The sequence below is a fragment of the Aquarana catesbeiana genome, linkage group LG01 (assembly GCF_042186555.1).
Source record: "Aquarana catesbeiana isolate 2022-GZ linkage group LG01, ASM4218655v1, whole genome shotgun sequence".
NCBI classification, from domain to species: domain Eukaryota; kingdom Metazoa; phylum Chordata; class Amphibia; order Anura; family Ranidae; genus Aquarana; species Aquarana catesbeiana.
The window spans coordinates 580,379,355-580,667,712 of record NC_133324.1 but is presented as its reverse complement, the minus strand read 5'-3'; the positions used below and the strand labels follow the sequence as shown (position 1 = coordinate 580,667,712).

The window sequence follows — 288,358 nt, the reverse complement described above, 5'->3', positions numbered from 1 at the left end:
GATCACCTCTGCGGTTTTTATTTTTTGCGCTATAAACAAAAATAGAGCGACAATTTTGAAAAAAAAAAACACATTTTTCACTTTTTGCTATAATATCCCCAAACAATGTATAAAAAAAAAAATATTTTCCTCAGTTTAGGCCAATACGTATTCTTCTACATATTTTTGGTGGAAAAAAAAAAAAAAAAAATCATCACAATAAGCGTTTATTGATTGGTTTGCGCAAAAGTTATAGCGTCTACAAACTAGGGGGTAGTGTTATGGCATTTTTATTAATAATTTTTTTTTTTTTTTACTAGTAATGGTGGCAATTTTTATCATGACTGCGACATTATGGCGGACACATTGGACAATTTTGACACATTTTTGGGACCATTCAGTGCTATAAAATTGCACCGATTACTGTAAAAATGACACTGGCAGTGAAGGGGTTAACCACTAGGGGGCTAGAGAGGTGTTCTAACTGTTTGGGGGAGGGGCTGCGTGTGACACATCACTGAATATAGCTCCTGATCACAGGGAGCTGTGATCAGTGACAGTGTCGCTAGGCAGAACGGGGAGATGCTCATTTACATGAGCATCTCCCCGTTCTTCCTCATCGTGAGACGATCGCGGGTATCCCCACGTACATAGAGTCCACAGGACCCGCAATCCTACTCACAGAGCTCGTGGCGGGAGCGCATGCGATGGCAAATTTAAAGGGACTTACAGGTACGCCCATTTGCCCAGCCGTGCCATTCTGCCGACATATAGGTACATACGGCGGTCGGCAAGCGGTTAAGTTGCGCCACACCAAAAAATGCAGTGAATTCGCTAGTGCATAGGGGTATCATTAAGAATTGGCACCCTGTGCATCTGCTAAAGAACAGTGCATGTTGAAACACATGCAATTTTGCACGCATTTCCCAACACACAGTAATGTGACCCAAGCCTTAACTGGGGTGCTTCAAGACTGAAAATTTAAGGGGAAAAAGTTTGAGAAACACTGCTATAGAACACAAAGAACTAGCCCTCACACAACCACCTTAAAGGGTTAGTTCACTTCAAATTGAGGTTTCAATTTTGATAGATGCTGGAGTATTAACTGACAAATTCTGAACTTTCAGAGATACTATTGAGGAGATCTTGATGCACGAGATCCCATGTGTACACATGCTCTTAAAGTGGGTCTAAACTGCCTTAATGCATTCTCTGCGTTTCTGTGGATGCACACAGCCTGGCTTGGGAGTGTGCCCTCATAGCAAGTGCCTTGCTAAGAGGGCACAAACCAAAAGAGGAGGCGCAAACACAGTGCCAATAGGGGACCCCAGATGAGGGATGCAGCCGCTCTGTGCAATATTATGCAGAGCAGCTTGAGTGAAAATCTCTAGTTTAAGTTTTTAAACGTTTAATTTGCAATCACCTTAACCCCCATGAGAATTCCTTCTCATTTTATTTACATTAAAGTAGAACTATAGGCAAAAACGTGTGTTTCATTTCAATAGCGTAAGGGAAGGTTATAACCCACCAGTTTTTTTCTTGCTATCTGTGGCCCATTGGGTAGATTTCACGTCACATAGCAAAAAAAAAAAAAAAAAGTGAGGAAATCCCTTGGTACCCCGAGGTCACTAGAACTAGCATCCCCATTGGAAGATTAAATTCTGGTTCAGACTACTGTGCTCTGCGAGATCGCATGTGATTTCAGCCGCACTGTAGTGTAAATCGTATGCGATTTCAGCCATAAAGATAATATGGCTGATATCGCATTTGGACCAAAGTCGCACAGGACCCTTTTTTGGTCTGCACCAGAATCGAATCGCATGAGTGTTCACACTCATATGACCTGATTCATGTCCGAACTGACAGTTCACAGTGCGATATATGAGCTGAAATGGGGGTGTCATTAACAATGTATTGACACTCCTGGCAGTTTGCATATGGCAGTGTGAACTGCCGTGCGAGTCGGGTGCGATGCGGGAACCTGCAGTGGATTTGCAGGGTTCCGGCATCGCACAAGTGTAAACCGAGCCTTACCCTCTATTACCTTTCTGAGGACAACCAAAAATTCGGGATTTTAAATAATAATCGTAAACAGAATGAACAGAGGGTGAACCTCCCGAATGGGGGTGCAAACAGCAATAAAAACCTGGCAGGTATTCTAAATTTCTCTTCACTCTGTCCAAAACAAAAAAAATGTTTTGCCTCTAGTTATACTTTAACCAGTTAAGGACCGCCCACCGCATATATACTGCGGCAGGGCGGCCCTATTACACGAAACAATGTACCTGTACGTTGTTTCATGCAATAGTGTGGGCATGAACGCCCGTTGCAGAGGAGGAGCCGATGCGCATGTCCAGTGGACCTGATGTCCATCGGCCACCCGCAATTGCTCCAGAAAGGCAGAACAGGGATCTGCCTATGTAAACAAGTCAGATCACCATTCTGACAGTGGAGAACATGGCAATAGTCTGTTCCTAGTAATCAGGAACAGCGATTTGTGCTCTTCCTGTCAGTACTTCCCCCACACAGTAATAATAAAGCACAAACAGGGAGCACATTTAACCCTTTGATCACCCTTGATGTTAACCCCTTCCCTGCCAGTGTCATTTATACAGTGATCAGTGCATTTTTTAGCACTGATCACTGTATTGGTGTCACCGGTCCCCAAAAAGTGTCACTTAGGGTTAGATTTGTCCTCTGCAATCAAAAAAAAAAAAAAAAAAAAAAAAAAAAAAGAAAAAAAAACACCACCGCTGATATTACCAGAAAAAAAAAAAAAAAAAAAAAAAAAAAAAGAAGAAGTGCATTTATTTTTTTAAGGTGAACTTATCCTTTACAGAATAAGTTAAACCTTTGGAAACAAACTAACTAGGACTAAATATGTTCAACTGTCTGCTCTTCAACCCACAACCCATTGAGCGCTGGTCCGTTTTTTTTTTTTTTGTACACTATTTATCCATACCCTCCAGCGATGGCTGCCGTCTAGCTGCTCTGGGTTCAGATCTCATGTCATTAACCATGCCCTTTCCTCCCCATCCACAGATGGCCATGTTTTAGTGCTGGTGTTACTTGTTGTATAGCATTGTTTTTTGGAAAGATGTTACATATTTCACCCGTTTTTGGGGTGGAACATGTAACATGTTCTCAATGATGCAGCCGCTGCCCGCACTCCCTGTGACAGCAGTACAGGAAGAAGCTCCCATACTAGCTGTCACTTTTTGAATCAGAGCGGTTGCGTTCGGGGCTCCACCTACATTGGCACACCATTCATTCACACAGCTCTGTGTGCGAATGAACTAAAAGCCCTGACATCCTTTGCAGAAAAGGAAAAAGCTAATTTTTCACCTTAAAATAAATGTGCATTTATTTTTTCTAAAACATGAACTTAACCTTTAAGTATATATAAGGCATGTGATCAAGCCAAGGGCTGACCCAGCATCCTCCAGCTAGAACAAAAATTAACCAAAACACTTGTGACGTTTGATTTGTTGCATCAGAACCTTTCTAGCATAAGCAACCAGTTCCAGGACAGAGTAAAGCTGGATACACACTATACAATTTTCTGTAGATTTTTTTTCCTTCAGATTTACCAAAACCATATAATATGAGGTCAAACCTTAAGAGTTTCAATTTGTATGCAATCAGGCAGGCCCTTGCACTACATGGTTTTGGTAAATCTAAAGGAAAGCAGACAACAAAAGTTGTATAGTGTGTATGGGGTCTTAATGTGTTCACTTAATTGTCCTAAAACAAATGAAGAAATGTAGCCTGCCTATGCATCAGGGGAGGGGTTGGTACAGTCAGATTGCAATCAGATTATTATTAGGCCTCATGCACACTGGATGTTAAAACATTATAAAAACGTCAGTAGCTTTGTAGTGAGTTTAACGTTTTTTGCAATAGCATTTATTAGCTTTTTTTTTTAAGAAAAAAAAAATTTTCTCTTCAAAAATGTTAAAACACACTGGTGAGCGACATTTTTGAGCATTTGATATTAGCGTTAGAACGCTTTTACAGCTGAAAAAAAGTCTCTCAGAACCCACTAGTTTTGGGATTTTTTTACTGCTCAACAACGCCACTGCCCCAAACTGCTGATAACAGCCTACGTGTGCATGGATACATTGGATAACATGGAGAGTTTGACTGTAGAACTAAAAAAAAAAAAAAAAAAAAAACACATCTACAGCCAAAAACAGCTGCTGTAAAAACATCAAAAACATCCAGTGTGCATGACGCCTTATTATTACCTCTCAGTTGGGTTATAGATGTAGACTGCCATTACTGACCACTCCAAACTACTAGTGCCTGGCTGTTTCATTGATTACTTCAACAGTCTGAATCCTAAAACAAATATGTAAAAGGCCTGACTGCCTGCTTGTTTCAGGAAAAAATAAAAATAGACACTAATGTATAAAAGTCATTGTCAACCAGGCAGCTGGCTTTGAAACATTCAGTAATGGCAACCTACATAATTATTTTAGCTCCTTTCAACAAACCCGAGTGGTAAATCACATTGCTAGTACATTAAGTAATAAAAGAGATCACCTTGAAACCACGATACATGGGAGGAATGGTTTGGGAAACGTAGCAAGTCAAACAGGACATGTGCTTAGTGCAGTAACCCCTAGCAATTTACTCATCAGTCCGTTAATTAACAGGCTGCAGAATTTTGCATGCAATTACACCTTGCACTGACCAGTTCAAACAGGCTTGTTTTATCTGTTTTTACTTTGGGTAGGGGGACAAACACACCTAAGTTGTGATTGATTTCATATAATGCATGAATTAACCTTTCATGTTTCTAAGAAAAATATCCTACAAAATAGAGAAAATATTAAATCCAGTCAATTTATTGATGTTGTATTTAGGTCAAAAATGGGGGTAGAAAAAAAAAAATTATAATTTCTTTACTACACAGGACAGCATTAGTATTGGGGCATGTAGTTACAATTAGGTTTTGGCCATAAAATGTGTAAAATTCATAAAACAGAAAGGATATCTACTCTAGTAACTAAAAATGCCACTGTACACAATGGTAGGTTTTAAAATGCCAGAACACAAAAAAGGTGTCCAGTAATAGTTCTAGAAAAAAGAAAAATTGCATCCTCCATACGCTGTAAAATCAAGCAAAAAATCTGCACCATATCATACAGACTTTACTTGTGTGCATTATTCATCCCATTATTTCCAGTGCCTGCATTTTGGTAGTGCTGGGGAACATTCTGTAGCTGGTTTGATACAGAAGATGGGTCACTGACATTGCGATTTAGAGGCAAATACATGCGTATCGCATCCCTCATATCTGCTGAGTAAATAGGTGGAGGGTGTGGGGAGACCGGAGAAGAGTTTGAATCAGATTCAGTCCTTGGTGCTGTAGAGCCAAAGCTCATGGTACCAGAAGTCTGCTGAGTGTAGGGTGCTCGTATGTTATATATGGGAGCTGAACTCCTAAAAGTCTGAGTAGCAGCCAACATGGGACCATAAGGGAAGCCATTAATAGCATACCTTTGCATTTGCAGAAATGGGGGCCGGTTAATTCCCAGATGTTGCATGTAGCCAAGCTGCCCCTGCATGAAAGCATATGGACCTGTAGGCCATCCATTCATAGGGGCAGGACTGTCTGCCCTCTGACCAACTCCTGCAGAACCCACCGTGGGATTGACACCCGCAGCGGAAATATCACCAGGCAGGGAATCCTGGCCTTTTTGCTGAAGTTTCTGTGACTTTTTCTTTGGGGTGAATTTATAATCCGGATATTCCGAAATGTGTTGTGCACACAGTCTTTTTGATTCAAGGATAAAGGGCTTCCTTTGGGCATCAGTGAGAAGTTTCCAATCTGTACCCAGCCGCTTGCTGATCTGAGAATTGGGCATCTTGGGAAATGTTTCATGTAACTTTTTTCTCTCTTGCCTTGACCACAACATAAAAGCATTCATAGGCCTCTTTATTTTGGGTTGGTCTGGTGTAGGAGCACTGCTGCTCATCCTTTCTGCTTTAGGAGCACTGCTGCTCATCCATTCTGCTTTAGGAGCACTGCTGCTCATCCATTCTGCTTTAGGAGCACTGCTGCTCATCCATTCTGCTTTAGGAGCACTGCTGCTCATCCATTCTGCTTTAGGAGCACTGCTGCTCATCCATTCTGCTTTAGGAGCACTGCTGCTCATCCATTCTGCTTTAGGAGCACTGCTCGTCATCCATTCTGCTTTAGGAGCACTGCTGCTCATCCATTCTGCTTTAGGAGCACTGCTCGTCATCCATTCTGCTTTAGGAGCACTGCTCGTCATCCATTCTGCTTTAGGAGCACTGCTTGTCATCTTTTCTAGTTCACTAGCATCGCTGTGCATCCTTTCTGGTTTGGGAGCATTGCTTGTCATATTTTCTAGTTCACAAGCATTGCTGTGCATCCTCTCTCGTTTGGGAGCATTGCTGGTCATATTTTCTAGTTCACAAGCATTGCTGTGCATCCTTTCTCGTTTGGGAGCATTGCTTGACATATTTTCTGGTTTGGGAGCATTGCTTGCCATATTTTCTGGTTTGGGAGCATTGATGGTCATATTTTCTGGTTTGGGAGCATTGATGGTCATATTTTCTGGTTTGGGAGCATTGATGGTCATATTTTCTGGTTTGGGAGCATTGATGGTCATATTTTCTGGTTTGGGAGCATTGATGGTCATATTTTCTGGTTTGGGAGCATTGATGGTCATATTTTCTGGTTTGGCAGCATTGATGGTCATCCTTTCTGGTTTGGCAGCATTGATGGTCATCCTTTCTGGTTTGGCAGCATTGATGGTCAAATCTACTGGTTTGGCAGCATTGCTGGTCATCCGTTCTAGTTTGGCAGCATTGCTGGTCATCCGTTCTAGTTTGGGAGCATTGCTGGTCATCCGTTCTAGTTTGGGAGCATTGCTGGTCATCCGTTCTAGTTTGGGAGCATTGCTGGTCATCCGTTCTAGTTTGGGAGCATTGCTGGTCATCCGTTCTAGTTTGGGAGCATTGCTGGTCATCCGTTCTAGTTTGGGAGCATTGCTGGTCATCCGTTCTAGTTTGGGAGCATTGCTGGTCATCCGTTCTAGTTTGGGAGCATTGCTGGTCATCCGTTCTAGTTTGGGAGCATTGCTGGTCATCCGTTCTAGTTTGGGAGCATTGCTGGTCATCCGTTCTAGTTTGGGAGCATTGCTGTGCATCCTTTCTGGTATGGGAGCATTGCTGTGCATCCTTTCTGGTTTGGGAGCATTGCTTGCCATATTTTCTGGTTTGGGAGCATTGCTTGCCATATTTTCTGGTTTGGGAGCATTGCTTGCCATATTTTCTGGTTTGGGAGCATTGCTTGCCATATTTTCTAGTTTGGGAGCATTGCTTGTCATATTTTCTGGTTTGGGAACATTGCTTGTCATATTTTCTGGTTTGGGAGCATTGCTTTTCACCCCTGAAGGCACACCTCCCCCAGTTTGTGTGCTAGGTTTCGGCACGGGGTTCTTGATGCTAGTTTCCACCAAGGTATACATTTTGTGCAGCTTGTGGATGCAACCTCTCAGAAATGTATGACAAACATTAACACCTTCCTGTTTCTCTGGTTAAAAGCAATCTAAATCTCTGCTTGATTGTGAATTAATTGGATCCAATCAGCCAATAATTGCAAGGTCGGACAGCCCAGCTAACAAAGGCTTATTAACCCTTTTACTTGACATATATCACTGTGAATAGTTCACAAAAAACATGAACAAAGAATACATGGTAAAGTGGAGCATTTACCCATAAAAAAACATGAACAAAGAATACATGGTAAAGTGGAGCAATTACCCATAAAAAACATGAACAAAGAATACATGGTAAAGTGGAGCAATTACCCATAACAACCATAAACATTCCCTAGAGAAAAAACAAGTTACTAAAGGCAACAGCCTAATTTGTGTTCCTCTGTTCCACAAGCTTTCACAACACAAGAATATCAAATTGCTTCAACAAACTAGGGCAAAGGCATATGAATGCCCCTTTTCCTTTATATTGGAAAGACCAGCATACAACTGCCATACTCTGCTGAATAATAGAATGTTAGCATTAGTGCCCTTTCACACCAAACGCAGTTGGATGCATTTTAAACTGCACTCCAACTGCATAGACAGCCCAAAATCAAGGTAATTCTATGGGCATAGTTCACATCATTACAGTGCAGTTCAGCGCAGTTAAAAAAAGTATGCTGCATTTTTCTGCACCGCGAATGCAGGGAACGTGCTACAAAAGCACTGCATTGTGCCCTTTTAAGGGCCCATTCACACCAGAGACTGCACATAACTGCGTGTTTTTGACTGCATGTTTACATGCATTTGAAGCACGCTTGATGTGTGCTTTGCATGCATTTTGTGCTGCATTTGCAGTGCATTTTTTAGTACATTTTTGGGCTTGGCTTAAAGAGGCATGGTGTAGTGCATTTGTAGCGCGTTACCTGCAGTGTTGCAGTGTGGAAAAATGCAGCATGCTCTGCTTTTTTTTAACTGCGCTAAACTGTACTACAATGGTGTGAACTATGTCCATAGGATTACCTTGATTTTGGGCTGTCTATGCAGTTGGAGTGCAGTTTGAAATGCATCCAACTGAAGCCAACTGCGTTCAGTGTGAAAGGGCCCTAAGCCAAGAAAGACAAGTCCAAAAACATATAGAAAAATGCACTGCATACGCAGTGCAAAACACATGCAAAATGCATTCAAGCATGCGTCAAGTGCACATCAAGCGTGCTTCAAATGCATGTAAACATGCAGTTAAAACAGTGCAGTTATGTGCAGTTTCTGGTGTGAATGGGCCCTAAGACTTGGAATCAGAAAATGTTTGCTCAAAATATGTAATGTTAGTGACAATGTTATTGTGATTATTGTCAAGAAAAAAAAATGTAAATTGTATTATTTTTCTCAATATAGCTATAATTAATTAATTAGATCCAATGTGTACACAGCTGCACCTCGGTTTGTTCAGATGCCCTTAGCATACAAGCACATACATTTAAATGTAACATGTGTATAGGATTGTGTATATAGGTTTTGAATAATTTTATTTCCCCTTTTATTGGTTGAACTAGATGGACTTGTGTCTTTTTTCAACCAGACTAACTGCGTAACTATGTAATTACCGTATTTATCGGGGGGAAAATTGTGGGTGTGTGTTATTCGCCGACATAGTGCTGCCTTGGCGGGGAAGGAGGGGACGAGCACCGCCAGATTAGACAGAGCCGGGATCTCCTGTGTATTCGGCTCATCTCGGGTCACAGTCACGCCCAGTCCCGCCGCCTGGACGGCTCCTAGTATGTCACATGTCCCGGATTGCGAGCCGAGTGCCGAGCTGACCCTAGTACACAGGAGATCTGGCTCTGTCTACATCTGCACTGGCTACATTAACAGGCACTGGTGAGGCTGCAGATAGGCACTGAGCAGGCTGCAATGATGGGCAATGGCAAGGTTAGAGATGGGCGCTGCTGAGGCTGCAAATGGGCACTGATCAGACTACAATGATGGACAATGGCAAAGCTGCAAATGGGCACTGAGCAGGCTGCAATGATGGACAATGGCAAGGTTAGAGATGGGCACTGAGCAGACTGCAATGATGGGCACTGCTGAGGCTGCAAATGGGCATTGATCAGTCTACAATAATGGACAATGGCAAGACTGTAGATGGGCACTGCTGAGGCTGCAAATGGGCATTGATCAGATAATCTATGATGGGCAATGGCAAGGCTGCAGATGGGCAATGGCGGGACTGCAAATGGGCACTGATCTGGCTTCATTAATGGGCAATGGTGAGGCTGTAGATGGGCACTGATCAGGATGTATTAATGGGTACTGACCCTTATGCCGTGTACACACGGTTGGACTTTTCGACTGGACTGGTCCGACGGGACAAATCCGTCGGACAATCCGACCGCGCGTGGGCCTCATCGGACCTGCAGCGGACTTTTTCGGTCGAAAATCAGACGGACTTTAGATTTGAAACATGTTGCACTGCACTGCTGAGGCTGCAAATGGGCCTTGCCATTGTCCATTATTGTAGACTGATCAATGCCCATTTGCAGCCTCAGCAGTGCCAAGAATTGAACATGTTTCAAATCTTTCCGACGGACTCGAGTCCGGTCGAAAAATCCGCTCGCCTGTATGCTAGTCCGACGGACGAAAACCGATGCTAGGGCAGCTATTGGTTACTGGCTATCAACTTCCTTATTTTAGTCCGGGCGTACGTCATCACGTACGAATCCGTCGGACTTTGGTGTGATCATGTGTAGGCAAGTCCGTTTGTCCGTTGGAAGTCCGTCAAAAGTCCGTCGAAAGTCTGTCGGAAAGACCGTTAGACCTTTGATGCCGAAAAGTCCGCCCGTGTGTACACGGCATTACTCTGCTTCAAAGTGCGTTATTTAAAATTTAGGTTTTTTCCTAAAACATCCCTCTTAAGCTACCTGCCCTTGGACGTTTTAAAAAATGAGCTGCATAGCTAGTACCGATGCCAGGAAAAAAGCGGTGTTAAAAACGCAATTTTTTTTCGAGTTTTACATTGGAGTCAATACCCGTTTAGCCACGCTAATTTTCAGCTGTGTTTCTCTGTCTCTATTCAAAATCAATGATTCCCCATGGGAGCCCATTGATTTGAATAGAAGTCTGACCAGAAGTCGGATCAAGATGATCCGACTTGCGGTGCGACTTGTGTGCTGAGAATCTTGAAGGGGAACCCCGAAAAAATTTGGCGTGTGTTTCCCCCCAAGATCCATACCAGACCCTTATCCGAGCACGCAGCCCGACAGGTCAGGTCGGGGGGGGGGGGGGACGCCTATGCCACTTACAGCTCAAAAACGCCATGGTGGGCATGAGGCCACAGGCTAACATGGAGAGGCGTTTTTAAGCTGCAAAAAACGCTAATAAGAAGGGTCTGTAAAAACGTCCATGGGCATGAGGCCTTAAAATTATGGTGCGTGTTATACGCCGATAAATACGGTTTGTCATGAAAAATATGGAGGCTGCTATCACTAACCACTCCTTCTGAAATGCTAATGTTCTGCCAAAGCCAGCCCCTTTTCTTCAATACTTTATATTTTAAGGCTGGAGTTACACACTTCTGTGTACATGACGGAAACGTGTATCAAAAACTTATCGTGGTTTTCCTTTCTTGGTGCAAATCCAAGACAACATACTACTACCCTATCAAATAAGACAAGTCTAAATAGGTCCTAGATCGCTAACCCAAATGTTTGAAAACAAAGACTTCAAACGTTCCTTCAGCCGTAGGCTCCATTGAACACCGCTCCATTGAAAAAATGCATCAAAAACACATATTCCACATTTTTGCTGCAGTGCGTTAACATTAACACAACACATAATGCGTTTTCGATGCGTTGTTGCAGTGTTTGTGTTGTGCTTTCCCCATATCACTTATGCAATGCGATTTACATGCAATTTTCAGAGCGACTAAAGCCGGACATAGATGGTGCGATTTTCTTTCCTGCAAGCACAAGTTGCAGAAAAGAAAATAGCTCGATTTCCCCATTAACACGGTCAGTGTTGATAGGCGAATCCCTCCTACAGAGCTGTTGTGTTCTCCCAGCAAGGGGAGCTCTGTCCCTGCCACAAGAACACACAGCGATTAATGCCAACTTTAGCCACTGGCAATAATCACAGGAAAAATCCAACATGCTGGTTGTACCCACGTTGATCGATCGATCATACATGGTTTGAATCTTGGCTAGTCCTTGCCGAGCCTGCCAAGATTCTGACTGTCTATGGTCGACTTAAGTAGTGCAACTTGCTTGATCAGACTTCAATGCAACTTTACTCACAGAAGTTGCATCAACAATAGATAAGAATCATTCCTGAGAGACTTTGATAAGACCAGCGTTTTTTTTTTTTCAACCCTTACCACTCCCAGGTCATCTTTGCTGCCTAAAAACTCTCCTTCCAAGCACAGCAGAAACGAGTAAACGCACGTCACACATGGTGTAGCCCATTCACGTTTTCGGTTGTGGAACATCATGTTTCTTGACTGCTGAGGCGCAATGGGCCCAGGTCCAATTAACTGTAACATGGATGTATAGACAAAACCTTCCCCCTTGCCCCCTCAATCCATTAAATAAACACACTTAGAACCAATAGGTTGGAAAGGGCAAGGCCACAGCTTTATTAAATCCAAACATAACATGTGAACACTTTTCAACTAGTGCCAGTCACAGTTGTACTGTGAGCACATAATTCCAACAGGGAGGAAGGGGGGGGGGGGGGGGGCCTGTCCTTACCATAAGTGCTGGACAGGCTACCTAATTCCGATGTCCATCAAGGGTATAGCCCATTACAACCATTTTATGCTGGCAAGGTCAAGAAACCGCAGCAAGCTGTGATATACCAACGAAAAATGGGGCGGGAGGGTGGGCAGCTCTTCCAAACACGTTCCTTGAAAGACCCAGAATTCCCTGGGGCATAACTTTTTCTGAGCTCAGGCCCAGCCCCATCCCCCCTTACAACCAATCCTTGGTGACCACTCAGCCACCTTGTCCCACCCCTGGCCATGCCCCCATCAGTCAAGGCTCTCTTTCCCTAAAGGGGCTCAAGAGGCCTTCATGACTGCTGAGGCGCAATGGGCCCAGGTCCAATTAACTGTAACATGGATGTATAGACAAAACCTTCCCCCTTGCCCCCTCAATCCGTTAAATAAACACACTTACAACCAATAGGTTGGAAAGGGCAAGGCCACAGCTTTATTAAATCCAAACATAACATGTGAACACTTTTCAACTAGTGCCAGTCACGGTTGTACTGTGAGCACATAATTCCAACAGGGAGGAGGGGGGGGGGGCTGTCCTTACCATAAGTGCTGGACAGGCCGCCTAATTCTGATTTCCATCACGGGCATAGCTCATTACAGCCATTTTATGCTGGCAAGGTCAAGAAACCGCCACCTGCCAGTCAGTAGCTAACTGACGGGCGCCCCACCGCAGCCAGCACCTGTTCCACACCGTGTTGAAGGCCAAGGTTAAAGATATCCAAACCGATGTCGTTAAGGTGAACGCCATCCGATCTCAGCAGATCACCATTAGCACCTTCCAAATCCTTATGCTGTATAACAAACCCCCCCGATCTGCCGAACAAACTTGGAGACCTGGGTGTTAACATTGCGACAGAACCGTTCCAGGCGGGGGCCAGGTATCTTCCAAGCCCATAGCAATCGAGGAACGATTTCAGACAAAATGAGAATCAAGTTGGTAAAAACTGCATAACACTGGGCGATGTCTTACTTGATAGCTGAAATGAAATCCACAGAACGTGTATAGCCAACGTCATTCCCACCAGCATGAAGGACCAAGATGATAGGGTCAGAAACATGAGCACGGAGGTGCAAACATTCCGGTAGAACCTGGGGCCAGCGTAAACCACGGAACCCAAGCCAGCGGATCCTGGCTAGATCATGGGAGAAACACAAATTCTTGCCGTAGCTCCGAACGTCCGACCGACGAGCAGCCCAGTAGATGAAAGAATCTCCAACTATCCATATCAGAGGCGGGTAATAACCTGAAAATTAAAACAGCAGATGTGGGCGGACGTACAGCGAAAAATGAGAAGATTCCCACCTACCTAGATGCTGTAGTTCCGTAACAGAGAAACCCATACCAGAAGCAGCGGTGGCAGCACCGATGCGAAACGAGTGGGTAGCGAACTTGCGCGAAGGGAGGCCCATGATCTCGAGGCAACGAAGGAAAACCCATAAAAATTGAAACCTGCTCAGGGAAGAGGAATCAGCATGAACGAAAAAGACGGGGGACGGGGGGCGCGCAGACAGGAAGGGGGAGGCTAGCGACACAGGGCAAAAGGGGCCATCACAAGGATACAGAACAACTCTTCTACCCTTGCCCAAGCTGTCAGTCTTCGAGGTACGCAACAACACTGTCACGCAGCGCTCAGAGAAGGAAATATCCTCCGTCAGGATGCCGCCTGCCGAGGACGTGGATTTAGAAACCAGTTCGCCAATGCGAAAGGCACCAAAAAACGCCCAGGAGAATGCAACTCGAAAAAGAAGGGTCTCGAACGAAGCGGAGCACACGGATGGCAACAGAGAAAGGATGCCGGAAAGAATCTGGAAAGAAACCGGGTGCCGAGAGTCGGGAGAATGGGTAGCATGTCTCCAACCCCGAAGGACCCGCCGGACAGGAAATGCTTTCGTGGTATCTTCCCACCCAAGGAGCTGGAACCAAAAGGACAATGCCGACATGGTAGACGAAAGCGTGGAACTGGAAACCCCTTTCTGCAGCATATAGCCTATGTAGGTAAACAAAGCCATGTATCTGTCATATGGAGAAGAGATTGAAAACTCACCGCCCGACACCTGGACCCATTCGTCCCAGACACAACGGTACGATGCCCACATTCGTGGGGACAGCGAAGCCTGGAGAAGGTCTAGCAGACGTCGGAAACGAGGTTCCACAAGTGGGCCGGACAGGGGAGGCCCTCCAGGGAAGCCGACGGGGCCAGGGAGCGAAAGCGATTGATCTGTAGACGGGAGAGAGCATCAGCGATATCGTTAGCAGTCCCAGGAACATGCCTAGCTCTAAAACAAATAATAAACTGCAAGCACTTTAAAACCAAAAAACGCAGTAGCGATACGATCGGAGGGGAACTAGCTGACTGTTTGTTAACCACCTGCACCACGCTCATGTTGTCCGACCAGAAAACTACTTGGTGGTCGCGCAACTGTTCACCCCACAGCTCAAGAGCGACAATGATCGGGAAGAGCTCCAGCAGGGTGAGATTGCCCAACAAATCCATGCGGGCCCATGAGGCCGGCCAACACTCGGCAGACCACTCCCCTTGGAAGAAGGCGCTGAAACAACAGGAGCCTGCCACATCAGTATACAGCTCCAGCTGTGAGTTCGGTACCTCCTCCCGCAGCCAACAAGACTGGCCATTGTAGGACTGGAGAAAGGACAACCATACCCCCAAGTCGTCCCGCATGGGCTTGGTTATACGGACATAGTAGTGGGGGGCAGCAACCCCTTTCATGGCCTAAGCCAGGCGTCTTCAGAAAGCCCTCCCCATGCGGATGACTCTGCAAGCAAAAACCAAGTGACCCAGCAAAGACTGCAGTTGTTTTAATTGCAATTTCCTACCTCCTTTCGCCAAGCGGACCAGGGAGAGGAGCCTGGCCAGCTTGTCGCTGGGCAACCGAAAAACCATCACCACCGTGTCTATTTCTATGCCCAAAAAGGCCAGAACCATCACAGGGCCCTCGGTCTTGTCCACAGACAGTGGAATGGCAAACCGTCCGCAGATGTCTTGAAAAACAGAGAGGAGATGCTGACAACGACCACTGTCCGCTGGGCCTACAAAGAGGAAATCGTCTAAATAATGTAGTATGGACTGAACCCAGGAAGTATGGACTACCCATTCCAGGAAGCTACTGAAGAGCTCAAGGAAGTAACACGAGATGGCACAGCCCATGGGGAGGCACATATCAAAAAAGTAGCTTTCCCGAAAGAAGCAGCCCAGGAGGTGGAAACACTCCGGGTGGACCGGGAGGAGGCGGAAGGCGGACTCAATGTCCGCCTTTGCCAACAAAGCCGACTGACCAGTAGCCCTAACCAAATGAAGCGCCTCGTCGAAAGAGGCGTAGTAGACCCTGGATTCCTCCTTATTGATGCCGTCATTGACCGAGGAGCCAGAAGGGTAGGACAGGTGGTGAATCAGGCGAAATTTTCCCTCAGCCTTTTTGGGGACCACACCGAGGAGGGACACCCTCAGGTTGTGGTAAGGGGGAAAATCAAATGGGCCTGCCATACGCCCCATCTCCAGTTCCCTCTGAAGCTTCTCGGCCATGACGGACTCGAATTCAACAGTGGATTTCAAATTAGGCGCCATGGTAGGCACATCTGAAGGAGTTAAGGGTATCCAAAAACCACGGTCCAGGCCGTCTCTCAAGATCAAGGCCTCCCTATGAAGGGGGTACTGGCCTAACCTGCTGGTGGTCCTGGTTTTGCGGCGGCGCCGCTGGTATTCGGATCCAGGCCCCGGTGGTTTACCGTTCTCCCCCTCCCCCTCGTCTAGAGTGGATGCCATACAGTATTGACCCTGCAATAGCATGGTTAGGATATTTTTTTGTTACTACATTACAATCTGATTATGTAAATAGTTATATACATGTATGATTTTTGACATATAACAGTCTTCATTGTGTGTTTTTTTGTCTCTTTTTTTGTAATAATGTTCCGCAGACAGATATACACCTTACCTCCAGCCCCTGAAGAAGAGGTCGCAATCCTTATATAAAGCCTCGAAACGCGTTGGGCCTGCACTGTCAATTGGCTCCTTGCTGACACAGCCTCTGTGGGGTTTTGTGTAGCTCTGTCGATCTGTCGTGTTTATCCTGGTTGTATTTTTCATCATTTGTAAATTCTGGCATCCATTGTTGCTTTTATTCATTGTTCCCACTCTAACACATGTTTTACTTTTAAACTTTCGATACAATAAAATTTTGATAATTTTTTATACTCTTTGTTATACTTTTTTGAGACCTCCGCCCTTTAAAATCCCACTTAAGAGGAAAAACCGTCTACTGTATATGTATAAAGGGATGCGGGTTGGTTGTCTCATTCCATAAAGCTCTTGTCACCACCAGTTTCTATGTAACTTTTGGGTAGTAGATACCCCTTCCTCGTCCCTGGTGACAAGCACTTTCTGGAAAAAATACAATACTAATTAATAATATTTTTGTGAACACTTTAATTTATCGATTTGCACTTTTGTCTTAATCATGACAAATTACGCTAGTTCTAATTGGGACTCTACGATGTCAGGACTGTATAGGAACTTTGTACAAAAAGAGCAGAGAGACACTGAACTGTCATCAGTGTTCTCGAATCTTAGAAAGGTTCTAGAGAAAAAATCTTCATACCATTGGCATATCCACTCGTTTAAACAATATATTAGGAATGAGATGAACCCTCTTGGGTTACGCATTCAAATTTTTCCCACTCTTGAAGACATGAGTGTCAATTTCAAAAAAGAATGGGAAAAAAATCTCTCAAAATGTTCAACAGGTATGATGTCTTTACTAATAGACGAATACCAGCGTAAATTGATTGATATAGAGAAAGAATTGGAACGTCTAAATAAACAGCTAACAGGTTTTAAAGATCACGCCATGTTTGAACAATATGATAGAAACTTGAATGAACATCTCGAACACTATAACAAAGAGATCCTGATCAAGAAGGACAAAAAGTTTTTTAGGGATAGGGTGGCTTTTCAGGAGTCCAAGGCGTACAACTGGAAAACCGTGACCACAAATAGAAATATAAAACGTCATGTTAATAATGCTGATATGCTTTCTGAAACCTCGTCTATCTCCTCTGTTTCATCCAAGGGTTCCTTTAGGCGGAAATCAACACGAAAAACCAAGAGGGACTCTCAAGGCAGTGGTTCACACGAAAAGAAACCCAAAAAACGTATCACCGACTCACATACAAGCACTGGTATCCCCATTTCGCACGTGGTGTCAGGTAAAACAGGTGGTGATGGGTCTTCTGCACCGCTATCCACAGAAATGAATGTTTCCCAGACTGATCGACCAGCCAGGGGAACTCAACAATCCCGTACACAACAAGACAATTTTTTAGTCAATCCAACAGACAGTACAGCAATATGAACGCCTCTGCCTCTCAGACAGAGATATCTCCACCGACTGAAAGTCACGACCTTAATGTAGTAAACCTTTCCTCATATACGCTCAGTGAGGTTGAGTTATCTGTCCTGACCCATGGCCTGAGCTTTTGCCCCGACCAGGATCTGGACAAATTCGAGGTGACTAAAGATATTCAGTTATTCGCACGTAAACTTATTTTAAAACAATTATATTCCAAAGAAACACCAAAGGAACCCACCTTCAAATCACAAGAGCTGACTGCACTTGAGAATTTGATATCACTGTTGGACGAAAATGATCCACCGGATCTGATTGACCAAATCGACCTGGAGCATTTTCTTGGCCGATTTGATCAATCCGATCCCCCCCAACCCCCCACCAAATCATTCAAGAAAAAATCAGACAAATTTCCAGCCCTCAACACCAACTCCAATGTACTGGCCTTCGTCAATCTAACATGTAATGAAATTCGGAAGATTGACACCCGCTGCAAGAAACAATCCAATCTGAGTCCTGATGAACGCAAAGCTCTTAAATCATTAGCGTCCAATCCAAACATCACTATAAAACCTTCGGATAAGGGGGGCAACATAGTCATTTTAGATAATGATCAATACGTTGCAATCTGCAACAAAATATTATCTAACCAACAATGGTACTCAAAAATCTCATCTAATAAAATTGATAAATGTAATAAAAAATTCTATAGACTGGTAGATGAAGCGTATGCCACCGGCATACTGAGTAAACCAGAATATGACTATGTTAGGACCAACCAACCTCGCACCCCAACATTCTACGCTCTCCCTAAACTTCATAAAGACCTACATAAACCGTCGGGACGACCAATTATTTCTGGTAACGGCTCTCTGACTGAGAATCTAAGCCAATTTATAGATGGCCATTTACGAGCATACGTACTAAACATACCCAGCTACACAAGGGATACTTTGCACCTTTTGCAAACCATAAATAATATCCAAGTCCCACCCAAGTCATTACTGGTAGCGCTGGATGTGGAAGCACTTTATAGCTCGATACCCCATGACAAGGGGCTGGCATGCATCCGGCATGTGCTGTCATCCGACAGCCATCTTGATGTAAGGAAAAGGAACTTTTTGATTGATGCCCTGGAATTTGTCCTCAATCACAACTACTTTGCGTTCAATGGCAGCTTTTTCCTCCAGGTACAGGGGGTTGCGATGGGGACTTCCTGTGCCCCATCGTATGCCAACCTGTACCTGGGGGAATGGGAGACCATGCTAAAGCAATCCGAATCCACACGCCCATACATGGACAATGTAGTCCTTTGGCGTCGATATATTGACGACGTGCTGATTGTATGGGACGGTACCCCAGATAATTTATTGAGATTCCTGCAGGAACTCAATAATAACCCCTTCAATCTAACCTTTACTATGACATTCCACGAATGGGATATAACCTTTTTGGATGTTACAATCCATAAACAACAAGACGGTTCACTTCTTAGTTCACTATTCCGCAAACCAACTTCGGGTAACTCCATTCTGCATGCCACAAGCTTCCACCCTCAACCTCTGATCCAATCGATCCCTTACAGTCAGTACCTGCGTGTCAGACGTAACTGCACCAGTGATGAAGTCTTTAAAAGAGAAGCCGATTTGCTGATGAGGAGGTTGCTGACACGCGGGTACTCAAAAAAATGCCTATACAAATGGGCCTGTCTGAAGACCAGGCATGACCTTATTTTTGGCACGGAATCAAACAGGAAAAAAATGAATCCCATTCGAATAATTACTAAATTTTCAAATCAACATAAAACTGTCAAGAACATCATTGAACGTTATTGGCATGTTTTGAAACTAGACCCTACCATCGGTCCATTCATACAAGACAAACCGTCGTTTACGTTTAAACGCGACAGGTCCATCAAGGATAATTTGGTATCCAGTGAATATGTGGGGGGTGGGACAGGAAAACGAGATCCATGCAAACGCATGGGAACTTTCCGCTGTGGCGGATGCCCGTATTGTCAGTTCATGAACACCAAACCTAATATCAAACTACCTGATGGCAGCAAATATACACCAAAACACTTTGCTAACTGCAAAACAATCGGTGTAATATACTTACTTATGTGTGATTGCGCAAGCTACTACGTTGGTAAAACAAACCAGGAATTCTGGCGGAGAGCCTACCGCCATATAATTTCTATGAAAACGTGTAATCCCAGTTTACCACTGGGCAGACACGTTTCTAATTTCCATTCTGGTGTATTTCCTAAGCTGTCTTTCCTGATTCTGGACCGTGTCCATCCAGGGCTACGTGGGGGGGATTGGAACAAAATCCTTCTGCAAAAAGAACAAAAGTGGATTTTTCGCCTTCAGGCCACCAGGGCACCAGGCCTTAACGATACCACGTCTTTCAGACCCTTTTTAGAGGGTTTTACTTCGGGGGGGTCTGAGTGGGAACCCCCCGATGTAAATACCCCCCTTTTCCTGTAGAATCATTGGGAATTGGATAGATGTGAGCCAACAATAATTTGCAGTTGGATGGGGATCATGATAGAAGTGAGCTATAACCCCATTTGTATGTTACTATCAGTGTATTTTTTCATACTGACTATTTTTTATTAACAGGCTGGTGGCTATACTTATGCTTAAAAATCTCTTTTCCCTCCTTCTTTTCGCAACACATGCCTTCAGCCATAAGTTAAGTCTGCATTGACCCTTTCTTCTCATTGTCCTTCATGTGTGGCTATTCATGGGTTAATATGGTAACATTCTGCTTTGTCCTGGGGTCTGGGGGGGCGTGTGTGCCACCGGGGATGCGGGTCTGGGAGCGCCGCTGCATGTGTGACCTCGTCTGTCGGCACTCGGATCCGACACTCGGCGCATGGGGGCCGAAGCTGCCACTCTCAGCTGGCAATGCTCGGCCTCCCTACCTATGATCGCTTATGACCGGGACTTGTTTATCCCGTTGTCATGGCGATCTGCGCGCCGCGGGTGCCTGACGCGGACGTCAGTCCCCTCCCAGCACGGGTCCTGTTTTCCTTCCAGGGTGTGATGTAATCCGCTTCTGGATTGGACCCGTGCGTGGGGTGGGGGGGCTGGTCTGCGCGCTGGGGACTCGGGGGGCGGCTCCTCCTGTCAGCAATGACGCTGCTCCCAGTGGAGTCAGCTGTTTCATATATGCTCCTAATTAGGAGCACTATTTAAAACCACACTAAGACTGTCAGCTCATACCTTGGGAGGACACAGGACTGAAGGTGCAGCTGCTATGATATGCTCAAGGTAAAGAATATAACCCTCTTTTTTACACCCATAATTAAGAATTACTTGAATAAACTATGGAGCTGTAGTGTGCACATACACACTGAGCACCAGCAGGGCTTATGGAGCTGTAAGATATTATTGTAACCTACGCTCTTTGATATATTTAAGAGCCCTTATTCATTTACTATTGGGATATATATTCTTCCTGTTTGTATCATTTTAGCCGCTGAACATAGACGCTCTTCTGCTATTTTCCCCTGGAGTGTGGTATCCAAAATCAATCAGCCACTATAGATAACACTTTTGTGCGAATCAGCACAGGGATTAACCCTCCATTATGCACCAATAGGTATGTTTATAGGACCCCTGTGGATGCGTGTTTACAGGAGAAAAATACTTATTTGAGTAACACTTTTTTATCATACTTTCCCCCTTTTTTTTTTTTTTTTTTTTTCTTCTCGTTCTCCTGGTGTTGATTCATAGTATCTCTCACACCTGGGGTGTTGTCAGTTGCTGTATACCCGCTCGAGGAATCAAGGCTTAGACAACCCTAGTCTTCTGCGTTAATAGGTATGTATAATCCAATACTTACTAGAGTCCCCCTTCCCAAATCCACCAGGGGGAATCTTCCATATATTAAAACAGCAGAATAGTGTTCTGGGACCTCTGTGTCCCACATATATAAACCCCCCCCCCTCTCCTTTTTGGTCCTTAGCTGATAAAGAGAATTCACAACACAGCTGACGGACGTGACGCCCTCTGTGTCTGGTCCTAACCTGCTGGTGGTCCTGGTTTTGCGGCGGCGCCGCTGGTATTCGGATCCGGGCCCCGGTGGTTTACCGTTCTCCCCCTCGTCTAGAGTGGATGCCATACAGTATTGACCCTGCAATAGCATGGTTAGGATATTTTTTTGTTACTACATTACAATCTGATTATGTAAATAGTTATATACATGTATGATTTTTGACATTTAACAGTCTTCATTGTGTGTTTTTTTGTCTCTTTTTTTGTAATAATGTTCCGCAGACAGATATACACCTTACCTCCAGCCCCTGAAGAAGAGGTCGCAATCCTTATATAAAGCCTCGAAACGCGTTGGGCCTGCACTGTCAATTGGCTCCTTGCTGATACAGCCTCTGTGGGGTTTTGTGTAGCTCTGTCGATCTGTCGTGTTTATCCTGGTTGTATTTTTCATCATTTGTAAATTCTGGCATCCATTGTTGCTTTTATTCATTGTTCCCACTCTAACACATGTTTTACTTTTAAACTTTCGATACAATAAAATTTTGATAATTTTTTATACTCTTTGTTATACTTTTTTGAGACCTCCGCCCTTTAAAATCCCACTTAAGAGCAAAAACCGTCTACTGTATATGTATAAAGGGATGCGGGTTGGTTGTCTCATTCCATAAAGCTCTTGTCACCACCAGTTTCTATGTAGCCAGGGAAGCATCTCTAAGACGTTCACTGGCGTTCACTGGCGTAGAAAAGTCAGGCTTGGCTCCCGGCCTGACGGGTGGTTGTTTTCCCCTCCGGAAGCACCGGCTGGTGGGGTGAGCACCCCCGCAACTGGAGCACTCGTGCTTAAAGCGGTACACGGTGTACCATTTGCAGTGGCTCTCATTGAACAGCAAGCAAATACCCTTTTTTGGGGCAGCCGACGCTCCGGAGGGACCGCCGGCCACGGGCTGAAAGGACGACGGCCTGTGGGGGCACATAAGCAACAACCAGAGGCTACCATCCTGGCAATCAAAACAAAACTCCTTACGTGCCGCCATTTTAAGATCTAAGTAGCAAAAGAGAGATGCGGCCAACTCTGGGAACCGCTCACAAAGCACTCCTGCGTAAGCGCAGAACCCTTGAAGCCAATTCCCGAACGTCCGAGGAAGCTGTTTTGATTTGTCGCCCTGCGCTGAGACGTCAACCCGACGAGATTTGTCGATCGTCTCCCGATCAGGAGAGACAAGCAAGAGAAAATCAATAAATTTGCGACGCCAGATCTTACCCTTAACCTCCTCCGACAGATGCACGCCAGTAGGTGAAACCACCCACAAAGCGCCGCCGGAGGTGGAACCCGAACTAACAGCTGGACCCGATACCCCCATCCGGGACAGGACCAATTGGACACCCGACGCTATGCGTTCATCTGGTGGGCCTGATACAAGAGCGTCATTGGACCTACCGCAAATTACATCGCAGTCATACTCACTGATGCGCGGAGGCAGAGCTGACGAAGGGCGACCAGCAGCAGGTCCAGGTGGAACTTCCGGAGCAGGATCGACCGTGGTAGCTGACAGATGCCTGAGATGTCCAGGCAGGGAGATGCGGATGTGCATGAGTCCGCTAGGAGGTGCGGGTGGCAGGTGTGGAGCGGCCATCTCCCGCCCATCCGGGCGCAGGGAGACCTGGGCAGTCAGGAGACAGAAGTGCTGGGGGAGCAACATTAGGAACATAGCGATCTCCCACCCAGCCGGGTGCAGGGAGATCAAAGGCAGACAGCATAGGTTGGGCAGAGTGCACTGGCACAATTAAATCTCCCGCCCTGCTGGACGCAGGGAGAGAAGGAGCCACTGGGGGCAGCAGCGCTGACACAGGGAGAGACACGGAACCCAAAGACGGACGATGTGAGCCGGCAGCCGGAGGGGATGTACCGGAGGCTCCTGGATGGTGATCGCTGGGACGGCCTGACCTGGCAGAGGACCCCCGGGAAGATCGGCGTGGAACCCCTCAGCATCCAATCCCCCACGGACCGGGGAGGCGGGGGCGGGCCCAGGTACGGAAAGAGAACCCGCCCGGCTGGGCACATGGAGGCAGCCAGGGGAAGAAACAGCAGGGGGGGCTCGGACGGACCGAAGCGTGGCTCTGGGGCTCCGTGAGCGGGGATGCCGGGAGGGGGCCCGGGCCGCGGAAGTCACTGGCGGGGGGGAGCCCCCCGGGCGGAACCCCGGCGGTGGAGGGCAGTTTTTTTTGGGCCTAATAGGAGGGGGAGGGCTGTCACGCGGGGCAGCGTTGGCTTCAGGGGAGCAGGGAGGGCAGGCCGGCCTGTAAGAGGCCCTGGAAGGACTGGGACTCAAACGGGATGGAGGGCGGGCCCTCCTCCGGGCCCTGGGAGCCGGGGATCCCACTGCGAATACCGCAGGAGGAGGAGAGGGAGGAGAGGAAGCCACCTCAGGGGAGAGGAGGGAGAAGAGCCAGTCTGCCTGACCCTGCAGGGCCAGTTCGTGGACCCTGGACAAAAGGAGCTCGGTGTCCATGGCTGAGGGACAGGGTCAGCGGTCAGCTCACCAGCTCTTCCAAACACGTTCCTTGAAAGACCCAGAATTCCCTGGGGCATAACTTTTTCTGAGCTCAGGCCCAGCCCCATCCTGCCTTACAACCAATCCTTGGTGACCACTCAGCCACCTTGTCCCACCCCTGGCCATGCCCCCATCAGTCAAGGCTCTCTTTCCCTAAAGGGGCTCAAGAGGCCTTCCTTTCAGTGTGCGTTTTGGCATGCTTGCAATGTGTTTTTTCACATGATAAAACATGCATCTGCTAACAGTGATTAGGGTGTCCTTAACAATTAGGCTGTGTTCACATTTGTCTGCTTCCAAACGCGTAGCAAACCGCACCGAAAACTTGTGCTGTAATCGCACATCATGCTTGCGCTGACATGCATTCATATCTGCACATTTCCAAACACACTGCAACATGCACAAAAATAGCATGCTTTGCCAAACATTTCAGAAGCGTCATTAATAATTAGGCTGCATTCACATCTGCGCATTTCCAAACATGTAGAAACCTGCACAGAAAATGCACACTTTGCCACGCATTTCAGAAACGCACTGCAAATGCGCATCGAGCTTGCATCAGCACAATGGCATGCTAACCGTGATTGGGGTGTCATTAATAATTAATCTGCATTCACGTCTGTGCGTTTCCAAATGCGTGGCAACCCACACAGAAAAAGCGTCCTTTGCCATGCATTTCAGAAACGTGCTGCAAAACCACATCACCCTTGTGTCACCATAATGGTAACACAAGGGCAATGTGTGTTTGCAGCACGTTTCCTAAACGCCTGTTCTGTGCGGGTTGCCACGTGTTTTGGAAAAGCACAGATTTGAATGCAGCCTAATTGTTAATGACACCCCAATCATGGTTAGCAGACATGCATTTTGTCACGTGTTTGTTGCGTGACAAAGCGTTATAATACGCCAAAAACGCCCACTGAAAAAATGTGCGACACTCCACAACCGAAAAGGTTCCTTAGCTACTTTGGGGCCTTTGTCGAGTGTTGGACAGCCCATTCAAGTCAATCGCTGTCTTATGTTATACACATTCACACATGAAAAATGGGCAAAAGAAAAACGGTTAAATCTCTTTAGATTTAGGTAAATTGTATGTGGCAAGTTTACCTGTTTATATGAGGCTAGGTAACTTATTGGCTGTATCTAAAACAAAAATACAAAACGTTACCCTTTCCTATAAAACAATTCTGTGTTTCTGTCTGATGGAGAATTTAATAAATTCCAACATTTAAGACAAACACATAAACAGGATCAGGTGTTTCGTCAGATTAGGCGACCCGTCAGAATTTGTAACGGAAGTGACGTTCCATCGCCGCCATCTTGCTACACCCCGCACTCCTCCAAAGTAAGGATACACTGAGAAGGGGGCAAGTGGACATCTTGTCACACCCACCGACATACCTCCCAACATTTTGAGATGGGAATGAGGGACACCTATTAACAAAATGTATGTATGCATAGGACAAGCCACACCCCCTTTAAAGGAAAATTAACAAAAAAAAGGTTACTTAAATCCACAAGGGCTATTTTTTTACCACCACTATTCCTTTATATTGGCTTTTAAAATGTACAAATGCAGCAATTTAGAAATTAGATGAAAGGTTTAGCACTGGGAAGCACTTTTTGAAAGATAAAAAGTGCATTTTATATTCAAGTATATAGATCAGACCAAAATGAGGGACAAATGAGGGGGAAAGAGGGACAGAGGGACATTGCTCCAAGTCAGGGACAGTTGGGAGCTATGCCCACCGGAGTTTTGCATTTCACACTTATTTTTAACAGTAAACAGCTTATAAGGTGAAACACAGTATTTATAAATCCGACAGACTGTTTAGATGTTCAGTTTTAAAAACAGCTGCAAACCTGCTGATCTCACAGGTTTGCTAATCTCACAGAACACCTCTGATTTTATAATTCGACATGTAAACACTCAGATGGATTTCTAAATACTGTATTTCACTTTATAAGCTCCATTTACTGTTAAAAATAAGTGTGAAATGCGTGGCCTGGACATGGCTGTGTAAGGACGCACTTTAGCTGAGCTCCCGACTCTGGCCCAGCTAGCTAAGCCTACAAAGATCCCCAACTATCCCCATCGTCCATGGCATGTACCCCAAGAAACGAAGAACCAAGGGGAAAACAAAAGCAGTAATGCCAGGCAATGCCGGAGGAGATATTAAGCAATATCTCACACATCCCCAGCCGACCCAACTACTTCTAAAATGGCGGAACCACGTGGAGAGACGGAGGTTCTGAGACCGAGATGACCGGCCGGCGTCCCCAGCGGCATTCCTGGAGTCAGACTCTTACTCAGATACCCCAGCAGCATTACAAACGGGGTCGCGGACCCCAACAGCGGGGCTGCGAGAAGCAGGAGCTGATGCGGTGCTATGGGCCCTGTTAAAGGTCCTCCCTACTAGGGCCGACATTGTATCCCTCATAGGCCGCATAGAATCGCAGCACCGCAAGGAGATGCAGGAAATAAGGGGAGAATTGAAGTCCCTTACCACCAGGCTCTCAGCGGGGGAAACTTCAGTAACTGATCTGGAATGGCGAATCTCCGATTTAGAGCACCTACAAGATGCCCACATAGACACTGCGATGATGCTACAACTTCATATGGAAGAAATGGAGGACAGAAGTAGACACAACAATTTGCGTCTGCGAGGTCTCCCGGAGGCGACAGGAGCAGAAGACCTTGCTGCAACCGCGGCAGATATCTTTCATAAATTACTGGGCGGCACACTTCCTCCAAGCTTAGAATTCAATCGAATTCACAGGGCCCTTGGCCGTGTTTGACAGACCCTAACAGACCGAGGGACGTTATCTGCTGCCTGCACCACTATTCCCACAAGGAAAGTAAAGTCCGCAGGGCATGGGAAGCCAGAACAGTGGATTTTGACGGGGCACAAGTGAAGATCCTGCCGGACATCTCCCGAGCTACCCTGCAGAGAATGGCCATGCTTCGCCCCATTCTGGACTTAGCCCGCCAACATCCAGCGACATACCGCTGGGGATATCCCCTGTCGGTTATCTTTAAGAAAGACCAGCGCACCTTTAAGCTACGCTCCCCAAGGGATCTACCGGCCCTGTTCACTTTCTTAGGAGCGGCTCCCATGAGGATGCAGAACTGGCTCCTCTTCATTCTGCAATCCAGCAGCAGGCCTGGCTCTGGAACATCCCCCAGCCCAGACCGCAGCGACAACGTCGGAGGTCGAGGATGCCGACGCCGGATGGTACACGGGAGTCTTAACGTGGCATCCAAACTCCACGAGTGACCGTGAGTACTGTTCCCTACCCCCCACTTTTGGCCCCTATCCAATGAGACAGTGCCCACCCTACCGGTGACCCATGGATGCCTTTCCAGGTTCAGTCCTGGAGCTGTGACCAGCAAACTTGACCCGGCTCCTCCCCTTCTTCCCTCGGTAGGCTTCCCAACCGTTCCTAGCTGCTGGAGGATTCCTCTAGATGGATTGCTGCTGAGCCATGTTTAGTTGAGCCTCCCCTCTGTGTTCGGGTCCTGCGGCCCCTGCTTTGGGGTTGGTGGGGGGGGGGGGGGACGGTGTGACACGGTACGGTGTCGCGGTGTTGCCCCAGCACAATTACAAACCAAACATGGGACACATCTGATCTTGGGACATACAGGTGCGGGGTGTTGTGGACCGGCTGTTGGTGCCCCCCCCCTCCTGGCCACCTCCCCCTGGGCTTTTCGCTGGTGTTGCAGCGAAATGGGAGGAAGTACTGTTTTATGATCCCTCGATCCCCCAGCAGAGTGGGGCGTCAAGCAGGGGACTGATGGGATTGGAATATGAGGATATGGCGCCAGGTGGGATTTCTCCATATTTCCCCAGGGTGCTCAGACCCGGTGTCCCCGGTAAAGCTGATATCTGGGCATTAAGTTTCCGGGCGGCGGAAGGGCAGCGGCTGTGGCTGTGCTCTGGTCCAGGCCTCCCGCTGCCTCCCCCCCGGGGGGGCTGGGGAATAGAAGGGGATATGTCAGAGATCATGTGATTTCAGCTCTAATGGCTTGGCTGGATGGGTTGGGCCGTGGGCGTTCCCTTGCAGCTCAACCTAGTCACACTCCCCCATGACACACCTGTCATGAGAAGGTTTACCCGTTGGTGGCGCTATCGGTCTCTTGGATCGCAGTACCAGTGTCCACCAGCGGGTCTCTTCCAACACCTAGGAACTGTAGTAAGAGGAATCACCTGCTGGTGGCACTGTTGCATCTTTGGGCCGTAGTACCGGTGTCCACCAGTGGGGTACTCCGGCAGTGTGGAGCATACAGCACCCTCTGCGCTCAGGTGTAACATGAGGTCAATTACTGCAGCCTTATAATTACTCGGCAAGCCCTCACATGCTTGCCTTGGTATCTCTCTCCCTGTGCCCTGATCTTGCGGCCTGTATCTTGTCCTTGAGCCTGCATCTGTCCTGACCTGATCCGATCCCTATCCTGAGCCCATCCTGTTCTTGTCCCTCCGGTTTCCTGGTTTCTCTGGATCCCTGCCCTGCAGCCTATCTATTCATCCTCTCCCTGTCCTGTTGGTTCCCCGTCCTTTCCCATCTGACTGACCTCCTGGTGTTTGACCTCGGCCCGGTTTTTGTTATGATTATAGTATTTCCCATCCATTTGTATATACCATTTGTTTGTGGGTCTGTGGTTGGTTTGCACTGTATATATTTCACTTATTTGTCACCCATTTAATAATAAACACCCTTATTTTTCACTTACATGTGTTTCTGGTTTCCTCTGTGCAGTCCACACAGTCTGGTCTACTAAATTCCCTGACAGTATACCAAGGCCATCCCTGACCAGACGTGGCTGCATTGTGGAACCATTCGGGTTGTTAGTTCTGCTAATATGGATTTTAGTGAAATCAGTTATTATTCCCTGCTGGCAGAAGATGATGGTGATTATTGTCGCCAGAATTTGAAAGGGTGGACTAGTGACCAGCTGATGGAAACTATCCAATCAGCTCATTCCTTAGTGGATCAAGGGTATATGTCATTTGAAGATGTTCAGCCCCTGATCCAGTTATGTGCAAAACCAGCCCTGTCATGCATTCCCGAAGGGAGCGATGATTTTTCTCCCCCCTTCAATTATGGCCAAGTCGAATCCCTGGTATGGTTATTAGAAGATGATCCAGCCTTTTTTATGGAACATTATTCCGCTTGTTCACAGCAGGTGTTGTCTGATTGCATCCATTCAGTGCAATCCCTGGTTAGTCAGGGCGGGTGTGAATCAACATTTGTTCAACCTGTACTACAGACATGGTCAGATCTCCTGCACTTAGCTAAGCCTCAACATTCCAGCCTTACCATCAAACACCTGCCTTCCCAAAAATCTATCTCCCCGTCACCCATGGCAACCTCAGCTACAGCCCAGTTTTCTCAGCTCCCTACCAAATACTACTACCCAGTCTCAGATGTCCCAGATGATGGAGCTGATAACGCTGCTGTCTGCCAGGATTGCTGCACCCTTGGGGAGAATGTGTCTAGACCTATACAGACAGAGGCCCAACAGAAGCCATGGTCTGCTATAACTGTGGGGGTACTGGTCACTACCACTGTGACTGGCCAAGCCAACAAGGACACAGAGAGAACATTACAAGCCAACCGGGTGCCCAACTAAGTCAGCCTGCTTCAGTTCCCAGCTTCAGAACAGAGGATGAGTGAGGCCTACACCTATGTTTAGGCTTTATCTAAAGCCTCAATTAGGCCACCCAAATTATCCTCAGACTTAGGCCTCAGATTACAGCAAATCACTACACTACAATCCCAAAACCATCAGCCTAAACAGCAACAGAAACACAAACTGACCAAAGGAGGGGTTCAAACTCAAGCAGTGGAACAACTCACCCCAGCTCCTCCAAGCAAGTTCACTGACAAGCTGGTGAGCCCTTTTCCTATATTGCCTGTTCAGGTGAAAGGTGTATACATGAAAGCCCTTCTGGACTCCAGTGACCTTGAATTACCACAACTTTTATGACAAACACTTGAAGCACCTGTCCTGCGGAAGTTAGAAGATCTAGAGATCTGGGGCATGGGGACTAATAGGCCTCCTTGTGATGGGTACCTCCCAGTCAAGCGTGAATTCAGTCATAGCACCAGTATTTGGTTCAAGAGCAGAAGGCCTCAGCTGAATAAGTGGGAAAGCTATAAAAGTTGGACATGGCAGAAAAGCTCTTACAGCCATGTGAAGTCACGTGTTTGCGGCCTTCAATCAAATTTAATTGGGATCAACTTGATCCTTAAACAATTTTTGAGAGCGAACTACAGAGTGAAGATTCTGGTTTGGAATTGGTCCCAGAATTCGTTTTAACAAAGGCTTTACAGAGAATCCCTGGGAAAGTTCTTGTTAGTGTACACAATATTACGAATTCTCCAGTAAAGCTTCAGGTTCAAATGATGATAGGATAAGTGAACCCAGCTTCACCCCTCACACCACATGACTTGGTGGGGGTAGCCATAGAAGAGTTGTCATAGTACCAGCTCTATCCAAAGAACTCCCCTATGATGCCTGAATGGAAGGAATGGGCCAAAGTACAATTTCTACACTGCCAGAAAGTATTCTCCAGAAACAAGTTTGATGTAGGATGTGCAGAGTGCTCAGCATCATATTAGTTTGCAAAAGGACATACCATTTTGAGAACAGTCTTGGTGAATATCATTAACAGACCTAGATGACCTCATAGAACAGATTGCAGAGTTGAAGAGGACCGGAGTCATATGGAAATCCAGAAGCCCCTATGCTTCTCCTATTGTGGTGGTGGGAAAGAAAAATGGTTCACTGAGTATGTGCATTGACTAGCGCACCCTCAATAAAAGAACCATCCCAGACCAGTATACCACTAATCAAATAGGAACTGTCTATGGGGATCAAATGGTTCAGTGTGTTGGAACTGAGAAGTGGGTACCATCAGATTCCAATGCATCCCTGATGATAAAGAGAAAACCACTTTTATCTCCCCAGTGGGTTCTTTGAGTTTATTCATATGTCACCAGGAGCTTCTGCAACATTCTAGCATTTGATGGCGTGAACTGTTGGTGACGTGAACCTTATTGAAGTGTTGAGGTACCTGGACAAATCTTACCCCATCTGAGAGTAGCTACCCTACCCACAAGTTGGAGTTTTTTGTTTTGAAGTGCCCCGTGGTGGACAAGCTGAAAGAATACCTGAACAGGGCAGAATTTGAGGCTAAGGCAGATAACAACCTGCTGTGTCAAGAAGACCCTATGACTCCTAAGGAAGAGTGGATTCAACTGAATTCATCAGAGTCCAAGCTTTGTGTCAAGGATTCAAGTACAGAGCCAGAGGGACAATGGGCTGAAGCCATCAGAGTCACCACTGCTGGCATCCCAAAGCTCTACTGCAACTTAACCCAGGTGAAGAATGAGGGTCTGCCCACTCTCTCCCAAAAAGGATTGAGGAAAGTCCAAGCAGAAGATCCAATTTGTTGTTTGACTTTGAAAGCCTTGAAGAGTGGTTGGCCAGAGCTTCTACTAGCTGCAGATTCTCCAAAGGATGCTTGACTAGTCCACAAAGAGTGGGATTGTTTATAGTTGCTGGAGGGGAAGGTCTGTTAAATAGGCCCATTGGATGAGCCCAAAAAAAGATGGCAACTGCTCCTCATAGGTGGACATAACATAACATAGGGGGACAGTGCTGAATTCATTAATGTTGAACATGGGCGTTTGGGACCTGACAGAAGGTTCTAGCTGTGTATATGGACCGAAGTTGAGAGCTATTGTCACTCCTGTCTCTGCTGCATCCAGAGGAAGACTCTGCTCCCCAGAGCTACGTCAATGGGAAATCTCCAGGTTGAAGATCCCTTGAAGTTTGTGTGCATTGATTTCTTTAGTATTGATCCCCACATGAGTGGCCAAGGAATGTACTGGTAGTGACTGATCATTTCACTCGTTATGCTTAAGGTTTTCCAACAACAGATCATCGAGCTGCTACAGTCACCAAAGTATTAGTAGAGAAGTTCTTTGTTCACTATGGACTACCCCAGAGAATTCACTCTGTTCAAGGAAGAGATTTCGAGAGCAGGCTCATTGAATAGCTGTTTGATCTGTTGGGCATTAAGAAGTCAAGAACAATACCTTACCATCAAGGGAATCCACAACCAGAGAGGTTTAATTGTACCCTCCACGATATGTTAGGGACCCTTCCTTCAGAAAGATAACAGCCTTTTAAGAGACACATCCCAACTGTGGTGCATGCCTACAATAGTACTGAGAATGAGGCAACTGGTTATTCCCCTTATAGACTTATGTTCTGGAGGGAAGCTCATCTGCCAGTGGATTTGGAAAGGAAGGGGACTTCTGCCATGTCAGATATAGAGTGTGGTGGTCCCATCCCTGATACAATTGAACAAAGAGAAACCCCGTAAATGGGACTTTGAAAGACCACCTACTCTGATGTAAAAATAAATATCTTTAATAATGAAACATAAATCTATACAAATGGGTAAAAAGACATGTAACGTCTATACAGTACATGTATTAAACACAAAACCAAAACACAAAAAAATCATGATATACAAAAGAACATCAATACTCTCCAATGAGTAGTGTACCCTGATACACTACCCATTGGAGAGTATTGATTTTCTTTTGTATATCATGTTTTTTTTTGTTTTGGTTTTGTGTTTAATACATGTACTGTATAGATGTTACAAGAGAAGCCCGGAGTAATGCCCAAAAGAAAAATGAACGTAGGGCTTACACGACTGGGTTAACAGGGGTTCATAGGAGGAATTGTAATAGGTGATCTTATTGGTGAGAATAGGGGGAAGGGGAGGAGTCAGTGGTAAAGTAAGTGGTGGAAGTACCTCCCCAGCGTCAGTGTGTGCAGAGCAAGCAGCTTGGAAGCATGTCGTACCTGGAGGAGCTGATAGGACAGCTGAAGGCCGCGGTGGCGGTGAGCGGTGGCTGCGGGACCAGGTCGCACTGGCCCTGGGGGAGCAGAGTCAGCCAGCACAGAGAGGAGAGAGTCGGCCCGGGTGCGGCGGTCCCGCCCGCTGGATTGTTTTTCCCAGACTCACCACTGAGACCACAGAGGACTGCAAGCAGCCCCACACATGTCCCTTCAGAGCCCCCTGCAAAACGAGCAGTGGTTCCAGCCAGGGGGGGCTCTGGGAGGTACCGGAGACAGAGATCGGAGGTGGCGGGGGGGCCCTCCAGGATACCTGGCTCCCACAGCAGGCCCGCCATGCGGCAGGACATGGAGCCTTCGGGTTCTGCCCCTGGCTCAGCCGTAGTGGGGGCGGGGCTTCGGCGGGGGATGAGCACAGCCACGGCCGTCGGGCCATCGGACTCCTCAGCCGGCGGCTCCCAGTGCTACAACGCCATGCAGGGGACGAGGAGGACATCAGGCGCACTGGGGCATAGAGAGCAGGACCGGAGGACAGAGAAAAGCTACAGGCAAGTCGCCAGGAGGGAGGAGGCGGGGCCGTCCAGGACGCGGATCTCTGGCATCCAGGGAGGAATCCCCTGGAGAGCTGACATCAGGAACGCAGGAGGCGATCGCGGATCGATCCGAGGGGGAACTGTCCATGTCAGAGAAGAAAAGAACCGTGCAGACCAAGGCCAATGATGGAGGCGGGACCTTCGGCTGGTGGGACTTCTTCCAGGCAGCCCGGTAAGTCCACTGTTAATTTGGGGTATTGTGAGGGAGGGGATAGTGAGGAGTTAGAGAGGGGGGGGCCGCAGCATGTGGGTCACGTAGTCCTTCCCAGCGGGGTACCTCCCCCGCTGTTCCTCCTCTGGCCACAAGGGTCTATGACCACTCCCCGGCGGAGGGTGGTTTACAGGGTTTCCTGGCGGGGTTAAAGGAATTGGTTAGTAGGTTTGAGCCGGGGGTTACCTGGTCTGTTACGCCAGCCGCGGCATGGGTGGCTCCTGGGGGTGGGGTGTCCGGGAAGGCGGTACCGCGAACACAGCCGGGGCCCTCAACAACGAATCATACGCCCGCGGTGGGGGACACCGTGGTGGCTGCTCCAGGTATGGAAAGCGGGAATTCTTCGGGGGACAAAGTAGTGGAGACAGTGGAAGCAGCTAAAAAACAAGACTTGATCAGGTTGGCGGATGTGGCCCGTTGGAAAAGGGAGTATGTGGAGATATTTTCCCTGCTGCCCCTAGAGAAGTTCAACCTAGACAGGGTAAAACCTGAGGACAATAAGAAGGAGGACGAAGAGAAGAGGAGATACAGACTCATACCCCGGACGTTCCTGAACTGGCTTCAGGCATTCGCTATTTAGGCCAGTGTTATAGGTGAGAAAAACCCGGAGCATTGCTCTGCGCTTTTCTGTTGTCTGGATGCTATAGGTGAAGCTCACAGAGTCTACGGGGGAGTAGCGTGGTTGAGATACGATGAGCAGTTTCGTCAGCGGAGGGCGATACATCTAGCACTGCGGTGGGACCACAAGGACATCAGCCTGTGGATGCGTTTGATGACGTCGACAAGGGTACCCAATCAGTTTTTTCCAGGTGGGGCCGGTGGGTCAACTACTCCCGGACAATCGGCCTCAAAGAAAAAGGGAGTCTGTTGGCAATACAACGAGGGCACCTGCAAATTCGGAGGGAGCTGTAAGTATAAGCATGAATGCTCTGGTTGTGGGGGAGCCCACCCGGTGTCCCGGTGCTTCAAGCAGATATTGGGTCGGGGTTTTTTGGAGGGTTTTAGGATACCGGCAAACATAGTCGTCGCTCCCCCGATGGCTACGAACCTACGTTCGGCGATGCAACATCCGGAGGTGGTTTCAGAGAAACTGCAGAAGGAAGTTGCGCTAGGGCGTATGGCAGGCCCTTTCACGATGTTGCCAATCAGTGGCTTGGTGGTCTCGCCCTTAGGGGTGGTTCCCAAAAAGGAGCCGATGAAATATAGACTGCTTCACCACCTCTCCTTCCCGAAAGGGGGGTCGGTTAATGACGCCATTGATCCTCAGATGTGCGCAGTTTCATACACATCATTTGATGCGGCAGTTTTTTGGGTGAGGCGCTATGGGCGAGGGGCTAAGATGGCAAAAACGGACATCGAGGCTGCATTTAGACTACTTCCTGTCCACCCGGACAGTTTTCATCTCCTGGGTTGTCATTGGCAAGAAGAATACTATGTGGATCGATGCTTGCAAATGGGCTGCTTTATTTCTTGTGTGCTGTTTGAACGTTTCAGTTCATTCGTAGAATGGGTAGTCCGAGACGTCGCGGGAGTGAATTCCATCATCCACTATCTGGATGATTTTTTGTGTATAGGCCCGGCGTCATCCGAAGTTTGTGCGGTGTTATTGACGACGTTGGAACACATAGCGGAACGTTTTGGGATTCCCCTGGCTCCGGACAAGACAGAAGGTCCAATGACTGTGATTAGTTTCTTAGGCATCGTGGTAGATTCTGAGGCTATGGAGTGCTGACTGCCCAAGGACAAGCTGCGGGCGTTACAGGCGGAGATTCGGGGACATGTGGGATTAGGCAAGGTTCAGCTCAGGACACTGCAGTCTGTTTTGGGTAAGTTAAATTTTGTGTGTCCCATAATCCCCATGGGCAGGGTTTTCAGCAGGCGACTGTCGGCTAGCACGGGGGGGGTAGAATCCCCAAAACACTTTGTTCGGTTGAACAAGGACCATAGGGACAACTTGAGGACGTGGCACCTGGAGCAATTCAATGGAAGGGCTTTGTGGATGTCCGGGCCGGTGAGTAACTTTGATTTAGAGTTATACACAGATGCGGCGGGATCCACGGGTTTCGGGGCTTTCTTCCAGGGTAAGTGTAGTGCGGGGCCATGGCCAGAATCTTGAAAAAAGGCGGGGCTTCTGAAGAACATGGTGCTACTGGAGCTATTTCCAGTAGTTCTGGCGGTGGAGCTATGGGGGGAATCCTTCAGGGATCTGAAGGTGCGCTTCCATGATGATAATCTTGGGGTGGTTCAGGTCATCAACAAGGTGTCAGCGGCATCTCCGCCGGTGGTGCGGTTGTTGAGACATTTAGTATTAAGGTGCATGCAGTTGAATGTGTTTATTTATGCGATGCACTTACCAGGAGTGGAAAACGTCATTGCTGATGCGTTGTCTCACTTCCAGTGGGACAAGTTTTGGGAATTGGCACCCACGGCGGACACGCACAGGGGTCCCTTGACCCGGGTCTATGGAATATTGCATTGGAGTCGTCTCAGGCTGGATCAGATGGTCAGTAAGTGGGGCGACATGGGCAGCATACAGCAAGGTGTGGTCAGAATGGTAGTCACTGTTGACACAGGTTGGTGGGCTCGATAGCACACCAGATTTTCGACTGCTGGTTGTGTATTTGGTATGTAGGTACATGGAAGAGGGGGTGTCGGTGTCAGGATTGAACAAAAAATTGGCGGGCCTTGCCTTTTGGTTCAAACTGAACGGGAAACAGGATTTTACAAAAGAATTTTGGGTTAGGCAGGCTGTGAAGGGGTATAGGAGAGGGGTACAGCGCAAGGATGAGAATCGTCCAGTGTCCTTTGAATTGCTGGGAAGGATCTTTGCGCAATTGAGTGAGACCTGTTCATCACGCTATGAAACAATGTTGTTTAGAACGGCGTTGCCCTGGCGTTTTTTGGGGCATTTAGGATAGGGGAGCTTATCAGTCCTTCCAAGAATGAAAGAGGGGGGATTGGGACAGAGGAGGTCTTTTGTGGTGTGGATTGGTTATCCATGTGAGCAAGAAAGTCCAAAACGGATCAGGAGGGTAAAGGTAAATGGATAATGGTTTTTGCAATACCGGGGTCCCCCTTGTGCCCAGTTTCCACTGTTAAAAGTTTCCTTGAGATCTGTCCAGGTGGGACGGGCTCCTTTTTGATACACCAGAATGGGGAATCACTGTCAAGATTCCAGTTTAATTCAGTGTTTAAGAAGTGTCTGAAGGCACTGGGCTTGGGGGGTCAAAAATTTTCCTCACACTCATTTAGGATTGGGGCGGCGACGGAGGCTGTAAGATGGGGTCTGGACGAGGAGGCAGTTAAGCGAATTGGGCGGTGGGAATCAAGAAGGTTTAGGTCCTAAGTTAGGCCAGAGTTGTTAGATATGTAGAGGATGGGGGGTTAAGGTGGTGTCAGCATGGGTTGTTTGTATGGGTACACTGTGTCATTTTATGTTGGATATTTTGTTTTCTTCTTTTACAGGTTGTCCGCAGGGGTTGGTCTGGATTATGGGACATTCTTATGTCTGCTGGGGAGCAAGAAGGGCAGATGTCAGGCCTGCGGGCAGGCAGTTGGGCATTTCCAGAAGGGAAGCTTGTATTAAGTGGTTGGGAGTTCCAGGGATGCTTTTGAGCAGGATTGTGCCTGAAGTGCACCGTTTTGCGAGGTTAGACAGGCCCCCAGACATCTTAGTTCTACATGTAGGGGGGAATGATTTAGGTTTACGGTCTAAACTGGATATCACGCGGGACATCAAATTTGATGTTCTGCGGCTCCGTTCTGCTTTTCCCAGGATGCTAATTGTGTGGTCGGACGTGATTGCCAGGACCACATGGAGGCTGGCGAGATCGGTGGAGAGAATAAACAAGGCCAGGAAGAAGGTTAATAGAGAGGTCAGTAGGTTTGTGGTGAAAAATAGGAGGCTAGCGATCAGGCATATGGAGTTGAAGATAGACACCTGTCGTTACCTTCGAGATGATGGTGTACACCTCAATGACGTGGGGATAGATATGTGGGCCTTAGGTATTCAGGATGGCATTGAACGAGCACTGAGGGTGTGGAGATGCGCTCAAGGGTAGGTTGTACCCTTGTTTGCTGTGGCGGGTGTTGGTCGTTGCAGGTGAAGGAAGAAACCCCCTCAGATAAGGTGAATGCGGGACTCATCGATAGTATGGGCCCGTTGGTGGTATTTCAGCTAATGTTATTTAGCTGGAATTTGATGAAAGGGTGCACTGCGGGCAGTTTTGGGTTGTCTCCGAGCTAGCTTGTCAGCTGGAGGCCTATTTTCAGTTAAAGGTACCGCAGTGCATGTTGATGATCGTTATGTTGATGCTGGGGGGGAGGTATGGCCTGCATAGACCAACATTACCAGTTGAGGTTCAATGGATGTTGTTTAAAATATGTTAATTTTAATTGATTGATTAATAAAGAGGCTGCTATGGCTGATAAGCACTCCAATCTGGTGTGGTCTCTTTTAATGAAAAGAAAGGGGGGTAATAAAGGTTGGAGTGGGTTGGCTGGGTAAGCAGTGGGTTATGTAACATCTGTTGTACTATAGTCAAGAGAAGCCCAGAGTAATGCCCAAAAGAAAAATGAACGTAGGGCTTACATAACTGGGTTAACAGGGGTACATAGGAGGAATTGTAATAGGTGATCTTATTGGTGAGAATAGGGGGAAGAGGAGGAGTCAGTGGTAAAGTAAGTGGTGGAAGTCTCTCCCCAGCGTCATTGTGTGCAGAGCAAGCAGCTTCCCACCCTCCCTCCCTGTGTTACATGTGGGTTCTGTATTTGTGCATGCTTTTCTTACAGAGATCTTTTTCCAGGATGTCGTGGCAGTTGGCGGGTGTTGGTCATTGCAGGTGAAGGAAGAAACCCCCCCCAGATAAGGTGAATGTGGGACTCATGGATAGTATGGGCTTGTTGGTGGTATTTCAGCTAATGTTATTTAGCTGGAATTTGATGAAAGGGTGCACTGCGGCAGTTTTGGGTTGTCTCCGAGCTAGCTTGTCAGCTGGAGGCCTATTTTCAGTTAAAGGTACCGCAGTGCATGTTGATGATCGTTATGTTGATGCTGGGGGGAGGTATGGCCTGCATAGACCAACATTACCAGTTGAGGTTCAACAGATGTTGTTTTAAATATGTTAATTTTAATTGATTGATTATTAAAGAGGCTGCTATGGCCGATAAGCACTCCAATCTGGTGTGGTCTCCTTTAATGGGAAGAAAGGGGGGTAATAAAGGTTGGAGTGGGTTGGCTGGGTAAGCAGTGGGTTATGTAACATCTGTTGTACTATAGTAATGTCTTTTTACCCATTTGGATAGATTTACGTTTCATTATTAAAGATATTTATTTTTACATCAGAGTTGGTGGTCTTTCAAAGTCCCATTTAGGGGGTTTCTCTTTGTTCAGTGGATTTGCAAAGAACGGATTTCTTGGAGGCTGAGAAAGTGACTTTTTTTGAGGAGCTCCACTTTATCAAAGGAAGGAGAAAGGTCTAAAGCCATCCACAGGCGGTTCTCATCTGGTTCAGTAGGGAGTGGCCAAGATTTAAACCATGTATGGGCAGGCTGACTGTACCCAAGTTGATTGATCGATCAACTTAGGTACAACCAGCCTGTCAGATTTTCCATGTGATTTTTGCCAGTGGCTAGAGCCACTACCAATAATCACTATGTGTTCTATGGCTCATTTTCTCGCTCAGCAGATGCACTTCTGCTGAATGTTAAAGTGGAGTTCCACCCATAAAATGAACTTTAAATACATCCACAGCATTTTCCTTCAGCAACAACATGGACATTTTTTAATTTTATTTTTTTTTACTCACTCTGTAACTGCTGTTGCTATGGGGTCCCTTCTATTCTGCCACTTCCCGGCCGCTCAAATCACAGTTTTTAAACTGACTTACTGTTTATTCCTGATGTGCAGAGCGCTTCCATCGCTACTGTGGGCATGTGAAGCCCACTAGCAGTCTCTTCCGGCATATGGTGATGCTGGATGCCAATCAGAATATGCAAATGAAGTGACGTTGCGTCACAGCCATCTTGGTACACCTGCAATCGTCCGCAGTAAGCCTAAAGTTTAGAAGTCGGCAAGTGGACTTCTTTATACACCCACCTGAGTCTTGCTTTTCACAGTTATTTTTAACACTAAACTCAGCTTAGTTGGTGAAATACAGTATATATAAGCAGAGTTTACTGTTAAAAATAACTGTGAAAAGCAAGACTCCGGTGGGTGTATAAAGATGTCCGCTTGCCCACTTCTAACTCTAGGCTTCCTGCGGACGAGTGCGGGTGTACCAAGATGGCCACGACGCAACATTACTTCGGTTACATATTCTGATTGGCATCCAGCATCACAATATGCCAGAAGAGGCTGCTAGTGGGCTTCACATGCCCGCAGTAGCGATGGAAGTGCTCTGCACATCAGGAATAAACAGTAAGTCAGTTTAAAAACCGTGATTTGAGCGGCGATATGTTAAATGGCATGTATTTAATGTTTTAATATAGTGTAATATATATATATATATATATATATATATATATATATATATATATATATATATATATAGTGTAAAAAAATGGATTATTAAAAAAAAAAAAAAAAGAGTTATGCTTTAAGTCGCCATAAAGCCCCTTTCGTTCTAAAAGCCCCAAACATTCCTAAAAGCACCTCTGCCTCATAAAAAGAACATCAATCCTTCATATACAGTATGCATCCTGGCAAAGCTATGTCAAGGTTTAAAGGGGCATAACTCGACTGAAAATCCCTAGTAATAAAACTAAGTAAAGTCTCATTCAGTAGTATTATACAGTAACTGAATGAGACAGTTTTCTCATTTTTATTAAAATGATGAAATAAAAGCCATAAATTATGTTTAAGTAAATTATGGCTTTTTGTGTAAAAATTAGACAACTGTCTCAATTATAATGCTACTGAATGAGACAGTTTTATTGCTAGATATTTTCAAATGATAATTGTCCCTTTTAACCACTTCAGCCCCGAAAGGTTTTACCCCCTTAATGGCCAGGCAATTTTTTGCGATACGGCACTGCGTTACTTTAACTGACAATTACGCGGGTGTGCGACGCTGTACCCAAATAAAATGTATGTCCTTTGTTCCCACAAACAGCGATTTCTTTTGGTGGTATTTGATCACCTCTGCAGTTTTTTTTTTTTGCGCTATAAACAAAAAAAAAAAATGACAATTTTGAAAAAAAAAACCAATATTTTTTACTTTCTGCTATAATACATATACAAAATAAAAATGTAAAAAAAAACTAATTTTTTCATCAATTTAGGCCAATATGTATTCTTCTACATATTTTTGGAAAAAAAAATCCCAATAAGCGTATATTGATTGGTTTGCACAAAAGTTATAGCGTCTACAAACTATGGGCTAGATTTATGGATTTTTTTTATTGGTAATGGCGGCGATCAGTGATTTTTAGCAGGACTGCAACATTGTGGCTGACAAAAACAAAAATGCACTGATCACTGTATAAATGACACTGGCAGGGAAGGGGTTAACATCAAGGGCGATCAAAGGGTTAAGTGTGTTCCCTGGGAGTGTTTTCTAACTGTGTGGGGAATGGACTGACAGGAAGAACACAGAGATCCGTGTTCCTGCTTACAAGTAACAGAATATCTCTGTGTACTTCCCTGTCAGAACGGGGATCTTGTTTACATAGGCAGATCCCCGTTCTGCCTTTTTACATAGGCAGATCTGCCACTCTGTGGAGTGATCATGGTGGCTGGCGGACTGACGGACATCGGGTCCGCCGGACATGCTGATTGTCTCCCTCTCTGTGCAGTGGGCACACAGTATCTATTGCATGAAACAATGTACAGGTACGTTGTTTCGCGCAGTAGAGCCACCCTGCCACAGTATATGTGGTGGGCGGTCTTTAAGTGGTTAATCATGTCCCTAATGCATGATTTCCTGAAAGGTAAATGTGTGCATATATCGGTAAGTGACTGTATGGGGTTGATTTATTAAAACTGGAGCATGCAAAATCTGGTGCATCTCTGCAAAGAAGCCAATCAGCCTCCAGGTTTTAGCCCTCATTCACACTGAACACGGCTTTGAATTCAGATGAACTTGCACGATTTCAAAGCCGCATTTCAGTCCGACTTTGGGGGGTGACTTGAAAGACATCTGGGCAGGTTCATGCACAGATGTCTTTTGAAATCGCCCCCAAAGTCACCAAAAGTAGACAGCTTCTCACCTTTGACCTGTCAGACCGCATGTCAAATTGCGCCAATGTGAATGGGGGCTTATTGCCAAAGCCTAATTGAACAAGCTGAAGTTAGAAGCTGATTGGCTACCATGCAGGGCTGCACCAGATTTTGCACTCTCCAGTTTTAGTAAATCAACTCCTATGTGAATGTGTGCACGTATGGGTAAGTGACTGTATGTATGCATGGTTAAGTGACTGTATGGGGTTCATTTACTAAGAATAAGGTGAAGCAATAGTCGTTGAACTTCTAATTGCACCTAATTAAAACAAATACCTAATAGTAAATGCCGAATCGGCATAGTCCCGTTTCCATAATTGGCAAACGTGTTTCCTAGATGGTGCCGAACTGCAGGATTGAGCCACGATCTTGTATGTGTGTGTATGCATAAACCATTGGTATGTGTGAGGTGGTCTACGTCTTTTGATGCTACTTTATATTCTTAATTCTCTTCTGTTTTTGTTTTCTTTTTTTACCTGTTCTGGAAAGAAATGCATTTTTTAGGTGAGTGTTACAGCTCAATATATACTATTTTGTAATGTTAAATATATAGAGAAGCCCGGAGCTGAAAGAGTGAAAGGAGGTAAGCATAGGGCTGGCATGACAGTGTTAACAGGGGAATGGATAGATGGATGTTAGGGGTTTCAGGATTGGCCAGTTAGTTAGTAGGGAGGGGTCAGAGTTAATGTAGGGGGCAGACCCCTCCTTCCTGGCATCAGAACATGAGGGAAAGTCATGTCGGATGTGAAGCAGCTTTTGGCGCGGTTACAAGCGGAGGCTGCGAGCTGGCTGGAGGAGACTCTGGGTAATGTGTTGGGGCATCCGACCGAGATGTCAGCTACTGGGGGGAGGGAGGCTACGCGAGCTCGGAGGTCGCGCCCTCCGGAGAGCTTCTCGCCGGACCCTGCCCCCCGGGCTGCACAGCGGGCAGGGAGTCCATTGCGGGCTCCGTCGGGCCCACCAGCAAAACAAGCGGCAAGGCGAGGAGGGGAGCGGCAGGTCAGCACTTCCCTATTTAGACAGGGCCAGAGCAACGGCAGAGCAGGCAGCTCAGGGAGGGCAGCTAGGCCTGGGACACGGCGGGATCAGGTGCAAGCGGGCTCCGCCCCTTGCGGTTTGCCTGCAGGGACTGGGCCTTGGCGCGGGAGAGCTGATGCGGCGGTGGCTGGACCTTTTACCCCCATGGCCAGGGCTACCAGAACAGTGGAGGAGGAAAGAAGGAGAGGGACGCCGAGGCGGGAGTTTCCCAGCGGGGCTGAGGTGGACCACACCGGCCCACATAAGGCGTCACAGCAATCAGTGGATGGGTATGCAGCTCGGCGGAAGGAGCAAACGGCTGCTGGACCCTTGGCATCCAGGGCCGTGTCACCTGGAGGGCTGTCTGGCGAGGAAGAGGAGATGCCCGGTCAGAGGTCGGAAGGCGAATTGTCTGAGTCGGAAGAGGAGGTGCCCCTGAGACAAGTGCCAGCGAGGGAGACGGAGAGGTCGGCTGGTGGGCTCACCCCTGTGCAGCCCGGTAAGTCTAATTTAACTTTACCTACAGTGGGTGAGGCGAGCAATAGGGTGGAAGCGGGATGTGTGGGTATAGCGGAGACACAGACGGAGCCAGCGAAGGGGGCTGGCAGGGCCTAGTGATTCCACAACGGTTGAAGGCACTGGTCACGGTACTGCGGCAGGGGCTGAGAACAGCATGATAAGCTTTCTGGCGGGTATCAAGGAGCTGGTTGGCAGGTTTGAGAAACGGGATAGTGCCTCTGCCGGTCCAGGGGTGGCTTGGGTCCCTCAAGCCGGGGAGGACTGAGGTGGCCCTGAGCCCGGGGGGGGGAGGCGAACGCCACTACGGCAACAGCTGGGTTCTCGGTAGCGGGAACCGTGGTGCCGGAACAACAGGCAACTCCTAAGGCTGCGGGTGCAGGTGAGTCCGCGAACAAACAAGACAAACAAGACATTATCCGTTTGGCGGATTCCACAATATGTGAGGTGTATGTTAGTTTTGAGGGGCCGCTGGGGGCGCATTTTAAACCAGAAGTGCGAGAAGATATGGAAGGGCGAGTATGTGGAAATATTTTCGCTACTGCCACTAGTGAAATGTAATCTTCATAGGGTGAAGCCTGATGATTCCAAAAAAGAGGATGAGGAGAAGAGGAGGTATAGGCTGATCCCCAGGACGTTTGCCAATTGGCTGCAAGCTTTCGCTATCATGGCTAGTGTGATTAGAGAAAAGAACACTGAACATTGTTCAGCTCTCTTTTGTTACATGGATTCGGTAGGTGAGGCATACCGAGTATATGGGGGCACAGCATGGCTGGGATATGATGAGCAGTTTCGCCAACGGAGGGCAGTACGTCCGCCGCTGAGATGGGACCATAAAGACATCAGTCTGTGGATGCGGCTCATGACATCGGCGAGGGCCCGGGTCAGTTTTTTCAGGGGGGGGGACGGTGGACCTTCTTCCCCCGGACAATCGGCCAGTAAGAAAAAGGGGACATGCTGGCAGTATAATGAAGGATCCTGCAGGTTTGGGGGATCATGCTGGTACAAGCATGAGTGTTCCGGATGTGGGGGGACGCACCCTATGTCCAGATGCTTCAAACAGGGTCGTCCCGGAGACGCTGCGCACAAAAGGGAGGATGCCGGTGAGAATGGAAAGGATGCGGCCGTTCTTGGAAAGGGAACAAGATAGAAAAGTGGCGCGATTGTTAGAAATGGGCTTTACGGAGGGTTTCAGGATACCAGGTAATTTGGAGGTGGTTCCACCTTTGTCACTGAATTTGAAATCGGCCATGCTACATTCGGACGTAGTTTCAATGAAACTGCATAAGGAAGTAGAATTGGGGCGCATGGGGGGTCCCTTCCCCTTTACCAATTTGGTGGTTTCCCCATTGGGGGTAGTGCCGAAAAAAGAACCCAATAAATTTAGGCTTATTCCCCACCTGTCCTTTCCAAAAGGGGGGTCGGTCAATGATGCCATTAATCCGGAGGAGTGTACGGTGAGTTATACCTCGTTTGATGCAGCGGTGGGCTGAGTCCGCCGTTATGGGCGGGGTGCGTTGATGGCTAAAAACGATATTTAATCGGCTTTTCGATTGCTCCCGTTCATTCGGACAGCTTTCGGCTCTTGGGGTGTCATTGGAACAATGAGTTCTATGTAGACCAATGCCTTCCGATGGGATGCTCCATATCATGCGCCTTGTTCGAGACGTTCAGCTCATTCGTAGAATGGGTAGTGAGGGACGTGGCGGGAGTGAACTCCATCATCCATTATTTGGATGATTTTCTCTGTGTGGGTCCGCCAGATTCAAAGGTATGTGGGTTGCTCTTGGCTATGCTGGAACACATCGCGGATTGTTTCGGCATACCATTGGCACCCGAAAAGACAGAGGGGCCAAGGAAGGTCATTACTTTTCTGGGCATAATATTGGATTTGGAGGCGATGGAGTGCCGTTTGCCAGAGGATAAGCTGGAGGATCTCAAAAAAGGGATCAAAGAGATGGTATGGAAGCGCAAGGTCCAGCTCAGGGTACTAAAATCATTGCTGGGGAAACTTAACTTTGCTTGTCGTATACTGTCGATGGGCAGAGTTTTTTGCCGAGGGCTGTCGGCTAGTATGGCTGGGATAATGTCGCCAAAACACTTTGTGTGGCTGCAGAAGGCGCATAGGGAGGATTTGGAAATTTGGCATGGCTTCTTGGAATCCTTTAATGGGAGGGCGCTGTGGATGGCCGGCCCGGTGGGTAATTTTGATCTAGAGTTGTTCACGGATGCTGCTGGCTCGTCTGGTTATGGGGCCTTTTTCTTCAGGGACGGTGGAGTGTGGGCCCGTGGCCGCAGTCACGGATTGACGTGGGGTTTACCAAAAATTTGGTGCTGCTGGAATTGTTTCCGGTGGTGCTGGCAGTTGAATTGTGGGGTGTATCGTTCAGGGATCTGAAGGTGCATTTTCACGGTGATAACATGGGGGTAGTGCAGGTGATCAATAAAGTATCTGCATCATCCACCGGTTATACAGTTACTGCAACAATTGGTTTTGCGCTGCCTGCAATTAAATGTGTTTATTCATGCAGTGCATTTGCCAGGTATTGAGAATGTGATAGCTGATCGTTATCTCGCTTTTAGTGGGCCAGGTTCCGAGAGTTGGCACCGGCGGCGGAGCAATACGGAGTACCTTGTCCCGACTGGTTGTGGGGGATTGCATTGGACAAGTCGCTGGATAGATCAGGAGGTCGGTGAATGAGGCTACGTGGGCTGCGTATAGTAAGGTATGGCAGGAATGGTTAGACTTCGTTCACGGGACGGGGGAGGATCCTATTGGCCCAGAGGTTAGGTTGATGGTGCTGTATTATATATCCAGACACATGGAGGACGGGGTATCGGGGTCCGCTCTGAGTAAGAAGATGGCAGGCTTGGCATTTTTGTTAAAATGGCAAGGGCTTCTGGATTTTATAAAAGACTTCTGGGTGGGTCAGGCTCTAAAAGGATATAGGAGGACAGTGGGACACGGGACGTCAGGCGACCGGTGTCGTTCAATATCCTTGGGGGATGATTGAGCAGTTAGAGGGGGTGTGTTCCTCGGCATAGTTGTTCAAGGTGGCTTTCCTGTTGGCTTTCTTTGGAGCTTTTAGGATTAGTAAGTTAGTTAGCCTCTCCAAGAAGGTGCAAGGGGAGATTTGGTGTCAAGATGTGAAATGCAGGGAGGAAGGGGTATCGTTGCTACTGCGCAGATCGAAGACGGACCAAGGGGGAAAAGGCAAGACGGTACAAGTCTTCTCTTTGCCGGGTTCGCCACTTTGTTCAGTAAAGGCAGTGCAGGGTTTATTAGAAAGGAGGCCGGTGGTTGCAGGGTCCTTTTACGGTTTTCCCCTATCAAAGTTTAAGTTTGTTACAATTTTTAGGAAATGTTTGAAGGGTTTGGGTTTAGAAGACAAGGAATTTTCGTCTCATTCTTTTAGGATAGGGGCGGCAATGGAAGCAGCCAGGTGTGGGATGGATGAGGAAGCGGTGAAGCACATTTGGCGTTGGGAGTCCAGGAGGTTTAAGTTGTACATCCGCCCCCATACTAGTAGGGTGAGGACAGCAAGGTTTAGGGGATATAGTGAGTGGTGTGGTATAAGTTGGGTGTTGAGATCATGGTAGTACGTGTTTTTCTTCTATTCCAGGTACAGAGTCATGTTTGATATGGATTTTGGGCCACTCCTATGTGTGCTGGGGGGCAAGAAGGGCAGAAGTGAGGCCGAACGGGCGACAATTGGGCTTTTCCAGATAGGAAGCCTGTGTCCGCTGGCTGGGATTTTCAGGAAAGTTGTGGAGCAGGATGGTCTCAGAGGTACACTGTTTTGTATGTCTGGACAGGTCTCCCAATGTTTTAATTTTACACATGGGTGGCTATGACCTGGGGGTGAGATCCATGTTGGATGTCACGTGCGACATGAAGTTGGATATGTTGCGACTACGCATGGCATTTCCCGACATGATTATAGTGTGGTCGGACATGGTGGCTCGGACATGGAGGATGGCTAGATCTGTGGAAGGGGTAAATAGGGTTAGAAGGAAGATTAACAGGGATATTAGCAGGTTTGTGGTGAGGAATGGTGGTTTGGGAATAAGGCATTTGGAACTGGAGGTAGAGACATGGAGGTATTTAAGGGGAGATGGAGTACACCTGAACGATGTAGGGGTTGATATGTGGGTCTTGGGGCTCAAATATGGCGCTCAGAGAGCAGTGCGGGTGTGGAGGGGCACCCAAGGGTAAGGTGTTTCCCTTGGGTGCTGTGGCTGGTGTTGGTCTTTGCGGGTGAAGGAAGATATTTTGGAAGGATGAGTTCAGGACCTGTTGGTGGTATGGGTTCTGATGGTGGTATTCCAGTTAACAGAGGTTATCTGGAAATTGGTTATGGGGGCACTGCGGTAAGTGGGTGTCTCTGAGCCAGCCTGTCGGCTTGAGGCCTCATAACTCACTTGAGAGGTACCGCAGTGTCGTATTTGGATACACATGGTTTATGGTGGACCTGCAAAGACCAACGCTAGGAGGGACTGATGGTTTTTTCATAACAGATGTTTGTTCATGTTGATGTTAGTTGATATATATTTATATATTTGTTTTATAAATTAAGGCTGCTATGGCCTATTTTACTCCAGAAGTTTGTTTGGCTCTTATTAATAAAGTTGGGTAAAGGTTGGAGTATAAGGGTTGGTAACAGGTATAAGGCACATCTGTTATACAATAGTCAAGAGAAGCCCCGAGCTGAAGGAGTGAAAGGAAGTAAGCATAGGGCTGGCATGACAGTGTTAACAGGGAAATGGATAGGTGGATGTTAGGGGTTTCAGGATTGGCCAGTTAGTTAGTAGGGAGCGGTCAGAGTTAATGTAGGGGGCGGACCCCTCCTTCCTGGCATCAGAACGTGAGGGAAAGTTCCCGCCCACCCTTCCTAACTTTGGGAATTGTGGTTTGTCCAGGAATTTGTGTGTGTGTGTTTGTTTTTCTTTCATTGCAGGTCAAGAGTGGTTGGATGTTGTGGCAGTGGCTGGTGTTGGTCTTTGCAGGTGAAGGAAGATATTTTGGAAGGTTGAGTTCAGGACCTGTTGGTGGTATGGGTTCTGATGGTGGTATTCCAGTTAACAGAGGTTATCTGGAAATTGGTTATGGGGGCACTGCGGTAAGTGGGTGTCTCTGAGCCAGCCTGTCGGCTTGAGGCCTAATAACTCACTTGAGAGGTACCGCAGTGTCGTATTTGGATACACATGGTTTATGGTGGACCTGCAAAGACCAACGCTAGGAGGGACTGATGTTTTTTTTCATAACAGATGTTTGTTCATGTTGATGTTAATTGATATATATTTATATATTTGTTTAATAAATTAAGGCTGCTACGGCCTATTTTACTTCAGAAGTTTGTTTGGCTCTTATTAATAAAGTTGGGTAAAGGTTGGAGTATAATAGTTGGTAACAGGTATAAGGCACATCTGTTATACAATAGTCATGCACATTTACAGTTATATCTCTATTATATGTCAAATAATTGTTAATGTCATGATACTACTATATGTTTTTGTTATAATTCTGCTCAGCACAGTGGCTTAGTGGTTTGCCCTCCTAGCTAGCAATACTCAAGTCATAGGTTCAAATAGCACCATCTGCCTGAAATTTGTATGGCGTATGGAAATAATCAAAATAGGCAAATGCCTGTCAATGCCGCATCGGCATGGTTGTGCTTGCTAGATGATGCCAAACTATACCATTTAGCAATGATCTTGTTTGTTTGTGTGTCAAAATAAACAGTTGGTAGGTGTGATTTGTTTTGTGTCTTTTAAAGCTAATTATATTATTAATTCTCTTTCCTGTTGTTTTTTTTTTTTTTTGCCTGTTCTGCAAACTAATGCATTTCTTAATGAGTGTTTTATTACAATATCGAATTATATGTATATATGTTCATTATTTAATTATGGCACTACTATATATATGAATTAAAATTCTGCTCAGCACTAGGGATGAGCCGAACACCCCACCGGTTCGGTTCGCACCAGAACATACAGAACTGGCAAAAAATTTGGCAGAACACACGAACACCGTTAAAGTCTATGGGACACGAACATGAATAATCAAATGTACTCATTTTAAAGGCTTATATGCAAGTTATTGTCATAAAAAGTGTTTGGGGACCTGGGTCCTGCCTCAGGAAACATGTATCAATGCAAACATTTTTTTAAAAAACAGCCATTTTTTCAGGAGCAGTGATTTTTTTAATGCTTAAAGTGGATGTAAACCCAATGTCATCCTTTCTAAACTACTGCCATGGGGGTTATCTATAAGAATATACATGCCTCCTGCATGTATCTTTACCTGTCAAATGTCTCCCCTCTGTCTGTTATTAGACCCAAAAAACTGCATATTCTGTGGGTGGGTCTGTTGTCTGGAACTCGGTGGGTGGAGTCGTGATGTCAGTAGACTCCCCGCCCACCTCTACACTCCTTGTCAATATGCATTTTCTCCTGTTTATTTCTAACACTGAACTTCTGCTGAACTTCTGCTATGATCTCTAACATCCAGTGAAAAGACAGGAAAATAACCACATGACTTCAGCCTGCCAAATCATGCTGAGGTGTGGAACAGCCAATCCTTGCAGAGCTGCTGAAGAAAGGAGTGGGGGAGGGAATTAAAAAATAATGCATGTGTCTTAGGCTGTCACTCACAGCAAGGGGGAGTATTTGACAAAGTTTTTCTCAGTTTGTCAAGATTTTTCTCACTGAACAATAAAAGAGGATTGCTCAGAGATGGATTAACTCTGTGTGGCAAGACTGGGCTCAAATGATAGGAAATCTTATACTCTACAGTATGATATATATAAAAAAAAAATTCGGGTTTACATCCACTTTAAAGTGAAACAATAAAAATTAAATATTCCTTTAAATATCGTGCCTGGGGGTGTCTATAGTATGCCTGTAAAGTGCCACAATTTTCCCGTGTTTAGAACAGTACCACAGCAAAATGACATTTCTAAAGGAAAAATTGTCATTTAAAACTGATTGCGGCTGTAATGAATTGTCGGGTCTCGTCAATATAGATAAAAATCATTGAAAAAAAGAGCATGGGATCCCCCCAGTCCATTACCAGGCCTTTTGGGTCTGGTATGAATATTAAGGGGAACCCCAAACCAAAATTTAAAAAAAAAATTGCGTGGGGGTTCCCCTAAAATCCATACCAGGCCCTTCCGGTCTGATATGGAAATGAAGGGGAACCTTGCGCCAAATTTTTTTTAAAAATGGCGTAGGGGGTCCCCCCCCAAAATCCATACCAGACCCCTTAGGTCTGGTATGGATTTTAAAGGGAACCCTGCGCCAAAATTTTAAAAAATGGCTTAGGGGTCCCCCCCAAAATCCATACCAGACCCTTATCCGAGCACCTGGCAGGCCGCAGGAAAAGAGGAAGGGACGAGAGAGCACCCCCCTTCCTGAACCGTTCCAGGCCACATGCCCTCAATATGGGGAGGGTGCTTTGGGGTAGCCCCCCAAAGCACCTTGTCCCCCTGTTCATGGGGACCAGGGCCTCATCCCCACAACCCTTGCCCAGTGGCTGTGGGGGTCTGCGGGTGGGGGGCTTATTGGAATCTCGAAGCCCCCTTTAACAAGGGCACCCCCAGATCTGACCTCCCCTGTGTGAAATGGTAACGGGGTACAAATGTACCCCTACCATTTCACAAAAAAAAGTTTTAAAATCTTAAAAAAGACACTTGTCTTTTCTCTGTGGAGCAGGCCAGCTGCTTTCTGCACCTTCCTGTACCCTCCCCTACATATGACGATAAAAGGGAAATTCGTATCTTCCTCAAGGGCATCCATTGCCTTAGGGTGGAGAGCACCCGTGTGTGAACCTTGCAACACGTTATTTTCACGTTTTTATGAAGTTACCATTATACCTTTAAAAAGAACTATATACTGATTATGTTGGACTGATCTGGACTGATTGGACTGATCTGCGTTTGATTAGAATGTCACTGTTATATGCACTATAGCACTTTATGATTCATGTTTGTGTCACCATATATTTAACTTTAATTAGTTTGCTTATTATTTTTATTGTACAGGGGGGTTTGAGGACACAGTAGAGGGGAGGTCAGGAGTGTAAAGTATCGGGTGTAGTTATGTATAGTGTGAGGTTTGGGTAGTATAGGAAGGTATACTGACAGGATTGGATAGTATAGTGACAGGGTTGGGTAGTATAGGGAGGTATAGTGACAGGTTCGGGTGGTATAGGGAGGTATAGTGACAGGATTGGATAGTATAGGGAGGTATAGTGGTAGGTCTGAGTAGTATAGGAAAGTATAATGGTAGGTATGGATAGTATAGGGAGGTATAGTGGTAGGTCTGAGTAGTATAGAGAGGTATAGTGGTAGGTCTGGGTAGTATAGTGGTAGGTCTGGATAGTATAGGGAGGTATAGTGGTAGGTCTGGGTAGTATAGGGAAGTATAGTGGTAGGTCTGGGTAGTATAGGGAGGTATAGTGGTAGGTCTGGGTAGTATAGGGAGGTATAGTGGTAGGTCGGGGTAGTATAGGGTAAAATAGTGGTAGGTCTGGATAGTATAGGGTGAAATAGTGGTAGGTCTGTGCAGTATGCAGTGACATGAGCTCAGTCACTTACTGCATTCCTGGATATGGACACTCCCAGGGCTGCTGTAGTCTCTCCTCCTCAGCCTGTGTTAACACGTGTTTGGGCGGAGCGGAGGAGGCAGCCACACCCCCGGCTCCACCCACCAACTTGGGCTGCCTCGGGGTATATTGAAGATCTCCGAGGGACAGTATCGTGATTAAATGAGAGGGGAATATTACAGGCAGCCTCCCCCGCACCACTGATGCTCCTGCTGACACGATCGACTTCACAGAAGTGAATGGTAAAAGCAGTACATGTTTACAGAGCTGCAAGGGGACAGGGATAGTGCAAGGGCCCCCCATGCAGCTGGGGCCCCTGGGTAGTGCCCATGTGTATCCACTCATTAAGACGGCCCTGTTTACCCTCCCACCACTCAGCCCGTTAGCAAGAGCAACTGAAAACAACACACAAGGGACACAATTCTTCTCCTCCTCATTTCTCACCTTTCATGTCTTCCCCCAGTATATCTCATGACCTTTCAGCAGGCTCCACTGACAGGGATGATGGTATAGCAAAGGGTGTCACAGGTCCTTGCAACAAGTCTGCCAGCAGTAACACCACCAGCTGTAGAGTATAGCAGCCAAATTTTTCTGCCCAAGCTGCTGTATCAAAAATAAAAACACTCCCTGCCACCCACATGCCCAGCGTCTAAATGCCCAGCGTCCCCCCCAAAGACCCTTGTCCCTGTGTTGATGAGGACAAGAGCCTCATCCCCACAACCCTTGCCCAGTGGTTGTGGGGGTCTGCGGGCGGGGGGCTTATCAGAATCCCATCCCCCCATGTAAATGGGTAGGGGTACATTGTACTCCTACCCATTCACCCAAAAAGTATAAAAAAAAGTAAAAACTACAGCAGAAAGTTTTTGACAATTCCTTTATTTAAAAAAAAGAGTGTCCCGCAATGTAAATCTATCGTCAATCATGGCATCCGATGGTCCCAAGAAAAAAATAAAATGGAAAAACTCTGCCTCATTGGGAGGTGTCCCACCGACTGCCGTCTTATCGCTTTGACAGCTGTTATATAGGCATTGAGAAAGAGTTTTTCTATTTTTTATTCTTCTCGGGATCGTCAGACGCCCTGATTGACGATGGATTTACATCGCGGGTATCAGGAACCATGAATCAAACCGAGACAGATGTATAGTTAAATCACACTTGTTTAATAATAATAATAATAATAATAATAATAATAATAATAAGGTAAACAGAGTAAGCGTAGTCAAAACAAGCCAGAGTTCAGTAACCGGATCGGGTAGTCAGCCAAGCAAATGTCAGAGAGCCAAAGATAAACGTAGTAGTACAGCAAGCAGGATCAGGAGCCAGAAGGAACGTCAGCCGAGCAAGTCTTCAACAGGAACACAGGAGAAAGTCTGTGATGTTGACAAAGGTGAAGGCAGAGATCAAGTGAGCTGGACGACTTTAAGTAGGCAGGACTGACGAGCAGAATCAACAACAGCTGGGTAAATGTGGAGAGAGATGGGAGCTGGCAATTAGCCAACAGCTGAGCGGCCAGCTCAGACAAGGGCTGAGCCCAGCCCTGACAGTACCCCCTCCTCAATGACCCCTCCCCCTGGGAGTACCACCGGGCTTGAGGGGAAAACGTCTATGGAAATCACGGAGGAGGACAGGGGCATGTACGTCCGAGGATGAGACCCAAGAGCGTTCCTCCGGACCATACCATTTCCATTGCACCAGGTACTGTATGCGCCCACAGAACCTACGGGAGTCAACAATGGATTGTACTTCATACTCCTCATGGTTCTCAACTTGTATAGGGTGAGGACGTGGCACCGAGGTGGTATTGCGATAAAGTGATTGCAGACCAAAGGTTTCAATAAGGAGACATGAAACACATTTGAGATGCGCATACTAGGAGGAAGGTCCAAGGTGTAAGCCACTGGGTTAATCCTGCGAAGGATACGGAAAGCCCCAATAAAACGAGATCCCATGTAAGCGAAAGATCTCCCGAGCAAAAATGGAAGCCAGTTCCTAAGAAGTGGGCAGCTTCTTAAGTGGAATACAATGACACATCTTTGAGAACCGGTCAACCACCATAAGGATAACAGTGTTGCCTTGGAAGTTGGGTAACTCCACAATGAAATCCATAGACAGGTGGGTCCAGGGCCTCTCTCCATTGGGTATGGGTTGTAGGAGGCCCACTGGAAGGTGTCGTGGAGTTTTACTCTGAGCACACATGAAACAGGCAGCTACGAAGGCAGTTACATTGGCCCGTAGACTAGGCCACCAGAATTGTTGGGAAATGGCCCAAACTAGTTGATTCTTCCCAGGGTGGCCAGCTGCCTTGGGAGAATGGTAAGTCTGGAGCACGGCAATACGGAGACTCTCTGGGACAAAGCAGCGGTCACAAGGTTTCTCAGGAGGAGCATGGACCTGAGCAGCAAGAATTTTGTCACCCAAAGGAGAAGTAAGACTGGTGCGAACCGTAGCCAGAATACGATCAGGAGGAATCAAGGAACCGGAACCGACTCCAACTTAGAAGTGGAGGAAAATTGTGACAAGGCGTCAGCCCTAACATTCTTAGTACTGGGTAAGAATGAGACAATGTAATTAAAACTCGACAAGAATAAGAATGAGAACCGGCACAGTGGTACCTTCAAGGAGATGTCTCCATTCTTTCAGGGCTAAAATAATCGCCAATAGCTCTCTGTTACCAATCTCGTAATTGCACTCTGCAGGTGACAATTTCTTGGAAAAGTAGCCACACGGATGCATAGCGCTCTCAGTTAGGACGTTGAGACAGAAGGGCGCCAACTCCAGTCTCAGAAGCATCAACTTCTAGGATAAAAGGCAACGTAGAATCAGGATGTGCCAACACAGGAGCAGAAACAAAGGCAGCCTTGATACTCTCAAAGGCCTTAATGGACTCTGGAGACCAACTCTGTGGGTTACCGTCCTTTCTGGTCGTATCAGTCAGGGGCTTGACCAGAGACGAGTAGTTACGAATAAACCTCTGATAATAGTTGTCAAAGCCCAAGAAACGCTGCAGAGGATGTAAACCCATGGGTCGGGGCCACTGTAGGACTGCCAAAAGTTTCCTGGGTCCATCGCAAACCAGCAGTGGAAATGACATAGCCCAGGAATTTAACCTGTTCACGATGGAACTCGCACTTTTCCAGTTTACAATAGAGATTGTTTTCTCTTAGTTTCTGAAGCACACGACAGACATCTGTGTGGTGACTCTCCAGGGACTTGGAAAATATGAGGATATCATCGAGATAAACCAACACACATAACTGCAACAAATCTCGGAGGACATTGTTACTAAATTCCTGGAAAACTGCCGGGGCATTATAAAGGCCAAAAGGCATTACGAGATACTCATAATGGCCTGTTCTGGTATTAAATGCAGTTTTCCACTTGTCGCCCTCCTTAATCTGCATGAGATTGTATGCCCTTCTCAAATCAAGCTTCGTGAAAACCGTTGCTCCCTCGAGGCGGTCAAATAACTCTGTAATCAACGGAATCGGGCAGGCATTCTTAATCGTGAAATGACTGAGATCCCTATAATCAATACAAGGTCTTAGTTCACCGCTCTTCTTCTTCACAAAGAAGAAACCAGCACCAGCAGGAGACGAGGATTTGCGGATGAAACCTCGAGAAAGTGCATCTGCAACATACTCCTCCATGGCCTTATCCTCCAAGTACGACAAAGGGTAAACCCAGCCACAAGGGGTTAGGGCACCAAGTTGAAGGTCAATTGCACAATAATAAGGCCGGTGTGGAGGCAAACTACCAACTTGACCTTTGTCAAAGACACCACTAAAATCGCGGTACTCCTCCATCAGGGAGGAGAGTGAAGAGGTGCACAGGACCTTGGCTACCTTCTGGAAGCATGTCTCACTGCATTGTGGTGACCAGGAGAGAACCTCAGCACGGAGCCAATCAAAAGAAAGGTTGTGCCTCTGTAACCAAGGATAACCAATAACCAGCGGAAACCTAGGTGAGGAAATAACTTGGAATTGGATTATCTCATGGTGAAGAGCCCCTACGGCCATGGACAACAGAACCATCTCATGAGTCACATGGGCAGGCTGTAGAGGTCTCCCGTCAAGAGCCTCAATGGCAAAGTGAAGTGTCACGCAGCTGCGGCGGAATCGAGTGCTGCGATACAACGGCAGCATCAATGAACAGGCCTGCAGCCCCAGAGTCGATTAGAGCCTGTATCTCGATGAACTACTCAGCTCAAGAAAGGGTGACCGAAACCAGGAGCTTATCCTTCTGGATAACTGGGGATGAAACAACGCCACCTAAGGTCTGTCCATTACAGGACCTCAAGGTTTGGGCGTTCCCTGGACGGGTAGACGAAGACTTCAAAAATTGACCAGCCTGGCCACAATAAAGCCACAATCTCTCCCTCTTCCTAAAGGCTCTCTCGTTCCGCAGAGAGACGCGTGAAGCCCAAGTGCATGGGTTCATCTTCACTGACCGACTCGGTACAAGGAGGCATGGGAGGTGAGGGAGGCACAGGTGGGACTGCAAAGCTCGGAGGCAAATGTACAGGAGGCTTCCCCAAGCGCTTCTTAAAAGAGAGTCTTTCTCTGAGTCTGGAGTCAATGAGGATAGCAAACGTGATCAATCTCTCCAGGTCAGTGAGTATATCTCGGGCTGCTATCTCATCCTTGATGGAATCTGAGAGACCATGAGAAAAAGCAGCCACAAGGGCCTCATTGTTCCAAGCAACCTCTGCTGCCAGAGTATGGAATTCAATGGCCTAGTCGGCAACAGTTCTCATACTCTGTTTGATGGACATGAGGCACTTGGCAGCAGAAGCGGAGTGTGCAGGAACGTCAAATACCCTTTTAAAGGAGGCCACAAAGTCAGGGTAACTCAAGACAACAGGTTTTTGCGTCTCCCATAGAGGGTTTTCCCAGGCCAAGGCTCTCTCAGAAAGCAAAGATATCACAAAACCTACTTTGCTTCTGTCCGTGGGAAATGCCTGGGGCAGCATCTCAAAGTAAATCTCAACCTGGTTGACAAACCCTCTGCATCGAACTGGATAGCTCCCAAATTGCCGGGGAAGCTGAGCGGAACCAGACATACCTCTTATAGAGGTAATACTGGAGGTGGGTGCCTGCACAGAGACTGGTGCAACAGGCGCAAGGACGGCCTGCAACTCAGGTTGTACCGGAGCAGCCACAGTGGGAGTTTCCAGGTGAGCCGTGCGCCTCAGGAGCGTTTGTAACTCCATGGCAAACTGATCCATGCAGTGATCTTGCTCATCCAATCTGGAAAAAATATTACCGACAAGTGGATTGACTGTATCTTCTGAATTCATGGCCTTCGCCTACTATCAGGAACCATGAATCAGACCGAGACAGAAGTATTGTTTAATAATAATAATAATAATAATAAAGTAAACAGAGTAAGCGTAGTCAAAACAAGCCAGAGTTCAGTAACCGGATCGGGTAGTCAGCCAAGCAAATGTCAGAGAGCCAAAGATAAACGTAGTAGTACAGCAAGCAGGATCAGGAGCCAGAAGGAACGTCAGCCGAGCAAGTCTTCAACAGGAATGCAGGAGAAAGTCTCTGTGATGTTGACAAAGGCGAAGGCAGAGATCAAGTGAGCTGGACGACTTTAAGTAGGCAGGACTGACCAGCAGAATCAACAACAGCTGGGTAACTGTGGAGAGAGATGGGAGCTGGCAATTAGCCGACAGCTGAGCGGCCAGCTCAGAGAAGGAAGGGCTGAGCCCAGCCCTGACAGCGGGACACTTTTTTTCTTTTTCTTTTTTTAATAAAGGAATTGTCAAAAACTGTCTGCTGTCGTTTTTACTTTTTTGACACTTTTTTTGTGTATGTACAATGTACCCCATACCCATTCATATAGGGGGGGTGGGATCTGGGGGCTTCCAGATTCTTATAAGCCCCCCGCCCGCAGACCCCCACAACCACTGGGCAAGGGTTGTGGAGATGAGACCCTTGTCCCTATGAACATGGGGACAAGATGCTTTGGGGTGACCCCAAAGCACCCTCCCCATGTTAAGGGCATGTGGCCTGGTACAGTTTAGGAGGGGGGGCGCTCTCTCGTCCCACCCCCCTTTTCCTGCGGCCTGCCAGGTTGCATGCTCATATAAAGGTCTTGTATGGATTTTGGGGGACCCCCACGCCATTTGTTTTTTAAATTTTAGCGCAGTGTTCCCCTTAACCACTTCAACTACACTGCCTGCATTGACTGAACATAGAGTCTACACTGAATATCTAGTAAACACTAAATGCATATATATATATATATATATATATATATATATATATATATATATATATATATATATATATATATATATATATATATATATATATATATAGTACATTGCCTGCACGCCACTAACTAACCTGCCTAATCACTCTTCATTCATAATTACACTATATACGGCTGCCGAGTAAGCAGCCCTATATAGTGTGGGCTGTGGACTTGATCCATGAGCCCCTTGAGCCATGAGCCCCTTGATCCTCATGACACATCACAGGCAGCACCTCCATGGTTAACAGAGGACAGAATTAAAATTAGACTTGAGAAACTTAACATTAATAAATCACCGGGACCAGATGGCTTGCACCCGAGGGTACTTAGGGAACTCAGTCAAGTAATTGCCAGACCATTGTTCCTAATTTTTACTGACAGTCTACTGACTGGTATGGTACCAGCTGATTGGAGAAAAGCCAATGTAGCACCGATATTTAAAAAGGGCCCAAAATACATCCCTGGGAATTACAGACCAGTTAGGCTAACATCAATAGTATGTAAACTCTTGGAGGGGATGATAAGGGACTATATACAAGATTTTAGTAATGAGAGCGGTATCATTAGCAGTAATCAGCATGGATTCATGAAGAATCGTTCTTGCCAAACCAATCTACTAGCCTTCTATGAGGGGGTGAGTTGTCAGCTAGATAAAGGAAGGCCCGTAGATGTGGTGATTCTGGATTTTGCAAAAGCTTTTGACACCGTTCCCCATAAATGTTTACTGTACAAAATAAGGTCCATTGGCATGGACCATAGGGTGAGTACATGGATTGAAAACTGGCTACAAGGGCGAGTTCAAAGGGTGGTGATAAATGGGGAGTACTCGGAATGGTCAGGGGTGGGTAGTGGGGTCCCCCAGGGTTCTGTGCTGGGACCAATCCTAATTAATTTGTTCATAAACGACCTGGAGGATGGGGTAAACAGTTCAATCTCTGTATTTGCGGACAATACTAAGCTAAGCAGGGCAATAACTTCTCTGCAGGATGTGGAAACCTTGCAAAAAGATCTGAACAAATTAATGGGGTGGGCAACTACATGGCAAATGAGGTTCAATGTAGAAAAATGTAAAATAATGCATTTGGGTGGCAAAAATATGAATGCAATCTATACACTGGGGGGAGAACCTCTGGGGGAATCTAGGATGAAAAAGGACCTTGGGATCCTAGTAGATGATAGTCTCAGCAATGGCATGCAATGCCAAGCTGCTGCTAGCAAAGCAAACAGAATATTGGCATGCATTAAAAAGGGGATTAATTCCAGAGATAAAACGATAATTCTCCCGCTCTACAAGACTCTGGTCCGGCCGCACCTAGAGTATGCTGTCCAGTTCTGGGCACCAGTCCTCAGGAAGGATGTACTGGAAATGGAGCGAGTACAAAGAAGGGCAACAAAGCTAATAAAGGGTCTGGAGGATATTAGTTATGAGGAAAGGTTGCGAGCACTGAACTTATTCTCTCTGGAGAAGAGACGCTTGAGAGGGGATATGATTTCAATATACAAATACCATACTGGTGACCCCACAATAGGGATAAAACTTTTTCGCAGAAGGGAGTTTAACAAAACTCGTGGCCACTCATTAAAATTAGAAGAAAAGAGGTTTAACCTTAAACTACATAGAGGGTTTTTTACTGTAAGAGCGGCAAGGATGTGGAATTCCCTTCCACAGGTAGTGGTCTCAGCGGGGGGCATTGATAGTTTCAAGAAACTATTAGATAAGCACCTGAACGACCGCAACATACAGGGATATACAATGTAATACTGACATATAATCACACACACAGGTTGGACTTGATGGACTTGTGTCTTTTTTCAACCTCACCTGCTATGTAACTAACTACTATGTAACTATGATGGGGCATTGTCTGGACATATTGGAGAATTTCTAATAAGGTGCAATAATGTATTGTACATATGAGGAGTAGAACAGGAGGAAAAAGATGTCGAGATGAGAGAATAAAGCAATTTCCAAATTAGTTTTGTAAATTTATTTTGAAACTTCTGTTTTGAGGTTATTGTTAAGAAAAATAAACAATTTTTTTTTCAAGAGTACCTCTATAAGGTTATGGTGCGAAGTCACCAACACCCAATTCTTCTGCACCAGTTACTTCTATCCAAAACTTGCGAAAGAGAAAGCAAGCTTTATCTAAAAAAAAAAAAATAGTTAATCTTGGCCTGAGTGTACTATAATTTGGCTTCTTCACATAAGGCTTGCTCACTGTGGTGCAAAAATTTGCATCCAAAGTCTGCCAAGAAGACACTAGAATTTATCCAAAAAATTTCTAATCTTGTTCCGAGTGCACTAAGTTGTGGCCCCATCATACAGACTGGCTCCCCAAGCCGTTGTTTACAAAATAAAGAAAGCTTGCAGGGGAAATCAATTTAAATGTCATTTTTTTTCTTTATGTGTCAGTTTTGCTGCAGCAATTCATGGTAGAGATGCGTCACTTTGCAGGCAGACTTAGGGGACCCCCCCCCCCAGGCACTACATTTAAAGGATTTTTTCATTTTTATGGTTTCACTTTAAGCATCATTAAAATCACTGCTCGTTTTTTTTGGATTAATCTTTTTTTGCATTAATACATGTCCCCCAGGGCAGTACCCGGACCCCATACCTTTTTTATGGCAAATAACTTTCATATAAGCCTTCAAAATGGGTACTTTTGATTTTTCAAGTTTGGGTCCCATAGACTTTAATAGGGTTCGAGTCCGCTCCTATTGTGATGTTCGAGAGTTCTGGCGCGATCCAAACAGGGGGTGTTCGGCTCTAGTCTACTTCTTTTCTCATAATCATCCAGCTGGCTGAGAAAAGATTCAATCTGCTTATCCTCAACAGAGCATTTCTCCTTCAGGGCTTGCAAGGATGGAATAATCTCCTCCAATTTAGTTTTTAGCATTTCCACCCTGCAACCCAGTTGTGTAGTTTCAGCTTGCAAAGTCTCAATATCCTAGCACTTCACCTACATCTGAGCCCCTATCCTGAGTATTGGATGAAGAGGGGGAGATGGGGGACATAGAGGAAGCAGTCACCAACTTTGGAGATGGAATCTGAGAGGCAGCGTGGTTGGAGGCTTACTGTGAAGTGGGCAGATCTACAGCTGGCGCCATCTTGAAAGGCATGGAGGGGTTTCCCGGCAATAAGGAAGTATCTATCGGGCTGGAGCAATTTCTTGGGATGCGATGGGGTTGGGAAGATATCCGCTGTTTGGCATCGTCTGGTACAAGAGCATCTCCTGTGGGACTGCTGTGGATGCGAATAAGAGAGCGGGCAGATCCGAGCTCAATTGCCACAAAATCTCACACTCTCATGCCAAAGCCACACCCCCCAGGAAGTCTTGTACATCTTATATGAATAAAAAACACACATATACTGTATATACAATATCTTACAAAAGTGAGTACACCCCTCACATTTTTGTAAATATTTTATTATATCTTTTCACGTGACAACACTGAAGAAACTACACTTTGCTACAATAGAAAGTATTGAGTGTACAGCTTGTATAACAGTGTAAATTTGCTGTCCCCTCAAAATAACTCAACACACAGCCATTAATGTCTAAACCGCTGGCAAAAAACGTTAGTACACTCCTAAGCCAAATTGGGCCCAATGTGTCAATATTTTGTTTGGCCACCATTATTTTCCAGCACTGCCTTAACCCTCCTGGGCATGGTTTTCACCAGAGCTTCACGGGTTGCCACTGGACTCCTCTTCCGCTCCTCCATGATGACATCACGGAGGTGGTGGATGCTAGAGACCTTGCGCTCCTCCACCTTCTGTTTGAGGATGCCCCACAGATGCTCAATAGGGTTTAGGTCTGGAGACATGCTTGGCCAGTCCATCACCTTTACCCTCAGCTTATTTAGCAAGGCAGTGGTCGTCTTGGAGGTGTGTTTGGGGTCTTTATCATGTTGCAATACTGCCCTGCGGCCCAGTCTCTGAAGTGAGGGGATCATGCTCTGCTTCAGTATGTCACAGTAAATGTTGGCATTCATGGTTCCCTTAATGAACTGTAGCTTCCCAGTGCCGGCAGCACTCAAGCAGCCCCAGACCATTACGGTCCCACCACCATGCTTGACTGTAGGCAAGACACACTTGTCTTTGTACTCCTCACCTGGATGCCGCCACACACGCTTGACACCATCTGAACCAAATAAGTCTATCTTGGTCTCATCAGACCACAGGACATGGTTCCAGTAATCCATATCCTTAGTCTGCTTGTCTTCAAATAGTTTGAGGGCTTTTTTGTGCATCATCTTTAGAAGAGGCTTTCTTCTGGGACGACAGCCATGCAGACAAATTTGATGCAGCGTGCAGCGTATGGTCTGAGCACTGACTGGCTGACCCCCCACCCCTTCAACCTCTGCAGCAATGCTGGCAGCACTCATACGTCTATTTTACAAAAACAACCTCTGGATAAGACGCTGAGCACATGCATTCAACTTCCTTGGTCGACCATTGCGAGGATTGTTCTGAGTGAAACCTGTCCTGTTAAACCGCTGTATGGTCTTGGCCACCATGCTGCAGCTCAGTTTCAGGGTCTTGGCAATTTTCTTATAGCCTAGGCCATCTTTATGTAGAGCAATAAATGTTTTTTTTCAGATCCTCAGAGAGTTCTTTGCCATGAGGTGCCATGTTGAACTTCCAGTGACCAGTATGAAAGAGTGAGAGCGATAACACCACATTTAATACACCTGCTCCCCATTCATACCTGAGACCTTGTAACACTAACAAGTCACATGACACCAGGGAGGGAAAATGGCTAATTGGGCCCAATTTGAACATTTTCACTTAGGGGTGTACTCACTTTTGTTGCCAGCGGTTTAGACATTAATGGCTGTATGTTGAGTTATTTTTAAGGGACAGCAAATTTACACTGTTATACAAACTGTACACTCACTACTTAACATTGTAGCAAAGTGTAATTTCTGCAGTGTTGAAAAGATATAATAAAATATTTACAAAAATGTGAGGGGTTTACTCACTTTTGTGAGATACTGTATATATACAGTTGTGCTCATAAGTTTTTCATACCCTGGCAGAATTTATGATTTATTGGCCATTTTTCAGAGAATATGACTGATAACACAAAAACTTTTCTTTCACTCATGGTTAGCATTTGGCTGAAGCCATTTATTATCAGTCAACTGTGTTTACTCTTTTAAAATCATAATCACAACAGAAACTACCCAAATGACCCTGATCAAAAGTTTACATACCCTGGTGATGTTGGCTGATAACATGCACACAAGTTGACACAAAGGCGTTTGAATGGCTATTAAAGTTAACCATTCTCACCTGTTATCTGTTTGCTTGTAATTAGTGTGTGTGTGTGTATAAAAGGGAGGGGGTTTTACTGATATGAATTATAGAATAGTACACTAATATGATATGGTTCTGTGTACTGTTCTCTAATTTCCCTTCATGCACTGTAAGGTAGTATCACTATATTTGTACAACGTTCTAGAATTAAATTCTGTGCAATGTACAGGAACACCACTATATCAGTCACCTCCATCTCTGTACAATAATCAATATGCAGTGTGTGCATAAGCATCACACTGGTACAGTGGATACTGCACACTAATGTGTTATATAGCAGAGCATATTAAAATAGTCTTCTCCATGCCGCTAGGAACTCAACAACCAAAAGGAGTCAGAGCACATTGAAAAATCAAGTTCAGTTTAACCTCCTTGGCGGTATTCCCGAGTGTGGCTGGGGGTGAGATTTCAGTATCATTAGCGGTAACCCCAAGCCACACTCGGGATTGCATCACTGGATCCTGGACGAGGTTACTTACCTTGTCCCCGGGAACCCGCGATGTACTCCCGCTGTCTACGGTGGCCGGATCCTCCGCCCAACCTCTATGTGTTCCGGCTTCCCTTCCCTGCGAACGTTGCGACGCAGAGGGGTGGAACCGGCGGCAGATTCAAAAAGTGTAAAACACAACACACACAATACATTGTAATCTTATTGGAATACATTATTGTATAAAATAAATTGACCTCAGTTTGCCCCCCAGTGCCTTGTCCATTGCCCTTGCCTGCAGTTTTACTGAACTTTCTGCTGGGAAACTGGCATCAAAAAAGCGCACCTCTACCTCAAAAGTGGTTTATGACGTGCTGGAAAACAGCGATAGCGAGACAGAATCACTTTCAGAATTAAGTGATAGCGATTCGTGGGGAAGTTCGTCATTAGACACAGAAAGTGATTTCTGTGACGATCCTGCGACCGACCTCAGTGATGTGTGGACTTGGTGCTCTATTGACTGTGGTACGGATCACACAGCACCCCCAAGATTCCCATTTACTGGAGCACCTGGTATCAAAGTGGATGTTGAAGATGACAACCCCTTGGCATACCTCCAACTATTTTTGACCGGTGAGGTTATTAAAAAAATAGTTACGGAAACAAACCGGTACCATGAGCAACAAGCTGCTACATATCGGAGGTTTCCAAGGAACAGAAAGTGGCAACCAGTGACCAAAGAGGACCTTTGTAAATTTCTGGGCCTAATAATTCTTCAATAGATTACTATAAATTACTAGCCACTCCATTCTTTGGCAGGGTCATGTCGGAGTACAAATTTTCCTTGATAATGACGTATTTGCACTTTGAAAATAATGAAGCATTTGACTAAACTACTCATCCAGCACCCAAACTCAAGAAGATTTGGGAGGTATATCAGATGATTATGAAAAATGTCCAACAGAGCTATGTGCCAGATAGAGACATCAGCATAGACGAAAGTCTAATGGCCTACAAGGGAAGGCTCAGCTGGATACAATATATAGCATCAAAGAGAGCACGATTTGGCGTAAAATCATTTGTGCTATGTGAATCGAGCACTGGTTACATTTGGAATTCTGTCCTATATACCGGGAAAGGAACCAAATTCAACCAAAAATACAGTCATTATGGAATGTCAACATCCTCAGTTCTTTCATTGATGGAGCCATTGCTAAATCAGGGCTATTGTGTAACTACAGACAATTTTTACACATCTCCTGAACTCTATGTGTTCCTTCTACAGAACAAAACGGATGCCTATGGAACTGTTAGGGCTAACCGGCATGACATACCGCCAACCTTTGGCAATAAGAAGCTCAAGAGAAATGGTTGCCTGGCAGAAAGGCAAAATGATGGTACTGCGATGGCGTGACAAAAAAGATGTGTGCTCAATGAATACAATCCATAACACCTCCACTGTCATAATATATACAAAAGGTGGGAAAGACCTCATGAAACCACAAGTGGTGTGGAGACTACAACACCATGGGAGGTGTTGACAGAGCCGACCAGGCAATGACATTTTATCCAGCCATTAGAAAACAACAAAAAAAGTATTACAAGAAGATATTCAGGCATCTTCTTGAGCAATGCCTATGGAATGCCTTCATTATACTAAAAAAAAAAAAGAGTGACAAGCCTGTGGTTCATGCTGACTTTGTTTGGAAGTTGGCGAACGTATCTTTCTGAACCACCAAACACCAGCAGCTGTAAATAGAGCTGGATGTCGTGCTGCTGGTGTTGTCAACCCGGAACGCCTGACTGGTCGTCACTTCATGGACCACATTCCGCCAACTGAAAAAAAGTCAGCACCCACAAGGATGTGCGTAGTTTGTTGCTCAAAGCGTGATGACACTGGAAGGAAAATCCGAAAGGAAACCAGGTTCTATTGTCCTAATTGTGACGTCGGTCGAACTTTGTGCAGTCCCATGTTTCAAAATTTACCATACCCGGGATGTTTACTGAAGTAATATGACTAGTAATATTGCACCCTTGTTTGGCTCAAAAAAATGTCAGTGTTTTTGATTTGATTATATTATTGATTAAAATTTATTGAATAAAATGTTTTTAAAAAGTGAAGAAAGAGACCAAGCTCTCTCGGACAATTATGGGATTTTTGTTTGGAGGTAGTGTGTCTGTTTATAAAGGTGAGCACCAAAAACCAACAATTGATATAAAAAGATATACATTAATTGTAAGATATCAGATAAAAACAACACAGCCATAATACATATTTAAGACCATGAGTTGATGCTTAATATATGAAATCAGATGCGTGGGTATGCAGAGGTAGCCAACATGTTTCGCAAAAGTGCTTCATCGGGGCATTGCATACATCTATGATTTCATCTAAATTACATAAGACATAGGACATGTCATTAGTATAGTATCAAACATGCAATTTACAATTCATTAAAAAATGTAAAAAAATTATTTTATTACATTACATTTGATAAATTGACAGCTTATATATGCTCACCTGGTCTATAAGAATGAATGACTAGTCGCAACATTGCACAGAAATTCACCCATCATAGGAACACTGACTGGGGCTAATTCCCAATAGAAGCCAGATCCAAATGAGATAGCTGGTGGGGGGATTGGTTCATGTGTTATTGCCGGAGTTGGAATAATATGACAATCTAGAAATTGGCTTTATAAGAGTAATAATAGTATTGGATAATAAGGCTAATAACACCAAAGTTGATGGTTAGCATATTGTTAGTATTCAGATAGGCAGGGAAACACTATAATAAGGTGAGCACATCAGTGAGACTTATGTTATTATAATTAAATTGATAAAGCTTCCACATTGAAGGTCATTAGAAGGGATAAAAGAAAATAATTTATGTAGTATATATGGTATACATAAGCGACAGTAGATCTCATATAATGCTTACCCTGAGGTTGGTGTGACAGTGATGGGATGCATGATTAAATGCCAGATCCCCCCTGTATATAATAAACCGACCATAGAAATGGGGATGGTACAAAAACAGAAACAAAAACAAAATATAACTCCCAACCTCCAAATAAAAAACAAACAAATGGAGCAAAAGGGCTTTGAAGATAAACCCTAAGAGCCGCGGCGTTTTATCGCCGACGCCGCCCCCCGCCCCAGTGTGCAAGGGCTCTTACCTGCTGAGGTAGATAGTGAAGGTTATAGTGAGTCCCTGGACCCTGACCCTTTACTTCCAGTGGGATCGTGGACACTTAAGATGGCAGTGTCAGCTACATGCCGACACACGCATCTTGCTGTCGGTGGTGTGGCGCACCAGACATCTTTGCTGGATTGCTATCCTGAAGGCGGTGATTGGTTTTCGGGGTCCTGTACGCGGTTAGACTGCCAAAAAGTCCCACACATGTGGTATCCCCATTCTCAGGAGAAGCAGCAGAATTTATTTTGGAGTGTAATTCCACATATAACCATGCCATGTTTGAACAAAATTATTTAGTGACAACTTTGTGTAAATTTTTTTTTTAATTTTCCCGAAACTTGTGGCAAAATATAAAATATTCCATGGACACAACATGCCTCTCAGTAAATAGCCTGAAGTGTCTACTTTCCAAAATGGGTTCATTTGTGGGGGTTTTGTGCTATCTTGACATTTCATGGCCTCCGGAACTGTGATAGATAGTGAGGAAGTGAAATCACCATTTTACGCCCTTAGAAAGCCTGAATATATCACTTAGTGACAACTTTGTGGAAGAAGTTTGAACTGTCCTGGCATTTTATGTCACACATCACCCACTCTTCTAACCACTTGAAGACAAAGCCCTATCTGACACTTTTTATTTACATGAAAACATTTTTTTTTTTTTTTTGCTAGAAAATTACTTTGAACCCCTAAACATTATATCTTTTTTTAAAGCAAAGGCCGTACAGATTAAAATGGTGGGTGTTGCATTTTTTTTCACACAGTATTTACGCAGGGATTTTTTAAACGCAATTTTTTTGAAAAAAAAACACTTTTTTTCATTTTAATGCACTAAATGTTTGATGAAATAAAAAAGATGATCTTATGCTGAGTACATGGATACCAAACACGACATGCTTTAAAATTGTGCACAAATGTGCAGCGGCGACAAACTACATACATTTTTAAAAGCCTTTAAAATCCTGTACAGGTTACCACTTTAGATTTACAGAGGATGTCTACTGCTAAAATTACTGCCCTTGATCTGACCTTCACGGTGATACCTCACATGCATGGTGCAATTGCTGTTTACATATGACACCAGACTGACGCTTGCAGTTGCCTTTGCGCGTGAGCACAGGGGGACAGGGGTGCTTTTTTTTATAATTATTTATTTTGCTTTTTTTATTTTATTTTTAAACTGTTCCTTTCATTTTTTTTTTATCTACCTATGATAGCAATAGGTAGTGACAGGTTGACTTTTTTGAAAAAAATGGGGTCTATTAGACCCTAGATCTCTCCTCTGCCCTCAAAGCATCTGACCACACCAAGATCGGTGTGATAAAATGCTTTCCCAATGGCGCTGTTTATATCCGGCGAAACCTAAGTCATGAAATGCTCGTAGCTTCTGGTTTCTCAGGCCATAGAGATGATTGGAGCCGTTCTGGTCTTCGATCAGCTCTATGGTAAGCTGGCCAAACCACCGGCTGCATTCTCGGGTTCCCCGTTGGGACAGGAGAGCCTGAGAAGACCATGGAAGACGGTGGGGGGGGGCGACGTTCCCTCCCGCGTGCTTGTAAAAGCAGTCTAGGGGCTAATTAGCTGCTAGGATTGCTTTTACATGAAAGCTGACCGCTGGCTGAAAAGAATAAAACCAAGATGATACCTAAATCTGCAGGCGTCATTCTGGTAAAACCACTCAAAGTCCAGCAACATACCAGTATGTTGCTATCCTTGTCCTTGTTGGGCATATATTGTCATGTTCTTTTTTTCATGCAGCCTGTGGGCTGCATGAAAAAAGAGATTGATCGGTGGGTATGCCCACCATCAGAATACCGCCCTTCATCCACCCTCTTCTAATAATGGGCATACAAGCAACATTTTTTTTTTTTAACCGTGGTGGTGAAATCACCTCCTACAGTGCTGGAGTCGCTGATTTTTGTATCATGAGAGCAAACGCTGTTGCTGTCAAGATAAATAAATTAGTGCTGCAGCTGAATGGCGTACCTGAAAAGCAAACAATGGTAACGATAAAACATTAACTCAATAAAACAACTTGATTTTTTTAACGCAATCTGTGTCTAAAATATATATGCTGAAGCATGGGGGCAATCCGCCCCTAATGGAGTAAATCGTTCCTCCACCCCTGCCCCATGCTTCGGCATATATGCTCTTTTTTTAACTGTGGTGGTGAAATCACCTCCTACATCGCTGGGGTCACGGCTTTACTTATTGTGGGAGCAAACACTGTTGCTGTCAGAATAAATAAACCCGTGCTGCAGCTGAATGGCGTACCTGCCAAACAAATGATGGTTAACAATAAAACAAAGTAACATTACAGTATAACAGTAAGACATACCATACTTGCAAAGCAAATAAAATAAAACAGTAAAAATAAAACATTACAGTTCTAAAATACAGTAACAATAGATAGAGAACAATAGATATAGAACAATAGAGCGGTCAATAGAGAGCGAACATAAGAGAGAGAACAATAGAGAGAAGAAAAATAAAACCACAACTATTTTTGGCTTTAAATTTTTTTTGTGTTTGTGTGTTTTTTTTAAACTTTTTATATAAACTGTAAACGTTCCAGATTAGGGTCTCTCAAAATGTGATGGCCATCTTTTCTTCCCTGGAACATGGTTTTGGAAAAACGATGGCAGGACAAAATCTTGGTTCAGGTGAAAACCTGAAACCACTTTTGGTAAAAAAAAGTCTGGACGAGGGCGTAACACCACTCTGTCCTCATGGAAAATCAAATATGGTTCTTTACAAGAAAGAGCAGCCAATTCCGAAACCCTCCTTGCTGAGGATATAGTAACCAAAAAATACCAGCTTCCTTGTCAGAAGGACTAAGGGAATATACTGTATCGGTTCAAATGGCTGTTTTTGTACCACTGAAAAAACTAAATTTAAGTCCCAAGGGCTTAAAGGTGATTTAACTGGTGGATCAATCCGCATCACCCCTTGTATGAAACCCCGGACTAAAGAATGCATACTAAGTGGTCTTTGAAATAAAATTGATAAGGCTGAAACTTGGCCCTTAATAGGCCAACTTCATCTCTACGCCTAATTGTAGAAAGGCAAGAAGCCTGCCTATGATATATCTCCGAGGGTCTCCCACCTCTGTCCAGAGCTGAAGCCCGGGTCATACGCCACCGCCGTTACCTTTGCCCGTCTGGATCCGTACCGGGAGCCCCCGAAGTTGATCCTTTCATGATCCAGAACTAGTCTGTTCGCATGAAGTTCCAAAATATCACTCGGTAGTCCGGATTTCACCAACGTCCAACAACCCTGAGTAGAGCTCAGTCCTAGGACCTCTCCCCACCCGGGCAGACCGGCATTGGTGGTCACCCTATTCAATACAAGGGGAGAAAAGTGAAGCCGCCAGACTTGGGAAAACTCTGTATTCCTGACTCAGCTGAATCCGACTGTCCAAAGACCCTGGGTATTTGTCCCATTATGCCAGGATCTCCCCTAAGGGAGCTTGTATGGCACTATGCAAGTGGAATAGCCTCAAATAAATAGATAACATCGGACCCAACACCCACATGCAGATCCACAGAGGAGCCCACCTGCCGGACAGTAAATTAAAAACAAAACACAACGTGCAACTTCCGGAGTATTGTCTGGGAGAAGCAACACTCTGTCCAGAGCTGAAGCCCGGGTCAGGCTCAGATAATCCAACAATCTGGCAGGGCCAAGCAGACATCCGATAATATAGACTCCAACTCAGATCAGTCAAGGTCTGTATAAGGATTACGGTGCTCCTCGGAGTAGTCCAGGAGTCGGAGAAGAAGATGATCATCCAGGCAACCCAGGATCGCAAAAACCCCCACCGACGTAACCACGCCAGATCCGGGGCCAACACCTTGTGAACACCGAGGAGCGGTGGCCAAACCCGAAGGGGCAACACCCCCCACTCATAATGCTCCGCACCGACAGCAAAAACCAAAAGAAGTGCTGGAGACGGGTACACAACAGAATAGGTAAGTAGCATTCCTGATGTCGATAGAAGTTAGAAAGTCCCCATGACCTCAACAGGGCTTGCACAGCCCCCCCGCAGAGAACAGCCAGTAGTCTGGCGACAAACGCCCTTGGAAGCAGAAAACTTACTTGGAGGAACACAGCCGGAAAACTATCTTGTAACCAGACAAGATCAAGACGCGACATGCTACCATCCCAAAATACATGTTTCAGCATCACTGAGGAAATAGAGCTCAGCAACCAGGGAAACTGCGGCCATGCGACCTAGCGGACCAACAGGTGCGCCGCTGCAGCAAAGACAGGGGTATCCTGCTCCCCCTCCAGGTATGTCCGCTGGCCTTTAGAAACCAGAGATTCCTCTATTGAAACCACGGTTGCCTTGAGCAGCCTAGAGATAGGGGGGTCCACTATTGGTGGAACATCCCACTACTGAAGGAGGGACTCCCCAAAGGGGTACCTTATAGCAAGTGTTCTTGGAAACACCAAAGACACTTTGGACACTCCCCGTCCTCATGGACAAATTTGTTTGAACAAGAGGAGGAAGGGAACGCGTTCGCAGCGCAAAAACGTTTATCCAAAGGTATCCCTTTGGATAAACGATGCCCTCCGCCGCAGCCACCGCTGCACCATCTTGAAAAGGTTCCCGCACAGATACAATAAGTGCGAAAAAAACAGCGCCCCTTGACCGAGACCCCGCTCCACAGAACCGGGGCCCCTCACAGGAGCACAGACCTAGGTCCCCTCACAGGGAGGACAGACCCGGGGCCCCTCACAGGGGGCACCGACCCAGAGGCCCCTTACAGGGGGCACAGACCGGGGCCCCTCACAGGAGACACAAACCGTGGCCCCTCACCGGGGGGCACAACGGTGCTCCCTCACAGGGACACAAACCCTCACAGGGGCAAAACCCATGACCCCTCACAGGGGGCACAGACCGGAGCCCCTCACAGGAGACTCAAACCGTGGTCTCTCACAGGGGACACAAACCATGGCCCCTCACAAGGGACACAAACAGGTGACCCCTCACAGGAGACAAAACCGTGGCCCCCCCACAGGAGACACAACCATGGCCCCCCACAGGAGACACAAACCGTGGCCCCTCACAGGGGGCACAAAAACGTGGCCCCTCAGGGGGCACAAACCGTGGCCCAGGAGCACAATCGTGGCCCCTCACAGGGGCACAAACCGTGGCCCCTCACCTAAGGGGCAAAGACCTCCGCAGTGCCACCCCTCGGAAAGGGGGGGCCTGCCATGAAGCCTAGCAGGCTGCCGAAGCCGTGGCCTAGTAGGCCGCGGCCTAAATTTTTTAGCCGCAAGCACGTGGCCCGTGGAGGGATCGCAGTAGGCCGCAAAAGCCGCGGCCTAAATTTTCGGCCGCGAGGACGCGGCCCGCAGGAGGACCGCGGTAGGCCCGCGGCCTGCGGGGGGGCCGACTCTGAGCCCTGGTGATAGCTCAGCTGGTAGGCCACAAAGCCGCGGCCTAAATTAGCCCCAGGACCTCTGAACACCCTCCTTACATGCCTCACCCCAGATACCCCCCCAATCTAAAAACCCGAAGGTGGAAAACAGGGCCGTTGTCCCAAAAAGTCCTTAGGCCAGAAGCCTGGACCTCATCCGGGTAAGGGGGGGGGGAGAGGAAGAGGGGGTGGAGGAGAACCCCGGAAGTGTGCGGGTAACACTCCCAGACAGGTCCTCCTCGCCTGGGGGGGTGGAGGAGAACCCCAGGAATGACTGACCACCCCAGAGAGTACCCACTCCCCCACCTCTCCAGGGAAGGAGAGGCGGGGGACCCTTACTTACCGCTCTAGCAAAGTGTGCGGGTGACGCTCCCAGACAGATCGGCTGTCGGCCATGGCGACACTGTGATCCAGACAGCAGTAGCCCGGTCATATGTGTCCCTGCGAGACTCAATCTCGCCGGCCGCTCTGGTCCAGAATGGGCTTGTTGCGGCCGACCCAGCATGGAGCTAAGGTCTGCGCGCGCTTGATGGCCAGGCTGGGGAGACTACCAGGATCTATATTATCCAGCCTGTCACCCAGCCCAACAGTTGATTGCAGATCCTCACAGGAAAAAAGAGAAATAAAAGAAAAATCCAAAGAACCACAGGTCCCAACAGGGAGCCAGGTCCTTACTCCTGACTAGGCAGAAAAAAACGGAATACCTAGAGCAGGGCGGGGGTTATATACTGAGTGAAGGATGGCCCATATTGTTATGAAGGCTGTATCTGTCAATTAACGAATGAGAAAAGGCTGTTTTGTAATGCCGCCAAAAACTAAATTCAAGTCCCAAGAATTCAGGGGTGACCTAACCGGGGATTAAGCCGTGTTACCCCCTGAATAAAGTTATGAACCAGAGAAAGCGAAGCAAGTGGTCCTTGAAGTAATACCAATAAGGCCGAGACCTGTCCTTAGAAAGCAATCAAGGCCAGCTTTATTTCTCAACCCATCTGCAGAAAGTCAAGGATTCTACCTTTGACCTATTTTCTGTGGTGCAACCCCTGGTTTCACATCAGGAGACATATACTTTCCAGACTCCATAATATATAATTATGGAGGCCGGCTCCCTTGCATTAATCAAGACAGAAACCACTGAACCTGACAGCCCACGTTTCTTCAGAGTGTGGGTCTCAATAGCCAAAACTTTTAAATTTAGCGTTTGTAAAGTAAGATGGAATACTGGACCTTGCGAAAGAAGGCGGTAGGGTCTATGGGTCCCCTACTGTCATCTTTACAATCCCTACATACCAAGATTTCTTGGGCCCGGCTGGAGGCCACAAGAATCACTGACTTCCCTTCCTGCTTGATCCTGAGAAGAAGTCATGGACGCAAGCAGAATAGGAGGGAATGCATAAATCAGTGAGAACCGATTCCACGAGAATAGCAAGGTATCTGTTCCGCATGCTAGTGGATCCTTTGTTTTTGACACAAAGTTGTCAATTTCTTTGTTGAACTTGGACGTAAAAAGATCTATGTCTGGGATCCCCCATCTTTGACATATTGACAGGAAGATATCGGGGTGAAGGAACCATTTTCCCGGGAACAACTGCTCGCAACTCAAGTAGTCCGCCTGCCAATTTTCTATTCCTAGAATGAAGACCGCAGATAGGCAAAGTATATTGTTTTCTGCCCAAGATAGGATATGATTCACCTTTCTCTGGGCTGCACAACTCCTTGTTCTCCCTTGGTGATAATTATAGACCATTGCTGTGGCATAGTCGGATTGAATCCTGGCAGGACAATACCGTAAACTGAACGTTCAGGCCCTCAGAACCAAGTGCTCTACCTGAATTTCTAGAATGATAATGGGCAAGGTAATTTCTGATCTGGGCCACTTCCGTGGTAACTGAAGGAAGGATTTTCCCCTTTGCCAATTTTTGGATATTAACTATAAACTGAGGCTCCGGCGTACCCAGCCTACAGTACCCGGTATTTCCAGGTGGTATTACCAGGTCTGACCCTGCTTAGCCTTCAAGATCAGATGAGAACGGGCACTTTCAGGGTGATGTGGCCATAGGCTTTGGAGTCAGACACATTGAGAATCTGGAGCTTGAACCCTTTGTTCCAAGCCGATAGTATAATGTTTTGCAGCAGTCTCGAATGAAACTGAGCATAAGGAATGGCCTCGAATGAAGCCACCATCTTTCCCAACAACCTCATGCAAAGTTGAATAGAAGAATTCATCTTGCTTCGACCACCTAAATCAGTTCCTTTATGGCGCTGATCTTAGCCTGGGGCAAGAATACCCTTTTCTGGGTGTACCTATGATCAGACCCAAGTATCTTACCCCTTTTTTCATGGTGTTAAAGAACATTTCTCCTAGGCTGAGAAACTGACCTAGATATTCCAGGTAGTTGAATGTGGTGACCATACTTTGAGAAACCGACCTAGACATTCCACGTAGTTGAATGTGGTGACCATACTTTGGTCTAAGCGTGCTACCGACTGGACTATCAAGAACAGATTGTCCAGGTAAACCATTATCGTTATACCTTGGGCCCTTAATCTGGCTAGAAGAGGGGCCAGAACCTTTGTAAACACTTAAGGTGCAGTAGCTAGACCGGAAAGCAGAGCTACACACTGAAATTGAAGATTTTGCACCTTGAAAAGTAGATATTACTAGTGAGCGAGGAAATAGGCATATGGAGGTATGCATCTTTGATGTCGATTGACGCCAGAAATTATTCTCCTTGTAGGATGGAGATAACTGATTGGATTGACTCCATGTGAAAAAAGAGTGGTTATATTCAGGAATTAAATTTAGATTTTTGAGATCCAGAATGTCCATTTGGATTTAACCAAACCCCAACCTCTGCTCTTACATGGGGCCACCATGATCACTTTTTGTCAAAAGATGGTCCAATGCTTGAGAGAAAGACTTCTTTTTCTCTGGATTCTTAGGAACGTTTGATCTGAGAAAACGAGGAGACGGGAACTCTTGGAACTCCAGTTTGTACCTTGGAGCTATTGAGGAAGTCCCCCATTCGTCTTGACACTCTTTCTGCCAAATCCTTGAGAACTGCAGAAGAATTCCCCCTATTGAGCGAGCGGGGGCGCCTCCTCATAAGGAGGCTTCAGTATCTTGTAGGTTTCCTCCCCCAAGACCTCTTTTGTCCCTGGGGTTAACCCTGAGGATTACCTTTTGAACCTGGCGGCGGAAGCCATTGTGACTGCCTGGAGACGCCCCTGGCACAGAAGGAGCTTTAAAAACGAAAATACATTTACACCTTTTCTTAAATGGCAAAAGGGTTACTTTTTCCACTAGAATTTCTTTGGATGTATTATCAAAAAGACCCCCAAATAGCTGTTTCATCGCAAAAGGAAAACTAGCCAGGAGCTTCTGCATGGTGCTTAGCGAAGGCGCAAGCCTGAATGATAGAATCTCTCAAAGCAACTATTGCAAACATAAAGCTGCCAGATCCTGGGCCTGCTGAGCAGGATAACCTTGAACACCTGTTTAAACTGGTCTCACAACAATTAAGCAATTACTAAGACACTCAATCATTTGTTTTTGTTTTTTTAATAGGAATTCCAACTTTTTATGCGTTGGATCCTTAAGCATTTGAGCATTGTCTGCCCGACAAGTCAAACTCTTATACACAGAGGATATAACAGCGTTAATTGCTGGTATACCCTACTTAGTGAATTTCCTCCACCATAGGATAAAGTGTGAAAACTTTTTAGGAGGGAAAATAATGCTTATCTGGGTGATCCTCTTAGGTATAAAAAAGCTTTTCCAACAATGAATGGACAGAAAAAGGCATGCTTGAGGAGGCTTTAGCTAACCCAAACACTCAGTTAAGTATACATAAATGTGGAGCGGACCAGTCAGCAAGAAATTGCACCATCAATCTTAAGATTGAAACAGCTGATTCTCCCGCATTTGACACCTCAGAAGAGGAGTCATCAGCCTCACCACGGTCGCCTGAGGGAGTTCGTCTTCTCCCGTCCCTAGTTCCTCAGTTTGAGGGTCTTGGGCAATGGAAGAGGACCTGTCACATTTTGACCCATACTGGGATGCGATTAAAGCTTTTTTTAAAAAAAAAACCTATCATGGCTGAGGAAAAAAGATCTTTTTAGTAAAATAAGCAGGGGCTGCAGTGTTGAAAATAGTTGCAAACATTTCATGGCCCTGATGCTCACTCTGACCAGCCACCCTCTCTCAGGGGAGGGAGGATGCCATTTGTAGAAATGAGTAGGCTTTCCAGAGCTTGAGGGAGACCCTTTTAGCTATTTTTTGGGGGTGTTTCAACCCTCCCTTCTGACCTTAGCCCGATGCACAAAGCAGAGGTACTACCAGAAGAAATCGCATCCACTGCTTGAGCAATAGTCCAGCCAATGCCACTGCTATTAATGCTTAGCCTGATGCAAATAGTAAATGTGTCAAATAGGAAATGCCTGTGTCACCAAAACCTCTTTCATGCTCCTCTTTGCTCTTATGTCTCTCTGACAATTTTGCAGCCAGCACAAATGAAGGTTTTTTTCTTTTAAAACACACTCCCGTGTTGGAGGACGCAATGGCATGCTAAGCCCTGCCCCATTTCACATCATGGGCGAGGCTTAGGGGCCTCCTTTCTCTTTCAAAAAAAAGTTTTACCGTGCAAGCACGGGCCTCCGATCCGATGGGATCGGCTTGTGAGTGAGGGAGGGATGGCGTGGAGGAGACCTGGAAGCCGCCGCCGAGTAGGGGTGGTAAAAGAAACGGCATTGCCGATCGCTTTCAGTTCTCCCTTATACTCAGCCTCATGAAGAGAGGAAGAGTTCAACCCAGGTGGGGGTGTCCGGAGGAAGCAAAACCCCCAAAATTACCGGAGGTCTGCCTGCTAGCCGGAGGAAAAAAGTCTGCTGCTTCTGTGACACAGTATGAGAAGGTATGTGCTCCATACAGCCCCCAGTGGTGACACTTAGGCATGACAACATTTACTTTAAAGCAGACATTTCATAAGAAATAATAAGAGGGTTTTCTGTGGTAAAACCAACAGAACCAATCTTCACCCTTCACAGTGGGTTCCATTAACAAACCTTCAGGAACCGGGGACCCTCTGGGAACCCGCAATCCTGGACCTGTAATAGGTGGGGGTGTCTGGAGGAAGCAAAACCCCCCAAAATTACCGGAGGTCTGCCTGCTAGCCGGAGGAAAAAAGTCTGCTGCTTTTGTGACACAATCCTGGACCTGTAATAGCACCCCGCCAGTAAAACTTTATGGGCTTAATACCAAAAGTACTGGATCCCGGGGTCCAGCTCTCTAAAAAGAGAAGCATTTACAAGCAAAGACCTCGTTTCTATGGACACGAGGCCCAGGTACCATTTAATTTGGCCTAAAAGACACTTTGAATGGATCCAGCTGCATAGCTAGCCCCAGCAAGGATTGCTCCAGTGGAGCTCAGCACAGCACATCTTCATTCGTGACCAACACTTTAGACACTGGCGAAAAAACTGAGATGCTCCCGGTATGGGAGGGGTTATATAGGGAGGCAACTTCCTGTTTAGGGTGTGCCAGTGTCCAGCACCTGAAGGTGGACTATAACCCACATAGTAATTACTATGGCTCTGTGTCCCGTGATGTACGATTAAAGAAAAAATGTTTATCAAAGAAAGCCGCCCTGCACCCCTCGAGGGAGAGGGGGGGTGGGCGGGGGTTCTTAGCAGTTGAGGCTTACTACAAGTGTGAATCAGCCTTTAGTGCTGTCACACTGAGTCATGTAACACTGCTCAAACTGATTACAGATAGGATGTAATGTACCTTGCACTGTACATATACTCCCAGCCCCTCAGTTTCCCCAATTGGGGGGAGAGGAATAATAAAGAACACCCTCATACTACTAGGACACACCATGCTGTTGTAGCTGGACACAGAGCTGCTGAAAAGGGTATGTGTATCCTTACTCCCTCTAGAGGAGACTTTAAGGCATTACAATGTTACATATGGAAGAAAAGGCATAGGTGGACTTTGCAGTTCCTAAGCTTTTCTCTTACCTTTTCCTCTCTGCAGGATACTGCTGAAAACAGACAGATCCAAACTTCACCCATCACGGCGGGCAGCGTTAGTAAACCTTCAATGACTGGGTCCCCTAATAGGGGTTCCACTCCTTTGGACCTGTATAGCACCCCTCAGGACATCTTTAGGTAATGTAGCAAGACAAAAAAGAGTCCTTGTTCCTAGGGTCCAGCCCTCAAAGAGAGGCGTTACAGGCAAAACCTCGTTCTTCTATGCGAAGCCCGGGTACCATCCTGTGGCCACAGTGACGTGGATGGATCCAGTTGTGGTTTTTTAAATCCAGCATGGATCCCTCCTGGAGCTCCTCAGAGCACATCTTCACTCGTCACCAACACCTTAGACACTGGCGAAAAAAACTGTTGTGCTCCTGGAAGGAGGAGGAGTTATATAGGGAGTGAACTTCCTTGATTAGGTATACCAGTGTCAACACCTGAAGGTGGCCCATAACCCATTAAGTAATTACTTAGGCTCTGTGTCCCATGATGTACGATAAAGAAAGTGGCACGCTTGTGTAATAATTGTCCACATACAAGTGGTACCCCTTTCCGAATAACCATTTACCATTGGGGGGAGAGTTCTTTGGCGCCAAATACTGATACAAATCAACTCAACAACTCATACAAATCTAGATTTTTCACTAGTCATTCCTTCAATTAGATCCCCTTTACTATACAATCTCCATTATATCACTCACCAGCACTCTCCATATACGGGTATCTCTGGGTATATTATTTATATATTACTCAACGTAATTTACTTTATTTCAATCAACATATACTTATATATTACTGTTAATATCTATTCCCAGATACCCCCTCTTTCTGACAAGCTATGTTCCATTATTGTTGCTATAAACATTCCTTCAACTAGATCCCCTTTACTATACAATCTTCATTGCATCACTCACCAGTGCTCTTCATATACGGGTATATCTGGGTATATTATTTATATATTACTCAATATAATTTATTTTATTCCAAACAATATATACTGATATATTACTTTTTAATATCTATCCCCAGATATCCCTTCTTTATGACAAGCTATGTTCCATTATTGTTGCCATATGGAGATCACTCCACTACCGAGACACAGTCACTCCATTACCTGATGCCATTCAGACACTACATGCTGCCTCAGCTCCTGCCGCGAGGTCTGTTGCCTCTGGCCCACTCCATGCCATCTGCCATGCGCCGCGCTCAGTGTCAGGGTTGGTAAGTGTACTTTTGGTCAACCACTTCCAGCATTTTTCATTCTACTCCTCTCTATATGGATTGAGGTTTATTATATGTATATATCTTACAGGATTATGACGCATCAGCTCCTGATGAGTGGACAAAATCATCCACGAAACGCGTCGAGCTACACTTGATGCCATAACTTTAACCATTGTACCTTGATGTCATCACTATTTCAATAATATCATGACTACATTATTTTTCTATGCAATTTTATTGTCAGTTACCAGACATGCCACCTCTGGCACCTATAGGCTATATGCTATTTTGTACCAACACTACTTTGACCACCATCTACTCAGTGTAACCATGTATTCAACTGTTTGTACCTTTCCATCTATTAAGCCTATATTTCTGTGCCAATTATATGTGTATGTGTATATATATGAAATTCTTTTACTATATCTACCATGATTAATAAATTTACAATTTTAATCCTCCGCATTTCAACTGCTTCATTTAAAGTCCCAATTCCCTTTTTACATATACCTGATACCGGGATGGAGGCGACTAGTGCGCCTCATTTAGCCTGGTTTCACACATGTGCGGTGCGAATTGAAGCTCAGGTTTCACTGGGGAGATAAAAATCTCCTGTTCAAAGGATTCATTGCGTTTTTGCTCAGGATTAGAGAGCAGGGAGAGGGGGAGGGAGGGGGGGGGAGAGGGGGAGGTGTAGTGAGGAGAAAGAGAAAATCCTTGTTCAGAACGCAATGCATCTGCGAATCAGATGCGTTCCCATAGGAGATAATAGGCTTGTAGTTCGCACCGCAATGCCCAAAAAACGCACACGCTTTTTGTGCAATGCGCAGTGCGAATGCAACGCACATATGTGAACCAGATGCATTCATATGAATGTATTTTAAAATGTCCTGCGAATTAGATGCGGTGTAAGCCGCATCTAATTCGCATAGGTGTGAACCCGGGCTTAAAGTCCCAACTCCCCTTCCATTGTACCCCTTTCCGAATAAGGGTGACACCAAGTCCCACACAATCTTACCAGTGCTCCCTATGTAATATGGGCAGTTCTGCGGCTCTACGTAACTATCTCTTCCCTCATACACCATAAAAAATGGATTTTTAAAACAGCTTACCTGTAAAATTCTTTTCTTGGAGTACATCATGGGACACAGAGCACCATAATAATGACTATGTGGGTTATACGCTTACCTTCAGGTGATTGGACACTGGCAACCAATAGTAAGACGGTTCCTCCCATATAACCCCTCCTATACAGGAAGTGCCTCAGTTTTGTAGCAAGCAATGACGATCCCAAAAAGAGGGGAGGTACCTCTGTGTCCCGTGATGTACTCCAAGAAAAGGATTTTACAGGTAAGCTGTTTTAAAAATCCATTTTTCTTTATCGTGCATCACGGGACACAGAGCACCATAATAATGACTATGTGGGATGTCCTAAAGCAATGCATCTGAGGGGGGAACACATTATCCCTAAGCCCAACGGGCCTGAGATTATAAAGCAGCCTGCAACACGCTGTGGCCAAAAACAGTCTCATTTTGAGATCTTACATCCACCTGGTAAAACCTGGTGAACGTATGAACTGAAGACCAAATGGCTGCTTTGCAAACCTGAGCCATAGACACCTGCTGGCGTACTGCCCATGATGCACTAACCCCTCTAGTGGAGTGTGCTCTTAAATCCCGGGGTGGAACCCTGCGCTTTAATCCATAGGCCTGGACAATAGTCTGGCGAATCCACCTGGATATAGATGAACTTGTTGCCGGCTGTCCTTTTTTAGGACCCTCAGGCAAGACAAAAAAGCAGTCAGTTTTCCGAAAAGGAGCTGACATTTCCAAGTAAACTTTTATCGCTCTCACCAGATCCAGTGAGTGAAGCGACCTTTCCTCCCTAGTTTTAGGGTTTGGAAAAAAGGAAGGCAAAACGATATCCTGATTCAAATGAAATTTGGAAACTACCTTCGGTAGGAAATCCGGACGAGGTCGCATGACCACTCTGTCCTGATGAAGAATCATAAACGGTTCCTTGCAAGAAAGAGCAGCTAATTCTGACACCCTTCTAGCCCATGTAATAGCCACTAGGAAAGCTACACAAAAACCAAAAAGGAGGGACTTTGGACTTTACAGGCACAGTAACAACAAATATCTATAACACAATTTATTTATTGAAAAAACACATATAAATAGGACATCGATTAAAACCACAAATCATATGTATACATCAGAATATAATGAAGCGGTAGCTATACAAAACCATCTATATGTATAATTCTTCGGACATGAGGATAAACATCCTGAATAGCAACAGGTCGGAGAAGGTGGCTGGATAGCAGATCCGCAATTGATTAATTCAAATCGTGTAGATATTCAATGCTCAACATGTTTTGCGTGTCTTCACGCTTCTTCAAAAGCAGAAAGCTGTATTGTGGCTATCAAAAATACATAACATATAATTAATATATAAAACCCTAAAAACTAGCATCTAAAGCAATGCCAAGTAATACAAAATCAAAACAAATCCATGCTGGTCAGACCAATGCGGTGAAGGGTGGGACACCAAACAAGGAGGCAGTGAAAGCAGGGACTTTTAATGAGTCCCACTTCCTCCAGGTTCAGGGCGTGGCCATGGGCACATGTTGCGCGCCCACCTACGCCAACCTGTACCTGGGGGGGTGGGAACGTATTATTTTTTCAGACGACAATTTATCACAATTTACGAGCCAGGTGATGTGTTGGCTACGTTTTATTGATGATATCTTTGTCATATGGTTGGGCACCACGGAAAGTTTTAATACCTTTATTGAGATTTTGAATCGCAACTCTTTCAACCACAAATTTACAGCGTGCAGTGACAGATCTACTATCACCTTTCTTGATCTCACGATCTGTAAAGACAGTGATGGCCGTTTGGCCACCACGCTGTTTCGCAAAGAGACGGCGGGCAACACTCTGCTGCACGAGGAAAGTGCTCACCCATATACTCTCATCCGAAGCATACCATATGCACAATACCTTAGACTCTGTAGAAACTGCACTTTCACGGAGGAATTTAAACGGCAAGCCAACCTACTCCGGGACCGTATGAGGGCGAGAGGCTATAGTAAATTGCTTCTTCGCCGCGCCTATAACAAAGCGTTGCACCAATCACGTAACTCCCTCTTGTACCAGAATAAGACTCCTAAATCCAGTTCAACGGTAAGATACATCACCAAGTATTCTCAACATCATGCTGAAATACGTGACATTTTAACCACACACTGGTCCCTGCTGCGTGATGATCCGATTCTGGCCAAATATGTTACTCCTACTCTGGCAATCACGTTTTTTAGGTCAAGATCCTTATGGGATAAACTCACGTCTAGCCACTACCATAACGTCTCTCCAGTTCAACTTCATTCTAAAGGTATCACTAGATGTGGGAGATGCACCTTCTGCCCCTGGATTCGCACAGGCACTTGCTTTAGATTACCGAATGGGGAAATCTTTACCCCTAACTTTCACGCTGACTGAGAAACCCAGGGTATAGTATATCTAATGACATGTAGCTGTTGAGCCTTTTATGTTGGAAAAACTCAGGCAATTTCGTTCCCGCATTAAAGATCACATTTATTACTCTGGAGGGGGTAAGATGATCACCTCAGTCAGTAGACACTTGGACCTTTACCACAAATTTGACACCTCGGTGGTTTCGTTCATTGCCCTTGCAGTGATTCCGAGAAGCCCCCGCGGTGGCGACTGGGATAAACAGATACTCAGACAAGAAACACTTTGGATAGAACGCTTGGATGCTACTCGAGCCCCTGGTATCAATGAAGCTCATTCCTACAAACCTTTTCTTTAATTGACTCCTTTCATGGATACGAGTCGGGTTCCTGTAGGATACAGAGGTTGTGGTATACACTAGATTGATATTCCCCCTTTCCTTATCCCCTTTATATATCCCCCCTCCCCCCTTTTTTCTATTTTTCTATATTTTTGCTGTGCTGTCCGGGTCCTTTTGAGTCTATATGTATGTATATAAAAAACTTGCATGAACAGACTGAACAATTTACATATTAGAGTTTGACTCTTAGCCCTTTAGCTGTAAACTCCATTCCTCTATGAAGACTATTGATGTTTAGGTTTATACAATTGTAAACTGTAAATAACTTTTGTTGATTATTGACTTCCTTTTTCCTTGCTGTTCTGTCCAATGCGGATGGTATGGGCGCCACCTGGTGGCGGGTTTTGGTTGCCATGCGGCCGCCCAGCGTCACACCACCTTTGTTGTTGGTGTGACGCTTACACCAGCTGGATGGGTGGATCTTCCCTCTCCCCCATGCCGGTGTTCTGACATATAGTGTCCTCCTATCAGATAGTGTCCACCCCGTACTGCGCAGGTGCAGCGCCTGCGCAGTACGGAGCAGCAGGAGATGCCGAAAATGTCCGAAGTTGATCAGCTGACCATCAGCTGTACACGGCGCTCGGGCACCTGTTAGCGATGGCAGTGTAAGAGGGCCCCTCGCGGGCTCGCTTCGCTCGCCACGCTTCGGGCACGGCCTCGCTGCGCTCGGCAACTATTTATTCTCACTCTATGTCCACTTGGATAGTAGGGAATGATCCTGGACATAGGGTAAGAATAAGTGTGCAGGCGCCGTGTACAGCTGACGATCAGCTGTTGAACTTCGGAGACTTTCGGCGTCTCGTTTGTCCTCCGTACTGCGCCTGCGCAGTACAGGGCGGACACTTCTGGATAGGGGACTGTATTCGACAAGACACCGGCTGTTGTCGCTCTGTGCTGCGTGCGTTCCCCTCACAGTGGATGCGCCGTCTGTCTCCTTGACGACGCTCCGAGTCAGGTGGCGCGCATGCGCACTGTGAGCATTCGGCCGCTCCGGATGACGTCACGTCGGCAATGCCGATTGGGTGACTACGGACGGATGGGCACACAAATAGGACGGCGTCCTATCATTGTGTATACCCGCTCCAGTGAAGGGATGGCACTGCGCGCTCGATATTGAGACTTATGGAACCCAGGTACCCCCACCTTGTTTTAGGGAGTGGCCACATTAGAAGAGTGGCCATTGATATATTTTCTAGGCACACTGTTTTATGGCTGTTTACTCTCCCTGCCTCCCCTTTGTATTGTAGGTATGAGCAGCTTTTACTCTAAAACAAATCCTCTGTGATACTCTGGCCCTGGCACCTGTATAATCGCCTGTGACTCCTTGAACCCCTTACATATATTCATATATATCTATATGAATCTGATATGGAGTAATTTTTTCTACTCTAGCTGCTGGTGAGTGACCCCTGCCATGGTTTCATTAGTTTCACTAGCATATAAGATTTGTCTTTCATTGTATATTGAAATCAGTTTTATATTCTTTTGTAGGATATATTACCAATCCTGACCTAATTTGATGCGCGTTGCTCTACTACATTGTTGGCCCTTTTTTTCCCTTACCTGCGGGCCACTTTATTTTATTTTATTTCATATGACTTTTGATACATCTATTCTGTAAGTACTCCACAAAACCCCCCCCCCTTCCCCCCCTCTCCCTCCTCTTCCCCCCTCCCCCCCCCCTCCTCTGTTGTATTGGTTGGTAGCTAGTTCATGAATTTTTCTACCTTGATACACCCCTCAGACACCATCTACTACTATGTTGTGCACGCCCCCATGGTAGCCTTTCACTGCCTCCTCGTTTGGTGTCCCACCCTTCACCGCATTGGTCTGACCAGCATGGATTTGTTTTGATTTTGTATTACTTGGCATTGCTTTAGATGCTAGCTTTTAGGGTTTTATATATTAATTATATGTTATGTATTTTTGATAGCCCCAAATACAGCTTTCTGCTTTTGAAGAAGCGTGAAGACACGCGAAACATGTTGAGCACTGAATATCTACACGATTTGAATTAATCGATTGCGGATCTGCTATCCAGCCACCTTCTTGGACCTGTTGCTATTCAGGATGTTCATCCTCATGTCCGAAGAATTATACATATAGATGGTTTTGTATAGCTCCCGCTTCATTATATTCTGATGTATACATAAGATTTGTGGTTTTAATCGATGTCCTATTTATATGTGTTTTTCAAATAAATAAATTGCGTTATAGATATTTGTTGTTACTGTGCCTGTAAAGTCCAAAGTCCCTCCTTTTTGGTTTTTGTGTACTATTACAAGATATAGGACGTGGCACAAGTAAACTATATATGTATCCACAGTACCACTCTGTGTCTTGATACATTCCCAGTTTTGCAATCACTAGGAAAGCTAATTTCCTGGTCAATAGGACAAAAGGAATATGCCTAATAGGTTGACTCTGTAAGGCTGACAGTACCAAATTTAGATCCCAAGGACATAAAGGCGGTTTAAGCAGTGGCCTCAAGTGTGTTACTCCCTTAACAAAGGTTCGCACCAAGGAATGGGATGCAATTGGTCTTTGGAAAAAAAACAATAAGGCCGAGATCTGTCCCTTAATTGTCCCTAAAGCGAGCTGCAAGTCTACTCCTGTTTGGAGAAAGGCGAGAACTCTTCCAATCGTATACCTACGAGGGTTCCATTTCCTTTTCTCACACCAAGAAATGTATGACTTCCATACTCTATAATAGATAGCTCTGGAAACTGACTTCCTAGCGTTTATCAAAGTAGACAAGACTGAACCCGTAATACCACGGTCTTTCGATAGTCTGGTCTCAATAGCCAGGCCATCAAATTCAGCAACCGTAAAGAAGGATGGAGTATGGGCCCTTGAAATAACAGGTCTGGACGGCAAGGAAGGACCAATGGGTCCCCTACCGCCAACTTCACAATTTCCGAGTACCATGATCTCCTGGGCCACGCTGGGGCCACTAAGATCACCGGCTTCCGTTCCTCCCATATTCTGCGTAGTAAGTGCGGCAGAATTTGGATCGGAGGGAAGGCATATATCAGAGCAAACTGATCCCAAGGAACTACTAATGCGTCTATCCCGACAGCAAACGGATCCTTGGTCCTGGATACAAACCTGTCCAGTTTGGCATTGAATCTGGATGCCAGCAGATCCACATCTGGGGTCCCCCAGTATTGAGAGATCTGAAGAAACACTTTTGGATGCAGAGACCATTCCCCTGGTAACAATTTTTGGCGACCTAGGAAGTCCGCCTGCGAATTGTCCACCCCCGGAATAAACACTGCCGACAGAAATGGCACATGTTTTTCTGCCCAGGTCAGTATATGATCTACCTCTCTTTGGGCTGCCTGACTCCTGGTACCTTCCTCGTGGTTGATATATGCCACTACTGTGGAGTTGTCGTACTGGACTCTGACAGGAAGCCCCCGCAACCTGGAAGTCCAGAATCGCAGGGCCAGACGAGCTGCCCAAATCTCTATTAGATTGATGGGCAGGGTCTTTTCTGTCTGGGACCATACTCCCTGAACAGATGCCTCCTCTAGGACTGCTCCCCAGCCGAGAAGACTGGTGTCCGTGGTTACCACTCTCCAGGCTACTAGTGGGAAAAACTTCCCCCTTTTTAAGTTGCTGGCTTTTAACCACCAAGAGAGGTTCCATAGAACCTGTGGAGATAGAACCATAGGTTGATCCAAGGTTCGAGCAGACTTGTCCCAGGCTTTCAGGATACTGTTCTGGAACACTCTGGAGTGGAACTGTGCATATGGCACTGCGCTGAAAGATGACACCATCTTGCCCAATAACCTCATGCACAGCCGAACAGAAGGTGTTCTTTCTTTTTTCACCTTCTGTACAAGTTCCACTATGGAGGCGACCTTTAAGGGCGGAAGGAACACCTTTTCTTGGACGGTGTCCAAAACCAGAACCAGATACACCAAGGCTTGGGTCGGACAAAGAGCCGACTTGTCCAAATTTAGTACCCAACCTAGGCGTTGTAAGACCCGCACTGTACTTGACACGTTTTGAACTAGTGTAGGGCGAGGGCATTCCCTTAGAAGTAGATCGTCCAGATATCCTATTATGGTGACTCCTTGAGATCTTAGGGAAGCCAATACTTGGGGCCAGAACTTTTGTGAAGACCCTGGGGGCTGTGGCTAGACCGAAAGGCAATGCCACAAACTGAAAATGACTGCCCTCTACAGTGAAGCGTAAGAACCTTTGGTGTGGACCGAAGATCGGCACATAAAGGTACGCATCCTTGATATCTATGGACGCTAAATAGTCTCCTTTTCTCAGGGACCTTATGACCGAACGAACCGATTCCATGCAGAAGGATCGGACGTCTACAAAGAAGTTGAGAGCCTTGAGGTCCAAAATGGGCCTTGAATGAATGAATGAATGTCCAAAAAGACATGCTGGTAGGTTAAAAAGCGCCCTGAGGCGATTCAGTTCGCATAGGTAGCGCTATACAAGTCACTCATTCATTCATTCATTCATTCATTCAGATCATCGCCAAACAGGCGCTCTCCATGAAAAGGAAAGGCAGCAAGTAGCCATTTACATGGCGTCTCAACAGACCAGTTCTTTAGCCACAATACTTGGCGCATATGAACTGATAATAACGCAAAATGAGACATCTGTTGAATTGAGTCTTTTAAAGCGTCTACCGCAAAACACAAGGCATGAGGGATCTCTGATAGCTCTTCAGCAGATTCCCCCTGGCAAGGTATGTTCTTTACCATCCTCTTAGAGCGTTCCTTTAGGGATTGACAAATCCCAATAGCTGCAATAGCAGGCTGAACTGCTGTACTGGCAACTGAGAAGGAGGCCTTTAATAAGAACTCTAGCTTTTTATCAGCCGGATCCTTGAAAACCTGGGCATTATCCACTGGACAGGTTAAATTCTTATTCACAGAAGATATGGCAGCGTCTACCAAAGGTGTGCTCCATTTCTTCCTAAACTTTTCCTCCATAGGGTATAACACAGAAAACCTTTTGGGAGGTAAGTATATCCTGTCAGGATGCTCCCAGTTCGCATAAATCACCTACTCCAGTAACGGATGCAAGGGAAAAGCTTGGGAAATTTGTTTAGGTCACAAAGATCTAGAACAGGAGAGTGCAGACTCCTGAGCCGGGGGTAACTTAAACCCAATTCGTACCATATCCATTAGAGATTGGATAAACAATTTCTGGGAATGGGAGGCTGACATTGGTTCTTCAGAGCCAGAGTCCTCAGCTGAGGAATCCTCAGCCTCCCCTACGTCCTGGTCCTTTAAGACCAACTCCTCCGGATCCTCTGCCCATTCTGGTTCCAGGTCACCTGGACCCATCTGGCTATAAGAGTCCTGGGGCTCTAGTGATTCACCACTTGGCCCAGGCTCAGGGGAGGGAGATCTATTACGCTTCCTTCCCCCCTGTGTTACAGAGGCAATCATGCCAGCTATCTTGCCTTCAAGGCCTGCTAAGGCAGATAACAAATCATCCTTAGTAACATAAACCGAGGCAGGTATATTGGTAGTGGCCACTATGCCTGACAAGTGCAATGGCTCAGCCAGGTCAGAAGCCGCAGGTCCTTCAGTAGAGACTGAGGCTGCATCAGTATGGGGTTGGTCTCCTGCTATTTGTGGAGGGACTCTTACCCCTGGGCTTGCCTTGTTCCCTGTTGCTCGTCTTTTGAAAGACATTGCTTACACACGAGAAACACCAAGGAGTACTCCCCACAAACTACAACCAGTCCTTAACCTGTCACCGTTGTCCAAGACCATCAGACTCACGTGCCCACCATTCATTCCGCGCACGCCAGGAGCTCCATGCTTATAAACCCTAGCATGGGATCAAGCGCGCGCATCAGCGGCCGGCGACCTGCCTACCGCATGCGTCGTCCTGACGCACGTGGCGCTGTGACGTGGACAGCAGCGGCGCACTCACACGCCAGCGGCGCGCACGCGATGGACGCGCGGCGCACATGCGCACTCGCCTGTAAATTTAAAAAATGCGCGCCAACCGGCCTCTGTAACCCCAAACATCGGCTCAAGGCTCACTATGGTAGTTTCGAAAAGAAACAGAGGGAAATACATATATGTATATACAATGAACCCCAACGGGGAGTACTCACCATCCCAAGCAGCATGGCCTGTCTTGCCAGGCCCAATCTTCCCCCATCACGGCAGGTAGCGCCTCTAAGGACCTTCAGGGACCGGGTCCCCCATATATTGGGGTCCACACCCCTGGACCTGTAAAGCACCCTTTGTGGTTTCATTGGGCAAGGTTTTGACCAGGAATGCCAATTTTTACAAGGGTCCAGCGCCTAAAAAGGACACATTACAAGCAATACCTCGTTCTTGAGCCGAGGTTCGGGTACCATCCACTTTAGCTTAGTAAGCCATCCGAATGGATCCGATTATAACGTCCTCAGTGGGACATTCTTTGAAGAAACTGAAGAGCTTCAACAGCCATGACCATCACCTTCAAGACACTGGCGAAAAACTGAGGCACTTCCTGTATAGGAGGGGTTATATGGGAGGAACCGTCTTACTATTGGTTGCCAGTGTCCAATCACCTGAAGGTAAGCGTATAACCCACATAGTCCTTATTATGGTGCTCTGTGTCCCGTGATGTACGATAAAGAAACTATATGTATAGCCTGTTGCCCTATCACAGAGCTTATACATCTTGGCCCCATATCTGGCACGCTTGCTGGGAAGATACTGTTTGAATGACAAGCGGCCAGAAAACTTAATCAGGAACTCATCAACGCAGACAACTTGATCAGGATAAAACAAGGCTGCAAACTGCTGGTTAAAGTGGTTTACAAGGGGCTGAATTTTGTAGAGCCGATCGTATTCAGGGTCACCCCGAGGACAACAGAGTTCATTGTCATTGAAATGCATGAACCATAAGATCTGCTCGTATCGTGTCCTGGTCATGGAGGCAGAGAACAAAGGCATATGGTGAATTGGGTCAGTTGATCAATATGACCGCAACTCACTTTTTTTAGTTATGCCCATTAAGGGAGGGATAGGCCCAGAAAGGTCTTAAATTCGGAGACTAGGAGACTCGGATTCGGAGACTAATAGGCAGGGACCACCACTCTGTCGTCAGAGCTATCTGTCAGGGTGCCGTTGCTGTCTACAGGATCATTTTCTGAGCCTGAATATGACAGATGGGTGAGTTCCTCTTTACTCTCATCTGTCATGCTCAGAAACGTGTATGCCTCTTCACTAGTGTACCTTTGATTGGACATTTTGGCCTCTAAATTTAGTGGTACAACTAGTGAGACTAACAGGAAAAAAGAGCACCTGTCAGCGACTGCTTCAAACGCTACCAAAAAAACTGTTAGCGTTCGCAGGGATCAGGCCTGCGTAAAACTGCGGCGGCTGGTTCAGAACCGGTTAAAATGATGGTTGTTGCAATTTTTTATGTCACATGGTATCTGTGCAGCGATTTTTAAAATGCAAATTCACAGGAACAAAAACACTTTAACCACTTCAGCCCCGGAAGGATTTACCCCCTTCCTGACCAGAGCACTTTTTACAATTTGGCACTGCGTCGCTTTAACTGCTAATTGCGTGGTCATGCAATGCTGTACCCAAACAAAATTTGCGTCCTTTTCTTCCCACAAATAGAGCTTTATTTTGATGGTATTTGATCACCTCTGCCATTTTTATTTTTTGTGCTATAAACGGAAAAAGACCGAAAATTTTGAAAAAAAAAGATATTTTCTACTTTTTGTTATAAAAAAATCCAATAAACTCAATTTTAGTCATACATTTAGGCCAAAATGTATTCGGCCACATGTCTTTGGTAAAAAAAGTGTCAATAAGTGTATATTTATTGGTTTGCGCAAAAGTTATAGCGCCTGCAAACTAGGGTACGTTTTCTGGAATTTACACAGCCTTTAATTTATGACTGCTTATGTCATTTCTTGAGGTGCTAAAATGGCAGGGCAGTAAAAAACCCCCACAAATGACCACATTTTGGAAAGTAGACACCCCAAGGAAATTGCTGAGAGGCATGTTGAGCCCATTGAATATTAATTTTTTTTGTCCCAAGTGATTGAATAATGACAAAAAAAAAATTACAAAAAGTTGTTACTAAATGATATATTGCTCACACAGGCCATGGGCATATGTGGTATTGCACCCCAAAATACATTTAGCTGCTTCTCCTGAGTATGGGGATACCACATGTGTGGGACTTTTTGGGAGCCTAGCCGCGTACGGGGCCCCGAAAACCAAGCACCGCCTTCAGGATTTCTAAGGGCGTAAATTTTTGATTTCACTCCTCACTACCTATCACAGTTTTGAAGGCCATAAAATGCCAAGATGGCACAACCCCCCCCCCCCAAATGACCCCTTTTTGGAAAGTAGACACCCCAAGCTATTTGCTGAGAGGCATGTTGAGTCCATGGAATATTCTATATTTTGACACAAGTTGCGGGAAAGTGACCAATTTTTTTTTTTGCACAAAGTTATCACTAAATGATATATTGCTCACACAGGCCATGGGCACATGTGGAATTGCACCCCAAAATACATTCTGCTGATTCTCCTGAGTACGGGGATACCACATGTATGGGACTTTTTGGGAGCCTAGCCGCGCACGGGGCCCAGAAAACAAAGCACCAACTTCAGGATTTCTAAGGGCGTAAAGTTTTGATTTCACTCCTCACTACCTATCACAGTTATGAAGGCCATAAAATGCCCAGATGGCACAAAACCCCCCCAAATGACCCCATTTTGGAAAGTAGACATCCCAAGCTATTTGCTGAGAGGCATGTTGAGTCCATGGAATATTTTATATTTTGACACAAGTTGCGGGAAAGTGACCAATTTTTTTTTTTTGCACAAAGTTGTCACTAAATGATATATTGCTCACACAGGCCATGGGCATATGTGGAATTGCACCCCAAAATACATTTAGCTGCTTCTCCTGTGTATGGGGATACCACATGTGTGGGACTTTTTGGGAGCCTAGCCGCGTACGGGGCCCAGAAAACCAAACGCCGCCTTCAGGATTTCTAAGGGCGTAAATTTTTTATTTCACTCCTCACTATCTATCACAGTTTTGGCCATAAAATGCCCAGATGGCACAAAACCCCCCCAAATGACCCCATTTTGGAAAGTAGACATCCCAAGCTATTTGCTGAGAGGCATGTTGAGTCCATGGAATATTTTATATTTTGACACAAGTTGCGGGAAAGTGACAATATTTTTTTTTTTTTTTTTGCACAAAGTTGTCACTAAATGATATATTGCTCAAACATGCCGTGGGCATATGTGGAATTACACCCCAAAATACATTCTGCTGCTTCTCCTGAGTACGGGGATACCACATGTGTGGGACTTTTTGGGAGCCTAGCCGCGTACGGGGTCCCGAAAACCAATCACCGCCTTCAGGATTTCTAAGGGCGCAAATTTTTGATTCACTCCTCACTACCTATCACAGTTTCGAAGGCCATAAAATGCCAAAATAGCACAAACCCCCAGGCATGGTGAGTATTTTGCAGCTCTCATTTGTTTTTGAAAATGAAGAAAGACAAGAAAAAAAATGTTTGTTTCTTTTTTCAATTTTCAAAACTTTGTGACAAAAAGCGAGGTCTGCAAAATACTCACTATACCTCTCAGCAAATAGATTGGGGTGTCTACTTTCCAAAATGGGGTCATTTGGGGGGGGTTTTGTGCCACCTGGGCATTCCATGGCCTCCGAAACTGTGATAGGCAGTGAAGAGTGAAATCAAAAATTTATGCCCTTAGAAAGCCTGAAGGCGGTGCTTGGTTTTCGGGGTCCCGTACGCTGGCTAGGCTCCCAAAAAGTCTCACACATGTGGTATCCCCGTACTCAGGAGAAGCAACAGAATGTATTTTGGGGTGTAATTTCACATATTCCCATGCCATGTTTGAGCAATATATCATTTAGTGACAACTTTGTGCAAAAAAAAAAAAAAATGTGTCTTTTTCCCGCAACTTGTGTCACAATATAAAATATTCCATGGACTCTACATGCCTCTCAGCAAATAGCTTGGGGTGTCTACTTTCCAAAATGGGGTCATTTGGGGGGGTTTGAACTGTCCTGGCATTTTATGCACAACATTTAGAAGCTTATGTCACACATCACCCACTTTTCTAACCACTTGAAGACAAAGCCCTTTCTGACATTTTTGTTTACATGAAAAAATATATTTTTTTTTGCAAGAAAATTACTTTGAACCCCCAAACATTATATATTTTTTTAAAGCAAATGCCCTACAGATTAAAATGGTGGGTGTTTAATTTTTTTTTTTTCACACAGTATTTGCGCAGCGATTTTTCAAATGCATTTTTTTAGGAAAAAACACACTTTTTTAAAATTTTAATGCACTAAAACACACTATATTGCCCAAATGTTTGATGAAATAAAAAAGATGATCTTAGGCCGAGTACATGGATACCAAACATGACATGCTTTAAAATTGCGCACAAACGTGCAGTGGCGACAAACTAAATACATTTTTAACCACTTCAGCCCCAGAAGATTTTACCCCCTTCCTGACCAGAGCGTTTTTTGCGATTCGGCACTGCGTAGCTTTAACTGACAATTGCGCGGTCGTGCGACGTGGCTCCCAAACAAAATTGACATCCTTTTTATCCCACAAATAGAGCTTTCTTTTGGTGGTATTTGATCACCTCTGTGATTTTTATTTTTTGCGCTATAAACAAAATAAGAGCGACAATTTTGAAAAATTGCATTATTTTTTACATTTTGCTATAATAAATATCCCCCAAAAATATATAAAAAAACATTTTTTTTCCTCAGTTTAGGCCGATCGTATTCTTCTACATATTTTTGGTAAAAAAAAAATCGCAATAAGCTTTTAATAATTGGTTTGCGCAAACGTTATATCGTTTACTAAATAGGGGATAGTTTTATGGCATATTTATTAATATTTTTTTTTTTACTAGTAATGGCGGCGATCAGCGATTTTTATTGTGACTGCGATGTTATGGCAGACATGTCGGACATTTCTGACACATTTTTGGGACCATTGTCATTTATACAGCGATCAGTGCAATTAAAAATGCACTGATTACTGTGTAAATGGCACTGGCAGTGAAGGGATTAACCACTAGGGGGCGGGGAGGGGTTAAGTGTGTCCTAGGGAGTGATTACTAACTGTAGGGGGATGGGCTGTATGTGTGATGTCACTGATCTCTGCTCCGATGACAGGGAGCAGAGATCGAGTGACACTTGTCACTAGGCAGAACGGGGAGATGCTGTTTACAACGGCATCTCCCCGTTCGTCCTCTCCTTGAGGTGATCGCAGGTATCCCCGCGGCGATCGAGTCTGCGGGACCCGCGACCCGACTCATGGAGCTCCCGGCCGGCACGCACGCAATGGCATGGCGGGGAATTCAAATGAACGTACAGGTACGCCCATTTGCCCAGCCGTGCCATTCTGCTGACGTACATCGGCGTGCGCCGGTCGGGAACTGGTTAAAAGGCTTTACAGGTTACCACTTTAGATTTACAGAGGAGGTCTACTGCTAAAATTACTGCCCTCGATCTGACCTTCGTGGTGATACCACACATGCATGGTGCAATTGCTGTTTACATTTGACGCCAGACCGACACTTGCGTTCGCCTTTGCGCGAGAGCAGGGGGGGGACAGGGGTACTTTTTTTTTTTTTTTTTTTTTTTCTTTATTATTTTTTTGCTTTTTTATCTTATTTTTAAACTGTTCCTTTCATTTTTATTTTATCATTTTTATTGTTATCTCAGGGAATGTAAATATCCCCTATGATAGCAATAGGTAGTGACAGGTACTCTTTTTTGAAAAAACTGGGGTCTATTAGACCCTAGATCTCTCCTCTGCCATTTTGGGCTCTAAATTTAGGGGTACACTAGTGAGATTCACAGGCAAAAAAGCTCCTGACTGTTAGTGACTGATTCAAAATGCTACCAAAAAACTGTTAGCGATCGCAGGGATCAGGCCTGACTCTGCGAACGCTGCAGTTATGTGTGCTTAGTGTTTTGTAAGTGTCAGTGATCGATCGATACTGCACTTTGGTGGGCTGGGCAGGGCTGGGGCGAGGGGCAAAATGCAGGTGCTAGCAGGTATCTGGGCTGATCCCGCTAACACTGTGTTTATGGGAACCCTAAACTGCTGGGGATGCTAGTATAGATCTGATCGGATCAGATATCGATCCGTTCAGATACTATAGCACTAAGGGAGGTGTATGCTGCGTGCGTGGGTGTTAGCGGTACTGGCGCTAAACTGACGCTGCCTGGGGCGACGCAGACCTTATCTGACCCTAAAAACGTAACTTATATCACCGCCGGGCAATTAGGGGGTTAAACCTTTATAAGGTAATAAACGGCGGGTGCCCTAAAACTATAATAAACTATAAAAAACAAACTAACCAGCGTCACCCTTAACACTTATACAGTGATCGCTGGTGAACGGGTTAACTATGGGGCAATCAGGGGGTTAAAACCTTTAGTAGGTAGTATATGGGGGTCCCTGTCGCTATAAAACACTGACAGCGAACCTATATACTTACCTCCCTAACTAGCGTCACCAGTGACACTAATACAGCGATCAGAAAAACAATCGCTTAGTGACACTGGGATGGGGGGTGATCAAGGGGTTAACCTTTATTAGGGGGGGTTAGGGGGTACCCTGGACCTAAAGGGGGGTACCCCAGACCTAAAGGGGGCTAACCCTAACTGCCCTAACACTTATAACTGTCACAAACTGACACCAATGCAAAAAAAAAAACTGCTATTGGGGTCAGTGTGACAGGGGGTACAGGGGGGTGATCGGGGGTGAAAAGTGTGCCTAGTGTGTTCTACTGTAAGTGTAGTGTTGGTGTAACTCACACTGATGTCTTCTCTCCTCGGCGCTGGAACGAAAAGACCGGCTCGAGGAGGGATGACATCCTCTGCCGCTGTTTACATTACAGCAGCAGAGGAAGGATTTAATTTGCCGGGAGCGATCGCGAGGGGGTGGCCACGAATGGATGGCCCCCCCTCACCTCTGATCGCCCGCGAACAAATGCCGGCCGCCTCGGGCACCGGGGGGGTCCGATCGGACCCCCCACCCGCGGGAGGCAGATCACGTACAGGTACGTGATTCTGCCTGCCCGTGCCATTCTGCCGACGTACATCGGTGTGAGGCGGTCGGCAAGTGGTTAATAAATTTTAATGCACAAAAACACAATAAAATACACAATTTTTGGTAAAATATAAAATATGGTGTTACAACAAGCAAATAGATACATAACATGTCACGCTGTAAAATTGCACACGCCCTTGGAATGATGACAAACTACAATATCCAAAATTTTCCATAGGTGATACTTTACCACTTCAGCCCCGGAAGGATTTACCCCCTTCCTAACCAGAGCATTTTTTGCGATTCAGCACTACGTCGCTTTAGCTAATTGCGAGGTCGTGCGATGTTATACCCAAACAAAATTGACATACTTTTTTTCCCACAAATAGAGCTTTCTTTTGGTGGTATTTGATTACCTCTGCGGTTTTTATTTTTTGTGCTATAAACAAAAAAAGACCGACAATTTTGAAAAAATAAAAGCAATATTTTTTACTTTTTGCTATAATAAATATCCCCAAAAATATATTAAAAAAAAATAATTTCTTCCACAGTTTAGGCTGATATGCATTCTTCTACGTATTTTTGGTAAAAAAAAATCACAATAAGTGTATATTGATTGGTTAGCACAAAATAGTGGATAGATTTATGGCATTTTTTTTTTTTACTAGTAATGACAGCGATCTGCGATATTTATCAAGACTGCAACATTGTGGCGGACAGATCGGACACTTTTGACACCACTTTGGGATCATTGACATTTATACAGTGATCAGAGCTACAAATAGCCACTGATTACTGTACAAATGACACTGGCAGGGAAGGGGTTAAACACTAGGGGCGATCAAGGGGTTAACTGTGTTCCCTGGATTTGTGTCCTGCGTGATACAGGAGCCCTCCCTTTCTTTTCTCCTATGATGACACCATTATGCTGAGGGCTGAGCCCCCCTCCTGTGGATCCATCCATGTCCATCCCAGCACCTGACGCCCTTTTCCAGTTTCCATTCCCATCTCTGCTCCATCTCTGCTCGTGGGAAGTCCGGACTACTAGGATCTTAAAAAGCCCTTTTAGACCCTCTGTAACGGGGGGTCATGGGGTTCTGGTAAGCGGCCAGGCTCTTACTGTTGGTGGTGGTCCTGCACATTTGAGGTTCCATGCGGTTGAAGGACCCGTGATTGCTAATTCACTTTTTCTCGGGTTTCTTCTTTTTTGGACATTTTTTACCCTTTATAATAGTTTCTTCAATATATCTATTTTGTTTGGACTTTATTTTTGTGATTTGTGTGCACTGATTACGATATATTATTGCACAGACGATTTATATTTTTGTTATTTGTTTGCACTGATCGTGATACATTGCCACACAGACGGTTTATGCATCCACTGATACTGGTTGTATTTAGTGTTTTTGTACGGTGAATCTGGTCACACACTCACCAATTTACACAGCGCGAGTCATCTTAATTTTTTCCTTGTTCATGTTATGTGTTTGTGTCACATTTAGACATCGCTGCTTTCTTTATCATAATTTAGACACTTTGAAGCGCAATTATTTTTTTTTATATTTTTTTTAGTTTTTTTTATTTTTTTTTTTTTAATTTTTTTCTATATAAAAGATGTTACGTTGAGTAAATAGATACCCTATATGCCATGCTTTAAAATTGCACATGCTCGTGGAATGGCGACAAACTAGGATACCTAAAATCGCAAAAGATCAAAAAAAAATGTTGATCTTTTGCTTTAAAAAAAATGTTTACTTCCGACCCTAGACTGGAGTGCTCCAGTCCTCCGAGATCATAGAGGTGATCAGTGTGATGGAAATTATAAGCATCGCCTATATGCAAATAATTCCATGCGCTAATAAGCACAATCATAGCTCTCTGGTATAATGCCGGGAAAGCGTGCTTGTTTATCTCCAAGTAACAAAGACAGACGCTGGTATCATATTGGGCTTAGCAAAATCCTGACTACAATGATCTGCTGCTTTTATTTATACTGTAAACGTGAATAACAAAGGAAGGTGGTGGCTTCAGAATCAGCCAGACACTTGTATTCTTTCAAAAGAACCAATCACACACATGTATATATTCAAATAGATTTCCAGTAGTGACGTATCGCTACCATCTCTATCATGGATCAGTGGGCCATGATTTTTGCATGGTTATGCTATTGTTCCCATGTACGCAGATCCATTTGCTAGGAGCGTTAATGCAATCACCATGAGGTGGCCAGTCTCTTGGTGAGGCATAAACGATCATCCCTAAAAGAGCAAACAGATCTGCCGTGTCCACGGGAAGGTTTCCGCAGCCAATGGTTTTCCACCAACGTCTGTATGTGCGAATACGTTCGCATGAGCGTATTACAGCAAAACTGACACTGGGGGACATCTGACAACATACATAAATATGCTAAAAATTTCCACAACAGTCCCTCCTCTTTGTCATATGCTCCCATGTGTCCCTCAATGAATCTTGATCTTCTTCCACCTGGAAATGAATCAGTCCATATGAGTTCATAACACGGCTTGACTTGTAGACTCTGTTCTTCAGGAGGGATGACTTAGAAGGAGATGAAAGCCAGTCGGTCTGGAAGCCACTGTGTCTTGTACGTGGGTTGGGCTTCGGGGCGTCTCATCTCAGTGAGGAAGATGTGGTCATCTACTCTGGCTCTGTTCACTCGTCCAATCAGGCAACACTAGCAACTCATCACGGCATATAGAAGGAAAAGAAACAAAAACGGCGTGAGTATATATACCCCTACTTCCTTCAACCATGATCCACTGAAAAATAAAAAAAATCCCCAAAGATTCCCAGACCCTTAAAAGGATTCCAACCTTCACTATCTATAGCTCTGGCTTTGCCTTGCAGGGATCTAACCTTATCCATATGGGCCTAAACTTTGTCACTAGTATCCCCGATCCAGGTACAACAATCTTTACCTATGAATTCACAGAAACCCCCCTTGGATGCCAACAGATAACGGGCCATCTTTTAATAGAAGAGTCTTGATCTGCCGTTGTTCCTGCAGGATATTTCTTGCAGCTTCAACAGTTACATTGAACACACTGGATGAAAAATTGTTCAATCGTTTCATAAGCTAAAGCCCCCACCCTGTACAAGCAGGAAACCATGCCCAGACCTGGTCGGGGTTGGTGAACAATTCCCTTCTAGCTGTTCCTGCCATTCCGACCTTCTCACGCGCCATCAGATCCTCACGATCGACCGCGACATATGATGCTGTGATGAGTTTCACCAGGACGCATGAACCTCTTGCATTAGGGAGAATTACCTTATAAGCTGTAGACCCGCATAAGTACCAAACTAAAGTTTAAACACACTTGTGGGCTACCTAGTTGTCCCAATACTCAAACTGGCAAGAACCAGAGCTATTGTTAAAACTATAACTAATTTTACCCTCTAGAAATGTATCGTTAAGTTCTATTGACAAGTGTCTGGAGTTTTCACTAGTTTGTCAAAACTCCTCATACCAATATGAACATCTTATATAGCATGTACCGCTGTCATCGATGGGGTACTAAAGCTCGGTAGAAATTCAGAGTAGACCCAGCAATTGGTCCTGTTCATTTTCTTAGCTAGTTGGAGAATACACTAAGCTAAAAATATAAATAAACAAAAGATACTTCTCATCCTTTGGTGTAGTTGAGCAGCTTCTTGCAGTGGCTGGCGTGGATCCAGCTGTATCATCAATAAAGCTTCTTTACAATAACCCAGTCACCTGGTTGGAAAGAATGTAAACCGGTTATTGTGTCAGGGTCCAGGAGGGACTTATGAACCTTGTGGTGGACCTTTTGAAGTTACAGTGACTGCACCTACCTGTAAGGGCTTACCTTGCTTGAAGTCCATAGTGCAGAGATGTATGCTCACCCTTGCAAATACACACAACCCACAGTAACAAGGTAAAATGCTACCTGGGCTTTGAATCTGTGCACAGAGGCTTAACAGGGAATATACCAAAGGACTGTCGAGATGAAGCCGTAGTCAGGGATTCCAGAAGTCAGGGTTAACAATAAACGGAGCCAGGGTCAGAAGCCGGGGTCAGTCTAAGAACATTGCAACTTAAAAACAAGAACACAGGAACCTTTGGCAATACAAGAGACAATGAACTGACAAAGCCCTCAGAGTGAGGCAGTGTTTTAAACCCAGCTGATTAGATAAACTGCCTCAGCTGAACCAGAAGTGACAGGTACTAATTGCGAAGCAAGATCCAGAGTATAGCCCTCAGTGCTGCATGCAGGACAAAGAATAGCTGGAAACCAGGCTGAATAATGAACTGAGGTGTGGCTCAGAGGCAAAGCAACAGAAGCAGTAAACAGAAAGTCATGAGTTCAATACCTTCTTGAGCCACTTGGGGCGTGACCACACCTGGCCGTTTGCATGGCACGGTAGGGACCCTGACACTACCCCATCAGCTGAGAATGTAGGCGACAACTGCTGAGGAAAGTACTCAGCCCTTCCTTCTCAAAGCTGGCCGCTCAGCTGTCAGCTAATTGCCAGCTTCTATCTCTTCAATGTGACTCACCTGTAGATGATATCTTGCTCGTCAGTCCTGCCTATTCAAGCCGTCCAGTCCAGATGATCTCTGCCTTCGCCTTGGTCACATCTCTAGAGACGCTCTCCTGTGTTCCCGTTAAAGACTTGCTTGGCTGACATTCCTTCTGGCTCCAGCTCCTGCTTGCTGTTCTACTACGCTAATCTCTGGCTCCCTGACGTCTTGGCTTGTCTGACTATCTGTTCCGGTTCCTGAACTATGGCTATGTTTTGACCACGTTTACTCTTCCTTTTTTTTTTTTTTATTAAAACAAGTGTGATTTAACTGTACTTCTGTCTCCGTCTTATCCATGGTTTCTGACAGCGTGGCTTACCATCTGGGGTGTAATACCTGGAACCACTGAAAAAAAAGGTTCTTAGCATCTGGGATGGGAGCCTCCTTCACCAGACTGCTGGTTGCTGATTCAAATTCCATCAAAGAAAGAGAGTCGTGGAACATGTCATCCTACTAGGTCACAAACTTGGTTAGAATTAGAGCGGTTAGTATTATTAGTTTGAAAACTATCATTCTTACCATTATCTCCCCATTTTCTTCCTCATTACAAACTGGAGGAAGAGATGCAGGGTTTAGAATTGTGCAGAAAAAAAAAACAATGAAACAGCCTATTATACTTTATACAGCTATGTACACCTGCTTTCTATGTACATACACTTTCAGAAACTCACGGGACCTGAAAAAAATGCTTATAAACAAAAGTTATTACGCTATCCTTCATCTTTAACCTGCAAAGAATGGCAAACAATACAACATTCGTGTACATTGGTAAATTGTCACTGACATTCCTCAAAACCAACAATGAAACCCTCTAACTCTTATGCCGCGTACACACGAGCGGACTTTACGGCAGACTTTGCCCGGCGGATGGGATTTGGTTGGACAATTCGATCGTGTGTGGGCTCCAGGGGACTTTGTTTTCTCAAAAGTTGGACGGACTTAGATTTGAAACATGTTTTAAATTAATCCGTCGAAATCGAGACCAGTCGAAAAGTCCGCCGTCTGTATGCTAGTTCGACGGACATAAAGCCACGCTATGGCAGCTATTGGCTACTGGCTATGAACTTCCTTGTTTTAGTCCGGTCTTACGTCATCACGTACGAATTCGACGGACTTTGGTGGATTGTGTGTAGGCAAGTCCGTTCATTCAGAAAGTCCGTCGAAAAGTCCGCCGGGCAAAGTCTGCCGTAAAGTCCGCTCGTGTGTACGCGGCATTAGTTTCACGTTCCTACAAAAATACAACAGCTGCGACATGTAGGAGGGCTGCCGTGGTGGGTTCGAACATATTCATTTTACTACATACAAACAATGAAATTAAAACATGAGACAAACATTTAGATACAAATGTGAGGGAGATATTTCATAGTTTCCAAAACAAAAAAAAACCAACCAGACGGAATGCTGCCTTCACTCTTTTAGCAATAGAAAAAAATACAATGGGAAAAACACAAGAGCAGCTCCAAACCTTGCATGGGCCAGGCACACAAAGTTGAAAAACAGGCGTGAGAATTTTAACCACACAAATGTGTACGACACATCCATCAACCCACTCATCATTACAGATTTCTGAAGCAACAGCTGAGCTACATCTAAGGTCTTTGCTACCCAGAGCCTGGGTTTAAACTCAGTTATGAAGGGCCCCTCCAGGGGCATACCCCAAGTAGTATCCTTGGACCACCTATGCCATTCCTTAAGGGGTTTAATGGCTTTTGCCCCAAAACTAGACTTCATGTACTGTGCAGCTGCCTGACTGTGGGAAGCCTTGCATTCCTTCCCTTGCACGGACTGCCCATTGCCCATGGCGATTTGAATCGTGTTATCGTCTTATCCCTACGTCCCTTGCACCCATTTAGGAGAGCACCGCCCGGTGCCTTCTTCTACGGTGGATTGACAGACTACAACCACTATATCTGGTCCAGTTCAACTAGAAACTCTAACCGAGGCGTTATTTAACTCTCTGGCTTGCTGTCCCAATACTTTTGGCACAGAACTACAGAGTACCACTCTTTTACACTACAATACCTGTAATAACTATGCAAACGATTAGTCAACAACGCATTGGCGCACGTCTGTTCGCTACTCGGGACCTGTTGGCGGGGATGCGCCTAAGCCCTGTTGTAGGTCTGGAAGTAGAATGTCCATGACATTGCCCCCCCCTTTAAGGGCATCTCCGGGTGCCCAAAAGAGCTCTTTTCTGAGGATGTCTGCGGAAGAAGGCCTGGATCAGTTCTTGGGCATGCACATTTTGCTTAGGTTCCCATGAGTTCTCCTCTGGTCCATACCCCTTCCACTTGATTAAATATTGAAGTTGGTTACCTCTCCTTCTGCAGTCTACGACAGCCTCCACCTCATATTCCTCATCCTTATCAATAACGGGTTCGGGTGGCCCCAATCCTCTGTCCGGGAAAGGGTCAGGTACTGTGGGTTTAAGCAGAGACAAGTGAAACACTGGGTGCACTTTGAGCGACTCAGGCAAGGTAAATTCATAGGAGACCTCATTCAATTTCCTTTTAACTGGGAAAGGGCCGATGAATCTGGGTGCCAGCTTCTTTGAAGGGCAAGCCATCTTGAGGTTGGTGGTAGATAACCACACCTGATCACCTGGTTGGAGACGTAATTCACCTCTTCTCCTGTCATAAAGCCTCTTGTTGGTTGCCTGCGCTTTGGCCATAGCTTCTTGCAACAACTTGTTGTTGCGACCCAGGAACTCGACAGTGCTTTGTACTGCTGGAACTGGAGATTCCGGGATAATGTTAGGCAGGAAGACAGGGTGGAACCCATAGTTTGCAAAGAATGGTGACTGACCTGTGGCTGAATGGCTGGCATTGTTGAAAGCAAATTCCGCTAGAGGCAAAAGTGCTACCCAATCGTCTTGGACAAACGAGGCAAAACAACGGATGTACTGTTCCAGGGTTTGGTTTGTCCTCTCAGTTTGTCCATTAGTCTGGGGGTGGAAAGCAGATGACATGGAAAGTTCAATTTTCAGGATTTGGCATAGTGATCTCCAGAAGCGGGAGGTGAACTGGACTCCCCTGTCAGATACAATGTTGGTTGGTACCCCATGCAGCCTTACGATCTCCCTGACGAACACCCGAGCGGTTTCCAAACCAGACGGCGTATTCTTTAGGGGTATGAAGTGGGCCATTTTGGACAAACGGTCAACCACTACAAAGATAGCTGTATGTCCTTCGGAAGGGGGTAGTTCCACTACAAAGTCCATGGCAATCACGCTCCAGGGTCTGTCAGGAATCAGTAGTGGTCTGAGGAGACCCCAGGACTTGGTCCTGGCAGACTTGCTTTGGGTACAGATGACACATGACTTTACATAGTCCTTACAATCTTTCTCAAGCTTCGGCCACCAAAACATGCACTGGATTAGTTCAAGAGTCTTGTGAACCCCAAAATGTCTGGCCAGTGGGTGGTCGTGACACAGGCTCAGTACTTCTGTCCGGCACCTTTCTGGCACAAAAATTTTGCTGTCCTTCCAAAGCATCCCATCCTTGGGTATCAGGGTTGATCCTGGTGGACCGGACACCCCCTCTGAGGCTTGTTTTAAACCGGACATCAGGTCTGTCTGGAAAAGCAGAAAGTTGCCCTCAGATAAAATGGTGTCCGGGACTGAAGTTTCCTTGGGGTCATCGTACATCTGAGAGAGAGCGTCAGTCTTGATGTTCTTTGATCCTGGCCGGTAGGTGATCTGAAATAAAAATCTGGAAAATAGCACCCACCATGCTTGGCGCGGCTTCAAACGTTTGGCAGTTCACGGTCACCTACATCATAATTCGTCGCGGGAGGCGAAAGCTTCCGGGAGAAGAAAGTTATGGGGTGCATGAGATCCTTGAGTCCTTGGCGCTGAGAAATAACTGCCCCCACAGCTGTTTGAGGCATCGACCTCGAGTAGATAAGGAAGAGAGGGATCCGGATGGCTCAAGATGGGGCAGAGGTAAAACGTCCCTTTAGGGTAGAAAAGGCGGCTTGAGCCTTGGGATTCCACTGGAATCAGACGTTTTGTCTTGTTAGCTGGGTGATCAGGAAGATAATTGCAGAAAATCCTTTAATAAACCTTCTGTAAAAATTGGCGAAACCAACAAAACGTTGCACCCCCTTCTTGTCTGAGGGTGCAGGCCAGTCCCGGACAGCTGTGACCTTTTGTGGGTCCATTTTGAACCCTTCTGTGGAAATTAGCAGGCCCCGGAATTGGATACTCTGCCGCTCGAACTCGCACTTTTCTGGTTTGGCGTATAGCCCATGCTGACGGAGTCGGCAAAGTACCATCTTGACGTGTTTCCGGTGCTGATCCAGGGATGAGGAAAAGATCAGGATATCGTATAAGTAGGCTATGACGAAGATGTCTAGTCTCTGAAGATATCATTTATCAGGTGCTGGAAGGTAGCAGGGGCATTACACAGGCCGAAGGGCATCACTAGGTATTCGTAGTGGCCAAACCTGGTACGGAAGACCGTTTTCCACTCATCCCCTGCATGAATGCGAACCAAATTGTAGGCCCCATGAAGATCGAGTTTGGTGAACACAACAGTAGTTCTTAGTCTTTGAAAAAGCTCAGGCACCAGGGGTAAGGGATACCGGTTCTTGACCGTGACCTTGTTCAGCTCCCGGTAGTCCACACAAAGACGCAATGAGTGGTCCTTCTCCACAAAAAAGATCACTGCCCCAGCCGGAGAGGTGGATGGCCGGATGAACCCCCTCTTAAGGTTTTCATCAACATATTCCTTTAAAACTTCCAACTCCCGCTCAGACAGAGGGAAAATCCGCCCGAAGGAGATTTCAGCTCTGGGCAGCAACTCTATCGGGCAATCGTAGGAACGATGAGGAGGAAGTGTCTCTGCCCCTCGTTTACTGAAAACGTCAAAGAACTTGTGGTACTGTTCAGGTACCGCTGAGCGTAATTCTGAGTCAGCTTCCAGACACAGCAGAGGGCCAGATATCTTGGAAGGTAAGTGCAGACAGTGTCCTTGAGAGTAGGGGGACTGAAACTTGATTTCTCCGGTGCCCCAGTCAATTTGCGGGTTGTGGGCCTGAAGCCACAGTAGACTCAAGATGACCGGAACAGAGGGGAAGCAATTGCATCAAACTTAAGCAGTTCCTTATGATTCGAGACAGTAACTACAGGCAGTGGGGGAGTCTCCTGAGTCACCTGGCCAGATTTAATACAGGATCCATCCACCAAGAAAATGGAAAGTCCTTGAGCCCTGTGCTGGAGTGGAATGCGTTGTTGGTTGGCAAAGTTCAAATCAATAAAACAACTGCATGCACCAGAGTCTATTATTGCAGTAACAGACACAGTCTTTCCGGAAAACTGAAGGGTGATGGGAATAGCCAGGTGAGTAGAGGGAGCCGGGTGACTGGGAGATGGGATGGGTGAAGATCTACGATACTTGGCAGGACATGAATGTACATAAATGGCCAGTTCCCCCGCAGTACAGACAAAGGTTTAGCTGTTGCCGACGTAGACGTTCCTCGGCAGACAATGCGGGCCTCATTAGTCTGACCTGCCCAGATTTATGAAAGTCAGGTGTTAGTTTGGTTGGAGCAGGATTAACTGGGACGAGTCTGAAGGGAACAGGACGAGAGGTTGTAGGCACTTGGGGTAACATCCAAGTTGGTTGAGTCTGCTGGGTCACTCTCTCATCCTGCGTTCCCGAAGACGACGGTCTATCTGAATAGTTAGGGTAATCAAGGACTCCAGAGAGTTTGGTACACCGACCCGAGCCAATTCATCCTTTAATTCTTCTGACAAGCCTAAACGAAACTAGTGCTGTAAAGCTGCATGATTCCATTGGGTATCTGCGCTCCAGCGCCTAAAGTCTGTTATATAGTTTTCGACCGCTCTGCGGCCTTGCTGGAGCATGCTAAGAGCAGCTTCGGCAGTGGAAGTTCGTTGGGGGTCCTCATATAAAAGTGACATTGCATCGAAGAAGGATGGCAAAGAGTCCAGAGAAACATGGTGTTCTTCCAGCAGGTGATGAGACCAGGCTTGTGGTTCTCCTAGCAGAAGTGAGACAGCAAACCCCACCTTGGTGTTTTCCTGTGAAAAGATTAAAGGTAGTAGGGAAGAGTACAGCTCGCATGCATTGTGGAAAGTCCGAAACTTGCTTCAATCCCCGGAAAACTTCTCTGGAATTGGGACCCTAGGTTCTGGAGATACACATCATTACGGGGAGTGCGGGGGAAGCCTCTGACGACAACCCGCTGGAAAGAAGGTTTGTAGTAATCGTCCGGGACTGCACTTGTCTCTCAAGGTGTTCATATCTGTCCTAGAGGGATTTCACCTCGAGTGAGGAGAGAGCAATCGGCAGATTTCATCAGTAGCGGAGGTCCCTCTTGCAGGCTCAGGCATGGCTGTCTGATACTGACACGTATCTTTTATGTGAGCCTGACGTGCAGAGGGAGACCTCTCGTACAGCCCTGGTTCCTGGGTCACTGGACATGAGGACAGTGACCGTAGGAGCACAGTGGGGTAAGAGTACCTGGTGGATTCTCTGGAACTGGAGATGTTGACCACTGGTAGGCACTGAAATCGGTTGGAGTGCAGGGAAGCTGGATGCAGGTCAGCAGGGTGCAGGTAAGCTGGATGCAGGTCAGCGGGCTGCAGATGACCTGCATGCAGGTCAGCAGGGTGCAGGTAAGCTGGATGCAGGTCAGCAGGGTGCAGGTAAGCTGGATGCAGGTCAGCAGGGTGCAGGTGAGCTGGATGCAGGTGCGCCAAGAAGCAACAAGCGCACGTGTGTGCGCACAGCAGGTAGAAGCAACAAGCGCACGTGGGTGCGCACAGCAGGCAGAAGCAAGGTCAGACAAGCCGGGTCATACACAGCGGATCAGTTCAACAGAATCGGCAGGCAAGGGATGGTCAAGTTCAGGGTGGTTCTGGTAGCAGGAGATTAGGCAGGCAGGTAAACAGGATCAGGGTCAAGGAAAGCCAAGGTTCAGGATTGGAGACAGCAGCGTAGTCAGGGAGCCAGGTCGGAAGGCAATCGGATACAGGTTACAAGAGCAGGTCACAGGTGAAGCTGCAGATCAGACAGCAAGAGCTGAATGGTGGGAGCCCCTTTTAAAGGCCACTGGGCGCCAAAGCCGCGTCACTGTGCGCGCATGCACGATCTCCGCGATCGGCGCATGTGCATTGGTGCACGTCTGTTTGCTACTGGGGACCTGTTGGCGGGGTTGCGCCTGAGCCCTGTTGCAGGTCTGGAAGTAGTATGTTCATGACAGGTGCACATGTTTGGAGACATGTGTCTTGCTTGTTGGTCCCATACATAGATAATAATCACAATCCATACATTTCTATTATATACATCACAAACTTATTACACAACATACAGTTTCTTTTTTTTTTTTTTGTTTACAAAAGTTTTATTTGGAAGTTCAAGGAAACAAACAGTATAGTTAATGAGAGCATATAACAGTAATACTTAACTTACTTTTATAAAAGGGTATGACTTCGAGCTACAGACAAAGTGGTAAAATCTTGAGGATAAATTTTACTGGAATGAGATGATGTGTAGATGATGTGTGATAAATATCGAGTGTAAAAGTATAAAAAGAAGGAAGTGACCAGTCGCATAACTAAATATCAACGGCATGCTTCCATCCCGGGTTAATATATAAAAAGAAAAAAGAGGGGCAAGTGGGACTTTAAATGAAACATGTCAGTTGAAAGTATAATAATGGATACATGTGAGTAGGTAAAATGATTGGATTTAATTTATAGTCAATAACCCCATAGGGGTAGTCCATGATTTTGATGCATACAGTACCAATAAAGTAGTAAGGATACAGACATGGTTGCATAAATTGATATATTAGCATATTTAGCAGTAACAATCATTAAAGACTCAGTAGTGCAAGCAAATCAATGGACATACATAAATGCAGTTCATAACAGAAATACATGAATTAAAATCGCCACTCAAAATCACAAAATCGCATGAAATGAGAAAAAACTCGATAAGAAGATTAATGAATATCAGGAATAAAATTAGACTTGATAGGGCATCCTTAGTTTGAGAACCCGACGCGTTTCTTGGCTTCTTGCCAGTCATCAGGGGTAGGATGCAAAGTATAACTGAGAAAAACAAAGGAATATCATAAATATTGATACAAGCGGAACCTCAGGCTAATAGAGAAAATTATATCGAGATTGTCACAATTGTCTACTTTAGATAGAAAAGCTACTTACAAAACCTAAAAATCAAGGAGAGTTGCCAGCAATGGGATCTGTTAGGGTGTGAGATATAACCGTCTCAACCGGGGTTGAGGGTACCGACCAACCTCCCCAAAGTGACTGGAGGGTGGGCCAGGAGAAACCACAGCTGACTGATTCCTGAGCCCTCAATATACTAGTCAATGGGTTATAAATAGGAGAATCTGCAAAAAGGTAAAGAAAAATTTGGATGTGTCAAAGAAAGTAACAATAATGACTGAAAGAAATGTGTGCTCAGTGCATTTGGGAGAGCGAATGTGTGAAGAATGAGATAATAAAGGGGAATGGAGGTAAATTGAATGCATAAAAATGCAAGTGAGAATAAATGGGAAAAGAAATCCATAGGGAATGTGTAGAGATAGAATGTGTGGTGCGCTAGGTTAGAATAGATGAGAGGATGGGAATGTGTGTCCATAAACAGGAAAAAAAGCAAAAACTATTGCCCATGGGTTGAATAATGGCTGCTTAGCGGAGCGGTCCATTCCTAGCGAAGCACAGTGGGGGAGTGAACTGTCAGTCTGTCGGTCCCAGCTGATATACTCTGGCCCAGGGCGGGTCCCTGCCAGCATCATGCAAGATGTCTTTGGCAGCTGAGAGACGAGAGAGCAATCACAACTGAGAGTAACCCATACCTCAGTGGATGCCTACTCATCACAGCTGTCTTTTGGGCGTCAGGTGGAAAACAAACAGGCTCCCACCTTGCGGCGTCAATTGACGCAGCTCGAGGGGCCAGTTAGAGCATGGCGCCGATGCGTTGAGATCGAGCCCCAGCCGCCCCAAATTGAATGAGGGGAGGTGGGGAGGGAGCTGAGCGCATCGCAACCCTGGACAAAGAGACTACAAAATATCAAAACACCCCAGCCCATATGCTGGATTTAAATCAATAAGTGGATTCCAGGGATAATAACCCTGGAATAAATAAAACATAGTTCTCAATAGCTCGAGGGAACACATGTAAAAATATATATATAGTCAAGGACTGTTGAAACCGAAACTATATTAGAAAATTGTAAACTGAGTAAGGATAAGAATACAAAAAGATATTTAAACTAAGGATAAACAAAAATTAATGATGGTGCAACTTGGTCACCGAGGGAGCGGGTGTCTTCCACCCAAAAATAGAAATATAAAAAGAAGGAAGTGACCAGTCGTATAACTAAATATCAATGGCATGCTTCCATCCCAGGTTAATATATAAAAAGAAAAAAGAGGGGCAAGTGGGACTTTAAATGAAGCATGTCAATTGAAAGTATAATAATGGATACATGTGAGTAGGTAAAATGATTGGATTTAATTTATAGTCAATAACCCCCATAGGGGTAGTCCATGATTTTGATGCATACAGTACCAATAAAGTAGTAAGGATACAGACATGGTTGCATAAAAATCAAGGAGAGTTGCCAGCAATGGGATCTGTTAGGGTGTGAGATTATAACCGTCTCAACCGGGGTTGAGGCAGGGTATCGGATTTATGTATGTCCATTGATTTGCTTGCACTATTGAGTCTTTAATGATTGTTACTGCTAAATATGCTAATATGTCAATTTATGCAACCATGTCTGTATCTTTACTACTTTATTGGTACTGTATGCATCAAAATCATGGGCTACCCCTATGGGGTTATTGACTATAAATTAAATCCAACCATTTTACCTACTCACATGTATCCATTATTATACTTTCAATTGACATGCTTCATTTAAAGTCCCACTTGCCCCTCTTTTTTCTTTTTATGGACTGTAAAAGGTTATAGAAATGAGGAGTAGTAAAATACAGGTATTTGTTAGAATGAATTCCAATAAGAGCATTTTCCTTTGTGAATATGAGTTGTGTCATTAAGAGTATGATATACCCATTCTGAGAGTTTAAGCAATCCCATTCTGGCAGTTACTTGTTGCCAAGGTAAATTTTTGGATTTCCAGTTGTAGGCGACCATCCAGTGGATGGAACTGCACAATGAGTGACATAATCTCATGCAAGGAGATGGAATATTTGGTCTGTTTGCATATAATAAACATATCTGGGGGGGTGGGAGTAATTTTTTGTTTGGAAGAGTTTTCTATTATATCTATGGCTTTGCGCCATATATGATTAAGGTGTTTACAACTCCAAAATGTGTGCAAGATTGTACCAGGTTCCGAGCATCCCCTGCATCCCCTAAAACAATTTGGAGAGATTGAAGGATAGTAAGTATGAAGTTTTGAAGGGGTTAGGTACCATCTGGAGAATATTTTTATTGGGGTTTCTCTAAATGAGATGGCTTTGTTACTCTTACGGAGGTTGTCCGACATGGAAAGCCACTCATCTATACTGATTGAGCCATCCAGGTCTGACTCCCATTGGAGCATCTGTACAGATTGATCTGGTACACCAAAGTTATTAAGGTAACTATATAGTCTTGAAATGAGGCCTTTGTCTCTGGATGAGGAGATGCAGATTTGTTCAAATATTGTGTTAGAGGGATGTGTTGAGAGTGAGAAATATTCAGCGTAAAAGGTTTTAATTTGATGGTAGTGGTGGAGCTCGGAGGAAGGGAGATTATGGGTAGCTTGTAATGTGGAAAATGGCTAGAAAAGTGTGGCTAGATTTTTATTGATCCAAGGAGAGGAGTGGCTGTTGTTATAGGCATAGGCAAATCTAGGGTCTCCTAAGAAAGAGGCTAAGGGGGGAGTGTTCGAGGAGAGTTTGAATGTATCGTTGATCTTAATCCATAGTTGATAAAATTGAGCAACGATAATGTTGTGTTTGGTAAGTTTACTATAGGAGGTGGTGTTGGACCATAATATTCTCTGTAGATGTAATGGGGATATGGAGATGGTTTAGAATTGTTTCCATGGAGTTTCCTGGGTAGGGGTGAACCATTGAGTTAGTTGCGTTAGTCTGGCAGCAAGATAATAGAGCCAAAGGTTAGGGAGGCCTAGGCCGCCCGTGGATTGACATCTATGCATAAGGGCATAGCTGCATCTGGGTTTTTTTTCCGCCCATTTAAATTTGTTAATGTCTCTTTGAAGGGAAATCAATTTAGATTTTGAGACATTTATAGGAAGGGCACGGAAATAATATAGGAGTTTAGGGAGAATCTTCATTTTAATGGCACATATTCTACCCAGGAAAGATATATGGAAAGACAGCCAGGATTTTAAAAGGGAGGTGATCTGAGAAAATAGAGGGACATAATTAGTTTTATATAAAAGGTTGTGTGTTGAAGTGACTGTGACGCCTAGATATTTAAATGTCTGGGAACATACAGTTTCTTATCAGCCTGCTCAGTCATACAAACAGCATAGTTACTTATCAGCCTGCTCAGTCATACACAACATTCACTTTAGGTATGTATTAAATGGGACCTATAGAGGATTTAAATAGAAGTACTCCCCCAATTAATAGACCTACTTACAATGACAAAAATGTAACCTACAATTAAAGTCCCACCATTATACAGAAAGCCACAAAAAAACAAAAGGTTCTTTGCCTAGCAGAACTTACCCCATATAGTGGACAGAGAATCAAGATCCCGAACACAGAACAGCAAAAATGTTAAAAAAAAACTTGAAGTATGGTTTTCTTACCATAGGCCCGCGTTTTGCTGGTTCTGGATGTCTTTTCCCACTCGAGATCCGCTGAATTAGGAAGATCTGTTGGCCTTCTCCCTGGCTTGCCAATTCTGTGATGGAAATTATAAGCTTCGCCTACAAGCAAATAATTCCATGCGCTAATAAGCACAATCATAGCTCTCTGGTATAATGCAAAAATTTCCACATCAGAGATGATCTGCAAACAAAGTGAGGTGGATTGAGCGCACTCTGGGTGAGGATGCAGCTGATAAACCAGCACATAAATGATTTAAATAAAGTCCATTTGGCAATGTCCATAGAAGCAATAAAAACTAGTAGGAAGGAAGGCTGCCTGCTTGCAGATAGAAGTTGATCTGAAACGAAGTGAGGGAAAGAAAGCGGCGCCTTCTAAGCATAGTATATTAAAAATGTAATGGATTGAATATAAAAAAAATAGCGAATACACTCACAAACAGATGAGAAAGACAGGCATGTATAATGGGTGTCATCCGCACTTATCCAGAGGATGTGGGGCTGGGACCAGTGTGTACCGAGAAGCTGTCCTCGGTATTGAACGCAGTGGTGGAGTCCAATGCCTTTAGTGTCCATGGGAAGGGATCCGTGAACACCGAAATTTCCTGCTGCAATGTCATGACTTCTGGATTAAAGTTCAGCGGGAGGGTGCGCGCGTTCGAAGCATGCATGCTTCTTCCTCAGGCTTTGTGTGTGATGGAAAAATCTGGACAGCCGCACTCCGGATTAGAAAAGTGAAAAATAAAATCCTCTTTATTGAAAAAGTAATAACATGATTAAAATCCGTACATGGCTTTGTTGGGATAATGCAGCATAACCGCTAACGTGTTTCACGCTCCCATAGAGCGCTTACTCATAGCATTTATTTTTCACTTTTCTAATCCGGAGTGCGGCTGTCCAGATTTTTCCATCACACACATACCATTGGAATAGCAATTGCCGGCACCTGGGGCTCTCACAATCATCCACACAGCGGAGGACGGGAAGCTTGAACCCGATCACCTAGAGCGGTGGTAATTATCCTGTCTTCCTCAGGCTTTGATGGGGCCATCTTAGAAGTGGTATATATTATGCTCCCAGTCACATGATAAGCCAGAGATAAACCACACTGAGCACTAATGGAGATCAGGTTTGTTCAATTAACACAATCAAAACTAATATAGACAACTATCATCTATGCTAAAGTGAACTGGTGATGAAATGAGACTATGATGGAAAATTGTCAAATGACAGGTGGTGAAAAAACCAAAAACATGATAAATGAAGTATAAAGTATAAAAGGTAATAATGCCAAAAACAGAACGCTTAGAATGATAAAATAAGAGAAACGAAGCTATAGTAATTCCATCGATGCATCGATCGATGACAGGAAATGTGTATGGGAAAAGGGAAAATTTATTTCTAATATGACTGTATGAAAGTGGCCAATCGTTGGAGATGGATAATGTATAGAGAAGAGGAAAATAAAATATAAAAATAAAAATAAAGATAAAAATAAATGAAAAATAAAGATGAAAAAATAAATACAATAAAATAAAAATGGATAATGAAAACAATAATAAATAAAAAAAATTAATCAAAATAAAAATAGAAATAAGAATAAAAATAGAAATGAAAATAAAAATAAAGACAAAAGCAAATGGAAAAAAAATAAAATTAAATAAAGTAAAATAAATAAAAATAAATAAAATAATATATACAGACTAATATGTGCTAGATTCCGGAATATTGAAGATACCATCATATCCACCAATCACCAATGGTGGGATAGGTTCTTTCTTGACATTTATCTCAAACATAAGATTTCTCCTAGAGGACTCAGAAACATCAAAACATGTTCTTTTCTGGGTGCAGACCTGGCCCATGAGTGGGCCAGTATTTCAGAATTCTGCACCTAGAAATGGATGGGTATTATTGTCAAACAAAGAGCGATACAGTACACCACTCTCTTATCCAAAATAACCGATCTTATACACTCTCTCCAATCACTCATCCCATCTCTGCCACTATCCTGGCTAAGAAAACTCAAACTGAACACCAAGTTCCAAGAGGATCACCTCATTGGAACCAAACTACAAAAGATTTGTCGGGATTTTGACAACTATAACACCAATCGTATGTTTTGTTGGAAAAAACCCAGAACTGTCAACCCATCCCCATCCATCCATGACCATGTAGGTGCCAGTCACTCTAGGCCTTAGCCCAGGTTCACACCTATGCGAATTAGATGCGGCTTACACCGCATCTAATTCGCAGGACATTTTAAAATACATTCATATGAATGCATCTGGTTCACATATGTGCGTTGCATTCGCACTGCGCATTGCACAAAAAACGTGTGCGTTTTTTGGGCATTGCGGTGCGAACTAAAAGCCTATTATCTCCTATGGGAACGCATCTGATTCGCAGATGCATTGCGTTCTGAACAAGGAATTTCTACTTCTCTTCACTACATCTCCCCCTCTCCCCCCCCCCCCTCCCTCCCCCTCTCCCTGCTCTCTGATACTGAGCAAAAACGCAATGAATTCTTTGAACAGGAGATTTTTATCTCCCCAGTGAAACCTGAGCTTCAATTCGCACCGCACAAGTGTGAAACAGGGCTGACAGCCCGATGCCCCTCATAGATTGTACTCCTAAGCCCACCCTAAACCCCCCCTCAATCAGCATTCATCTCTCCTGATTATGCATAGACAGCACCCCACTATCTGTATGCCCAGATCTGGCTCAATCCCCGCAACATCGAAACATCTTGCTCCTGCCAGGAATGCCTCTATCATTACCAGATCCTTGATTCAACCCATTAAGGACACCATTGCTATCACCATTGAATCTTCTATCCCCTCAACCAATCCCAAGGCCGAAGTTTCACCTAGTCCCAGATCATCCATTGCCCAGACCCCCATTCCTTCCCCCAACATTGCACCCGACTTTTCCAGACCATGCCCTCCATCTTCCAAATCCGATTCTTCATCTAACACAACATCCAATTGTGGTAATACAGACCATGGCCCCAGTGTCCATCCAGACACCTTGGCCACGACTCCTGAAACAGCATCAATTCCCAACACAAGTGTTCCAGCCACATCGGCTGATGAATCTATTCCACACTCTCTTTCCTCCTCTTTTTTAGGGGCTCCCCCCGTCTTGCCCAAAAAGAAAATACACAATCAAGGCAGGAGAGGGGGAAGATGCAGGCACAAAAAGGAAGGCTGTAAAGATTTTTAATCTATCCAAAAATTCCTTGTCCAAATCTGAAGAAACCCTACTCGCTCGAGGTCTCACCTTTGCTCCCACCGTGCCACCTAACCCTTTTACTTTATTTTTGGACTTCAACCGATTTATCAGGAACATCACTGTGAAACGCTATTTCAATCTTAAGGCACACAATACTCCTATAGTTGAACCTGATTCCAGTCCCAGTCTGCCAGACCCCAGTTCCCCAACAAACAACTTTCAGGATTGCAGTGTACCAGAAAGAATGGCCCTGGACCACCTAGAATTATTTTACACTGAGGATTCTGATGACTATGATGAATTGCTTACGCAACATTTGTCCTCCTCCCCACCAATTCAACCCACTAGATTTCAACCAAAATCTATCTTTTACCCCACCTTTGCAAAGGGCCATTATATTCAAAGCTTTTACCAGGTGGTATATACAGAGATCTTACAGATGTGTCAACAGATTCCCATACACTCTAAATCACCGTCCAATCTCTCGGAAGCTGAAACCCTTGCCCTGAATCAGCTGACCAATGACACCACCTTAGTCATTAGGTCAGCCGACAAGGGAGGAGGAATAGTGGTACAAGACCTTGGAGACCATCAGCTGGAACGCCGTTGGCTCCTTTCCGACAGTACCACCTATCGGAAACTCACCAGTGACCCACTACCCACATTCTCCAAGGAGGCACATGACCTCGTCAATAAAGCTTATACTGAGGGATTCCTTACCAAGACTGAAGTGGGCTTCCTTATACATGATTTCTACAAACGGCCGTATTTCTACCATCTTCCTAAAGTCCACAAAGACCCAATTAATCCACCCGTGAAGCCCATCGTCGCGGCCATGGAAAGTGTGACTAGTTACCTTTCCATCTATCTAGACCACATTCTATAGCCCTTGGTCCACAATCTTCCCTCATATATCAAAGACGGTATACAATTATTACACACATTGCAACAATACCAGTGGGAGCCATCATATCGTTGGCTCTCATTGGATGTGGTTTTACTTTACACCTCCATCCCCCATGATGTAGGCCTGAGGGCCACACAGTATTTTCTCAATGAGGATCCCCTTTTGAATGCCCGACAGGTACACTTTCTTTTGGATATGCTAGAATATTGTCTCACTCATAATTATTTTGAAGTTTATGGTGAGTTTTATATCCAAATCAGAGGCACAGCTATGGGGGCCAATTTTGCCCCCAGTTATGCAAACCTGACTATGGGGTACTGGGAACAATTTCACATCTGGCAGAATAACCCCTACTCGTCCCATCTAGTATATTACGGTCGGTATATTGATGACGTGGTCATCATTTGGGATGTGCCAGAAACCCTTATACCAGCATTACTTGAATATTGTAATGCCAATAACATGGGCCTTTCACCGCAGTTACTGACAACCAAAAACTTGCTTTTTTGGATCTGGAACTCTTCCATGAGGACATCTGTGCACAGAACTACACGAAACCCACGGCCGGCAACTTCTTCTTACACTATGGGAGTTGCCATCACCCACGTTGGATCAATAACATCCCGAAGAGTCAATTCTGTAGACTCAAGCACAATTGCACCCGAGTGCAGGACTACTTTACCCATGGTGAGACCTTAAAAATGAAGTTTAGGGACAAGGGCTACCCCGATGAGATAGTCGAGGGAGCTTTCCAACATTACCTTCACACTGAAGTTAGGAGTGATACAACCAAGACCATGGATGATAATTCCCAACCAATCCGCTTTGTCACGCAGTTCCATAGCTAATTTAGAAAAATGGAAAGAATCTTGGTAAAACATTGGCCGATTCTTAGTGAGGATCCTCATCTTAAATCCACACTCACGGATCAACCACAAGTCATCTACAGAAAAGCCAAACACATCAAGGCCAAAACAGCGCCCAGTAGAATAAAAACACAAAGTTCGATACCCACTGTGAGCGCATCCCTTACCTTTTTCAACCTCAAGGAAATGTATCGTTGCAAAAAACCCGTGTCTCACATGCAATCACGTTACACACAGACAAAAAGAATTTATATGTAAAAGTAAATCATACACTATACCTGATATTTTCACCTGTTCCTCAGAGTATGTCGTGTATTGTTTGACATATCCTTGCGGCCTACTTTATGTAGGCTGCATCATCCTGACCCTTCGCAAAAGGTTCGGTGAGCACCGGAATTTTGTTGATAAAGGGCTGGACAAATATAGTGTCGCTAGGCACTTCTAGCAATTCCATCAACAGTCCTCCACAGGACTGCGTGTCTGGGTAATAGAGGCCATTCCCAAGCAGCTCCCCTCAGCTGAACACTATAAGAGGTTATGTGAAAGGGAAAATTATTGGATTTTTACCTTGGATAGCCTTTTGCTTGGGGGCCTAAATGAAGGCATAGAAATCAATGTCTTATTATAAGTATCAATTACTGCTCCTGTTGCCCATATTTGTTCAACCACTTAGTGGCCCATCCAATACCATATACATGTATAATCCATCATCACAGGTTCACTTGTTTTCTGTTGGTAATGGATACATACAGATACATATAATTTTTCTATTGACCCCACTCAGTCACCCATGACTGTCTCTGATCGACTAGTCATTGATTTTAATTTGATGTATTACTTCATACTCTTTGCTGTTTAGGTGCCTATGCATTTGCACCTCCACACACATGTATGCACCACTACACATACATGTGTACACATGCGTTAGTATTCACATCTATATGACAATTTGATGTTCAGTCCAATTCACTCAGTCCTTTACTTTTACCAGCAATTTCTTGTTTTCATCTTTATTATTAAGATTTTCATTTTTATTTCCATTTTTATCTTTATCTATTTTTATTTATTTTACTTTATTTTATTTTTTTCCATTTGCTTTTGTCTTTACTTTTATTTTCATTTCTATTTTTATTTTGATTCTTATTTTTATTTATTATTTTTTTCATTATTTTTTCATCTTTATTTTTCATTTATTTTTATATTTATCTTTATTTTTGTATTTTCTTTCCCCTTCTCTATACATTATCCATCTCCAAAGATTGGCCACTTTCATACAGTCATATTAGGAATAAATTTTCCCTTTTCCCATACACATTTCCTGTCACCGATCGATGCATCGATGGAATTACTATAGCTTCGTTTCTCTTATTTTATCATTCTAAGTGTTCCGTTTTTTCCATTATTACCTTTTATACTTCATTTATCATGTTTTGGGTTTTTTTCACCACCTGTCATTTAACAATTTTCCATCATAGTCTCATTTCATCACCAGTTCACTTTAGCATAGATAATAGTTGTCTATATTCGTTTCGATTGTGTTAATTGAACAAGCCTGATTTAGTGCTCAGTGTGGTTTATCTCTGGCTTATCATGTGACTGGGAGTATAATATATACCACTTCTAAGATGGCCCCATCAGAGCCTGAGGAAGAAGCATGCATGCTTCGAACGTGCGCACCCTTCCGCTGAACTTTATTCCGGGAGTGATGACATCGCAGCAGGACGTTCCGGTGTTCACGGATCCCTTCCCCTGGATACTGAAGGCATTGAACTCCACCACTGCGTTCGCTACCGAGGACGGCATCTCGGTACACACCGCTCCCAGCCCTGCATCCTCTGGCTAAGTGCAGATGACACCCATTATACATGCCTGTCTCTCTCCTCTGTTTGTGAGTGTATTCGCTATTTTTTTTTATATTGAATCCATTACATTTTTGATATACTACGCTTAGAAGGCGCCTCTTTCTTTCCCTCATCAGAGATGATCTGGTCTCTGTTCACTTCTATGGCCAACCATCGGATCATTTCCCGGGCTCGTTGGTAAAAGCGGTAAGCGGGCGACCACTCCAGCCGCTTCTGAAAGTGCCAGTGGCAAATAAGCTGTTCCGGCCGCTTTCACGAGAAAGAGAATCGCCGGCTGAAAAAAAAAATACCGGGGTTATAGCTAATAGATTCAGCCATAACCCCGATGAACCACATATATACATATGGTTGGCAAGTGGTTATTTATTTTAAAACTTTTTTTGACACTGCCCCTTTAATTTTTTATTATCAACTTTATTGCCATAAGGAATGATAGCATGAGCCATGACAAGCCCTCTTTATGGATAGATCTCGGGTCTACTAGACCCCAGATCCCTCCTCTGGTCTGAGATTGGTTTGATCAGATGCTTTACAAACCGGTAACAGCTTGTGAATAACAAACCAAAACCAGAAGTGACAAAATCCGAGTCACTTCCAGGTTTCTTCATCACAGAGGGGAGGCAGGTACGGATGTACTTTCCTATCCTCCCTGTACTTCGCCAATCAGTATCCCTAAGCTGGAGCTCCCACATATAGCAGTGCTAAGAATACCACTACTTAAGGTCTCCAGTTTCTTTTTGTTGTATTTATTAAATAGCAAGTGGCTAGACCAGAATATAATTACCAAAGGTTTTGTGTGTGTGTGTGGGGGGGGGGGGGATTTGACTTTAATGTAGTATCACATTTTATTGGCGATATTTACTGCAATAAATTACTAAAAATGCAGTATTTAACCATAGTGAATTGAAATTTTAAACATTATTATTATTATTATACAGGAGTTATATAGAGCCAACAGTTTGTGCAGCACTTTACAGCGTTAGGGCAGACAGTACAGTTACAATACATTTCAATACAGGAGGAATCAGAGGGCCCTGCTTGTTAGAGCTTACAATCTAAGATGCATGCACTATTTTGTAAAAAGCACAAATATTGCATACGATAATTGTTAAGTGAATTGGCCCGACAGTGTTCAGCTTTAGCTATACTCACTTTGATAAATTTTTCAAGGTTTCTATTTCTCAGTGATTTTATGTTGCCCTTAATTTTAATAAACCACGTAGCCATTGTTTTTCTTCCACCCAACAGAAAAGTTTCTAGGGAGAACACAGAACAGTGCATATACAATAAAAATGGCTAACTTACAAATTCTGTATATAAAAAAATAAATAAGGCTTCAGTTTATTACAAAAAGCCAAGAGACATTTTATTAACGGTCTTTAAATGACAAACTCAGAAGCATTCTTTGAAGTCCATCATCGTGTGTCTTGAGGGTATTTATGTCAAAACGGTTGCCCTTTTTAATACAGGTCTCAAACAATAGGACACCTCCTCCTACACCAAAGTAATGAGACTTGCTAGCTAGGTATATAGTCCCATTGTCAGCCAATAGATGCTGAAAGAGATCATGCAGAGCATCATAGTAATTAGGATTATATATGGTCTCCGATGTAAGAATAATATCATATTTCACAGATGGAGTTTGATTTTGCATTAACAGTGTGAAATTTGACCAATCGCCAGAGAAGAAGCGGCACTTGGATAGAAGCCCTGCATGGGTTTCTGACTTTTTGAGTCTTTTTTTGCTTGGTTCTTCTGTAACATTTCCGTTTTCATCAGAACTGTCACAGTTGACCAATACATTAGGTATAGTGATCTCTTCTATCACTGTGCTGTTGTAGTCCTGAAAATGCACTTCTCTGGCTTTTCTCCTCAGAGCCACAATTCCCAACAAACCAGCCCCACAGCCAAGATCCAAAACACTTTTTCGTTTGAAGCTGACATCTTCGTCTTCAAAATATCTGAGGAGATCAAATGTGCACTCCCAAACTTTCATACCGCCTTCATACACCCCAGAAATCAGATCAGAGTTAGCTGTAACAGTTTTACTCACTATATTTTCACCATGCAGATCTTCATTGGACAATGTCATTTCCACTACAGATACATTTACAAACTGAAGATCTGAGCTTTGTTCAACTATTTTATTTTCTAGCACTTTGTTAACATCTTGTGGCATTTTATGTTCGATGGCTGGTTTACAGCAAACTGTTTTTTCTTCAGCTTTGTTATCCTCGCTCATATTGCTGCCATCTAATACATCACTATTACAGAAGAAAGAATTCAGTTCTATTCCCTTCTCTTTATTTTTAGTAGATAATTTAATCTGTGCTTCTTTGTCTCCTGAGAGATGCATACTATTTTCTGGTTTCTCTTCTTTTGGGTCTGAAAGTCCAGTACATTCCACTGTACTGTCTTCTGCTTCTTCAATACAGAAATTGAATTGAAATGACATTTTTCACCTACCCAGCTTTATTGTAGCGAAATTACAAAAACTCGGTTGGAAGAAAAGCCTTTCACAACCCTAAAAAAAAAAAAAAAAAAAAAAAAAAAAAACATTTATATACACAGATCAAATTATCCATAAATACAAAGAGAATATTAAAGAGCTTTAAAGAGAATCTGTAAGGTGACCATATACTGAACCCCCTCCCCATCCCACCCAGTCCCACTGTACTGCTCTGTCAGGGACCGGAACGCCGCTTTACTGGTCCGGTGATTTTAAATCCCTGTGGCTTAATCTCCTTTCTGCACTTCTAAGCATGTATAAAAGAGTTATTCTAACTGGTCAGCACAGACACATGGACAGCACTGCGATTAATTAACTTTTTGGTTTAAAAAAAAAAAAGTGTGTGCCCGTTTGCACGTCATTCGCCTGCACTGTGCTCCTTCCTGATGATGAAGCTCTAGGCCCGCCCCCCCTCCTCCTTTCTAAACAAGGGACTTTGCCTCCTGGGATATGTGACAAGCATATCCCAGGAGGCAAAGTGCCTCATTCAGAAAGGAGGGAAGGGGGAGCGGGCCTAGTGCTGCATAATCAGGAAGCATGACGGCTGAACCAGGAAGAGTTGGCGGGCCTCTTGATGATGTAATCATCAATATGACGGTGCAGGACCAACAGGTGGCAGAGAACAAGAGGATCTCAACTGGACAAAGCTGGGTGCTCTGGCTGGGTATCGAAAACCTAAACAATGGACCACCCCCTAAACAGGGGGTGGGGGAAGGGGGGGGTCAGAGATACGCTTTAATAACACTTTTACCTAATTCAGGCAAGCATATTTGTAAGTCTCAGTACCGTTACCATTACAGGGTACAAATTCAGGTAAAAGTACCGCCATTTTGAGAACCTGATGCTGTGGCAGCGTCACATTCTTAAAGAACTAGGGCCAGTTCAAAGATTGGGAAACTGACTGTAATCAGGACCAGCTCTGAGCTGGTGTACAAAGGTATGCCAATGCTCAAGTATGTATGTGCTTGGAGGCTGACATTAAAGAGTATCTCCACTTTTGTGAAAAAAATGTATAAAATTGCATACACAATTGCTACACAAGCCACATTGTAATTGAATGTTACTAAACGATCTTTCCTTATCAATCTGCAGCGCTGCAATTTTCTGTAAAATTCAATGCGATATGGCAACCTGGAGGCCAACAAGGTTGAAGGAGATGCATAGGCGGTCCACGCCCAAGCTGATATCACTTCCGCCCTATACCACAGGGGTCTCGAAACCTCATACTAGAGGTGGGCTCAGGATCCTAGTCCCAACCCTTTTGCCCGTTTGCGCTAGGAACCGGACACTGCACACCGCTAATCACAGGCAGTGAGACATTTCCCAATCTGTGCAGCTGCAGACCGGGAAATGTCTCACTGTGTGATTAGTGGTGTGCAGTGTCGGCTTCCTAGCTGGATTGGGCAAGTGGGTTGGGACTAGGATTCCGAACATGCCCGAGCCTATCTCTACTTCCTACATCTCCTCCAGCCCTGTGAGCACCGGAAGAGGCTGTGGATTTGGATTTCACATATATTATTATGTACTTTGAACATGTGAGCTGTGATAACATTTCTTAAAGCAATAGTAAAGTCTTGTTTTTTTTTTTTTAAATAACAAACATGTTATACTTACCTGCCCTGTGCAGTAGTTTTGCACAGAGCAGCCCGGATTCCCCTACTTCTCGTGTCCCCCCGCCGGTGCTCCTGGCTTCTCCCCCCAACAGCAAGCAGCTTGCTCTGGAGCACCCAAGCAGGCACGCTCCTGAGCCACGGCTCTGTGTGTCCATTCACACACGGATGTTGTGGCTTGGTCCTGCCCTCTCAGTCTCCAGATTGACACACTGGCTGTTATTGACAGGAGCTGCTGCCAAAAGCCTTTCAGGAGTGAAAGTCCCCAGAGAGGCAAGGCTCTCGTGGACATTGCTGGATCAAGAGGGGGCTTAGGTAAGCATTAGGGGGGCTGCTGCACACAGGTGTTTTTTTTTTTTTTTTTAACCTTCATGCATAGAATGCATAAAGGTAAAAAACCTTGTGCCATTACAATAATGTTTGTTATCCCATTGCTGCACTTCTTAGCTGGCGCTTCCCTGTCTTTCTATACTGGGATCACACAGGAGCAGTGGGAGAAACCGTATTCCTGTTCCAATCGCATTTGATCCTCTGCAGTGCGATTTGCGCCCATTCATTTTTTATGGGCTCAAATCACACCACAAATGTATTGGTACTCTGTATCCATATTTGACCGTGAGTACCAGTACTTGTACTAGCTAGTAAATAAGTGCTATCGCTGCAACCCTAATAAAATATATATTTTTCTTTTTTTTTAATACCATGTCTCTGTTTAGCAGTGTGGTGTATTGCATTGCTGTGCATTGACATGTGGTGCCATACAGTGCAGAAAACATTAGTGTGATTGAGCTTTTACTGTTTATAAAACTATTACATAACTAACACCTACATAGCTAACAGAAAGTGAATAGAACATATTCTTATGTAAACACTGTACTCTGGATTGGTAAGAAAAGCTCTTATCAGTATACACGAGTCCAATAAAACCTTTGCACTGATAATCAATCTTCTCAGTGTTCTAATTACAGAAGCTACAGTGTGATTAAAAAACAGACACCCAATACAATGTAAATGCACCTTAGAATACCCCAAATCACCTACAGAGACAAGAACTTTCAGCAGAAACAAGCATGTCCCGACTCCATGTTAAACCAACAATATGAAATAAAGAAAGATAAGTGCATGGAGACATCTCAGAGAACACAGCGCCATCTTGTGGATCCTCGATAAACAACGTACCACAAAGAAATATATCCATATACAAAATTAGTGCAATATCGCCATCTTGTGTTGAACTATAAATACTGACAGGGCAAAAATATGTTTCATTGCAACTCAAAAATAGACAAAATGCTTTAGGAATCGAGGTTTTAGATGATAAAGAAGAAAAGCACTTATTGATAAAGAAATTAAAGCTGAGATAATGTTCAAGAATTATACTTTTCATCAAAATAATGTAGCCGAGGATAATATCTTTAAAGGAGAAGTAAAGCCTGAGCTCATTAGGCTGGGCTTCTCCTATGGGTCAGGACTGTAATTTGTTTTTTCCACTCCTGTAAGGGCCCTTTCACACTGGGGCGGTTTGCAGGCGCTATTGCGCTAATAATATCGCCTGCAAACCGACCCGAAAGTGCCGCTGCTTTCATTCCAGTGTGAAAGCCCCGAGGGCTTTCACACTGGATCGATGCGCTGTCAGGACGGTAAAAAAAGTCCTGCTAGCAGCATCTTCGGAGCGGTGAAGGAGCGGTGTGTATACCGCTCCTTCACCACTCCTGCCCATTGAAATCAATGGGATGGCGCGACTATACCGCTGGCAAAGCGCCTCAGCAGAGGCGCTTTGCAGTGGTTTTTAACCATTTCTCGGCCGCTAGCGGGGGGGTAAAACCGCCCCCGCTAGCGGCTGCATACCGACGGTAAAGCGCCACTTACAATAGCGGCGCTTTACCGCCGACGCCCGCTCCCGTGTGAAAGGGCTCTAACCCGTTCTCAACACAGAGCGGTCTGAAGTCCGCTCTCTGCTGACGTCACTGGAATCAGTCCAGGCACCGCGTCATCCCAACAATAAAGTCTGGATCCACCAGGTGCCTGGACTGATGCTTGTCTCAGGCTCTCAGTGAGCCACTGAGATGGCAACTTCCCGCCCCTCCACAGCTCAGCTCTCCAGTGAGCGCGGGGGGGGGGGGGGGGGCGCAGAGCAGAGAGTTGCTGACTGGCAGCAGCTGTCCTCTCAGGGATCTGTGAGAACCGAGCCATCTGCGTTGTTCGGTGGCTCGGTTCTCAGTGCAGAGGCAACAGGGGGCAGATGCAGCATCGGTCTGATGCTGCATCCACCTAGGTAAGTATGATGGTAATAAAACATAATTCTCTTTTAACCACTATAGCTCTAGAAGATTTACCCCCGTTCATGACCAGGCCATTTTTTGCGATTACGGCATTGCGTTACTTTAACTGACGACACTGTCATGCGACACTGTACCCAAATACAATGTATGTCCTTTTTTTCCCACAAATAGAGCTTTCTTTTAGTGGTATTTTATTACCTGTGTGGTTTTTATTTTTTGCACTATAAACAAAAAAAGACTGACAATTTAAAAAAGAAAAAAGAAAAAAACAATATTTTTTTACTTTCTACTATAAAACATATCCAATCAAAAAAATGGAAAAAATCAAATTTCTTCATAAATTTAGACCAATGTATATTCTGCTACATATTTTTGGTAACAAAATTCCAATAAGTGTATATTGATTGGTTTGCGCAAAAGTTATAGCGTCTACAAACTATGAGATATTTTTATTTAATTTTTTTACTAGTAATGGCGGTGATTAGTGACTTACAGCAGGACTGTGATATTACGGTGGACATTCTGACACTGACACTTTTTGTGGACCAGTGACACTAATACAGTGATCAGTGCTAAAAAAAATGCACTGTCACTGTACTAATGACACTGACTGGGAAGGGGTTAACATCAGGGGCGATTAAAGGGGTTGTAAAGCTTCAGTTTTTTTTTTTTTATAAATAACAAACATGTCATACTTACCTCCTTTGTGCAGTTCCTCCTCTTCTGGGGTCCCTCATCGGCGCTACTAGCTCCTCCTCTTCTCGAGTGCCCCATCAGAGAAGCGATCTCCTTCGAGACACCCGTGCGGGCGCGCTCCTGAGTCCTGCTTCTGCGTCTATTAACACAGAAAGCAGGACTCAGCCCCGCCCCCTGGTGCCCGCATCATTAGATTTGATGGACAGCAGGGGGAGCCAATGGCTGCGCTGCTATCAATCTATCCAGTCAGGACCCGAGACACCGGCTTTTGCACGTGTGCTCGTTCCCGGCGCGAGAATAAGAGGGTACAGGTAAGTAAACGGGTGCTCGGGGGGACTGCAGCATTACAGGAGGTTTTTCACCTCAATGCATAGTTTCGTTTCGTTGTCATTCGTAATTCGTAATTCATTTTCGGATTTCTGTAGTGTCAATATTTGTTATACTGGATCTCAAATCATGTCAAATTCATTTGTTATATCCGCTATAATTTCTTTCGTATTAGTTGAAATTCAATATTTATCTATGTATATATATTTGTGATAATGATTCGTAGATTGGAAAGTTGTTTGTTTATTGAATCTATTAACACACATAATGACAATATCTCTTCTTCTCTGCTCAAATACAATACAACACCCTTCTCCTTCCCAGTTCTCAGGAATGAACTTTGTCAGTAATCCAATCTCCAGCACAAAGTTAATCAGCTGATTGGACTGTAAGATTTACTTTGAGTTGAACTTTTGTTTCATTAGATCTTTAATGAATTACCGAATCATGTCAAATTCATTCGTTATATCCGCTATAATTTCTTTCGTATTAGTTGAAATTTGTTATTCTTTTATTCAGACATTCGGTTGCATCCGAATATCCGAAAGATGCAAAATTCGGCCGAATTTCAATTCGTTATGAAACAAATTGCACATGTCTATGTAGGCTCATGTTCCTGCCTTTCTCAACCTCAGAACCAACATCACAATCGAGTAACGCCTGTGCATCATCAATGAGCAAGTGGCGATGCAGATTTGCAGTAAAACGATTGCAGTAAAAGTGCACTAACACACTTCAATATATTGCAGTAAAAGTGCTCTGACACATTTCAATATACTGCAGCAACTGTGCACTAACACACTTCAGTATACTGCAGTAAAAGTGCATTAACACACTTCAATATACTGCAGTAAAAGTTCAGTAACACACTTCAGTATACTGCAGTAAAAGTTCAGTAACACACTTCAGTATACTGCAGTAAAAGTGCACTAACACACTTCAGTATACTGCAGTAAAAGTGCACTAACACACTTCAGTATACTGCAGTAAAAGTGCACTAACGCACTTCAATATACTGCAGTAAAAGTGCACTAACGCACTTCAATATACTGCAGTAAAAGTGCACTAACACACTTCAATATACTGCAGTAAAAGTGCACTAACGCACTTCAATATACTGCAGTAAAAGTGAACTAATGTAATTCAATATACTGCAGTAAAAGTGCCCCGACACCTTACACTGACACACTAAACTGACACTAAAAGGGGTTGTAAACCTTTGTTTAAAAAAAATAAAAAAAATAACAAACACATCATACTTACCTCCACTGTGCAGTTCGTTTTGCACAGTGTGGCCCCAAACATCATCTTCTGGGGTCCCCCCATCGGCGCTTGCGGCTCCTCTCCGCATCAGTAAACCCCCTAGGAGAAACCCTGGGGTTACCTTGCGGGCACGCTCCTGAGTCCAGCATTTGCGTCCATAGACACAGAATGCCAGACTCGGCCCCCCCCCCCCGGCGCCCGCGTCATTGGATATGATTGACAGCAGCAGGAGCCAATGGCTGCGCTGCTATCAATCTATCCAATCAAGACCTGAGAACCCCAGGCAGAGAGGTATACAAGGGAACGAAAGGGCTCAGGTGAGTAAAACGGGGGGGGGGGCGGGGGGCTGGTCAGTGACAAAAGTTTTTTCACCTTAACGCATAGGATGCATGAAGGTGAAAAAACACGAGGGTTTACAACCCCTTAAAGTAAAAATGAACAGTCACACTACACTCATGCTGCACTATCACTATATTCACACTACACTGATACTTTACACTCACAATACAATCACAATAGCACACTAACTTGCTAGTAGTAATGAAGAGAGTCCTGTTCTATCTATCTTCACGCCAATATCACACTGCAAATGGCTCCTCTGGGAAGAAACCCTGACAGAGCCCCCCCCCCCCCCCCCCCCCGAGGTTCAGTGGAGCAGAAATTTATATTATACACCTTGCTTAAGCAGTATTTATACTATCTCTTGTGGGCCTCATTGGCTTAACCACTTTTAGCTTTTGAAAAAAAATAAAAATAAAGTTTGTATTTTTGAAATAGAAAGGTATATGGTATACAATAAATGTACAGTATTTACAAAATCCCCTGTAAACCTACACGTTCAAAAAGGAACAAACAATTCACAATCCAATTGTTCCATTAGTGTCCGCACGTTCCCAATTTGCAGTGCTTCCACCACCGGACGACGCCAGATACACAAGCCTCTTACTGGATCCTGTGCACCATCATATAGTATGGTCAAATGTGTGTGTTAAATCCCTTTGAATATGAGAACTCCAAACGCCAGGTGCATATCCAGTCAACAATAATTGATCAGAGACTTACAAAAAGGAGGAAGGAGAAGCTGGGAATGTTAGGAAGTAAGGGTGGCATGCATTTCTCTGCTAGTAGTTCAGCAGGATTTCAAAGTTTCTCCGGATTCTAACACTCCCAAGCCTATGCAGGTTGATGCTTTTAAGAGATCCATTTCCATTCAGGAGAAACAAAGAAGGCATTCTGAGAACATATGTCTTTCTTGTGGGGACTCTGGTCATTACGCAGTTAATCGTACTAACAAAGTTAGAAGAACAATTGCAGCAACTGAAGTGATAGTGCCTGAACAAATAAACTCAATTAGCCAGTTTATCTGCCCATTGGTTAATGAACAAAAAAAGTGAATTCTCTACTATCTCATTTTTTCTCCCCTATTAAACTAATCTGTGAGGGCATTGAAATTCCTTGCTCTGTTATGCTGGACTCTGCGGCTGGTGGGAACTTTATAGACATAGAATTTGCCCACAACAATAAAATTCAAACAAGAAATAAATTTGCCCCTATTGATATGAAGACAGTGGATGGTTCACCGTTAAAGTGATTTTAAAGCTTTGGTTTTTTTTTTGGTTTTTTTTAAATAGAATGCATTAAGGTGAAAAAACGTGAGGGTTTACAATCACTTTAACTTCAGGACCTGTTACCCATGAAACAGTTCCTCTGGTACTCCAATTTAAGGCTGACCATCTGTTTTCAGCTGACTACACTCAAATTTACTGTCATCTTGGGCATTTCTTGGTTTTCCACCCATAATCCCTCCATCAACTGGGAAACATGGCTTCTAAATTTTATGTCTGCCCATTGCAAGTAATACTGTAGAGAACCTTGTCGAATAAGTTCTCCACCAGTCAAGGAATTACAGGTGGATGTGGTTACTACACTACAGTCATATGACAACCTGCCTCTACAATATCATGAGTTCCGGGGTGTCTGTGATAAGAAGAATGCCGATCAGTTACCTTCCCATCGCCCATATGATTGCCCCATTGAGCTGCTTCCAGGGGGAGAAATACCTTTCGGACACCTTTTCAATCTGTCAGAACCAGAATTAAAGCTACTCAGGGATTGGCTTGATGAGAATTTAGAGAAGGGCTTTATTAGACACTCAACATCTCCTGCAGGAGCAGCCCTGTTCTTTGCTGAAAAGAAAGGCTCCACCTTGCCTCCATGCATTGATTACAGGCACATGAATAAAATCACTATTAAAAACCGTTATCCTCTCCCTTTGATCTCTGAAATGCTGGAAAGACTTTGTTCTGCTAAAAATTTTACAAAACTTGATTTGAATGATCCTGGAATTCATTACACACAAACAAAATGATCACATTGGTCAAAGCCAGTTGTAATAAAGTTGCACTCATCCAAAGTTGTATCAAAATTGCATCAAGTCGCAACGGAAATTGCATGATTTTTAAGTCGCACAAGTGTGAATGGACACTTACAGTAACTATAGCACCTAAAAAACACCTGAAAATAATAACTGCACCTAACAAGCAGACCTTGTTCACCTGGGCATACACCCATGTGAGGGCTTTGCCTACACAGGATGCATGTCCCCAAACACCGTGTGAGTTCAGGGACCTGCAGGGATATTATCCTGGGAGTGGTGGCTGTGCCCATGCAGCCACTGCATCCCACTTAGCATTAGCTGCCTATACGAAACACCTGTGCACCCAACGCAGACAAAACACAGCCCTCACACAGGCGTATTTTCACATATTCCCATGTGAGCATGGCCAAAAAACAGCCCTCAAACGGGTGTATGCTGAACCATTCCTCGCTCAGCCTATAGTCAAATGACGGCCAGACGGTGGCTTTCATATTGTGAGTGGACATCACAGCCGGGCAGTGGGCCAATCTGTAACCGGCTGTGTCCACAGAACACAACTGATGACTGATCAGAGTACCGGCTCGCTGCTGGTACCATGTGACCGCTGTGACAAATCACAGCAGGTCGCATGACAGTTGCGCACAATGGATGGCACAACTTTGTAGCTTTGACCAATCACAGCTAATCACAACAAAACAGACTGAAGGATTTGGTTACATTTAGTAAAGTGCTTGCTTATAGCAATGTAATTCACTGCTGTAAGCAAACATAATGTGTAAAAAAAAAAAATCCTGACCACTTCCCTAGCCACTTATGGACCGCCCACCGTCGTTATACGTCAGTACTTTGAAGAGGGATATAGCTGTTATGGCAGCAGCTAGCTACCATAACCCCGGTATCCTCTTCTTCAGCGGGTCGTCCGCTTTCAGATAAAAGTGGTCTCTGCGGTGGATTCGCCACAAGATCCCTTTTATTGGCAGTTCTCCAGTGCCCTCCGCCGCTTACCGGAGCCGCCGGCAGCGGCGGAGGCAATCGTGTTCTGTCTCCTGTTAGGTAGGGAGATGAGTGAGAAGATGGCCCCACCCGTCTCCACACCATTGCAGAGCGGAAGCGACATCAAAATTCCACCCTCTTAAAGCAACGTTTTATTTTTATTTATTTTTTTTCCAAATTTTTTTTTTGTTTTTTTTTTAATTGCATTTTAGTGTAAATATGAGATCTGAGGTCTTTTTGACCCCAGATCTCATATTTAAGAGGTCCTATCATGCTTTTTTTCTATTACAAGGGATGTTTACATTCCTTGTAATAGGAATAAAAGTGACACTTTTTTAAAAAAAAGAACAGTGTAAAAATAAAAGGTAAAAAAAATAATAAAAAAAAATTAAATGCACCCCGTCCCGCCGAGCTCGCGTGCAGAAGCGAACACATACTTGAGCAGCGCCCGCATATGAAAACGGTGTTCAAACCACACATATGAGGTATCGCTACAAACGTTAGAGAGCAATAATTCTAGCCCTAGACCTCCTCTGTAACTCAAAACATGCAACCTGTAGAATTTTTTAAACGTCGCTTATGGAGATTTGTAAGGGTAAAAGTTTGTAGCTATTCCACAAGCGGGCGCAATTTTGAAGTGTGACATGTTGGGTATCAATTTACTCAGCGTAACATTATCTTTCACAGTATAGAAAAAATGGGCTAACTTTACTATTTTCTTATTTTTTAATTCAAAAAAGTGTATTTTTTCCAAAAAAAGTGCGCTTGTAAGAGCGCTGCGCAAATATGGTGTGACAGAAAGTATTGCAGCGACTGCTATTTTATTCTCTAGGGTGTAAGAAAAAAAATATAACATTTGGGGGTTCTAAGAAATTTTCTAGCAAAAAAAATAATAAAAAATGTAATAAAAAATAATGTTATATGACCCATTATTATGATAATGCTGTACAGCACTGGTGACAGTATGTAAAAAAAAAAAAAAAAAAAAAAAAAAAATTTTATTTTCTAATTTTCCAAAAAATTACAACTTAAAAAAAAACCACCAAGCCGTTTACTAATGCCGCGTACACACGGTCGGACTTTTCGTCTACAAAAGTCCGACGGACACCGACGGACCAAATCCGGCGGACAATCCGATCGTGTGTGGGCTTCCCTGGACTTTCAGCGGACTTTTCCAGCCGCAAATCTGACGGACTTTAGATTTGAAACATGCTTCAAATCTTTACGTCGTAACTCCGCCGGACCCAGAAATCCACTCGTCCGTATGCTAGTCCGACGGACAAAAAACCAACGCTAGGGCAGCTATTGGCTACTGGCTATCAACTTCCTTATTTTAGTCCAGTGTACATCATCACGTACGAATCCGTCTGACTTTTGTGTGATCGTATGTAGACAAGTCCGTTCGTTAGAAAGTCCGCCGCAAGTCTGCCAAAAGTCCGTTGAAAGTCTGTCAGACGGGCTGTCGGACTTTTGTAGCCGAAAAGTCCAACCGTGTGTACGTGGCATAAATACCTTGAACTGTCTACTTTCCAAAAAGGGGTCAGTTGGGGATTATTTCTACTGTCCTAGCATTTATGGGCCTCAAGAAATTAGACAGGCCGTCAGTACATCAGGACCGATCAATTTTTAGATATATACAGTGGGGAAGGAAAGTATTCAGACCCCCTTACATTTTTCCCTCTTTGTTATATTGCAGCCATTTGCTAAAGTCATTTAAGTTCATTTTTTTCCTCATTAATGTATACACAGCACCCCATATTGACAGAAAAACACAGAATTGTTGACATTTTTGCAGATTTATTAAAAAAGAAAATCTGAAATATCACATGGTCCTAAGTATTCAGACCCTTTGCTCAGTATTTAGTAGAAGCACCCTTTTGATCTAATACAGCCATGAGTCTTTTTGGGAAAGATACAACAAGTTTTTCACACCTGAATTTGGGGATCCTCTGCCATTCCTCCTTGCAGATCCTCTCCAGTTCTGTCAGGTTGGATGGTAAACGTTGGTGGACAGCCATTTTTAGGTCTCTCCAGAGATGCTCAATTGGGTTTAAGTCAGGGCTCTGGCTGGACCATTCAAGAACAGTCACGGAGTTGTGGTAAAGCCACTCCTTCATTATTTTAGCGGTGTGTTTGGGGTCATTGTCTTGTTGGAAGGTAAACCTTCAGCCCAGTCTGAGGTCCTGAGCACTCTGGAGAAGGTTTTCGTCCAGGATATCCCTGTACTTGGCCGCATTCATCTTTCCCTTGATTGCAACCAGTCGTCTTGTCCCTGCAGCTGAAAAACACCCCCACAGCATGATGCTGCCACCACCATGCTTCACTGTTGGGACTGTATTGGACAGGTGATGAGCAGTGCCTGGCTTTCTCCACACATACCTCTTAGAATTAAGGCCAAAAAGTTCTATCTTGGTCTTATCAGACCAGAGAATCTTATTTCTCACCATCTTGGAGCCCTTCGGGTGTTTTTTAGCAAACTCCATGCGGGCTTTCATGTGTCTTGCACTGAGGAGAGGCTTCCGTCGGGCCACTCTGCCATAAAGCCCTGACTGGTGGAGGGCTGCAGTGATGGTTGACTTTCTACAACTTTCTCCCATCTCCCGACTGCATCTCTGGAGCTCAGCCACAGTGGTCTTTGGGTTCTTCTTTACCCCTCTCACCAACAGGCCCGGACTGGGACAAAAAATAGGCCCAGGCATTTTAGACTGAGCAGCCAACTTCTCCAGGGACCGGGGGGGGGGGGACGACGATTGGTAGACATTCGCGGGGGTGGCTGGTGTGGGTTCTCCACACTGTTATGTGCAGGGACACGGTGATATAAAGGGAACTGTGCTGTAAAGGGGCACTGCAATGATTACAGTGCCCCTTTACAGTGCAGTCCCCTTTATATGCCCAGTGACACTGACCTGCTCTCTTTTTGGTGGTGCGGTACAGCGTGGCTCTCTCTATGGTGGTGCGGTACAGCGTGGCTCTCTCTGGTGGTGTGGGTACAGTGTGGCTCTCTCTGGTGGTGTGGGTACAGCGTGGCTCTCTCTGGTGGTGCAGGTACAGCGTGGCTCTCTGGTGGTGCGGTACAGCGTGGCTCTCTCTCTGGTGGTGCGGTACAGCGTGGCTCTCTCTCTGGTGGTGTGGGTACAGCGTGGCTCTCTCTGGTGGTGCGGGTACAGCGTGGCTCTCTGGTGGTGCGGGTACAGCGTGGCTCTCTCTCTGGTGGTGCGGGTCCAGCGTGGCTCTCTCTGGTGGTGCTGCGGCTATTAGTCCCCCCAGCACAATCCTCTCTTTCGTTTTTTTATGTCTCCTGTAGTAGCTGCTACAGGCACTTCCCAGCTTGTTTCCAGGTTCCCCCCCCCCCCAGCAGAGTGCATGCTGGGGAGTGTAGTCAGCTCCCTGCTGAAAACAATTGGGCCACCTATCTCTGGGACTACAATTCCCATGATGCCCTCCTAGTTCTCTGATTGGCCAATGGGGAGGGAGGAACAATAGGCAGGAAGCTTTCCCCTTACATGTGTTGCCAACAAGAGAAGGGGAGGGGGGAAAATGTCCTGACAGCAGCCTTCCCTCTTACCCACCGTGCGGACACCTTGGCTGGAGGAGGAGGAGCAGTCCCTGGGAGCAGAGAGCGGAACTATCAGCGCGGCTCTGAGGCTGAGCTGTGTGTGAGAGAGACACACAGCTCAGCCCATGCAGCCGAAAGTTCCGCCGAAGAAGGCACGGCCGCGTAGCGGTAGCAGTGAGCGGCGGCCACGGCCTGTGTAAACCATGTTCAGGCTGCGGTCGCCACTTGCCTCCCGCTGTGCGGCCTGAACAGCAACATGCTACGGAGCGGACGGCCTGCACGGTCTGCCCTATGGCCAGTCCGGGCCTGCTCACCAAGGTTTTTTCCCCCGATAGCTCAGTTTGGCCGGACGGCCAGCTCTAGGAAGGGTTCTGGTCGTCCCAAACGTCTTCCATATAAGGATTATGGGGGCCACTGTGCTCTTAGGAACCCTTAAGTGCAGAATTTTTTTTGTAACCTTGGCCAGATCTGTGCCTTGCCACAATTCTGTCTCTGAGCTCTTCAGGCAGTTCCTTTGACCTCATGATTCTCATTTGCTCTGACATGCATTGTGAGCTGTAAGGTCTTATATAGACAGGTGTGTGGCTTTCCTAACCTAAGCCAATCAGTATAATCAAACACAGCTGGACTCAAATGAAGGTGTAGAACCATCTCAAGTATTATCAGAAGAAATGGACAGCACCTGAGTTAAATATATGAGTGTTACAGCAAAGGGTCTGAATACTTAGGACCATGTGATATTTCAGTTTTTCTTTTTTAACAAATCTGCAAAAATGTCAACAATTCTGTGTTTTTCTGTCAATATGGGGTGCTGTGTGTACATTAATGAGGAAAAAAAATGAACTGATTTTAGTAAATAGCTGCAATATAACAAAGAGCGAAAAATTTAAGAGGGTCTAAATACTTTCCGTCCCCACTGTATATGGGATGCCCATAGGATAAATCACTTTGCCATCATATTTATAGATTTTTATAGGTTAGCATATAATTTGAGCCTGAAGGAATGATGCGCATGTGTAACAGCTACAGTCTTTTTCCTGCATCACCATGCAGACCATTGCTCCTCCTCTGCGTAACTCCTGCAGACTATTGCTTCCAGAACTTCCTCATCAATGACGTGTAAAGATGAGGACATCACCCTTGACCGTGTAAGGGTGATGTTCGCAGAACTCCTTTCCTCCTGCACAAACTTGTACTGTAGCATATTCATTTCTTGTCACATCTTCTTCTTTAAGCAAAATAACCCACTCTGAATAGTTTCTCATGCTGACTCTGGTTGCTTGCTGCTACTAGGCCAGAGGCCTGCAGTACCTCTCCCCGGAGGCCTAGCAGTTTAAAAGCATGTTCTGAACGGTGGACTACTGTTCCCAGCTAGCCCAGCTTGCAAATCCTGTGCCCTCGGGCCACATCGATTTGACACTACTCCCCACAGTCTCTTCTCTGATCCAGGACTCCTTATCAATGACCGTGTAATGATAAGGACTTCGCCAATGATCGTGTAAAGGCAAAGTTCCCTCACAGACTTCCCGGCATGTCTCCACATCCAGCCCTCCACTGTGGTACACTCACCGACCTTTCTCTGCCCTGAGTCCATGATGGAGAACTTAAAGTGGTGTTCCGGCCGAAATTATACTTTTTAAATAAAAATACCCCTATAATACACAAGCTTAATGTATTCTAGTAAAGTTAGTCTGTAAACTAAGGTCTGTTTTGTTAGTTTATAGCAGTAGTTTGTTATTTTATAAACTTACAGCAGGCCGTGGCCATCTTAAGTGTGGGCATCTGAAGCCAGACTGTATTTCTTCCTGGATCTCATCCTTGCAGATCTCGCACATGCTCAGTGCGGCACAAGCAGTGTAATAGGTTTCAGGTCAGATTTCCATAGCAACGGCAGTTTCAGAGGAAGTTGCCGCCCCTTCCCAGAAGGCATTGCAAACAGGAGATGATGCGATGGGCCGCGGCCAGGGAGGAGGAAGTGAAAAATGAATACAGCAGATATACAGTAAGTGCTCAGAAAAAAAATAAAAAAATATCCAATTCGTTTACAGTGCACAGTTTAGTGAGGGATGCTGAAGAGTTGTAAAAGTGGGTGGAACTCCACTTTAAGTGGACCGTACGTTCTGACAGCTTCACATGCCCCTCTGCTCCAGGAATTCCTCATCAATGACCGTGTAAAGATACAGACTGACTTCACCAATGACCGTGTAAAGGTGAAGTTCCCTCACAGTTCCAGGCCTTGCCCCTCTTCCAGAATATTCTAACTGGAAGCAGGGGAGGCGCCTCAGAACTAGAGCACAGGTGGTCACACCCACTGCTACTCTAACCACTCCCTGCCCCCAGATCAAAACAGACAGGCCTTGCTTAGAGCATAGGCCTGCCTAAATTTACCTGTGCTGACAGTCTCCCTAGCAAAAAATCCTATGCTAGCACCTACCTATTGGTAGAGGGTGCTAAACTAGTAAAAAATAAAGAAATAATAAAAATGGCATAAATCTATCCCCTATTTTATAGACGCTATAACTTTTGTGCAAACCATTCAATATACGCTTATTACACTTTATTTATTTTTTTTACCAAAAATATGCAGCAGAATACATATCGGCCTAAACTGATGAAGAAAGTTTAAAAAAAAAAAATTGGGGGATATTTATTATAGCAAAAAGTAAAAAATTGTGTTTTTTTTTTTCAAAATTGTCGCTCTTTTTTTGTTTATAGTGCAAAAAATAAAAACCGCAGAGGTGATCAAATACCACCAAAAGAAAGCTCTATTTGTTGCTTGTGGGGGAAAAAAACCCACCAATTTTGTTTGGGTACAACGTAGCACGACCACGCAATTGTCAGTTAAAACGACGCAGTGCCGTATATCGCAAAAAATGGCCTGGTCATTAAGGAGGAAAATGTTCCGAGGCTGAAGTGGTTAACTCCTTCTTTGGCCGCTAGTTGGGGTTAAAAGCGCCCCGCTAACGGCCGAAAAGTGCCGCTAAAACGAGCAATGCTTTAGCAATAACGCACATGGGTGTCACCCATGTCACCCAAGACCAAGGGGTCTTACAGTACCTAATAGGTAAGCTTTATTATAAGCTTACCTATAGGTATAAAGAATAGGGGAAAGTTTACTTCCTCTTTAAGTACACCTGCATACCTCCCAACTAAGGATGAGCTCTGGAGTGTTCGCACACCCCACGTGCAGAGCCTGCCAGGAAGTCGGAACTGTGCTGCACTAATCACAGGCAGTGAGACATTTCCCGATCTCTGCAGCCGCGCGTCGGGAAATGTCTCACTGCCTGTGATTAGCGCAGCGCCGACTTTCTGGTGGGCTCTGCATGGTGGGTGTGCGAACACTCCAGAGCTCATCCTTACTCCCAACATTTTGAGATGGGAATGAAGGACACCTACTAGCAAATGTATGTAGGCATAGGACACGCCCCCTGCCACACCCTCTTAAAGGAGAATTAACCAAAACTAAAGGTTAATTAAATCCACAAGAGCTTTTTTTTTTTTTACCACTATTCCTTTATACTGGCTTTTAAAATTTACAAATGCAGCAATTTAGAATTTGGATGAAAGATTTAGCACTGTGAAACACTTTTTGAAAGCTAAAAAGTGCATTTTATATACAACTATATAGATCAGACCAAAATGGGGGACAAATGAGGGGGAACGAGGGACATTGCTCCAAATCAAGGACAGTCCCTCAAAACCAGGGACAGTTGGGACTCGGGAGCTATGCGCCTGTGTGAATGAGGCCTCATAATGCTTTGGTGCTTTCTCTGACTGAAAACCTGACATTTGGAAAAGGCTAATGCTTCAAACCTGAAAAAGTTCCAGGTTATGCAATTCTCTTTACTATTATAGAGCCTAAACGAGTGTTTGCTCCAAGCAGGGAAAATATGACTCATTAACATCATTACAGGCGCCCTTATAAGCTATAAAACAGAACTAAAACCACGAAAACCCGCCAAGCTGCTCCTAACGCGGGACTGAAAGATTAAAAAAAAAAATGTCTTGTTGCTCTCTTCTAATAAAGCTGTATTGGCTTGGTCGTCTTCCGCTTCCTCCTCCCCGGTGAAAGGTACTCTGGGAGTTGTAGTTTGTCATCTTTCTCTCGCTCTCTCTCTTCGGAAAGGTTTTCTCTCCCGGCCGACAAGGAACTGTAGAAGCTGCAGTAGTAGGTGAGGTGAGTAGCTTGTAATTGTATGGGCGCCCGGTATGGTGCAGTTAGGGGGATGTGTTTGACAGTGGAGGAGTGCCTCTGTATGGACAGCAGCCTCTGTATGGATAGCTTTGTCAGTGCAGAGCAGCACAAACCTGCTGACACATTTCAATGGGGGGGTGAATCTCCTTCACAAGAATAGGAAGGAAACGGGATTGTGGGTGTGCTTGGGTGTCATTGCTGGATGAGAAGCCCCCCTCATTGTGCTGTATTAGAAGACTTCTCACAAATCCTAACTTGTCTTCCACTTCACTGACTTGGGACATTTAAACACGAGATGATGACTTGTCATTCATAAGGAAGAGCTCATTCACCTGGGCAGAATAAACGCAGCATTTTATATCCATACAACTGATGGTTTTGTACGCTTCTAAACGCAGCACTATAGTAATCAATGCGCCCATACACACATTTATATAGGAAAACATGGGCACAAATGTTAGCACACAGCTGAAGATTTTTTTTTTTTTTTTTTAAATACATCTACATATATAAACGCAAATACTTTAGGCAGCGTATTTTAAGCAGGTTCTTGTAGCTCGGCCAGCAAGAACCTTTCTATCATGGAGGAAATTTATGCCCTTATGAATGGTCCCTAATGACTAATACACACGCTGAGAAAATCGGACAAAATATACCGCTTTCGGAACGATCGTCTGATAATCTGATCGTTAGCACGCTCCTTTTGAGAGCCGACCACAACCGTTCATGCAAAAATATCCGAAGGGACAGGCAGGAAAAAAAATTTCTTGCACAATAACAGAATTAATGGTTTTTCGTGTAATTCGTATGGTATTTGTATGGAAAAAAAATCACATGACCAAAACCACGCATGCTTGGAAACGAAAGAATACATTACATCACTTCCAAAGTTGTATTCTGTTATATGAGAATTTTCCTAACTTTAGTACCCTATTGGTTTTCCATATGTGACTAGCATGCAAAAAAAAAAACAGACGATCATTCGTCCGTAGTAGGTTTAAAGAGGAAGTAAACCCTGATGGGTTTTACTTCCTCTTTATTTCCCTGCAAAGGTAAAGCATAATGGGCTATTATGCATCGCATAGTAGCCTATTATGTGTCACTTACCTGACACAGAAGCCTGCAATGTCTCCGCTGTCCCCACTAGCAGGGAGCATCCATCTTCGCCCCTCTTCCTTCCGGGGCTGCAAACTCCGGCTCTGTGTCTTGCCAGAGTCACGTGACGTCACTCCCGCATGTGGGAGCCGCCAGTCATGGCATGACCCCTTGTTAGAAACGGCACAATGTGCCCCTTCTAAAGCGCACATGTGCCATAGTCATCAGCGCTCGGGTCTTTCGTAAATGTCTCCTAAACCGTGAAGGTCTAGGAGATATTTCAAGCACCTACAGGGAAGCCTTAATATAGGCTTCCCTGTAGGTAAACGGGTTGTAAACCCTTGTGTTTTTTCACCTTAATACAATCCTATCCATTAAGGTGAAAAAATTTCATACAGTGACCAGCCCGTCCCCCTGTTTTACTCACCTGAGCCCGTTCGTTCCCGCGCTGTACCTCTCAGCTCTTGATTGGATAGATTGACAGCAGCGCAGCCATTGGCTCCTCCTGCTGCTGTCAATCAAATCCAATAACCGGGGGGGGGGGGCAGGGCTGAGTCCAGCATTTTGTGTCTATGCACGCAAATGCTGGACACGGGAGCGCGCCCGCAAGGTAACCCCCAGGGAGAGGGCTTGTCCCAGGGGGTTAACTGATGCGAGGAGGAGCCGCAAGCGCCGTCAGGGGAACCCCAGAAGACAAGGTTCGGGGCCACACTGTGCAAAATGAACTGCACAGTGGAGGTAAGTATGATATGTTTGTTGTTAATTTTTTTTTTTTATTAATTTAAGGCTATTTGCACCGGCCCTAATCACCAATGGGACTGTAACCTTGGGCCCCTTTCACATTTTTCACATGGGGTGGACTCCATTCTCTGATCAGCTCACAGATCCCCTGCTGAACAGAGTGGGCAAATGACCCATCAGTGTCTGCTCAGTTTCTGCAGAGTGGACACGGACAGATCCCACTCCTAACTATGGGCGGCCGGGAGTAAATGGACTCTGCTGTCCGTTTTATGCCAAAGACATGCCGGTAGGTTAATTGGCTTCTGTCTAAATTGGCCCTAGTATATGAATGTGAGTTAGGAACCTTAGATTGTAAGTTCCTTGAGGGTAGGGACCGTTGTGAATGTACAATGTATATGTAAATTGACGGCGCTATATAAGTACCTTTAAATAATAATACACTCGACTGCTCTCTGATCAGATCCACCTAAACCAAAGAGGTTGGATCCCCTTCCATGGGTTTTTTTCCTGTATTTGTTTGTAGTTTTATAGCAAACTGTATCAGACCTAGAGGTAGAAAGGGTGTAAATGGACACAAGTCCTTTTACACCCACCAATCCATAGCAATGCATGGACCTTCCGATCAGGTCCCCCTAAAAAACTGATAGGTGGACCTAATCAGATCACCCATGTGAAAGGGGCCTAATAGAGCCTATATCAATATACAATGTAGAACTAAGTGGCTGTAAACCTCAGACATGAAATATGAACAAAATATATACATCTATAGTATATACTTGTCTTACTCCAGAGCACTTAAAAATGGTTGTAAACCCTGTTGCACCACTTGTACCTACAGGTAAGCCTATAATAAGGCTTACCTGTAGGTATTGTAAATATCTCCTAAACTTGCACGGTTTAGAAGATATTTACCATATACCCTTGTGCCGACTCCATCGGCGCATGGGCACCGAAGGAACGGCTCAATCATGCCGTTTCTAAAGGGCCTGTGCGGTGACTGGCGGCTCCGTCCAATCACAGCGTTGGAGCCTGCAAGCCCGGAAAAAACTCCGGGGGGGACATGTTGCCGGTCACAGCGGTGTACGGGGACCGCTGCAACAGCTTCAGTCTAAGGTAAGTATTTCATAATTGCTGCATACTAGCTCATTATGCCTTTAGCCCCATACACACGATAGGACTTTGTACAAACTTTCCTGTAGATTTTTGTACAAAGGGCGTTGGCCATAAGTTTGTATTGCATACAGACAGCAGGACTTTTCCAGCCGACTTTCACCAAATCACGTGGTTTTTCAGCTCTTTACCACCACCCTTTGGTCAACTTCTGTATTGTTGTCTGATATTGTGTCAATCTCGCTGCTTTTATCGGCGAGATTGACACCTTGCGAGCCGGGTTCACACTGGTGCGGGGATCCGACTTGGATCCCCGCAAATGCCAGGCACTGTGTTTGGTATGAATCTTGAGGGGGAACTCCACGCCAAATTTTAAATGAAAAACTGGCATGGGGTTCCCCTCCAAGGGCATACCAGGCCCTTAGGTCTGGTATGGATTCTAAGGGGAACCCCTACGCCTAAAATAAACGGTGCGGGGGTCCCCCAAAATCCATACCAGACCCTTATCTGAGCACGCAGCCCGGCCGGTCAGGAAAGGGAGTGGGGACGAGCGAGCGCCCCCCCCCCCCCCCCGAGCCGTACCAGGCCGCATGCCCTCAACATGGGGGGTGGGTGCTTTGGGGGAGGGGGGCGCCCTTGGCCCAGTGTTGATGAGGACAAGGGCCTCTTCCCAACAACCCTGGACGTTGGTTGTTGGGGTTTGCGGGCGGGGGGCTTATCGGAATCCAGGAGCCCCCTTTAATAAGCCCCCCACACCTATGTGAATGAGTATGGGGTACATCGTACCCCCCCTACCCATTCACCTGGGGGAAAAAAGTGTCAATAAAAAAAAAAAAACACACTAGACAGGTTTTAAAAGTAATTTTATTAGGCAGCTCTGGGGATCTTCTTCCGACTTCTGGGGTCTTCTGCCGACTTTGGTGGTCTCTCAGGCCTCCTCTCTCACTCTCTGGTTCTTCTCCGGTGCCTTCTTCCTTCTGTCGGGCTCCTCCGCTATCTTCTGCTCTTTTGCTAGTGGAGGAGCCCGGTCTTTAGAGATGTCTTCTCCCCTCTTCTCTTCCAGAGATGTTGACACAATGCTCTCTCCGACTGTAATGCTGTCTGAGCGCTCCGCTATAACTTATATAGGCGGTGACCCCGCCCCGGGACTGTGATGTCATAGGGGGCAGGGTCACCGCCTATATAAGTCATAGTGGAGCGCCCAGACAGCATTACAGCCGGAGAGTGCGTCGTGTCAACATCTCTGGAAGAGAAGAGGGGGAAATGACGATGCAGAAGTCCGGGCCACTGCTAGCAAAAGAGCTGCAAAAGCGCAGAAGATAGCGGAGGAGCCTGACAGAAGAACCGGAGAGCGAGAGAAGAGGCCAGAGAGACCCTATAAGTCAGAAAAAGACCCCCGGAACTGCCTAATAAATTACTTTAAAAACCTGTGTAGTGTGTGTTTTTTTTTTTTTGACACTTTTTTCCCCAGGTGAATGGGTAGGGGAACGATGTACCCCATACTCATTCACATAGAGTGGGGGCCGGGATCTGGGGGCCCCCTTATTAAGGGGGGCTCCCGGATTCCGATAAGCCCCCCGCCCGCAGACCCCGACAACCCACGGCCAGGGTTGTCGGGAAGAGGCCCTTGTCCTCATCAACATGGGGGCAAGGTGCTTTGGGGTGGGGGGGCCCGCAGGGCCCCCCCTCCCCCAAAGCACTCACCCCCCATGTTGAGGGCATGCCGCCTGGTACAGCTCAGGAGGGGGGTGCTCGCTCGTCCCCACCCCCTTTCCTGACCGGTCGGGCTGCGTGCTCGGATAAGGGTCTGGTATGGATTTGGGGGGACCCCACGCTGTTTTTTCAGCGTAGGGGGTTCTCCTTAAAATCCATACCAGACCTAAGGGCCTGGTATGCCCCCAGAGGGGAATTCCCTGTTGCTCTCGCCGCAATAGGAAAATGTGTTTTTGCTATTGCAGCCAGCGCGAGATGTACAGTACCCTGTCGCCGAGAACCAGCGCAGTGGGTTTGTGCTGGAAACATTCTCGCGGCCGCATACTGTAGTTTGTACAAAAGTCTGATGCCCTTGTGTACACACGATCGGACTTTGCTCCATCAGACTTTTGTTGCTGGAAAGTTTGTGTGTTTGCACAGCCAACAAAAGCCCGATGGAAACAGAAAAAGTTTGTCCGATGGAGCGTACACACGGTCGGATGTTGCTCCAAAACAGCTGATTTGCATGTTTGTTGTCAAAAAGTCCGATCGTGTGTACGGGCCTTAAGTCTTGCAAGTTGTTGTGTTTTTTTTTTTTTGTTTTTTGTTTTTTTTTTTTTGTTTTTATGTGTTTACAACCACTTTTAAGTGTCATTTCTGTCTACTGCTTCGTTCCTCTGTTATCAGCATGAATCAATTCTTGCAAAACTCTGCAAAGTGTAACCTCAGGTCTCTGCCCCCCCCTTTTTTTTTCTGACCACTCAGATAGCCTGTACAAGTTCAGCACTTTGGATGAAGAGAAGACTGTAGATAAATAGGTACAACTTACGTAGGAGGATTTGTTTAATCTCAGTGTATCACCTAAGGATAGTACCTTCACTGAGTATATGTAAGGGTTTACAACTACCTTTAAACAATAGCTGAAAATGTTTCATTTGTTGGGTGAATTTTACGAGCGACCTTTTCCAATACCTTTATTTGTGGGGTATGCAGGTATGTGTTCATTTAAAAATCAATAAAGGCTAAGTCCAAAAAAAGCACCAAAAAAAAGTGCTATTATTATTATTATTATTATTATTATTATTATTATTCGCAAATGAGCCTGCAAGGCATTACACCCAAGATCAATGGATGACGGGTGCAATGCTAGGCTCCTGCATACCCTTCCTCTGGCTCTATGCTAGTACAGAGGAATGGATTTTCAGTTAGAGTGTAAGAGGAAAGATCAGTTTACTACAAGCGCGTTGATCACCAAATTTGTGTTCCTTTGAGAATTACAAGTCCGCCTGTCGTGGTTTCAGACAGGATTAGTAGTTTGTTCATTCCTAGATCTGATAGCTGCTGTGTAGAGAAGAAGCCCTGAATGGTAAGGGAAGGGGGATCCTTTCCTGACACCCACCCAACATACATATGACAACATAGGTGTAGGTCATTTACATACCTCAGAAAGCCTGACTGACAAACTCCCAGAGATCACATCATTTTGTCCTGCCTTGTTGCTAGTATGTTATTAAGAGACCCCTAGCTCTTACCATTCACCTTCACCATCCCAGGATCTCACACGATCCAGTGATTTGCCCACCTGCAGCGCCTCTGTCTTCTCTCCCTGCTCTTACAGGACACAGAGGCAGCAGCATGAGCCATTGGCACTACTGCTGATGGTCATATCCTGAGAGTGGGGGGCAGAGCTCCAAGCAGGTAAGTATAACCTGTTTAGGTAAAAAAGAAAAAAACTTTAGAGACACTTCAGTGTGGAACTAAGCCCTCCTACCCTTTACAGCCAGGTAAGCTGCCATCTTGCCTTCTGCTGTTGCCATGGTTTTCCACATGTGATCAGTTATGACACCAGTCATTTGATGGCTTGGCTGTTTAGTTGTACCTGTTTATCTGCAGTCTTCTCTTCCCTACATCCATTTTAAAGTTCAAAAATGTATAAAGCTTGTCTAAGCTGTCAGAAAAAAGGGTCCGGAGAGCTGAAGTTACACTTTGCACAGCTCCCTGAAGAGAGCTCTGACAGCTGATTTGAGGGAAGGGACGCACCCACTACACACCGGAACAGAGCTAAGGCTGTCAATTAGCTGGAGCTTCCTCGCCTGTCACAATATTTCTCTTGGTGTCAGGAAAACTTGTCAGAAGTGGTAACAGAGGAACGAAGCAGCAGACAGAAATCACACTTGGTGCTCTGGATTGAGACAAGTGCACACTATAGAGGGATATGCTTTGTTTATGCTTCATGTCTGCGATAAAAAACCTTCTCTCTGCAGTCAGCCCCCCACCCCCCTTATACTTCCCAGAGACCAATGTCAATCCAGCGCTGTGGATGAGAGCAGGATCACTGCTCCTTCTTCTTTTTTTTTTTTTTCTCTCGTCACTGGCTCAGACACAGCAGCTGGAGCCATTCGCTCCTGCTCCTATCAATTGGAGCCAGAGAGCGGGGGGCAGGGCTGAGCCACACTGTGTGTGCCAATCGAAACGCAGAATGTGTTACAGAAGCGAGCCCACATGAGTGCCTCCATAGCAAGTGATTTGCTATGGAGGCACTCAGCTGAGGGAGGCAGGGGACCTGAGAAAAGGGAGCTTGGGGCCGGTCTGTGTAAAACCATTGCACAGAGCAAGTAAGTATAAAAAGTTTTGTTGTTTTTTTTTTTTTTTTAAACTTCCATTTACAATCACTTTGAGTACTAAGTGGAAGGGCCTAGCTGCTATAATTACATGACCAGCTCAAGTGCTGTAATAAGTGTGACCATACAGGGCAAAGCAGTAGGTTCACTTTAGTGGCAGCCCTACCAGCCGCACATACCTTTTCTTCCTTTTCCTTTCTATACAGCTGCCAAAACAGCCCGTGTAACCTCCAAATTGCAAGTTGGTGCTTATGTTTGGTTCAGGACTCTCCCCATGTAATGTTCCCCTCTCCCATGACCTCCTCCTTTACTTTTCCATCAAGATCAATAATACAACTATCAATCCCTCCCCACACACCAGGGTACTAGGTATAATCCTGGACTCTGACCTGCCCTTTAGGGCCCAAATCCAATCGCTGTCAAAAGCTTGTAGACTTCACTTCCGTAACATCTCTAAAATTTGCCTTTCTTTAACTACTAGCTTACTGGGCACCTAAACCCCCCTCTTGCCCAGACCAATTTTCAGCTTTTAGTGCTGTCGCTTTTTGAACGACAATTGCACGGTCATACAACACTGTACCCAAATTAAATTTTTATATTTTTTTCCCCCACAAATAGAGCTTTCTTTTGGCGGTATTTGATCACCTCTGGGTTTTATATTAAAAAAATGTAAAAAGACCGATTATATTTAAAAAAAAAACAAGCAAAAAAAGTTTTATATTTTATTAAATTTTGCAAACAGGTAATTTTTTCTCCTTCATTAATGTACGCTGAGGGGTGGCACTGATAGGCTGCATTGAGGGGCACTGATAAGGCTACGCTGGTAGGTGGCAGTGATGGGCACTGATCTGTACTGTTAGGTGGCACTGATTGGCACCACTGGTGGGCATTGATAGGTGGCACTGATTGGTGGCACTGGCAGGCAGTCCTTGTGGGCACATGTGAGGCGGCTTCGCCTCTCCCTGCTCGGGACCGATGTCCTTTCAACAGAGGCTGGTGATCGGCTTTTTTTTCTTCTCACGTTGTAAGCATGAGAAGAAAAATAAAAACGATTACCGATCTTCTGTTTACATCACGTGATGAGCTGTCATTGGCTGACAGCTAATCATGTGGTAAGGGGTCGGTATCGACCCGTTACTCAAATCTGTGATCACCCGAGTCTCATTGACTCGGGTGATCGCCGCGTGCGCCCTTCAGGGGGGCGTGGCCAGCTTGCAAAGGGGAGAACAGCTATTGACGCCCTCCCAGCAAAGCAGATTTGCGCTGCAGCCGTTATTCGGCTATATCGCGGATCTGAAGGAGTTAACTAACAAAACCACCAAGTTACTTATTCACTCCCTTGTTCTCTCTCTTCTTGACTTTTGTAACTCCCTTCTCATAGACCTACCTCTCCATAGGCTCCATAGGAGACAGACGTCCGCCCCTTTGAGAAAAGCATCCGCCCATTATAATAACCAGCCCCGCGCATCGTGTTGAATGTGTTCAATGTATAACCACACATCCGCCCCTTGCTGTATTAAATGAATAACCAGCCCCGAGCATTGATTGCGCTTGCGCAGTCCAGGCCGGGCACTATGCTCTATGCTGACTGACGTCAGTTCCGGTTGCTGACGTCAGTTCTGATATCGGCGCCATTTGCGTTCCATGCTGGTTCTGTGGTTCCGATGGGGAGATCTAGAAAATTAGAGCTAATCCAGCCTGGAGATCGCTGAGGGGGGTGAATCGAGATCACAATCTTATATACGATTAATCGTGCAGCTCTAGTTTACATATGCATGGGGGTGCCATTAACAATTAATGGTACCCCTGTGGTGCAGTGTATTTCTGTGCTTGTTGGGAGAGGATGTGGTTTTGCCCGCTTTCCCAACAAGCATATACCATATGAACCTAACTGTATATGCTGCATGTGATGTTGGCAATTTTGCTCCTCTCCAGCCCTGGATGCATACAGATGCCTACCTCACAATAACCTGTTTTATATAGTTTACTACTTCCCAAGTCCCACTCAGTGGACACTTGTACTGACAAAATATGAGAATCAAACTAATCATTTTGTACCTAATCAAGCTGGCCACACCTGATACTCATCACAGCACACCATGTGTGGTGAGCTTTGGGTTGATGTGTATATACAGTAGATGTATATGCCAAAGGCGCATTAGGAAATGATATGCATGATTCTACCCATTAGCTCTATTAAAGTGGTTCTAAAGGCTGAAGGTTTTTTACCTTTCATGCATCTATGCATCGCCCCCAATCCTTTCCTGAGCTCCCTCCGATGATCATTGGCTCCCACTGTTGTCAGTCACAGGCAGTAAGCCAATGGGGGAGGGGGGGGATGGTCTAGCCGCGGCTCTATGGGTTTGATTTACTAAAGGCAAATCCACTTTGCACTACAAGTACACCTGGAAGTGCAGTCACTGTAGATCTGAGAGGAAGCTCTGCTGATTTCTATCATCCAATCATGTACAAGCAAAAATGCATTTTTTTTTGTTTTCCTTACATGATCCCCTCAGATCTACAGCGACTGCACTTCCAAGTGCACTTGTAGTGCAAAGTGGATTTGCCTTTCGTAAATAAACCCCAATGTGTCTTATGTACATGCAGCGGTGCTCCCAGGGCAATCCGCTTTCTCTGGGGTCACTGCTCGAGAGGGGGAGGGAGAGGAGCCAGGAGCGCCGGCAGGGGACATGAAAAGTAGAGGATGGGAGCTGCTTTGTGCAAAACCACTGCACAGAGCAGGTACGTTTGACATGTTTGTTATTTTAAAAAACAAAACAAAAAGAGAAGCTTTAATTCTACTTTAAGGCCTCATGCACACAGGACGTTAAAAAAAACGCCAGCGCTGCTGCCAGGAAAAAGCAGAGTTAAAAACACGCTGTTAGCTGCATTTTTTAATTGCGTTTTTCCGCATTTTTTTGGCTTTTTTTTTTTTCAGTAAAAACACTCCCTATAACTTAAAAGCGCTAAGCGCTTGTTACAGTGTTTAGCAGCGTTCTTTGTTTTTACAGTTTGGCCTCTGCTCCTGGACGCACAGGCTGTCGTTTTTCTTCTACTGCTCCTAAACGCTTATGCCTTCAAACATCTCTGAAAGTTTGTGCAGGGACACATAGGCTAACATTGAGGGGCCTTTCTTCTTTCTTCTTTCTTCTTTCTTCTTTCTTCTTTCTTCTTTCTTCTTTCTTCTTTCTTCTTTCTTCTTTCTTCTTTCTTCTTTCTTCTTTCTTCTTTCTTCTTTCTTCTTTCTTCTTTCTTCTTTCTTCTTTCTTCTTTCTTCTTTCTTCTTTCTTCTTTCTTCTTTCTTCTTTCCTATTCCTCCTCCTCCTCTTAGAAATGCAATTTTTGGGGAAAAATACACTTTACTGTTTTCTTATTTTGTTTAATTATAATAAAATTGGGCTAACTTTTTTTTTATTATTATTATAAAAGATAATGTTATGCCGAGTAAATTTGATACCCAACATGTCATGTTTCAAAATTGCGCCTGCTCGTGGAATGGCGACAAATTTGACACTTAAAAATCTCCATAGGCGAAGTTTAAAAATTTCTACAGCTTGCCAGTTTTAAGTAACAGAGGCGGTCTTTTGCTAGAATTATTGCTCTCACTCTAACGATCGTGACGATACCTCACATGTGTGGTTTGAACACCGTTTACATATGCAGTTGCGACTTATGTATGTGTTCGCTTCTGCGCGCGTGTGCACACAGAGGGACGGGGCCCTTTCTTTTTTTTATCACTTTTCGTCTTATTACAAAGAATGTAAACGTCCCTTGTAAAAGGAAAAAAAAAAAGCATGACAGGACCTCTTTAATGTGATATCTGGGAGAGCTCAGATCTCACATTTACACTTCAATGCAATAAATATATATATATATATATATATATATATATATATATATATATATATATATATATATATATATATATATATATATATATATATATATATATATATATATATATATATATATATATAAAAATACATTTTTATTTATTTTTTTAAATAAAAAATAATGTGCTGCCATAACCCCAGTATTTAACATCGAAGTACCAACGTATAATGACGGCAGGCGGTCCGGAAGTGGTTAAGAAACAAATACTTTTTTGACTGATTTATATTAAAACCTGATATTGAGATATAATTTTTTTTAATTTTTTTTTTTTTTATGAGGCAGTGATCGCTATTATTATCGTTATTGTTGTTTATTTTTAAATCTACATTATTGCTGTAAATTCCATCTGGAAAAGTGAGATGTGTGTGTTATTTTTATAAATATATATTTCTCGAATAGCTATTTAACAATTGAATAGAAAACCGGTGTTCTTTTGTGACTCTTTTGTCATCTGTTTTATTTTAGGGTTGTTTAATATGACAAAGTACACAGGTTGCAGTCAAAATTGGTTTTCAGAATAATTTTGGTAATAGAAGTCACAGAACTGTTACAGTAAATCTCATTTTCAGGCCTTGGTATGACCAGGAAGTTATCTCACTGCCCTCTAATGTCAATGTTTTGCAGAGCAGGGAAAAAGTCAGAATGGCTGCAGACTCAATGGAAATTGATGACGGGCTATATAGGTGAGTGTTGTATATATGGGGTTTGATGTCACAAACTAAAAGGTTATGCACTATAATGCAATACACAAATTTATAGTGTTTATTAAAAGGGGAAAATGGAACTTCTAGTAGTGGCCAGTGTAAATGCTAGGTTTGGAAGGAAATTACATGCTAACAGTTTATAGTCTTTCGTGAAATGCTATATAAAAACAAAGGTAACATTTTTAAGATCGTGAAAAAAATGTCAAATTTTATAGAAACTAAGCCAGCATTAGGACTGTGATAATTCACTGTTGTACTCTGGATTGAGGCTGGGTTCACAATGCCACGACTGGATTGCAGCTTGCTTGCGACTTAATGATCAGAAGTCAGTTCAAGTCATGATGAATTTGCCCCAAAGTAGTGCAGGAACATTTTTCTAAGTTGCTGCGACTTGAGTTGCACCGATTAGGATGGTTCCATTGCAGTTAATGGAGTATAACTTGTCATGCGACTTCAAACTCTCAAGTCGCATGACAAGTCGTGGCAGTGTGAACAGAGCCTGAAGTGTACATTTAGATACTACAGACAGTCCCCGGGTTACAAACACCTGACTTACAGACGGAGGGAGACAAAAGGAAGTGAAAGGAAATCTACCCCTAGGAAGGGAAATTCACTCCTGTAAGAGTTATGGGGAAATGGGATGCTTTATCACCGATCCTTGTTTCCACAACAACCCAGCATTTTCAAAATCCAATTGTCACAGGGACATAAAGTGAGGTGACATCTTCTGAACAGGGGCACAGACAGCAAAACAAATGTTAAGGGGGTGTTAACCCTTCCCTATGATACCCTAAAAGCTTAAGCATAATTTTTTTGATTGGAGCTACACTTAGAGGAAGTATACTCTGTTTTTTTTCCCTGCAAAAGTAAAGGCATAATGTGCTAGTATGCGGTGCATACTAGCACATTATGTGACATTTGCCTGCAAATGAAGCCTGCGTCCTCCCTGCTGTAGGCCGCATCCATCTCGCCCTTCTTCCTTCCAGGGCCGCGGACTCTGGCTGTGTGAATGGCTGGAGCCGCATGATGTCACTGATGTGCGTGGGAGCCGCCGGTCACTGCACATGCTCCTGAAGAAACGGGAAGGGGCGGCCGTTCTTTCAGAAAAGTATACAGTCGATATCTCCTAAAATAATGCACGTTTTAGGAGATATTTACAGTACCTATAGGTAAGCCTTATTCTAGGCTTACCTATAGGTACAAATTGTACAAGAGGGTATACAACCTCTTTTAAAAAAAAAACATACCTGTTCTGACTTGCATACAAATTCAACTTAAGAACAAACCTACAGACCCTATCTTGTTTGTAACCTGGGGACTGCCTGTATTCGGATGGATAGAAAATATACTTTGATATTTCCTTATCCATTGTCTGTGAAATCTAAGGATCCATTATTATTCAAGTACAAGACAATCCATTTTGAGGTTCAGGTTTGGCGTGGAGAAGGAGTAAAGCTTCCTTCACGAAGACAGGTAGGGAAGGAGGATAAATATTGTCCACGGGAATGCAGACAGCAAAAAATGAATATGACCTACACCAACAGCACTTAAGAACTCAAATATTACTAACTTCAAACTATTTTTCTCTAGTCACCTGTCGTCCGGAAACCGGTGCTTTTTTCCTCCAGATCAGCCCGGGGAGGGCTGGCTGCTCCTCGTGCGGGACTTGTGGCGGAGGGAGTGGATTCCTCTGCTGGCCAGATACTGGGAGGGGGAAGCAGAAGGGTGTCCTGTTTTCCTCTCCTAAGAAAACCACAAAGTCCCAATGACTTAAGGCCCGTGCACACGATCAGAAAATCAGAAGTAACATTTTGTCCGATGAACAATCTGCCGATTTTCTGATCGTTGGTATGGTGCTTTCGACAGCCAATTACGAATTTTCGGATGACAAAAACTGGATGTGCAGCCTCCTAAAATTTTTGTCGGATGGGAACACATCTGATTTTCGCTCAGTTTTTGGCCGAAAAAAAATCGTAAGAGCAAGGTTACGCATGCTCAGAAACGAAAGAACACATAAAATACAATTCAACAAATTACATTACTTCTGATGTTGAATTCTGTCACAAGAATTTTCGTATGGTGAGTAACCTCTTCACTTTCGATATGAGACTATCAGCATACATAAAATGGATGAAAATGTGTCCGATAATCTGATCATGTGTACCTGGCTTTAGTCCCCGTGGGAGGAGACAGTGGGAAAAGATTACCCCAAATGAATTCATACTGAGGATAATTGGGAAAGGCTACCATATTCAATTTAAAGGCACTCTGCCCGCAAGAACGTTCGTAACCTCCCCTGCAAGGGATCCTTAGAAGGTGTCAGCCTTGTCCCAAATTGGCGACCTGATAGACCAGCGGTTCCTTATTCCTGTGCCACAGTGAGAAATAAACCAGGGTTTCTATTCACACATTTTCGTGGTACGGAAACCGTTGGGAATTTTCCGCCTAATATTGAACTTTAAGTCACTGAACAAATGGGTGGTCTACAAGAACTTTCGGATGGAAACGATATTTATATATATATATATATATATATATATATATATATATATATATATATATATATATGCGCAAGCGCACAATTTTTGATATATAAAAGTCTATTCTACCCCCAGATTGCTTTATGGCTTCCCTTGATCTGAGGGACGCTTATTTGCACATCCTGATCAACGAAGAATTGCAAAAGTTTTTGAGGGTGGCAATCAAGTGAGGAAAGAAGGTCGGACATCTCCAATTCAGAGCCCTGCCATTCGGCCTGTCCTCATCCCCCAGGATTTTTACGAAGGTCCCGCCACTGGCCCCCCTGAGACTAAAAGGGATCTCAGTCATCCCATACTTAGACGACCTTTTATTTTTTTCCTCGCTCCAATTACAAGGGGATCTGCAGGTGGCCATTTCATTTCTGGAAGATCTGGGGTGGTTGATAAACGGAGACGAATCAAACCTAATCCCAGCGCAGGCTCTGCGATGCTTAGGTTTCTTAGTAAAATAGGTGACGCAGAAAGAAATCTCACTGAGGAGAAGGTGGAAAAGGTAAAAACGACAGCAGCCTATTTTCAGGACAATCTGGTGGTATCCATCCGTTCAGCCATGTCGGGTCTAGGTCTTCTAGTAACAACAATCCCAGCAGCACAGTGTGCAAGGGTCCATTTGAGGTTCCTCCAGGCCAATATCCTGAGCAGCTGGGACGGGACACAGGAATCACTGGACAGGACCTTTCGCCTATCCCCCAAAGACCAAGAGGTTTCTGTAGTGGTGGAGGGCTGAAGAAAACCTGGTGCGGGGTCTTCAGTGGTCTCTTACGGTGTTCATCCGTATCACCACAGATGCCAGTGCCTGGGGTTAGGGGGGACCACTGGTAGTCCAAAGTAGCCCAAGGGCACTGGGCCAAAATGCAGTCCTAAAGATGAGCCAACTGGAGGGAGTTACCGGCGATCTTGGAGGCGCTGAGGACATTCGCCAAAGAGTTGAAGAACCACCACCTACAAGTCCTCCTGTACAGTGTGATGATGGTGTCTTAAATAAACAAACGGTGGGGGACGATGTCCTTCCTTAATCAGGCTTGTGAGCGCCATTTTTACTTGGGCCAAGTGGAACCTGGGGTCAATTTCCGCAGTACACCTAAAGGGAAAGGGAGTGGACAGACATCTGGCAGACTTTGAGTCGTCACCAAGTGTGCGAATCAGAATGGTCACTGAACAGGGATGTCTTCCAACTAGTGGCAGACAAATGGGGCCTTCCAGAGGTGGACTTATTTGTCGCCAAGGTCCCAATGTACTTCTCGTTGGAAAGAGAAGTGGGGGCCAAGGGGATAGATGCCTTGGCTCAAAAGTGGGCATTTCGCCTATGCTACGCCTTTCCCCTGTTCAAACTTATTCCCCTGGTTCTGAGGAAGTTTGTTCAAGAGTGCACCACAATGATCCTAGTGGTCCCGTAGGCCTTGGTTTTCCACACTGTTGCTCCTGGCGGGAGGACCCCCTCACCATGCTGCCCGAGAGGGATGATCTGCTGTCTCGGGGCCCAGTCCTGTCGCCAAAAATATAGAGCCTGAAATCGTCGGCTTGGCGTCTGAGGAAAGCCTCCTGAAGTCTAAAGTGCTCTTGTACAGGGTGATGAATATGATTCTTTCCAGTAGAAAGAAAGTGACTCAAGCAGTTTATGTTAAATTTTGGAAAGTGTTGTGTTTTTTTTTTTTTTTTTGTGTGCATGGTTAGACACCAAGAAGGTGTCCTGCAGGTATTCCAGCCGTCTTGTAGTCTCCACAGCTAGGCGCATTACCGAGCTGCAGGCACTGTCTATTAAAGAGCCTTTCCTGCAAATTTTTGAGGACAGACTGATAATGCGTAAAGAAGCGGGATTCTTGCCTAAGGTGGTTTCTAAATTTCACAAGACTCAGGAGATCATTTTGCCTTCTTTCTGTGCTTCTTCCAAAAGAAGCAGAATTCCACCAACTGGACGTGAAGGCCTGAGTCTTGCTTTATTTGGAATTGTCCGCAGTGTTAATTTTAGTCTTAGGACTAAAATGGTATTTTAGTTTAAGTCCCATTTTAGTCTTTTGCAATTGTTTTAGTTTTAGTCGACTAAATCTCCAGTACATTTTAGTCTACTAAAATGTCCTACGTTTTAGTCGACTAAAATCTCCAGTACATTTCAGTAATTGCAATTTAGTTTTAGTCATAGTCTTTTGACTAAAATGGCATTTTAGTTTTAGTCTCATTTTAGTCTTTTGACTGAAATGGATTTTAGTTTTTTAGTCGTATTTTAGTCATCTCAATTGTTTTTAGTCGTATTTTATTTGACTAAAATAGTATTCATTTAGTTGACTAAAATGTTTTAGTCGACTAAATTTACACTGATTGTGCAAAGGCATTAGAAAATCTAATACCCTATTCGTTTTACATTCTGGAAAAAAATTTGGGGTTCCAAGCTTCAAAGGGCACAATCGCCTGGTGGATCAAACAAGCTATTGTGGAAGCTAGCTTGGAAGATTTTAAAGAATGAATGCCCTTTTTCCCCAATGGCTCACTCCACATGGGCACTATCTGCTTCTTGGGTGGATTGAGCTGGGGCGACACCAGAACAAATGTGTTGGGCAGCGACATGGTCAAGCTACTCGACATTCATGAAGCATTATAGACTGGACCTTATCTCAGCGCAAGCCCCCCCCCCCCAATCTGGTAAGTTCTCGTTGATCCTCTCTAGTGCTGTCCTGGACAGACGACTAGAGAAAACCAGAGTTCGACTTACCAGTAACGCTGTTCCTGGGAGTCGTCCAGGACAGCAGGAATTCCCTCCCTGTATGCTGTTATAACCTTGGACGAGTGTTTTTTGTTTTCTGAAGCCGTTCCAGGGAAGTTCTCGGATAAAGACTGGGGAAGGACAGTAGCCGCCCTTTATAAATTCAACCCTTTGTGTTTCCTGCCTCCTGGAGGTGGAGCCTTTCTCTCTAGTGCTGTCCTGGACGACTCCCAGAAACAGTTACTGGTAAGTCCAAACTTTTTTTTTTTTTTTTCATAGCCGAAGTAAATGGACTTCCCCTTGCTGACAGACATCTGAAAATGTTCATTGCCTGGTTGTCATGCTGATCTTCTGGCTTCTGTTCTGAGTCACCCAAGTGGAAGAAGTGTACAGGAGTTTGATTACTCTTTTGCTTCTATTTTCATATTTATTGTGGGCCAGTGACTTTTAAAATATTGAAGGCATGGGATCTGCATGACAGTCAGGCAGACAGCAAGCATCTTTTAGAAGCGGTCGGCAATGAGCAATATCTTATTACCTATTTCTCATATAACAGGTTTCCTTTAAAGCAACCTTGCCATTCACATTACAAAACCCAAATGCAACTTACTAGAGCTACATTTTGATAAGCTCAATTCATTTTTGTATCTTGTGTTTTAATGATATCTGCTTGTAATTTTGAATGTTTTGGGACTTTTATTCTGTCATTTTAGCCGCCAGAGGTATGTCTTGGGAGACACAGCCATGCAGAAAATGGCCCAGTCCCATGTTTTCCTTTGTGGAATGGGAGGACTTGGCGTTGAGATAGGTAAGGTTGTTGGTTTTTGTTTTCTTTTTTTGTTAATTCCTACCCTTCTTAATTAGTAGCAATGTTGTAAAAAGTTCTAAGATGTAAAGATAATAAGGTGCAAGTTATGTATGGTTGCGGAATGTTATTGATAAATGCTATTACTTAATGTTTCAACTTTTTTTTTAGATGTTCATATGAGTAAGGGCTCTTGCATACAGCACCAAAAATGCAAAATTGTTCAGGCTTAAAAAAAAAAAAAAATATATATATTTTTTAAACTGATCCCTTTTTTTTTTTTTTTTTTTTTTTTTTTTTTTTTTTTTTTTAATATTTTATGTGTCTGATGCGCATGTGTGCACAATGCAAGTAAACTAGCACAATTTTCAGATCAGTAAAATAAATAAAAAATATTTGGCCCGTGTTTTACGTATATACCTCCAAAAATCGCACACTTCCTACAAATCTTGGAGAAGAAACATTCTGGAATATTTATCCTTCTGTACGCATGTAAACACAAGCACTATATGGACCGAATTATATATATATATAATATTTTTTATATATATATATTTTTTTTTGTTACTCTGGATCTTTCCTGTGCAAGGAGGCTTAAAGCTGAACTCCAGCTTTTGTTACACTTTTACATTGTTCATTTGGTGCTCAGCCATTCAGAGAAAGTGATGTATTCTATCTATGAATGCAAAGCTTCTTCTGAATGGCTGAGTCAGAGAGACGGGCTGACGATGTCACAACCTCTGACATATCCAGTTAGAAGAATCTTTGTATTCGTTGATAGAATGCAACTCTTTCTCTAAATGGCTGAGCGCCGCTCAGATAGACTCTACTGTGTTCCAGGTATGAGACTGGAAGTCTGGGTTCGAACCCCGAACACAGTCCTGTATACTGTATGTAGCCTCAGCTACGTATAGTTTTTACGAAACATTGAGTGGCCTCACATGTTAGTGAGGGACCTAGAACTATGTAAAGTGTAACAAAAGAGTTCCGCTAACCACAATGACTAAGCTGTGCTTTCTACGTTCTTCATGCTCCCCAATTTAGGCAGGCCATAGATGATACGATTTTCTCTCCTGCAACCACGGGCCGGTGTTCATGGGAGAATCCCTCCCGTGGAACTGTTGTGTTTTCCCGGGAATGCGGGGGAGCAGGGAGCCGTCCCTGCCAGGAGAAACCAGTGCTTATTGCTGGCGGCTACAGCCACTGGCAATAATCGCATCCTAAAAATGCAACATTCTGGTTGTACACAAGCCGATCGATGGATTGACTTGGGTGCAGTCAGCCTGCCCATGCATGGATCGAATCCCTGGCTTTGCTTAAAGCGGTTGTATACCCGCTGTTTGTGTTTTTTTTTTTTTTTTTTGTTTTTTTTTTCTACACCTGTAAGGGAAAAGCCATAATGAGCTAGTATGCACTGCATACTAGCTCAATATGAGATACTTACCTTAGAACGAGGCACCGGCATCTCACCCGGTCCACGCCGAGGGAGCTGACATTTCCCCTCTGCGTGTCTTCCGGGCATCGCGGCTCCGGCGCTGTGAGTGGCCGGAGCCGCGATGTCGTCACTCCCGCGCATGCGCGCAGGAGACTTCTGTCCGGCAAGCTCCGGAGTTTGCTGGGCTGTCTGCCGAGAATCCCCTGTGCGCATGCGCCGCTGTAGTCAGCGGCTCATTGCGAGGGGAATATCTCCTAAACCGTACAGGTTTAGGAGATATTTTTCTTACCTACAGGTAAGCCTTATTATAGGCTTACCTGTAGATAAAAGTAAAAGAAAAAAAAAAAAGTATACAACCACTTTAATGTATTTCTTTTGCTTAGACTGGTTTGCTTTTAGAGATAAATGCATAAAACTGTAAAAATCCTTGCTGTAATCAGCTCAGCCAGAATAAATCCTGTTAATGAGGTTATCAAAGTCCTTTTTAGAATCTCCATTGTGAACAGCCAATATGCATTTTAAAGCTAGGATTTGAAACCATACCAGCCCTTAGTATGCTAAATTTGGGAGCCAGAGCCACCTGACCACCTGTCTTGGTTTATGACACTGCATGAGTTCTAAGTATTTTGTAATACTGACATTCCTTGGCTTCCTAAGTCAGATAACTGATTTTCTTTCTAATTTTAGCCAAGAACATTGTTTTAGCTGGGATAAAGGTAAGTTGTTTCATGTGTGCCTGCTTTAGTTTTAATCAAATGGATTGGGTGATGATGGTTATAATGGAATATTTATTTTATCAGGCGTTGACAATCCATGACACCAAACATTGTGAACTATGGGATCTTGGAACAAATTTTTTTATCAAAGAGGAGGATGTCAAGAATCAAAAAACTAGGTTAGAAAACAATAATATCTTATACGTTTGTTACAGGTATGAGCTTAGAACAGTCTTAAGTACAGACTTCATGATTTAGCCTGTGCTTAGCAGTTAGCAGGCTTCATATAACGAAGTTAGAAAGCCTTTTATCATTCAAATCAGTCCAAGCGTGCCTTGGCTTGGATACCTCATAACTCCATGCATGCGTTTTAGAATATATTTGTATTGTGAACAAAGCAATCTTGAAACAAATCTAGTTACAATCCTTTATTGCAGAGCCGAAGCATGCCTTCACCACATTTCAGAGCTTAACCCTTATGTCCAAGTGACATTATCTACAGCGCCACTGGATGAAACCGCTGATCTTTCTTTCCTGAGGCAGTACCAGGTATTACCTAGCAGTCTATAAGCTTTCAGTTTCTATAGATAAGTGGCGTTCACTTGCTAATTCTGTATTTATACTTTTACTTTTTACTTAGTGTGTCATACTGACTGAAACAAGGCTTTCCTTAAGGAAAAGGATCAATAACTTTTGTCATGATCAACAACCACCTATAAAGGTAATGCTTTCAATATTACAAATGCTAGATCATTTAAAAAAAAAAAAAAAATCGATAGATCCTCCTGTCTCTTTGCACATAACTCACCTCATCACTTCCTTTTCTTTGCTGTTCATTGGTCTGGCCACCTGGAACAGATCATAGACATCCTCTTTCCCAAATGGTCATTGTGATCTTAACCACTTCAATACCAGGCACTTTCAGCCCCTTCCTGCCCAGGCCAATTTTCAGCGCTGTCACACTTAGAATGACAATTTAACGGTCATGCAACACTGTACCCATATGACAATTCTCCCCCCCCCCCCCCCCCCCCACAAATCGAGTTTTCTTCTGGTGGTATTTGATCACCACTGGGTTTTTTATTTTTTGCTAAACAAATAAAAAAAGAACATTTCTGTTATTAAAATTTTGTAAATAAGTATGTTTTCTCCTTCATGGATGAGGCTGCACTGATTGGCAGCACTGATGACACTGATCAGAGAACAAAAAACAAGTCTATCATAGCTATGATTAAACACCAAATTATTATGGTGTGAAACGCGTCAGTTATTTTGCCTGCCTTTGCAACATGAACTGCCTGTTCTTTTTGGATTTTTAATCTTCAATAAAAGTGCCTCATCAGTGTGTGGCTGTCCAGGACTTGTTTTTTGTTCTCTGATCCATTATAGAGCCTGCACCTGAAGTGTTCCAACAGGGCACATGCTTTAAGAGGATTTAGGTTTGGAGCGGCACTGATGGCGGGGTACTAATGATTATCAGTGCAGGACCCCCCCCCCCCCCCCCGTCAGGAGAGCCGCATGCACGAGTGGCTTATCCTGCTGGACGTCATTTGACGTTCAGTCAGGATAACTAGACCTCCGCCCGACCGTCCTTCTACTATAGGCTGGGCGGGAAGGTGTTAAAGGTTGGATTTTTCTTTTTTACTAAAATAAACATGTTATACTTGCCTGTTCTTTGCAGTGGTTTTGCACAGAGCATCTCCAGTCCTCCTCTTCTGGGGTCCCCCTGCCAGTGCTCCTAGCTCCTCTTCTTCTTCGAGTGCCTCCAGGTGTTTTCAATGTGTTTTTCTTTTCCCCCTCCTCCTTCTTCCCCTTTTTTTTTTTTTTTTTTTTTTTTTTTTTTTACATAGTTTCCTGGGGGGGGGGGGGGGGGGGTTTAATAATTTATTTTTTCTGCACTGGAACTGACCGCACTGGTGTGAACTAGGCCATTGGAACCCATATAACCTACTGTTCATGCGTTTTTGATGCAGACAAAAAACGCACTGGACTGCATCAGGTGTGAACCGGTCTTTATACACATGAAAAATCGCTATTAGCTTGGTTCCATCTGATGTAAGAGATGCCAGACTGGCATTGGTGTATCTAAGAACAGTTATTACCCGCCTCTCTCTGGCTTCTTTGCGTTGTCGCTGACACAGAACAAACTGAAAATACTGAAGCAACTAAAACAGAATGATAGCCAGGCAGAGAAGAGGTCAGCAGTGGCCCTCTCTGTATTTTCCAATTACAGGCTTCTAGTATTGCCCCTCAACTCATATATACAGTCATAGTTACAGGTGCAAGTAAGCTCTATATGTGATATACTGGTCTACGTTACACCTTTTATTGTCAGTCTGCAACATCTTACAACTATTTAGAGGATAGAGCTGATAATATAAACTCACGTCAGAGTAAAAGAACAAATATCAACACTTTTTAAGAATCTGTTAGATTGCTCGCAAATTCATATACTCCCTTTTATTGTCACATCTGTGGAGAAAATTGTACAGTGTTTGGCCAGCTGTATAGATATTGTACACTGACATCAAGATTTAAAGAACCTTGACCCAGTTAACCAAATTTCTCTAAAAGCATGTGTACAGAGATGTGTTTAGGATGCATTTAACATGAGTTTGTGATGCCTTTTGAAATTGATCAGCAGTGGTTACTTGTAGAAATTGTTGGCTCTTACAAGGCCATTGTGATAAAACCATATCAACAGCACTGTAAGTATAGGATCAGCATTTTCTATATGTTTTCAATGCCTTCCCATTGACATGCAAAGAAATGTTTCCAGTTGCAGGACTGTCGTAATCCTTTGTAGAAAATGATTGATTATGATAGTCTTTAATCCAGGTTGGAAGTTTGTGCAAGCTGTAACATGCACTTTCTAAGCCTGCAAGTTCCTGATTTTACTCTGGAGTTTTTGCTTGTCATTAACAACAAACAAAAGTGAAGTACTATATATTTCATATAAGTATATGCAGCCTTAAGCCCCGTACGCATGGGCCGAATGTCAGGAGACAACGGACGTTTGGACCGTGTGCATGTCGGATGTGCATGCTGGAAAACCAGCAACCGTCTGACTCCCGTTCAGCGCTCTCAGCCGATGGCAGAGAGCGTTGATTGGAGTGTTCTGGTAGGGGGGGTGTCCTCCTGTCAGAACACAACAACTCAGCGGGGGAGATTGCTGGACTAACCTTGCATGGTTAGTACAGCGGCTCCGACCAGAGCTCAGTTTTTTTTTTTTCCGTGCAACTGTAGTGTGTACCTGGCTTTAGACCTTCCCTAGCTTGTACACAGAGGTTTGTCTAATTACATTGAAAAGGTCGATGACACTTTTTTTTTTTTTTTTATTTCCAGTTTATTTCTTCAGATGTCTATGGCATATGTTCCTATTTGTTCTGTGATTTTGGAGAAGAGTTTGAGGTGTTGGATACTACAGGTGAAGAGCCAAAAGAGATCTTTATTTCCAATATAACACAGGTAAAGCATAATCATTTCTTCTAACTTATTTTGTTGTATATAGTATGATCCTGTTTCACGGAATAAGAATGCCACTTGACACGCCTTAAGGATCTTTTTGTCCTGTAATTGATTGATTCAGTTAAATAAAAGTCCACCCAAAACTGATAGTTATGTACTAAATGGACTACTGCAACCTACAGGCTGAAATCCTCTTCTCCTGCAGCCCTTATGATGATGTAGATATTTGTCTGGCTTCCTTTCCCTATCACAATAAATTGAGAGTATAGCGAAAGTGGTGTAGTTGATATAGGGATTGTGCTGGGACTCCATTGACAAGGTTTCACCACTGCATTCCCACATAACTGATATATATTATATTACATTTTATCCTGTGGATGGTATGATTCCTCCAAAATTAATCAACCCAACCTTGTTTGATATCTACATGACTAAGCGTTTCTGAAATGCAGAAAGACAAAAAAATTCCAACATGCTCGTGTGAATTTAAAAGGTATACAGTATGATACGCAGCACGGATGAGGAAAAAAACGTGTTTTGGGGAATTATGATGCCGGAATTCATATTCTGACATCAAGTTATAACTTATAACTTGTTTTTGTACCTGCAGATCTCGGTAGGTACAAAAACTACTACAAAATATATATTTTTCACCATAAACATGCAAATTATTTAATTACAAGGGAATTAACGTGTGGTGCAGGCCTTTTAGAGTGCAGCGCACTTCTAAATTGAGAAAATGTAGCAGATGCTGCTCCTAATTAACAAAAGGGGTGAAGGGTCACAGTGCCGATAGTAGGGGGGTTGTTAAGCTGCTTGAAAGCTCTGTACAGTTTTTTTTTTTTTTTTTTTTTTCTGATCTAGAATGCAGCCTGTTGTTTACCAAGTGCCTGTACACACAAGCTCGTAAACAAGCATTGCGTATTCTTGAGTAAATAAACAAAATAGAAAAACCTGTGCATATGAGAATAAATATTAATGGATTGTATTGTGCACAGGAATACGCGAACGCCCATATATGCAAAAAACAAACGCCTGAAACTACGTCCAGAAAAGCAGATGCTTGAACATCAGTACCATGTGCAAGAGGCCTTAAGGTGTAGCTTTAGCCCCCCCCCCCCCCCCAAAAAAAAATGTAAAAGTCAGCAGCTACAAATACTGTAGATGCTGACTCTTAATATTAAGACTCTTACCCATCCAGGGATCCTGCAATGTCAGCATCCCAGCCAATTTTGTAATCAGCTCTCGGATGCTACTGCCAGCATTCCTTGCAGCTTCACAGCTGGTTCCCTACTGCGCATGCGTGAGGCACGCTCTGCTTTGTGAATGGCCTGTCGAAGGAGGAGGGGGGCTGAACTTCCAGGGGACCTCGCCGCAGCAAAGTCAAATACAGGTACCCGCTTACCATTTCTTGGATGTAAACAAAATAACAAAAAATCCACCTGCACACCCCCAAACAAATATCACTCCACCTTAAAACAAAAATCTAATAACCAAACCGTGCAGTGCTACTGACTACTCATTAAGTAGATATGTGTGCAAAAGTGGAAAATGCAATAAATCAACCAAAAAAAAGCGCATATACAGTGCATGCACTCTATAAATGGTGAATAACACACAAGCCCCAATCCAGGTGCAAACAGTGATGAGAACTCCTCCTGCAGTAACCCCATAATGTAGTGAGCAATCTTCACCCTGTGGCACTCCAAACTGTTCACCTTAAAGTGGAGTTCCACCCAAAAGTGGAAGTTCCGCTTTAAGCACTCCTTACCCCCTTGCATGCCACATTTGGCATGTAATTTTTTTTATTTTTGGGGGGGGGGGGGGGCCAGGTACCTAGTTTTGACAGGAACCTGCTCCCACTTCTGCTCGGGCCACCTAGGCGGCTCGTTCGGACTTTCTTCTCTCCCCCTCCCTCCAATCTTCTAGGATCACAGGTCCCAGAAAATTGCACAGCGCGACTCGCGCAGTGTGCACCTGGCTGTGAAGTTGCAAGCTGTCAAAGCCAGGTGCCCACACTTGCAATGCCAGTGCCGGGGAAAGATGATGGAGAGAGCCAAGGGTGCGGCTGGATCGTGGGACAGGTGAGTGTGTGTTTATTAAAAGTCAACAGCTACACTTTTTGTAGCTGCTGACTTCTTCCTTTTTTTTTTTTTTTAATAAACTCAAACGTCTGTAACTCCGCTTTAAAGAAATTACCTTGCATTTATAATGAGGTCAGAAGCGCATGTATTGCCATGTGGGATTAGAATGACTGTCTAGCCTCCTCCACAAACTTCCAGATGTCACACGTTGCTTCAGCAAATACAGTACATATAGAGACAAAAACCTCTTATAGTGCTTACTGACAAATTTCTTATATAAAATGAAGATTAAACCACTCTCACATGATATGCATACGCTCACATCAATGCTCACATTAATGCATAAAATAAATACTTCAAATACTTCAGTCCCGCCATATGGGTAGAAATGACCAGCTCACTAGACTTGTCAGAGACTCTGTACTGTTCACATCCTTTACACTGGGTCCTTTCTGGTGGGTATCTGGGCCAGTTTTATATATATATATATATATATATATATATATATATATATATATATATATATATATATATATATATATATAGTACATTGCACTCCCTTTTGTTAATTCGGAGTGGACCCTGTGCCAATTTCTGTTTTCATTGTGAAATAAAAATTAGCTTGGGTGGTAGAGGGAGACCTGAAATAGGTCAATCTGGTTAGTTAATGTAGCACGTTATTAAAGGGGAAGTGGGGCCAAAGCACTTTTTTGTCCCTACTTCTCCTGTGGTGCACAGGAGTGCACTTTGCTCTGCACTCCTGTGATCCATACTCAGCCGACAGTGGACTAAAGTCCGCTGGTCGGCAGACATCACTCAACCGGTCCATGCTCTGGAGCAGTCACGACTTTAATATTGAGATCCACCCAGATGCCTAGACTAGCAGCTGGCTCATCCTCTCAGTGACCCATTGAGAGGCTAAGCCAGCTGCTCCTGCCCCCTGCATAGCCCGGCACCCCAGTGAGTGCTGAAGGGGCAGAGGGGGACCGATGCAGCATCAACCTAGGTGAATATTAATGTTTATTTTCTAAAAATGTACTTCCCTTTTTAATGTTAATTCCGCCCCACTTCCATTTGCAGAGCTTTCAGCAAACTTTGACTTTTTAAAGGCAACGTTCAGCCCCAGTTTGGTAAAGTTAAACACAGATCCTAATGGACTGTCACTTTTGAATAAGCTGCTAGCAGTCTTCAATAAGCTGTAGCACTACTTGCAGGTTGTGTGAAAGCCTACTGAAGCCTACTAAAAGCTTGTTTAGTGTTAATCGGCACAACCATTAAAGAGGAATTCCAAGTATGGCACACATCTTAAAGCTGAAATCCAGGTATGACATTTTTTACATAGTTACATTGGTTCAGTTTGGACCAGTGTAAGTATGTATGTCTTCCCTGTGGGATACCCGTAGAAGCAGGAAATTACTGTAGTAAACACCGTTACTCTTTTGCATTCATTCATCCGCCCCTCCACCTCGCCCAACCAAAGAAAGATTCACATTCGTTGACAAAGTGCAAAGTGATCTCTGAATGGTGTCCTGACCTCCTGTGTGCAGACTACAGCAGGACAGCCGCTCAGGAAGGGACCTTGTAGCTAGTTGAGATCGGCAGGACTATTATAGTGATTTGAGGGATCCCAAAGGTATGGCACATATAGAACTACAGTGGTGTACCAATGTAACTATGTAAAATTTCTCTACCTGGTTTTCAGCTTTAAGATGTGTTAACATTCCCAAGCTGGCATTGAGGAGTTCTTGAAGGGCTTTAGCAAATCTGGTTGAAACATGCAGAAAGCTTTGTAAGTTCTTTGTAAAAAACTTGCTGAAAATTTTGTAGCAGCTACTCACTGCTGTTATACTAATGCCCCTGTGAACAAGGCTTATCAGTGTTTTGACAGTTTGCTAAAAAGTTTTGCTAATCTCCATTATTGTTGACAGTCAAATCCTGGAGTGGTCACTTGTTTTGAGAGCCGGTCTCACAACCTTGAATCTGGACAATACGTGACTTTCCGTGAAGTGCATGGAATGCCCGGCTTAAATGGGTCCACACATCAGGTTTCAGGTAAATCACGTGAACATTCAAAAGCTTGGTATAAATTTTATTTACACAGTGATTGTTCTGCATGTAACTAAGCTCTTCTTCTTCTTCTTTTTTTTTTTTTTTTTTTCTTTTCCTCTATAGAGCATATTTAGATATGCATTGGTATAGTTATATATGGGTAATAAAGATAGGTAGGCTCCATGGAAAACTCCTGTTTAAGACACTTTAACTCTCACCTTTCTGGTGTTTCATCAGGACTGGAAGCTCCAATTTCGAGATGTTTTCCCCTGCATCCCAGCCTGCTGTAAAAATTCAGCATTGTTAGGCTACATTTACATGGCCGCATGGGTGTGGATAGTTTGCAGTTTTTGGAAACCGAGTAGCTGCGGCCAGAAGTCAGCAGAAATGCTGATCTTGGAAGTGCACACTGGCTGTGGCATTTAGAGCTACCAACAAGAATCAAATAATTCTCTCACTGGTGGCCGCACCTGTACAGCTGTGTGAGTGTAGCCTAAGGCCCCTTTCACACTGGGGTGGTTTGCAGGCGTTATTGCGCTAAAAATACCGCCTGCAAACCGACCTAAAACTGCCGCTGGTGTTTCTTCACACTGAAGCGGTGCACTGGCAGGAGAGAAAAAAAAACTCCTGCAAACAGCATCTTTTGGAGCGGTGAAGGAGCGGTGTATTCACCGCTCCTACACTGCTCCTGCCCATTGAAATCAATGGGGCAGTGTGGCAATACCGCGGCTATACCGTAGCGGCGCTATGCGAGCGGTTTTAACCCTTTTTCGTCCGCCAGCGGGGGTTAAAACCGCACCGCTAGTGGCCGAATACCGCCGCTAAAACGACGGTAAAGCGGCGCTAACAATAGCGCCGTTTTACCGCCGATGCCCTCATCGCCCCAGTGTGAAAGGGGCCTTAAACAGTCATTAATACAAGGAATTGTGCAGCCATAATGCTTAGTGCTTGGAACTTTTATGTGCAAGCTTGCAGAAAAGCAAGCAGGGTGTGTCCTGCAAGCTTTTGCAAGGCTTTTGGCAAGCTTCATGCAGCTTTTTTGACGTTGTTAAGTCACTCTTTAGCTCCACTTTGGGGATGTTAAACACAGGTCTTAGTGAAACTGCAGCCAGATATTGATCGCTTGCTGCCCGAGGTATTTTATTTATTTTTTTCAGACTTTAAAATTAGCATTTTTTTGCTAGAAAAACTACTTTGACCTGACAACTTGACAGGGGTTATATCCCTCGCTTACTCTGTCCAAATGGGGGGAAAAAAAAAAAAAGTTCTACTTTAACCTCTTCCAGCCCACGGACGTCATATGATGTCCTGGGCTTTGGGCGGGTATATCTGAATGATGCCTGTAGTTACATACATCATTTAGATATTGCCGGTTTCAGCCGGCGAATCTCTACACCATAGGAATGATCATAGCGGCTGTTCCGCCACTTGATCGTTCCTACGGGAGGCGAGAGGGGACGTCCTCCCGCCGCCCTCCGGTGCTTGCTCCAACTCACCGTTACGATCGGTGAGGCGGAGAGTGCATCCGCCGGTGCCGGATGTAGATCATAGAGATTTCCGGCGGACCAGATGGTCCCCGGAGTCTCTATGATCGTCGGGAGGCCGGGCGCGATGTTATGACGTCATGCCCAGCCTCTCCATTCAAAAAAAGGCGCCGCTTCGGCTGGGAAGCAGCGATCGTTTTTATTTTTTTTTTTTTATTTCAGGCTTCCCAGCCTAGTGGTGAGATATGGGGTCTTATTGACCCCATATATCACTATTAAGAGCACCTGACATGTCATATTGCTATTACAAGGGATGTTTACATTCCTTGTAATAGGAATAAAAGTGATTAATTTTTTTTTTTTTCAAAAAAGTGTCAAAATAAAAAAAATAAAATATAATTAACAATAAAAAAAAAAAAAAAAAAAAATTTTTTAAAGCGCCGCTGTCCCCGTGTGCTCGCACGCAGAAGCGAACGCATACGTAAGTCCTGCCCACATATGAAAACAGTGTTCAAACCATACATGTGAGGTATCGCCGCGAATGTTGGAGCGAGAGCAATAATTTTGGCCCTAGACCTCCTCTGTAACTCAAAACATGTAACCAGTAAAAAAATTTCAAGCGTCGCCTATGGGGATTTTTAAGTACCGAACATTGGCGCCATTCCACGAGCGTGTGCAATTTTGAAGCGTGACATGTTAGGTATCTATTTACTCGGCGTAACTTCATCTTTCACAAAATGCAAAAACATTGGGCTAACTTTACTGTTTTGTTTTTTTAACACAAAACAGTTTTTTTCCCCAAAAAACGCGTTCGAAAAATTCCTGCGCAAATACTGTGTGAGATAAAAAGTTGCAACAACTGCCATTGTATTCTCTAGGGTCTTTGCTAAAAAAGCATATATAATGTTTGGGGGTTCTATGTAATTTTCTAGCAAAAAAATGATGATTTTTACATGTAGGAGCAAAGTGTCAGAATTGGCCCGGTATTGAAGTGGTTAATCATTAATAATGGCCCTATAATTACTCGAAGTCCTTTTTTACATAGGCTTTAGCTTGTAAAAGAGCAGCGTGAACGTCAACCTTTGATAAAGCTTTTGCAGAGCTTTAAGCAAGCTCTGCAGAAGCTTTTAAAGTACCATTCAGTTCCAGTTTAAAAAAATGTTGAATACAGGTCCCAATGGGAATGCCGATTGCCACTTTAAACAAGCTGCTAGCAGGCTTCAGCAAGCTTTCAACAAGCTTCAAGAAGTTGTAAAGTCTGCAGCATGTTTAAAATGGTAATCAGCACACCCATTTGTATAAGTGTTTAATGCTTACAAACTGGAGCTTAACCACTTACCAACCGGCCCATAGCCGAATGACGGCTGCAGGGCGGTTGGATAACTCTGGGTGGACGTACTATGACGTCCTCCCAGAATTCCCCTCTCGCGCGCCCCCTGGGGCGCGCCCCCGAACACATCCGTGACCGCCGGGTCCAGAGGACCCGGCGCATCACGGATCCCGGTAAATGGCCGCTAATCGCGGCCGTTTACCATGTGATCGCGCCGTCAAATGACGGCGCGATCACAGGTAAACAGACCGGCGTCATCTGATGACGCCGGTTCCTCTCCTCCCCTCCTGTGTACCGATCGGTACACAGTGAGCGGGGAGGGGGATGGATGGATGTCTGCAGCGCTGTGGGCTGGATGTGTAGTGCCCACAGCGCTGCACAGAGACATCCATCCATCCATCCATCCATCCATCCATGCTCAGCCATCCCTCACTACTATGCAATACTCTGCAATGCCCCCACAATACTCTGCAATGCCCCCACAATACTCTGCAATGCCCCCACAATACTCTGCAATGCTGTGCAATACTCTGCAATGCCCCCACAATACTCTGCAATGCCCCCACAATACTCTGCAATGCTGTGCTATACTCTGCAATGCCCCCACAATACTCTGCAATGCCCCCACAATACTCTGCAATGCCCCCACAATACTCTGCAATGCTGTGCTATACTCTGCAATGCTGTGCTATACTCTGCAATGCTGTGCAATACTCTGCAATGCTATGCAATACTCTGCAATGCTATGCAATACTCTGCCATGCCCCCGCCATACTCTGCCATGCCCCCGCCATACTCTGCCATGCCCCCGCCTTACTCTGCCATGCCCCCGCCTTACTCTGCCATGCCCCCGCCTTACTCTGCCATGCCCCCGCCTTACTCTGCCATGCCCCCGCCTTACTCTGCCATGCCCCCGCCTTACTCTGCCATGCCCCCGCCTTACTCTGCCATGCCCCCGCCTTACTCTGCCATGCCCCCGCCATACTCTGCCAGGACCCGGCGCATCACGGATCCCGGTAAATGGCCGCTAATCGCGGCCGTTTACCATGTGATTGCGCCGTCAAATGACGGCGCGATCACATGTAAACAGACCGGCGTCATCTGATGACGCCGGTTCCTCTCCTCCCCTCCTGTGTACCGATCGGTACACAGTGAGCGGGGAGGGGGATGGATGGATGGATGTCTGCAGCGCTGTGGGCTGGATGTGTAGTGCCCACAGCGCTGCACAGAGACATCCATCCATCCATCCATCCATGCTCAGCCATCCCTCACTACTATGCAATGCTGTGCAATACTCTGCAATACCCCCACAATACTCTGCAATGCTGTGCAATACTCTGCAATGCCCCCACAATACTCTGCAATGCTGTGCAATACTCTGCAATGCCCCCACAATACTCTGCAATGCTGTGCTATACTCTGCAATGCCCCCACAATACTCTGCAAGGCCCCCACAATACTCTGCAATGCCCCCACAATACTCTGCAATGCTGTGCTATACTCTGCAATGCCCATGCCCCCACAATACTCTGCAATACCCCCACAATACTCTGCAATGCTGTGCAATACTCTGCAATGCCCCCACAATACTCTGCAATGCTGTGCAATACTCTGCAATGCCCCCACAATACTCTGCAATGCTGTGCTATACTCTGCAATGCCCCCACAATACTCTGCAATGCCCCCACAATACTCTGCAATGCTGTGCTATACTCTGCAATGCCCATGCCCCCACAATACTCTGCAATGCCCCCACAATACTCTGCAATGCTGTGCTATACTCTGCAATGCTGTGCTATACTCTGCAATGCCCCCACAATACTCTGCAATGCTGTGCAATACTCTGCAATGCCCCCACAATACTCTGCAATGCTGTGCTATACTCTGCAATGCCCCCACAATACTCTGCAATGCCCCCACAATACTCTGCAATGCTGTGCTATACTCTGCAATGCCCATGCCCCCACAATACTCTGCAATGCCCCCACAATACTCTGCAATGCTGTGCAATACTCTGCAATGCTGTGCAATACTCTGCAATGCTGTGCAATACTCTGCAATGCTGTGCAATACTCTGCAATGCCCCCACAATACTCTGCAATGCTGTGCAATACTCTGCAATGCCCCCACAATACTCTGCAATGCTGTGCAATACTCTGCAATGCCCCCACAATACTCTGCAATGCCCCCGCCATACTCTGCCATGCCCCCGCCATACTCTGCCATGCCCCCGCCTTACTCTGCCATGCCCCCGCCTTACTCTGCCATGCCCCCGCCATACTCTGCCATGCCCCCGCCATACTCTGCCATGCCCCCGCCATACTCTGCCATGCCCCCGCCATACTCTGCCATGCCCCCGCCATACTCTGCCATGCCCCCGCCATACTCTGCCATGCCCCCGCCATACTCTGCCATGCCCCCGCCATACTCTGCCATGCCCCCGCCATACTCTGCCATGCCCCCGCCATACTCTGCCATGCCCCCGCCATACTCTGCCATGCCCCCGCCATACTCTGCCATGCCCCCGCCATACTCTGCCATGCCCCCGCCATACTCTGCCATGCCCCCGCCATACTCTGCCATGCCCCCGCCATACTCTGCCATGCCCCCGCCATACTCTGCCATGCCCCCGCCATACTCTGCCATGCCCCCGCCATACTCTGCCATGCCCCCGCCATACTCTGCCATGCCCCCGCCATACTCTGCCATGCCCCCGCCATACTCTGCCATGCCCCCGCCATACTCTGCCATGCCCCCGCCATACTCTGCCATGCCCCCGCCATACTCTGCCATGCCCCCGCCATACTCTGCCATGCCCCCGCCATACTCTGCCATGCCCCCGCCATACTCTGCCATGCCCCCGCCATACTCTGCCATGCCCCCGCCATACTCTGCCATGCCCCCGCCATACTCTGCCATGCCCCCGCCATACTCTGCCATGCCCCCGCCATACCCCGCCATACTCCGCCATACCCCGCAATACCCCGCCCCCGCCATACTCCGCAATACCCCGCCATACTCCGCAATACCCCGCCATACCCTGCCATGCTGAGCCATGCTCAGCTGTACTCGCCCTCTGTATGTGGCCAGGCTGTGGAAGTCTCACACATGTGGTATCGCCGTACTCAGGAGGAGCAGGAGAATCTATTTTGGGGTGTCATTTTTGGTATGTACATGTTATGTGGTAGAAATATTGTATAAATGGACAACTTTGTGTTAAAAAAAAAAAAAAAAAGCGTTTTAACCACTTCCCGCCCGCCGGCCATCATACAACATCCTTGACTTTGTGCGGGGATATCTGAATGATGGTTGCAGCTACAGGCATCATTCAGATATCGGCTTTTTCAGCCAGCGATTCCCTACACCATGAGAATGATCATAGCAGCTGTTCCACTGCTTGATCGTTCTTACGGGAGGCGAGAGGGGATGTCCCCCCTCCCGCGCTTCTACCGACTCACCGCTACGATCGAAGCCAGGATCGTTTTTTTTTTTTTTTTTATTTTATTTCAGGCTTCCCAGCCTAGAGGTGAGATGTGGGGTCTTATTGACCCCATATCTCACTGTAAAGAGGACCTGTCATGCCATATTCCTATTACAAGGATGTTTATATTCCTTGTAATAGGAATAAAAGTGGTCAAAAATTTTTTTTTTTTTGGAAAAAAGCATCAAACTAAAATAAATAAAGTAAAATGAACAATAAAAAAAAAAAAAAAACATTTTTAAAGCGCCCCTGTCCCTGTGTGCTCGCATGCAGAAGCGAACGCATACGGAAGTCCCGCCCACATATGAAAACGGTGTTCAAACCACACATGTGAGGTATCGCTGCGATCGGTAGAGCGAGAGCAATAATTTTGGCCCTAGACCTCCTCTGTAACTCAAAACATGTAACCAGTAAAAAATTTTAAAGCGTCGCCTATGGGGATTTTTGAGTAGCAAAGTTTGGCGCCATTCCACAAGCGCGTGCAATTTTGAAAGGTGACATGTTGGGTATCTATTTACTCGGCATAACTTCATCTTTCACATTATGCAAAAACATTAGGCTAACTTTACTGTTTTGGTTTTTGTAAAGCACAAAACAGTTTTTTTTCCAAAAAAAAACGCGTTAAAAAAATTGCTGCGCAAATACCGTGCGAGATAAAAAGTTGCAACGACCGCCATTGTATTCTCTAGGGTCTTTGCTAAAAAACCATATATAATGTTTTGGGGTTCTATGTAATTTTCTAGCTAATAAATGATGATTTTTACATGTAGGAGACAAATGTCAGAATTGGCCTGGGTGCTCCAGAACGCCTGAAGGTGCTCCCCTGCATGTTGGGCCTCTGTATGTGGCCACGCTGTGTAAAAATCTCACACATGTGGTATCGCCATACTCGGGAGTAATAGCAGAATGTGTTTTGGGGTGTAATTTGTGGTATGCATATGCGGTGTGTGAGAAATAACCTGCTAATATGACAATTTTGTGGGAAAAAAAAAAGTAAAAAAAAAAACCTTGATTTTGCAAAGAATTGTGGGAAAAAATGACAACTTCAAAAAACTCACCATGCATCTTTCTAAATACCTTGGAATGTCTTCTTTCCAAAAAGGGGTCATTTGGGGGGTATTTGTACTTTTCTGGCATGTTAGGGTCTCAAGAAATTAGATAGGCCGTCAGTACTTCAGGTGTGATCAATTTTCAGATATTCGCACCATAGCTTTTGGACTCTCTAACTTTCACAAAGACCAAATAATATCCACCGATTTGGGTTAATTTTACCAAAGATATGTAGCGGTATAAATTTTGGCCAAAATATATGAAGAAAAATTACTAATTTGCAAAATATTATAACAGAAATGAAGAAAAATGTATTTTTTTACAGATTTTTCGGTCTTTTTTCTTTTACGGCGCAAAAAATAAAGAACCCAGCGGTGATTAAATACCACCAAAAGAAAGCTCCATTTGTGTGAAAAAAAGGACAAAAATTTCATATAGATACAGTGTTGCATGACTGAGTAATTGTCATTCAAAATGTGAGAGCACCAAAAGCTGAAAATTGGTCTGGTTAGGAAGGGGGTTTAAGTGCCCAGTTGTCAAGTGGTTAATGTGATGGCTTTGGGCAGTGGCAGGTACTCTTTAAAGAGACATCAGGGGTTTGTTAGACCCACAATTCCCCCCTGCCCTCCAAAGCAGCTACAGGGAGGGAAAAAGTATTTGATCCCCTGCTGATTTTGTACTTTTGCCCACAGACAAAGAAATTATCAGTCTATAATTTTAATGGTAGGTTTTGTTTTAACAGTGAGACAGAACAAAAACAAATATATCCATAAAAATATATTTTCAAAAAAGTTATAAATTAATTTGCATTTCAATGAGTGAAATAAGTATTTGATCCCCTATCAATCAGCAAGATTTCTGGCTCCCGGGTGTCTTCTGTACAGGTAACGAGCTGAGATTAGGAGCATTCTCTTAAAGGGAGTGCTCCTAATCCCAGCTTGTTACCTGTATAAAAGACACCTGTCCACAGAGGCAATCAATCGGATTCCAATCTCTCCACCATGGCCAAGACCAAACAGTTGTCCAAGGATGTCAGGGACAAGATTGTAGACCTGCACAAGCCTGGAATGAGCTACAAGACTACCACCAAGCAGCTTGGTAAGAGCAGTTGGTGCGATTATTCACAAATGGAAGAAACAAAAAAATAACTGTCAATCTCCCTCTGTCTGGGACTCCATGGAAGATCTCACCTCGTGGATCGTTTCAATGATCATCAGAATGGTGGGGAATCAGCCCAGAACTACACGGGAGAATCTTGTCAATGATCTCAAGCTGGGACCATAGTCACCAAGAAAACAATTGGTAACACACTACACCGTAAAGGACTGAAATCCTGCAATGCCCGCAAGGTCCCCCTGCTCAAGAAAGCACTTGTACAGGCCCATCTGAAGTTTGCTAATGAACATCTGAATGATTCAGAGGAGAACTGGGTGAAGGTGTTGTGGTCAGATGAGACCAAAATCAAGCTCTTTGGCATCAACTCAACTCGCTATGTTTGGAGGTGGAGGAATGCTGCCTATGACCCCAAGAACACCGTCAAACATGGAGGTGGCAACCTTATGTTTTGGGGGTGTTTTTTCTGCTAAGGGGACAGGACAACTTCACTCCATCAAAGAGACAATTGGCGGGGCCATGTACCTTCAAATCTTGGGTGAGAACCTCCTTCCCTCAGCCAGGGCATTAAAAATGTGTTGTGGATGGGTATTTGAGCATGACAATGACCCAAAACACACAGCCAAGGCAACAAAGGAGTGGTTTAAGAAGAAGCACATTAAAGTCCTGGAGTGGCTTAGCCCAGTGGTTTTCAACTTCAGTCCTCAAGTACCCCCAACGGGCCATGTTTTCAGGTTTTACTTTACTTTGCACAGCTGCTTTAAATCAATATCAATGACATGGTGTTGATGAGAGCTCTTTTATCCAAGGGAAGTTCCCAAAACATGGCTTGTTTGGGGGTACTTGAGGACTGAGGTTGAGAACCACTGCTCTAGCCAGTCTCCAGACCTTAAGCCCATAGAAAGTATGTGGAGGGAGCTGAAGGTTCGAGTTGCCAAACGTGGGCCTCAAAATCTTAATGATGTGGAGAGGATCTGCAAAGAGGAGTGGGACAAAATCCCTCCTGAGGTGTGTGCAAACCTGGTGGCCAACTACAAGAAACATCTGACCTCTGTGATTGCCAGCAAAGGTTTTGCCACCAAGTACTAAGTCATGTTTTGCAAAGGGGTCAAATACTTATTCAACTCATTAAAATGCAAACCCATTTATAACTTTTTTTGAAATGCGTTTTTCTGGATTTTTTTTGTTCTCTCACTGTTAAAATAAACCTACCATTGCAATTATAGACTGATCCTTTCTTTGTCAGTGAGCAAATGTACAAAATCAGTAGGGGATCAAATACCTTTTTCCATGACTGTAATGAAGCACAGATTGTGCTGATCAGTTGATTTCTTAAATTAACAGTCAGGGAATGACCACTCTGAAACCGGAAGTGACAAAATCATAGGCGCTTCCGGCTTCATTCCTTAATAAAGGAGATCAGGAAATGTTCCTCCCCTCTCCTCCGTGTGAAGAAATCTTGGCCCATTCTGAGGTGGCCATGATCTTGTAATAACCACTTGCTGCCAGGACATATTTTATGGACAGCGATCAGCAAGTGGTTAAAAGGTGGCCCCTGCAGGGTCAAAACAGAAAGAAAGCAGAATTAACTGCAAAAGGAGAGGCTCTATACTTAGCTTTTTGGCAGCCCATGTATCAAAACACAACCTTGATGCTGCTTCCTGATCTCTGCAAGTATGTCACACTTCTGAGGTTGTGGCGTACTTGCTCCCCTGCAGCACACTGAGGTTCCTCCCACTGGCTTATACATCACTTTATTTGCAAGGATTTCTTGTGGTTTCTGAGACTTAAAATATTACATTCTACTGTATATTGCATATGAAATCTTACAACTGACTGCACAGTGATGAAATCTAAATGGCCCATTGCAGTGTGTGTGTGTGTGTCTTCTTTTTTTTTTTTTTTCTTGAATGCTAAAGTAAATAAAGTTCTTGATGAAAATCTGTTGCCGTGAACTAACCCAACCCTCCCTTTTATCAATTTTTTTTTTTTCAGTTACATCACCTTATTCCTTTAGCATTGGCGATACATCAAGCATGGAACCATATCAACATGGGGGGATAGCTATGCAGATTAAAATGCCAAAGTCTTTCTGCTTTGTAAGTAGCAATTTATTAAATGTATGTGGCAAGCTGTTTTGCCATCTAGCTCTGTCAGGGTTTTCTGCCTAGTCCTGTATAGCAGAGATAAGATGTATTTTTTTTTTCTTTTTTTTTCTTTTATAGCAAAGATTGGAAAAGCAGTTGATTGATCCACAGTATCTCTCTGCAGACTTCAGTAAGCCAGAGGTAAGAAAACATTTCATTATACTGTTTTATAGATTAGCTCATCTGTGTTTAGCAAAATGCATTGGTTCAGTGGTAAAAATCGCTATCCTCTCCTCTCAGTGCTTTCCCTTGGAGGGTAAAGCAACAGGTTCACTTTAACCATTTGCTGACAGCGCTATAACCGAATGACGGCTACATCGCGATCGTCCAATTCTCCTCCCAGAACCTCATCTACCCACACCCCCACCTCCGTGCCCGCTGCGGCGTGCATTTGGTCCTTTACCATGTGATCAGCTGTGTTCCAATCACAGCTGATCACAATGTAAACACATCTGCTGGTTATCAGCATTCCTTTCCTCGCTTGCTGTCGGTATGAGGAGAGGAGAGCCGGTAACTGGCAAGTGTGACGGGGGACATCAACACTGATAATCAGGGCACTGATCATAGTGTCCTGATGATCAGTGCTGCCCCATCAGTGCTGCCCATCAGTGAATGAGAATAAAATTACTTGTTTGCAAAATTTTATAACAGAAACTAAGAAAATCTTTCTGACTTTCTTCCTTCCCCCCCCTTCTTCCCTTTTTTTTTTTTTTTCTCATTTATTTAGCAAAAATAAAAAACCCAGTGGTGGTTAAATACCACCAAAAAGCTCTATTTGTGTGAAAAAAAAATCGTAAAAATTTCATGAGTACAGGGTTGCATGACTGTGCAATTGTCATTTAAAGTGTGAGTGCTGAAAGCTGGCCTGGGCAGGAAGGGGTGAAAGTGCCCTGTAGGCGGCAAGTGGTAAAGCCCTGCCTCCAAGCAGCATATTCTATTCCTGGGTTTGCCTTCTTTTCCTCAACACTCCGTCACGAGGAATGATGCAATGCTGCTGCTGAGGCTGCTGTGTCAATAAAGTAAACCTGTTACCTTTTCCTGTTCGGGCAAAGCACCGGCCTACTTTTAACAGTCTGTTTCAATTTCATCTGTTGGACTAAAGTGGAATTACTGAGTGTGCAGATGCTGCTTATTTTACCAGATTCTTCCGAGATTCAATGGGGACACAAGCGGTGAAATCTACCCCCAGCTGCAACCGTTCTTATGTATTTAATTTAGCATCGTTAACTAAGCTTCCAATATGAGGGGGGGTCTCCAAAACAGTGCACTTTCACAACTGTGATCTGATCGCTTTGATAAACATTTTGGACATTATTTTGAAGCTCCATGGTGTGCTGGTGATAGGTTTGTAGTCGCCATAGCGCTTCAGTCCTCATGCTTCTTCGTGCTTCTTTTACTGATGATTTGTCTTCTTTGGCTAGTCCGCCCTCTCTCCCTCCTCCTCCTCCCCCTCCTCTCCCTCCTCATCATATGTGGCTTTCCTTTACATTTTCTCCCAATTTTTGTAGTGATATCGCAAACTTTTTTTAAATTGGAAAATTCAACTTTATTAAATGGAAATGCAAGGAATACATCAAACATTGGGTACATACATCAAATACAATATTAAGGTACAATAATCACAATTGTGGTAACCCACCCTGTCGGTCACTAGTACTAAGTCCTTGTGTTGAAATCCTGATGTGTTTGTATCTAAAGAACTAAAATGCGGGGGGGGGGGGGGGGGGGTTGCTTACCTCTAATCTATCTTCTCACTCTGGAGTATCAGATGCTCTCTATGAGATCAGGTATCCTCCTAAGTGCAAGTTTCTCCATCCTCCAGCTACCTATCCCATGCTTTAGAGTACTTTTCAGTACACCCTCTATGCATATATATCAGTTTTTTAAATGGGAGGGTGGCATTGATGTCCCTTTTTTCATTCCTGTACTATGGGGGTGAGTACCTGCATCCAGGATCGAGCCACGGCCTTTCTAGCCAGAAAGAGTTTTGTATATAAATGTAGCTTGAAACTTGTCTACATCTGCATCTGGCAATAGGCCCAGCAGACACAACTTAGGGTCCAGTACCACCGGGGAAGCCATTTTATCATGAAGAAAGTGAATCACTTGTGTCCAGTAAGTTTGCAAAATGGGGCAGTCCCACACCAAATGGTAGAACTTGCCTGGATTATAGGTACACAAGGAGCATGTCGGACTGCGAGTAGGTTGAAATTTGGCCAACCTTTGTGGTGTCAGGTAGGCTTGATATACAATATATGATGTACAATATATAGTTGTGTCAACCTGTCTGATAGTTTGGGAGATTCTGTCTTGACATTATCTAAAATTTCATCCCAATCTGAGTCGCTGATGTTCCCAATATCCTGTTCCCATCTCATTTTAGCCCTCTGAATCACTGTCACTACCACCCTTGGGAGTCTGATTGTAGAGTACAGATTGGATCTAAGTTTACTGGGTTCTGTGCCCAGAAGTATATCATCGCAAATATTTTTACATGTATAATTACACTGTTCTATTTCCGATGTTTGGCACCTTCTGTAAAGCCCTATCTGTAATTTGTAAAAAGTCAGTGCAGTAGATTGTACTAAACTGAGTAGCATACTAAAATATTTATGTGTGATTTTATGAAATCTTATTCTCTCTGATTTCCAAGGCACCTCTGAACATTCACACAGCAGTGTTGGCATTGGATCATTTTCAAGAGATGCACAGTCGTCTGCCTAACATAAGGTAATTATTATTCTCACTCCTTCAGTGGTAACATTGTGAATGTGGTTTTTACAAAGCGATATGGACTTGTTAGGTTGCTCTTTTACTTTTATAGTGCTAACACATTCTGCGGTATTTTACAGCGATACACACACACATTAACTATATTTTTGGGTTGTTTGTAGGAGAAGGTAAATTGATAAAAGGAAAAAAATATTGGTATTGGTTGGAATTGAACCCAAAATTCCAAAATTGTGACCACTTTCACTTTTTTTTTTTCAGAGGTATTATTGAATGTTGAATAATAGGGGGATGGTAGTTGCTCTGTGAAAGGAAGGGGATGAAGGGAAAGGGGAGGGGACTAAACTAAAGTGCATGTGACAAACATGCCAGGTGACCTAAAAAACAATAGAAAGTCAATAAACCGAGAATAAGGGAGAAAACGCTGATATGTGCATATAATAAACACAATGAGAATACCACTGAATGGTGTATAAAGAAAAAATGCTGACATGAAGCAACAAGGAAGATGAATTACATGGCATAATAATGAACAGTGCACATGAATATAAAAGGCAACCAAGCCAACATAAAACAACAAAGGTGATAATTACAATATGTGAAATGTGTGAGTGAAAAAAAAAATCAACACACTGGGTGCATGAATAAACAAATGCATAAATGATTATATATATATATATATATATATATATATATATATATATATATATATATATATATATATATATATATATATATATATATATATATATATATATATATATATATAGTCCCGGTGATAAGTGTTGTAAAAAACCAAACCACTTAGCAACTAGCAAGTAGATCAAAAACATGAGAAGGAACTCAGCATGACAAAAAATATATATATAATGGCGAATAAAATATGAAAAAAAGTCCCGCCACCAAATGTGACACTTCTGAGTGACAATCCAAAGACACAATGGTATAAGTGAAAGGAGGGGAGTGATCTTCAGTAAGAACACCTCCGTATCCACAGGCCCCTTACCTTACAGCTGTAAGGTATACAGCATATATATATGTGAAGCCCAGTAGATGGTGAAATCCAAAAAATGCAGCAGATGGTGTAGCTCACAGGTGCGGTATGTGATATGCAGAGAAAGACAAGATAAACAGCATATGGTGTGATACCGTTTGATGTTTTAAGAACACAGGAGGAAAGGCAGGATGAGGGGGAGAGAGGGGGGGTTGCACTCACTTGTGACCAATGAGCGCAAGCCTCAACCCACGAGCGCCGAGCTCGTATATACCCAGCTGCTGGCCAAGGACCCTCCAACGTCTCTCGCCTCCTGTTGCTCACCACTCGTCATAAAACGTATAAACAGTGCAGTATCGAGACAAAAAAGCCGCACATAACGTGATCCCGTATGATAACACTTTATTACACAAACTAAAATGTCATACTTACAAAAGATGACAGCTGGGGGGGTAAAAACTCCACGAGCGCCGTGCTTGTCACATCAGCTGTTGTGTGGCAGCGTCCCGTGCTCCTAACGCATGTCGTCACGTCACGTGACATCTTCAGAGGAATCCTCCTTTCACTTATACCATTGTGTCTTTGGATTGTCACTCAGAAGTGTCACATTTGGTGGCGGGACTTTTTTTCATATTTTATTCGCCATTATATATAAATATTTTTTGTCATGCTGAGTTCCTTCTCATGTTTTTGATCTACTTGCTAGTTGCTAAGTGGTTTGGTTTTTTACAACACTTATCACCGGGACTATTATATATATATAATTATTTATGCATTTGTTTATTCATGTACCCAGTGTGTTGATTTTTTTTTTTTTCACTCACACATTTCACATATTGTAATTATCACCTTTTTGTTGTTTTATGTTGGCTTGGTTGCCTTTTATATTCATGTGCACTGTTCATTATTATGCCATGTAATTCATCTTCCTTGTTCCTTCATGTCAGCATTTTTTCTTTATACACCATTCAGTGGTATTCTCATTGTGTTTATTATATGCACATGTCAGCGTTTTCTCCCTTATTCTCGGTTTATTGACTTTCTATTGTTTTTTAGGTCACCTGGCATGTTTGTCACATGTACTTTAGTTTAGTCCCCTCCCCTTTCCCTTCATCCCCTTCCTTTCACAGCGCAACTACCATCCCCCTATTATTCACTATTGTTTTGTCTGTTTGGAGCAGTCTTTTAGGTGTTGCAGCAGTGTCCCCTTGTTAGTATAGGAGTCCGCTAGCAGCGCAGGAGTTCTTTCTATTGTTTCACATTATTGAATGTTGACAGAACTATGTGTTATGTTGGCTGTTTACAGGATACCCTTTCTTCTTTCTTTTTTTTTTTTTTTTTTTTTTTTTTTTTTTATATGTGAAGTGACCCATAGTTAGACAGAACCTGCATTTTAATTTATACTGGTGGCCAGCCACCCCCCCCCCCACAGAAAACAAGTGAGAAGAAATCCAAACTTCGTATTGGAAGATTTCCTCTAACTTCTTGTTGCATATTTGGAAAGGAAAAGGTTATTCTTCCCCAATGGTACACAAGCAGCAAAAACTGTTCTACCAGCATGCCTAAAATTTTTGCTAGTGTCCTCTTCTTCCTCTTCCTCTCGACTGGACTCTGCTGGATTGGACATCGCAGGGTGAACCTGGGAGTGACCTTTGGGCACTGGACCAATTTTCAGCCCTTTCCAGACTATTTTTGGATTAGCTACAGAGAGCCTTTCAGGTTCAGAGCAGTTAGCATTCCCCCTGCTGTTGCTCTGTCTCTGAAGACTCATTCATCTGAGTAGGCCGTTTGTGCCAAGCACCGGAAGCTCTCTCACCACTCACTCATGCCTGGCTTTAACTGTCATAGCTTGATAAGTCTCCCACTGGCTGTCTCGCATAGGTTAATGGACTGGCTGTAAAAAAAACAGGCTCTAGGGGAAGGGGCTTTTTTAGAAATGTTATCCATACTGTGAGCAATGTTAGTAAGTCTACTTACCACAAGGCCTCTCCTTGTACTTGGAAGGCTTACTTTGCTTGGTGTATATAGGAATGAGAGGGAGAGGTGCTAGGGAGCCTGAAATAGTGTAGCAAGTCAATTCATTAGATTTACAATAAAAAGTGATGATATGCGCTCACATGAAATGGAGCAAAGCAGGCATGTCACAATATGTCAGTACATGGTCGCAGATGGATGGGACCGCAGGAGTCCAGGGAGGAACAGCTGCTGACAGTACTGAGAAGAGAGTCGCTAGGACGCGGAAAGTGGAGACGCCAGAAGGCTTGTGAAGCCTGAGCCGCTGTAGCCATCAGTTTGTCTGGAGAAGCCGGATCTTCACTTTATACTTGGCTTGGTGCGAGTCCAGAGGCTTACACCCTACAAGATCCTTTTCTTCTTGCATTTTCGCCTGGACTGACATTTGCTCATTAGATTATCAAGGGCCAGATCTCTGCCATTCATTTTACAGAGGCCATTTGCTCTGACCAGGACTTTTGTGCAAGGCGTTTTCCATGTGGCTCCCCAGATCAATCTGAGTAGTCATGCTATAATTATATTTGTATATTCCTTTCGTCAGTGTTTGGTAGAAAAAGAAAAGCGCATATCTAAATGTCCGGCTAACATCTTAAATCTCTGGATACCTTATTATAAGTTATCTAAATAACACATTGATTTTGTCATTTTGATATTGGTTTCTATAGGTGCCTTCAGGATGCTGAAGAGATGCAGAAATTCGCAGCATCTATAACTGAAACTCTGCAGAGTAAAGTAGGTTTCACAGCCTAGAGACTGCCTCCCAGGTTAAAGGCTTTATTGTTTTGATTTTCTTTAATCCTTTCTCTTATAAGTGATATTTTGTTTGTTCTATTTACAAAATAATAGGCGAAAACATGTTAGGTTGCACTTTTAACTTATTGATGAAATGTACATGGCTTCCCTGCAGTTATAAGGGCCGCTTGGAAGTAAATAACAAGCAAGGTGTGCCTAATGGGACTGCCTAATCTGGCCTTATTTTGGAAAATACAAATAATGCAGCATCTTGTTTTTGTTACAGAAAATATAGATCTAGGAGTATCACTTTTTGAATTGAAATGAATCTATACAATAGATATTTTTCAGCTAGTGAGAACCCAAAACTCAGTATCTCAGAAAATTTGAATATTGCATAAGACCAATAAAAAAACAAAACAAAAAAGGATTTTTTTTTTTTTTTTTTTTTTTTTTAAGAGAAAAAAAGTTTATTTAAGCTTGTGTGAACAAAGGTATGCAGTGATACAATCTCATCGACCAGGCATAAATCACTCGGATGTAATACATTACAATCTATTCCATTAGACTTATGTTGATGGTAGTAGGGTGAGAGAGAAAACTTTATCAACAGGGATACATCAGGGTAGAACTATGAGCATAGTAGACATGATGGAGAAGGAATCCCAAACATGAAATGGGATGCATAGTAGGAGAGAAAGGGGGATGGGGGTGGGGAGGATTCAAGAGGATGACAAAAGATTCCTCCATCAGCGTATCAGATCTGTACCTGTGGTATAGTACTTCCTGTACAAATCTGGCCCTGTGCTGCTATCCGAGTCCTAATCCAGAGGCAGCCTCCGCTCATGTACCCATGCTGCCCATAGTTTGTCAAACTTTTTGGGGCAGGTGCGTCCCATATAAGTCAGTTTAAATAGTGGCAGCACCAGGTCTATCAGGGTCTGCCATTGCTCTACCATAGGTGGAATAGGCTTGTTCCTATGCAGCATGATCGATTTTCCTCGCATAGAAGGCCGCGTAAAATAAAAAGAGTTTTTCTGGATTGTGAGGCCTCTAGTGTTTTAATACAGAAATGCTGGTTTACTGTAAAGTATGTCACTGTATAGAATAGCATGCACTCAATACTTATTCGGGGGTCCTTTTTGCACGAATTACTGCATCAATATGGCGTGGCATTGAGGCGATCAGCCTGTGGCACTGTTGTGGTGTCATGGAAGCCCAGGTTTCTTTGATAGCGGCCTTTCAGCTCAGCTTGTCTGCATTGTTGGGTCTGGTGTCTCATCTTTCTCTTGACAATACCCCACACATTCTCTATAGGGTTTAGGTCAGGCAAGTTTGCTGGCCAATCAAGCACAGTGATAACATGACCATTAAACCAAGTGTTGGTACTTTCCCCTGTTCTTTCAGGACAGCCACCATAGAGAGACCTTGGCTTCTCCCATCTGAGGAAACACCGCCTTGTACTGCAAGATTTAATCCTTACTGTCCCGCCGGCCCCTCAGTTCCGGTGTTTCTTCCGGGAGACATCGCTAAGGAGCCGGGGCTGAACAGCCAGGGAGGCTGAGGCCGAGTGTTTTCCTGAGAAGGGGGAAGACGGTGGTCTCTCTCTGATTTTGCAGCCAGGTAGGCTAGGGAGCCTGAGATTACCTGTATAGCTGCATCTTGCGCACCCCAGCTTCTCTTGGGGAAGGAGAAAGCTTGGGGAGGTCTGCTATTCCACCCAGGGGGGCGCTGCAAGAGGTGTGCCAGGTCCCCCCGTATTATGCAGCCAGCGTTTGAGCTCTAGAAGCCAGGCCGGATGACGGGCGACATCAGTTCTGGTGGGGGCAGGCACTTTGCCGGACCCGCATCTTCCGGTTCCGGGCGGGGGATACGAAAGCAGCCGAGGAGTGCACTGAGGGGGTTAGTGAGGGCAGAACAGGGTATGGACCTTGTGGCGTCCTTTTAAGGAGCTTTCTAGCACCTTTCAATCTTTTAAGATGCTTTTTTACTAGTTTACAGTTGCCGCAGCCCCAGGGCAATCCTCCACCAGCGCAGGAGTGTTACACCTAGCCCAGCGGATATTCCTCCGTTAGTGGAGATAGACCAGGGGGCTCCAGAGAGGAAATTGAGGAAGAGCCAGACAGCGCCGCTTCAGACTCCCAGGGGGAGTCTGAGAAGGAGAGGGTGGATGGGGAATCTCGTTATAAGCTTTCCTTTGATGAAGTGGAGGATCTCTTAGGAGCTATCCATACCACTTTTGGAATACAAGAAGAAAAGAAGGCGTGGTTGCTCCATGACCAGATTTACAAGGGCCTGCGGGAACAGAAAAAGGGGGTGCTCCTTGTCCACGATGTCTTGGTCAAAGCCATCAAGAGGGAATGGCAAGATCCCGAAAGGAAACCTTTCTTTTTCGAGGGCTTTGAAACAAAGGTTTCCCTTTGAGGAGGAAGAGGCTCTAGTCTGGAATAAATATCCTAGGATAGACACAGCCTTTTCACAGGTCCAGGCATATTGACCTGGCCTTCGAGGACATGGGGGCACTTTCAGACCCCATGGTCAGAGGTATGGACTCGCTCTTGAAGTCCTGGGACTCGTCGCAGGGAAACCTTAAGCCCGCCATGGCAGTCACAGTAGTGGCCCGCAACATGGAATATTGGCTTACACAGTTTAAGGCCACATTGCGGTGACACCAAAAGAAACTATCCTGACTTAATTTCCCATGCTACTTAAAGGGGTGGCGTACATTGCAGACGCTTCGGCTGAATCGGTGCGCATGACTGCAAGATCCGCAGCCCTGACCAACTCAGCAAGAAGGGCCCTATGGCTTAAGACGTGGCAGGGAGACAGCGCGTCTAACATCAAACTCTGCGGGATTCCACTCACAGGGGACCTATTGTTTGGGCCAGGTTTGGAGGACGTTTTGGATCAGACGGCCGACAAGAAAAAGGCCTTTGCCATTAAAAGGAAATTTGGAGAGCAGACTAAAAGAAAGTCTCGCCCTTTAGAGGAAGACCCAAAAGCTGAACTGCCGTGGTTTGCGGGCAGAAGGGAAGGGGTGGGGGGGCGATTTTTCGCCCTCCTTAACAGCCCAAAATGACCCAGTGACAGGTTAACCACCATGGGAGATGATCATCTCCTCCAACCAGTTTGCGTTAGGAATCATAAGAAGAGGATACCGGCTGGAGTTTTCAAAACCTCCTCTGCACAGACTTCTTGTCACCAAGCTACCAAAGTGCGCAGAAAAGTCGACAGCTCTTCTATCCTCCCTACAGGAGTTGGAGGAACAGGAGGTGATGGTACGAGTCCCAACAGGAAAGCCTGGCAGAGGCTTCTATTCCCACATCTTTGTCGTCCACAAGCCTTCAGGAAAGTTCAGGCTTATCCTGAACCTGAAGCCTCTGAATGTCTAAGTAACCTACAGGAGGGTCCGAATGGACTCAGTCTACTTGGTGAAGGCACTGCTTCATGGCATCGACAGATTTGAAAGGCGCCTATCTACACATCCCTGTCACAGAGGGCTACCAGAAGTTCCTCAGGTTGGCGGTAAAAACCAGAGAAGGGACGTACTATCTACAGTTCAGGGCCCTCCCCTTTGGTCTATTTCCCCCCCCTTGCATCTTCACCAAAGTCATGGTGGAGGTGCTGGCTTTTCTGCGACTCAGAGGCATCTTGGCAATTGCATACTTTGATCTACTCCTGTTTGCTTCTTCCCCAGAGCAGTTGTCCCAGGATCTACAGGTGGCAAGAGGCGTCCTAGAAAACTCAACTTGGTTCCATCCCAAAAGGTCACCTTCTTGGGCTATGTGTTGGATTCAACAAAGCAGAAGGTCTTCCTTCCCTTAGAAAAAATCCAGTAGGTGGACAGGGCAATGTTGTTGCTCCAGGGCAGCCGTCAGGTCTCAGTAAGACAAGCTCTGTCAGCTTTGGGCTTAGTAACATCCACGTTCCCGGCAGTGCAGTGGGAGGAGGATGGTGACTGTTTGTTTGAACCAGGACATCTTCAAGATGGTCACTCGAAAGTGGGGGGTGCCATGTGTGGACCTCTTCTCTTCGAGGGAGAACACAAAGGCGCACCTCTTCTCCCTGAGCAGATGAGATAGGACGGTCAGAGTAGACACACTGGCTCAGAACTGGCGGTTCTCCAGGTGTTATGCCCCCCCCCCGTACTGATACCAGCGGTATTGAGAAAATTTCAGTCGGAAAACACAACCCTCATTCTAATCGCACCACACCGGCCCAGGAGGCTGTCGTTCTCCATCTTGAGGGACCTTGCTGTTGAACCTCCCTGGATTCTGCCTATCCAGGGGGATCTTCTTTCTCAGGGGCTGATCTGTTGTCCCCAGGTGGAGCGGTGGAATCTCTCAGCCTGGCTAATGAGGAAATGCTGAGGAGCAAGGGTTTCTCGGATTGTTTAGTGGCAACTCTCCTAGGTTGCACTAAAAAGGAGATGCAGGCTATCTACCCAAAGGTGTGGAGACTCTTCAATAGCTGGTGCACAGACAGCTCCTTCGATGTATGCAGCTCAGTAGCAGTGTTGGAATTTCTGCAGTCAAGAGCGGACAAAGTGTTAGCTCTTAGCACTTTGAAAGGACAGGTATCTGCCTTGAGCATATTCCTGGAAAAGCTGCTAGCAACAGATCCATGGATAGCCAGATTTTTTAAAGCCTTAGGCAGGCAGAGACACCCCCCTTCCCCCATGTGGGATCTCTCCTTAGTGTTACAGGCCCTCACTGGGGAGCCATTTGAGCTGCTGGGGTCCTGTGCGTTAAAATTGGTCACCCTCAAGACAGTGTTTTTGGTGGCGATCACTACGGCAAGGAGGGTTAGTGAAATCGAAGTCCTCTCCATCAGGGCACCTTTTTTTTTTTTTTTTTTTTTTTTAACGGATCCTGCCTTTTTTGCCAAAGGTGGCCTCTAAGTTTCATAGAGGCCAGGAAATTATTTTGCCTACCTTCTGTTCGAGTCCTGTGAGGGAACATATTTTTCATAAATTGGATGTTAGAAGGTGTGTCCTTCAGTACTTAGATAATACAAAACAGTTTAGGAAATCTGATTCCTTTTTTGTGTTCTTTTCAGGGGCTAGGAAAGAGTCCAGAGCCTCTAGACGTACAATAGCCAGATGGTTGAGGTTAGCCATTATTCAGGCCTAAGTGATGGGGGGGGGGTTGGAGCCCCCGAAGGTTATTGAGGCACATTCCACCAGGGCAATGGCGACTCCTCAAGCAGAGTGGGCTGGTGCTTCTCCAGAGCAGATCTGTAGAGCTGCAACGTGGTCCAGGTCCAGCTTTGCCACCTTCGTGGAGCACTACAGGTTGGACCTGCTATCAGCCAAAGACCAGGCCTTTGGGTGTAAAGTGCTGCAGGCAGCAGTCCCACCCTAAGGTAAGGTGCTCGCTTATCCTCTATGGTGGCTATCCTGAAAGACAAACAGGAAAAACAGAGTTGCACTTACCGGTAACATTCTTTTCCAGGAGTCTTTCAGGACAGCACCAGTACCCACCCAAATTGTTGGCTATCCCTGAGAGCTCATCACATGAGACCGTCAGGTAAGATAAAAGTTAGTATGACATATTCTTATGTCTCCCCCGCTGGCCAGAGGTACTCTTGAAGAACTGAGAGGCCGGCGGGACAGTGAGGCTTAAATCTTGCCGTATAAGGCAGTGTTTCCTGAGATGGGAGGAGCCAAGGTCTCTATATGGTGAGAAGGACTCCTGGAAAAGGATGTTAAGTGTAACACCGTTTTTTTGCAGTGTGAGCAGGTGCCACGTCCTGCTGGAAAATTAAATCTGCATCTCCATGAGGCTGGGTAGCAGAGGGAAGCATGAAGTGCTCTAGAATTTCCTGTTAGAGGGCTGTGCTGACTTTGGACTTGATAAAACACAGTGGACCAACACCAGCAGATTATGGCCTCCAAATCATCACTGACTGTGGAAACCTAACACTGGACCTCATGCAACTTGGATTCTATGTCTCTCCACTCTTCCTCCAGACTCTGGGACCTTGATTTCCAAATGAAATGCAAAATTTACTTTCATCTGAAAAGAGGACTTTGGACCACTGAGCAACAGTCCAGCCCTTTTTCTCAGCCCAGGTTACATGGTTACATAGTAGGCGAGGTCGAAAAAAGACACCAGTCTATCAAGTCCAACCTATGTGTGTGATTATATGTCAGTATTACCTTGTATATGCCTGTATGTTGTGGTCGTTCAGGTGCTTATCTAATAGTTTCTTGAAACTATCGATGCTCCCCGCTGAGACCACCGCCTGTGGAAGGAAATTCCACATCCTTGCCACTGATACAGTAAAGAACCCTCTACGTAGTTTAAGGTTAAACCTCTTTTCTTCTAATTTTAATGAGTGGCCACGAGTCTTGTTAAACTCCCTTCCGCGAAAGTTTTTTATCTCAATTGTGGGGTCACCAGTACGGTATTTGTAAATTGAAATCATATCCCCTCTCAAGCATCTCTTCTCCAGAGAGATTAAGTTCAGTGCTCGCAACCTTTCCTCATAATTAATATCTTCCAGACCCTTTATTAGCTTTGTTGCCCTTCTTTGTACTCGCTCCATTTCCAGTACATCTTTCCTGAGGACTGGTGCCCAGAACTGGACAGCATATTCTAGGTGCAGCCAGACCAGAGTCTTGTAGAGCAGGAGAATTATCGTTTTTATCTCTGGAATTAATCCCCTTCTTAATGCATGCCAATATTATGTTTGCTTTGTTAGCAGCAGCTTGGCATTGCATGCCATTGCTGAGCCTATCATCTACTAGGACCCCCAGGTCCTTTTCCATCCTAGATTCCCCCAGAGGTTTTCCCCCCAATGTATAGATTGCATTCATATTTTTGCCACCCAAATGCATTTATTTACATTTTTCTACACTGAACCCCATGTAGTTGCCCACCCAATTAATTTGTTCAGATCTTTTTGCAAGGTTTTGCCCTGCTTGGCTTAGTATCATCTGCAAATACAGAGATTGAATTGTTTACCCCATTCTCCAAGTAGTTTATGAACAAATTAAACAGGCTTGGTCCCAGCACAGAACCCTGGGGGACCCCACTACCCACCCCTCCCCATTTATCACAACCCTCTGAACTCGCCCTTGAAGCCAGTTTTCAATCCATGTACTCCCCCTATGGTCCATGCCAACGGTCCTTATTTTGTACAGTAAAAGTTTATGGGGAACTGTGTCAAATGCTTTTGCAAAATCTGAATACACCATGTCTACGAGCCTTCCTTTATCTAGATGGCAACTCGCCTCCTCATAGAAGGTTAATAGATTGGTTTGGCAAGAATGATTCTTCATGGATCCATGCTGATTACTGCTAATGATACCATACTCATTACTAAAATATTGTCCCGTATCATCCTCTCCAAGTGTTTACATACTATTGATGTTGGGCTAACTGGTCTGTAATTCCCAGGGATGTATTTTGGGCCCTTTTTTTTTTTTTTCCAAATAACAGTTTTTATTATTATTCATGTTAGAAATACAGAGTAAAGGAACATAGAAAATCACAAATATTATCTATCTAGCATATCCATCTGTGATGTCAAACGTATACTCAAAAAAAAAAAAAAAAAGAATATTGAAGCTATGCTAAATTTCAGTGGTATGTTAACATTTAACTTTTAGCAGTTCCTTTGGTAGATAAGAAACTTTAATTCAGTTATGTAGCTGTAAATCGATGTCTGTGACCGAGGAAAGTCACAAGAGCCTGTAGTATAGGGGGATAGAAGGGGGTAAGGGGAAGGAAAAGAAGGGGGATAAAAGAGGAAATAAGCCATCTGGGTAGGATTATTACCTGGTCATGGTGGGTCCTCCCGGAGATGCCACAGCTCCCAGACCCTGTTATGTGCCTCCAATCTGTCTTGTATTCTAGCCGTCATTTTCTCCATCAATTCGACATCTTTCATTCTAGAGTAAAGATCTTCAGCAGAGGGTGGAGTACGGCTTTTCCAGTTTAGGGCTATGAGGCAGCGTGCCGATGTGAGTACGTGCCGTACTAATTTCCTATATGGTGTACGGAGCTTTAGTGGTGATAATCCTAGTAGAAAGAACTTTGGGGACGCTTGAACTTGCATTTCTAGAAGGTGGGATAGTAGGCGTTGGACCATTTCCCAATATGGGTTAAGTATTGGACAATACCAATAAATATGTATGAAGGTGCCTTTTGCTCCCTGGCATCGCCAACACCTATCTGAGCTAGTAGGGGAAAATTGCATGGAGCACATCTGGGGTCATGTACCAGAAGAAAATAATTTTATATGAATTTTCTTTATAAAGCGTACACATTGAACTCTTTGCTGTCTGGTTCCATATCGCCTGCAATTGTGCCAATGGGAGTTCCTCATCAAGGACTTTCTCCCATTTAGTCATATAAGAGTGTTTGCCTTGCTCTTCCAGGGAGAAAGCATTTAAAATCTTATAGATTCCGGATATGAGACCTTTCTGTGCGTTACCTGTTAAGATTATAGTTTCAAACAGGGATGGGGGAGAGAATTGCAAGTTCGGGGTTATAGTCAATGCATAATGTTGAATTTGTAGGTACCCATAGAATGCCTGTTTCGGCAATTCATGTTTGGTCTGTAATTCAGAAAGACCGTAATTTACGTGTTCTAGGGTCCACTATACTCCCGAAATGGAATAAATTCCTAGAGGACCAAGGGTGTGACATCTGGTGTGTGAGGCTATCTGGCACTTTAGGGTTACAAACAAACAAGGTCAGTGGCGACTTTTCCAAGGTCAGTTTGTGGGACTGAGCCAGTGTACGCCAAGTCCGCCGTAGCATAGACATGGGACCCAGCAGACGGTCGGGGGCTACTTCCGCATTCGCACTCCATAGATGATTATTTGGATGTATTGGAGCTAGCCATAGCTTTTCAATTTCTGTCCATTTATTATATGATTTTTGCGTAAACCATGAAGCCACAGCTCTCAATTGTGCGGCTTGATAATATTTGATGATATCAGGGAAAGCGAGGCCCCCCTCACCACGTGACGCTATCAACACCGATCTCGGTATTCCATGCCTTTTTATAATTCCATACAAAATGGAGAAGGTCTGATTGAAGCTTTTTCAGGTGTTTGAGTGGTATGGGTATGGTGAGTGTTTGGAAAAGATATAGGAGCTTCGGGAGAATAGTCATTTTAATAGAAGCGATACGTCCTAGAAGGGAGATATGATATTTTTTCCACTGAAGTAGTACGGATCTAATTGAGCAAAAAAGGGGGGGGGGGATATTCCTGGTATAAGGTATTACATTTTAGGGTAATATAGGTCCCCAAATACTTCAGAGCAGTTGTTTTCCAATTATAATGAAAGTTGGATTTTAAAAGTGTAACCTCAGCTTCAGGGATATTAATGGGTAATGCTTCTGATTTTGAGGCATTGATTTTATATCCCGAGATAGACCGCTTCCACGCTAATTCCGCATGTAGAATCGGGAGGGTAATATGGGGTCGAGTTAGTGTAAGAATAATGTCGTCGGCAAAGAGGGAGATTTTAAACTCCTTGTCTCTAACCGCTATCCCCCGTATATCCGGGTTGTTCCGGATAGAGGCAGCCAGGGGCTCCACACACAGCGCAAAAAACAGGGGTGACAGTGGGCACCCCTGTCTGGTACCATTCGTTACCGAGAAAGGTGTGGAAAGTGCAAAGGGGGTCCTGACCTGAGAGGAGGGGTTGGAGTAGAGATGTTTGATCGCCTGCAAAAAGGGTCCCTGAAAGCCCATGTGGCTTAATGTGGCGAACAGGAAGGGCCACCCCAAGCGGTCAAAAGCCTTCTCGGCATCCAGACCAAGCAGCAGTGCAGTGGAGTCCTCCCTATTCGCCACGTCCACCAAGTCAATCACCCTTCTGGTATTGTCAGTTGCCTGCCGTAATGGAACAAACCCCACCTGGTCTTTATGGACCAGTGATGGGAGGATCATGTTCAGATGATTGGAGAGAAGTTTTTAGTGAAAATTTTTAGGTCAGAATTCAATAATGCAATGGGTCTATAATTGGCGCAAAGGAAAGGGTCCTTATCTGGTTTGGGAATCAGGGTAATTAAGGATTGCTGCATTTCAAGGGGAATGGGAGTATCTTGAAGAAAGGCATTAAACAGTTTGTGCATATAGGGAAGCAAAAGAGAGAGAAATGTTTTATAATATTCATAGGGGAAACCATCTGGGCCTGGGGCTTTGTGAGATGGTAGGGACTTAATAGTCAATTCTATTTCCTCATCATTAATCTGCATGTTAAGCAACAACAGATCAGATGGTTGGAGATGGGGAATTCTGCTTTGTTCCAGATTAGTGTTGCATAGTTTGGGTCATAGTTTGGTAGTTTTGGAGAGGGAGGATTACTGGGTATGTCGGGGTTGTTATAAAGGTCTTTGTAGAAGTCTGTGAAGGCATGGGCAAATTCCGCGGGGTGGGATATCAGTTGTCCCGATTTGTTTTTAATCTGATTCGGGGATGTGAGATCGTTCGCGTAATTTGTTGGCTAAGAGGGAGTGAGCCTTATTTCCTTTGTCACAGAACATTTGTTTTAATCTAGTTAAAGCCTTTTCTACGCGGCCTAAGGCCAGGTCTCTAAGGGTTGTACGAAGATTGGTAATTTTTTTAAGAAGAGGTATTGTGGGGTTGGTTTGATGGGCCCTTTTTAAATATTGGTGCTACATTGGTGTTTCTACAATCAGCTGGTACCATTCCAGTCAGACAGTAAAAATTAGGAACAATGGTCTGGCAATTGACTGAGTTCCCGAAGTACTCACGGGTGCAAGCCATCTGGTCCCAGTGATTTATTAATGTTAAGTTTCCCAAGTCTAACTTTAATTCTGTCCTCTGTTAACCATGGGGGTGCTTCCTGCGATGTGTCATGAGGATAAACACTGCAGTTTTGGTTACAGAAGCACCCAGATTCCCTCGAGAAGACTAAGGAGAAGAATAAATGTAATACCTTCGCCATCTCCCCATCCTTTGTAACCAGATGTCCTTCCTCATTCTTTATGGGGCCAATATGGTCTGTCCTCCCTTTTTTTACTGTTTACATACTTAAAGAATTTCTTGGGATTTTTTTTTTTTTTTTTTTTTTTTTTGCTCTCCTCCGCTATGTGTCTTTCATGTTCTATCTTAGCCGTCCTTATTGCACCCTTACATTTCTTGTTGCATTCTTTATAAAGTATGAATGCTGAGGATGATCCTTCAACCTTTGTATTTTTTTGAAGGCCTTCTCCTTTGCTTTTTATATGCATTTTTACATTGGAGTTAAGCCATCCAGGACTTTTCTTCACTCTTTTAAATTTATTACCCAGTGTAATGCATTGGCTAATGCCCTTATTTAATATGCTCTTTAAGCAAACCCATCTCTCCTCCGTGTTCTTTGTTCCTAAGATTTTATCCCAATGTATGCCTTCTAGCAAGGTTCGTAGTTTAGGGAAGTTGGCTCTTTTGAAATTCAGTGTCTTTGTGTTCCCCTTATTTTTCCTATTTGTGTGATTTTAGACTGAAGCCAATTGACCTGTGATTGCTCTTGTAATATGTGTGACTGGCGCACTATTTGTATGTGCTTCAATGTGAAATTCAATAATCAAAGAATTAACATAAATTGTGAATAAAAATTAAAAAAAACCCTGGTTGCTGCAGTCAAAAAAAAAAAAAAAAACTATTCCTCCAACTTGTAAAAAAATGTGTAAAATATATGTATATCTGGTGTTGACTGCGCTACCATTTAAAACAATCTACATATACATCAGTGATTTTCATTAACTGTTAATATCACCACTCAAATCTACCATTCTAAAAAACATATGTAAATTGAAATGTATAAAGTCCTGTTTAAATTCACTTGTGCTGATTAAAAGCGTGGGTCCCTGAGTGGGCTCTCCACTGCCGTTGTGCTGTTGCAGTGCTCTAGTTTCTCCTTAGTGCTTAAAGTGATTTTCAGTGCCAACACCACCACCGCATATAAATTGGCCACTCACCAGATACAAATACATACAAGCCCTCGGTTAATTAAGGGATAACCAATCCGCTTTAAGCTGTCACCAATGCCGTTTTGCACGTCAGTCCATCCTCATAGAAAACAAATAGCATTCATAGTGCAATATGCTAAAACCATTTATTAAAGATCAAGTAAAAACAAAGGCTATACAACTCACATGTTGCCGGTGCCCATATGCCCATATCACCTGACGCAATTACTATTGCGAAACGCGTAGAGGCTGCTGGGAATTCACACGTGACGCCACAACGTCATCTCCCGTCAGGCGAAAGCGAGGCCTGAGCCTCAAACCGGAATACGAGCGGGGACGAGGCTTGTTCCGCACGCCGGCGAACGAGATAGACGGCAACCCTTATCCATTCAAACTGCTGGACAAGCTTGGTACCAGCATATGGGCACCGGCAACATGTGAGTTGTATAGCCTTTGTTTTTAATTGATCTTTAATAAATAGTTTTAGCATATTGCACTATGAATGCTATTTGTTTTCTATGAGGATGGATTGACGTGCAAAACGGCATTGGTGACAGCTTAAAGTGGATTGGTTATCCCTTAAAGAACCGAGGGCTTGTATGTATTTGTATCTGGTGAGTGGCCAATTTTATATGCGTTGGTGGTGTTGGCACTGAAAATCACTTTAAGCACTAAGGAGAAACTAGAGCACTACAACAGCACAACGGCAGTGGAGAGCCCACTCAGGGACCCACGCTTTTAATCAGCACAAGTGAATTTAAACTGAACTTTATACATTTCAATTTACATATGTTTTTTATAATGGTAGATTTGAGTGGTGATATTAACAGTTAATGAAAATCACTGATGTATATGTAGATTGTTTTAAATGGTAGCGCAGTCAACACCAGATATACACTGTGATCGCTCTTACCTAAATTGCCCCGTATATCCACATCCGTGATCAGGTCTGTATTGTTGATAATCAGTATATCCAGTAACGCTTTATTTCTAGTTGGTGTGCCTACCATTTGACCCATAAAATTTTCCTTCAAGACATTTAGGAACTGGCGAGCCTTAGATAAATGCGTGGTTCCCTTCCGCCAGTCTGTCTGGATAATTTAAAATCCCCCATTATGATAACACTTCCCATCCTTGCTGCTAATCCAATTTGTTTTCTCCCCTTCCTCCCTCAGGTTACGGTGCCTATAGCATTCTCCCAGTATTATTTTCCCCTTAGCTTCATCGCTTTTGAGCTCTACCCATAAGGATTCCACCTCCTCCCTAGCTCCCTTAGTGATGTCATCTCTCACATTCACTTGTACATTATTCTTGATATGTAGGAATACCCCTCCCCCCTTTTTACCCTCTCTATCCTTGCGATGAAGGGTATAACCTTTGAATGGTTGCCAGGCAGTCATGAGAGCTGTTGAACCAGGTCTCTGAAATTCCCACAAAATCCAAATCCTCCTCGTACAACAGTATCTCTAGTTCACCCATCTTGTCTGCCAGGCTCCTGGCATTGGTGAAGACGCTTCTGACATTGTCTCTGGTTGAGCAGTAGCTTGACACAAGGAATGCAACACTTGTAGTCAGTGTCCTGGATAAGTCTGTGTGTGGTGGCTCTTGAAGCACTGACACAAGCTGTAGTCCACTCATTGTGAATCTTCCCCAAATTCTTGAATGGCTTTTGCTTCACAACCCTCTGAAGGCTGCGGTTATCCCTGTTGCTTGTGCACCTTTTTTCCACCACACATTTTCCTTCCAAATGAGAAGAAAAGAAATTTTGGTACTTTTAAATGAGGCAGGAACCAAAGGGGTAACTGCCTCCATCCCTATCATTGATTAAAATTGAGAGCAAGTGGTGGGACTTTGTATGAAGCACACAGCAGCACAAAAGGAAGTCAAGTGACTGGGAAATACTGTTTATTCATGTTGTATAATCTAACATACAACTAAATGGGTATATAGCCTCCAAAAGCATTTGATCGTTTACAACATAAGTTACATAGTAGTCCGCAATCATTGAGACAGTTGTAGAACAGACAATGGATATGTATTCTAAACATAGGCAAGTTAAAAACAAAACTAAATATATCAAAAAAATATGAGAAGAGGGGAGAAAAAATAAATAAAAAAAATGAATTAAAAATAAATAAAAATAAACATAATTCATATACTGAATGATTATAGACATGAATAAAACCATAAAGAATATAAATTGGTCCGTGGTAGAATGATAGTAAAGTGTAAGGCTTGGCGCGTTTCGCGGCCTTATAGCTGCTCATCAGAAGCATAAACCATGGAAAATATCTAAAAACAAAAAATTAGTTCTAAATGGTCAAAAGGATAATTGATTTTTAAAAAGAAAAAAATTGTATAATTTAAATAATTGTATAATTGGCATGGAAAGTCTCCAAAAAAAAGGTCTCATCTCCGGACACTGCGGTCGCCATAGACCTTGCGAATTTTTTTTTTTTGCGACTTTTGATGCCGCTGCGCAGATGCAGATATAAGTTTAATATGCAACCTGGTAACAAACCTTCATATTCAATTTTTTCTTTTTGCCTAACTAAAATCAATTATTGACCATTTAGAACTAATTATTTTTTGTTTTTAGATATTTTCCATGGTTTATGCTTCTGATGAGCGGCTATAAGGCCACAAAACGCATCAAGCCTTACACTTTACTATCATTCTACCATGGACCAATTTATATTCTTTGTGGTCTTATTCATGTTTATAATCATTCAGTATATGAATTATGTTTATTTTATTTATTTTTTTCTCCCCTCTTCTCATATTTTTTTTATCTATTTAGTTTTTGTTTTTAACTTACCTATGTTTATAATACGTATCCATTGTCTGTTCTACAACTGTCTCAATGATTGAGGACTACTATGTAACTAATGTTGTAAATGATCAAATGCTTTTGGAGATTATATATACCCATTTAGGCTCCTTTCACACTGGGGCGGCGTCGGCGGTAAAGCGCGCTATTGTTACCGGCGCTTTACCATCGGTATTCGGCCGATAGCGGGGCGGTTTTACCTCCATTAGCGGCCGAGAAAGGGTTAAAAACCACCTCTGCAGAGGCGCTATTTCGGGTCGGTTTGCAGGCGCTATTATTAGCGCAATAGCGTCTGCAAACTGCCCCAGTGTGAAAGGGGCCTTAGTTGTATGTTAGATTATACAACATTAATAAACAGCATTTTCCAGTTACTTGACTTCTTTTTGTGCTGCTGTGTGCTTCATACAAAGTCCCACCACTTGCTCTCAATTTTAAACATTTTCCTTCCACTCAACCTTCCATTAAAAAAGCTTGAATACAGCACTCTGTGAACAGCCATCTTCTTTAGCAATGGCCTTTTGTGACTTACCCTCCTTGTGGAGGGTGTCGGTGACTGTCTTCTGGACAACTGTCAAGCAGTCTTTCCCTTGATTGTGTAACCTACTGAACCAGATTGAGAGGCCATCTAAAGGCTCTGAAAACTTACAGGTATTTTGAATTATTTAGCTGATTAGAATGCGACACCATGAGTCTACAATATTGAACTTTTTCACAATATTCTACCTTTTCTGAGATACTAAATTTTGGGTTTTCACTAGCTGTAAGCCATAATCGTCAAAATTTAAAAGAAAGAAATGCTTGAAATATATCACTCTGTGTGTAATGAATCTATATAATAAGAGTTTTCACTTTTTTTAATTGAATTACTGAAATTAACTTTTTTGATATTCAAATTTTTTGAGATGCACCTGTGTATTTATTATTCTAATATTTTATTTTTTATTTTTTTCTTTAGCAGAAAGGAAAGATCCTTAAATATTAAGGGCACAGGGCTCAGCACAGATGCTATTTAAGCTGACTGCATAGCGTAGCCCCAGTATCTTAGAAGAATTGCAGCCCATTATAGGGGTTTCCTCTGTTTTTTGTTTTCGTATGCCCCTATCAGCCATCCATACAATCCAGGATTCAGATTTTCTCTTGTAATTTAACATTTGTTTTCTGGATGTGCTAGGTAAACCTCAGTAGAGATCTCAAGTGCTGTAAGGCAATAGGTGCTCCTATTCCGTAATGCAGTAGGCGTTTCCAGTATTCTGATTGATGAAATCTGTGCTTTGGCAGCATGAGGAGATGGTAGGCAAAGGCAGAATTTTTTTTTTTTTCTTTTTTGGGGATGCCAGACACTACTGCAAATTGCCAATTCACCCTTGGCAAATTAAGTTTGGTAAACACATTGAAGAGTATCTCTACAGGTTAGCTTAAAGTGAAGTTGTCAGTCTTGCTGGGATGGATAAAGTGCATTAAAAGGGATGAAATGCTAACAATAGCACTGGAGGAAAGCTGAAGAAGCATTTTCTCCAGGAACTGTATGCACCCTATTCCTTTTTTTATTACTTGCTTGCTTACTTACTCTAATAAGACTGCCAGCAAAGCTTTATGTAGATAATAAAATAAAGATGATTGACTCTTATGCCGCGTACACACGGTCAGACTTTTCGGCTACAAAAGTCCGACAGACGCTGACGGACCAAGTCCAGCGGACAAGCCGATCGTGTGTGGTCTTCCCCGGACTTTCAGCGGACTTTTCCAGCCGCAAATCTGATGGACTTTAGATTTGGAACATGCTTCAAATCTTTAAGTCGTAACTCCGCCGGACCCAGAAATCCGCTTGTCTGTATGCTAGTCCGACGGACAAAAACTGACGCTAGGGCAGCTATTGGCTACTGGCTATCAACTTCCTTATTTTAGTCTGGTGGGCGTCATCATGTACGGATCCGTCGGACTGTTGTGTGATCGTGTGTAGGCAAGTCCAGTCTGTTGAAAGTCCGCCGAAAGTCTGTCGGACGAGTTGTCGGACTTTTGTAGCTGAAAAGTCCGACCGTGTGTACGCGGCATAAGGCTTGGTTCATGTATGTGCGTGCACGTTTGCACACATGTGTTGCAGGTAGAGCAGCCCATTTATTTTCAAGTGCTGCCCTACACAAGAGAAATGCATGGAAAGAATTCCCCAATCCTTTTTCCTTCCTTTTTTTAATCATGTCGCACTGAACTGCATGGTCCTGTGACATGCGATTTTTGCACGTGTTCCCCAGCCACAGAGCTATGAACCTAGCCTTAAAAGCATATAAACATTTAATGTGTGCATTCTGTCTTTCAGCCTGTGTTGGATGAGCAGTTGGTTAAATGGTTGTCCTGGACATCTAGAGGTTTCTTGGCTCCCCTTGCAGCTGCCATGGGAGGTATTGCCAGTCAAGAAGCCTTGAAAGCAGTAACTGGAAAGTTTTCACCTTTGCAGCAGTGGGTATGTTTTTTTCTAGGTTTTGCTTGGGTTTAGTTTGTATTCTATTGGCATTGTAAAATTTATAAACCCTTTATAATAGGGATTGAATTGTTTGATGCACTTTAGTATGTGAACGCATGCTTCCCCTACCTTATGATCCCAGAGATACTTCTTCAGGTTCCTCTTATGGCGAAAAAAAATTGTAACTTCCACTCAACATTTGAAAGTGCATGTAAATGTTTGTTTATACTGTAATACATTTATTATTTGCCCCATTATGGTCTCTTAAATTTATCATTGAAAGCATTTTGTTATCCTTTTGACAATTGCAAAAAAAAAAGTGGATTATCCAGCCATAATTCTTGTGAGTTCCTGGATTTTTTTTTTCCCCTCTACATGTATATGTTGTTGCCATGGTAGTAAAAGACATATACAAATGTGTATATGTATGTATGTGTGTATGTATATGTATGTGTATATATATATATATATATATATATATATATATATATATATATATATATATATATATATATATATATATATATATATATATATATATATACACACACCGTATTTATCGGCGTATAACACGCACATTAATTTTAAGAGGGAAGTTTCAGGGAAAAAAAAAATTTTTAAATAAGGAACTTTGAAGCAAAATAAGGGTCAGTGCCCATCTGCAGTCTCACAAGTGCCATCAATGCGACCTCATCAGTCCACATCAATGCAGCAGCCTCACCATTGCCATCAATGCAGCCTGATCGATGCCCATTTGCAGCCTAGAGGGGACAGGGAGGGGGGCGGGATGAGCGCCGAAAGATTATATACAGTGAGAATCTCCCATGATAGACAGAACAGTGGTCCAATGGCGGCCCAGGAGACGGGACTTCCTATTACAGAGGCCGCCAAGTAAACAGGAGATTCTCACTGTATGTAATCTGACAACGCTCATCCCGCCCCCCTCCCTGTCCCCTCCGAGGCATCTAAAATTGAAGTACTGGCGTATAACACGCACGTGCTATTTGCACCCAGTATATATATATGTGTGTGTGTGTGTGTGTATATGTATATATATGTGTATGTATGTATGTATGTATATATATATATATATATATATATATATATATATATATATATATTATATTATATTATATTATATTACAAATTTTAAAGATAAAAAGTAAGCGTAAACATCAAAGTTCCAATAATAAAATACACATTGGTAACCATACAAAACTGATGTTAAAGGTGTGCGGTTGGTTTGAGTAGTAGGACACCAAACCGAAAACCATCAACTGAAAGAGTCCTACATGTTTTGGAATATATCAGATTCTTTCTTCAGGGATTGAGGATGATGAGAGGCATATACATCACAATGAATGAATTAACAAAATCTCGTAGGATGTTGTTAAAGTATAACTAAAGGCAAAACTTATTTTATTTTTTTTAGTTTTGGACAGAGTGCAGAAGCATTAGAACACCTGTCAGTTGTTATTGCATTCTGTGCCCCCATTAGGGAGACTCACATTTGTCCTGTTTACCATTATCATTGAAAGTGAAAGTAAAATAAAATCCCAAGTTTTGGGTTGTCCCAAGAAAGGTAATAGAGGGGAAATTTTTACAATGGGGACACTAATTCTGGTGGCCTGGGAGGCCCCAAGAAATTCCCTTAATTTGCAGGGTTTTCCATTGACTTCCTGTTTGGCTATGGGACGGGAAGTGAAGGGAAATCTCCACAATGGGAAATGGATGGTGAAAAAAAAAAAATCTGGTGTGGTTATAACCTTCCCTTGCTCTATCCAAGATGGGGTGGGAAAAAAAGTTTTGCATATCGTTCTCTTTTTAATCCATCACAGTGTAACTGCCCTCTTCCTCACGTGACACATCTTATTTGATGAAAACTAAGTCTAACTGCAAGATCTCAATGAACTACCACAGTGCTGTGGTAATTCATTAATTCTTCTTGTCAGATTGTATTCGCTTGCCCGTATAAGATGTACAGATACACTGACAGATCTGCAGGAGACCTGCATAGCACCAGCGATCTGCTGATCGGTGGTGCAGTGGTTTACAGGTTAAAAAATAACAAAAAAATGTGCATTTATTTATTTTCTTAAAAAGTGAACTTATCCTCTAAAGCCCAACCTCCGTACCCTGGAGGCCCCTAACACGTTTTATGATTTTTTTTTTTTTTTTCTTATGCTTGCTTTTTAAAGTCTTTTTAGGTCTGTTACATGATTCACTGGGTACACTACCTAATTTGGTCTTCTCTGGGCGGTGGGCAGGCCTCTTGATTCAATGATGGTGCAGAGCGAGGCTGCTTCATTACACAGTGAATGAAGGACACGTTCATCACACCCCGTAGAGGCCAGGCTTATGATGCTGTACATTCACAGTTCTCAGTTCCCCAGGTTGAGTGATGCTGGGTATCTCTCGACCCCGACATCTTGTTGTAAGAAAGAGATATTTTGGGGGACAGACCTTGAGTTGGGTTTTAACATTGATAGTAGCTATAGTCCTTATATTCTGCATTCTGGTAAAGACCAGATGCATTGAACATGACTGTTTGGCAACCCCAATGTTTTGCATGTTGACCAAGACCTAAAAGGTACATTAGCTTCAGTGCATTTTTTCCTTTCTTGCCATAACCAAAATCCTATTCAGGTAAATATCCTTCGGAGGTTAAATGAACTTTTCATAGATTTAGAGCATGTACATAATTACAGTGTCGCTTTAATCTGCCATAAAACTGCATATAAAACCCAAGTACCAATTTTTGCATAGGTAGAAGAGGTTTGTGTCTCATCTTGTTTGTTTTTCTATGTATTCACTTGCTTTCTCACATATACTTCCTATACATTTAGCTTAAAGTACTTGGTTAATTTAGATTCATTGCTTGGTGTTTCTCCAGCTATTTCTGGATGTCCTGGAGATTGTCAAACCACTGGAACTAATCGGCAAAGAAGAATTCCTTCCAAGGTATCATTTTTTTGTTTTTCATTTATCTGCTGGATTGTATGAGCTTGTGTACATGGGCGTTACTGGATTTTACATTTTGAATGGGTTGGTAGTGCACTTTAGTGCAAAAAAAAAAAAAAAAGTAATGACCCTTTTTTTCTAATGCAGTGTACCACGATACATGGCATGTGCATTGTCATGTGCTGCAATATGGTTGTGTTGCACATTACTGTAATGGTTTTGAGTACCATTTAAAATTGAAAACAATTTTGAATGGCAAAATTCTGTTTCAACGTTGATGGCACTTGATGAGGCTAGGTTAATAATGAGAACCATATGGATAACTTCTGTATAGCTTTACCAGTATGCATATAAACTGGTAGACTGCAGAACAACCGTTACACAAATCCTATTTGTAATGCTTTATCTAGGAAGGCACAAACAGTTAGTTTTACCAGACTGCCACTTACTTGGATCACATGAGATGATAAATCTGCTAATCATGTTGATTAAGCTGGGCTGAAAGAAAAATCCTGCATTGTGAATATTGAATGGAACATTACTTGGACGATTTCTGCCCTAGGCAAGAATTTTTTAAGTAATAACCTTTTGAAATACATTTAGGGGCCTTCTTGACCTTGTGTGGCCCTAACTGCAAGTTATTTTGCTACCTGCAAGTTAAACATTTTATGCAGTCTCTAATCTTTTTTCCAATCACAGTGACATCCATGACGCCTTTTGAAAGGCATTGTTGTAAGGACCCACAACTCCCCCAGGCTTTATCTCCTGACTATACTCTTAACTCCTTACTGCTTCCACATCCCCTCATCACACATATATGCAGAAATGGGAATCAGACCTCTGCATTTCCCTTGAACCACAATAATGGCAACAAATATATGAAACTACTAACTTTTGCTCCAAGAACATACTCGCTCTCCAAACTAATTATGAATTACTTTACTGCTGGTACTTAATTCTGACTCGAGTTGCACGTTATTCTCCAAGTCATGCTGGGACCTTCTTGTGGGACTACTCAGAGTTGGTTACTTGTAACCACATATGGTGAACCTGTCCAATGGTTCATGCTTTGTGGAACCAGATCCATGATATGTTACATATACTCCTAGAGGCTGACTAACACCTTATTCCTTGAAGCTGTGAAATACACTGGATGCTCATGAACGATACATTAACTGCCAAACTTGCCAACACCATGCATACTTTCCACAAAACATGGGACCCATAGATGTCGAAATTCATGCCCTCAGACTTTGATCGCACCTTCTAGACCTGTGAGCAACCATTCAATCCCCCTGAAGTTGATGAGCCATCATCTAATATTCTGTGATGCTCCTCCCCTACCCTATGACCCTCTTCCGCTCTCTTCTTATGTTTCTCTTTTTTTCTTGCTCCTTTTTACTCAGTCCCCTTCTCATATACTGGTCAAATTATGTCTATTATCTTGTCTACCTCTTCTACTTTTTGACTTGCCTGTGTGCCTTGCTAACCCACTATATATTGCTCTGGACTGTAGTGTGCTACCATTTGAAAATAATCAAAATCATTGAACAGAAATACATTAGTTGATTGTTGATATTGTAACAAAATATATATTATTTATGTAGGGGAGATCGATACGATGCTCTCAGAGCTTGCATTGGAGACACATTTTGTAAGAAGATTCACAACTTGAATGTTTTCATGGTATGTATATTACTGGTATATATTTATTTATTTTGTAAATTAGTGCTGTTAAATTCATCATATATACAGTTGTGCTCATAAGTGTACATACCCTGGCAGAATTTATGATTTCTTGGCCATTTTTCAGAGAATACGAATGAGAACACAAAAACGTTTCTTTCACTCATGATTAGTGTTTGGCTGAAGCCATTTATTATCAATCAACTGTGTTTACTCTTTTTAACCCTTTCATGACTAAGCCTATTTTTGAAATTTGGTGTTTACAAGTTAAAATCCATATTTTTTGCTAGAAAATTACTTGGAGTTCCCAAACATTATATATATTTTTTTTTAGCAGAGAATCTAGAGAATAAAATGGAGATTGTTGCAATAGTTTATATCACACAGTATTTGTGCAGCGGTGTTTAAAACGCAAATTTTTGGAAAAGGGACAGTTTCATGTATTTTAAAAAATCCAAACAGTAAAATTACCCCAATTTTTTTATATAATGTGAAAGATGATGTTAGCCAAGTAAATGGATACCAAACATGTCACCCTTTATAATTGCACGCACTCGTGGAATGGCGACAAACTACGGTACCTATGAATTTCCATAGGCGACGCTTTAAATTTTTTTTACGGTTACCAGGTTTGAGTTACAGAGGAGGTCTAGGGCTAGAATTATTGCTCTTGCTCTGATGATCGCGGCGATACCTTACATGTGTGATTTGAATATAGTTTACATATGCGGGCGCGACTTCCGTATGCGTTTTCTTCGCTGCGCGAGCTCGCGGGGACGGGGGCACTTTAAAAAAATTTTTTTTTTTTTATTTATTTTTATACTTTATAAATTGTGTATAAATTTTTTTTTTTTTTACTTTTATTGCTGTCACAAGGAATGTAAACATCCCTTGTGACAGTAATAGGTGGTGACAGGTACTCTTTATGGAGGGATCGGGGGTCTAAAAGACCCCCGAATCCTCCTTTGCACTTCACAGTATTCAAGTCGCCGAAAACGGCGATTCTGAATACTGTATATTTTTTTAAAACCGGCGCCATTGGCAGCCGAGTAAACGGGAAGTGACATCATGACGTCGCTTCCGCGTTTACATTGAGAAGGCTGGAACGAAGCCACCCACAGCTTCATTCCAGCCCGCCCCCAGACGCCGAAGGCAGCCGATTGGACACCGGGCCTCCCGATCACACGGGAGGCCCGGTAAGAGCGGCGGGAGGGATGTCCCCTGCCGCTCCTCCCCGGTATAACAGCCTAGTGGCTTTTAGCCGCATCGGTTGTTATACTCGGATAGCCGATCGCCCGCTGTAAACAATGGTACCGGGATGATGCCTGCAACTGCGGGCATCATCCCGGTATAGCCCCGGAAAGCTGAGTACACATATCTGCGCACGGTCTGCGGGAAGGGGTTAAATCATAATGGCAACAGAAACTAAACAAATGACCCTGATCAAAAGTTTACATACCCCAGTTCCTAATACAGTGTATTGCCCCCTTTAACATCAATGTTAAAGCCAATGGCAGGTCAACCTGGCATTGCGTTTTGGATCATTGTCATGTTGTAATGTCCAAGTATGTCCCATGCGCAGCTTCCTGGTTGAATGCAAATGTTCCTCCAGTATTTTTTGATAACATACTGCTTTCATCTTGCCATCAATTTTGACCAAATTTCCTGTGCCTTTGTAGCTCACACATCCCCAAAATATTAGTGATCCACCTCCATGTTTCACAGTAGGAATGGTGTACCTTTCATCATAGGCCTTGTTGACTCCCCTCCAAATGTAGTGTTTTTTTGGTTGTGGCCAGAAAGCTAAACTTTGGTCTCATCACTCCAAATGACTTTGTGCCAGAAGGATTGAGGCTTGTCTCTGTGCTGTTTGGCGTATTGTAAGTGGGATACTTTGTGGCATTTGCATAGTAATGGCTTTCTTCTGGCGACTCGACCATGCAGCCCATCTATCTTCAAGTGCCTCCTTATTGTGCATCTTGAAACAGCCACACCACATGTTTTCAGAGAGTCCTATATTTCACCTGAAGTTATTTGTGGGTTTTCTTTGCATCCTGAACAATTTCCCTGGCAGTTGTGGCTGAAATTTTAGTTGGTCTACCTGACCGTGGTTTGGTTTCAACAGAACCCCTCATTTTCCACTTCTTGATTAGAGTTTGAACACTGCTAATAGGCATTCTCAATTCCTTGGATATCTTTTTATATCCCTTTTCTGTTTTATACAGTTCAACTACCTTTTCCCGCAGATCCTTTGACAATTCTTTTGCTTTCCCCATGACTCAGAATCCAGAAATGTCAGTGCAGCACTGGATGAAAGATGCAAGGGTCTGTCAAGAGTCCAGAAACTCATTGACCTTTTAGACACACACACTAAGTACAAGCAAACAGATCACAGGTGAGGATGGATACCTTTTTAATAGCCATTCAAACCCCTTTGTGTCCACTTGTGTCCATGTTATCAGGCCAAAAACACCAGGGTATGTAAACTTTTGATTAGGGTCATTTGGGTAGTTTTTGTTGCCATTACGATTAAAAAAGAGTAAACACAGTTGATTGATAATAATAAATGGCTTTAGCCAAACACTATGTGTGAAAGAAAAGTTGTTGTTATCATTCATAGTCTCTGAAAAATGGCCAAGAAATCATAAATTCTGCCAGTGTATGTAAACTTATGAGCACAACTGTATAAAACAACTTAAATCTTAAATTCAAATACTGTATAGAATTTCATGTACAAGAAATAACCCCATGGCCTTATGGCTAAAAAAGATAATACAAATGTTGATTAGAGCAAAAGCCTATTATAATAATTATGAACTGTGTTATTAAAAAAGACACCACTCTGGTCAGGCTTTAACATCAAAGGGCCGATTTGTTCTTCTCATGTTCTGTAATTTCTGTACAAAAAGTTGATTTATGGCATCGATATACATCTTTTACTACATGTGATACTGTGCCTCCTATTAAAAGTGATATGCTGTGCTGGCCATATAGCAATCTATATTGATGCCTTAAAGGCTGCACTGTTTGTACATGTTCTCCTTTTTGAAAAAGAGGAGCATATTTATTAAAACCATGTACCAAATGAAGGTCTATTGTCTTTAAAAAAAAAATTATAAAAATGATTTAAGTAAAAAAAAAAAAAATCATCAGAGTTCTTGTCAGGTTAACCAATGCTTATGTAAACTCTAAAATATGGTGTGGGCATCTAGGCTTCAGTGGCCTGTGATCATGAAAGGGTGAATTGGTATGTAAATTGGATCTAGTTAACAGCTATTGCTGCCCTTAAAAAATAGGGTCTGTTTCAAGAAGGATTTTGCATCTCATAGTACTACTACATTGGGTTTTTTTTTTTGTTTACAGGTTGGATGCGGTGCTATTGGTTGTGAAATGCTGAAAAATTTTGCACTTCTTGGGGTTGGCTGTGGCTCAGAGAGAGGATTGGTAAGCATTTGACCCATAGAGGGTATCCTTGTTTTGGTTTTTAGTATAAATGGGGCCATTGCACAATTTTTATGTGTCTTTTTTTTAAAAGGGGATTTCTACTAAAACCAAAATCTTTCATATAACTTTTTGTTTCCTCTGTGTAGCTTCTTAAGGATTGTTCATCTTGTTGCTTCCTTTGCTCATTGACCCAGAGTCCACTGTTATGCCCTGTACACACGGTCGGATTTTCCGACGGAAAATGTGTGATAGGACCTTGTCGGAAATTCCGACCGTGTGTGGGCTCCATCACACATTTTCCATTGGATTTTCCGACGCACAAAGTTTGAGAGCAGGATATAAAATTTTCCGACAACAAAATCCGTTGTCGGAAATTTTGATCGTGTGTACACAAATCCGACGGACAAAGTGCCACGCATGCTTAGAATAAATAAAGTTTATAGTCCCGACGTACGTGTTTTACGTCACCGCGCTTAGAACGATCGGATTTTCCGACAACTTTGTGTGACCGTGTGTATGCAAGACAAGTTTGAGCCAACATCCGTCGGAAAAAATCCTAGGATTTTGTTGTCGGAATGTCCGAACAAAGTCCAACCGTGTGTAGAGGGCATTAGAGATTAGTGACGATAAGCAACATTATATTTGGAGTACTTCTTTACTTTGAAGCACATTGGGGTTTACTTACTAAAGGCAAATGCTGTCGACTCTGCAAGGGAATTGGCCCCAGAAATAAGTGAATGAGGGTAAGCTCTGCTGACCTTCATTCGCCAATCATGTGCAAGCAAAAATGCATTTTTTAAAAATTTTCCCTGCACGTGATTGGGTATTCTTTACGGAATTCAAAGTGCTTATTAACCTAAAAAAAATAGCGCTCCTGTTCCCTTTAAAGCATATTAAACCGCACGTTGCTTGTGCTGTGTAACCTGCCACTCTCTAAACTGTAATGAGCTGCTGAGCCCTAACCACAGTGGTCATCTTTATCCCTTTGTCAATTTTCAGCTCTCCTCGCTCCCCCTCACCCCCTCCATTTCTGTGTCTGTGTCTCTGTCTCCAACCCCCCACCCCCGTCGCTATTAGTAAAAATAAAAAATTATAAATGGTCATTGGCAGCCCCTCTATTACAAATAAACATACCACACTGTATAAGTCTTTTGTAAAAATGAGGCATGTAAATATCTTTTTAGAGCGATCTTCAGTCCAGTCACGTGACTCTCAGCCGGTTTCCAGGGCTACTGCAGGAGGGACTGAGCGGCCATGTGACCTCCCTGGCTGACATCAGCGGGAGATCTCGGCCCCTCTTGCAGTAGCTATGCATCGGAGGTGTACAGCGGCCGCAAGTCACGTGATCGGCCTGAAGATCGCTCTAAAAAAAAAAAGATGTATAGATGCCTAGTTTTTATAAAAGTTATACAGTGTGGCATGCCTAACTATAATAGAGGGCCTGCCGGTGATTTTCATATACATGCAGAGCACAAATTCACTTGCAAGGTGAACAGTGAATTTACCTTTTGGTTAATGCACCATATTATCTCTAAATTTGAATTGGTGTGACATGTGAGTGGCATATCATTCACCATAGTTTATATGTAATATGATATAGTAGTGGATGATGTAAAGGGGGGGAGTCAGGGTTTGGTAGTACATGATCTTTTTTGCATTATCTGTAGCAGTCATATGGTAGTGGTGTTGTGGAGGATTTCCAGAAACTGAATCACCAGTATCTGTATTCACTCCTTAGATAACAGCATGCGTAAATTGAGCATTACAAACACACATGAAGTAGATTTTTATGCGTTTCAGCTTTTCTAGCAATTTTGTACATCTACAGACAATATCTTCTGTTACCTGATGACAACATTTTACAACACGAGTTTAAAGAGAGGGCCGCTTCTGATCGTTGTCTGCCTTGGTGATATGAGAAGCTAAAATATGAATTGTAACACGTTACTTAAAGGCTGATACTTGATTTAGTTTTGTGTTTTGTTTTTTTTTTTAATTTGCTTGAAACTCATAAGTGAGCAGTACAAATATATTCTGGTATTTGCTCAGCATGTGTTTTCAGATAGCCCTAAAATTCTCAATTTTTTAAATTTTTTTTACATCTCTTCTTTATGCACCAGTAATAAAAAAATGAAGTTAAATATTATATTCAGTTATTTTGTTTTGCTTATAGGTCACAGTCACTGACCCTGACTTGATTGAAAAATCAAACTTGAACAGGCAGTTTCTCTTCCGACCTCACCACATTCAGGTATGTTTACATGGCCTACTTCTGGTAGAGCTGTTAGCACATTTACCATTGACGCTAGACTAATGTTTTCAATGTCTTTTTATGCTTGAGTGCAAGGCAAACCAATAAATACACAGCTTGATTGGTTATTTTGATTTACTGACCATGTATATGCTGACAATTTTTGCTCTTTTTAGCTCTTCATGAAAAGGTATTTTGTGCCTTTGAAGCTATAGAGTGTCCAATCAGGCTTTCCCTGTTGTGCTCAGTGTCAGCAAAGGCTCCTACGGCAGCACTGCTATCTCCAGCACTGTCAGCTATCAGAGGGGTTTTGGGGGACCATCCTTTGTTTCAGGAGGTCAGGTTCCCCCCTGCTGAGACGAACCCCCCCCCACACACACACACACACACACACACACAAACACACACACACACACACACACACACACCCTGCTGAGTGTGGGGAAAGGAATTTTTTTTATTTTAAAAAAGTGGGCGGGGTTCCGGAATGTGGGGGCGTGGCTTAGACGCCGCCGGAGTGCACGTTAGACGAGGCACAGGCAAAAGGCTCACTGGCTTTAAAAAAAAGGTTTGCACTCTGGAAGTGTCTGGTTGGCTGACGGAGGGACACAGAGCACACAAGCATGTAAGCTGTATGGGTGTGTGGATACAGGCATTTTCAAGGGGCACGTTTTACTCAGCATTGAGACTGAGCATTTATAGCAGCATGTTATGTAATTGCTAGACTAAAGCTCGGCAGTAGATGCACTTTGTTTAGTACCCCTGCTTTTTGTGCTTAGGACTATGTCTTCCCGCAGGAGGGGTAATTCATCAGGGGGAGTGCAAAGTCGATGCGGCCAGAGCCTGAGGCTCCTAGTCGCATGCCTGCAGTTCCATCATCCCCTGAAGGACCTGGAGCATCTGGCGAATCTGAGCCATCTTGTCTTACAGGCATTGTGGCTACCTCCACAGTCCCAGCCTCAGCATACGTCACGAAGGACGATTTGGCTTTGGCTCTGACTTGTTTGGAAGGGAAAATAGCCGAGATGTTAGTGGCTTCCTCCCAGGAGGTGAGAAAACGCAGCAGATCCCCTTCTCCTGCCCTTGAACTTCCAGTATTTAGCGAAACAATGGGCAGATGATGGTGATATTGGGGTATCTTTGAGAGAAGGAGGTTCAAGTGACTCCTCTTATGAGGATTCAGCGTCTGAAGAATCTTTCTCAACTTCGCAATTGCAGAAATTGCTAATCCAATCCCTTACGGACTTGGTTCGTTCTGGATATAAGTTGCCTCCTGCAGAGATGGAGGATGTTTCCTTCTCCTTGGGTTCGCTAAAACCCCCACAGGGTTCTCATGCTTTCCCTATGCACCCGTTAGTTACTGATTTATGCTGATTGGGATCACCCATATAAGCAGTTTTCTCCTCCTAAAAGATTTTCAATTTTTTTACCCTATGGAGAAAGTTCTCAAAGAGATGGGATTTGCCAGCGGTAGATGCAGCTATCTCCTCTGTGAACAGGAGTTTAACCTGTCCAGTGGACAATGTACAAGTATTTAGTGATCCAGCTGATAAGAAGTTGGAATCTCTACTTAAGGCCTCATTTGCTGTAGCTGGTGCGGTAGTACAACCTGCAGTCACAGCAATAGGCATCTGTCAATGCCTTTTGGGATGAATTCAAGCAGGTTATTAAAGAAGTTCCTGCTCAAACTGAAGAGGCCCAAAGTTTAGCTGAGCTACCTAGGGCCCTATACTTTGCAGTGGACGCTATCAAGGATTCTATCCATCAGGCATCTCGCCTTGCGCTCATGTTGATACATATGCGCAAGATTCTGTGTCTAAAGAACTGGTCAGCCGAATTACCATGCAAGAAGCTCTTGGCTGGGTTTCCATTTCATGGAGGAAGGTTGTTTAGGGAAGATTTGGATAAGTATATCCAAAAGATTTCGGGAGGTAAAAGTACCCTTTTGCCGGTTAAGAAAAAGAATAGGCGGCCTTCTTTTAAATCTTCTCCTCAGATGTTTGGGGCAACAGCCTCCAGGCAGTCTCGACGGCCTCCACCGTCAGGGGCAAAGGGCAAGCCTCCTAACCAGGCATAGGGCGACAAAAAGCCCTGGAGTCAGAAGTCCACAAAACAGAATCCCAAGGCTTCCTTGTGAAGGGGCGCCCCCGCTCGATAGAGGTGGGGGGAAGACTGCAGTGGTTTTCAGAAACTTGGCAAGAGGAAATCCAAGACAAGTGGGTCCTCTCTGTAGTAACCCTAGGCTACAAACTAGAGTTCCAAGAGTTTCCACCATCGCATTTTCTAAGATCAAATGTTCCCAAGGACCCAGTAAAGAAAAAGTCCTTATTTCTGGCACTGGACCGATTACTGTATCAGGGAGTAATAATAGAGGTTCCCTCAGCAGAGAGGGCCATGGGGTTTTATTCAAATTTCTTTATGGTACCAAAACCAAATGGAGATGTCAGACCCATTCTAGATCTCAGGAATCTGAATCACTTCCTAAACATTCACTCCTTTCGAATGGAGTCGATTCGGTCAGTTGTTTCCACCCTACGGGGAGGAGAGGTTCTAGCATCCATAGATATCAAGGATGCGTAACTACATGTGCCAATATTTCCCGCTCGCCGATTACGCCCATTGTTCTTTATCATCATTTACACCATAGATTATAGATTTGTACTGGTTACAGGCCGACCCTATTTGAGCCTGACCAATTAATTGTTATTTACTCGATGACCTGTCTCACGCAAAGTCCCGCTTTTGTCCTCTCTCTCTGTTTTTTGTTGCAACACAGTGTTCTGTCTGCTTGGAACAAACGGATCCAAGCCTTGGATTATCCAATGAATCTGGCTCCGAAGGTACGCTGAAGTCTGAACTGGTGATTGATAACCAGGAATTTACAGAAGGGGAAATCCTTCATTCCAGTTTCATGAAAAGTAGTAACAACGGTTGCCAGTCTATGGGGCTGGGGAGCAGTTCTAGAAGAGACCACTGCTCAAGGGAAGTGGTCAGAGTCTCAAAAGACCTTGCCCATCAATATCCTAGAGATTCGGGCAGTACGTCTGGCTCTAATAGCATGGACGTCCAGGTTGCAGAATTCTGTCGTTATACAATCCGACAATGCCACAGGAGTGGCCTATATAAATCACCAAGGGGGCACCAGAAGCCACGCAGCCCAAAGGGATGTGGACCATATTCTGTCATGAGCAGAGAAACATGTTCCTTACCTATCTACAGTTTACATTCCAGTAGTGGAAAACTGCCAGGCAGATTTTCTGAGCCGTCAACAGTTGTTGCCAGGAGAATGGTCTCTACATCCCGATGTCTTTTTTGGCCATATTCCAAAGATGGGGGACGCCAGACGTAGATCTATTGGCGTCCAGGTTCAACAAGAAGTTGGACAACTTTGTGGCGAGAACAAGGGATCCACTTGCACTCGGAGTAGATGCGTTAGTGACCCCGTGGAATCAGTCTTCACTGATTTATGCATTTCCTCCAGTTTAGCTGCTACCACGGCTGCTTCACAGGATCAGGGAAGAAGGGAAGCCGGTAATCCTAGTGGCCCCGGCATGGCCCAGAAGACCCTGGTATGCAGGGATCGTGAGAATGGCAGTAGGGGAGTCTTTGACTCTTTCAACTCGTCCAGACCTGCTGTCGCAGGGACCGGTATTCCACATTCCTTACAATTGCTAAATTTAACGGTGTGGCTATTGAAGCCCACATTCTAAAAAATCGGGGGCTTTCAGGTTCGGTAGTAACCACCCTGATTAATGCCAGAAAGCTGGCATCAAGGACCATTTATTACAGGGTCTGGAAGGCCTATGTCACTTGGTGTGAAACCAAGGGTTGGCATCCTCGTAAGTATGTCATAGGAAGAATCTTGGCCTTTCCACAATTAGGAGTAGAAATGAAGCTGGCCTTGAGTACAATCAAGGGTCAGGTTTCGGCCTTGGCAGTGTTTTCTCCAAAGGCCGCTTGCTTCGCATTCTTTAGTCCAACCATTCATACAAGGGGTAACTCGGATAACTCCGCCAGTTAGAATACCCTTGTGCCCATGGGATTTGAATTTGGTTTTGTCGGTGTTGCAAAGACAACCTTTTGAACCTATATGGAATATTCCTTTGATCCTTTTGACAAGGAAATTGGTATTCCTAGTTACGATAACCTCTGCAGGAAGAGTATCAGAATTGGCTGCTTTCTCCTGTAAAGAGCCATACTTAATCATTCACAAGGATAAAGTCGTGCTGCGTCCGCACCCAACCATTTTACCAAAGGTAGTGTCTGGGTTTCATCTGAATGAAGATGTTTCCTTACCTTCTTTTTTCCCAGAACCTCGTTCTGCAGAAGAAAAATTATTACACTCTCGATGTAGTGAGAGTAGTTAAAGCCTCTCTGAAAGCGACTGCTCAGATACGGAAAACTGATGCTTTGTTTGTGTTGCCGGAAGGCCCTAGAAAGGGTCAGGCAGCATCGAAATCTACTGTTGCTAAGTGGATTCGTCAGCTGATTAGTCAGGCTTATGGCCTGAAAAGAAGGGTTCTTCCGTTTAAGATTAATGCGTACTCTACCCTGGCAGTCAGTGCTTCATGTGCAGTGCATCACCAAGCCTCTGTGGCTCAGATTTACAGGGCCGCAACTTGGTCGTCAGTACATACATTCACAAGATTTTATCAAATGGATGAAAGATGGCAGGAGGACACCACCTTCGGGTGCAGTGTGCTGCAGGCAGCAGTATAGGTGACGCCTGGTGGCGGCTATTTGCTTTGTGTCTCCCTCCCCTCAGGTGGCATTGCTTTGGGACATCCCACATAGTTATTACTATGGTGCTCTGTGTCCCGTGATGTACGATAAAGAAAATAGGATTTTTATTACAGCTTACTTGTAAAATCCTTTTCTTGGAGTACATCACAGGACACAGAGATCCCTCCCCTCTTATTGGGATATGTGGTATATATTGCTGTGCTACAAAAACTGAGGTACTCCCGGTATGGGAGGGGTTATATAGGGAGGGCACTTTTCTGTTTCCTTTTTGGTTATACCAGTGTCCATTCACCTAAAAGGTGTCCTATAACCCACATAGTTATTACTGTGGTGCTCTGTGTCCCGTGATGTACTCCAAGAAAAGTATTTTACAGGTAAGCTGTTATAAAAATCCTATTATTTATTAAGGATCGACCGATATCGTTTTTTCATTGGCGATGCGATGCCGATATTTTGGCCACCTCTCCTGCCGTTAGCTGATATTATTGGCTGATATTTTGTACGTTAAAACTTTTCAGTAATTACACCAATTTTATTCAAAAATCATGTATAAACTAAACATGTTAATGTTTATTAAAAGCTAAACATTCCCAAAACATAGAAAAAGTATAACTGACTGTTACTGCAGTGCAAAAAGCTAGACAGTGGACATGACACACAGGGGGAGATTTACTAAAGTTGGAGAGAGCAAAATCTGGTGCAGCTCTGCACAGAAACCAATCGGCTTCCATGTTTTATTGTCAAAACTTAATTGAACAAGCTGAGGTTAGAAGCTGAGTGATTGGCTACCAGCTGCACCAGAATCTGAGTGCTCCAGTTTTACTAAATCTGCCCCACTGCACTGACACTACTACACTTTCTTCAATGCTCCCAGTTAGGTAGAACAATATTATAGTGCAGAAAGCATAACATTTCAGCATATTCACCTGTTAAACGGGTTCTGTTTTTTTCATATATTGCTGACACTTCACTGAAAACACTCTCACTTGGTACAGATGGAGTGGCATAGAGGTATATTCTAGCATGAGAGGCAAGTCTTTTCTAGTGTGACTTGTTTTCATTCCACCACTGAAGAGGATCACCACTTCTGTCAATTACTGGTTCCTTCAAATAGAGATGAAGTTCATCATCCAGGCTGATTATTGATGCAAATTCAGAAGAATCCTCTGCATGAGGCCCCAATAACAGGCTGAACATCGCATCAATTCGACCACGATGAAGATTCTCTTCTGCTCGTTGTCTTTTTTGACATTTGCCTGTTTTTGCAGCATCCTGCTCTTCCACATTAATAACATGCCCTTCACTTGACCTTTCGGCAGGAACCTCCAGCAGCTCTTATTGATCTTCTGTCAGCCATTGTTTTGCCTTGGCTAATGCATCATCCGAAGAGAAAGCGTGATGCTTGTATCGAGGATCCAAAAGACATGCCAGCACAACATTTTTATTCTCTTCATGCTTCTCAAAGCGTTTGGTGAGGCTGTCCCTCATGACTTGCCTTAATGTTTTAATGCCACGTGTTTTGGGTCCTTCATTCTCTTGAAGTCTCTTCAGCACTCTCACACATGGGATAACAGATGACACAGATGAGTCTTAATGACTTGCCTCTAGTTTCACTTCCTCTATGGGGAGGAGGATCTCAATGACATTGGCTACAATGTCCCACTGATCAGCAGTAGGACAACTATATCCTCCATGTTCGCCTGAATAGATGCTCAGAGCTCTCTTCTGTTCCAGCATTCTTTGCAGCATGTGAAGTGTTGAATTCCATCGTGTTGGAATAGCCTGAATATAGGCTGTTTTTGGGTAGGCCAAGGTCTGCCTGAATGCACCGAAGTCGCTGCTTGGCAAGGACTGAATGGTGGAAATGGCCTGCGCACCTCACCTTCAGCATGCCAATTATATCTATCAAAGCTCTTTGGCTGGACAGACCATCATTTTACCACAAGTTGCAGGGTGTGTGCTATGCAGCTGAGGTCTGACACTTCAGCAAGCCTCATTCCTTTCATCATGTTTGTGCAGCTGTCACGAAGCACAAGCATCACTCGGTCTTTGTTTATTCTCCAGTCTTCAAGCATGCCTAGAAACATTTCACTAATGTACTCCACAGTGTGGGATCCTTGCATCACCTTTGTATTCAACACCAACTGCCTTTTTGTCCATCTGCTGTCAATGAAGTGGCATGTAAGACTCATTAGTTACTCTGTTGATCCTGACCAGCAGTCAGTCCTGAATGAGACTGAGTTGCCAGCAGAGTGAGTTACACCATTGTAAATGGCTTGTTATCCGTAACCATCATCTCTGTGATTGCTTTGTCCAGTTGTTGGGATCTTCCATCTGAATTTAGCCACTTAGCTTTTTTTCTGAAACATATCTTTTATTGTTTTATGGTGGGACTGTGGTATTTCACTTTGTGATTCAGTTTGTTTTCTCTGTGCTTCATTTTATAATTCAACATGATGAACTCTTAGATGGGCCCAAAGATTTGACGTATTTTTGTTTTTTCAGTTGTTGATCCCATGCTCACATTGTTTGTGCATGTGTTGCACACTGCTGCTTTTCCTGGAGATGTTTGAGAATAGAAATAGTCCCAGACTACACTTTTACTTTTTCTCTCTGCATCCATCTGCATCGAAATTTAAACTTGAAGAGCAAGGTTAAAAATGGCTGGCACCTTGCTGTGGGTGGGCTTGCTGGCTGGCACCCTGCTGTGGGTGGGCTTGCTGGCTGGCACCCTGCTGTGGGTGGCTGCTGGCTGGCCTCAGTGGCCTGGCACCTTACTGTGGGTGGGTGGCTTACTGCTGGCTGGCCGGCTGGCATGTCCGTCGAGGCGAGGGAGGCTATCGGACTCAATAGGCCCAGTGCGCGGAGGCGTATTGACGTCATGCGTGTGTCCCGCACGCCCCTGCGCACTGGGTCTGCACTCTGCAGGCTTCTAGACCCCAAAAAGATGGTGCGGAGACCAATAGCAGTAATATCGGTCTAGTTTGCAACTGATACCGATTTTTGTGACAGTGCCAATATCGGCCGTACCGATAATCAGTCGATCTTTATTACTTATAGCTACATTATTGCTGACATAGTTGTTATATTGTGGCCTGTTTATGTTATCTGCACTGCTATGCTGAACTTGTACAACCATGATTTGTACACATTAAAGTAGGGGACACACTTGACACATGTTACTGTGAATTCAGACAGAAATGGCAGTATTCATTCCTGGCATTATGATTTAAACAATGAAAGGTATTAATCATACTGCGATGGAGCGTCTTAGCCAGCTTTCACTTTTAGTCTTGATAGATGTGCAGTAGACTGCAGCAGCACTTTACATTGGTACCAGTACCTTTTTCCAGTGTGGTTGCAGTGTGCAGGTGTACATGATTTGTGGTCAGGAGACATCGTTGCCTTTGTAAATAATCTGAGGTATTTTTCAGAGGCAAGTGTTGAGTTGTTTTGTTATGTCAATAAAGCAACATGCGTATAAACATTCCATCCACTAATTGTATTCTTATGCCTGTGCTTATATATTTAGTTGACAATTAGGGTTGCACCGATACCACTTTTTTAACACCGAGCACGAGTACCGATACTTTTTTTTTTTTTGCAAGTACTCGCTGATACCAATTACCGATACCTATCGCGTAGGTAGGGGGGTGGTTTGGGAGGGTGGGGGTTGAGGGTGGGGTGAAATAGGGATTGTGCGGTGGGAGAGTTGAGAAGAAAAAGGCAGTGATCGCTGGGGGGCTGGGGAGAGGATGGGGATGGGAGGGTCATTGGGAGACGTGGGGGAAGGAGGAGGCAACACTGGGTGGGCAGGAGGATGCCGTACCAGGGCGTTAGGAGGGCGCAGTACAGGGCATTAGGTACAGACCACTCTTTACACTGACACAGTACTGTACATTATATACAGACTGGTGTGTGTATAACATGTACAGTGTCAGTGGACAGACTGGTCTGTATATACTGTATGGTGCTAGTGTATAGGACCGGTCTGTACCCTGCTGACACTGTACTGTACATACTACACTAACCTGTCTGCAGGACTTGCTCCCCTCAACGCTCGGTTCTGCTTCCAGGGACGCTTCCACAGCTGCCTCACACTATAGAAACACACTTGCTGATGTTTTCCAGCCCCTTGCCCATGGCGACCCACCCACTCTGTCATTGGGTAGCAAACAGCCAGCCTAGCAGCCAGCTCTCGTTCTCTCTGTGTGCAGGAACATGAAGGGAGGAGTTATGACATCACCCACCCTCTTCTTGTTTACAGAGGTAAGAGAGGATCACGGTGGTGCTGCATAATGATAAAAGACAGCCGGGAGCAGGAGTGTAATTGTGGCCAGTTGTCGGACTGTTTCCACTGTGCTGAGAAGTTTCCTGCCCCCCTGTCCTGGCACCGTAAGGCATGTACTGCTTCGATCCCCACTGCCGGAGGGGAGGCGTCCCGCCCCCAGCTGACGTCACTTCCGGTATCGGTTTTTGGTATTGGAGCATTTTCGCGAGAACCGATACTCGGGGAAAATGCCTAGTATCGACACCGATACCAGTATCGGTGCATCACTATTGACGATGGACCTTTTTCTATACTAATATTGGCTAGCCTAATTTAATAAACGCACACCGTGCTTATTTTACTACAAGATGGGTTGACTGATGCCCAGTGTCACTCAACCAAGACTGAGGCGATCATGTAAATGCAGGGTGACATGACCATATCCCCCTTTGGAGGGAAGGCATTGCCGTGATGCCCTTCATTTTTATAGTATAATAATGCTGAGAGAAGCACTGACATCCTCATCATGCCAGTTCTACCCTTTGCTTTATCTAGGACTTATCATTTCAGGGGCATATTGTAAGAAAAAAAGACCCTGCATTTACATGACTATCCTCAAGGCCCCATCCACACCTGAGTGCTTCAGAAATGGCATTGCATCAAATGCATGTTTGTCACGTGTAGGGCAGATCATTTAAGTGAATGGGCTGCCCTGTGCTGTTGCACAACAAACGCGAAAGTCCAAAACACAAAATGCACATAGCACAATGCGCAGGTGTGAATGGGGCCTAAGACTTCAGAAAAAGGTAAGTATTAAAAAAAAAAAAAAAAAAAAAAAGGGGCCCGGTGTTGGGCTTGGGCTTTAAAGTGGACACCACCACATTCTTTAAAGTTTTTCTGCATGTTAACTTAATATAAAGTTTTTTTTTTTTTTTTTTTTTTAATTTTTTTTTTCCCTCCACCTTACTAGAAACCTAAAAGTTGTACTGCTGCTGCTGCAACCATAAACATCAACCCCGAGTTGAAAATAGAACCGCGATTGGATAAGGTGTGTCCTGCCACAGAGAATACCTATAGAGATGAGTTTTACCTCAGACAAGATGTCATTGTGAATGCACTGGACAACGTGGAGGCCAGAAGATATGTAGACAGGTAAAGATACTGTAGATTTTTTATGTCTGAGATGACCAATTCATTCATATGTGTAATTTGATGTTTTGATATTTGTATCTATATTTTGTATCATATTTTTATAAAATTTTCCACAATAATTTTTGGAGAGATTTGTAGCAATTGTAGTCGGCATTCTTGCCGAACAGGTACAGTGGAAAGATTTACAGTATGTATAGTTCGCAACAGTCCAGATTCATAAATAAAATAGAAGGCTCGGATCGTGTTAAAAAGTAAAACACATTTGAGGAGATGAGAAAAAAAAATCAGCCGCACTCCAATTAGCTCTCCTTGCAGAGTTTTTAATAATCAGTGAATTGACTGCATACAGTGATGTCTCCAACCCAAACCCAACCTTCTTTCCCCCTATCCTTGTAAACAAGGCAGAAGTGGTGAAACATATCAATGAAGACTGGTTCTAGGTTGGAGACATCACTGTATGCAGTCAAATCACCGATTTTTAGAAAGGCTTCAAGAAGATCTTATTGGAGTGCAGCTGATTTTTTTTTTTTTTTTTTCTTCATATTTTCAGTGAAGAGTGGAGACGAACTGTGATGGCCGATACCCAGGTTGTCCATGTGCAAGGAGATGCCAGTCTTAAGCAGAGCTACGAAGCTGTGTACATTTTGAAAAAATATTAGTTTTTAAATTTTGGGGCTTACTGCATCGCCTCATGGAAAAGTCAGGAACCAGTGACCTGGACAGTGTATTATACTGTAGGCTGTGTGCAACTCGCACTACATTGTATTATTTCAATGGCATTTCCATAGTTTTAATGGGATTCTGGTTTCCAGATCATCTTCTTCTTCCTTCCACCTAGCAGCTGCCAAACATTGTATTTGTCTTTTATAGTAAGCACAGCATGCATTGTATGAGCATATACCACTGACCTTCCTTCACTCATCAGAACTATCGATTAGCTTATTTAGTATTCCACTCTCCTGTCCCAGTTCCTATTCCTTACTTCCACCCACCCACCCTGCCCATCATGGTCATCCACTTCCACCATCTATGTATCTAGTAACACAAACTTCTCTCTAGTTTGTTGACATTGCTTTTACTTCAGCTGTTACTGTTTACATATGGTGTACGAGAAAGATGCACAAATGGGATTGTATATTTTTTCATGTTTGCTTAAAAGAATTAGCTATGTTTAGGGAAAATATAATTCTGTGCACCCAGGATTCAATTTAGACACTCAACTAAAAGCATGTAAATGTGGCCAAACCCTTCTAAACTTGCTGTAAAACAGGGAGATCCTGATCTAAATGCAGGAAAAAGTGATCTTGGAGGCATAAAAGTTGTTTATACTTCCCAGATAACTTATTCAGCATTTAGAAAAACTAAAGGCAGAAGCGGCAGTGTGAATAAGCCCTACATCTCCCCTATTAATAATCTTTATGCAGCAAATTGCAGGTATGTCAGTGCTTGCGCAATTTACTGAAATATACTGTATATGTGGACAGCACTGTGTCTGTCCTGGGGTTGAAGAACCAGTTGTTGAGGAAATCGCAACACAAACCCCTAGTCATAGGGGCTGAGTCACAGGTCAGGTTTAATGAGAAATGTGATTGTTTGCCATGGATAAAGGTACTATTGTTACATGCGTTTTTTCTTTTATAACTCCTGAAAGTGTGCTAAAATGTGTAGTTTCACCACAACCATTAGGGATCAACAGTTTACAACCGAATACTTTAGTAAGTACAAGCTGTAGACTGTATTAAGAGGCAAAGTTTTCTCAGACATGCAGTTGAACAAAGCATGTAAATTCCCCAAAGCCTAAATATTGCTAGTGGTTTGGTACTTTGGTGATTGTATTAGTTTGTCAGGGAAAACCTTAAGCTTGCCATAGAAGAATTGAAATTCTAGCCAGTTCAGCAGGGACCAGACAGATTTTGATCCATCTATAGCCGTCCTTACTACTGCAACCCAATACAGTGTATTTAGATGGCGGAGTAGTTCCAGCTGTCAGGCACAGAGATTCCTTCATCCACCTCGCTTGTGTGGCTGGGGGATCAGTTTTTTCTTTTGTTTTTTTTTTTTTCTCAATCAGCCAAAGAAAAAAAAAAAAAAAAAAAAGAGCTACCTATGCCCAGACTAAAACTGAAACTATAGGGATCAGGTAATATTTCCATATGGATGCCTAGCTCTAATTATTTATACCCTAGGTCACCCATTGTAAATGAACACTCTGCATGTATCCACACTGCTCATCATGCTCAAAAAGAAGCCCACAAAATAATAATTTTCTTTCCACTGCTTCACCTTCGACCAGAGGCCATTAAAATCTGGATGTTCAGGCAAAATTTTGAAATTTCAGTATGCGTTCAGTAGAACTAAAGGCAAAACTTTTTTTTTTTTTTTCTTTTGGATAGAGTAATGGAGAATGATGGCCCATGTAAGGTTTATTTTTCCCATCTGTGTCCCATTGGGGAGATTGGAGAAGTAAGAGAAAATCCCCCTAAGGTGAGGGCATCATGGTGTGGGTCACCAGAGCTAGTGATCCCATTGGAAGATGTCACCAAAATTCTTGTTCTGAGGACAATCCAAAATTTGGGGATTTTCTTTACTCTCACTTTCATTGATAATGGTAAGCATGACAAATAGAGAGAGTGGGTCTTCCTAACGGGGGCAGAGACCGCAATAAAAGCCTGACAAAGGTTCTAATTCTTCTTTCTAAAAGTTTTACTTTCTGCTCACAATAAATGTATTTTGCTTACCATTTTAATTCTACTTGCTTTTTTTAGGCACATATAAGGCTTTCAATTGGCACAGGGTTTTAACAAATAACCAGCTCAATTTTTATTTTTTATAAGCTGATAAATGAACATATTTTGTATAACAAATACTGCTTTAATTATTACCACATTATTTTCTCTGTTGTCCTGAGTACAAGGCCCCCAAATAATGTCATAATAATCGTCCGCCCCTGTTTGTGTTGAGGAAGTCCTGGTGGAAGGAAAGAAAATTGAATCATCTATGACTTGCTTTACTCTCTGTTCGTGCTATTAACCAATTTATGGACCTGAAGCTCCACTCCAAGATTCTAGCCAACAAACTGCAACCTTTTGCTTTTGCATATAATATCACTCAACCAAGTTAGCTTTGTCCCAGGTCTGGAGTTGAGGGGCAATACAATTTAAGGCTATTAATCTTACTCATTGGGCATCCACCAAGGGCATACCCAACCTTTTTACCTCTCTACTGATGCCGAGAAGGTGTATGATAGAGTGGCCTGGGATTTTATGCTCCTAACTGTACAACATTTAGGTTTGCGAGCCAAAATGCTCATGTATTGGCACTCTCTACACAAACCCAACAGCCAGGGTACGGGTTAACAGCCACCTATTGGACACTTGTGTGTCCAATAGGTCTCTTGTCCCCATTGATTTTTATCATCACCTTAGAACCATTCCTGAGAATAATATAACAAAATCTTGATGGGATGGTTGCTTTTGAAACACACTGACCTATACAAACAGCACCTACTAACTCACCTTTCTACATGACTTTACTTTTATCACCCAGAGACTTTACCAGCTCCTTCCTCGATTGGAGGCCCACGCTTCTAGAAGCTCCTGGTGTCCCCTCCTAGGACATTCAACTCCCACCCTATGCCTGCCCTCTTTCCCTCTGACCCTTCTCTCCCCACTCCCCTTTTCTCTCCCTCTTTCTTTCCCCCTCTCTCCCACTTTTGTAAAGGAGAAAAAAAAAGACCGTAAACTGTGTCTGTTTAAAAACACTTGTCAAAGGAAGGTCAGGGAAGGCATATGTCAACCATGGTTTACAGATTTTTAGGAATGTTGTGTGCAGGTCATTAAGGATACTAGACATTTTGTTACGCATCATGGTCATCAAACGGTCTCACAGGTTTGTTTTTTATCCTTTCACAGCACTATTCTAGTGGGAATACATTGGTCTGGCACCCAGTCACAAAACCACTGTTGTGTATTTTTTCCCTTCTTCTACTTTTTTTTTTTTTTTTTTTTTTTTTTTTTTTCTTTAGGCTTCATTTATTTGCTTGTAGAAATGATAAAGGATCTGATCAAACTGAAAAGGATAAAATAGGGTTGAAACGGTAGCATATTTTTCACATAAGTTGGTGGGAACCTCACATACATGTACATTGAAAATCCTAAAAATAAAACTTCACCATATTGACAATATTCTTAGCATTTAGCTGATCGCATACACTTACATGCAGTAAATACAATATATTGTACATCCTGAAAGCAGATTGTACAGGGCTCCTGTATAAGTTTGCTTGTAGAGATCAGTTGCATTAACTTAAAAGTTGAATTTGAATCCCTCCTCCCTTGTAGGAGGCCTAATAATAATTCTAGGTCTAATACCAGACCTTTTGCTATACAGGAGTTCCCTTATACATCTAGGCTTCATCAATACACACCAGTTGAGTGATGTAAGTTATGGATTTGTGTTTTTTCTTAGTCGGGCAGTGTCCAACTTGCGTCCACTTCTTGACTCAGGAACAATGGGAACGAAGGGACACACAGAAGTGATTGTGCCTCGATTAACAGAATCCTACAACAGTTATGTAAGTAGTAAAAGATTGAATTGCACTTGCAGTAATTTGACTCCCTTGTTGATTTTTATATTTTTGGGTACTCCGGTAGTACGATGTCCCCACAAGGATAATGTGCTTCTTACTCCTCATTCTACATGGAGTCTGTGCTGCTGCTTTATTTTCCATATTGAAAATCGATCTTTCAAGGGCAGCACATTCACCTGCTAAAGAAGGTCTGCCAAAAGAAGATATTTTGATATGATCAGATTGCCTGTGCATTTAAGACAATAATGTCTATAGCCAGCTGATTGAAGCTGGAGGGAGATCTATGAGTTTGGTTTGAACTGAGTATTACAGAGTAATGCCCCGTTCACACGGTCGGACTTTGTTCGGCCATTCCGACAACGAAATCCTAGGATTTTTTCCGACGGATGTTGGCTCAAACTTGTCTTGCATACACACAGTCACACAAAGTTGTTGGAAAATCCGGTCGTTCTAAACGCGGTGACATAAAACACGTACGTCGGGACTATAAACGGGGCAGTAGCCAATAGCTTTCATCCCTTTATTTATTCTGAGCATGCGTGGCACTTTGTCCGTCGGATTTGTGTACACACGATCGGAATTTCCGACAACGGATTTTGTTGTCGGAAAATTTTATATCCTGCTCTCAAACTTTGTGTGTCGGAAAATCCGATGGAAAATGTGTGATGGAGCCTACACACGGTCAGAATTTCCGACAACAAGGTCCTATCACACATTTTCCATCGAAAAATCCGACCGTGTGTACAGGGCATAATAGAATTTGGCTTGTCACTGATTCAGTAGACCATTTGGGATGGCTGTAATGGTCTTCACATGTGTTTTTAGAATCCCATTTTGCTATTTTACTCCCCCACACCCCCTTTTCTGAGAAAATACAGTTCGGCTGTAAAGATTGAAATGAAAAAAGTGGTGGTTACTAGTAAATCATTTGCAGACAGAGAATAAGTTCACCTTTTTGGTAACGTTACATGGTACACCTGTATTAATGTGATTTTGATTTGTAAAGATCACCTTGTAAAACAACCCATTCAGTTTAAAAGAGAAATGGGGGAAAAAAAAACATTTTTGTATAGATATAAAAATGCATTATAAATTTTTATTTATTTTTCCCTTTTTTATAAGTGATCACATTCCCTCTATTCTCAGCTACATAAAAGCTGGGGGGAGGAGAAGAAGCATACTGAGCTTCACAGTGAATGGCTGCGAAAGGAGGGGGGGTTGTGTCAGGACAAGTTTGATCATTGGAGGAAGGCACAGAGTTCCCAGCATAGCTAGAGAACTGACCACGGTGTGTTCTCCTGCTTAGTGGGGTTAGGTTTTAATAGGAAAGCAGAAGGACTGGCAGGAACACCAGGGATTTCACACAAAGGAAGCAATACAAGGAGAACTCAATACTTTTTCATACAAGTACATGGTGCAGCAGCCACATATCAGGAGTAAGAAATGTTGGGGTAACAAACGCTTTAAGGGTGTAACTTGTTATCAAAGAGCACCTGCCTGCACCCCTCTGATCCCCCCACTGTGATATCTTCTCCCATCACCCTCTGTCACAATTTACAAAGAGCGTGGCTATGTGGTGCTCTATTTACAGCGATTTGTGAGTGAATTAAATACAACTACCATCTGACACCGCAGCAGTCGGCTTGTAGTTAAGTGAACTGTGAGAGCACTGGTGAGCAGTCTAGTAGTTCATTGATCTTCCTTCCTGCTCTTTAGTACCGGGAGGTACGGGCAGACAGCCATACTGAGATTCTGCAGGAGCCTGACATTGCACCCGTTACCTGCTGATTGTGAGTGCACTCTGCTGCAGGCTTAAAAAAAAAATGCACATTCTTTTACCTGCAAAAACATTTGCATGTATTATGTTTTTAAAAAGGTAAACTTGACCTTTAAAGGCATTGGGAGAATTTAGTATCTTTATTACTTACTTGATTTCTAGCTAACTACTTGGAGGTGAATGGCAGACTTCTTACAGTGCTAGCACAGACATTTGCACATGCTTGCATATTTAAGCCTTCAAGGTGACTTTCGAGATGCTTATCCAACAGAGAACCTTTACATACATTTATGTAAACAGAATGTACATTTATGGTGAGTTGTCTTTTTGAATGACCAAAGTGATTACCACACACACCTTTTTGCTGCAGATTTTCCATTCGGAAACCCCCCCCCCCCCCCCCCTTTCCGAAAAAAAAAAAAGAAAACACCAAACAAATTATCACGAGTCCTATTATTTTAGACCTGCTCATCTATTTAGCACTGTGGTAGCTCCTCCGCCATTGAGCAATGATGACGAATAATTTGTGCTGTCCAAAAATATGACATTGGATGGCAAAGATCCTGAAATATGCAGTATGACCATGTTGCAAGTATGTGTGCCCAACAGCTGATACCTCTTTGCTGACAGAAGGAAGCAGAGTATCCCAAATTTTATTTTATTTTTTTTCAAAATTTTTTCTTTTTTAAGTATTAGGAGAAAGAGAGATATTGCACATCAATGCAAAGCAGGAGTTGTATTCATTTCCCATTCAGAATATTATTAAACAGGATTTATATAGCGCCTACAGTTTGCGCAGCCCTTTACAACATGAGAGCAATACAGTTACAATATAATTCAATACAGCAGAAATCGGTGGGCCCTATTCATTAGAGCTTACAAACTAAGAGGATAAAAAAGGAACCTGATGATTGCTGTACATAAAACAAAAATGTACCAGGGTGCAATTTAGCAAGACATTTAATTAAGCTAATAGTAAATATAGCAGGCAACTCGGAGTGCTCTTGATATAAATTCTTTATTGGCTACTTGTATAAAGACACACTATACCAAATGCTAACATTTGTGAGCGTATACAGCTTTCCTCATAGCATGCAAAGCAGGGAGAAAAGACAGACACATAGTAAAGTAAAAGCAGCACACATTACACTTGTTAGGCACATGGTTAAGCCTTTGATTTCCCCTAGATGTTATCCCTTCCCAGCCAGTTCTATGTGTACAGTATTGGCACTGATCACTGTATTAGTGTCACTATTGATGTCAGTGTCAGTTGGTGTACCTCCCAGCCAGCAGTAGCTAGCGACAAATTGCCTACCACACTATTGCAGTCCCCCTAAGTCCCTAAGTATGTGTGTGTGTGTGTGTGTGTATATGTGTGTGTATGTATGTATATATATATATATATATATACACACACATATACACACACACATATATGTATATATATATGTATGTGTGTGTGTGTGTATATATATATATATATATATATATATATATATATATATATATATATATATATATATATATATAAAATTTAGTTTGTGGACGATATAACTTTTGCACAAAACAATTATTATATACTTATTTGGATTCTTGCCAAAGACAACCGAATAAATAGTGTCCTAAATTTATGAAGAAATGCTGTGGGTTTTTTTTTTGGTTTTTTTTGTTTTTTGTTTTTTTTTTTATTTAAAATGTTCAGTTTTTGCTTTTTTTGTTTTTTTTTTTTTTTTTGTTTTGTTCTATATTTCAAAAAAAAACAGCGGTGACCAAATGCCACCAAAAGAAAGCTTGATTTGTGTGGAAAAAAAGTATAATGTCATTTGCTTACAGTGTTGCATTGCATGACTGAGCAATTGCCAGTTAAAGTAGCAAAGTGCCCAATAGCAAAAAAATGGCCTGGTCATGAAGGAGGTAAAGCCTTCCGGAGCTCAAGTGGTTAAAAAAACAATGCAAGTAAAGAATATTGATCTACGAAAACCCAGTGTACCTCCTTCCTGTTTGAGCTCCCAACTCAGTGCCTCTACTGAACTGTAATCCAAAGCAGTGTTATTATTCCTTGCCAGTTCTTCACTCTTACTCTTTAGCCCAGAGAACTGGGAAGAGGTGAAAACACTGCTTATGACTGCAGTGCAGCAGGGGCACTCTGTTGTCAGCACACAGGAAGTTTGGGTCACACTTTGTTTCTATTGGTATGGGGTTTTTCTGTACTTTCAGCCTTTTTAAAGAAACAGAATGGGGAAATGTGCTTCGCTTGCACAAATAAATTATATTATAGTTTTTTTTTTTTTTTTTTTTTCTTCTTTTTAACCACTTCAGCCCTGGCAGATTTTACCCCCTTCCTGACCAGAGCACTTTTTACAATTTGGCACCGTGTCCCTTTAACTGACAATTCACGGTCATACAATGCTGCACCCAAACGAAATTTGCGTCTTTTTTTTCACACAAATAGAGCTTTCTTTCCTTTGGTGGTATTTGATCACCTGTGCGGGTTTTTATTTTTTGCACTAATAAACAAAAAAAAGCGACAATTTTGAAGAAATAAAATTTTTTTTTTTGCTATAATATCCCCAAATAAGAAAAATAAATGTCCATCCGTTTAGGGCGATATATATTCTTCTACATATTTTTTGTAAAAAAAAAAAAAAAAAAAAATCGTAATAAGCGTATATTGATTGGTTTGTGCAAAAGTTATAGTGTCAACAAACTATAGGAAAGATTTATTTATGGCTATTGTTGTTGGTGTTGGGTTGTTTTTTTTTTTTTTTTTTTTTACTAGTAATGGCGGTGAGCTGTAATTTTTAACGGCATTGCGACGAACAGATCGGACACCTTTGACATTGATATTTATACAGCGATCAATGCTATAAAAATGCACTGATTACTGTGTAAATGTTACTGGCAGGGAAAGGGTTAACACTAGGGGGCAATCAAGGGGTTAAATGTGTTCCTTCAGTGTGTTCTAACTGTATGGGGATAGGACTGAGTAGGAGAGGAGACATATCGCTGTTCCTACTTACTAGTAATAAAGGACATGTCTCCTCTCCTCTGACAGCACAGGGATTTGTGTGTTTACACACACAAATCCCCGTGCTGGTGCTCGTGCATGCGATCGTGACCGCCGGCAACGCGCATTGGGTCCCCCGCCATTCAGCGGGGGGGGCGCTCTCTGGTGGCCGTAAAGGAGGACGTACCCATGCAGGATTTCATCCAGGAGAGCCATTCTGCCGCAGTATATCTGCATGAGCCGGTCAGGAACTGGTTAAAGTGGAGGTAATTCAAAGATTACTGCCAGCCCCTCTGTTTTTGTCGAGCCATAAATATTTTGTATACAATTATGCCTCTTAATACCTTATTTCAGATTGTTTCTGTTCAGCCACGTGACCTCTGGCCGCTCTCCTCCCCTGATCAAAGGGCTACAGCAGGACGTTGGCTGGGAGGTCGATTGGGGGAGGAGAGCGGCTGTAGGTCACGTGATATGAAATAAGGTATTTTGTGGCATCATTTTGTACAAACATTTACACTGTGTAGTATAGTTTGGTAGAACAGAGGGGCTGGCAGTAACCCTTCTTTGACTTTACTGCCAGCTACTAATAGTGGCAGGAGGGGAGGGGTTGGGAAGAGATTGCTCACACACAGTAGTTGACAGGCAGGGAGAGAGGGGGGAGAGAGAGGAGAGCAGTGGGATGATGGAGGCACGCAAACTGACTACGGTATCATGGATCAGCAGCCATGATTACCTTGGTCAGTTTACATAGGTTATCGCTTGCTGCAATAAAGTGCAGACATGCTGCACTTTTTTGCAACGCACCTGCCCAAGTCGCACTGCAATGTCAGACAGCGTGCCTCACGACATTACAGTGAATGAAGTGTGCATTTTGTACACTTCAAATAAAGCTGGTACAAAACAAAAAAGAACGGTGCAGTGTGCTGAATCGTGCACCACGCTGCTCCCTAGCCAGTCGGCAACACAGAGTGGCCGGAACATTGAAATACTCTGGCTGCTCTTCAATTTAACAGACGTTGTAGTGTGAATCGCCCCTTACTATATCACTAGATGCTTGTTAAGGGTAGTAAAAAATGTGTCCACATTTTGTATCTGTGTGTCATACATCACTAAAATGTCAGATCAGATCTTCATCTTGGTTCCCTGTTAAATGGCTTTACTGATTTTCTTGTTTCCAACATAGCGGGATCCTCCAGATGAAGAAATTCCTTTTTGCACTTTAAAGTCATTTCCAGCAATCATTGAGCACACAATTCAGTGGGCAAGAGACAAGGTATTCTTTATTTATTTTTTTAAATCTTGTTATTAAAGTATGTAAAGATGTAACACCGTTCCTAGAGGACCTAGCCTTGAAGTGGGGTACATTAGTTCCTCCCACCAATAGTATTATGTTTTATGAAGGGGGTAGATCCCCATATTTTCATGTGTGCTTTTTATACGTCCCAGGGTATATTCGGTAACAGAAAATTTGCTGATATTATTGGAAAATAATAATTGGATACTGTATAGAGGTGTAATACCATTGTTGGTTGGTGGGATTAGGCTAATTTTAAGTATGTTTCTATGGACAGGTTTTCCAGACATGCTTCCCAAGCTTTAGTGAATTTAGAAGTGCACTTTTTTATGTTTTATGTTTTTTTTTTTTTTTTTTTTTTTATACTTTTTTTTTTATACGTTTCTTTGTATAATGCTAGGGTGGTAATGATTCCTTCTTCTTTTTTTTTTTTTTTTTTTTTTTCAAAATCATATTGTGGGTGGATCAGCCTTCCTTGCATAACAAAGGTCATTCCGGAAAGTATCTTAGTGGGGGCACCTTTTCTATTTGATTTATTTTTTTAACTCCATAGGAATATTGCAATATTATATAACTACACCCTTGTCTAGCAACTCAATGATTCTTCTCTTTTAAAAGCTGCAATATTCTCCTGAGACCCAAAGGGAGCGATTTTACTAAAACTGGTGCACATAGAATCCGGTGCAGCTGTGCATAGTAACCAAACCGCTTCTAACTTCAGCTTGTTTAATCAAAGAAGAAGTACAGCCAAACCTCTTTTGGCTATACTTCTCCTGTGGATCACAGGAGAGCAGTTTGTTCTGCACTCCTGTGACCTTTTTTCAGCCGACAGCGGGCTGAAGCCTGCTGTGGGCTGACGTCATGGAGCCAGTCCAGGCTGGGGCAAGATCACAACCATATGGTCAGGATCCACCTGGCTCAGCCTCTTAGCGAGCCACTGAAGGCCTGAGCCAGCCAATCCTGCCCCCTCAGCAGTCTTTGATCGCTCAGTTCCCAGTTTTGTAGCCGGCGGGGGGTCAGATGCAGCATCCACCTAGGTAAGTAAGGTTGCAAAAAGAAAACCCATACTTCTCTTAAGCTTTTACAATAAAATCTAGAAGCTGATTGATTACTATGCACAGCTGCACCAGATTCTCTGTGTGCACCAGTTTTAGTAAATTTCCCCCCAAAAAGTTTTAATGCATATCCGTTTTACAGCTTGCCTAATTGGGTGCTTATAAATGCTATCATATCTGGAAGGAATTGAATAGTCACAGTTCAGCTATTGGAGGAGTTAAAAGCAGACATCCACTTTAGTAAAAAATTAAAACTCCACAAGCATCAGCTTTTAGCTTCTGTCTTTTTAACCTGATTTTTTTTTTTCTCTGATTAGTTTGAGAGTTCATTTTCACATAAGCCTTCATTGTACAACAAATTCTGGCAGACGCATGCATCTGTAGAAGATGTTCTACAGGTATGTACAGAAAATGGTATTTAGGTTGCCATAATCCTATCGAAATAATAAATTCTCAAGATGAAAAAGAGTATTGCTCTGCATTATATGAACTACAAAAATTGTAATGCCAAAATACAGTGCTCCCAATTGTTGGTACTGATAACCAAAATATGTCTACAGAATGTAACAGATGTGCAAGTACTTGAGTTTAGTGATATCCCTGTACAAAGGCAGATCACTAATGGAGACCTAAAATCAATGAATTTAGTGGTTGTTAAATAATACAATTAACAAATTTGAAATATTTATGTATTTTGTATTGTGTACTGGGGCATTGATTATATTAATGTCCATATTTTACAACAAGCTGCAACAATGCATGTAGATGAATTATTTATTTATTAATATGAGGACATAGGTTGCTTTATATATTTACATTATTTGGTTTTCCAGTATCCTAATGCATATATGTGCATGAAAAGGCTCATGTTTTTTATTTCAGTGCTGCTGCCAGTTCTATACTAATCCTTATTTTCTATTCTTTATTGCAGAGAATACGAAATGGCGAAAGCTTAGAAGGCTGCTTCCATATTGTTAAGCTACTGAGCAGGAAACCCAGGAATTGGTCTCACTGTGTACAATTAGCAAGGTTAAAGTTTGAAAAGTATTTTAATCACAAGGTTGGTGAACAAATAACAGTATATATGTTCAGTAAATTAGAGCCGATTATTATTTATTTTTTTTTTTTTTTGGTGTGTGTGTGTGTGTGTGTGTGTGTGTGTGTGTGTGTGTGTGTATATTTAATTTTATTTTCATTTGACCATCCTTTGAGTATACTCTTGAGTATACATACCCCTTGTAGCCTCCCTGGCGGTTTTCCCGAGTGTGGCATCTCAGGATCCTGGTGTGGTATACTTACCTTGTCCCCAGGATCCTGCGATGTTCCCCCGCTGTGTCTGCGGGCTCTGTCCTCCGCCCCGATGTCCTGTGTGCCGGGCTCCGTTCCCTGCGAGCATCGCAACCCACAGGGGCGGAGCCTGGCGGCAAATTCAAAAAAGCAAAAATTCATAACACATACAGTACACTGTAGTCTTAGAGTTTACAGTACTGTATGAAATCATTTTACATCCCTTTTGTCCGCAGTGCTTTGCCCAGTGCCCTGCATGCACTTTTATATTATATATACTGTTCTTTCTGCCTGGAAACTGGAGATTGTCCATAGCAACCAAAAAGTGTCCCTTTACGTCAAAAGTGGTTTTAGACCAGCTAGAAAACAGCGATAATAAATTGGAACGCTTGCAGAATTGAGCGATAGTGAATCGTGGGGAAATTTATTTTGATTATATAATTTTTTTATAATTATTATATTATAATTTATGATTTTGTGTTTCAAACTTCATCATACCTGGATATCTACTAGACTCTTGGTGGGCAAAGTTAAGTGTGTTATGGCTAAGAATTACAGGCCTACAATATAGAACGCCAAATTTCTATGCAAAATAATTGTACCGCTTTGAGACGCAAAAATCTGAAATCATACCGCCAGGGAGGTTAAAGCTCATAGTTATCTCTGAGATAATGGAGTTTTTTTATTTTTTTTAGGCTGTTTGTTTAAAATACAAAAACAATTTTTTCTACATCGATTTTAATAGTCCTTAATGCAGTTTGACGTTTTTCTGAAATTGGGTATGCTGATATGCACATACTTCATAGAAACATTATACCCTCCACGTCCGCATCCAGTAACATGTCTTTTCCAAATTAGCACTGAGGTATACCTTAAAAAAAAAAAAAAAAAAACAACAACTCAGTAGACCTGCAATTTAAATCGCTGTTTAACCTCTAGTGCTGATGGTAGTTGATTCTAGAACGAACACTATCTCCTACAAGGTTGTCCTGCAAAGAATCACATGGCCACGTCTCTGATGAAGCACCACCATTGCTACACATACCTATTTTGGGAAACACTGAATTATTCTTTTTAGATTTTGAATGTCATGTACTGCCTAGCTTTTAAAATGAGAGTGTGTGTGTGTGTGTGTGTGTGTGTGTGTGTGTGTATATGTATGTATGTATTATACCCTATTGTGTCTCGTATGAAAATTGATTTTTATTATATGGCTTTGACTTCTTGTGTTTGTGTGGGTATTGTAACCCTTATGTATATTTGATCAAGGATCTCACTTTATTTTTATTTATTTATTTTTTTTTTAATCCTAGGCTCAGCAACTATTGCATTCATTCCCTCTGGATACACGGTTAAAAGATGGAAGTAAGTAGTGGAAATAGGAACAGTGACACTATGGACACATTTCTTTCTTCTTATTTTTTTTTCCTTTTTGTGGCGTTTTTGTTTTGCTTGCCAAAAATCTGGAGATTGAAGTGGGGGATGTGGCTAATCCTTCTTCTAATGATAATGAACTTTAATAATTGCAGAAGTAATGATGATACCATTTAATAACTTGTCTCTTGCTATCAGTTGAGCAACATGTCTACTTCTCCTTTTTTAAATATGTTTTTGCTAAAACTACAATTGAATTATACATTTTTTGAGCTGTTTAAATGGGTTTTGAAAAGTGTGCCTATAGGTGGTGAGTGCAAGTCTGTAGGTTTACAATATATCAGTATTAAAGTGGTTGTAAAGGCTGAAGGTTTTTTACCTTCATACATTCTATGCATGAAGGTTAAAAACCTTTTGTGCAGCTCCCCCCTCAGCCCCCCTATTGCCCACCTAATGCCCGATCTTGATCCAGCGATATGCATGACACCCGAGGCTCTCCCACCTGATTGGCTGAGATTGCACCATTGGCTCCCGCTGCTGTCAATCTCAGCCAGAGGGGCGGCGCTGAGCCGCGCTCTGTGTCCTTATGGACACAGAGAGCCGGCTCGGGAGCGAGCACACACACGAGTGCCCCCACAGCAAGCAGTTTGCTATGGGGGCACTCGGTGGGGGGGGGGTGGGACCCGAGAGGAGGAGGATCGGGGCTGCTCTGTGCAAAGCCATTGCACAGAGTAGGTAAGTATAACATATTTTTTCTTTAATAAAAATGTTACCTTTAAAATCACTTTAAGTCACTTTGGAATATAAATGGTGTTCTAGTAGTACATGGTAATTATAATAACATTTGTGGATGTCTTTTATACTTTTGCTTATTCAGGTTTATTTTGGCAATCTCCGAAGCGGCCCCCTACTCCAGTACAGTTTGATATAACAGACCCATTGTAAGTACAGGATTTCTGCTATTAATGGTTTCCACACTGTAACAATAGGGGGTATACTTTAAAATGATCAATGTGACATTTGCCAAACATTCATTGAATGTTTATCTTCCTGTTACAAGTCTTTTTACATTACAGTGATTTGATTTACTTGTACTAGTGATTGTGACATTCACGGCTTTACAAAGATGCCCTTATGTATTCATATTAAGATAGTAGTCCTAAATATATATGTGTTCTTATGCCGCTTGTCTCTTATTTTTAGACATGTCAGCTTTATAATTAGCGCTGCCAAACTGTTTTCAGAAGTTCATGAAATCCAGCTCAGTGAAAAGGTAAGTATATAGAATTAAGTAAGAATGCTTTTTACTGCAAGGTAGAATTGGACATCCAGTAACTACTGGGTTAGGTAAAGCCAGTATATAACCTATAAGAAATTATACACACAAATAGCTAGATCAGAGTTTAATTTAGGGTTGGGGGTCAAGGTTTAGGGTCATGTTCAAAGTAAAAATCTCAGTCAGTGTATTTTAGGTAAAAATAAAAAAAATAAAATAAAAAAAGCATTTTTTTTATTTGGTGTCTGGTGTGTTTTTAGGGTAGGATGAAAAAGAAAAATGTACACTATTTCTGGGCCCTATAAAGGGTACAGAAAACAAATGATCTATATGAATGTGGTATCACTGTGATCATCAGAAGTAGTAGAATTTATTTTGGGTTGTTCTTTGGTGGTAGATTTTGGTAATAGCAAGAAATATACAGCTACGTTTTTAATTTTTTACTATTTTGTGCCAGCTTTCTTTTGATAATTAAAAGCGAAATATCCATTATAATTTACCAACAAATGAAAGCCCAATTTTATCCTGAAAAGATTAAGATCTAATTCACCTGAATATACTAAGTAGTTTATTATATGTACAGTACACTTTTAGTAAAACATGTCAAAGTTGCAAAACTGTGTTCAGGCATTAGGATTTGTTTTTTCAAAACCAAAAGGTATATACTGCGCTATCCCATAAAGTGTTCAAAAAACAAAGGTCATGTGTCTAAACCCTAAATTATTATAGCTGCTGCAACCCTAAATGTGAGACAACCTCCATTCCGAAATACTATACCAAGAAGGGCTGCGCTGCTGTGATTAAGTGAATGTGGTCGTAAACCATTTATATGACCATAACATATACACCTATATATGATATAAAACTAATAATGGTATTTGGAAAAGGGATGATGATAGCTAGAACACACATTAGTAACCACAAATATGTGACATATAAGATTACTTCTTATGTATATATGCAATCAAACATCAGGTATGTTGAACAAGGTCCACACAAAAATGTTCCTTTGCTGGAAAAGTCTTTCACCAGTGGAGAATGAAAAAACATTAATAATATTGGTATAAAGTAAAACAACACTCTTCTGCTGATGTGAAGCATGCACTGTTGTCACCCTGAAGGATGTGATGATAGGGAAATTCCTCCACCAAACAAAACGATCTGCCCCTTACCAGATCTTTTGATCTCTTGTTTAAGGAGATCGCATGTGCAGGTGGCTGTGTCCCCCAGCCACTGGGTCTCTATCAATATTATGGCTCCAAGGGTCACCTCTCAGGGGGTCCGCTAGATGGTAGACTGGCACTCAGATCCCTTTCAGGAGCCGCTGTAAAGATGTTTGTGCGAAGTGGGGGCGGAGTCTAACACCACGCTCTCTCACTCATCGCGTCCCTGGTTGCTAGGAGACCAGACAGTTCCATTCACTGTCTATGGCTGGCATCGGCGCCGGTGGGTGGGAGAGAGAGCGCAGCCACAGACAGGGCAGTGTGACCCGGGCGGCTGCTGCAGGACATTGGCCACTCCAGTGGCTGGGGGACACAGCCACCTGCACATGCGATCTCCTTAAACAAGAGATCAAAAGATCTGGTAAGGGGCAGATCGTTTTGTTTGGTGGAGGAATTTCCCTATCATGTGTTGTTTTACTTTATACCAATATTAATAATGTTTTTTCATTCTCCACTGGTGAAAGACTTTTCCAGCAAAGGAACATTTTTGTGTGGACCTTGTTCAACATACCTGATGTTTGATTGCATATATACATAAGAAGTAATCTTATATGTCACATATTTGTGGTTACTAATGTGTGTTCTAGCTATCATCATCCCTTTTCCAAATACCATTAATAGTTTTATATCATATATAGGTGTATATGTTATGGTCATATAAATGGTTTACGACCACATTCACTTAATCACAGCAGCGCAGCCCTTCTTGGTATAGTATTAGGATTTGTTTTACCTTCATCATGAAGGGGTTGGACTTGGTGCCCTGAACTTAGTTTAGATTTTCTGACATTTTAGGATAGCTGTTGTCCGCACAGTTTGTCATATACATGGGAAAGAAAGTTTGTTACAATTCATAATCAATTACTTCTTCTTCTCCTCCTTTTTTTTTTTTTTTTTCTTTCTACTGGCAGGATTTGACACATGATGTCATCCAGAACATTATAGCAGGGATGACCATCAAAGATTTCACACCTTCCAACAAGGTATGTATGTTAATTTTTCCCTGTAAGACCAAATCAGAAAAAAGGTGGACCGAGCTAATCTAATTTGTAAAACCATTTTCTTTCTATTGCGGTTATGCTGCTGCCTACCGGAAAATTGGACATTGGCAAATTAAGAAAAAAAAAAACTCTAAGCCAGCCCAAGATAACTCCTCCTACTACCAACATGTCTTAGTTTTTTTTTTTTCTAGTGTCCTAGGAAGATGGATGTCTCTTCTTCAGCTATGTAAAGATAACCTAACCTATTTTTATTAGCACCAATTCTTATAGTTCTTATTCTTCAAAATGTTTTCCTTAGGCCCTTTTCACACTTGTGCAACTTGTCCTGCGAATTGGGACTGCACCATTCATATCTGTGCGACTTCAAGGTAGTGCCGGAATACTTTGGTCCGACTTAGATGCGAGATTACACAGGTATTACTTCAAATCGCATCAAAGTCACAGCAAAGTGGTGTGACTGTCAGGTCGCACAAGTGTGACAGGTGCCTTAATCAAGACCCTTCTCTACATTGCTGTTTGAGCTTATCTTTTTGATTGTAGCCATCCTATGCAGCAGTTCTCAAGCTGTCTTTTTAAAGTGTCCTGGCCAGACCTTGTTGGACTGCACAGTGTGGGGATAACTTGGAAGTGATCTTTGGGCATTGGGTTCCACATAAGGAGCTTTGCAGGTTCAGAGCTGCTGGCAATGCTTGCACTGTTTTTGATGACTCACTCCATGAGTAGGCCAATCAGGGTGGGCATCGGGAGTCATCTCCTTTTTACATTGGTCACTTGGCACCCTTAAATTTCCCACTTCCTGCTGATTTTCTGTGTGGAGGGTATTAATGTTGTGGAATGGAGCGCCGACATCCTCCACTAGGTAGAGTGTTGAATGCGGGTGCCAAGTGGAAAGACTGTCTTCGGTCACCTCTGGCCATCCGACTCTTATGTTACCAGTTGTTTGTGGTTCGTGAATACCTAGGGCTCAGGGTGCCAGGCAAGGCCTTATCACCATGCAGGTGCAACATGGCTGATTCTAGACAAAAGGGGGCAGTCCCACTGTAACAGGTGTCCCAGTTCACACTCTAAGAACCACTCTGGGACTGCTTGCAGCATGCCTACTGATGGTGCCAATGTCTGCAGTCTTTTCCATCAGTCCTCTTTAGCGTCGGTCAGGTGAGGCCTGTTCCTCTGCCTTTTTGGCTATGTTTTCACTTCAGTCATTTAAGATTGTGGCCCAAATTACCTAGTCATTTACCAATTCTGACCATGGAGGCCACAAACACATGCTTCCATTCCTACTTACATTGCGTTTGTATCTGTATCTGATTGCCATCACCTTCTTCCCTAGGGAGACTTTCTGGCTTCTGTGGACATCAGACGTGTACGTGCTTTACCCCATCTTCCCAGTGCATCAACATTTCTAACACTTTTCTGTAGTGCCCCTGCACTACCAGCTTGTGGCTCCACCTTTTGGCCTATAATCTGCACATCAGGTGTTGAGTTCACAAGTAGTGGCCCCAGTACTAGCCCTGCTGAACACTCATTGCATCCCCATTGTCGGGTACTTAGATGATTTCCTGTTGAGTGTACAGTTCCTCGGTCTCTGGTGGACAACTTGGCTCTGACGGTCCAGACATTATAGCAGTTCAGGTGGATCCTGAACATTCAGAAATCAGCCCTGGCTCATCCTTTGTAGTATCTGGACACAGACCCTGGCCTGAGCTATGTCCAATGACTTTCTCCCACAGGAGAAACGTTAGTCTCATCGATCCCAGATTCAAGGTCTCCAGTCACGTGACTCAAGGATCTTCTAACTCCCCGCCTTTTATATGAGAGCCCTTGGGCCTGAGAGTTAGGAGGAATTTTTTATTTTTTTTTTTCCCCTGATTTGAATGAGGTAAACTGAACAAACAAAAGAAAAACCTTCATCAAATGATTGCAAGGACTCCTTTTAAATCACCTTTTGGCTTAACTAAAACAGCATTATTTTGAAATGGTACTCTTAATAACACACACACAGTCTTTGATTTTGAAAACATGTTTACAGTTCGAATTCGACTGGGATTCGATGTAAAATTCAGTTCAAATTTCGGGAATTCAGACAAATTTTGTTTCGTTATTCGGAAAGTTCGGTAAACTTTGTTTATACCGTGTAATTCAGATAAATCCGAATCTCCGAACAATCAAAAATTCAGAATAGTGATATAAAAAGGAAACTGCGCTGGCCCAAAAATAAAAATGTGTAAACAATATAACGGTTAGCAGCTAACACACAGACAAACCAAGTCACAACAGATATATATAAAATAAGTGCAGCGCTAAACCATAACCGAAAAACATGTAAATACCAAACAATAACACAAGTGAACTGTGCGTAGTGTAATAACTGGCAATAAGGTGGATCAGCACATATAATATAGTAACTAATAATGAAGTGAATCAACACAGAAACCACTGAAGTAAGTATAAATGTCTATAATATCATATGCTAAACTCTGTAACCAGAGTCCATGAATAAAGATGAAAGCAGTCTTCTCAGACAGTGGGAGTGCTTAAACACGGGATGTTGGCTTGAAACTGAACTGCACGGCAACCACAGGTAATGCGTCATAAACATCTAAGGTTGGACACTCTTACCGGATGTTGTGGGGCATATCTGCCATATAGCAGTACGTCTGTCAGAGCCTGTGGAGGTAGCCTCCCGTGAAATCCAACAAGTTATCCCTTCGGTCCGGGACAAACCCTGCCTATCCGAGATCGGGACCGAAGGGATAACTTGTTGGATTTCACGGGAGGCTACCTCCACAGGCTACAACTACCTCAGGCTTACAATGTGTGCTGTTATACACATAACGGTTATCTCCTTCTTTTTTTTTTTTTTTTTTTTTTTTTTTTTTACATAGCTGTAAAATATTCAAAAATATCTTGATGTGCAGTAACAGAACAGCCAATTTAGGCCTCATGTACACTGCAATTGATAAATGGACATTTAGGAGCAGTTGGACGTTTTTGTTTTGTTTTTTTTTTGTTTTTTTTGTTTTTTTTTTCAGCAGCCCCTGAACTCTCCTCTGTTATCTTATCTGTCCATGTACACTGATTAGTTTACAGTAGTTTAAGAGGCAGTTGTGTTTAGTGGCAAAAAATTGCGTTCAGGACGGAAATGTACTGCCATTTCAAACGCCAAATTCTTGTAACTGCTTGTAAACTCATGTAAAAGCTGTAACCTGAGTTTAAGCAAGTTTTCGTTTTTATAAGCATTCTTAAAGAGGAACATGTGAGATATTGGAAAAACACAATTTTCACCACATGCTGTTGCCTGTAAGGGGGGGAGAGTCAGATGGGGGGGGGGGGGGGGAGGCAGGCAGGGAGGGGGAGAGGGGCAGGGAGGGAGAGAGAAAAAGAGGCAGGCTGAGAGGGCGAGAGAGGGGGGGTTAGGGAGGGGGGAGAGGGGGATTGGAGAGGGTTAGAGATAAAGAGAGAGGATTAGAGAGGGGGAGAAAGAGGGGGGATTAGATAGGGAGAGAGAGGGTATTAGAGAGGGAGAGAGAGGGGATTAGGGAGGGGGAGAGAGAGAGGGGGGATTGGAGAGGAGATTAGAGAGAGCGAGAGGATTGGAGAGGGGGAGAGAGAAAGAGAGGGGGGATTAGAGAGGGAGAGAGAGAGAGGATTAGAGAGGGAGAGGCAGGCAGAGAGAGAATACATAGTTAAAGCACACCGCTCTCTCTTCTCTCACAAAATGGCTGAAATAGTTAATAATTTACATGTTTTTCATGCATTGTGGACATTTGGGAGGGTCTCCTGAGGTTATGTTTAAAAAATGCTTCTAACCTCAACTGCTGATAACTGCTGTTAAATGGATGTTTTTCACTGTCATTTACCAGCCGTCAATTGCCAGCATTCAGAGGAGTTTTTCAACTGCCCATGTACATGAGGCCTTATAATTCATGTGTACACAAAGTATGCATTAACTTTGTTGCAGTCTCAAAAATTGCCTTGGGCTGTTCATTTTTCAATTTTATCAAAGTGTTAACATTGCACTTAGAATAGAAGTCCTTTTTTTATTTATTTATTTTTTTTGTTCTTAGGTTGTTGAAACAGATGAAACTGCAAAAAAGCCTGATCAGATCCAAATAAGTAGTGAAGATGAGAGGATTGCAGTTCTACAACTTGAAAGGGTCCTTGCAGAAGACCGGGCATCAAAAGGTAATTTCTACTTTTGAATCTTTGTGTGGAAGAAAAGGAATGTTTAGGCACTAGAGATGACTAAGGTGTGCCCCCTTCTTGCCACTGGAAGGCATGCTGCACAACTAAAGGCTAAACTTCGTAGACTTGTTTCCCTCTTGGCTTAGATACACCCATGTTCCATCATAGCAAATGTATACTTTCAGTATTGAGAACTGAATATATGTTAAGGAGCATAATAACTCAATCCCTGCTAGTAAAACACAACTCTATTATATGTGTCCATTTATAAACCATTTTTTTTACTTTGCACGCTTGGTTGGCCTTTATCTAATAGCTGGATATCTCTACAAACATTATGTTTTGCATGCATACTAACAAAAACGAACATGTGTTGTGATAATCCAAAGTGCTTTATCAGTATGCACTGCCAGCTGCAATTGCTGCAATTTTCAGAAACGCTAGACAACAGAGATAAATGGCGCAAGAACACACATCAAACATGAATAATAGAAAATAATATACGTGAACATAAAAACAAATCCAGGATAAAAGGGGCGGTGTGACTAAATCTCCTGAATATGCAAAATCAAAACTGTAAAGGTATATATATATATATATATATATATATATATATATATATATATATATATATATATATATAAACTCAGCCAAACGTCCAGAGAGAGACAAAAATAATAGTCAATGAAAAAATATAAAATCAATGAAAAAATTAGTTCAAAGGAATCTGATACTGTGCACCAGCAGCAGCTTACTTGAGAGTGGAAGCAAACAGCTCTGAAAGATAATGTAAAAGAAGGCAAGAAGCGCCAATCTAAGTGCAGTATCATAAAGACTTTAATTTAAAATATATAAAAACAGCCAAATGGCTACTTACAAGGACAGGATAAATACAGGCAAGGATAAATACATCCCTGGACCCATTATATGTCCTTGCCTGTATTTATCCTGTCCTTGTGAGTAGCCATTTGGCTGTTGTTTTTATATATTTTAAATTAAAGTCTTTATGATACTGCACTTAGATTGGCGCTTCTTGCCTTCTTTTACATTTTCAGAAACGCCCTCTCTGTTTTTTTGGGTTTGCCGTGGAAATGTTGATGGAATGAGTTTCATATTTCATATATGATGTAATTGACGCTGCTTCCAGGAGCAGGACAGACTGTGAAACTGCAAATGGCACTTGGTGTGTTGGAAATTCACAATAATGAGGTTTTCTTCTTCTGCTTTTTGGTCTGCATAAACCCGTCAGGATTTTAACGTGCAGCTATAGATGAGTTCAAATCATGTTCAGTTATGATTAAATATCACAAAAAACTGCAAAGACACCTTTGCTGCACAAATTTACAATCGATATTGAGATGGTCTTAAAGTGGTTCTAATGCCTAATCATGTTTTACCTTTTAATGCATTCCTTGCATTAAGGTAAAAAATGTTTAGGCATCATTTGTGCTAACCCCTCCCCCCCCCCCCCCTTTTTTTTTTTGCCTGAGCCGCCCTCGTTCGATTCAGTGCTGTGCATGTCTGCAGCTTTTCTTACTTACGGGTCTCACTGGCTTTGCTGGTGGAGCACGGGGAGCCGTTGCTGTCAATCAAAGCCAGTCATGAGGGAGCAGGGTCTGGATCTGTTTCAATGGATGCAGCAGGCGGGCTCGGGAACAAGCATGCACAAGTGGCTTCCCATGGGGCACTGGACATGGAGGAGGAGGCAGGAATGCTGGCGGAGGACCCCAGAAGAGAAGATTCAAGGTCGCTCTGTGCAATTCCTATGCACAGAGCAGGTAAGTATAAACATGTTTTGTTTGAAAAAAAATTCCTTTATAATCACTTTTTGATTGCTTTTCATGTGCAACACTAGCCATAACAAGTAATCATACATAGGTTCTTTTATAAGTTTAAGTATTCTTATTTCTACCAAATGATAATGACTCTTGACATATGCAACCCAGTGGTTATTGATTTATGGACTTTAGGGGGCCTCATATGTGCCCCTTGACATCTCCAAAGGGCTGCACATAATGTTCAATATATGTAATGCTTGAGGGCTGTCCAGACTGCAGACCCAATATAGGAAATGATAGTCCGAGACTGCGGACATGCTACATTTGTGGTTCGAGACAGTTCAAAATTGGAGATGTTTTACATAAAGCTAGTAGACATAGCTGCTATTACTCCTAATCAACGTTTTCAGTACAGACTGCTGAGGTCCAAGGGCCGCACATCACATGCCAAAGGGCCGCAGGTTGGGCACTAGGGATGTAATGACATATAATCACACACATAGGTTGGACTTGTGTCTTTTTTCGACCTCACCTACTATGTACATTAACTATGTAACCCCCTTATTTTTCCTAATTAAACCTAATAACACTTCTCTCCAATAGGACACAGACCATAACACTATTTACCAAAGAAACATTTGAAAATACCTTTGTCACTTTTTGTACCAGATGTCTATATATATTTAAAACAGGCCTTGCACTGCATGCAAGGTCTGCTTATTTAGTAATGGCCCCTTACCCCTTTGCTAAAATGCTGCACAAACTGAAAAAATCTGGGTGAAAAAGATTAGTTAATATACTTACTTTTTTAAAGGCCAATAGCCAAAATGTAAAAGTTGCTCTGGAGTATACCTGTTAAAGTCCACATAAGACCATATAATTTTACTTCACAAAATGTAGTATTATTCATAATAATTATATAATAATAATAATCACCACCAGTGATTTGTTGGAAACTGGTGGTTTCTTTTTAGTCCTTACTATGACATAGTATAGGCTTGCTTGTTCCTAGCAAAAATGTGTTGTTGACTTTTGTTGAGCATAAGTGCAGCAATTATTGAACTCTACTGATAGAGGGTGTTGTTAATTGGTTGTTCTGTTTACTTCTCAATTGTTTTGTTTTTTTCTCTGCTAGATGACCTCCATATGAAGCTGATATCATTTGAGAAAGATGACGACAGCAATGAACATATCAACTTCATCACAGCAGCTTCCAACCTGAGAGCCAAAATGTATAATATTGAGCCAGCTGACCGACTGAAGACCAAGCGTATTGCCGGAAAGATAATCCCCGCTATTGCTACAGCCACAGCTGCTGTCTCTGGCCTGGTAAGTGGTAATATGCTTGTAACCCAACATGAAAGACTATTGGAACTTTTACGGGTTCTATAAAAGCAAAGAAAAAAAACTGTACGTCCCAATAGCCACCATACAGACAGTAGGTGGGAAGTTTGAGGTGTTGGTGCAGGCCGACTCAAGAATGATCTTTTTAATTGTACATCACAGAACACGGGGCTTCTTCATGTTCAGGACTACTTGGGTTATGCTGTCGCTCTTCAGATGAATGGATTGGCAAAAAAAGGCAGTTTTCCAGGCATAATCCCTCCTAGCTCATCAAGACTCAATTTTAGCTAATGTTCTTGATGGATGCATCTATGAAGTTTCCTTTACAGGGTACTTTTGCCCGCAGTCTTCTGTTGCCTATTCTATACACTTTTGCTTGGGGAAGGGAAGGGCCTGATCTGTATTGTTCCCTACAGCTCTGGGGCCCAGAGTGAGAAGTACCCAGATATCACTATGGAAGATCTTGGGCAACAGGGATGACCTGTAAGGTTGCCATTTGGTGCTGGACTCTGCAGGCAGTGATTAACAGGGCATTTTGTATCCAGACCTTATTAGCAGGGTGTTGTACAGGTCCAGGGATGTGATTTCTTGCAGGGAAGTTGTGTCCCTAAATGCTTTTGGGACATGCCCACCATGATAGATGATGTTTGACCTTTATATGGCCCTGCAGCCAGAGTTGCAGTGTCCCTACCAGTGATGTAACTGTGGTGATCCCCAGAGTGCTCCCAGTGTGCAGGCTGGTGCTTAGTATACTGTTTGTTGGATGGGTGTACTGTGTGGATGATGGAGCTCTATACTGCTGTAGTGGTGTTTGGGAAAGGTGGGATCATGCACATGCAGCTGTCTGACATAAGGCCACACGTGTGGGTGTCCTCTTGAGTCTGGTCTGTTGGGACACGCGTATACTGATCGTGTCTTAAAAGAGCCTCTTCTCCTGCAGCAGTCACATGTTAAATTTACCATACAGGTACATCGGCTGATAAGAGTCCACAAGTACTGTTGGAGCACCAAAATGCAGGGGTTTTTGCGCCACCATCGGGTGTCTTGGTTCTTGCCAGATGCTCCTCTCAGCTGGAAGACCACTCCCATGTTGTACAGATCTAGTACGTCAGCAAGCCATGGCACTGTGCAGACAGATAGGTAGGGGAAAGGATAATGGGGTGGGCTCCCAAACCCTTCTGGTAGGTAGGACCCCCTGCATAGTCTGCCCTGCAACCATAAGGGTCTATTTAGTTCTGAATCCCTGACCTTATCTGGTATTTCCACTGCTTGAGGGGCACTTTCATCCAATTTCTTTGTATCTAGAAAGGGGCCATTTCTGGTGCATGTAAATAGCTGTCAGGGGTTCTCAATCGGTTAAAACTCTTAGAATAATGCAAGCATGGGTACTCACCTCACAACCCCCCCCCCCCCCCCCCCCCTTTTGCAGGAGGATGAGGTGTTGGAGGAACATCTTTTGAACAAGTATGGGGGGAAAGTGGAAGCCATAAAGGCCAGTGAGGATTGGGGAACCTCACTGGGGATGTCTCAGTCGCAAAAAGACCATGGTGGGCTTTCTGGCCTATGTGGTATACACAAATTCGAAGTTGCTGCTTCCAGAGTCTTCTTTTTCCCAACAGTCACTAGGTTTGGGTTCTGGCGACTGCCTAAGAACCCCAAATCTTTTCCTGTCCATCCTCATTTGCAGGAATTGATGTATGATTGGGCTCAACCAAAGATGGTGTTCTTTCCACCCGAACCGATTTGCTTAGCATAACCCTATGGAGGATGAATTCTACAAAAAGGGGGTTCTTCACCTGCTGACCCAGCCAGCCATTTCCTACTAATGGTCCTGGTCTTCCAAGACACTACAGATAAGGGGTTTGAGGCCCTCTTTTTAAGGCATCCTTTTTTTCTGGTTGGGGCAACACTGCAGCCGGCATTAACTTCAGTTGACGTTGACCAAGCCCTTAAAATTTGAGCAAAGCATATGCTTCGTTCCAGAGAAGGGGACCCAGGGAAAGCTGCCATATGGCAGTACCTGGGGGTTTTCCTGTTGTTTTGCGTTTCTCAGATTGTCATGCAGAACTCCATCTGTCCAGATTAGGCACCATGTCTGTCCATGAAGAGGATCCTGTGCCTCATGTGCTAGTCAGCAGAACTTTGCTTAAATGCCTTCATTCAGAAGGTGACTGTGGGTATAGGCATACTATCTCCTAGAAGAAGGCAAAAATAGGTAAAAAAAAAACGCGCCAAGAAGCACCCCCTTCATAAGGAGCAGGCCAATACCTTCAAACAGAGGCTTACCACGCAGTTTCTTAAGAAGAACTGGACCACTGGGTCTGGAAACCAGTCCTCTTCCCAGAGAGACGAATGGTTCTGGGATTGTTGAGATCATAGGGTATTCTCATAGTGGGGTACCTGGATGACCTACTTCTCACCCTCATACCTTGGCATCAAATGTTCGTCAAACAGTGTAAGTCCTGGAAAAATTCTGTTGGGTACAGAACCTTCAGAAGTCGGCCTTGGTTCTGAAACAGCTTCTGCAGTATTTGAGCTTAGTCCTGGCCCTACTCTCTTTTGCAGGTTCATTTGCCCAGTTTCACTCCATGGCATTACAACTAAATATCCGATAAGTGTGGGAGAAAGATCAACAGTCCTTTTATTTACCCATTCAAATGACTCCCAAGACCAGATCACTGCTGGAATGCCTATGCTGGATGCTAAAAAAAATCTTTCCTTTCGATGACTTTGAAGGATGTAACTTGCTAGGCTGGGGAGACGTTCTGGAGAACTGCTTGGTTCAGGGAGCATGGTTGTCAAAAGAGGTTGCCGATCAATATTCTGGAACTTTGAGCAATTCATCTGCCTCTTCAGCATTGGTCTGGCTGTCTTCAGGGTCTTCTTATTAGGATGCAGTCAGACAATGTCACAACCGTGGCATACGTCAAACATCAAGCAGGGACAAGAAGATGTGCTGCTCAAGAGAACGTTGACCTGATCTTGACCTAGGCAGAGCTTTGTTACAGCTCTCTCTCGCATACACATTCCCAGTGTCAGGCAGCCTTTCTCAGCCATCAACTGCCAAATCCAAGCAAGTGGGCACTTTACTCAGAGGTTTTCCCAGTGATTTGTGCGTGGTGGGGGACATGGGATATTTTTTAAGGTGTCCAGATTCAGCAACAAGCTGATTAGGTTTGCGCCAAACAGACGTGTATCAAGAAATCAGTTGGCTGTGCGCAAGATCAAAAGCAGGTCTTAGAGATCGAGGAAAATCAAAATGCAGCGCGCTTCGCGGAGGCGAAATGTGGGCATGATTTAAATTGTGCTAAACATTGGGTGTGGCTTAAAGGAATTGTGGTTAGTCTGAAATGAATTTCATAGTGCAGAATGTGGTAAGGTTGTATAGGGAATGTGTGGAGTGTACGGTGGTGGGTAATATGTGCAGGACAGGGCGGGGCATGTATAGCAGTGGGTGGCATGTGCAGGGAGAGGAGTGCAGAGTGTATAGCGGTTGAGCAGTATGTGCAGGCAGAGGGATACGGAATGTATGGCGGTGGGTAGTTTGTGCAGGGAGAGGAGTGTCCCAGTCCTGACGCTCTAAGGCAGCTGCCTAAACAGCCTTATGCTGCCACTGGCCCTGTACATATATGTATGTGTCTATGTATTGGCGTGTGTGTGTTTGTATGTGTGTTTGTGTGATCCCCAAAAGGTGTGATGTGTCTTGGTGTGTGTGTGTGTGGGCACATGGAAAAGTGTGTATGTGGCTGAGTGATGGACAGAGCGGTCGTGTGTCCCTGTGCAGATCATAATGCGGGCAGACAGACAGATACTCCTCATTAATGGACTCGCGGGATCCCCGCACTTCTTGTGCAGACAGATCCTCTCCCATCCCTGCACTCCTCACAGATGTCACCACCTGCACCCTGAGGCTGAGCAGCCTCTACACTGCTGAGGTGAAAACATAAGACGAGTTTGGGTGCGGGGCTGCCCCTGTCAGTCAACCCGGCAGCCCCCGGCTCATTGGTCTCTGGACTAACCAGAGGGCAGAGGGACAGGTGGGGGTCAGCGTCACAGGAGGTGGACAGAGGGACAGGTGGGGGACAGCTTCACAGGAGGGGGTAGTGTTCAAGAACATAGGAGAACCTCTCCAGCATCAGGTCATCAGGCAGAGATGGGTGGTGGGGCTCGTGCAGTACCAGTTAGGGGGTTGAGCGTGGGGGGTAAAGAGGTGCTCATAAGCTGGGGGGTACGAGGGCACCACAGGGATGTGGTGGTCAGGAGGCAGAGGGTTTGGAGCAGGTGTCCAGCTGCTCCACTCCTTCTGCCGATCTTCTCCCAGCCCGACTGAGATGTGACATGCCAGAGAGAGCTGAGCCACAAGAGCCATCCTGCCACTTCAAAGAATGTCCTGTGCCCCCTGCTCACCTCCCTCCTCCCTGCTGCCTCCTATCTGACCCCCACTCCGTCCAGGCGGCAGGGCACTCTGCATGGTTCACCAGCCATCCACCTACGGGCTGGGGTCCCCGCTGTTTAAATGAGGAGCGTTTCTCATTAGTGAGGGAGCGCCCCGCTCCTACCTTCTCTCTGGGACCAGCCTCCCCCCCTGCTCGCTGTGCCATTGGTTGGGTGTGCATGGGATCCCGCTACACAGGTGAAGGTGCATGTTTACTGCTCCCCCATCTTGGCATCCATGGGTGTAGTGTGTGTCAGAGCACAGTGCCCCCACCCCCCTTGGGGCCCATGTGAAATGAACACGTTGCAGCCATGGATGATACGCCACTGGTCCCAGCCCAGGGATCCTCAAACTTGTGGTGGATGCCCCGATACCTCTATGGTGTCAGTTCTCCCTGATCTATGTCTTTCCTCTGCTGCAGCTTCTTCCTCACTTGTTATGCAGGATAAAGGTGGAGGGCATTCTGGTGATTTTGATCACACCAACTTGGCCAAGGTGAATGTGGTATGCAGACATCGTAAATCTCGTGGCAGACAAGCCATGGGCTCTTCCAGATCAGCCAGACCTGTGGTCCAATCCTCCATCCTGATTTACGATTGCTAGCTTTGACAGCTTGGAAGTTGAAGCCCACGCCCTGAGGTACAGGGATATTTGACTAAAGCGACATGTGGTTAAGCTGCAGCTGACCTTATGTTAGTGTTTGTTGTAATTGTAACATCTTATTTTAAAATCTGTACTGATCTATTGTTCTTTGTTAAATTAATTAATTCACAAGAAAGTATTATTACTCAGGAAATGCAAATCATCAATTCTTACTCAGCCTACTTATTTAACTTCCATCCTAGGTTGCCCTGGAGTTGATTAAATTGGTTGGCGGACATCCATTTGAAGCTTACAAGAACTGTTTCTTTAACCTTGCAATTCCAATCATTGTGTTCACAGAGACAGCAGAAGTAAAAAGAACACATATCAGGTAATGTAATGACCGAATGTCATAAAGGCATATCCTTTGTTTTCCCTTCATTAGGCATTTTATATGAAGTCTCATTTATATTTCATTATCAGATCTTATAAGAGAAATTGAAGTAATTACATCAATTTCATTTGTGTAATTACTATTGTCATATTTTAATGTCCCCTCAAGGAAAAAAATCCACCCTGGCAGTGGACCCTACCGCACACTTCAAAGGATAATTGTTTATGTTTTGGGGGTTTCACAAGAGGCTCTATCACTTACCTGTATCTTCGCTCCTGCTGGCTCCAACACTCTCTCCCCACTGTCTGTCTGAAGCTTCAGCCTGTGGGCGGGAGCCTGAACATCATTGCGTACAATACAGGAACATTAACCCTGCATAGCATGCTGGGGAGACTGGAGTGCAACCAGTCGCAGCGTAAGCTGGCCATAGATGAGTCTGTTTTTTCTTCTTTCTTTTTTTTTTTTTTTTTTTTTTTTTCTAACTGTTTCAGTTGGTTGAACAAAAAAACTGACCCAATTTCCACCTCCACACATTTGAGGTGGATGGGGTTCTCCTCCCTCTGTGTCATTGTATTCTCACAGCGGGGAGGTATATACTTATTAGCACAGCAGGCTATAGATTGCAGTGCTAATAATGAGGACATTTTCCAGCAGGGTGGTTGTACGGATATCGATTTGTAGATGGACTTCTGTATAATCAGTCCTCATGCATAGATCAAAATTCGACTGGTCCCTGCAGAATTGGCCGAATTTGGATCCATCTATGGACCCCTTTAGAGAGCAGGCTGCTGGGGAAATGGTCACAGTGCCAGGGGGAGCTTACTGAAGCAAGGAGTAAGGTAAGCATTTACTCCTTAATCCTCTGCCCTAGACTAAATGAGCTGTTAACTTTTGCAGCATGGGGGGCCCCATTGCAATGGTGATATTTTCTTTTTTTCTTTTATTCCTATAAATTGAAAGATGGGGTGGAAGAAAGTTGTTATGTGTACTTCATGTATGCTAGGCATTTTTGTTTCTGTTTGTCTGCAGTGTAAAACAATTCCACTTCCTGAAGTCAATTGTAATGATCACTGTTGTGTTATGACAAAGTTTATTTGCTGTCTTAGCTCTAACACCCAGTAAGTAAACATGAGTATTTTTTTCTGGCTGCCTAGTATGTTTAGGGCCCATCCACACTAGGAACTGCATGTAAATCTCCCAGGAACGCTGTGCAATTTACATGAGGTTCTGTGCAGTGCGAACGCAGCTCCATTCATTTTCAGTGGGATGGAATCGCACCACACTAAAAGTTGTGTGTACACTACTCTTGGAAACACACTACAACCAGATTGCATAGTTTTGTACCATATGATTCGGTGCGGGCAAACGACCTGCATTTGGGGTGTCCTTAACTTTGCACTGACACCCGCTGCAGATCGCAAGGGCAGTGCAGTCTGAATGTGGTGCAGGAAACCAGAACAAAGCGCAGGTTTCCTGCACAGCGTTCTAGTGTAAAGGTTATTTAAAACTTAACATTAATTGCTACACCACAGTGATCCCCCAACCATGTAATCAAAGAATATGCTGCCCTGCCCACAAGACCATCATATACTTCAGATTAAAATATACTACACCAGGGTAGGACGAGGAAGTGGATTGTGTTGCACCAAAAGTAGTGTATGCAGTACTTTTTTCAGTGTACACCACTGCAGCTTGGTGGTGTGCACTGGCCATGTAAGGAGCAAGTCTTTTTACCTCATTTTGTGTTGGAACTGCACTGGGCAAACCTGTCCAGCACATTCCCAATGCACCTAGGTGTGAGCCAGCCTTGAGCTGGTAAAGCTATAGGAACTGTATAGTTGGCAAATAGCTATAGAATGTATATAGCTATAGTTAGAAAGCACATTAGAGATCTCACTAGCAACGAGCAACGGTCGGTTAAAGCTGCAGCGTGCTAGAGCTCCTAATAAGACCCCTTTGACACTGCCAGCGTTTTTCAGGCGCTACAGCGATAAAAATAGCGCCTGTATAGCGCCTGAAAAAAGCAACTCCATTCACTCCAGTGTGAAAGCCCGAGGGCTATTACACTGGAGCGGTGCGCTGGCAGGGCGTCACAAAAAGTCCTGCCAGCAGCTTCTTTGGAGCGGTGAAGGAGCAGTGAACTCACCGCTCCTCCACTGCAGCTCCCCATTGAAATCAATGGGGCAGCGCTGCAATACCGTTGGCAAAACGCTACTTCGGCGGCGTTTTGCAGGCGTATTTAACCCTTTTTCCCAAGGCGTCTTTCAGGACAGCACCTGAGAGATAGCGACTCCACCCACCGGAACAGGAAACACCTTCTTCCTCCAAACTTTAAAGGGAGGCGCCTCCCTACCATACCTCAGTTTTTGTGTTTCCTCCGGCCCGGAGGGAACATCTTTTGGAAGGGGAGTCAGGGTCTCTCAGGTGCTCCTGGGAGACGGGGCTTCTTTTCTGTTTTTCCTCCTTCAGGAGACCCGCTGATCTCCCGGCCTACCCAAGCCTTTGCAGCAGTAGCAATCGGGCTCCTCTTCCCCTCTGGTGCTCTGTGAGAGCCGTGGACCCGGTGATCCGAGCAGTCGTAGGAGCGGCGGTGCGCGTGCGCCGCCGCCATGTTTTTTGCCGGCAGGCACACCGGAAGTGACAAGGCGGGTCACTGGGTCAGCAGAAGCGTCATTTCCGGCGTGGATGCAAGAGGGGAGGAGGGAGGACAGGAACTGGCGCCTACTTCCGCTTCCGGTCCAGTGCAGATGCACTATGGGAGTCTGGAAGCGGCATATGAAGCCACAGGTGGAGAGCTGCACACCAGAGATGGAGGACTCAGCGTCTGCAGCGGTGGGGACAGGCACAGGCGCCAGTAAAGCTCAGGTAGGAGCAGCAGTTTAAGTCTGCCTTTCTTCCTTTTCCTGGGTTTGGTCTATTTTCTTTTTTCTCTACCCCCTAGTGGCAAGGGGCCTGTCTGGGCACTAGAGGCTGACTGGTTTCTTCTTATTGCACCTGTGGGTGATTCTTGTGTAGCTGAGACCGGGTCTCACTAAAAGGTCCCCTGGTTTTTTTCCCTTTTTTTGTTTTTTCTCTCACAGGCTAAAAGCTCTGACCCAGAAAAGAGATGTCCTTCTTGCAGGGCCAAAATGGGAGAAAATTGGAAAAAAGTCTTATGCAGTACATGCATCACTTCTTTAGTAAAGGAGGAATCGGCTTCGGTTTGTGATGACCTGGTTGCCTCTGTAAAGAAGGAACTATACGCCACGATTCAGACTTTTCTTGACTCTTTAGTCAGTCCAGCTGCTAGTCAGCCATCCACTTCTGAGGCTTCCCAGGGTTCTATTTCTATCCCCATGGTAGAAGCTTTACCTGAAGGCCCCTCTATCAGGGAAGAGCAGTCCCCTACTCCTTCCGTTAAGATTCGAAGGAGGAGGGCGAGGAAGCGGAGGTGGCTCCTTCCAAATTTAAGCTTTCCCTAGAGGAGGTAGACGGACTCCTTAAGGCTATCCATGTTACATTTGGCTTAAGTGAGGAAAAGGAGTTATCTCTTCATGACCGCATGTATGCAGGGTTAAATGAGCCTAAGGGGCAAATATTTCCGGTTCATTCGGTCATTTCTGACGCCATTACTAAAGAATGTCAGGATTCAGAGAAAAAGCCCTTTTTTTTTCCAGAGCCCACAAAAGGCGCTTCCCTTTTGAGGAAGACCCTTCTGCGGTGTGGAATAAGGTGCCCAGGCTGGATGTGGCCTTTTCACAGGTCTCAAGATCCACAGACCTGTCTTTTGAAGACATGGGGATTCTGAAGGATCCAATGGACAAACGCATGGATCTTTTGCTCAAGAGATCATGGCAATCAGTCATGAGCAATTTAAAACCAGCAATGGCCACAACTTGTGTAGCCAGGAATCTGGAATACTGGGTGAACCAACTTAGATCCCATATAGTGGCGGATTCCCCCAAGCAGGAGATCTTAGATTCCTTTCCTACCCTGATCTCTGCGGTGGCTTATATTCCAGATGCTTCGGCTGAAGCTATCAAGATGTCAGCTAGGTCCGCAGCTTTAGCAAATGCTGCAAGGAGGGCTTTATGGCTAAAAACCTGGCCAGGTGATACAGCTTCAAAGAGTAAACTTTGTGGTACTCCCTTTTCAGGTGACCTTCTTTTTGGCCCTGATCTAGATAATATCCTAGACAGAACTGCCGATAAGAAGTCCTTCCCGGTCAAAAAGAAAAAGCAGATTCCAAAACGTCTTTTTCGACCTCAAAAAGCTCAACAGCAACAGCAGGAAAGTAAGTTTCAGGGCAGGAGGAAAAATTGGTCCTCGCAAAAAGCGAAGGGCAAAGGCGGAATTCTCTTCCGTCCTCCTTCACAAGCCGAAAACTCACAATGACTCATCTCTGCGGGTCGGCGGAAGATTACGAGAGTTTCTTCCGCAGTGGTCAGGGATAACCTCAAATCAGTTTATTCTGCCCACTCTCTCGCAGGGTTATACTCCTGAGTTTTCCAGAAGCCCCCCAAGAAGGTTTCTGATATCAAATGCTCCTCGAGATCCAATAAGGGCCCTGGCCATGAAGTCCTCTCTGGAGGAACTGATGCAACAGGGTGTAGTAATCCCAGTGCCACCAGAAGAATGGCACGAGGGCTTCTATTCGCATGTCTTCCTGGTAAAAAAACCAACAGGAAGATTTCGATTAATTCTCAATTTAAAGCCACTAAACAGAGCCATCAGATACAGAAGGTTCAAGATGGACTCAATTTTCACCGCCAGAAATCTTCTGACTCCAGGTTGTTTCATGGCGTCAGTGGATCTAAAAGATGCATACCTGCATATTCCAATCTCATCCCAGTCCCAGAGGTTGTTCAGGTTGGCGGTAAGGATAGAAGGCAGAATTCAGCATCTGCAATTCAGAGCCCTACCTTTCGGGCTATCATCCGCACCCCGAATTTTCACCAAGGTAATGGCAGAGGCCCTAGCTCCGCTGCGTCTTCAGGGAATCGCAGTAATTCCTTACTTGGACGACCTGCTATTTTTCGCCCCCTCAAGAGAGGAATTGAGGAGCAATTTAAGCAGAGCATGCAGCCATCTGGAGTCTCTAGGTTGGATCCTAAATCTCCAAAAATCTTCCCTGGAACCATCTCAGGAGATTCGGTTTCTAGGGTATATAATAAATTCGGTAAGCCAAAAAGATCCAGGATACAGTGTCTTTCTTGCAGACCAACCAGCAGCTGACGGTAAGATTGGTCATGTCAGCTCTGGGTGTTCTGACTTCGTCAATGCCAGCTGTTCAGTGGGCAAGACTACACTTCAGACATCTGCAGGCCTTTCTTCTGAGATCTTGGGATCGCAGTTTGGAATCCCTAGAATCAGAGGTAAAAGTTCCAACCCAAGTGAAGAGGTCACTATGGTGGTGGAAAAGGCAGGATATCCTATCGGAGGGGTTAGTCTGGGCCTTTCCAATCGGAAAAAGGCTGACAACCGATGCCAGTTCCTGGGGTTGGGGAGCCCACCTAGAAAAGGGTTTCACTCAGGGAAACTGGTCTAGGAAAGAGGCAACAAAGTCCTCAAACTGGAGAGAGCTCAAGGCGATCGACTTGGCTCTGAAGTCATTTGCTCAGGGGCTCCAGGCCCAGCATGTTCAAATACTAACAGACAATGCCACGGCCATGGCTTATATAAACAAGCAGGGAGGTACAAGGTGCAAATCGCTGCAAGTATTAGCCATGAGCATTCTCCGATGGGCAGAAGGACACCTGCTGTCTCTATCAGCAGTCCATCTAAAGGGATCCCTGAACGGGGTGCCGAATTTCCTGAGCAGAAACCCCATTCAGGAAGCGGAATGGTCGCTGAACCCAGAGGTTTTCGCCATGATTGGGGAAAAGTGGGGGCTGCCAGAGGTGGACCTGTTCGCCTCAAAAGAGAATGCCTTAGTTCCGCAATTTTTTTCCCTAAACAATCACGATGGGTCACTAGGAACAGATGCCCTGGCGTATCCATGGAGATTCCATCTTTGCTACGCTTTCCCCCCATTCCAGTTAATTCCCTTAGTATTAAGAAAAATTCTAAAGGAAATGGTACCGGTTATCCTAATCACGCCCTTTTGGCCAAGAAGGGCCTGGTTTTCAACCGTTCTGAGAATGGCGGTCAGGCCTTATTGGCATCTGCCCCTCAGGCACGATTTACTATTTCAGGGTCCAGTAAATCACCCAGAGGTAGCCACTTTGGCTCTCACAGCCTGGTATCTGAAGAGCAGCTTTTAAGAAGCAAGGGTTTTTCCAACCGATTAATCTCAACACTATTATCAAGTAGGAAAAGGGTGACTAGGAATATCTATTCCAAGGTCTGGAAGGTTTATAATACATGGTGTAATTCATCTGCCCAAGACCCAGGGAGTCTTGTGACCATCCTGGAATTTTTACAAGTTGGTGCTGACAAGGGACTAGCAGTTAGTACCTTGAAGGTGCAGGTGGCTGCGCTATCAGTGTACCTAGAAAGATCTGTGGCCTCAGATCCATTGGTAACCAGATTTTTCAGATCCCTTATGAGATCCAGACCAACACCACTTAAGTTGTTTCCCAAATGGGATCTGTCGATAGTCCTTCAGTCTCTAACAAAGAGTCCCTTTGAACCCTTGGAAGAAGTGTTTCTGATTGCCATGGTCTCTGCACACAGGATCAGTGAGCTTAATGCTTTATCAATTAAGGAACCCTATTTGTCTATCTTCCCAGACAGGGTTATACTTAGAACAGATCAGAAATTCTTACCAAAGGTAGCTTCAGTGCAGAATCGTGTTCAGGACATTGTGCTTCCGACCTTCTGCCCCAACCCAGCAGGGGAGAAGGAGACTTGTTTTCACGTTAGATGTTAGAGTTTTGTTATGTTACTTGGAAAGGACAAAGCTCTTTAGACGTTCAGATTCTCTGTTTGTGCTATTTTCGGGCAACAGGAAAGGTTGCCAGGCTTCTAAAATCTCTTTAGCAAGGTGGCTGAAGTTAGCCATTTCAGAGGCTTATTCGCATGCAGGTGTGTCTCCTCCAGCAGGAATTTCTGCACACTCAACAAGAGCATTAGCGGCCACTTGGGCAGAGAGAGCTGGTGCCACCCCTGAACAAATCTGCAAGGCGGCAACATGGTAGAGTTTTCACACATTCTTGAAACATTACAGGCTGGACTTCACATCTGCTAATGATCAGGCGTTTGGCAGAAAAGTCCTGCAAGCTGTTGTCCCGCCCTAAGGGGGTAAGTCTCTGTTATCCTCTCAGGTGCTGTCCTGAAAGACGCCTTGGGAAAAACCAAGTTAGACTTACCGGTAACTTGTTTTCCAGAAGTCTTTCAGGACAGCAACATCCCGCCCTATTGTATTGTATATACTATGCTGTGACTAACGTATGTGTTTTATGTGTTCCAGCCGGGGCCGGAGGTCTTCTCTATTACAACTGAGGTATGGTAGGGAGGCACCTCCCTTTAAAGTTTGGAGGAAGAAGGTGTTTCCTGTTCCGGTGGGTGGAGTCGCTATCTCTCAGGTGCTGTCCTGAAAGACTTCTGGAAAATAAGTTACCGGTAAGTCTAACTTGGTTTTTCGGCCACTAGCGGGGGGTTAAAATCACCCACTAGCAGCCGAATAATGACGGTAAAGCGGCACTAAAATATCGTCGCTTTACCGCCGACGCCCCCCGCGGGTCGGTGTGAAAGCTGTCCAAGAGCTATTGGCACTTGAAAGTGGTCCTTTACCAGCCATGCATGACCTCTAATGTGCACTCTGGTAATAAGAGCGATTGACTTTTGAATGTGGCTGTTTACCAACAATACTATATCTTATCAGTTTGTGATTAATAAAGTGGTGTTAAGGTGCTAGAAGTATCCATTTTTTCTGGCTCCACAGCTTACTATGCTGTTAAACCAATTATGGCTCATATGCTTTCCTAAATTTATTATAAGGAACTTCAAAAGTGTTTTTTTTTTTACAAATGATGCCAACCTGGCTGTATAAAAAGTAAACTGAACACTGACTAGGAAAACCAAATCCAATGTGAAAATCAGCATGTCGCACACCAAAGATGTCACTATTTTGGAAGAAACATTATTGAGCTAAACAGATATGCTGCACATCCCTGTTTGGAGATTGCCCCTCTCTGATATGTTTCACCTTTTGTGACTGTCTCCAGGTTTGAATCTGCATCATGTACCATTTGGCTCCATAAATTTTGTTCCAAAAGACATCACTGGTGTAGCCCACTAATTTTCACATTGGATTTGTATGGAGTGTCGACAAGGTCATTGGCCAGCCCCTAGTGTTTCCTGAAGTAGAGGGAAGTGATTGGGGCCTTTTGGAGTCGTGTGAGGTCTTTGTGGATATGAATCTGAATGTTCGTTATGATTTGTGCTACAGAAATGGAATTTCATTCACGATCTGGGACAGGTGGACAATCTATGGAAAGGAAGACTTCACTCTACTGGATTTCATCAATGGCGTCAGGGTAATATTGTGTTGCCTTATTCACATTTCCTTATTCTGTATGTAAACTCTATATCTTACCAGAATTTCTGTGTGATTGATCCAAACATTGCTAGAAATTATAAAGGTAAAACGAACATACAATGAAAGAGTCTGTGCAAATCCTCCTTCTGAGATTGTATAAAAAAGAGACATTTGTATATATTTTCCAGCGACCTTCAGGCACTAGGTTCCACGTGCATCACTTTCCTTACTGAGTTCAGGTTTAGTTAGCTGTGGGCTTTCCAGGTCCTGAGCCACTTGCATTGCATTTGTTCTTGCCCTGTCTCTGATGACTCATTTAGTTAGTAGGCCAGTTAGGCTGAGCATCAGGAGCTCCCTAATTTTATCAGTCACTGGGTGCTGTTATTCCCTGCTTCCTACTGTTTTTTACCACAGAAAAGGTTGATGCTGTGGGATCAAGTGCTGATATCATCCTCTGGGTGGGATGTTGCATATTCTCCACACTATTTCCCGCTATACAGTCTCAAGGGATTATCTATTCCCTGTTGCTCCTACTTGCAAAGAGCCACATGGATCTTCAATTGCTGCCTAGTGACTTTGGTCACCTCCAGCCATCCAACCCTGACCCTTACCTTTTACCAGTTGTCCATGTTTTGTGAGTATACAAGGCCTGGCCTCAAACTCTGAGCCTGTATGTTGCCTAACTGTGCTATAGTTGCAACATGTCTGATTTTAGACACTGGTGTTGGGGGACAGTCCCACTGTACCTGGTGCCCCCCCCCCCCCTCGCCATTTTAACAAATGGGGTTGCTTGCAGCATGCCTAATGATATTGCAGATTTCTGCATTTTTTTGGGTCTGTTACCACCTCAGAGTCATCTTTAGCTTCATCATGTGTGACTGAGTTGTATTGCCCTTTTTAATGTGAGCCCAGGTATGATTCTCCAGTCTCCCAGGGATTTAGTGGTGGAGTGACATTTTCAGTCAGCGTTGCAGCTGTGACATTTTCAGTCAGACAGGTGGTTTTATGTTCATAATTGACACCTTTTTTGTTTCCCAGGTTTCAGCCTGGGTGCCCTAACTGAGCCTGCGCAGCCTGCTTCTAGGTTGGGCTCCCTGCACATGCGCACGTCATTTTGAGACACACACTCCAACCCAGCTCAGTCTTTCCTGCCTGCCACATTTCCGCTGGGCTTCCGGCTACCTTCAGTGGCAGTCACAGTTGGCATTAACCCCTCCTTCCCTGAAATGTATTGAGTTCTTTCACACATATACTGTGGCAGTACACAGGCATAAGGGGGTGGCCTTGGCAGTCTCGCTGATTCATGTTCAGCTAAACTCGGGTGGTGTATGCACTGTTTGCCCTGGGAGTCTTGACAGTGTTGTTCTGGACCACTGCCCCCAGCCTAAGTCGCTTCCCTCCTCAGGGGTCTCGTTAAACACTTCTGGGGTGGCCCACTCCTCTTGCTTGTTGAGGGAGGAATGTTCTGCTACCATGTCAAAATTTTAGTTCACTTGGTTGGAGCTCTTGGCTCTCAGGGGTCACAAATAGGCTTTGTCTACCTCCACCTCAGTCTGTCTCTTATCCTCCTCCTAGCTGTTTCCCATTCAGATGTGAAAGATGAGGATAGTGTTTTGTCTGGTTCTGAAATACATGAGGAGAGTCAGAATGCTAACCCATCTCTAAAGCCAGATCTTAAAGAGGAACTGCAGTCTGCTCCCATAATTTGTAATAAAAACATTGTTGCCATTCTGAAGCTTCCCTCCAACCACTTTGCATATTATTTTATATATACTGTAATTCTGTACTTTGCAAATATGCTGCAGAAATCTCCCTCCACGGAGTCTGGCTGCAGCCATTTTAACTGTGGGCATCTGAAGCTGCTGCCTGTTCACTTCCTGGATTTACACAGAGGCACACCTCCAGCTCTGCAGCTCTCATCTCTTATGACTCATCCCATCTCTCTTCATGGCAAACTCTCACGAGAGTGAGAGAGCTGTGCATGATGTCATAAGCCTAGGCTTTTTACCAGACAGGAAACAGGAAGTGGGCTGTATAAAGTATTTAATGGCAGAAAAAAAATGTTTTACTATCCAAAGTTAAAACAACAAGGGCAGAAGATTTAATAGATGGAAAGTTGAAAAAGTGACGGAAGGTCCGCTTTAATTGTCCTTGTTGGGGATATCCTGGTGTTTGAGGACCCTGTGGATAAATGATTCACAGCTCTTTATAAAGCTCTGGTCACCTTTTGCAGACCATGCCATACAACCTGCTGTTGTGACCATGTCAATCTGCCAAGAAGAGTCTCTTAAAGGCTTTCACAGGGGAATGCCTTTTTCAGTGAATCCCTGGACATCTTTATGAAGGAAATCATGGGGGAAAATGGGTAAAAAGCCCTTTTACCCGAAAAAAGGCAAGAATCCTAGTGGCAAAACCCCTGCTTCTAAAACTGAAAAGAGCCCAGTTTTGTTTTATTTAGGCATCCAAGGCCAAACCTAGAAGATTTCTGGTTCTCTTGAGGACCAGGGTCTCTTTCCTTTCCAAGGTGGTTTCTTCCTTTTTCCTTAATTAGGACATTGTACTGTATCTGTCCAGCTTCTAAACATTCTAAAGAGATTTATGGTGCATGCTGTTTGACTTTATTATCAGTCTGACTCTCTCTTTGAATATCCCATTAGGGAACAGCCTGCTTCTCATTCCACTGTTGCTAGGTAAATTCTTCAGCTTATCAGTCAAGATTATGACCTCAGGGCAAACTTTCCCTTTTATCAGTCAAAGTTCACTCCATTGGATCAGTTAGTGCTTCATGGGCTTAACATCGGGCATCTTTTGTTCAGATTTGCAAGGCTGCTACCTGGTGTCCAATTCACACATTTGTTATGTTTTCCAAGTTGACTGTTTATGCCGATGCTCGCTTTGATCATGAAGTTCCTCAGGCAGAGCTTTAGACTCCCTCAAGCCACCCTTGTTAACATATTGGTTTGTTCCTTGTTTTGTTTGCTATTACCCACCCCTCAGTTGGACTGCTTTTGGACATCCCAGTGTTTTAGAACACTATCCCACGTCCCATAATGTACTCCAAGAAAGGGATTTACAGGTTTAGCTCTCTGTCCCCTTTTTGTCTGATTGCTCAGACAAGCTTTATAAATCCTGGACTTTGAAGAGATGTAGAGAAGACTGCAAATAAACAGACGCGGCTTATGTGGGAGATTTTGTTTAAATCTTGGTGTATCACCTGAGGCCAGTCACTTCACTGGGTATATGTAAGGTTTTACAACCACTTTTACCTTTTTACCTACAGCATTGAGGTCTGCTCAAGCTTTGCTCCCTGCCCACTTGCAAAGTTTGGCACTCCAAGTTTGACAAATCTTCAGACAGGCCTTCCTCTGCATGGAAAGGCATCCCCACTTTCCAGTTTGGGGTGATGGCTGTTGACATTTGCAAATGCTTAGGAAACTTGTATTCCAGTGCAGGGATACAAACTTGAGTTTTGTTCCCTGCCTCCTCCTTGCTTTCTCACTTCTTCTAAGCTTTCTGAACAGACTAGCAGGAAAAAGACCAGGCTGTCACTGTCTTGGAGGCTCAGGAATCCGGGTGTCGAATCAAGGAAGTCTTTTTTTGAAGTCCTGGGCACTTGGTCATAGGAGGAATCTCATCCCCTGATATTAATACAACCTGGAGCTTCAAGCAATTTGGCTGTCCCTTCAGTGTTGGACCAAATTGTTGGAGGGCCATCCAATTCGTATATAATCTAACAACACCAGTGTAGTAGCATATATATCAACCATTGGGGAGGAACTACAGGTTTTGCAAGAGAGGTAGATTCTGTTCTGGGCAAAACTTTATAATCCAGCCATGTACGTTCTTGGTGTAGGATACTGGAAGCAGAGTGTGCCTGCAGCTCCTTGGCCCGAGAAAGGGATTCCTACACCTGGAGATGTTCAGGATCTGTCTCCGGTGCGGGGACGCTGAATGAGGACCTCTCGGCCTCCAAGTCCAGCAACAAACTGGACACATTTGTATCCAGGTGCAGGGAGTAGGTGGTAGCAGTAGATACATGGGGTAAGCACACATCTTTGCCTTTCCTTCTCTGAAACATCTTCCTTGTCTGCTCCACAGGATTGAGATGAAAATTCCAGTTATCTTCATTTCCCAGGCCCAGGCGTATGTACTATGCCAACATGGTAAAATGTTTGGCATCCGCACCATGGGCCCCACTAGTAAGTCTGGATTTTTTTGTCCCAAGGGCCAGTTTGACATCCTGCTTCTTGTGGTCTGTGATCCCTACAATGCTGAAGGCTAGGAAGACTTCTTTCCACTAGTTCTAGTTTTGGACATGGAAGGTGTAGTTTACTTGGTCTGAGTCTGAGGCTTTCACCCCAGGAGCTTCTCCCTGGTTCAGACCCCTTCCTTTCCCACAGTTGGGTCTGGACCAGTCCCTCACTCTCAACACTATCAAAGGTCCTGTTTCTGCCCTTTACATTTTATTTCAAACTCTGTTTGCCTCTCACTCCGATTTAAGACTTTGGTACAGGGGGGTTTCCTATGTAGCTCCCCCTGTCCGTCCCCTATTGCTTGTGGCATCTGGTTCTATCTGTGCAGTTTTAATTCACGAGACCTTCCTCCCTAATCTCTCGCATAAGGTGGTTTACCTTATAACCATACCCTCTGCTAGGCGAGTGTCTGAACTGGCGGCCTTATTTTATAAAAGAAGCCTCTTTTTGTCTTGCACAAGGTGGTGTTTAGGCCCAGGACTTCCTTCGGGCCTAGGGTAGTTTTTTGTCTTTCACCTCAACCAAGACATTGGGGGAGATTTACTAAAACTGGTGGGCTCAAGATCTGGTGCAGCTGTACATTGTAGCCAATCAACTTCCAACTTAAGCTTGTTCAATAAAGCTTTGGCAATAAAACCTGAAAGCTGATTGTTTTTTATGCAGAGCTGCACTAGATTTCGCACTCTCAAGCTTTAATAAAAAACCCCCATTGTTCTCTCATCCATCTGTCTGTCTCCGGTTCATCAAAAATAAATCTCCCTCCATTGCTTGGATGTAGTTTGAGCTGTGCAAATCTTATCAGCCTCCACTTTTTTCAGAAAGACTTTTTGTCAATCTGGATGGGCAACCCCCCCCCCCCCCCCATTCTTCCATCTCTAGGTGGCTCAGACATTCATTCAAGCTTTATGGTCTCAAGGATCGAGTTCCCTCCCTTTCCCATTACTCCATTATATATCTTTAAATGCCTCTTGCTGTGTCAGGTAGCTTGTCAATGCAGCCTCCTGGACTTCTGTTAATATGTTCTCTAAATTCTAATAGGTGGACGATTTTGTCTGTGTTTTATACGGTGAACCTGTTGGCAATTGTTTGAGTTGCTCATCCCTCATTTGGACTGCTGTTGGACTTGCTGAAAGTATAAAACTTCCTGTGCCCTCAAAGAATGAGGAAAAAATAAGATTTTTGTACTTACAATATTTGGAATCCATTGAGGGACACAGGCCCCACCCTTCTGTGTTACATAGTAGGTGAGGTTGAAAAAAGACAAGTCTATCAAGTCCAACCTATGTGTGTGATTATATGTCAGTATTACGGTATTAGTGTTTATGACCATACTCTCGGGATGCCTTTGCCACAAAATGAGGCATGCTGGTATAAAGGATTTAAGACTTCATGTGTCTATCAATGGACTCCAAAAGGGAATTTACAGTATAAAAATCCTATTACATTTCAGCTTATTTGTTTCTTTTACTTTCACCTGGTAATCTTGTGAACACCCTTCCTGTCCTGGAGTAGCTGTGCTGATTCCTCTACTGCAGGGGTGTCCAAACTTTTTTCAAAGAGGGCCAGATTTGATGAATAGAACATGCTTGAGGGCCGACCATTTTGCCTGACATTCTTAAACCATTAAACGTTGGTCTGTGTTCGTCTGAGCGCTAATACACGGCCCAACAAGAATTCTCTTGCCTTTGTGCTGTGTGTGGTGAATAGATGAGCTTGGGCGTGTTATTTGGATATACTGTATTCAGCTTATAACACGCACCTTCACTTTAAAAAGGAAGTTTCAGGAAAAAAATCTTAAAATTTTAACTAAAGAACTGTGAAGCAAAATAAGGGTCAGTGCCCATCAATGCAGCCTATTCAGTGCCTATCTGCAGCCCCCACTCCATTGCCATGAATGCTGCCCCCCACTCCATTGCCATGAATGCTGCCCCCCACTCCATTGCCATGAATGCTGCCCCCCACTCCATTGCCATGAATGCTGCCCCCCACTCCATTGCCATGAATGCAGCCCCCCACCGTATTGCCATGAATGCAGCCCCCCACCGTATTGCCATGAATGCAGCCCCCCACCGTATTGCCATGAATGCAGCCCCCCACCGTATTGCCATGAATGCAGCCCCCCACCGTATTGCCATGAATGCAGCCCCCCACCGTATTGCCATGAATGCAGCCCCCACCGTATTGACATGCAGACTCACCATTGCCGTCAGTGCAGCCTGATTCATGTCCATCTGCAGCCTTGGAGGAGACAGGGAGGGGGCGGGACGAGCGCCAACAGATATACAGGAGAAACTCCTGTTTTTATCGGCAGCCTCTTTAATTGAAAGTCCCGCCTCCTATGATGGACAAAACAATTGTCCAATGGCAGTGCAGGAGACGGGACTTCCTTTTACACAGGACGCCGTGTAAACAGGAAATTCTCCTGTATCCTGTACGGCGCTCGTCCCCCCCCTCCAAGGCAGCGAGCATATCTATCTTTTGTGGCCCCCGGTGCTCGGGGATTCGTTGGGGGCCACAAAAGATATATATGTCAAAATTACAAGGTGGGCCGCCCGAAACTGGACCGCGGGCCGCGATTGGCCAGCGGGCCGGACTTTGGACATGCCTGCTCTACTGTGTCTATGGAGGGAGCCATGGTTGCCACTCTGGCTGGACTTCAAACAGGGTGTCTGTTACATGATAGATGGGGGATAAGTAGCTTACACAGGAAACCTCAGATTGCTTTTGCTTTAGGTGCACTTCATGGGAAATGAGACACCATATTTCTTGCAAAGGTCACACACAGCTGCAATGTCCACTTGAAATATCTAAAACTGGCCACAAGTATTTCTCTGCTGTTTGGGGAAAGGGGTGGCAGGCAAACCTTAAGGAATATTTTTGAGCTTGAAAAGGCTTACTACGCTTCTGTTTATGTACATCACTTATTCTAATGAATGCAGTTGATATAATTATATAACATTGTTTTTAGAATGATCTGTCACTATGGCAAAAAAAGCTCCTTGTTTCTGATACTGAAAAAACATTTACTTCCTGCATGTATTACTGTTCTGCCCAGAGAATTGGGGAATTCCCACAGAGCTCTAATGTTCACTATATGGTGATTGTGAAATACTCGCATAACTTTACTGGTACTTTTAGAGGGAAACTTTCTGTTTAGTTTACCAGGGAATTTCATTTGAAACATCTTCACTTGCCCAATTACTGTTTACCAATGACCTCTACAATATTTTTCTCCTTACCTGTATAAAGAATTAGATTTGGTGGTACAGAAGAAATGGGTTGTTATATTCAGAAAATTGGTTAAAATGTACTAGTATGGTTCATAACGGGGTTATGCTAGGTCTTAACCTAAAACATAATAAAACGTTTTCCAAGTTATAATTTCATCATGTGTAAATATTTTTTCCAGCATAATCGGTGTTCTGTATAAAAGTATTAATATAAAATGATAGATATAAAATGCCCATATCCCATGCATTTTATAGGAGCAGTATGGAATTGAACCAACAATGGTTGTGCAAGGTGTGAAAATGCTGTATGTCCCTGTTATGCCTGGTCATGCAAAGAGACTGAAACTTACGTAAGTATATTATAAAATAATAGTCTTAGTGTGATACATTTTACTTCACATATTGTGACTGAACATAACTGCCTGTCCACCCCTAGGTCCTGTGTCTACAAATCTAATTCTAGACATAGTGGCTCTTTATGATATCTCCTGTGTGCTTTGAAATGTTGCAGACCCAGTTTGGTCACCGCTTTTGAGAAATGTTAGAGATTTTCTAATTTCATCTGGCAAGTGAGCTAAAGGAGAAGTTCACTTAAAAAAAACAGATTACAAATGCACTTTTTTTTGCAGGTAATTTGTGCAGTTATTTATTTTGGAGCCTGTGAAGCATTGCAGCAGTGATCAGCAGATCTCCTGCAGATCTGTCAGTGTATCTGTGTGGCCATACATTTCGTATGGGCAAGCAGATACACTGATATGAAGAATCAATTGACTGCCACGGTGCTCCACATCGCTGTCGTAGTTAGTAGTAATAACAATAACTACAAGCTGACAGCCGCAAAGGGCCTACGCTTATTTAAAACACTGACAGCTAGTACAGGGAACTGCTCCCTGTACTGCTGTCACAGGGAGGGAGGGATTGGGTAGCTGCTGTAGCATTGGGAACATGTTACATGTTCCACCCTAAAAATTGGTCGAACATGTAAGGTGGGTAATGCTAATTGGTTGCTGAGGGGGCTAGTCATCCTCAATAGTCAACTCTTATCTTGGAAAGAACTGGATTCACTGGGTTTCTGAGACTAAAGATGCATAATGTTGTAAAAAAAAGTATAAGGTACAGTATAAGTACCTTGTTGGCCTAGGCGCTAAAGCGCCCCCTGATCTCGACATCACTTCTATACAAAATAGTTCCTCACTGTATTATTCAAAGTGTTAAACACTTAATGCTGAACTTCAGCCTTAACTTCAGTCGTCCACAGCTGTATAGTCTTCTCTCCTGTAGTAATAATGCTTAGTCTGCTTTCACAGCACTGTGAACATATAATATAATATAAAATAAAAATCATATAAAGCCCACGCCATCATTTTCTGGCTGGGGGAGATTCTCATAGTTGGAGTGCCTCAAAATCTGAGAGCGATATGTTGTCATTACCTCCTTCTAAAAATGTTAGTAGTTTGGCTGGGTGTGTCTTCAATAATTCCGATGTCACTTGCCTGCAGCAAGCATGCAGCTAGTAAAGTCAGAAGAAAAGTCATAATATTTGATTTGCATGTTTGCCCAATGACTCAGAATTATTGAAGGCAATGGAATCCTCCATATTTTCTCAGCAGATGTTTATAAAGGGATATGCAAGTGACCCCACCTCCCAAAACACCCTTGTAGACAAGCATCTACTGTCACTTTCATTACAAGGCAAGTTGTGCTCCGCCATTGAAATACAATGTCCTTTCAAAAGAATGACCCGATTTCAAATAATTATTTAATAATGAAAATGTGTTGCATAACAAATTCCAAGCTATTAAGTCAAGTTTCAGCCACCATGTTATATATGCTCTGTGTGACCTTCACCTGCTGCATGTATAACATCAAGACGATAGCTGAATTTGTCCTCACCGTGTCTGAGAGTGTCGTCTTCCACAGAAGTTACTGCAGCCGTGATTCTGTTTTTGAGCTCATCCAAGTCAGTGGGTAATGGTGGAACATAAACTTGTTGTTTTCCCCTTCCCCACAAGAAAGTCACAGGATGTGATGTCTGGAGAGTAGTGCAAAGTCTTTGGGTCCATTGTTGAGGTAATGTATCATTTAGAAACTGACAAATATGGTTGTGCCAATGTGGCGGTTCTCCATCTTGCTTAAAAATAATCTTCAGAGTCTTCTATAAGTTGTGGGAAAAGCCAGTCCTTCAGCATTTCAAGATAGACATGTCCCGTAACCATGTTTCCCTCAAAGAAAGGGCCATAAATCTTTGTAAACGAAACCACACATAACAAATTCATTTTTGGTGAATCTCGTTTATGCTGTACAAGTTCGTATGGCTTCTCAAGTCCCCTATGTGAACATTGTGACGCAAAACTTTTGCCGCTTGTTTGAAACGTTGCTTCATCTCTAAAAATTAACAGCTCTAAGAATCGGTCTTCCTTCATGCCGTTAAAGAGCATATGGCAGAAATCCAAACATTTTCTTCTGTCACTTACACAAAGAGCTTGCACCAGTTGCAATCTGTATGACCTCAGAAGCAAATGTTGTCTTAACACACACCAAACAGTCGTATGAGGTATTGCAAGTTCTCGGGTAGCACAACAAACAGACTTGTGCAGGCTGAAAAGCCTCTTGAATTCATTGCACATTTTCTCTGAACTACGTGGTCGCCCTGGACGCTTCCCCTTACATAACCCCCCCCCGATTCTTCAAGTTGTTTATACCAACAACGAATGTTCTTTGCCACTGGTGGAGCAATCCCAAAATGCTGCCGAAACGCACGCTGCACCGCTAATGGACTCCGTTTTGCTAAATTGGAGAACAAAAAACGTCTTCTGTTGCATAGACTCCATCTTGATAGCGACTGAGGTTGGAATCTATTTGGGTGCTAGTAGTGGTATCTAGCCGTCATTTGAAATTCTTGGCCACGCCCGATCAAGTAGTACAGGTTTCATTCATTGGTGGTACATGGTTGCACAGATATAAGGTTTTAAATTTGGATCATTTTTTTTGAAACACACTGTACAATGGATCTTTTGGTGAGTTTATAGCATTTTTTTGGCTGCAGCACAATATTTAGATGTCACTTGCTGGTCAAGTCCAATAATGTTTTTTGTTTGATTTTGTTGTTTTTTTTTTTTTTTTTTTAAATCAAATTTATCTATTTATTCTTTTATTTCATTCCCTGTATAGAATGCACAAGCTTGTGAAACCAGGAGCCGATAAAAAATATGTCGATCTGACGGTGTCTTTTGCCCCTGAATCAAATGAAGATGAGGATTTACCTGGGCCTCCTGTGAGATACCACTTTAACCAAGAGAGCAATTAATGGCACAAGTGCGGGTGTTATCTTCTATGTGTTGGTACTACTTGTCACATCTAGGTGAAGCCTTAATGAAGAGAAACAAGTGGAAGTAGTGATTTGCACTAATATTTTGCATAACAAAGACTGCATATATATATAGTGTCTCCTTCATACTTTCTTGTACTTTTTTTTTTTTTTTTTTTTTTTTTTCTTTGTTACCAGTGGACTGGAATACAACATTTTTTGGATGCAATACTCCATGCTATAACCCCAAAAAAAGATAAATGAATAAACAAAAGGAAAAAAAATGAATGGAGGACCAAGAAGACTATTTTCAAGTTCACCTTATTGTACCTCCTTTTCTGCAATGATAAGTGGAAGAATATTGTATATATTAGTACTGATAAGTCTGTGTGCCTTGCAGTAGGTTTATCCAAGTATGCACACACAAGAGCTCTCTGCTTTGTATGTATGTATATGTGTGTGTGTGTGTGTGTGTGTGTGTGTGTGTGTGTGTATGTATGTATGCATTTTTGATTGATTAAACTAATGTGTATCTATTTCATATGTACTCTGTTTCCTGAATGTGAAATGTAAGCCCCTCTTCTTTCGATATTGCTACCTTAGGGGGAACTTTTCCAAACAGGAAACAGTGTAAGTGAGATCATGTAACCTTTGCTATAATGTTATAAGCAGAGTTACTGATCTATACAATGCCTTAGTATCTTAAGATGTGAGCAAGTGATGTAATGTTGGTCTGTAAGTCTGACCGTTAAGTAATTTTCTGCATAACATGCACCCTTGTTTTTCCGGTGATTTTGATAAATGCTTAAGTGGTTTCAGTACAGCTTATATTTACATAGATAACATGCACTTCTTGATAATAGAAGACCATTATCCAAGGGGTCCATTGGTGTTGGCATACATTGCGCCTTCAGCTGGCTGCTAAAATATGATGGGAGCTGTGCTGCATCAGCCCACAAGCTTTTGCTGCCTTCAGCTTTGTTGATCTGTTTGGTCTTTGTTCTGAGTTATTCAGCACTGGTACATACTGTAATTGTTTCAGTCAAAATTTCAAACTTTTTCGTGGTCAGTACAAGTCTTGCCTTTTAAGGGGGCTGTTTTTTTTTTTTTTTTTTTTGTTTGTTTTTTTGTTTGATTTCTTTTTTCTTTAAACATGACACATTTAATTCCTCCATTACAGGACCAGTAAACCTAAACTGCAGTGTGGATTGTACAAAAGATAACAAATGTATATAATTGTGTAGTATTTATAGATGTATGGTACTTTGCAAAAGTTTTAGGTAGGTGTGAAAAAATGTTTTAAATTAAGAATGCTTTCAGAAATACATGAAATGGAAAGTAAATAAACAATGGAGAAATCCAAATCAAATAAATATTCGGGGTGTCCACCCTTTGCCGTCAAAACAGCATTAATTCTTCGAGGTACACTTGCACACCATTTTTGAAGGAACTCGACAGGTAGGTTGTTCCAAATGTTTTGGAGAACTAACCACAGATCTTCTCCGGATGTAGGCTGCCTCAAATCCTTCTGTCTCCATGTACACCCAGACAGATGTGAAGATGTTGAGATTGGCCTCTGTGGGGGCCAAACCATCACTTCCAGGACTCCTTGTTCTTCTTTACATAGAAGAAAGTTCTTAATGGCATTGGTTGTAACTTTGGGATCGTTGTCCTGCTGCAGAATAAATATGGGGCCAATCGGTGATGGTTAGACCTCCACAGAGCACTGATCTCAACATCATGGAGTCTGTCTGGTATTACATGAAGAGACCGAATGAATTGAGGCAGCCTACATCCACAGAAGATCTCTGGTTAGTTCTCCAAGATGTTTTGAACAACCTACCCGCTGAGTTTCTTCAAAAACTTGTGTGCAAGTGTACCTAGAAAAATTGATGTTGTTTTGCAGGCAAAGAGTGGTCACATCAAATATTGATTTGGGTTTCTCTTCTGTTTATTTACTTTCTATTTTGTTTAATTGATTAAAAAAAATCTATTAACGCTTCTATTTCTTGAAGCATTTTTTCGCACCTGTCTAATGCTAGCCGTTCAAACCCGTTTTTGAAAAACGAACACACGGTCGTGCGAGCAAACGATATTGCCATCATGTAATGGCTGAATTTCAAATGATAACTTCTTCAGTGGACATAAATGCATCAGTTTTATAATTTTTTGTTTTTTGCTCCTGAGTCACATATGCACAGTACCAACAGTTCAAATTTTAACACGAGAAATTCATGAACCTTTTCAGTGTATCATCCGTTTGGCAGAAGTTTTTCAAACTTGTCCTTTGATTTTTTTTTTGGGGGGGGGGGTCAAAAACGTCACAACCGATTTTAGATTTGTGCCCATTAACTGAAGAAAAACAAACTGCCCAAATGGCAGATTTTCAAATGATTTTTCATCTAGTGTATGGTCGCCATAAGACTTTTGCACAGTACTGTACATTGAGATGTTTCAGGTGCTTTAGAGGAATCTTTAGTGAAACCTGTGCTATTCCGACTATCCTGCTTCTTGTTATACTAAATTTATTTTAAAGCCATGCCATTTTTGTAAAAAAGTGCAGGCATACTATGAGTTAAGTCCAATGAGGTGCATGCCACCTTGCGAACTTCTCTTTAATTTACACCTGACAGGTTTATAGTGCTCCAGACAGATAACTTCTTGAGCTCTAACCAGTTCTGGTCTTGGCTCCTTCAAGTTCATAATTAATGCCTGCCTCTCCCCTACTTCTGCCCATTCACAGAAGCCTTTGTATTATGTGAACTCATTCACATACAGCTCATGGTGGAGACACATTATGGTATTTTGCCCTTGGGTGCTAAAGGACCTTGTTCTGGATTTTCCTTGCAGTAAAAAGTCAGAGACAAATGTTATCGTAGTATTCTCCAGTGCAGCTAGTTTAATAAGCAGCTCTTACATTATAAAACAGTGACATGTGCTAATGTTCTGTATGCTCAGCCTTAAAAGAAACTTGCACCAAGAGATACAGTATATGGAAGCTTAACTCCTCGTAAACATGATGATTTGCTGTCTTTGTTCCATATTTTGAGTCACTGGCATGCAATGAGCATAAGGATAGTGAAATCAGAAGAACAAAGTTATTTTTTTTTTTTTCTGGCTGAGTGTACTGAGGGCATTGTGCTATTATTGCAGCCAAGAACTAGATTTTTCAGATGTAGAGTAGCACAGCTACTGTGTTTGTTTTTTTGTTTTTTTGTTTTTCTTTAGGACAGGTTTCCTTTGAAGTAGTCAAAAATGTGGGCAATGCAAACTTAAGCCTAGTACACACTATTTTGTCTTTTTTTTGTTCAACCCAGCAGGCTGAACAGGAAAAAAAATAAACTGAAGAGCTTGGGGGAGCTGCTGTACTAACTATGCAATGTTAGTACATCGATTTGCCACTCTGAGCATTTGTGTTCTGACAGGGGGTCAGCCCCCCGGCAGAACACACCGGTCAGCTCACTTGGCTGAGAGTGCTGATTGGATGCTGATCCGCAGACCATTTTTGGCCATGTCATACACCAGCCGAATGTCCTCTGGTTTCTATTGAACTGGCTGATGCTCCCCTTGTGTACGGCCCTTAAGTCTACGGTGCAAAAACTGCAAAAGCAGACTTTCTTTAGTAAAGACTACAAGTCACAACGATCAGATGTAGGCAGCTGATCTTAAATGCACATCTCAACATTTCCTGTAAAAGTTTAGGTAGACCCCATCCTTTCCACTCCCCAAGTCTCTCTTTAGATGCTTTTTCTAGTATTGGGTGGCTTCACTAAACATTAGTAAGTTTCTTGAGCCAGAAGGGTTGAGGGTCAAGCTTGCATTTACAACAAAGCTGAGGCTGAGTTCACACCTCCGACGGATGCAGCTTGCAGCAGGAAATCCGGTGTGTCCCTGTTCTCTATTTCAGGGGCAAATTTTTGCCTAAATTTGGCCCTGAAATAGAGCCAGAGATGCATAGAGAGCCAGCCACAATCTCTTGTCATGCGAATTGGAGGAGGAGAAACCTGCATCTAATTTGCATAGGTGTGAACCCAGCCCAAAAGTTTCACTATAATCTCAGCTGACTATAAACTGATAATTTTTGAAATGTGCTTTTCACCAATTTGCATTATTCTGATGCTCAGTTTGGATTACCTATGTCTGCATGTTTATAGAATACAGGCCATAGATATGTAATGACATTTGTCCAATTCAGTTTTCTATAAAGGAAGGTTAAAAGCAGGTAGATAAAGTAAAAAGTAACCATTAAACAGAAAAAGTGAGCCATTACCCACATATGTTTGCTTGATTTGAACAGCTCTTTTTATAAAAGTCACATGCATTTTAGGATTACTGGTTCTTTGTATTTAAAGATATGATTCAATACAAGAACAGTAGAGAATCTGGTATTTTGACTGCCATTGTTCATCTCTTTCTGAAAATGCTGACCCTCACTTTCTGTGGCTGTGAAAGCACTGGAAATAAATGCAACAGGGTCAGCATGACAACCAGGCAACTAGTATGTTTAGACATAGAAATCCTGAGTGGTAGCCTCCATGTTTCTCTTATAAGCTCAGTCCTCAACCGCTGTAATTCATGGACTATTCTGTGCAGACAACAGGCAGATTCCCATGATTTACCGGAGTGCGACTGAACTAAATTATTTGCATTTCTTTGCTAATTGAAATGACAGCTGGCATCATACTACTTTTTGTCTAGTATTTAAATGGTTACTCTTTGTAACTAGCACATTGAGGTTGCTGTTTTATGAATTGCTTGTCACTTGAATTTAATACATTTTTTCACTACTGGAACAGTCCAGGGATTCAGCATTGAAAGCAGATACATGAGCCAGAGACTATCATTTAATATCTGTGTTCCTTGTATCTATTATTATTTTTTATTTCCTTTGTGCTCAGGGGTGTCCGTTGCCATATGCAAGCAAGACCATTGCAACAATGACAAGTCTGCAGCTAAAATAAAGTCTTTTTAAATATGTAATATTTTGGTTGAAAGACTGCCTTTTTCAGTACATGGTACAACTAAGGTAGTCAATATTTGAATAAAAGAACAGTAAATATTTTCTAACTGTTCAGAGTAGTTCTTGCATTATTACTTATATCGCCAGCAAAAGGTATATATTTAGGATATTTTCAGCTAAAAATGTTGTGAGGTGCATTGCTATGTGTGTGATGTGTTAAAAAAAGAAAGTATGGGTTAACAAAAAAAAGTTATACTCACCTAGGTGGATGCAGCATCAGTCCCCTGCTGCTCTAAGACTGAGAACTGAGCAATCAAACACGCTGATTGCTCAGTTCCCAGTGTTCCGTGAGCAGATGCTATCTGCTCTGCCCCTCCACTCTGGTGCAGCCGGTGTGTCTGCTGGCTAGCCAGACAGCCAAGCAAAGCCAGGATCACCTTTGATCAGCTGTTCGTAATGATAACCCGGAAGCGCTGACATGACATCACTTCAGGTTTACTTGGAAACAATTGGTGCCATATTTTTGAAAATTATTGAAAAGTATTTAAAAGCACCGATCTTGGTGTTTTGAATGCTTTTAAGTGCACAGGAGCTATTTGGAGTCTTATAGACCCTGGATCTCTCCACTAAAAAAAAAAACCTGTCACAAGGATGTCTACATTTCATGTGACAGCAATAAAAGTGATCAAAAAAAAAATTTGAAGCAAGTGTAAAAAATAAATTAATAAAAAAAAAAGTAAAGTGCTCGCACGCAAAGGCGAATGCGTGCGCCGGTCCCGCATGCATGCCAAACCATGATCGTCCCACACGTGAGGTATCACCGCAAACATCATATCATGCCAGAAAAGACCCATTTTTCTCCCGCATCCAATTCACATGTGTGACCGGCTCTCAATGGAGCAGGTTCACGTGGCTCCGGAGCGAATTGCACAGGAGTTCTGTGCCTCTTCTGGTCTGTTTCAGGTCCGAATTCAGCCAAAAATTTAGACCAAAATTGAACCTAAAATGGTGAACAGGGATGCACCGGACCCCTGCTGTGAGCCACTCCGTACAGCAGTGTGAACCCAGCCTTAGGGACAACCTGCAGGACTTTCCTGCCACTTCACCGCCTTGCAGATCTGTTGTGGTAAGGCTCTGGCTTGTTCTGCCCAAAAAGTGGCTAAGGTCCTGGTAAATGTACTTTTACACCAGTAGGACCTTGCTGTCTTAGAACTCCATCGGCTTTCACGATGGAGTTTTTTAGCTCCATCTTTTTTTTTGAGAATTTAAGCCCTTTTTGTAGACCTGAAATAACTACAAAATGACTCTTAAATCTTCCCTTTCGGGATTTTGTGATTTCTAGAAGCACCTTGTGACGCCCAGGGGATGAAATGATCCTTCAGTGTTAGGATTAGGGAAAAAGGATGAAAAGACCATGTCCTGTGGTTGGTGAAATCTAGATATCACAAAACCCTGTGTTTACATACAAAATGATTTTGTACAGGAATATGGTACAAAATAATTCTGCAATGGACAGAGCTTGGATCTCACTAACTTTCTGACACTAGCGCCATTAAAGTGGCCGTTTTGAATGTTTTTCTTTCTTTTCTTTTTTTTTTTTGTACCTTCTGCATTGGCTCAAATTTCTTGGAGATCCCCCTGTAGAAATCACTAGTGGCATTGGTTTCTTAAAAATGCACCTTTCCCCCATTTCACTAAAAATCACAATAGCATACAGCTTCTTCCAATTAATGTTTTTTTACTTCCTGTTTTTTTTAAGACACTTGTAATGTCACACTGGGTGCACAGCTGCATCCTGGGAAGTTCCTGTCCTATATTAGAGGAGACAGTCCCAGAGTTCAAGGAGGAGTTCCAGGAAGTAAAGACAGATGGATTTATCTGCCCTTAGTAAAAATAGCCACCATGAAAATAAGATTGCCATTGCAAAACATGTTCAACGTTGCCTTTGTTGTAATTTTTATGAGGGGAAAGTTCCTCCTTAAGGGCCCATTCATACTATAGCAGAAAGCTGCGTTTTTCTGCATAAGAAAAATTTGGCTCCCTACAAGCGCACACAGAAAACAATGGTTTTCTATGTGCCCCTAGCACACTTCCTGGCAGCTCTCACCTGCAGTGCAGAAAACTGCAACATTGCTGCAGTTTTCCACACTGCTCCACAGATTAACAGCAGCAGGGGTATTCCAATAGACGGTTGAGGGTGATTGGTGCGAGGTGGGGGTGGCAATGGTGATGACAATTATGAGAACTTATCACCCTGTATGTCGCTTCATGAAGCAGCTGAAAGGCAGTTTCTCCTCCTCTCCCAAGACCTCATTCACACACAGAGCTTTATTTATTACCCCACTACAGCTTTATCTTTTAGATTTAGAAGGAATTTTGTAAGTTATGTTGTGTTTGTTTCCACTAATAATAATTGTATTATTCTTTGTGAAAAGGAAATGATGGCATGGATGTGAAAACTCACAGAAAAAAAAGCAGCTAAACACAATATGAGTTTAAAAATATGCATAAAAACAGGTAAAAGCACCTAAAAATGCAGGTGACCATATCAGTTTTTACTTGCATATTTTATTCTCACAAGTGTGAATCAGCCCTGAGGGATTTAAAGAATCTCTAACCCATGTTCTTGTCCTCACCTGTGTTTACAAGAATAAACAATAATGCAATGGTCTGCTTACCAGAAGGATCTTGTCAGTGTCTGGTTTTTAAAAGTCCAGAACCTTACCCAAGCCCAAAAGGGAAGGGTCCTAGTTTCTCTGTAGCCATAAGAAGTATGTTTTCCATACCTTGAGGTAATTGGTTGCTATTACCTTCTTATGACTAACCAGTATAGTTGAGATGACTATCTTGGATTTGCTTTGACTTTTCAGAAGTCTGTGTTCCATTCAACCATCTGACTCTAAAATTGGCAGCCTGGTTACTGAAGTGCTTGATGGCTTCAACCACTGCTTACAGCTCCCTCACATTGGGCTATGCTAGTGCCAGGTGCCCTCCACCACAGTGTATTCCAAGATGTCCCCATCCAGGTCATCTGCAGCTCTTGGAGTGGATGTTAAACTCAGCCTTTGACCATTCAGTTCTTAAACAGATCTGGTGGGGTAGAATAATATTTGAATCTAAAGATTCTCACTTTTCATCTCCGTGTGTCAAAAAGAAATTTTGATCTATCTCTTATGTAGTTGTATACTGTACTGCCAGCATTGGTCCAATCACTTTAATGAGTTTTGTACTTTGTGGCTTGTACCTCGATTTCTGGTAAAAAAAAAAAAAAAAAAAAATTACGAATTCATTAGATATCCTAGGTCAAGATTCAGCTGTAATTTTGCTAGGTTTAGGATACATCCTAGAGAGTGTAAGGGCTGTAATGTCATTTCAGGATTCATCCCTACCTGACTGCTTAACTTTGAGAAAGAAAGGTTGCCTAAATATGGTAGCACCAATATGACCTGCTATCTGACAGCTGTTTGTGCTTCTGCCAGTACTGTGGTAAATATCCTCAGCAAAGATAATAGGACAAATGGGAGAGAAGTAACTTGTAATTGTCTTGGGAATATATGAGACAATTTTCTGATTGTGAGGGGAAAATTATCAGGGAAGTTCCATCTTATTAAAAATTTACCAAACACTTGCAAGTAAAAACCCTTCACTGAAAATCCACCTCATTCACTTGGAAATGTTATTGGTCAGTGGCTGAAAGAAAGACATGCACATCTTGATCTACAGTGGGGACAGAAAGTATTCAGACTCTTTGTTATATTGCAGCCATTTGCTAAAATTATTTAAGTTCATTTTTTTTCCTCATTAATGTACACACAGCACCCTATATCAATAAACACAGAATTGTTGACATTTTTGCAGATTTATTAAAAAAGAAAAACTGAAATATCACATGGTCCCAAGTATTCTGACCCTTTGCTGTGACACTCATATATTTAACTCAGGTGCTGTCCATTACTTCTGATCATCCTTGAGGTGGTTCTACACCTTCATTTGAGTCCAGCTGTGTTTGATTATACTGATTGGACTTGATTAGGAAAGCCACACACCTGTCTATATAAGACCTTACAGCTCACAGTGCATGTCAGAGCAAATGAGAATCACAGATCTGGCCATGGTTACAAAAAAATTCTGCTGCACTTAAGGTTCCTAAGAGCACAGTGGCCTCCAAAATCCTTAAATGGAAGACGTTTGGGACGACCAGAACCCTTCCTAGAGCTGGCCGTCCGGGCAAATTTTCTCACCAAGGGGGAGAAGAGCCTTGGTGAGAGAGGTAAAAAAGAATCCAAAGATCACTGTGGCTGAGCTCCAGAGATGCAGTCGGGAGATGGCAGTTGTAGAAAGTCTACCATCACTGCAGCCCTCCACCAGTCGGGGCTTTGTGGCAGAGTGGTCCGACGGAAGCCTCTCCTCAGTGCAAGACACATGAGAGCCTGTATGGAGTTTGCTAAAAAAAACACCTGAAGGACCCCAAGATGGTGAGAAATAAGATTCTCTGGTCTGATGAGACCAAGATAGAACTTTTTGGCCTTAATTCTAAGCGGTATGTGTGGAGAAAACAGGCACTGCTCATCACCTGTCCAATACAGTCCCAACAGCGAAGCATGGTGGTGGCAGCATCATGCTGTGGGTGTTTTTCAGCTGCAGGGACAGGACGACTGGTTGCAATTGAGGGAAAGATGAATGCGGCCAAGTACAGGGATATCCTGGACAAAAACCTTCTCCAGAGTGCTCAGGACCTCAGACTGGGCTGAAGGCTTACCTTCCAACAAGACAATGACCCTAAGCACACAGCTAAATTAGCGAAGGAGTGGCTTCACAAATCCGTGACTGTTTTTGAATGGCCCAGCCAGAGCCCTGACTTAAACCCAATTGAGCATCTCTGGAGAGACCTAAAAATGGCTGTCCACCAACGTTTACCATCCAACCTGACAGAACTGGAGAGGATCTGCAAGGAGGAATGGCAGAGGATCCCCAAATCCAGGTGTGAAAAAGTTGCATTTTTCCCAAAAAGACTCATGGCTATGCTATATCAAAAGGGTGCTTCTGAATACTTAGGACCATGTGATATTTCAGTTTTTCTTTTTTAATAAATCTGCAAAAATGTCAACAATTCTGTGTTTTTCTGTCAATATGGGGTGCTGTGTGTACACAAATGAGGAAAAAAAATGAGCTTAAATGATTTTATCAAATGGCTGCAATATAACAGAGTGAAAAATTTAAGGGGGTCTGAATACTTTCCATCCCCACTGTACATCAAGGCAATGAAAGAAAATCTAAAAACTGGAGCCACACAGAGGGGTAGAGAAACAGTATTCTGGCTGTGATGAAAGGCTGAGACTACCTTACAAAGGAAGTTCTGGGTCTCGACACCAAGGTCTTGTCCTTGTGTAAAACCAGAAAGGACGCTGCAGGACAAGAATGCCAAATGAGACACTTGTATTTTAGAGATGATGGATTGCAATGAGGAACGCAACCTTGAGAGAGAGCGGAAAGGGGAAAGCCTCTGATACGTTCGAAGGGCAGTTTTTGAGACTCTGAGCAAACCAGCCTTTAAAACATATACATAAAGGTTAATCCTAACAGAGAACTTGCACCCTCCTGCTGGAAACGAACACCCCGTAGTGTTTATGAATTATCATAATATACTGTATATACTAGCACTATATCAACTCTAGACTTAACATAAAGTGTCAACAATTTTAAATTTCATAATTATTTCCCATCAAAAAACAAATGCATGAAGTCAGTGAAAAAAAAGAACAAAAGTCTCTAACCAGGCTGTGTTCAACGCCACCACTTTAATTCCACCTTTTGTGCTCTTATCTGATATAAGTAGATGAAAGGCTCACCAGATTCTTCTTTTTTTTCTTATTTTGCCACTTCAGTGAACTCTTTTGAGAGACTATGGCTCACCGGATTCTCATGGCACTTTATAGATAAGTGAGCCATGAAACAGTTATCTTCCATTAATGTGGGTGGCATTACATCAGAATTTTCCCTGTCAGAGCTTACTAGTATAAGCATAAGCAGTCTGCTCACAAAGCTTTTTCTGGATTGAAAGTTCTTGGTCTCACACCAAAGTAAACCTTCCATGAAGAATGGTAGATCTTATAAGAAGTAGATTTCCTAGCTGTCACTATTGTGGGAATCAACAATTTACATCTGCCCGCCTCTTAGAAAGTGGGCTTTAACAGCCATACTGTTAAAGCCAACAACTATGAAGCTGGATGGACTTTGAGACAGAACATCTGCAAGAACAAACTGGGCATCTGCCAGGAGTTTCATCAGGTCAGAGTACCACATCCACCTGGGACAATTTTGGTGCTACTAGAATAATCGGGACGCCCTCCACCTTGATCCTGCAGAGCAGAATAGAAAGAAGTTTAGGGGGAGGAAAGGCATAGATCAGGCCATGCTCCTCCCACAAAAATACCAGAGCATCCACTGCTTCTGCCAGATGATTACTGTACCTGGAGACAAACTGTCCTTAGTTTGCTATCGAACCTATAAGCCATGAAGCCCTTATAGGTGTCCCCTACATGTGGCACAGGGCCTGGAACAACTCTGGGGGAAGAGACCACTTCCCTGGGCCCAGGTACTGCTGGCAGAAGCAGTATGCTTCAAATGTCTACATCTCGGATTTAAATTGTGGACAAGGCTGTCCCCTTTAGTTCTGTTAAGAACAGAATTCTTGTATATCTCTCTTGCCACGGCAGGACCTCTGGTTTCCCCCCTTATGGTTTATGTATGCCACTGCCCAATTGAATCCTGATCAGATGACCCTCCAGATTGGATATCCTGCATTGCAGGAACAGCCAAATCACACAAAGGTTCAAAATGTTGATCGGGAGATGATCTTTCCTCTGGCAAGTCCCCAGCATCAACAAGGGGTCCAGGACACCTTCACAGCCCAACAGACTTGTAGTTTGAAGTTCCTTCAGTGTTAGAGAAACCCTGACTTAAGCTGTGTCTAGAACAAGACGTAATTATTCCCCAAGTGATGAGTCGGTTCCAGCACTGACTTCAATGCAGGATACTGCCGGATGCACAGAAGGAATGGTCCACTTTTTGACAAAGTTTCTCTTAAATAGGTACAGGGCTGCCAGCTGTTTGGGAGACATAAACAGCTTGTCAGGGCTCTCCATGTCCCCATAAAGAACTACTGTTAAATAGAGGGATGCATCAGAAAGGTCTTGTGGCCTTTACAGAAACCTAAACTGAGATTGGCACTAGCAGAAACTGCAAATTGTCCTTTAAGTTTTAATGCAGTGTGAACTGTATGTATAAGCAGAGATATTCTCTTCCAGTCTGGGAGTAAGAGTAGATGCCTGTGGTTTCTCAGGTGTAATACATTATGAACTCAAGGAGCTCAACATCCTGTTAAAGACTTAAAGGACTGTCCCATGATGCCATAATTTTTGTGTTGAAGGGGTTTGGAGTGAAACTAAGCAAACAGGATTGCCTACAAGATCCCTGAAAGGCTATCATCAACCCCAGGGCTCTCATGCAGGATTCAGGAGTCTGGAGACTAATGGACTGAAGAGTGAGTCTGCGAGCAGAGAATTTGAGGTTCCTTATGGAAGAGAAAAACTCTGACTTTTGTCGAGGGGTGATTCTTCCCAGCCTGAAATCTTGGCTTCTTTTGCTGAGGAATATGAGTACTTTTGTCACTGAAATCCTTGATGAGATCTTCCTGGGCAATCCCGAAAAGGTGTTGTCCCTAAAAAGAAAGTGCTTTCTGCATGTGACTCCACACCCCAAAATTCAAATGAGAGATGAGGCAGGAAATCATGCTGTAGTTCAAGGCTGCAGGCATTAGTTCCAAATGCTCGTTTACAGTTTTACGATCAACTGCTATAATAATTAATCTTTCATTGGCCCTAGACCAGTCAACTAGTGTTTGACAAATTGGGTCACGGCAAAGAAAAGTTGTATTGAAGAACTCACCAGGGAGAACAGAGCTCTAGCAAGGGCCTCCAGCCGCTTGGTGATGGATGGAACTGGCCCCTTATAGAAATCTAAATGCCAGAGGCGTTTCCTGTGTTTCTCGACCATGTCACTACTGTGACTGGCTGTCGAAGAAACTCCCAATCGTGTGATCACTTTAACTGGCTCCTGATTGTTGCCAAGTGACCAGAAGCTGTCAATGACAACAGTCACAGGGCTGGGGGTTATGTGATTGAGCATGTTCTTTACAAAATAGCAATTCTGGATATGATATGTACAGTTTGGGGTTGAAGCCCACCACCATGCTGCTATGTAAAAGTGTGCAGTTTGTACAAGACTGGTACATCCTCCACTGGGATGGTGACCACTTTAATAAGATGAAATGCTGCCTGATCTAAAGAAGGGCAGCTCAGTTTCTACCATAATGCTCCTCACAGCGGTACAAGGCTGAAAGATGCGTGGGAGGTACAAACATCGTGTCAGTCCATAAAAGGAAGACATCAAACAGCGAGTTCACCGGAAAGGTCCTTTCTGCCTTAGGAGCCCTAAAGATCTGATGTTGTCAGGCATCTTGGAAGGCATTTTAAAAGGTAGTAGACATGCACAGTGCAAGGCAAAAGGCAATGCAGCTCAGGGAGCAAGGCAAGGCCTTGTGTGCTTATGAACCCAGCTGCTTAGGTAGCAGGTTCAGGGTCAGGCAGCCAAAGGTGACCAGGTCACAGTAGACTGATAGTAGAAATGAACTGAGAACCAGAGGTCCACAAGTCTCTTGAAAGCAGGGGCAGCAGCAAAAATATGTTTCTTTAGGGTTGAATGGTGGGAAGAGAGCATACATGTGACACTCCACCCAAAGGATGACATCAGTGCGCAACCTCTCAGCATTAATCCTTTCCTTGACAAAACTGGCAAGTCAACTTTATTGCTGATGCGAAGAACTGGAGAATGTCACAATGCAGAGTCCAGTGCATGAAGGCCACATACCAGTCTAGCTCCGCATGTCCAGTCCATCAGGGTCTGGGTACAGAACTCTAAAGTCAGGGTTAGAAAAAGGCCAATCTGGATAGCTGCATATAGAGACCAATTCACCAATTATGGAGCAGGAATCTTGATTGAAAAAGAAAAATCGCAAAAAAAGCAGAACTGTGAAAAGACATCCATCCTCCTACACTAGCAAAAATGAGGCTTGCTGGGAGTAGTTTTTGTTTGCCAGTGTCCAATCTTCCTGTAGGTGGTGTAGTATTATCCAACAGTATAAGACTTTTGGTGCCTCTCAATAGACATGAAAGAAATATGTTACTTCTGGCCTGACGTTTTCAAAAGGTAAGTTTAGGGGGTTGTCAGAGCTTTCACTGACTTTGAGGTCCAATTAAAAAAAGTTTAATAACCATTTATATAGACTTAATCTTGTGTATAACTTTTATACAAAAAGTATCTGTATTGCCCATAGCAAGCAATCACCTTCATTGTTGCACATTGCATATCTGAAAATTGAACTGTTTGATGTGGGCAAAACAGGTCCTTTGGACAAGCACACGTGTTTTTTCAGGATAATGTCAACTGGTTTTCCCATTCACAATGAGCAAACATAAACCTTTCCTTAACACTCATCTTTATTGGTCCTGAAGTAAAAAACATGGTTGGCTTTAAAGCAATGCCGCCATGTTATAAAGAAGAAGAGATAAATACATAATGAAGTATGTTTATAAAAAAAATTGTTTTTGTGAATAGTGATGCATATCTTTATAGGGAAAGCAGCAAAGTTTTACTACATGCACGTATAACTGTTTTTACAAATACTATTTTCATTGTGTCGGAAATGGAACCTTTCATATTGCCGTGACTCATGTCACAGCGATTATGAAAAAGGTTTCTGCACTGCTTTTTCTGATTTTATTGCGACTTGCATAGACTTCTGTTAAATGAAGTCGTAAGCCGCAATTAATTCAATGGTCCACATCGCACAGATCTGAAGCTTTAAAATTGCGCTAAAGTAGCACGAATTCAAAGCCGCACCAATGTGAACCAGGGCTTATTCATTTAGAAACAGGAAAACATTTTTTACACAAGTAATACTTTTTCAGTAAAGAATGAACCAAGGATTTAGTTTGTAATTTCTGAGGTGCATTTTCTGCAGAGAGATGTCCCAGTGAGTACTGACACACTTGTTTTGCCCAAAGAGATCGGAGAGTTAGATTAAGCTGAACCCTGAAGATCTGTCCCTAACTAAGCTCATCTCGAGATGGTACCTTGATGTTCGCTACCCTCCTCTTCAAAGTAAGCAAGCATTCTGAAACAACCCATCTTTGGTGTAATGTGGAAAGTGAACACTTTCTTCTCCAGTGACAGCTTAGCAACTAGCAATGTCACATGAGAGGCATGCTTACAGTGTAAGTTCACCCCACCTGCCCTTGCAATTCCAGATCCCATAAGTAGTACATACCAGCAATACTCATTTAAAAATGCTGCTCCTGCTTTATTTTATAGATGCAACCATGAGGGCCTTTCTGCAGAAACTTCTGGCCCCTCGAATTCCCTCTGTCATGCCGTTTGCTGGACACTACAAGTGTGGGCCTCCTAGCTGACGTTCCTACCCACTCAAACTGCGGTTCTAGCTGCAGTGGGCGAGCCCAGGTGCCACGGCTAGAGAAAGAGAAAGTACACTGCATACTCGCAGAAAGAATGAACTGGATGGGCCGTTAGGGGGCACACACTTGTAGCAGCCAACCCATCCTGAAAATAGAAAAACAGAGGGGGGGGTTGAGGGACTGGCAGTTTTTGTGCAGAACACCTCCCCCCATATGTGAAAGAAAGCAGAAGCAGCATTTTAAAATAAGCGCCAATGGTATACTGTATACCATTTTTTGGAATCTGCAGTTACACCGGAGAATGTTCATAAAAAAGTTACTAAAGGTGAATTTTACGTTTTTGGATCTTATAAATACTGGCTTTCAGAAAGTCAGTGTCTGTATAGGAATGTCTGCAGACTCTATCGGCTCTTTGAAGAGGTGACACCAAACGTGGA

The 288,358-nt window shown here is 43.9% G+C and overlaps 3 protein-coding genes across 5 annotated transcripts; 1 reads left to right on the top strand and 2 right to left on the bottom strand.

Annotated features, from left to right (window-relative positions):
- Positions 1-5,135: 5,135 nt before the first annotated feature.
- Positions 5,136-7,484, bottom strand: LOC141127310 (transcription factor Sox-3-like). The gene is made up of 2 exons (XM_073613620.1): positions 7,364-7,484; positions 5,136-5,941 (listed from the first exon to the last, which is right to left on the bottom strand). The coding sequence occupies exons 1-2, from the start codon at positions 7,482-7,484 to the stop codon at positions 5,136-5,138; spliced, it is 927 nt and encodes a 308-aa protein (XP_073469721.1).
- Positions 7,485-121,192: 113,708 nt separating this feature from the next.
- METTL18 (methyltransferase 18, RPL3 N3(tau)-histidine) lies at positions 121,193-125,600 on the bottom strand. Of its 2 annotated transcripts, none has more exons than XM_073597828.1 (2): positions 125,470-125,600; positions 121,193-122,833 (listed from the first exon to the last, which is right to left on the bottom strand). In XM_073597828.1, exon 2 carries the CDS (start codon positions 122,762-122,764, stop codon positions 121,679-121,681), a length of 1,086 nt encoding a protein of 361 aa, XP_073453929.1. In that variant the 5' UTR covers positions 122,765-122,833; positions 125,470-125,600; the 3' UTR covers positions 121,193-121,678. The 2 variants fall into 2 exon arrangements, with proteins under 2 accessions (XP_073453929.1, XP_073453936.1); XM_073597835.1 differs by having other exon boundaries at positions 125,446-125,527.
- A 14,307-nt stretch (positions 125,601-139,907) lies between these two features.
- On the top strand, positions 139,908-273,840 carry UBA6 (ubiquitin like modifier activating enzyme 6). 2 transcript variants are annotated; one of them, XM_073597820.1, is made up of 33 exons: positions 139,908-140,094; positions 151,895-151,953; positions 157,926-158,020; positions 160,140-160,168; positions 160,253-160,347; positions 160,606-160,717; positions 160,809-160,889; positions 163,514-163,636; positions 167,649-167,772; positions 178,223-178,326; positions 178,453-178,515; positions 181,028-181,104; positions 184,777-184,843; positions 201,928-202,071; positions 204,965-205,032; positions 206,640-206,718; positions 210,082-210,162; positions 212,336-212,413; positions 222,397-222,578; positions 227,046-227,151; positions 233,134-233,223; positions 234,617-234,697; positions 235,231-235,359; positions 236,900-236,951; positions 237,838-237,901; positions 238,164-238,233; positions 240,371-240,442; positions 244,528-244,645; positions 247,559-247,752; positions 253,048-253,175; positions 261,550-261,637; positions 269,378-269,472; positions 272,294-273,840. In XM_073597820.1, exons 2-33 carry the CDS (start codon positions 151,913-151,915, stop codon positions 272,427-272,429), a joined length of 3,066 nt encoding a protein of 1,021 aa, XP_073453921.1. In that variant the 5' UTR covers positions 139,908-140,094; positions 151,895-151,912; the 3' UTR covers positions 272,430-273,840. The 2 variants fall into 2 exon arrangements, with proteins under 2 accessions (XP_073453921.1, XP_073453914.1); XM_073597813.1 differs by having other exon boundaries at positions 139,909-140,099.
- The last annotated feature ends 14,518 nt before the right edge of the window (positions 273,841-288,358 follow it).

Excerpts from the sequence above, each read along its gene's own strand:
- LOC141127310 (XM_073613620.1), bottom strand. The coding sequence starts at position 7,484 with ATGTATACCTTGGTGGAAACTAGCATCAAGAACCCCGTGCCGAAACCT. Across the intron at positions 5,942-7,363 it reads ACCAGAAAATATGACAAGCA|CAGACCAACCCAAAATAAAG; the intron begins ATGTTCCCAAAC and ends GTGCTCCTACAC.
- METTL18 (XM_073597828.1), bottom strand. The coding sequence starts at position 122,764 with ATGTCATTTCAATTCAATTTCTGTATTGAAGAAGCAGAAGACAGTACA.
- UBA6 (XM_073597820.1), top strand. The coding sequence starts at position 151,913 with ATGGCTGCAGACTCAATGGAAATTGATGACGGGCTATATAG. Across the intron at positions 202,072-204,964 it reads TTTCACCTTTGCAGCAGTGG|CTATTTCTGGATGTCCTGGA; the intron begins GTATGTTTTTTT and ends GTGTTTCTCCAG. Across the intron at positions 212,414-222,396 it reads TCCGACCTCACCACATTCAG|AAACCTAAAAGTTGTACTGC; the intron begins GTATGTTTACAT and ends CCACCTTACTAG.